At 39.0% G+C, this 288,358-nt stretch overlaps 1 protein-coding gene and 1 non-coding gene across 5 annotated transcripts; one reads left to right on the top strand and one right to left on the bottom strand.

Moving 5' to 3' along the window:
• The first annotated feature begins 47,018 nt into the window (after positions 1-47,018).
• Positions 47,019-280,700, top strand: MID1 (midline 1). 4 transcript variants are annotated; one of them, XM_025372435.1, is made up of 11 exons: positions 47,019-47,247; positions 103,890-104,019; positions 153,844-154,559; positions 198,490-198,585; positions 225,328-225,435; positions 239,148-239,296; positions 246,687-246,814; positions 251,552-251,695; positions 261,656-261,817; positions 271,267-271,474; positions 276,623-280,700. In XM_025372435.1, the coding sequence occupies exons 3-11, from the start codon at positions 153,900-153,902 to the stop codon at positions 276,969-276,971; spliced, it is 2,004 nt and encodes a 667-aa protein (XP_025228220.1). In that variant the 5' UTR covers positions 47,019-47,247; positions 103,890-104,019; positions 153,844-153,899; the 3' UTR covers positions 276,972-280,700. The 4 variants fall into 4 exon arrangements, with proteins under 4 accessions (XP_025228220.1, XP_025228222.1, XP_025228219.1 ...); XM_025372437.1 differs by lacking the exon at positions 47,019-47,247 and having other exon boundaries at positions 103,511-104,019; positions 153,844-154,445; XM_025372434.1 differs by lacking the exon at positions 47,019-47,247 and having other exon boundaries at positions 103,511-104,019.
• LOC112616655 lies at positions 137,046-137,148 on the bottom strand. Its single transcript, XR_003117696.1, has one exon. It is a non-coding gene; the product is annotated as a U6 spliceosomal RNA (small nuclear RNA).
• Positions 280,701-288,358: the final 7,658 nt, after the last annotated feature.

The following is a 288,358-nucleotide window of genomic DNA, read 5'->3' as shown; positions in this document are numbered from 1 at the left end:
TGAGCATGGATGACAGAAGTGTCTGTGCCACCCATTCATTAGGGACTCACAAAGGGGCATAGAAATTCTGGGCTTTTGTGGGGATTGAGAAGTTCCTATCGAATGTCTGTCGGGTAATTTAATTACATGGGCATGGTAGGAATGACACAGTGGTTACATTAATAAACTGAAGCATTAAAGAATAATAGCCCAGTTATTGCTGAATTATGGGAAACACGCTGCCTATTCATTGCTGGTGATATTAGAAGGGAGAAGGTGGGGGCTTCCTACTTTACACTCGCAATGCATAAAGAAACAGTTTCTTGCCTTTCCAGACCTGTGGAAAACCAGGTAGAGGGGAAGGCCCAAAGTCACGCCCAATAGCATAAATCTTGCTTTGTTTAAGATGCTTAAAATATCATAAGCTAACTCTGTTTTTATGGTGCTAAATAAAATTGACTTGGGCCAGACATAGTAATGAGCATATGCTGCACAAACATCTCCAAATAGCCTTTCCAACAGATCTCATTCCTGATCATTTCCATTCGTTGTCCTGCTCTTCTTGTTAATGGAAGCCATTTTATAGGATCACAGGCTACTAGCTTAGTAGTTTTTAAAAAGTAGCCTATTAGTATAATAGAAGCAAGCATTATTTTTCATTCTTACTCATCCGTCTGGCAGACTGGAACAAAATACTTTTTTCCCTCCTGCAGGAGCAGGGGGAAAAGGAGCACACATTTGATTTCATATTATTTTTCAATAAACGTTCATTGAACTGTGTCAACACTGTTCCAAGAAGTGTGATGTGGAAGGAGGGGGAAGAGATGAAGATGATCTCCTGCTTTCAGATTCCAAGAGAGGAAGTCACAGCTCAGCAGCTGGCCACCCACTCCCATGGAACTCAGGAAGATCTTTCTGCCTAAACTCTTGTAGGTGCCATCTTGCCGCCTATGTTTTTTCCTGGGGGAAAATACAAAAAAAAGTTGATGAATTTTAAAGATCCATCCACCTCTAAAATTCTTTGAGCCTATGAAATATTTATTTCTAGGAGACAATAAACACTTCACTTACGCAGAAACACTTCACTTTCACAGAAACATTTCACTTACACAGAAACCAGTTACCATGTGCAGAAGATGGTCCAAAGAACCACTCAACAATACAAATTATATTTTGTGCTTTGGGGTTTTAAGAAAATATTTGGGAATTCAAGTTTGAACAAGTCAAATAATATAATTTGAGGTAGCAGATCACTTATTTTCTTCAACTAAACTAGAGTGTTACGATTTCATGGGCAAAATACAAAGTTGAAGTGTCCCTGGTAACACATAGCAAGCTGCACGTTTCCCAGGAAAGGCCAGCACTGCTTATTCTCATAGAAGTCACTCCTGCAAGGGTTCTTTAGATCAGTGGTTCTCAAATTGAGCATTCAAGAGCATCCCATGGAAGACTTATTAAAATACAGGTTGCTGGCCTCAGAGCTCGGATTCAGTAGGAGTCAGTTAGAGTCTGGGAATCTGTATTTCTATTCATCCTTTCTCCCTCTCCCTCCCCATCCTGCTGCTATTGCTGGTTCAGGGACCACACTATGAGAATTACTGCTTTGGATATTAGAATGATGATTCTCTCAAGTCTTGAAAAAAAATTGCAAAGTTCCCTCTAATTTAGCAGAGTTAAGACAAATTTTCATTTAATTTGCATCTATACATAGCTCTGATGAACTAGTCCTTTATAATTCGAAGGGAAGAATTTAAAAATCATAATGATGAGGCTGGGCACAGTGGCTCATGCCTGTCATCCCAGCACTTTGGGAGGCAGAGGTGGGAGGATCACTTGAGGTCAGGAATTTGAGACCAGCCTGGCCAACATGGTGAAACTCCATCTCTCCTGAAAGAAAATACAAAAATTAGCCAGGCTTGGTGGCAAGCGCCTGTAATCCCAGCTACTTGGGAGGCTGAGGCAAGAGAATCACTTGAACCCGGGAGGTGGAGGTAGTGAGCCGAGATTGTGCCATTGCACTCCAGCCTAGGCAACAAGAGTGAAACTCCATCTCAAAAAAATAAAAATAAAAAAATAAAAATCATAATGATGAGATAGAAACAGCATGGGTCTTCATTCTGCCACACAACAGAGACATTACATAAATGAAGATTTGACTGCAGACTTTGTTCTTTGCTTCAGCTCTTCAGAGCATTCCATCTGCATCAAGAAAGTAGTCTTGGAATGTTTGCTAACTGTAGCCCTTCCCAGTCCCACTTTGTCATACGCTACAGGCAGAAAAGAGGAATGCAATCTTTGCCCACTGATTCTTGTGTAGCCACAAGCTTCAGAAAGAGTTTAGTCAGCAGTTCATGGCTCCTTGGCCCACACTAACCACAGTTTGGCCACCAAAAATGTGGGTCAGCGAGTTGCCAGAATGCTGAAGTATAGTGGTTACAAGGACCAGGAGGCTCAAGTTGGAAACATGTGATACCACCACAGTTCTTAAGATGGGAAATGAGGGCAAAGGCAAACCCTGCTGTTCTTGGACTTGGTTCTGTTATGCCATCGTTTTCTAAAGCCAACTGCCACTTACACAATTTTATTTTGCTGTCATAAATTCTGCCAGACAGTAGTTTCATTCAACCAGGACTAGCTATAATTTTTAGTCAGATGTGTCTCCTATTCTGTTCTTTTTTCTCAGAGAAAGAAACACTCAACTAAATTTTATGCTGCAGACTGAATACCTAAAATCCCCAACCTTTTATCTTAAACCTGAGTCATAAAACCTGTCAGAAATGCCTCCTTTTCTATTTTGATTTTCTCACAAAGCACGTGTAAATAATTTAGATTAAATGTTTACTGCTTTACCCTCACAGAGAATTAGATCATTCGCTTCTGAAAATAATAAAAGAAATTGTTGTTAGTTGTATCATACAGAGTGTGCCAAAATTATCAATTTGTAAAGAATGACAAATCCTGCTTAGTTGATATCCAGAGTGTGTCTACTTACTGGGTCTGATGTAAATATCCAGTGAGAAATCTGGGTTAGATAAAATAAGGGTAAAAGAAAAATCTCAGAACATATAATTTACTGTATGTCTTACTTACACGGCCTTATCTACCATCAGACGCTTAAAATACATAGTGGCTTTTAAAAGAAAAAAACTTCTACCTTGTTCCATTAGAATTGAGGAGGCTTAGGTCAAGAAATACAGAACATCTTAAGAGTAACTATGAGACAGTGAAGGAAAGAAAACATTTGGGTACTCAGCCAAGTTTATTGTCTGCATTATTTCTTTCATGCAACAAGTTCTTTTTCTTTCTTTCTTTCTTTCTTTCTTTCTTTCTTTTTTTTTTTTAAGAAAGAGTCTGACTCTGTTGCCTAGGCTGGAGTGCAGTGGCACAATCTCAGCTCACTGCAACCTCCACCTCCTGGGTTCAAGTGATTCTCCTGCCTCAGCCTCCCAAGTAGCTGGGATTACAGGTGCACCCCACCACACCCAGCTAATTTTTGTATTTTCAGTAGCGATGGGATTTCACTATGTTGGCCAGGCTGGTCTCAAACTCCTAACCTCAGGTGATCTGCCTGCTTTGGCCTCCCAAAGTCCTGGGATTACAGGCGTGAGCCACCATGCCAGGCCTTTTTTCTAAGCATATTGACCCCTAAGTATGTATTGTGGTTATGTTCACTAATGTACACAGATATTTTTAAATTTATTAATCTTTTAATATAGAATGTGTAACATGGCCAATATCTTTTAAAAATCAATTTTTTTCCTCTTGAGAAAAATATATTTATAATTTTTACATCGTATCTTAGAGAATACTATTGTGTTCTCTTTTCTTTCATCAAAACCGAATCTTTGAAGGGGAGTGTTTACTGGGAAAGCCCTCGGGGAAATTGAGAGATGCAATCTTGACCTAGGAGTACAAAGAAGTATAGCTTTTGACTGGCACCTGATTTTATTCACTGAGCTTTAGTGCTCTGAAGTGAACACAGTTGGATTTCTAGATAGGAATTTGCTACTCTCAGTGTCACAGTGACATCATTCCTGGGAGGAAAAAAAAGTGCTGTTTTCCTCTGTACTCCAATGACATGATTGTCCCTCTTTGCAGGAAAATGTGCAGTGCTACAGGTTTGGAGTTCAGACCCGTTGTTCTGAACTGATAACTATAAGGCTAGAACATAATGGAACAACTCTTTTGAAAGATAATACCCCCACGGGTTTCATCTGACATCTTGAATGAGGCTTGCAGAGAGACACACAAATTGAACCTGTCCCCAATTTTTAAAACTTCGCCCTCATTCTTTAGGATCTAAAGTATTGCAGAATACAGTGTACAAATCAATCCCCAAACAAATTGTTTTCTCCATAATGAGTAAAAGAGCATTGGAATCCTGTGATTAAAACCTCAAAATCAACCAAGGTAACTAAGATAAAACAGTAAAACCACAAGGTGGGCCAGATGGCAAAAAGGAAAAGTTCATCTATTTATTTTTTCTATTTTTCAAAAGAGAAATAAGTATTTAAAAATCTACTTGAAAGTCCCAGCTCAAGTGACACCCCATCCAATAGGCATTTAGAGTTTTCCCAGCTGGGAAAGATCTTGCCATCATCCTCAGAACTACAGAGAATCTGGGTCTCTTTTATTAAATTACTATAGTCAGCTGCATATGCTATAATCAATTCTCATCATTCCCATACATGTCTTCTCTCCTTTCTTAGATTATAAGCTCCTTCGAGATGAACATCATACTTTAGATAGACATCACTGGCTTCCCTGGAAAGCCCAGCATCTTACTCTGACAACACTCAAAAACAACATGCTGAGGCCCAGTGGCTCACACCCATAATTCCAACATTTTCGGAGGCCGAGGCAGGTAGATCACTTGAGCCCAGGAGTTTGAGACCAGCCTGGGCAACAAGGTGAAATCCCGTCTCTACAAAATACAAAAAATTACCGGGTGTGGTGGTGCATGCCTATAGCCCCAGCTTCTCGGGAAGCTGAGGTGGCTGATGCTTGAACCCAGTAGGTTGAGGCTGCAGTGAGCCAAGATAATGCCACTGCACTCCAGCCTGGGCAACAGAGAGAGACCCTGTCTCAACAAAATAAACGGATAACAATAAACAGATGTTTCCCTAATATCTTACAGGGTAGTAGACGCCACTGAAGATGGTCCAGCCAACAGTATGCTTTTGACTAGAAGTGCAATTAGCATGCAATACATGGCTACAGTCTCCTTTTACTGTCCTTTAGTTATTTTTTAGCTACTTTAAGTTACAGATGGTTTAAATATTTCGGCTGCGGATCCAGAACTGGAAAATGAAGTAAAGAAACTACACCTTTAGTGAAATAGTGCAGTTTTCCTGAACTTCCTTAAATGACTTTTTAAAAATCGATTTTTGGTCTTACTATGCATTTCTAAGGAGCCAAGGAATGTCAATGTGATGTGTACTTTTTGTGACAAATTCCTTTTATGATTCTTCATAGCAAAATTACAGAATGTCATATAGGAGCTCAGCCTCATAGCATCTTTCATTCTTGAGTGAGGCTTGTTTATGCAAGTCTGCAAGAGGGGAGCTCTACAAAAGGAAAATGGGAAGGCAAAGTCGGCCCTGGAAAAATTCAGCCTCTGGAAATGTGGTCTTGTCCAGATAGTGAGAAAATAATTGTCTCCAGGTTTGATGAAGGGTTTATAGCGCTAACATTTTAGGATGAAATACAGCTGGTTTCAGATTCCACTGTCAACTCAGAATCAAGCTAATTTCATGTGGTTTGGGGTTTTGTAACTACTTTTTTGCAGAGTACTTCTCGGAACTTTTTGTTCCAGAAACACCCCTCCACCAGCACCTAAAATTACTTCAGGCCCAGTAGAAAACTCACTGGGCAGCATTACTGACTCTTCTCAGCAGAGGGCACCATTATACCTCCATCAGTACTGGATGTACCCATAACTTTAGCAAAGAGGTTCTTTAAATTCGCAACCAGGACACAATCTCTCTGATAAGAGAAAATTGTAATAATAACAAACCTAGCAAGAAAAAGATACTTAAACTTTCTAGAGGCAGCAGCTTCTGCAGTTCTGACCGGGGCTCCCAGTGTCAGCAATTGCAACAGAGGATTCTGCCCGGAAACCTAAATTCCAGGACGTGATTTGGGCTGGGTTTCTGATGGCCTCGTCTCCCTTTGTTCTTGTCCATTTCGTGAGCTAGTTCTTCAGTCATCTCGGAAATTTCTGCTGATATACATACATACACACATACATAAACTGGTGTGATAAAATACATTTCAATTTTCCTCTTGAAGGCTGATATTCATTAACCCAGCGATTTAAATGACGGAATGTTTCTCAACCAGGGAAGGTATTTTTTGTAGCTTTCATCACTGATTTGGTTGGGGAAAAACAATTGACTGATTCCTATTTGTCTTAGATTTTTGTTTTCCCCCACTGGAATGGCCATTTGTGCCCTTGGGGACTGTTTAAAGATGTAATATCTCTAGATGATTTATAAAAAGTAAGTAGGCAGCATTGCTAAATATCCAGGTACATCACACATCCTTAGACGCATTTTTGAGACTCAAATTTCAATAATTTGCTGTGTATTTATAATATCAACATGCACACCAGTAGAATAAGGTAGTGAGGGAGATTGTTTTACACATAAAAAGAAAATATTAGAACTAGAAGGAGCTTTAGAGAAATTTATGTCTCCTGTCTCCCAACCTCTGGATAAGTAGCATCATCTATTATGTGATTTTTTTGTGCAGACATATGCACAAAAAAAATACTTGGCATAGGATAACATAAAAATGCTTTTTCTAATCACACATTCATTCAGAGATATGAGGAGATGGCCAAAGAACTATGTTGGTGGCAGTTTGGAAATATTTCTATACATAATCTCCTAAACAGCAAGCCTGTGCCCTGCAGAAGAAGGTCGTCGTCTTCTTTCTTTTCTTCTCTTTTTGTAGTGACGGTAATCTCCCTATGTTGCCCAGCCTGGTCTTAAACTCCTGGCCTTGAGCAATCCTCCCACCTCAGCCTCTCAAAGATCTGGGATTATAGGCACAAGCCACCATGCTCAGCTGTATTTTTCTTTATTGAGTGCAAAACTAATGATTTAGCTTTAATTTTCAGAATTTTTTTTTTTAGATTTAAATCCCCTTTGCCCGAGAAAACAATTATTGGTTTTTGGTAGCATCATTTGTTAAGCAAGTTTTTTGCCCCCACAATCCTTACATTCCAGATTATACTGTAGGTGGGAGAAATTTGATTCTGTGTTTTGGGCACAGAATGACCATAGAAAATACTTATTGATAGTAGAATGTTACTGAAACATTAGCAAAGAATGCTGTGTCTTTAGATCTGATAAGCGAGAAACCCACAAAATTACACTTTATATGAATTTATCTCTGAGTTTGAAACATCCAAACCTCTTAAATCTGTTATTCCTCAGCTTCTTTGGTCCTTTGGAACCCAAAGGAAAAGGACCCAAAAGATACGGTATTCTATTAATTACTCTTTAATTCACACTAGAGAAAGCTGACCTTTAGTTCTGACTACGTACAGAGAAATGTATCTGTTCACATACAAACATATGTATGGAAAATATTCTATTTAACACAAGAAAACCCCTTAACACCCAACTTCATTTATAAGAAGAGAATAACTTTCTATTGCATGCCAATTAAATTATTTCTTTAAAAACTGCAAAATGTACAGTATACAAACGGAAATACGTCTTGATTGGAATGAAATTAGAACAATAAACACTTTTTGAAATTGTCATATGTTAGTGGTAGAATTTTATTTTTTTAAACAAAGCTTGGCATTCTACATATTGTCACTAGTTGCTTTAGTAGTTATTTTTTCTTTTGTCTGATGATATTGTTCCCTTATGTTAACATTTTGGCAGACTCCTTGGATATAAAATATTTTCAAACCCTACCAGACGTTGCTTCATTTTCATTCTCTTTTCATTATGTTTGGAGTATTATCAAATGAGACGATTGGCATGCTACATGTGACTTACTTTTATCCATGGCTATCAGTAAGCATGAGCTACAGTTAAATAAGCAATACTGCTAATACAATTGAAATGCAAACCATGTTAGAATGTTTCAGATTCAATTAACAAAAGTAGATCTCACACGAATTTTAAAGAGGCTCTGCTAGTGCTACACAAGATCAGCAACTGTCAAATATGAATCTTTTAGAAGAGGAATTCTTGATTTTGGCACACAGGCCACAGTGAGCTATGTAAGTTTCCAGGCTCAACAGCCACAGGATTTAGGGCTCCCTTTGTAATTGAGGGTCCTACATACTCTCTCCCACTCAACTTTAACCCAGGCTTCACTCTAAGCTGTGCCTCCAGGAAAGCATGCTTCTTCCAGGGGCCCGAGCTGCTGGCATGCTAATGAACATTTCTGATTGTTTGGGTTCCAAAGGACAGCACAAAGAAGGCTTTCTCCCCACCTTTCAATTGTATTTTTGTTTTCTTTTAAGAATAGTTTTTTGAACATGCAAAGGAAAAGCATCTTGCTATGGAGCCTATAAGAGGAAATCCTGCCAGAGTGTAAAATTCCAAGTGTTCTGAATATGGTTGAAGAATGGATGATTAAAGCAGAGGTGCTTTGATGGTGCTGCTATGGTAACTGGAAACAGGACATTTGCTTTCCTCCATGTTCTCAGTCCCACTGTCATAGGGCACGTAAATGCCAACATACGTGATGATGTTTCTTCAAAGCTTGAGATTGAGATAAATTTGGAGGTGATAGGAAGAATTAACTATGGCCCTCTTTATCATGAAAAGAGTAAACATGCCCAGAGTGCTTCATCAAGAGAGGATGCTCCATCTCTCCCTGGCCTGGCACTTACTACATGACACCACTTAGGTTCTGAACCTCTTTGGACCATCTCAACTAGTGGACTTGAACTCTACACATCTGTGAGACTCAAAGTGAAACTCCAACCCAAACTTTATATCTTTAATTAAAGTTGTTGAGGTTAAAGGGTTATCTTGGTTTGTTGTTGAGTAGTGCAAACCTAGAACTTCCTTTAAAAATTCTCTTTCAGGCACAGTGGCTCACACCTGTAATCCCAGAACTTTGGGAGGCCAAGGTGGGAGGATTGCTTGAGCCCAGGAGTTCAAGACCAGCCTGGGCAATATGTCAAAACCCTGTCTCTACAGATTTTTTTAAAAATTAGCTTGGTATTGTAGTGCATGCCTGTAGTTCCAGCTACTTGGGAGGCTGAGGTGGGAGGATCGCCTGAGTGTTGGAGGTCTAGGCTGCAGTGACCCCTGATGGCGCCACTGCACTCTAACCTGGACAATAGAGTGAGACCCTGTCTCAAAAAAAAAAAAAAAAAAATCTTCTCTATTTCTCTGTGTCCCTCTCTATCTCTCTACCACTTTTTAACCAAAGCGGTGGTTTTGAACTTGGGCATGTTATCAGCATCACCTGGAAGATTTAAAGTGCAGTGAACTAGGCCGGGTGTGGTTCTCAAAGTTGAGCATGCATTAGCATCACCTAGATGACTTGTTAAATCACACATTGCTGGCGGGGTGCGGTGGCTCACACCTGTAATCCCAGCACTTTGGGAGGCCGAGGTGGGCGGAACACAAGGTCAGGAGATCGAGACCAGCCTGGCCAACATAGTGAAACCCCCATCTCTGCCAAAAATACAAAAATTAGCCGGGTGTGGTGGCACGTGCCTTTAATCCCAGCTACTCAGGAGGCTGAGGCAGGAGAATCGCTTGAACCTGGGAAGCAGAGGTTGTAGTGAGCCGAGCACGCCACTGCACTCCAGCTTGGGCAACAGAGCAAGACTCCATCTCAAAAAATAAAAAATAAAGAAAGAAAAATAATAACTAAAGCACAGTGAACATACCCTAGAGTTTCTGATTCTATATGTCTGGAGTAGGGCTCCAGAATCTGTATTTCTAACAATTTCCCAGTTGATGCTCCTGCTGAGTACATTTTGAGAGCAGGAGTGAAAGTTTACAGATTTTAGAGCAGGAATGAAAGGAAGCAAAGTACACTTGGAAGAGGGCCAAGCGGGTGACTCGAGAGATCCAAGTGCCCCATTTGGCCCTTGACTTGGGGTTTTATACATTGGCTTGGTTCCAGGGTTTGTATTTCTTCTCCTCTGATTCTTCCCTTGGAGTGGGCTGTCTGCATGCACGGTGACCTGCCAGCGCTTAGGAGGGACCATATACGCAGTGTGTTTGCTGAAGTTGTGCACATGCTCACTTGAGGTGTTCTTCCCTTACCAGTCCCGCATTCCTAGAGGAAGTTCGTATACACATTAAACTCCACCATTTTGCCTCTTGTTGTGCATGCTTGAGCCCACTTGCCCACCTCCTGAGATCTTATCGGGAAGCGCTGATCATCAGCCTTAGATGTTTTCTATCTATTGGGAGACAGTCTTTCCCCGCTGCCAGTTGTGACCAATTATCATTTTAGAGAGACAGCTAACAACTGCCTGACCATCACCTGATGGTCACCTGACATTCCTGGGGGTAAAGGGGACCCTCTCCTACCCTACTCATGTCGGACTACCTACTTTTAACAGTCACTGCTGATAATGCTTGAAATAAGTATTAAAATATGAACTTTGAATCCAACAAACTGAATTGAAAGTATATAAATCAGAATTTCTCAACCTTGGCATTACTGATAATTGGGGCCGATAACTCTTTAGTGTGGGAGGCTGTCCTGCATATTGTGTAGCAGCATTTCTGTCCTCTACCCACTAGATGCCAGTAACACTCTTCTCCCACTGAGTTGTGGTAACCAAAAATGTTCTAGACATTGCCAGATGTCCTTTGCAGGGAAAAAATAACCCCTTGTTGAGATCCACTGCATTAAATCATTCACAGGTCACTAAAATGTAGAAAAGCATTAGAAGATACATTCGTAAGAACATGCCACTATAATGCGCTTGAGCTTCACTTTCAACAGTTGGTCACTACAAACCTTCATACACCACCTATTGCATCTTGATTCTTTAGTTAATCAACTTGATGATCCTAACATTTGCTCCTTCTCTTTTTTTCTAAGAGGGGAAAATCATGAAAAGGGATGAAAACCACAATTGAAATACAGTGTAATTTTACTTTGGGCTACTTGAAAGAGGCATGGCCAGAATTCCTAAACTGTTACTATTGTATATGGGGTCAATATGGCTGGGAGTGTTTTAATCATGTTTCATGTCATGTACACCTCAATGTGTTTTATTAACTTATAATTATTGGAGCAGTTTGCTTGACTTTAGTAGACACTGTAAAAGCCCAAAAGTTACAGGGGCCTGAAAGAGGTCCATTAATAATTTGAAACTTGTCAGAGTATTCTGGAACAAGGGTGAGCTCTGAAGTTCCTCTCACTAATTGAAAAGCTATTTGGAGGCTTTCCTACTTAAAACAATACAGAAAATCTTCATTAATTGACTATCACTTTCCTTGACAAGAAGGCCATTGTTCATCCTGGCTTCTTAAAGCACTATGACAATAGCTCATTAATACAATACAGAGTCTGAAGTAAGGGAGGAAGGGTACCAAAAGGTTCCACTGCATAACCCATGCACTCTTGTCTCTTCACTTCCTAAACCTGAGGTTGGAGGGTAGGGACGTGGAGAGGAGGCACCCCAGTACCGTCATTGACGAGGAGAAAAGATGAAGAGCCATTTAATGAGTGCGGCAGTCAGGCTAAAGACAAGACATGGCCGGTTTCTGTCTCCCACAGTTATGGTGACATTATTTCCAGAGCAAAATTGAGGAGCGTGGTCTGACACAAGAATTTGTGTGACTTCCAGATGTGAAAAGCATCTGGGAAAGGGGGATTGGAAGTCAGCATGTTAGAATTTTCTGTGATATTTATATGGATTATGTAAGAAGACAAAATAAGAGAACATATGAAATTTTTACTCTCCCACACATGCTGACTTAATGTGATTGAAGACTTTGTGTCCAGTGCTTGAATGTGATCAGTCAATGTTTGTCAGCGAGATGGAGGGATAAAAGAAGAAAGGAAAGAAGGAAGGAATTTGGGGAATATGCCCTGCTCCTCCAAAGTAAGAGTGGCCTGGCTGGAATCTCTCAAAACAAGCTAATAACTCTCATTTGGTTGGTGGGATTACAAATAGATACAAGTTTTTTAAAAAATAATTTCTCCATCCATATATATACACACACACACACACATATATACACACATATATATATATATATATATATATATATATTTTTTTTTTTTTTTTTTTTTTTTTTTTTTGAGACAGAGTCTCACTCTGTTGCCAGGCTGGAGTGCAATGGTGCGATCTTGGCTCACTGCAACCTCTGCCTCCCGGGTTCAAGCGGTTCTCCTGCCTCAGCTTCCTGAGTAGCTGGGACTACAGGCACGTGCCACCATGCCCAGCTAATTTTTGTATTTTTAGTAGAGACGCGGTTTCACCATGTTGTCCAGGATGGTCTCGATTTCCTGACCTTGTGATCCGCCTGCCTCGTCCTCCCAAAATTCTGGGATTACAGGCATGAGCCACCGTGTCCGGCCTTCTCCATCCATATTTTAAAAACCCCAAAACCATATTCTATAACTAATCAATCCCACTTTCAGGAATTTATCCTAAGGGAATAATTTGACAAATCCACTAACGTGAGTATAAAATGATGTTGATAACAATCTTTATTCAAGTCAAAAGACTGTAAACAATTTAAAGAACCAACAAAGGTGGATTGGCTAAAATAATACATGGTACAGCCATATGCTGGAATATTATTCAGTAGTTCAAAATGATAATAATATAAAAAGGGAAGATCCTGGAGTGATATAGACAGAATATTCCCACTTTACACACACACACACAAACATATATATATATGTATGTATATGTATACATATATACATAATGTTCTATTTATGTTGTAAACAGTCTGGAAGTTTACGCAATAAATTGTGGAAGGTGAGCTAGCTCATAAGTTGTTTTGATTCACTTCTCCGGATTTTCTAATAGTTCAACAATGACCATGAATCACTAGAGTAATTTTTAAAGAAGAAAAAGTATAAATAATTCATTGTGTATCCACTTCACCCATTTATCCTGATCATTAACAGCCTTTCTCAAAAATTATCCTAAACGTCTAATGCATTTGTTAGATATATCATTTCATTACAGAGAGATTTTGTTTGCAAAGGCAGAATTGTTGCCCAATAACTAATGTACTTATTAATTTATGTAATTTATTGATTATGTGATTATGTAATATATGTAACTTATTAATTACTATAATCCAGTATAAGCTAATTTGTCTATAAAGAAAATATTGGCTGCTTATTTCAGTGTAACTGCTGGGCAAAATAAAGTCAATGGATACATGAAATAGGCCATGCATTTCTATAGAGAAATAATGGATTGTGGCATCCTTCTAAACTACAGAGCAGAAAATACTAGCTCCAGTAGCTACCTAAACCTATTACCGGCATAAGGCTTTGGCTGCCTCCCGACCACCCCATCAATGAACCAACCCCCATCTGAATTTCCTGCCCTAGGAATTCTCTCATTTACAGCAACAAGTTCCCACACCTGTAATAACAATTGATCGTGAATGTTGGACCGCCAGGTAGCTTCTTTCCCCAGACAACCCCAGACACATAATCTTCCCCCAATGGTCAGACCCATAAATTCGGGGCAGTTAAAATGAGCTGTCTTATTTAGAAGTGAATAATTCCTTTAAAAAAGAAGAAGAACCTGCTGTCTTTCTCTCTCCCCACATCCTACACACACTCCCTCTTCCAACCTTCTCCAGACTTTCTGACTTTTTCACTTCCTTTCCTGAAGTTTGTCTTTTGAATCAAAATCATCATTGCAGTTAAAGTTGGGTATACTGAGTTAGAACAAAACAAGAAAGTTTTAACTGACTCCTATAACCTGTCACAAGAGGATTACAACTACCAAAATATCATGCCATCCAAAAATGTACAGCGTTCAGAAAAAAGGACCCAGTGATAGTTAATAAATAGCATGTGAATTCTGTACCATGTAAGTGAATCCACTTGTATAAATTTGGACTCAAGTTTCAATTTCAGTGGGTGACAACTATGATGGTGGTCAGAATTTGCTAACTGCCTCTGGCTGCATTCACTCAAGTAATATTCATCTACTTCTAGAAACTTGTCAAGTCACCAAATTTTTTCTTAGACAAATGAGCCAGAAAGGGCAAAACTCGCCTAACCCGCCTGAAGCCTGCTGTTCTGTCTCTCCCAGATATTAAAAGACCCGGAACTCTATAATAACAACCATGCAGTTCATTGCACACGTGATATTTCTAACAGTGGAAAAGGAAAGATACCATCAGCCAACAACTTCTCGTTCTTTTTTGAAGCCAATGGCTGATCTACCTTTTTGGTTATTGCTGTTGTTGAAAATTGGCACAATCACTTAATGATTGGACATTGTCAGCTTTTAGGTTAAAAACTTCTTGAGCACTCATACCAAAGAGAGTTGGAAGTCAGAATATTGGAGATTTTTGAACCTTGAAATAATACCCTTTGAATTATTTTACACCATTAAAATGTCTCCCCATCAGATGTATGGTAGGTTTCTCAGCAGGACACATCTTACTTTATACAAAGGATATGTTCCTAGAAAGCTAGATCTTAAGGTTAACCTTAAGAAACTGCCATTTTTGCCAGTCACAAATGATCAGAGATCCACAATTCCATGTGGTTCAACCTAAATATGTGAAAATAATTTTTGTAAGGCAAAATGTTTTTTGTTGGCTCCAGGGAAAATTCACTACATATTCATTTTATAGTGAATGTCTGGGTAAGGAGTGGAATCCCTTTGTCAATTTGGTAATAATCAAATAATGTATTCCTCTGGTTCCATGCTCTAGTTGTTTAAAGCAGGACATACCCATTGTTTCTGAGAACTAACTAAATAGAGAAGAGGAAAGCCAGTGTTGACCCTCTGTTTCAAGTGAGGCTTGCAGGCTCTCACTCCCCATACGCCCTCAAGGTTGCTTTGGAAGAGTCCATCCCTTTAGTTGCACTCTTGTCTTGTTTCTCCCAGGAATTTCTGTTTCCTCTAATAGGAGTCAGAATTCCAGTGATGCGGCCTAAGGAGAAGCTAACCAATGTGTGACTTAACTCAGAGACCCTAGACTTTCCTCATTTCCCCTTTTCTTTTTGCCCTGGTAACCATCCTCCTCTGCTCTGAACTTCCATCAAGCCTGGAAGGAATTGATTTGTATCCTGAATTATGCAGAATGCATCCTGACTGCTTAAGAGCAGGAGTTATTTTGTTACCATTCAGTTAATTCCTTTTTACTTAACTGGTTTAAAAAATCATGAATTATACATACCTGTCTGAACTACCAGCCCATATTTCACTTCCCCAAAATAAAATAAGTTTCATAGAATATGCATTTTAAATAACTAATAAATGTTAATGTGTGGTATACAATGTCCAGACATTCATTTTTATGATTTGAATAAACACCAGAAAAACAGAACCTAATATAGTCATCTATATCAGGAAAATGACTAGATAATTTTTACTAACCATTTTCCTTTTAGCTGATTTATGATAATATCTCTTTATACAATAGTAAGGTCTTGACATTGAAGATTCATTCACATGGTTCTACCAACACGGTGCATTTATTTAAACCACACTTGACTAGTGGTATATAAATAATCTCCCCCAAATCATATTGATTTCCCGAAGGGAATATTAAATGCTAAATAACTTCACAGATTGGAAGCAGCCCTGTCTCTGCCTTCATTTTTGATATAATCAAAAATGATGACATTGTAGCTTGCTTATTTTTAATAATTCACACATTGAGAGCAAAAGAAAATATTACACCAGTGCTGGGGGACATGAACTCTGGACTGCAAAGCACATTCTCCTTTCTTTAACGAATGATAACAAATTGACTACATCATGATGTCTGCCATGGATTAAAAATGTGTCTATTCATAATGGAGCTATAAATTAGCATAGTGTATTATTCTCCAGATATCAGATACATACATAGAACAAGGTCTTTGGGAAGAATGTAAGTTATATATCTTTCATGAGTCCTCACAGAATATTTCTGATTTTATAAATCCTGATTTTATAAATCTAAAAATTAGATAAGGTATGGCTTTTTGGCAATGAAAATGATTTTGATCATATTGGAAAGTATAGCTGGATGTTCACCAAACATTTCTCCCTTCTCTTCTAGACACACATCTGGACTCCATTTTCCAGCCTCCCTTGTATTTAGCGATAGTCATGTGACTGAGTTTTAAGCCAATGGAATATCAGAATTCTAGTCATGGTCTGTAAAAATTCCATTGCAGTCCCCATATTCTTTCTTCCACTTCCGTAGTGAAGGCAAGAACTCCAAGTACCTAAAGAAAGGCAGAGCCATAAGATTGTTGAAGTCCAGGTCTCTGAGTTGCTGTGTAGAGGGAAGCCTCTCAGAAGACCTGAAAAACCAGGATCATCCATGTGGGACTATTGCATGAACAAGAAATAAAATTTTTGTGTGTAAATTTTAGATCACAAGAGTTAACCTGCCAGAAGTAACAACATCATCAAGCTGAAAACACTGTGATAAACCTGGACATATTGAACCTAGCAATCCTTGATTCTAGCCTTCTCAAATTGCATGCTTTCCTCATCTACACAATTATAATGCTGTAGTTAGACCCAATTATGAGTCACTATGTCTTTATAATCCTTGATTTTCTTTTGAAAACATAGTAATGCATGCTACACCCTGTTTTGGATAAGTTGACTATAAAACATATTTCTATCGAGCAAATTTGATTGGCTTCCTTTTCTAAACTAGAGGTAGTTTCAGAAAAGTTTTCAATAAAATAATGTGAAACCTTTTTGTGAGGTGGTAGTTGTATGTCAGACTCTACATTATGGTATATGACCATTGTATTAGTCCATCCTCATGCTGCTAATAAAGACGTACCCAAGATGGGGTAATTTATAAAGGAAAGAGGTTTAATTGACTCACAGTTCAGTATAGCTGGGGAAGCCTAAGGAAGCTTACTATCATGGCGGAAAGGGAAGCAAACACATCTTTCTTCACCTGGCAGCAGCAGGAGAAGTGCCAAGCAAAAGGGGGAAAAATGCCTTATAAAACCATCAGATCTCATGAGAATTGACTATCATGAGAACAGCAGCATGGGTGTAACTGCCCCCATGATTCAATTTCCTCCCACCAGGTCCCTCCCATGACATGTGGGGATTATGGGAGCTACAATTCAAGATGAGATTTGGGTAGGGACACAGCCAAACCATATCAACTATTATTATTTTTACTTTTCTGGAAAGACACTGTATTTTAGAAGAGACCCTAGATTTCCCTTGCTTCCCCAGGCTTAGTAGAGGTTCCCTAATTTTTTAGGCACAAACCTCTTAATATTTAATATTGTATTAAAAATATTAAACAGTGATTCTCATTTCACCCTCATCCCTTCCCCAGGAAGAATTTGACAATGTCTGCAGACATTTTTTATTGTCACAACTTGGAGTGGGAAAGGTGTTGCTCTTAACATCTAGTGGGTAGAAACCAGAGATGCTGCTAAACATCCTACGATGCATAGGACAGCAGTCCCCATAACAAGGAATTGTCCAGCCCCAAATGTCAATAGCATCAAAGTTGAAAAACCCTGGGTGAGGTTGTGAGTTCCATGAGGATGAAAGTCATGTTTGCTTTATTCATCATTGCATCTTCAGCAATTCATAAAGTACCTAAAACATAGTATGTACCCAATAATGTTTGTTCAATGAATAAGTGGACTGAGCCCCTCCTAATTAGCAGATTGGCCAGTGGGGCTATACTTAGGTGATGGGTAAGGCAGGATTTGGAGTTAAAACCTTAGTTCTACAGCTTAGCTCAAATGCATTCTTAAGCAAGTGACTCCATCTTTCTAGGCTGCAGTCTTCTCATTTGTAAGTTGGAGATAATAAGTACCAACTTCATGAAGCTGTTGTAAGGTTAAATGTTATGAAGCATGTAGAATGCTCAGTGTAGTGGCTGACGGCCTTAATAAATATTCTTTTATTATTACTAAGAAGAAAGGAACCAATGTTTCCTGGGTTTTTATCATGTGCCAGGCACAGAGTTAAAGATGCTCATGGTCTCATTTAATCTTCTCAACAATATTTATGGAGTAGGACTTTTGAAACAAAATATGAAACTGGGTTTTAGAGATATCAAGCAACCTGCTCAAGATGATGTAGGTAGAAGCTGCCGTAGGCACACTGGGAGAAATCAAGTTCACTCACCTAGATACAGTTTTCATAGTTGTCTCAATTTTTAGGATGCAAAAAGTTAATACCAGAATACCATAAAACTTACATTGACTTCATAGTAACAAAGGGATTTAATAAAGTCTCAGATTTCCTATTGAAGTTTATCTAACAGCCACCTACTGCTTAACAAGGTTTAGCAAATTAAATGTAACAATGTTTTGAGAATCAGAGCATAATACAATCATAAAAGAAAAAAGACTAGGTGATTATTATCTTCTTTTTTCTTTCTTTCTCTGTCATTCTTTAAGTTTAATATTTGTCATCTTGGCTGGGTGCTGTGGCTCATGCCTGTAATCTCAGCACTTTGGGAGGCCAAGGTGGGTGGATCGGTCAGGAGTTCAAGACCAGCCTGGCCAAGATGGTGAAACCCTGTCTCTACTAAAAATACAAAAAATTAGCCAGGCGTGGTGGCACATCCCTGTAATCCCAGCTACTTGAGAGGCTGAGGCAGAGAAATGCTTAAACTGGGAGGCAGAGGTTGGAGTGAGCAGAGATCGCGCCACTGCACTCCAGCCTGGGTGACAGAGCGAGACTCCATCTCCAAAAAAAAAAAAAAATTTATATGTGTGTGTGTGTATATATATATGTGTATATATATATGTGTGTGTATATATATGTATATATATGTGTGTATATATATGTGTATATATATATTTCTTGACTCATCTCCTCTTACAATAATACCATCATATTTGTTGATGCAATGACATTTGGATTCTGTTGTAACTTTTGCTATTATTTCACATGATATAGCAGCTCAATGGAGTTTTGCTGACTTCAAAAAAGCAAACCACAACAACATTTAGAAGGCTCTGGGGGCCCATAAAGGCTGGGAGGCAGAGCTACTGGTGACAAGAGGAGTGGGAGGCCATTTTGAATGTGGCTATTCCCTTTGATGTGTTACTAACAATCACCACACAGTAGCAACGCAGTAGTCCCTGAGCTCTCATTAAACTGTGTTTTTCTTTAGGAAAAAAAGTCATAAGAAAATGTTGACCTGCTAATGACATAATAAGTGAAGCTTAAAGCTAAATGTACCTTTAAAATGTCACAATTAAGTAGAAGCTTTAAAGTATAAATAGGAAGAGTTTATAACCACTTTAAAAAGTAAGGTGACTGACAGGTTATTGTGCCTATTGGACAAGGCACTGGATAAGGAGAGGGGTTGGGCTAAGTACTTCATTATTCATTGGTTTTAAAACATTCACTTACATCTTCTTTTCCTGTGAAACTAGCATCATATGGTTTTGGTACAATAGGCAATAATTAGTCTATCAACAAAAGTTATGATATAACAACTCTCCAAGAGATGTTTTAGCAATAGATTTGTTTTAGGTATTTATATTAGGATAAACCTCATTTCATTTATCAGACACTGGAGATGAAATGGAATTGGCATTAGTCAGTATGTATTGATTTTCAAAGAAAAAGGAACTATTTTGAACTTTTTCATCCCATCGGCTATCTGGTCTTTCTTGTTTTTAAAATGAGAAAATTACATTGGAAAAAAGGATTCAAAGCACCTCTAAAATTCTTCAATCACATCTTACTATGTTTATGAATTCTCTATTGCCTTTATTTTTGTGTACAAAAAGAATGTATTAAACATTGAATTCAAGGGCTAAAAATCTGTCTTTAGATATAATAAACTTTTTTTTTAAAACAGACTCTCTGTCACCCAGGCTGGAGTCCAATGACATGATCTCAGCTCACTGCAACCTCCACCTCCTGGGTTCAAGCGATTCTCCTGCCTCAGCCTCCTAAGTAGCTGGGACTATGGGTGCGCACCACCACACTCAGCTAATATTTTGTATTTTTAGTAGTGACGAGGTTTCACTATGTTGGCCAGGCTGGTCTTGAACTCCTGGCCTCAAGTGGTCCTCCCACCTCAGCCTCCCAAATTACTTGGATTACAGGCATAAGCCACTGCACTCAGCCTGATATAATAAACTTAACAACTATCTGCATATATTTTGCAGTTACTTAGTGAAATGTGTAAGTTGGTAGCTAAATACCACATTTAATTGTGTGGATTTTGCAAACTATAACATTTTAGTAAGAAATAGTAATAATACTTAAAGATTAAAGATGCTGATGGCATGATTTGGGGTTACTTTTTCTTCTTGAATCTCAGCATACTTTTTGTTTGCTCCTGAAACCCTAATGTAGTGACAAGTTACTAACTAAAATATATATCTAATAATAAATTATGTTGTTCATTGTATTGGTCATCTTGGAATGCCATAACACAATACTACAGATTGGATGGCTTAAACAGCAGACATTTTTTCACAGTTCTGGAGGCTGGAAAGTCCAAGATCAAAGTGTCCACAGATTCCATTTCTGGTGAGGACTCACTTCCTGGCTCACTGCAGCCTCACATGACCTTTCCACAGTGTGTCCTCGTGGAGAGAGAACAAGTTTTCTGGTGTCTCTTTTTATAAGGAAACTAATCCTGTTGGATCAGAGCCTCACCCTTATGACTTCATTTAACCTTAATTACTTCATAAAAGCTCCAACTCCAATACAGCCCCATTGGGGATTAAGGCTTCAACATACGAATTTGTGGAAGACACAAACATTTAGTCCATAACATTAATTATTTGTAGAAAAGAGTAAACTGTCCAATAAAGTTTTTGATAACTATCAACTAACTTTTCTAGTGGTTAAATGAACATTGAGAAATAATTTGTATTGGTGCAAATGTGAGTTTGTTTTCAAAAAAAAAAAACAGCGATATTTATTCGATTTACTCATAGACTCTGATAAGGATGTGTAATTAAAGACAAATAAATAAGATAACTAAAATATGTCTCGGTGTATATGTGATTTAAATTTTTTAAGGAACTTTTCACATAGATCATCTTCACTTTGTATAATAAAACTATTCATCAGACTCAGTTTAAAGAAGATATATCTTTCTGAACAGGTTCTCCACGATTTTTGAAGACATACTATAATAAACGTTCTTCTCACAAAAACAAATTCAACCTAGGACTCTTGACAGCTTCATTTTCAGGCCAGTGAGCTAGCATGAAAATTGAGCTGCCCAAAGAGAGTTGGTGAAATAGTTTACTCGCTGTAATTAAAAAAAGGGAAATTTCGAAACCACAGTCGTCTTCAATGCTAATGTGAACAACCAAATGTTATTTCCAGTGGATTTTGTATTTCCTTATTCTTGGCAAATTGGTACAGCTCTGTGCAGTTGGGAATTAGACAGTTTTTCCTTAAGATAGAAATATCCTTTGCGTTAAATGCGGAGTGGTATAATTATCTTAAATGTTCACTGCACACATTCAGTGCAGAAACGTGATTTCAATAATTTTGAATTTGAATGCTTAGCTTTACACCTTTCATTTTTAAAACTAGTAGCAACTATGTACTTCTGGCAGAATATTCCTTGTGGTCAATGTTATTTACTTATGCAATTGGAAAATGACTTGATTGCAACCACGTTGAAAATCTTTGCCAAGGTATGAACTTTTCTTACGTTGGAGTTTTCTTTATGAGAATAGGTAACTTTATTTTGTGATTTTATTTGGTTCTGCTCAATGACTCAATCTGGCTTATGAGACATACTTGACAGATTTTGATCCAGGGAAAAATGAATACAAATATTTGCATATAAGCTGCTATAATAAACAACCAATGTCCAGTTGACTACAATATTAAAATTAGTATATCACCTTGGTATTGGGCACACAAATAAGCAAGTATTGATAACTTGCAGATGTTTTATTCTTTTAACTGCTGCCGCATCTCCTCTAATTCCACTTTCTTCTTTAAATGAACAAAGTTTAAATTCTGAGCTTCCCAAAGAAACTTTTCCAAGTGCTCCATTTCTCATTTACCAGCCATGGAATGGCATCATTGTGTATTTGGGAAGAGACAATGGGGGTCACAGGGGAAGCTGGGAAACTGGGGGAGGCCAGCTCCCTATTTTTGTCTTTCTAAGCATGCTAAAGGGGTGTTTGAGCAGATTTTGGCCACTGTCTATTGTGAATATGTCAAAGTTTTTTGAATGGCTTCACCACTTTTGCACATCTTCATGGGTCCTATTTACCAGCCTTGAGATGCAGATGGAAGTAAAATCCTAAATCTGTTCTGGTTGAGATGTAAGAACTAAGGAAGGGATAACACTTCAGCACTAATGGGATTCACACTTTGTTAGAAAACAGCCGTGTTGCTCTAACCTTTGCTTGCATCAACAGCGGCTGCTTTAGAGTGAGTGTTTACTTTTCCTCTTGCCTGTAAGGTTATATTAATTTCTTTTTCCAGCTTGATGGTTTGCCTGTTCTGGATTTTACATTAAAAAAAAAAAGTAAATTTTTCATCACTACATTCTCAATGGTTTGTGTCCAGGCTTGTAAGCTGCTCTTTAGTTACCTAAATAAATGACTTTTTGTCTTCATAATTCAACATAGTTTGTTTGTAGATGGCGTTTTTAAAAGTAATGCTAAAGTTTCCAAATTCATTTTTCCCACGACGTCACAAAAGAACATTATCATTGCACATGTAGACTCCACATCATCATAGAGTAGGAGAGACCTGGTCTTTTTTCCAAACAGTCAAAAATTTGATTCTCCTTTAATTTTATCTATTGAAAGCAAATTTAGCTTTTTCCTAAGATGTCTTCCCCTTTTCTCTGCCCCAGTATTACATAAGATTGTGCACCTTAATCTATCATTTGAAGTGATGCTCTCCTAAATGTAAAGAACTTTTTGGAAACTTCTTTTTATTTTATCATCCTCTTTTTCCTTTTTTTTTGAGACAGGGTCTCACTGTGTTGCCCAGGCTGAGTACAGTGGTGCCATCATAGCTCACTGTAGCCTCGACCTCCCAGAGCTCAGGTGATCCTCCCACCTCAGCCTCCTGAGTAGCTAAGACTGGAGGTGCATGCCACCATGCCAGGCTAACTTTTCTTTTTTTTTTTTTTTTTTTTTTTTTTTTTTTTTTTTTTTTTTGAGACGGAGTCTCGCGCTGTGTCACCCAGGCTGGAGTGCAGTGGCGCGATCTTGGCTCACTGCAAGCTCCGCCTCCCAGGTTCAGGCCATTCTCCTGCCTCAGCCTCCGAGTAGCTGGGACTACAGGCGCCCGCCACCACGCCCGGCTACCAGGCTAACTTTTATATTCTTTGTAGAGATGGGGATTCACCATGTTGCCTAAGCTGATCTTGAACTCCTGGGTTCAAGTGATTCTCCCGCCTCTGCCTCCCAAAATGTTGAAATTACAGGCATGAGGCATCATGCCTGGCTACCCTATCTTCTATACTCATATTTTACATAGTTCATAAGATATAAAATATATTAAATATAAGGAAAATTATAACAGATTTTTGCTATGTTGCAGGATAACTTTACCTTCCAACTATATTACAGCAAAGCTTTATTAAAAGTATTGAGGTAGCTGGGCGCAGTGGTTCACGCCTGTAATCCCAGCACTTTGGGAGGCCAAGGCAGGCGGATCACCTGAGGTCGGGAGTTCCTGACCAGCCTGACCAACATGGGGGAACCCCGTCTCTACTAAAAATGCAAAATTAGCCGGGCGTGGTGGCGCATGTCTGTAATCCCAGCTACTCAGGAGGCTGAGGCAGGAAAATCACTTGAACCCAGGAGACAGAGGTTGCAGTGAGCTGAGATCGCCCCATTGCACTCCAGCCTGGGCAACAAGAGCAAAACTCCATCTCAGAGAAAAAAAAAAGTATTGAGCTAGCCGCTTTTCCTAATCTAAATGCAAGTGTCTATCTAAAAACTGCACACCGTAAAAAGATCTAGGCAGTTCCTTAGCATATTTGAAGACTATATTTGTGATTATCTGACTTAATTTGTAGACTCTGTGATGTTCAGAAATTTATTTTGCCTCACAGAGACTAAGGGTGACACCAGCAAGAAGTACAACATAATTACTCAGGAAAAAGGGGCAAGCTCAAGTAACTGCTCCAGGGAAAGATCAGCCCCTTCTATCAATACAGGGCCACAGAAAACAAGTGATGAGTCCAATGTGAGCCTCCAAACAAATTTTACAGGGTCAGAGCTCCAAACTGCAGCCTTCAGTTTACAATGGAATGGTTTCTCAAAAGGACAACTCCTTATAGAAAATAAGGGGAGAGCTGCCCAGAGATTTAGTTACTTAATGATGGTTAAAAGTGTTGAGGCCAGATGGTGGAATAAAAGTGTTTATAACATTTTCCCTAGATAGAAGATATCAGTCCCATTTATTTTCCCAACTGCAGCACGTTTTGTCAATTCAGTCTGTTGTGCATCCACCTTGGTGGCCTCTTCCCAGGGCCAGCGTCATATTGAGAAGGAAAAAATCATTTTTCCTCTAACCTCTTAGATTCAGTGACTGGAGCCTTGGAAACTAAACTTGAAAGAAAGACAGATTAAAAGGAAAATGGAATTTATTTCATATGAGTATTGGGGGTCTCACAGAAATGAAGTGAAAACCCCAAAGAAGTAGTTAGAGCCAGGGTGTTATATACCATTTTAGCAAAGGGAAATAAATGTATGAAAAATTAACAAGACAAAGGAAAGGATTTGGGGTTGCTAGGGAAAATACATTGTAGGAAGGTAGATATATGGAGGAAACTAATGGAAGACAGGGGTTATTTTAGTAAGGTTTATTTGTTTATGCAGATTTAAATTCTTGTGATCTCCAATAATAGAAGTTGTCTCCTCTTTCTGGTGCAAGAAAAAAGGAGAGGGGACACTTTCACAAAGGAAAATGTATTCCCTGCATTCCCTGCCTTTACGGGGAAGGAGGAAGGGAGGAAACTGTGGGGTTTTTTTTCTTCTTCTTCTTCTTTTTTTGCATCTGCTGTTTCTCAATTGCCTTCAGCTCAAAATAATCCTTATGGCAAAGTAGCAAATTTTGTGGTGGCATATTCTGCTACCTTTCAATGGGGATATGATTGTACAAGTGAGAAGTGGGAGCACTGAGGATATTGATTCCCTGGCTATAAAATGGTTCTCCATTACCCTTTCTGAATCACCCTTAGTACAACATTCAAAATAGCATGCCCATATAAATTCAGCCTACCTTACTATAAAATGTGAACTGGCTGCCCAGAACCATGTGCATAAGACATAAGCTGTGCATAAGACATAACTATGTATATAAGACATAAGCTGTGCATTTAAATGAGATCCATTTTTTTAAAACTAAGGCAGATCATAATTTACATTTAATTCAAGGGCGAACACAAGTTGGTGTTATGAGGCTATTTCATTTCTCTGTTTCTTCTGGATGGTTGCAGGGATGGGGGGCAGGTGTCACCACATCAGAATGTCAACATGTGACCAGAGTAAATGGTCCTTCCAGACCATGGCTCAAATTTAGCCTGCCTGATGAGGTCATGGCTCAATGGAAAACATGTCTCTCCATCATTGTCCAACTTACTAGAAAGATTTTAGAAACACACAAATAAAGATATGCACCATAGCACTGAGGGATAAGAAATAATTGGGGAAACCCACATCAATACTTTGAAGTCTATGCCTCTCTACATACTATATTTCAAGGGGTTACATCAGCGGTTCTCAACAGAGTGAGAGTGGGGGTGATTCTTTCCCCCAGGGGACATTTGGCAAATTATAGAGACAGTTTTGATGGTCACAACTGAGATGTGGGAGATGCTGCTGGCATCCGGTGGGTAGAGGCTAGGGATGCTGCTAAACATTCTATAATGCACAGGACAGTCCAAAATGTCTATAGTGCTGTCATGGAGAAACCCTGTTTTCAATCACCATACACCACATGTCAGTGCACAGCCACCCCCTGCTGCCCAACCACGGCTCCAAAAACAAACCACCACTGGCAGGACACCCACAGACACCATGCCAGATATTTAGAAAGAGACCAAAACCTTCAATTAATTCATAAAAGTCATATGTGCTTTTAAACAACCACACTGAATCATGAGTAAAGATATTTGAGCTTTTTTTTATTAGCCTCATTAGAGCAGATTTTTCATGGAAAAAAAGTCATCAGTGATGAATGCACACAGGCAATCATGAATAAATCATCTTCTCTCCTTATTCTGAAGATTCCTGCTAATTCAGAGACAATTCTCATCCCTCAATTGCCCTATTCCAAGCTTCTTTTGGTTTCTCTCAATATTTCTTTTGGTTTTGTTTGGATGAATATGAATTTGGGGAACATCCTCTGAGGCATTCTGAGATCCAGTCCTTTCAGTGTTGGTCCTTGGACAGATCATTAAAAAGCCATTAAGAGCTGGCAGTGGTGTCCTTTTGTAGAATACAGTCAGCATTTTCACCCACTGAGAGTAGCCCTGTGAATCCTTTGTTTCTACTTCTTGGAGGGAGTAGCAGATTTTTGTAACTAAAAAGCAAAACCACCTGGTAGATTTCTGAATTAAAGGAATCTCCAATCTCTCAACTTTTTCGTAAATGGGAGAAATGGTATTGGAATCTTAGAGGTGTTCCTACACCCTATGCCTCTTGAAATGGAGGCAGGAGGGTAGCCAATATATAAGAAAGTAAAGATTTCTCACTGAGATTGGAATTGCACTAGTAATGACTTTTTAAAAACGTGGATTATGGACAAGGTCAGCCACCTGTTTGTTCCAAACAAGGTGATCATTAGCCAGGATATAGTTGAGTGAAAATTGTTGATAGGGACCACTTACAGTCAATGTTATTTTTGGATACATCATTGTTCTACAAACAAGTCCTAACTTAGCTTGCCAGGTGCTTCCTGGTCTACAGCAGTGCTGTCCAATTGAAATATAATGTCAGCCACATATGTATTAAAATTTTTCAGGTAGCAACACTAAAACAATTAAAATTAATTGTCATAATATATTTTATTTAACCCAATATATTCAAGTTATTATCATTTCAACATGTAATTGTCAGCAGCAGTGAATCCGTACGGGTCTGCAGCAACCTCAATTCTTGCCTCCTCAGAAGAAAGACTTAGACCAAGGGGGTATATGGGAGTGTGAGAGACTGAGGCGAGTTGTAGAGTAGGAGTGAAAGTTTATTAAGATGTTTTAGAGCAGGAATGAAAGGAAGTAAAGTACACTTGGAAGAGGGTGAAGCAGGTGACTTGAGAGATTCAAGTACATTGTTTGACCTTTGACTTGGGGTTTTATATATTGGCATGCTTCAGTGTTGCATCTCTTCTCCCCTGCTTCTTCCCTTGGGGAGGCCTGTCCACATGCCCAGTGGCCTACTAGCATTTGGGAGTTGGTGCATGCATAGCGTGTTTACTGAAGTGATGCACATGCTCACTTGAGGCATTTTTCCCTTTACTAGTTGAGTGATCCTAGATGAAGGTCATATACCAGTTAAATTCTGCCATTTTCCCTCTTAGTGTGCATGCTTGAACCCACTCGCCCAACTCCTGAGATCTTATCAGGAAGCTGCTGATGACCAGTTTTAGCTGTTTTCTATGTATTGGGAGATTTCCTTTCCCTGGCGCTGGGTGTAACCAATTATTATTTTAGAGAGACAGTTAACAACCACCTGACCATCACCTGATGGTTGCCTGACATTCCTCATTGTGTGTGTGTGGCAGGGGCTCTCCTGCCCTGCTTATGTCTATGTCTGACTAACTACCTACCATAAAATAATCAACATTTAAAAATTTACTAAGGAGATATTTTGCTTTTTTTCATACTAAGGTTTTGAACTCTGGTGTGCATTTTTATATTTACATCCCTTCTCAATTCAGACTCACTGCATTTCAAATGATCAATAGCTACTTGGAGCTGTTGGCTACTGTATTGGATAGCACAGTCTAGCCCCTGCCTATTTCTCCAACTCTGTAATTACCTGATGGGTTCTTCTTGCCTGCTGCACAGACAAAAATCAGTCCACTTAGACTATGGCATTGCAGTAAAGAAAGAGTTTAATTGACAAGGCCAGCCACACCATGTGGGAAATGGAGTTATTACTCAAAATCAAACTCCCTGAAAATTTAGAGGCTAGGGTTTTTCAAAGATACTTTGGTGGGCAGGGGGCTAGGGTATAGGTGCTGCTGATGGGCTGTGAATGCAATCATAAGGATGTGGAAAATGGGCATTCAATAGTCAGAAATGCAAAAGCCTGAAAAGATATCTCAAAAGGCCAATCTTAGGCTGGGCATGGTGGCTCACACCTATACTCTCAGCACTTTGGGAGGCCAAGGCAGGTGGGTCATTTGAGCCCAGGAATTTGAGACCAGCCTGGGCAACATGGTGAAAACCCATCTCTACAAAAAATACAGAAAAAAATCACTGGACATGGTGGTGTGTGCCTATAGTCCCAGCTACTCGGATGGCTGAGGTAGAAGGATTGCTTGAGCCCAGGAAGTGGCGACTGCAGTGAGCCATGACTGCACCACTGCACTGCCACCTGAACAACAGAGTGAGAACCTGTCTCAAAAAGGAAAAGGGCCAACCTTAGGTTCTATAATAGTAATGTTAATTACAGGAGTAATTGGGGAAGTTGTAAATCTTGTGGCCCCCCCAAATAATGGCTGATAATCATTTAACTACCTTACATCTTAGCAGACTTCAGGCCCCCCTCATCCTCCTAACCTGGTGGCCTTTCATTAGTTTTACAAGAGCAGTTTCATTTTGGGGAGGGGCTATTATCATTTAAACTATAAACTAAGTTTCTCCCAAAGGTAGCTTGGCCCAAGTCCAGGAATGACCAAGGGCCATTTGGAGGACCAAGGGCAGTTTAAGGGCAATATGGAGTCAATTATGTCAGGTTTCTCTTAGTGTCATAATTTTCACACTGTTATAGTTTTTGCAAAGGCATTTTTCATCTCCATCTGTTTTTTCATCATGCTTTGTAAAATTCACAATCCAGCATTGGTGAACGTGTCTCAAGTCCTTTGCCCCAAGTGTTCATCTCTCTTATTTCTTCATCTTTGTACAAGTATTTTCCTGGAACACCTTCTCCACCATCCCTCCCACCCAACTAGGCTAATTCCAACTTATCCTTTGCAACAGTTGATTCCTCTGGAAAAAAATGGTTGGAGAGGAAAAACTTTTCCCCTAAACTCTTAGGTTTGGTGCCTGGGGACTTGCAAATTTAAACTGACAAAACAGATTACCAAGAGAAAAGACAGAATTTATTTACACATGCATTGTGTATGCAGGAGTGCTCAGTGATGTATAACTCAGAGGGGTGGTTAGAATTTGGGGCTTATATACCTAGCTTGTTAGGGGAAATGAAGAGTGGAGAAAAGGCTTCTATGGAAAGAACAAATAGGCTTCTTTAAAAGAAACAAACGGCTTTTTAGGAAAACCAACAGGAGATAAGAAAGTTTGTGATAATGTTTGTTTATATAAGTGAGATTGGTGTTTCCATCTTCTTTGTGACCATGAAACACCCCCAGAGAGGGAATTTATGGTAGGTTTACTCTTTGTCTGTCTCTCCTGGGAGTAGAGGCTGCCCCAAAGAAAGAATCTATGGCAGTCCTCATTACTCAGAAGTTTCTGCTTTCAGTCAGGTAAAGGAAGCTCCACAAAGACTTCTTTTCGCATCTGTTGACTCTCGAATGACTTCAGGTTAAAATAATCTTTACGCCAACTCTTGGGTTCTGAGTGAGTCCACAAGGAACCATAGAAGAGGTTAGGTTTTGCTACTTCATTCTCTAATGCTACTTGTACCTCCCATTCCAAGGTTCTCATTCACTTCACTGTCCTCGCAAGTTTAGTGTCTGTTTTTCCAAATAAACTATAACAGGCAGGAAGAGCTCTAACTTTCTGTTTATTAGTGTGAAGTCATCATCTAGAACAGTAGACTACTACATAGTAAATACTTGATAAATATTTGTGGAAGGAATCAACCAAATATAAGTACCCTACAAGCACACAAACATACATACATGGTAATACTCATTCAGATTTTAAATATCTACATGTCTAGTCCTGAAATACTCAAGCCATGTATATTTGATAGTCATTTAGCTTCTCTAAATATAAATTTCTTTCTCCAAAGCTAGAACTGTTAATATCCATCATCCCTATTTTAAAGGATTCTTCTGGATGTCAAAAAATAATAATGTGAAAGTTAAGGGCCAGGCGCAGTGGCTCACGCCAAATCTCAGCACTTTGGGAAGCCAAGGTGGGAGAATTACTTGAGCCAACAAGTTCAAGACAAGCCTGGGCAACATAGTGAGACCCCGTCTCCAAAAAAAAAAAATTAACCAAGTGCAGTGCTACTCAGAAAGGTGAAGTAAGAGGATCACTTGAGCCCAAGAGGTCGAGGCTGCAGTGAGCCATGATCATACCACTGCACTCCAGCTTGGACAACAGAGCCGGCCCTCATCTCAAAAAAAAAATAATAATAAGTTAAAACACCTTAAATTAATTAGAGTATATATTGTGTTTAGTCAAACTTACTGCAGCCTTCTTACAAAATTTATTTTTTATAAACAAATCGATCAGAGGGGGCATCATAGAAATTTAAGGGCAGGAAAATAATGTAATATGTAAACTACTTGAAACAGGATAGTTAGAGATTAGGAAGTCAGGCTGCAGGAAGGGTTGGTGGGAAGGAATAGTGAATTCAGTTTCTACTCATCGTTGGGGCAGAAGTGTTGATTCTCTTACTCTTGAACTATCCTTTTGTTTCATTCAACTAAAGACTGAAGGGGAAGGAAATATGAAGCTCTGGGAAAAAGCATGTTGAAGGTGAGCCATGTAAAAACCACCATAAGATGCCTCAAGCTACACTCTTTTCTAAAATTTCTGAATTATAATTCTAGACTTGACCTGTTCAATATGGTAGCCACTAGCTACACATAACTATAGGGTATGTGAAATATAGTGAATTCAATGTGATATGTGCTGTAAGTGTGAAATACACACCAGATTTCAAAGACTTACTATAAAAAAAGAATGTAAAGTGCCTCATGAATAATTTTTTTTTTTGAGACAGAGTTTCATTCTTGTTGCCCAGGCTGGAGTTCAATGGCATGGTCTTGGTTCTCTGCAACCTCCGCCTCCTGGGTTCAAGCGATTCTCATGCCTCAGTGTCCCAAGTAGCTGGGATTATAGGCACCCGCCACCACACCCAGCTATTTTTTTTTGTATTTTTAGTAGAGACAGGGTTTCACCATGTTGGCCAGGCTGGTCTCCATTGGGCGAAGCAGCCCCCAATATTTCAACGTAGATTCTTTTCTATTTTCCCTAAGTGTCGGCTGGTCTGAGAAATAAAGAGAAAGAGTACAAAGAGAAGAATTTTACAGTTGGGCCTCCAGGGGTGCCATCATATATTGGTAGGACCGTGATGGTGACCTCGAGCCACAAAACCAGCAAGTTTTTATTAGGGATTTTGAAAGGGGATGGTGTGTACGAACAGGGAGTAAGTCACAAAGATCACATGCTTCAAAGGGCAATAAAAGATCACAAGGCAAGGACAAAATTAGAATTACTGATGAGGGTCCATGTCCACTGTGCATGCATTGTCTTGATAAACATCTTAACAGGAAACAGGGTTCGAGGGCAGACAACCGGTCTGACTAGAATTCACCAGGCTGGAATTTCCCAATCCTAGCAAGCCTGAGGGCACCGCAGGAGACCAGGACGTATTTCAGTCCTTATCTCAACCACATAAGACAGACAATCCAAGAGCGGTTGTTCATAGACCTCCCCCCCAGGAATGCATTCTTCCCCAGGGTATCAATTATTAATATTCCTTGCTGGGAAAAGAATTCAGCAATATTTCTCCTACTCACACATCTGTCTATAGGCTTTCTGCAAGAAGAAAAATAAGGCTCCATTCTGCCTGACCCTGCAGGTAGTCAGACCTTATGGTTATCTTTCCTTGTTTCCTGAAAATTGCTGTTATTCTGTTCTTTTTCAGGGTCCACTGATTTCATATTGTTTAAACACACATATTTTACAATCAATTTGTACAGTAGTGATCTTGAGGTGACGTACATTCTCAGCTTATGAAGATAACAGGATTAAGAGTTTAAAGTAAAGACAGGCATAAGAAATTATAAGAGTATTGATTGGGGAAGTAATAAATGTCCATGAAATCTTCACAATTTATGTTCAGAGATTGCAGTAAAGACAGGCATAAGAAATTATAAGAGTAATTTTAGGAACTGATAAATGTCCATGAAATCTTCACAATTTATATTCTTCTGCCTCGGCTCCAGCTGGTCCCTCCATTCGGGGTCCCTGACTTCCCACAACAGGTCTTGAACTCCTGACCTCAGGTGATCTGCCCGCCTCGGCCTCCCAAAGCGCTGGGATTATAGGTGTGAACCACTGCTCCTGGCCCATGAATAATTTTTATATTGATTATATGTTGGAATTATTGTGTTATGGATATATATTGAGTTAAAATAAAATACCCTATTAAAATTAATTTCATGTTTCTTCCTACTTTTATAATGTGGCCACTAGAAAATTTGAAATGCTGTATATGGCTCACATTTTATTTCTATTAGACAGCACTGAGCTAAAATATTGTGTTAGAAGACTGCCAGAATGTAGTTCGCACACTCCTGAGGATCCTGGGCCTGTGAGTTAAATCACAGGGAGACAGTGGTACGAATTTCAGTAAAAGCCATCACAAATAGAGATGCCATCCACTATCACCATCATTTCAAAGCACTAAAAAGAATGCCTAACAACACAAAAGTGTAACTGGTACAATCCCGGAATAAAAGAGAGTCCTTTCCATTGAATAAATTGCCTCCCAAGAACACCTCTGTATATGGTTCTTAGTTTGCCCATTTTGATTTAGACCAGGGAATCCTTTGACATGGAGCAGTACTTGGGAAAACTGCCTTACAGATCTCTAGTCCCTCCCTCTGAGTATGCAGGTGAGGAAACTGAGGCACCAAGAGGTACAGTGATTCACCCAAGATCACACAGGACCTGAACGCAAAGAGAGACTTCACATCAAATGTAGTAAGTGGTTTGAGGGGGAAGCCTAACTGAATGCTTGGTAACCACATACTCTAGGATTGAAGTCGGTTGTGAGCACTGGTCATTAAGATTTCAATTATACAAGCAGTAGGAATATGATGTTGCTAAAGTAGCCACCATTATACCTAGTTTCTTGAATTCATGTTTTAGAAGGATAATGCTAACAGCCTTATCATCACAAAGTGCAAATCTCCTCTTACAATTCTCTTCTTATAATCTTTCAATGGCTTGTTTTTGCATACATGATGTATTGGAATCGTTTTAGCCCGATTTGGAAATACTGCTTTTTGAAGTCAGGCTGAATTGAATTGTAATATTGACTCTACTACTTGCTAGCCAAGAGATCTCTAGCCAGCTACTTAACACCTCAAAGCCCAAGTCTCCTTTGTCAAATGGAGTTGCAAATCGTGTTGACCTCATAGACATTTGGGAAGGATTAACTGAGGTAATGCTTGAACAACTCTCAGCATCTTGATTATGGTTAGCTGAAAGTCTAACTGAAGATTGTCATTGTTGTTGTTATTGTCATAACTTGCCTCCCATCCACCCTGCCCCTCATTTCCTGTCACTCCTTAGACATGAATCCAAGAGTTAACAAGCATTCCACATTTCCTGTTTTCTGGACACTCCAAGTTTTTACGTGTTATTTTCTCTGTCTATAAAGACTACTTGTCTTTTAGGATTTAGCCCAGTTCTCTAATTAAATTCTGTTGAAGCAATTTCAATGAAATTCTTTCCAGATATTGACAAAATGATCCTAAAGTTAGGCCAAAAGAATTAACATGAAAGCACAGCCAATAAAAGTGGGAAAAAAAGTGTAAGGAGAAAGAAATTGGCCCTACCACATGAAGAGGCACTGTAAATCTACATTTGTAAGGGGAGAGGAAGAGGCAAAAAAAAAAAAAAACTACAACATTTGAAACATGGTGATATCACAAGACTAGAATACAAAGCCCAGAAAAAAAGACTAGACAGGTTGGTAGAGATTTAGGTATAGATATGGATATATAGGTGTGGACATAAGTTTTGGTGTGGGTATAGATATAAACGTAGGTATAAATATACATAGATATAGATATTGATATGATTTGACTTTGTGTCCCCACCTAAATCTCATGTCAAATTGTAATCCCCACATGTCAGAGGAGGGAGATGGTGGGAGGTGAGGTGGATCATGGGGTGGATTTCCCCTGTGCTGTTCTTGTAATAGTAAGTGAGTTTTTATGAGATCTGATGGTTTTAAAGTGTGGCACTTCTACCTTCGCCCTCTCTCTCTCTCCTGCTCCAACATGTGATGAAGGTGCTTGCTTCCCCTTTGCCTTACACCATGATTGTAAGTTTCCTGAGGCCTCCCCAGCCATGCAGAACTGTGAGTCAATTAAACCTCTTTTCTTTGTAATTACCCAGTCTCAGGCTGTTCTTTATAGCAGTGTGAGAACGAACTATACAGATACAGATAATTAATACATGTAAAGTCTGAACACCTCAGTGGTATAACATGATCTAATCACAATCCAGTGAGGTCATTAGGGGACTTTGTTCCATTCTGTCAAATGGGGCACACATTCCCTCCATCTAGTGGCTCAGTATTCTGCTAGATCCTCAAAATCCTCTGCTGGATACTCAACATCCATCCACCAAATAAGATAGTGAAATAAATACAGACTAGGCCAGGGGTTAACAAGCTTTTTCAGAAAAAAGCCAGAGGATAGGTATTTTTGTGATACAAAGAACAATGTATAGCCTGATAAATTTTGCAGACCTCATATAGCTCAGACTGTTCTGAACTTTTTCTTTTCTCAATTCATATGTGCCCAGGTGGGAAAGAGACAGGGATTTGCTTAACATATGGCATTGTCTCTCCTATAATACAGTATATGAATTTAACATATACCATCAGATTACTCAACATATGGGTATGAAGAAAATTGGCTGTTTGAGAAAAAAAAAATTGAATCTCACCTCATGCCACAAACTAATTAAAGATGAATTCAATAATCAATTTAAAAAAAGCAAAACTATTTTTAAAAGACAAAAATTGATTTGTACATTTCTTTGGTCACTAAATATGGAAGGATGGTCTAGGTGTGAGTACAGTAGACAAAATAAAATAGTTGATGCTATATTTGTGAACATAGTTTTCTGCCTTCTGAAAGATAAAAATAGTACGAATGAAATTAAAAAGCAAGTAACAAAAAGGAGGAAAATATTTGTCAGAAATAGGACAGAAGTCCTATCTTTATATAAAGAGCTCAAACTGATAAGAAAAGTATCAAAACACTGGTTACAAAAATGGGAAAAAATACTTTTGAATAGATAATTTAGAGAAAAGGAAATAAAAATATTTTAAAACCTCATAAATTATCAAAATGTATACATTTAAGAATACAATATGATTCTATCCTCTTTTTCCTAATAAAAAAGATTTTTAAAAAGTGTTTAGCCAGCACGTGCCTCACACCTATAATCCCAGCTACTTAAGAGGTTGAAGTAGGAAGATCACTTAAGGTCAAAAGTTTGAGGCCAGCCTAGGCAATATAGAAAGATCTCATCTCAAAAAGAAAAATATATATATTGGCTGGGAGCAGTGGCTCATACTTGTAATCCTAGCACTCTGGGGAACCGATGGGCGGAGGATCACTTGAATCCAGGAGTTCAACCAGCATGGGCACCATAAGGAGACCCCATCTCTACAAAAAATAGAAAAAAAAATAGCCAGGCATAGTGGCAAGCACCTGTTGTCCCAGCTTTCTGTTGTCCTCAGAAAGCTGAGGTGAGAGGATTGCTTGAGCCTGGGAGGTCAAGACTGAAACGAGCCGAGCCATGATTATGCCATTGCACTCCAGACTGGGTGACAGAACAAGACGCTGTCTTTTTAAAAAATGTTTAACGTTGGCATAATTCAGTAAGAAGATATCATATCCTACTGATTAAAATAAAATATGTAAAACCCTCCTGTAAAGCTTTTGCAATGGGCACAAAGAACTTTAAAAATATTTTGACTCACCATTCTCACTTGGACTCAATCTGAAAGAAATAATCACAAATACACATCTATTGTATGTGCTAACATATCTAACATACTCTTCCAGACAAGACTACATTTGGCTGCATGTAACAGAAACCCTACCATACTGAATTAAACAAAAGGAGGCGAAGGTGGAGATGGGGGGTATTTTTCTCATGTAAGAAGAAGCCAGGCATTTGGCAGTCCCAAGCCGATATAGTTGTTTGAGAAAATCATCCAGGTAGCTTCTTGTCCTGCCTTCTTTAGGCTGACTTTTGTCTTCATCATCTCAAGTTCCAGGGAGGAAAAAGGGAGAAATTTAAGAGACAAAAATTTTGTCTTTTTTATTGATAAAATTATCTTGTCTAGATAAAATTATCTAGAAATGTATGGCTCTATCTATTTGGCCCAACTACGTTATTTGGTCCTTCCTACCTTTGAAGGAGGCCAGGGCAGAGAATATGTAAAACACCAGAGCTGTAAATGAAATTTGGGTGTTCTGTTAGTCAAAATAAAGGTAACAGTGGATATTAGATGGGCAACTCCAAGGGTTGGGCAAACACAAAGATGCACTGCCAAGATCCCCTTCCAAGAAAGGACTTGCTATCTTGCTCCTGAAATGCGGTCCACAGACACCTCCACCCATAAGGTCACAGCTCAAAGGCTGCCCAATTATAGAGAGTCACTTCACCCAATGTCCCCTTCTTCCCAGAGCAGCCTGCATCTGATGCCTGAGAAAGACAGGGACTTAAAAACGCAACCATCTATATCCCACATGAGACAATTCTGATCTGCAACACTTGTTCCAGAGCTCTTAGCCAGGTTGTCCAAGGATTTGTAGGGCCTGGATTGCAGTTTGGCTGCTTTCTCTGCCCAGTCTTGCTTCTTCCCCCTTCTCTTTACTGATGTGGATCTCTAGTAAGTATCTTTACCCCAAATTCCACCTCAGCATGTGTTTCTGGAGAACTCAGTCTGCAACAACAAAGTATTGTTTATAATAGTGTCAGGACTAAGGGAAAGCTTTCCCCTTGCCCTGTGGAGGTTTGCTGAAAATTTCAGACAAGAGGCAGATTAATAGGAGAAAAGGCATACAATTGTATTTGATCATAGTTTTACATCTGTGGGGGCCATGTTGTGGGCATAAGAAAGGTAGTCAATGTATGTAGGAAGTTGCTGGTCTCAGTAAACCTGGAAGTGAGTCATCAATGTTGACCAACACTAGATCTATGCAGAAGATATTAGTGATGATGAAGCCTAGCCTCTTGGACATATAAGAGATGAAAAAGGTAGAACCTAATCCATTAACCCTCAACCCCTTAGACACAGCCCCTGCCCAGCCAACACACCCGAGCCTTAAGGGTTGATGGTGACACCAAACCCCCTTCCCCAGAGGGATGGACAGCACCACCATCAGCTCTCAAGATCACAGACTCTGAGCCACGGTGATGATAGTAACTCACACCCCAATGCCCCAGACCCACAGGATCAGAGTCTTCACATTAACCAGATTCCCAGATGGCTCACATTCTCATGAAACTGTGAGAGGCACAGACACATCCTTGTTAAACACAAACCTTCCCATCCACTGGGGTCCACTGGATAGAAACCTAATTTTGGATTTGTGTCTCTGCATCCCACCCTTTTTCTTTCCATCTTGTACTACACAGGGGTGAGTGTGTGTGTGTGTGTGTGTGTGTGTGTGTGTGTGTATGTATGTACGAGTGTGTGGGGTGTAGGGGCCGAGGGGTCCCCTGAAGTTTCACTGAAAAAAATCAACTCACAAAAGACAGATTAATTGGAGAAAAGGCACACAAATTTATTTGATGTGTACAAATAGGAGCCTTCAGAATGAAGGCCCAAAGATACAGGGGAAATTATCCATTTTTACGCTTAGGTTCAACAAAGTATGGACAGCATGTAGAAACAGGAGTGGACAAAAAGGGCCTGATCTAAAGCTAATGGACTGAGTGGGGAAACCCAGCAAGGCCTGTCTGTCTAGATTCTTCTTGGCCTCTCTGAGCAGCATTCCTTCCTTCTGTGTGTAAGGCAAGACCCTCCCTGGAAGGGGGGTGTTATGACCTACAGTCAAACAAGGTATGTCAGGGAATTTCGTTATGGCCAGTTTTTACATAGATAAGGTGGAGGGAAAGTTAGAGTGATATTTTTAGATTTTATGGCTGGCTTTGGGGAAAAGCAGTTCTGGTTTCTATGATCTGTCTTAGGGAAGACAGATTCTAGTTTCTACGGCTAGCCTCAAGGGAGAATGGGACTGAGACAGAAGGGCAGGAGAAGGTCAGAGAGAAACTTTTGCTTCTGAGGCCTTCATTTTGGGGTATTGTTTTCTGAGTCCCTATGATAGTAAATACACAGCAATAGAAAAAATTAATAATTTTTGGTATAATGAACTATTACGGCCATTGAGATGGGAATTTATGTGAAATTTTAACAACATAAAATATCCATGACATAATATTTAGTTTTAAAAAGATAGAAATTGTGGTATATGTATATAATAGAATACTATATAGCAACAAACACTAAAGGAGTACATGTAACATGATACACGTTACAACATGGATGAAGTTCAAAAACACTTTATTTAGTGAAAGAAGGTAAACACAAAAGACTATGATTCCACTTACATGAAATGTCCAGAAAAACAGATCTATAGAGACAGGAAGGAGTTGCCTGGGGGTTGGGGTGGGAACAGGAATTAACTGTAAATAGGCATAAGAGGTCTTACTGGGTGTTAAAAATCTGAATTTTGATGATGGCTACATAACTTGTCAAATTTACTTAAAGTTATTTTAATGGGTGAATTTTATAATATGCACATTTTACCACAATAAAGTTGTTAAAGATTCCAAAGTAATGACGCTTAGAAAAAGACACAATTGGCCGGATGCGGTGGCTCACGCCTGTAATTCCAGCACTTTGGGAGGCCGAGGTGGGCAGATCATGAGGTCAGAAGATCAAGACCATCCTGGCTAACACAGTGAAACCCTGTCTCTACTAAAAAAAATACAAATATATACACACACACACACACACACATACATACATATATATATATAGCCAGTGTGGTGGCACACGCCTGTAGTCCCAGCTGCTCAGGGAGGTGGAGGTTGCAGTGAGCTGAGATTACACCACTGCACTCCAGCCTGGGTGACAGAGCGAGACTCCATTTCAAAAAAAAAAAGAAAAAGAAAAGAAAAGAAAGAGAAAGAAAGAAAAGAAAGAGAGAGAGAGAAAAGAAAGAAAGAAGAAAGAAAAAGAAAGAGAAAGAAGAAAGAAAAAGAAAGAGAGAAGAAAGAAAAAGAAAGAGAGAAGAAAGAAAAAAGAAAGAAAGAGGCACAATTTAAAAATATATACACATCCACTATACACCCAACTAGTTGAATTTTATCTCTGTCTATCTGCCTGTATGTGTATCAAACTGTTAATAGTGACTATCACTTCATTTTTTAGTTATGGGTGATTTTTATTCTTAGATAGATCTTTTATTATCCACATTTTCTACATTGAGCATTTATTACTTAAAGCAGTTAACTTACAAACAAACAAACGAAAAGCCAAAACGAAACAAAATCTTTTTTAAAGGATGAAGTGCTGCCAGGCACGGTGGCTTACGCCTGTAATCCCAGCATTTTGGGAAGCCGAGGCGGATGGATCACTTGAAGTCAGGAGTTTGAGACCAGCCTGGCCAAGATGGTGAAACCCCATCCTACTAAAAATACAAAAAGTAGCCAGGCGTCATGGCACATGCCTGTAGTCTCAGCTACTCATGAGGCTGAGGCAGGAGAATTGCTCGAACCAGGGAGGCAGAGGTTGCAGTGAGCCAACATCGTGCCACTGTACTGCAGCCTGAGACCCTGTCTTAAAAAAAAAAAAAGAAAGAAAAAGAAAAAAAAAAAAAAAAGATGACATACAATTCCTTCTCTGCAGATCATCTCTTGCCCTTCCAGAATGGCTGGAACTTAGTCTTCAACTCCTACAAGCACATGTTAAATCACAGAGTACTTGCTTGTGAGGGAGAAAGTTTTCAATTGAGTGATTGACTCTCTAGATGAATCAAGTCTACTATGTGTGTTTATGTGTCTGTGCACGTAATATTTAATTGAATAATGAGAGAAGGGCCAAATCCAAAGAGGAGGACCAAAGACAGTAGTTTCCAGAAACAAGAGGTACGGTGTTTATTTGGGATGTTATTCATTCTTTTTCTTTTCTTTTCTTTTTTCTAAATCAAGTTCTCACTGTGCTGCCCAGGCTAGAGAGAAGCAAAACAATCATACCTCACTGCAGCCTTGACCTCCTGAGCTCAAGCAATCCTCTCACCTTAGTCTCCCAAGTAGCTGCGACTACAGGTGCATGCCACACTCAGCTAATTTCTAAATTTTTGTAGAGACAGGGCTCACTATATTGCCAGACTGGTATCAAACTCCTAGCCTCAAGCGATCCTCCTGCCTTAGCCTCCCAAAGTGCTGGGATTACAGGTGTGAGCCACCATGCCAGGCCAGATGTTAATGATTCTGTCATTAAGAGTTGATAGAAACATTTGAAGTGAAATTTTTTATTTCTAGAGAATCAGGGCTGAGTTCATCTAAGCATTCTTTCAGAAGACAGACCTTTCAAGGGTTGAAATAAGAGCTCTCACGTAAAGTATTAGAGATTTCAGTTGAGATCAGGGAAGAGAAAATGACTACAATTGAGCACAGTATGCCAAAGTTGACTAAAAGCTGGATACTGTTAAACTAGTCTATAAATTCAGTTAAAGCTATACTCTCCTTCTAGTGTCACACAAATGACTCTCATTGTTTCAGGACTGTGTGTTTAATCAACCTCCACCCAATGCCCCAGGTTTGACACTCTGCCTGTGCATTGCTCTCTTACCACAGAGGTAATCTGACATTCAAATTTGTCCGTGTATCACTTCTAGAAGCTGGTTAAAAAGCACTTTCAGGCCGGGCGCGGTGGCTCAAGCCTGTAATCCCAGCACTTTGGGAGGCCGAGACGGGCGGATCACGAGGTCAGGAGATTGAGACCATCCTGGCTAACACGGTGAAACCCCGTCTCTACTAAAAATACAAAAAACTAGCCGGGCGAGGTGGCGGGCGCCTGTAGTCCCAGCTACTCCGGAGGCTGAGGCCGGAGAATGGCGTGAACCCAGGAAGCGGAGCTTGCAGTGAGCTGAGATCCGGCCACTGCACTCCAACCTGGGCGGCAGAGCGAGACTCCGCCTCAAAAAAAAAAAAAAAAAAAAAAAAAAAAAGCACTTTCAAAGTATTGTTATATGGTAAGTTAGCAATTTTGCTTCCAAAAATAAGTTGCATTTTAATATATTTTTTAAAATATTAATGATTAGGGAAAAGGTAGTGAGAGTGCAGCATAGAACATTACATGAACATCACGCTTTTTCTTTTCTGCTAATTCACTGATTTAAATGTAAGGTTATTATTCTCACTGAGGTATGACTAATTTGGAGTCAAATTATATTTATTTTAATGAGCTATCTTTTTTAATGCATTTTATGTTGCTGGTGCTCTTGTGTTACACAAATGAAAAAGAAAATTTTTATTTTTACATCCCTTAAATATTTTGCAGCAATTAAATGCTTACAGATAGCTGAACAATAAATTCTTCCTACAAGCAGAAAAAAGAAAAAGTGCTTTGCCAGGGAGCATTCTAATCTAATTAGGTTTCAATTATCTACAAAAGAAAAAAAAAAGATAAAAAGAAAGGAAAAGAAAAGAAATTAGGTCAAACTTTCTGACAATCAACTCAGGTTATTGTCCTCTGAGGTTCATTTTGAAATACAGTTTAATTTTCTATGCACGTTTATTATAAGAATATTATAAACTCACAATCTTAAAAAAATTAAATTGCAATCCCATCACAGAAATATAACCAATACTAACATTTTTTTTGAGAAGGGGTCTTACTATGTTGCTCAGGCTGATTTTGAACTCCTGGGCTAAAGTGATCCTCCCACCTCTACCTCCCAAAGTGCTGGGATTACAGGCATGAGCCACTGTGCCCAACCAATATTAACATTTTGATGTAGCTTCTCACAGAATGTTTTCACTATAGGCACAAACAAAAAATATTATTTGTTTTTACACAAAGGTTTATTCAACAAATGTTAATTGAGTGTCTATTAAGTGCCAGTGTTATTTCTCCTGAATGACACCGTAGCTACACTGCCAACTCAGCATTCACTATCATTTGAATGTCCTTTCATGTGAATAAATTTGGATGTGCTATATCATTTTAATGACTGTATAATTACAAATGATTGTACTTTCCAAAATGACAACAGCAACCTTTCCATTCACCCACCATACTTTCTGAACCTCACCATGCCCCACCAAGGGGTAGAATACATGGCCCCTTACCTTGAACATGGGTGAAGTTTTATGACTGCCTCAGTCAAGCAGAAGTAACACCATGTGATTTCCAAGAGAGATTGTAAAAGGTGATATGACTTCTGCCTAGCCTCCTCTTAGAACATTCACCCTTGGAACCCAGACAGTATGTTGTGAGGGAGCCCGAGCCACATGGAGAAGCTGTATATATATGTTCCAGCTGACAGCTCCCACTGAGGTCTCAGGCAACAGCCAGCATCAACTGTCAGCCATGCAATGAGTGAGTCTCCAGATGACTGCAGCCTCTAGCCTTCGAGCCACAGCAGCTATTGCCAAATACAGCAGAGGTGGCTGTACCCACTGAGCCCTTCCAAAATCACAGACTTGTGAGCAAAATACATGTGCCTTGTTTTAAGCCACTAAGTGTGCAGGTGGTTTGTTATGCAGCAGTAGATAACAGCAATAGAGATAGGCATTTGGATGACCATACCACAATTTTTGTAACCAATTCCTTAATTTTAGACATTTGTATTGTCACAAAGTGTTTTGATGTTGCTGTTGTTGTTGCCTTTAATACAAACATCACATATATATATCTGTGAATACAATAGTGTGTGTGTAGCATTATTATTATTATTATTGTTGTTGTTGTTGTTATTATTATTATTATTATTATTATTATTATTATTAAGACAGGGTCTGGCTCTGTCACCCAGGCTGAAGTGCAGTGGCACAATCTCAGCTCACTGCAACCTCCACCTCCCGGACTTAAGCCATCTTTCCACCTCAGCCTACTAAGTACAGGCCGCGCCACCATGCCCAGTGAATTTATTTTTATTTTTATTTTTGGTAGTGATGGGGTTTCACCATGTTGCCTAGGCTTATCTTGAACTCCCGAGTTCAAGCAATCGGATCACCTTAGCCTCTCAAAGTGCTAGGATTATAGACGTGAGCCACCGTGCCCAGCCGCCTTATTTCCTCAATATTATTTCCCAGAAGTAGAAGCGCAGGCCAAAGGATATGAATATTTTAAGGGACTTTGATGTGAGCTTTTGGCAGTTCAATTTAACGTAGTTTAGCAGTTCACAAATTTGTATGGCTTAAAAATAGTTAAACCTGAAATGCTATGGCAAAATCAATCACTACAAATTCCATGACTGAAAAGGAAAGATCACTGAGTATAGAAAGAAAACAAAAAACAAAAAACTGGTAATTCTATCATAAAGAAGTTCTGGCTTTTAAGTTAAAGATAATACATTCAAACATTTACATTTTTAAAAAGTGATTATGCAAACATGAATTTTGAGGGTGAAAGTCTTACTGAAGTCTGCTTCCATATTTGTCAAATATAATCCCCAGATGGTTCCCAAATACCCTTGGTCACTAATATACCCCTCTTCATGGTAAGATAACTTTATCTGATGAATTTTAACTTCAAGAACATAAAACGTATCTTCAAGCCTAGAATTTTTGCTTGAGCTTTCTGAAGGCTAAATACTTCTACTGCAGTCTGAAGACCTTGCCCTGAGTAGGGTTTTACCTCTGAATCAGTGTTGTCAGATGAGCAGATACAATGGCTTAACTGGTTGTGAATAGGAAGAGCTGAATTACCATGTGACCATAGCTGATACAATTGTTGCTTTAAAATGTAGAGGCAAGTTTCAAGGTAATGCTTTTGCATTAAGTGCTGCAAAGTTTTTAAGTGCCATGGCTATTCTAATTCTTTACTGATTACATGTGTATTACCTGTCACCTTCTCATAAAAAATAGTAATAATAATAATATCTGAGGTTTGTATAATAGTTCACAAGGTGCTTTCACATTTGTTTTCATTGTTTCATTTAATCTTCATAACAAAACCAAGGGGTCAGCATTACCTTCATCACTTTGTAGGTGAAGAAAGCAAGTCCAAGAAAGCTAAGTAACGAGGCAGAGACAGCCAGGACTCAACTTAAGATCTTTTAAAGCAGAAACCACGGAAGTCTATCCCATCCTTTTCAGTTTGTCTCTTGACTTATGCTAAAACTCATTACACAGCAATAGGGGTCAACAAACTTTTTGTGGAAAGGGCCGGAGAGTAAACATTTTCAGCTCTGTGGACCGAGCAGTTCAATACTGCAACTACTCAACAGTGCCATTGTTGCACAAACACAGCCATGGACAATACGCAAATGAATGGGCATGGCTGTGTTCTAATACACCTTTATTTATACAAACAGGCAAAGGATCTATTTGGCCCTCAGACCATAGTTTGCCCACCCCTGACATAAGAGAATGAGTAAACACACAGGAATCTCATGTCTATTTCTGCCCTTATAACCACAATCCTTCTCTTTCCCTATAAGAAACTATCTTTATTAGATTCTTTTTTTTTTCTTTTTTTTTTTTAATTTATTTATTATTATTATACTGTAAGTTGTAGGGTACATGTGCATAACGTGCAGGTTTGTTACATATGTATACTTGTGCCTTGTTGGTGTGCTGCACCCATCAACTCGTCATTTACATCAGGTATAACTCCCAATGCAATCCCTCCCCCCCGCCCTCCCCATGATAGGCCCCGGTGTGTGATGTTCCCCTTCCTGAGTCCAAGTGATCTCATTGTTCAGTTCCCACCTATGAGTGAGAACATGCGGTGTTTGGTTTTCTGTTCTTGTGATAGTTTGCTAAGAATGATGGATTCCAGCTGCATCCATGTCCCTACAAAGGACACAAACTCATCCTTTTTTATGGCTGCATAGTATTCCATGGTGTATATGTGCCACATTTTCTTAATCCAATCTGTCACTGATGGACATTTGGGTTGATTCCATATTGATCCTTCCAGAGTTCCTGTTTTCGCAAATACAAGCCTATGCATATATGGACTTCTCATCCTCCCATTGCACCTCTCTTATTTCCCTCAGCCCCATGCCCTCTTCAGCACTTTGTTTTCATTGCCTGTGCATCTGTCTATATTAGTACACAGAGATCTGACATTCCATTTTGCCATTGCATAGTACTTCACTATACAGATATGCCACAGATTAGTCAATCTACTGCTGCGCATTTGTGTGGTTTCCTTGTATTGCTTGAAAATATGACATTTCTTGCTTTCTCTGGTGATTGTGTAGAATAGGTGCCTAGAAGTAGGACTGCTGGAAGGAAGGGTCCATGCATCTATAAATTTGTTAGATTGCCAAATCTCTCCCCCAACTCCAGATTGGTGGTGGTATATTATACTCCCAGCAGCAACCTATGAAAGTGCCCATTTCCCCAGAACCTCATCAATGGTGTATGAGCCAAACCTTTGAATTTAGTCCACTCTGACAGGCAAGAAATTATACTTCAGTGTAGTTTTAATTTACATTGATTTTATTGCAAGTGAGAAAGAACACTTTTCCATGCATTTAAAGACTGATTATATGTCTCCTTTTGTTTCATAACCTTTGCCCATTTTTCTTTTGGGTGGTAGGTTTTTCTCTTTTCCAAGTTTAGGCATTCATTAAACATGAAGGAGATGGGCCCTCTGTCCCAGTTCATTATTTCTTTTGACTTGATATATGCTGTTTTATTTCGCCATGCAAAAGGTTTTCAAAATTTTTATGTAGATTTATTGATCATAGAGATATATAGGTGTAGCTGTAGATACAGACATAAATATATCTTCTAGATTTTTTACTCTCCTTGTACTGGACATCTGAGATGAAAGTAAGTGAAAAGGATAGAGGTGATGGTGAGAGTCAGAAAGATATTAGAGCTTTTATTTACAAGTAAGTTTGTATCCAAAATTCAAATGGATTATCCAGGTATTATTTTAAATATTAAGACCAGTGGCAGGTACTGGTACAGAGAACAACTGAGAATAGAGCAAAATGGCCAAGGAAAAGGAGGAAAAGGAAACTATTTTAGATCAAGAAAATTATGATACTAAATGAGTTCTAGTAAGGCTGAAACTCATGATATAGACACTTTAAATATTTTTGTTGTTGCTTATATATAATTTTATGGCAAAATGTCTTAAATTGCATATAACAAAGACATTAGTATCATTGAGCTAGTGTTTAACAGTGTTCCTTTTGAAGGGTATTATTCTGCTCTCAGGTTACAAACTTTATAGAATGTTGAGTTCTGTGCTTTTGTTTGGTTTTGTCTGAATTCTCTGCCTAGTATGTTCATCTCATCCTACTCCCATTACTCCAGCAAAGGGGAATCAGAAAACTGAAGTTAAGAAAGACAGGTAAGTTATAGCATTTGCTATGCACCTCGACTCATTTTTGCTATTGAGATAGCATTGTCACCAAGCAGAGGCAATTTTTTTTCTGGAGAGGAGAGGCAAGACAGGGGCCTGGGTGGGGGGTGCGGCCAGAACTGTGATGTCACAGATTGCATTGTCTCTTGGGAAACTCATCCATCAAACCGTCACCTCTGATTCTATGCAGGGACACTACGAAAGAGGCAGTATGCCCCAGTTTGGGTATTCTGAAGTGTTAGTATGTAGTGGAGCTGGTGGTGTGAAGCCGATTCATTTTGTTTCAAAGCCCCAAATGGCATGCTGCCGAACACAGGCACAAGCACAGCAGCGTCTCCTTAGAAATAACGTCTCCAAGGCAAACAGCCCTCATTGCAAAATGTAGAAGTCTGCCATCTGCTTGTCTCCACTGTGATTTATTCATTTCAGGGTTTTAAATGACGTAATAAAAAGGTAAGTCTTCTTTTTAAAAACTGGAGGGGTAAGTGGGAATTCCAGATTGATTATAGCATACCTGGAATGTATGTAAGATATTTGTCTTAAGTTAGAAGAGGATTTAAATTTATAAAGTGTGAATATTATTTTCAAATGCAAGTGCAAATCCTGTCCTGGGAAGATAAAGTAAAATCCATATCTTTAAAAAAGAAGGTCATGCTTTACAATTTAGCAATTTTATTTGGTATTTTTAAAAAGTGATTTTTTAAAAAACGAATTTTCATAAAGACAGTAATTTTCCCGATGTTTGACAGTACATATCGATCACTTTTTCATATTTGATATTCCACCTTTTCTTGATGTTTTCAATCTATTTTCAGCTTTTGGATGAGTTAAAAACTAGCAGCTGCTATAAATTGTCAAGGGCTCTTAAAATGAGGTGCCAGATAGATTTGGGAAGCATCTAGCTGATTTCTACATAACTCGTTGGGAATTACTCTGTTTTGGGAGGGAGTGTAAAGGGTCATAAGACTCAGATGAAGTTTGAAGCTGAGGCGTCCCCTCTCCCATCCCTGAGGGATAGTGACCAGGGTTTGGAGATATAGGAAGAAGCAAATGCACACCTCCATGCCTCGCCACGACCTATCGTATTCCAGTTGATGAGGAGTCCAGAGGGCTGGGATCCATGACTCTCTGAGGATTCGCCTGGCAGGAATGAATGCCAGCAAACACCCCCCTTCCATCCCCTCCCCTCCTCGCTCCCCAGGAGAGGCGCTTCTGCAGAAGTCATTTGGTATGTGCACTGGTTTTCCTTGTGAGAGGATTAGAGAATAGGGAAGTGCTTTGTGAGAAAAATCCTGGGAGAGGTTGCTGGGAAGAAATCAAACAGAGGGAAGGAAGACTTCAGCTTTCAGAGTCCCCTCAGTCAAGTAAGTCTGAGACCCAGTTGCCTGGCCTAGAGCAGCTGAGGGGTTGTTTCCTTTCGTCCACGCTAGGAGAAACTGGTAAGGCTCATTTTATTCTCTACTGCTCTGGGATGCTACTGTAACTGCTTTATTGAAGCGCAGGGGTCAGAAGGGAGGGAAGTTGGTTAGTGACTCTGGGGACATCCTGCGTCGTCTCTGTCTGGTGTATGAGGACGGCGCTGCTTCTGGCACAAAGGGCTGGTAGTCACAGAACAATTTTACTTTTCCCAAACTTGATTAGCATCACTTTTGAGCAACTGACTTAAGCAAAACGCATGCCCACGCAGAAACTATACCCCATAGAGGAATGCACTTATCTATCAGATACTCGGATCTTTAAAGCATTTCTATCTAAATTTGATTAGTTTTGGGGGTACAACTTCAGGAGAGTGAGGTCCTTCTGGAAATTTTTCAATCGTCTGTTTCCTGTGAGAATGTATTTTTGCCATTGTATGTATCACCTGTTTTGTAAAAAGAGCTGTTCAGACCCAAGCCACTGTTAAAAATTCAAGTAGTACCTAGCGCAAGTTCAAGACACTGTGAAAGGAGGGGCAAGTGTTCATATTCAAGTGAGGAAAATGGAACTTGAATAACTTTATATTCTCTATCTGTATGCAGAGGTGTTGTAATTGGAAAGAAGAAATGAGGAACCTGCCCTAGAGTCAGAAAGAATAGGTACACGTTTCCTTCAGCATTTTCAAAGAATCAGCTCATGAACACAGCCTTCTTGGGCAGATGTTACTTCTTACTCCCTAATTCCATTCTGTTATTTCCAGAGCTGACTTTCATATTTGTGTGAAGATATATATATATATATATATATATATATATATATATATATATAGAGAGAGAGAGAGAGAGAGAGAGAGAGAGAATGCATTATTTATATTACTTATATATTTAAAATTTTTATGTGTACACACATACATACAAATTTATCCTTTTATCATATCCTGGCAAACTTGAGCCTGAAGAGTTTAGAAATATATTGATTCAGTCTGAAGCAAATTATCCCTTAAGCAAGCTACGAAAGTCCTTCTGAGAGGCGTGTTTGGAGTTGGGGGCTGTGTGGGGAAGACAGAAGTGGCAGACAGCTGTTGTTTCTGTGATGGACAAGTCCAGAAGCCTTTCCTCATAGCTGAGAACCAAATTCCTAAAAACTCTGCCCACCCCTCCCCCATCCCCAAGACAGGGTGGTAATCTTTGTTGTTGTTTTTGCCCTGAGAAAATTTGAGTGCTGCCTAATTGAGTGGGCTCTCTGCATTTTTTCTTCCTCATTAAAATAAAACTAGAAGCCTTGCTAAATGCAAAGTTCTGATGATGGATGTTTCATTTCTAAACTTAACATATGCCAATATACTTATTATCATTTCGGTTGAATTGGCCTATCATGAAAACACTGATCAAGTAAAATGATTCAACACAAATTACTCAAGTCTGCAACTGTTACTTCAGTTTACTTAATTCTACAGTCTTAAGATGATGTGGTTATCAGAATATTCAAAAATTGAAAATGCATGCCATTTATTTCATTAATAACAACCAGGTTACTTAAACTATAGGTTATAAACTATAGGTTTCAACTATAGGTTATAAACTATTTAAATACAGTTTCTTTGCATGCACATTGATATGAAAGCCTGAAAAAATATATGCTTTTTCTTTTAAAATGAAATAATTATTTGCCTGAGACATCCTTTGCCAAAAAATGAAAGTCAATTCCCTTTCAATTTCAGTTTTTTATTCTTTTCTCAACTGAAAATGCTAATTCAACCAAACGGTGTTATCTTTGGCTTTAGGAATTGTTTATGGAATGCTGGCAGTCAATTTGGGAGTTCTGAGTGTGAGATAACAGTTAATCAATTTATCTGTGAACTGTGAAGTTTTCAGGTTTTGACCAACATTATTCACTATTCTCTGCCCCATGTCATTCTGGTTATAAATACTATTTACCTTCATTATTATATTTGAACCTGAGCGCATCGAGTTCATTAGAATTGATTTTCTTTCCAGGTTGATCTTCTGAAATACTTTGGCCATTTTTCACTACTACCTTATGAGGTTTTCATTCATCTGCCATATATTTATTGAGTGCGTGGGTGTCACTAATATGGCCCATGTTTGCTCTTAGAGATGAAAGCTATGTTTTGTGGAGTTTATTGCAGAGGTAACCAAGGCTAGAAGGGAAAGACCAACTTGTGCTGTTCTAACAATTGTTTGCCAGCTCCCGTGGTTTAATTGCAAATGTGGTTTCAGCAACAATGAAAAACTCTAATTCTTCTGAATTCTTGATACGTTAAAATATACTACTGGCTACTTGGAACCTGTGAGCTGAGTTAATCAATAATCCTCTCACATTGCACAAGATCCGCTGTATGTTATTCTCATCACTGGACATTTAAATAATTCAAAAGAAAGGTTTCTCATTAATTAACCTTGCCATTGCACAAATTGGGAAAATACAGAACAAAATATTCCAGCATCCTTAATCTTTAGAGCTTATAAATTACTGTTCCTTCTCATTTTTTCTTGATATATTAGTTTTTTCTGTTAGATGACTTTTGTTAAATGTTTTGATATATCATAATAATACACATAATTTGCAATAATCCCAATAAGAAAAAGGAATCATAGGAAAGAAATGAACATGTCTTGAATCCACCATATACCAGACACTGCCCTGGCCCCTTTACAAGCGTGTTATCATTTACTCTTCTCAACAATACTGCAAAATAGGTATTATTGTGCCCATTTTAAAGATAAGGGAATGAAGGACCAGAGAATTAAAGAATAAAATCATGCCACACTACTAAGGCAGCAAACCCAAATCTGTTCCCTGCTCCACAAAAGCACTTTTTAGCACACTTCTATATTGCTCTCTTACCATCCATGTCTTTCTTCCCAGATCTCGTATAAATTGAGAACTCCCTACAGCTTACCTTAATGCTTCCAGAGAATCTGCCTTGACAGCTTCTGCCTATTCCCTGTCTTCCTTTATGATCAGAGAGCCAACATATATAACTATGGATTGGACAGGCATCATATGTATTTACATGTAAAAATGGTTTCTGAAACATCAAGGTAGAAACATCATATTAGGTTAAAATACAGAATACAGTATTTTAGATTTGCTCAGTTAAGAGAAATGACAAACTTGGTTTAGTTTGGTTTCTGGCCATACCTGCCCTGGTTTCCACCAGGTATCCAGTAGGGAGCCCCAGTCTGCATGTACACTGTGACATATATGTTTGTATAGAGATCCCAGGCTGTAGTGCAGTGGTGCAAACATGGCTCACTGCAACCTTAACTTCCTGTGGCCAAGTGATCCTCCCACCTCAACCTCCTGAGTAGCTGGGACTACAGGCATACACCACCACGCTCAGCTAATTTTTGTATTTTTTGTAGAGATGGGGTTTCACCATGTTGCCCAGGCTGGTCTGGAACTCCTAGGTTCAAGCAGTCCACCTGCCACAGCCTCCCAAAGTGCTAGGGTTACAGGTGTGAGCCACCATGCCCAGACACAAATTTCTTTATATTGACTTGATATGTATTTATTCCATGATCTTGTAGGCAGTAGGGAGCCATGGAAATATTTCAAGTGGAGAGATGAAATGGAAATGATCAGGTTTCCATGTTAGAAAGCTCACTGAGAGAGCCCTGTGGAGTTGGAGGCCCAACTAGGCTGCCTATTGGAATGCAGGAGAGAGAGGTCAAGAACATGACTTCTGATAGAATCTGTAGAGAAAACGACGAGAAGTTTGAGAAATACTAAGGACAGTGCATTGGCAGGACAGCTGAGAAGAAGAGGTTTGTGACTTGGATATCTCAGGTAGATGATGGGGAGGTAGAGAGGATGGGGGACTCTAAGAAGATGTGTGTATACTGCACTAGGACCTGGGGATAGAACTCTGGCCAGAAACACCTTTTCTCCTAAGTAGCTAAAAGCCCATCTGTGAAGACACCAGTAATAATAATAGGAATAACTCATATTCATTGAGTGCTTTAGCTTCTTCTAAGCACACTACATTTAATTTTCATATCAATCCTCTTTGGTAGACACTAGTAACATTATCATCCCAGTTTTCTGATGAAGAAACTGAAGTAAGGAGACTTTATGTAATTTGCCCAACATCATGCAATTAGTAAGGAGAGAGAAGGGAGTTGAAGTCAAGTAGTCTGGCTCCAGAATCCATGGTTTTAATTCTTACACTCTACTGCCTTGCTTAACAACCAATTATAATTTTGTGAGATATTTAGTATGAGAGCTAGCTGTACATTTCATGGGGGCGGGAGTGAACCACAGAGTTAGCAATTACTGCTATCAAGATGAACTGTGAATTTTTCTGAGGCACATTTCTGTAGACTCCTGGCTATCAGTAGGGTGTGATCCATGACAAAATAAAACATTGATATGGAGCATTAGCCTAGACATCAGGGCAAAATTGGAGAAAGTTCTTATTTCCCTGCTCTCTAAGAATTTATAACCACACTAAGAAAACCATATTGCAATCATAAAAAATAGATGACCAAAAATTAAATGGTTCCAAGGCCCTCTGGATAAATATGAAGTGAGAACATAGTTCTTTTTTAAAAGAGAGTGGGAAAGAACAAGGCAATAAGAAGGTCAAGATGATGGGATGCAGAGACATTGTGTACATTCATTGAACGACTTAATGTGTTATGCACTCACATTTTCCCATTTCCAACAACACTGTAAAATAATGGCAGAGTGAAATTTGAATCCCAAGGTGTCTCACTCTGCTATGTGTGTGTTTAAAGAATGTTGGGACAGAGCTCCCTTCAAATAAAATTTTTAAATGCCTTAGGAATCCTAAAATGATGCTTATATTTTGTAAGGTCTTGATACTTTGATGTAGTTTTTCTTCATTATCATTATCATTGACTAGTTTTTGGGTGGAGCTGCCCTGGGTGTGTGAAGATTTCAGTATCACTCAATATAGGTGGGTCTTTAAAAGAAGATCATGCCAAGAAAGATATATGTAAATGTATTTTTTACATTCTCTTTTATTTTCTTTAATATTCTGTATGTTTGTAGAAGCTACAATATGGAATTTTAGACTATTTACTTATGGGCTTTAAAAAGCACTGTTGTAATCATTAGCTAATAAATTTCTTACCAAGAGATATTACTGAAAGGAATGTGGTTTTTATTCTTTTATAGCCAGATCACCAGGAAGATATGAGACCGTGCCATTTAAGTTTGCTTTTAATTTATGTAACAGAAAGATTTAGATTTGTTTAACCTTTCCTACTAGACATGTACTTAACAAACAATTATTTGGTATCTACTATGTGAAAGGCACACATTTTATTCCATTTGTTCCTTGCAATTCTTGTTAGGAAAGACCCTCTTTACAGTGGAAGAAGGAAAATCTCAGAGAATGGCCCAGCCAGACTTGAACTCCCGTCTTCTGTCTCAGCCCAGAAGACTTGCTCCCATGTCCTTTAACCTACTTAGATAAGACAGATATTCAAAGCCACTGAGGAAGAACTCCATATTTCTTCATTTGGAACAGCAAACTAGGAAAGTTTTGTTATATCCCCATGACCAACGGTAGGTATATTTTGGGGCAATTATCTCTATGCTAAAATCAATATTACTATTTATCAAGATAATCTGCAGCTTGCCTTAAAGATAGAGAGGGGATTTCAAAGTCCATTTGTTGAAAAGATTACTCTCTGGAATTGTATAATTTGCTTCAAACTGAGACTTGCAAAAATTATGAGATTTATCCCATAGCTCTCTACCTAGTCCCTGAAAGATTTACATTCAAGGTGACATCTGTTCAGGCTTACACACTGCTTACCTATGTGTTGGTGAAACACTTTCTGTGAACCTTCTAAATGTTCTCACCCCACTCTGACTTCACCCAATACTCATGACAAGAAGAGGACAAAGCTAGAATTATTATACCAGAGTATCTGACCCTGGGTTCAATGCTGAGAGTTGGTCACAATTAGTTTTAATAGAAAATAACATATAATTACTGACAGGTGCTTTTGGGCATGGGAAAATAGAATTTAAAAGAATGTTTTTAGTGATATATTGCCTACAGGATGACATCATGCAAGCTTAATGGCAATGCTTGAAGGTGAGAACTGACTATCATATTGAAAGGGAAAGTTTGTTCAGATTTATTCATCCACCATCAGGGAATCAAACGTGTCCTAGATTTCTAAGACTAATGAAACAAGAAACTAAAATCTACTATTGAAACCTAAATAAATACAGTTATCAATATGCTGGTAAGATCTGCAAAGACTAATAGCATAAGCCCTTAATGAAAAATTATTGTATTCAATGACTTTCCAACACAAAGGTTAGATATTCTTACATCAAAGTAATACTGTCTTATTCTTCCCTATAGTTCTGCACCACAAGGAAAAATTAGTGCTTTATTTTTGCTAATTCACAAATTTGTTAAAGTGATCAACAAATTTAATTTCCATATACATGTGTAACTTCAAATGTACAGAGGCGTGAAGCTACCACAAACACAAGCTTGCTCACTAAATTTTATTTGATATCTATTGCCTTGCCATATAACAGCAAGAGCAAACATTCTAAAACTTCTAAGTAAAAGGAAATCATCCGTCTTTTTAAATTATGTGAACTTTACCTTATTTGTAAAGCACTGTATAGAACCAAGAAAAGTGCGGGAAATTGGAACATAATTGGAACATAATAGACATTTAAGCCTTATATTTTCATAACAAAATTGTCTGAAATTAAAATAAAAATGATATGCAAATAGGATTTGTTTATCCAAATGTGGGCAGAAGGGCTGTAAAGATACTAGTATGTATTAGAACGACATGAATAATTTATTTTATAATGTAAAACCTAATAAAGATTTAATGATCACCCATAAGCCTTTAAAATTATGTGAGTAATAGCACTATGGCAGGCAAATACAGGCAGCTATTACAGCGCTACCAAAACTCTGTTTATAACTCTTTGTATGTTACTTTTTGGAAAGGGTGGGTCACAGAATGATGTAATAAATGGTTGCAAAGAAGTTTCTGTCCCAAGATGCCTATTCAGTGAATTCTAGAGCTCAAACTGTTTTTCTCTAAAACCATTCAATACATGCCCTTGCTTCAGGACTGGACTAACCATTTTCTGATTTATAAATTTAATGATTTCAATATTATGGAGTAACTTCAGTGAAGAAAAATTGTTTTAGGGACTTACTTTCCTACAGCTATTGTTGCCCTGTTGCTTTTAATTCAATTTGAATGCATGCTATGGAGTAGTTGAGTTAAATCCATGGCATCTTGGTTTTTCTTCATGGATGAGTTCCAGTTCTTTGGGTGATACAACTAAAAGCTCACAAGATGCTGTGTATCAGCAATGAAACAATTAGTCTTTGAGCTTTGGGGAAATTACTCAAGCAGCGAATTAATCATTGCGATTCTGGTCTCCCTCCACAAATGCTAGGTCTCCGAAAAGACTCTCCCCACACACTCCTGTTCCTGGTGCTCTTATTAAAGGTGTAAAATTTCATAAACCTTTAGTAAAACATTATGAATTCTCTTTTTGTGCAATACAGCTGGTATTTTTTTCCAGATGTATATTTCCATAATTAAACATCCTAAAATACAAATCCCATTATTATTTGTTATGTCTAGTCAGTAATTAGACCTCAGCTGGTAGGGCAATTTCAGAACAGAGTTTACCAATTTACATACTAATCCAGCAGAGTCTGGTGGGACATGATTAGCATAGATTCAGTCAACATCTTAATTAGCCCTAATCCCAGCATGCACTCCGAGGTGCCTTTACCCCACCCCCACTCGTGTGGGTCTTGTTTAGCTGACTATGTTCCTTCAACAAATTCCAACTCTTCCAAACATATTTTTCAGTGCTCTTTTTCACAGAGGAGATGATTACATCTCAAAGTGGTATGCCAGGGAGGACATTTTGTGTAAAGCAGGGGAAATGTGAGACATTGGGCCAGGCGAGTGGTACATACACAAATCTGAAGCAAAATCAAGGCACCAGAATCTGTTCTTCTAGAGTGTTAGAGTATACCCACTCCCCTGTCCCACCCCCAACTCTGGGTAGCAAGATCTGTAAACCATTCCAAACCTGTGAGAATTTTACCTATTTTGTAAGAAGAATATTCCTTATTCCTGTCCATGATCAGGAGCCCTTTTCATCATTTACCAGCTTTCATGTCAGGAAATTCCTTATACCTAACTGAAATCCCCCATGTTGCATATTTAAGCCCCCTGCCTTTCTGTCCATCCATAGTGGAAACGGAGAACAGGTGGCCACCTATGAAAAGCTCGTTTTATAGCTGAGGACCATAATTAAATTATCTCCTTTACCTTCTCTTCTTCAGGTTGGATTTTTAAGGCTCCTCGACTTTCCTCTGAGCTCCCTTTTCTTCATTCACCTCTTTGATCTTTGTGGTTTTCCTCTGAACTCTTTCCAAGTTCCTCACACCCCCTTTAATTGTGCTCAGAACTAGGCTGAGTATCTTTGAAATCATTTGAATGGCCAGATTTCCTCAGGATAAATACCAACACTTGAGTGTACCTCCATATCCAATTTACTTCTAGAATCAGTGCCTGCTGTTAGTTAGCTGGCTAGTTTCACTTATTCCTCTTCCATTTTTCAAAAAAAAAAAAAATCATTTGGTGTGCTATTGCATAACCTAGAGGGGATTTCTTCTATTTGCTTTTTTCTTTCTTTCTTTTTTTTTTTTTTTTTTTTTTGCAGTTTATCAAGGGCACTTTGGGTTTCAATTTCAATTTGCAAAGATATAAACTATCAGTATCTCCTGCTAAGGTTTGAAGTCATTTGCAAATTCAATTTGAACATTACCAATAAATTATTGCACAATCCTAGGGGAAAGACCTCAATAGGGACTGAGAAGATCCCAGGAGATTATCACTTGCTAACACCTTCATCTCAGGATTCTTCTCTCTGCTTTCTGTGTTCTCTGCCACTCTTTCCCACTTTGACCTTTGTCTTATGACATAGCCTTTCCCTATTTCCTCTTTTTTCTCTCTCTTTTTTATTTTTACTTATTCTTTCTCTCTCATCGTATCTTGCGTTTTCACTCAACACTTTCCAGCTATCCCCTGCTCGAAATTGTTCCCCATCCAGAAAATGTATCCGGTCATAGGGAAGAGACAATGGAATAAGAGAAGCATCCCAAACAATTTTCCTTTTTGGCTGTGTACTGACCTAGCTGAAATCAGGTCATGTGGGTCACAGAAAAAAAGCAAGTCAACAGTGCTGACTGATGGATGTAATAAACATCAGGGCAAAGAAGTGAAGATGGCTACTTGGCCAGGCGGGGTGGCTCACGCCTATAATCCCAGCACTTTGGGAGGCCGAGGTGGGTGGATCACTTGAGCCCAGGAGTTTGAGACCAGCCCGAGCAACGTGGCGAGACCTCGTCTCTACAGAAAATACGAAAATTAGCTGGGTGTGGTGGCGTGTGCTTGTAGTCCCATCTACTCCAGAGACTGAGGTGGGAGGATTGCTTGAGCCCAGGAGATGAAGGCTGCAGTGAGCTAGGATTGCACCACTACACTCCAGCCTGGGCGACAAAGCAAGAATCTGTCTCAAAAAAAAAAAAAAAAAAGATAAGGTGACTACTTGAGTCTAGTAGCGACAGGTCAGGAACCATTTGCAGCCTCGAAGCCTCAAGACCTTTCTGGCCACAAAAAAAGAGTTAGTCAGAGTGTTGCAAGGTTCATGTGTAAAAGAACCAGCCGAATTCACCTCCAGACTCTAGCTTGATTTGTCAGGGGCCAAGCATGTGTTTTGAATTCCAGAAGGTGTTCCAGCTTGCTTTAAAAGCCAGGGTCTGTATCAATCTCTATCTAGAAGCTTAAGAATCCTTAAGATTATAAAAGGTTTATTCATATGGCTTTGGAGATTTTTTTTGAAATAGTTGTACATCTGTGGGCAAGAAGCAAGTGTGAGGGCTTTGACCTAGATGTCTTCATAGCCAAAAATATTTCTTGCTATTAAGAACTACAAAAACAGTTCAAATATCTCATATTGTTGCACTACTTCTTCAGGGGCTACGGATGGAAGATCAAATGCCAAGGATGATGTTGGGAGTCTCTGTTTGACTGGTTGGTTGATTTGGTTTGTTTTTTATTTTTGTATGGCCGCTTGAATTGTGTGTATTTGGTGCAACTTAAAGTTTTAAATTTCCTCACCAATAGGTAGCTTACGTTCTAGATGTTTAATTAATATGCATATCCTTAATCTCCTTGTTTCCCATTCTAATTTCTGATGGCTTTTCTGAAATCATGTGAGGCAAATGCACTCTCCCACTTTTCACCTGACCAGACCCGGAAGTGTATGCAAGAAAGGACTTTGAAGTTTAGTTTAGTAACTGCCAATAGCCATCACAGAGGCTTTATCAGCTTGAGTTAAGAAAGGGATTATTAGTGGAAATGAAATATGGTGCAGTCACTTTGGAAATGGTTTGGCAGTTCCTCAAAAAGTTAAACATAGGGTTACCATATGATCCAACAAGTGTACTTCTAGGTATATATCCAAGAGAAATGAAAACATATGTTCACACAACAACATGTATATGAATGTTCATAGCAGTATTATTTATAATAGCCGAAAAGTGGAAACAGCCCAAATGTTTATCAATGGATGAATGGATAAATAAAACGTAGCATATTGCTGGATGCAGTGGCTCATGCCAATAATCCCAGCACTTTGGGAGGCCGAGGCAGGTGGATCATTTGAGGTCAGGAGTTTGAGACCAGCCTGGCCAACATGGTAAAACCACCATCTCTCCTAAAAAAAAAAAAAAAAAAAAAAAAAAAAAAAAGCTGGACGTAGGGTACATGCCTGTAATCCTAGCTTCTTGGGAGGCTGAGGCAGGAGAATCACTTGAACCTGGGAGATGGAGGTTGTAGTGAGCCAAGATTGCACCACTACACTCCAGCCTGGGTGACAGAGTGAGACTCCATCTCAAACACACAAACAAACAAAAAAACAAACAAAAAAAAACAAATGTAGCCTATCCATGCATATCCATACAACCGGATAGTATTCAACTCTAAAAAGTATTATTCAGCTGCTGATACATGCTACATCATGCTCAGTCAAAGAAGGCAATCACAGAGGATCACATATTGTAGGATTCCATTTATGTGAAATGTCCAGAATAGGCAAATCCATAGAGATAGAAAGTCAATTAGTGGTTGCAAAGGGCTAGAGGTGAAGGGTAGGGGGAAAGGGAGTGACTGCTAATGGGCACAGTGTTTCTTTTATTGGGGGGTGAAGCTGTTCTAAAATTAGACTGTGGTGATGGTTGCAGGGCACTGGGAATATACTTTAAAATATTAAATTGTCCACATTAGATGGGTACATTGTGTGGTATGTGAATTGTATCTCAACTAAACTTTAAAAAAAAAAAAAAAACGAAAAGAAAAGAGAAAGGGGTTATGATACAGAGCCGAGTGTTCCTAGGTCACTCACAAAATGCTTTTAATTGTTACAGTTTTAAAAGAATTAAATAATTCCTATTATCGTTTTAATACAACTCTCCCTCCAACATGCACTGTTTCAGATATTATAAAAGACAGTGTAGACAGTGTATTTGGACAGTTGTAGCTTTAGGGATTGTGGGCCAGAATGAAGTACTCTGAGCAAGGATGTGGAATCTGGATTTTAATCCTCAACCTCACCATTAGCATGCCGTGTAAGACTGAGCCAAAGCTGGACCTCTTTGGAATTAGCTGCTCATTTTCTCGGTAGAATAATAATAATGCCCTCTAGCAAGCTCATAAAATCATGTTAGGATAAAATTAAATGTGTGCTATGATGGCCTCTTAAAGAAGGCCATGGGAATGTGAAGAATTATTGCACAATCAGCAGTATATATTATAAATATCAAACCTATGTATATTGAATATGTTAATATTGAGCTTGAATTAGGAGATTCCTATAGTCCTGTTGATCCTAACATTGTATGAGTACATGCCCATCCTCCCTACACCCCCATATACATGCCACAAATACACAATCACAGCCAAACGAAATATGAATGGACATTTATATTAGATGTAGCTTTGGTTTGTGATAGTCCTATATTACTTTTTTAAATCTCAACTTCACTCATGACAGCTAGGAATGCAAAACTATGGTTTTAACTATGGAGTTAAAAGAGGGTTTTTTGGTTTGTTTGCTTGTTTTGTGTGTATATGTGTGGTATTCGTTTGTTTGTTTGTTTGTTTGTTTGTTTTGAGACAGAGTCTGGCTCTTATTGCCCAGGCTGGAGTGCAATGGTATGATCTCGGCTCACGGCAACCTCTGCCTCCCCGGTTCAAGCAATTCTCCTGCCTCAGCCTCCCAAGTAGCTGGAATTACAGGCATACACCACCATGCCCAGCTAATTTTGTATTTTTAGTAGAGATGGGGTTTCTCCACGTTGGTCAGGCTGGTCTCAAACTCCTGACCTCAGGTGATCCACCCACCTCGGCCTCCCAAAGTTCTGGGATTACAAGCGTGAGCCACATCGCCCTGCTGAAAGAATTTTTAAAAACAGCAAAAAAGGCAAAGGAAATGAGATCCAATTATGCCTCCAGATTTATGAGAATTGTAAGCACTATTTTAATAACTTCTAGAAGAGCATCTGAAACAGTAAAAGTAAGTGGATTTCTCATTCATAACTGTTTACAGAATTCTTTTCTAAACAATTTGAAAATTCGAGGTAAATAGATTTTCTTTGAGAAAGTTAACTCATTGTCCAAAATTCCCTTGACTCCAGATGCCAAGACAAATTTTGAGAGTAATGTCATATGGTTCTGTAACAGTAATAATCTAAGCTCTACTGAGATAGCATATTCTTCTACAAGTAGGAAAAATATATTTTTATTAGGTATGAAAAATATATTTTAATATAACTTTTTTTTATTTTGAAATAGTTGGAGACGCACGGCTGGGCACAGTGGCTCACGCCTGTAATCCCAGCACTTTGGGAGGCCAAGGCAGGTGGATCACGAGGTCAGGAGATCGAGACCATCCTGGCTAACATGGTGTAACCCCGTCTCTACTAAATATATAAAAAATTAGCCGGGCGTTGTGGTGGGTGCCTGTAGTCCCAGCTACTTGGGAGGCTGAGGCAGGAGAATGGCGTGCACCCAGAAGGCGGAGCTTGCAGTGAGCCAAGATTGTGCCACTGCACTCCAGCCTGGGCAACAGAGTGAGACTCCGTCTCAAAAAAAAAAAAGAAAGAAAAAAAGAAAAGAAAAGAAAAGAAATAGTTGGAGACACACAAGGGTTGCAAAACTAATGCAAAGAGTTCCCCCGTACCATTCATGTGGCTTCCCCCAATGATAACATCTTTCATAACCACAGTAATGTCAAAACTAGGACATTGACTTTGACACAGTACTGTCAAAAATAGATTTTCATAGTGGCAAAATTTCCCTTAGAAATTGGACTACAAATTATCACATCATTTCAAGTCTCAAGTGTCACAGTTGGATCAAGCTTTTATTATTAAAGGGTGTAATTTGATTCTTTATGTAAACAAGTGTTGCCCTAAGTGTTTTTTTAATTACATGCATTGAAACCTGAATAATAGTTCATTTCAACTTACATTTGTATCTAAAAATACTAATAAGCTCCACTTCAAAATATATAGTACTATTTTTAAAAACTCTGTGTCGCTTTCCAACATTTAGATGATTAAATTAGATCCTCATTGTTCCCTCAGAGGTGACAGGCATTATTAAAATGTATTCTGCATATTTTGTTTCTGTAATTATGTCTAATCAGTGTGAATTGATGCTGTGGAAAATACTTAATTAAAAACACATATTTGAGCTATAAGTGGGAAACAAAGGAGAAACTCTCATAGTTTGACTCTAAATGATAAAAACTGATAGAAAGTTGAAATATTAGACAAGACCAGCAGCCCAGAAAAAAAAAATGTGTTAATAGGTAGAAAATGCAAAATGTCTATAGAAACATCCCGGCCTTAAAACAAAAGAAAGGGCTTTGTTATTGTGAATTCTTTTTCCCCTGCAGAATCGATTCTGAAAGATGTGGAGATCTCATAAACGTCTCCAAAGAACAGTTCACAGCACCCAGGGAGTGAGGCTTTCTGAAAGAAATGCCTTCCCATGCCGTGTAAATGGCATGTGTCAAGGGGGAAAGTCCCCAGCACTGTGATGATTGAGCAGGGGCTGCTGTGGGCAGCTTCCTTTGTGTCCTGATCATTTACATGACTTAAACACAACAATGTGCTCCATCGTCAATAACACAAGATGCTTTGCCATAGCAACAGTTTCAGAATGTGGCACAGCCTCGGTGGTGTCCCTGAAACAGAAAAGTTCCCTAAAGAAACACTTCTTATGAATATGTTCAGAGATTTCTTTATGCTACTAGGACTTGTTTCAAATTCCATTGGGTTTAGGTTTTATTTGCACAGCCCATCTTTCCTTTACTCTATGAAAACCAGCTTTGGGGAGAAGTTGGGAGAGACACGACTGTGGGGTCAGAGGGTGGGAATACATACGTGACTGTGATAGAAATGGAATTTTTGAGAACATTCTCAGACAACTGTTAATGCTATCCAGAAAATCATGTAAAACTCAGGAATGTAACATACATCCCAAAGTCATTGTTGGTTTCCTTGAAGGTCTGTAATAAATGGCCCTTTTAGTGTTTGTACATTTTGCTTCTTTCCATCACAACATGTGCATATACTGTGACACACTTTAGACAATCGTAAGGACATGAACTCCACACTCAATGGCATTGTCCAAAAGACACAGCACGTATGTTATCAAAGCTGTGATTAAACTCCAATACCTTCCTCTTATTTCAAGGCCATTTTCTGGTAAGGCACTATTTTCCCATTAAGAAAGTACCCATCCTCCCCCACACCCCCTGTTTTGAGCAATAGCACTTTCTACAAGTTTGAATCTAATAGAGTTATTCTAGTGAAACTTTCACTTAAGACAGCATAAAAGAGAAGAAAAACGTAAATAATTTTAATGATAAGTGATAACAGTTGAATTATATTTGGCTATGTAACATACAGTGGTGTTTTACCTTTAGGAGATAGTTAGAGCACTTTATAGTTTGTCTGCCTCCATGAGAAGGAAATTGTTTACCTTGATATGTTTGTGTTTCTGAAGGATGTGCCTTCTGTGGCATATGTGCCATGTTGCCCCCTTTCCTCATCTGTTCCCCTTCGTTGATTTCTGGGAAGTAGCCATCCCTTAACACTGGAGCTGCCTATAGTGATAGATGATACTCTGAATTTGTGCACCTGACTCCATAGTAATCTATAAATTAGTGATGAGCTGGTAATAAAAAATCCTAAATGTTCCTGCTTCTCAGGGAGCTACAGACCCCAGGGGTTGCCAAGCAATGAAAGATCAAACTGGACTCACCAGTGAAAACACAATTAATTATTTACACACATCAGCATTTGACATTGGTATCATTTGAATCAGGGGATCCTTTGTTTGCTACACTGCTACATTGATTTGTGCTCTGAAGACTGTAAGTTTGGATGCACCCTTGTTCAGGCAAAGGGAGATGAGTAGATAGTGAGTGATGAAAGGTGAGCACTGAGTGTCAAATTTTATGCACCTGTTAATGTAAAGAAATTGATGTCATACATTATAGTGATATTTTAAGGAGTTTTGAAAATACAAAGATTGTGTGTGGGTGCAAAGTGAAAAGGAAGGGGGATAGAGAAGCAATTATAATTCTCTTATCTCAGTCCAGTAAAGCCAAATTAATATAACCAGAGCTGGGGAGAAGTCTCAAGAGAAAGGCCTTCTGAATAAGACCCCACTGGAGAAACTTAAGCAACACCAGCGAGGAGTAGCTCCCTCTCATGTCTCTTGGTTGCTCTGCTGTCCTCTAAAATGATTTCATGAGTGCAGCAGGGCTGGTGAGTTTCATTGCAGAAACTTCGGGTCCTCTATGATAGGCATTTTATGCACTAAATTGTGCGAGTAAAACACGTCCTCCTGAGTTGGAGTGCCTCTAATATTTAGCCTACTCAAAAGGCTGAGCAGGTTCAATTCTTTCTGTGAACCTGGGGAAGAGAAATAAAAACCTTTATTTTTGTATGTTCCGTAACCTTCAAGGTTTTGTTTTTTTTTTTTTTTTTAAACAGTCGAAGGTCTGCCATTTTAATGCTGCGGATTTCGTGGGCCGCTGCTCAACAATAGGAAAATTTCATTAAGCTGAGCCAAAGCTAATTTTGAAGCAGTTCTGAGACATTCTCTATTAAGTAGAGAAAGGATTTGATTCCTTATCCTTCCTTTCATGCTTGAGGGATCTCAGAACCCTTGACAAAGCAATAACTGCAGTACTGACTGAAAGTAAAGGAGGCCCTATTCAAATGGTTAGCATTGCCTCCCAGATGCCAAAATTCCCAATTTTTTAAGAAAGTTCATCATTCAGAACTATTAAGAATTTTTCCACTCTTTGGTAGAAGGACAATAGGTCATAGATTTATAGAGAGGTCTTTCTTCAATCAGTTCAGATGCCTCAATTGCTCACTGTCTCAAAAGATGGAGAGTAAACATGTGTAATATTTAATTTTTATGTACAAGCAAAGACTCATAATTTTCTGGACCACACAGAATCTCTGTACAAGTTTTGGATCTAATCTTTGCTTCTGTACTACTTCCAAAAAAGTCAATGAAGTCTGAAGGCATTTGGCAATAGAACTAACCAATTAAAACCCTGTGCTTTAGCCTACAAACCCAAAGTCAGTGTTTCATAAATATTTGAACATAGCTAATGGAACTTGCCCTGGTTATCTTTTAAGTTGTACTTTGCTTTTAGACGAAGAACCATATCAGAGTATCATTCTCCCATAAAAATCTGTAAAACAATGTTTAAATAGTCCCACATTACAAAAAATTAAATTCCACAAGTTTATTGCCCTATGGATATTGGGCAAAGTGACTGATGCCCACATTATGGATTAATCAGGTTATAACCAAAAATTTCCCTTATATTCATCCTTGGTTCACACACTCTACTATCAGGAAGGTCACCCAAGACTAAGATAGAGGGCAAATGTGGCCTGGTAGCAACATTGATTTTGTTCACCATCTAAGTGGCTGGTTCTGATCATCATCATATTATTATGCTGTTTTTCCTTCTAAATTGTTACCTCCTCCATAGATCCAACTTCTGTCCTGTAGAGTATTCAGTTACTGGGTGGGTTATTGTCTTGGTTTGGGTTCTCTTGGATGCAGACCTTGAGACAAAATTTCAAGGGCATGTAATTTATTTGGGGGAGAGAGACAAGGAAGAGAGGAAAACCAATAAAGAATGGGTTATCAGGTAAGTTACCACTACGGGCAACTGAAGCTTAATCTTATTGGGGGAACTCTGAGATCCAGTGGAAAATATACTCCTCATAGGTATCCTATCAGGGACATGGCAGCGGGGGTATTAATACACCAATTCTGGTCAGTCACTGCATGAGGACTGCACAGGGGTAGAAATGGGAGACATTAATTCTCCAGCACTTCTGGGCCACCATATGCAAGCAAAGTTGGCTCCCGCACCAGAGAAAGCTCTCTGGTAAAAAATTGTAGAGACTGGCAGTTGGATGTCAGGCTACTGGGCATAGAAATGGAAAGGCCTAAGGGAATATGAGCAGATAATTGACCTATCTGATTGATATTGAGAATCAATTTCATTGTCTACAACCCCAAAGGCAATAAACAGACTTCACAGGTCGCTGCAATAGCCTTGTCAATATTCTTCCACTAGGAAGATAATAGTTTTCCTATGACTTGTTTTTTTTTTTTTAATCACCATCTACTTCTACTGTATGTGATTTGTCATCTGAATATGAGAGCTTAAAGAGATTCACTTACCCTCCCAGACCCAGTTCTAACTTAGACAGAGGATAAACTGGAAAAGTAAGGGTATGGGAATCTGAATCTAATGAAACAGAATAGGCCAGAAAGGGTTCAAATCTAGGCTTGAAACTGACTGTTGGCATTTGGCAGATGGATAGCTCTCCTATTTGCAGGAGGGAGTGAAGTCTGCACAGATAAGTGAAGAGGGATGACAGTAGGTCCAGCAATTAGTGACAGGTGGAGAGTCACATTGTCAAGCTGTTGGCATTGAAGAGCCAACAGGAAGTGGCAGGTACAGACCCTTGGCAAAAGGCCATAGGAAGAGGGCCAACACGTCAGGTGGTAGCATGAACAGGAGAAAGGAGAAGGTTCTTTTGTAGTTTGTTTATCCACAAACGGTAGTGTCTTTATCCTGGACAAAGCACAGGTGGATAATGTCAACATTGAGATTGGAAGGAGAAGTTTGGAATTCAGGAGCATAGTTCAAGTCACAGAATAACTAAATTAATGAACAGGGCACCAAGTCAATGACACAAGCACAAGAAGCTCTATGATTTTAGTTAGAACTTCTTTTGATTGTAAATGGCAAAAAAATTGTTTTACTTTAAGAAAAAATAGAAAGTGTGTGTGTGTGTGTGTGTGTGTGTGTAGAGTGTATCAGTTATCCAATGCTGCATAACAAACCATCATAAAATTTAGTGGCTTAAAACAACAATCTTTAGCCATGATTCTGTGGGTCAGCAATTAGCTGGATTCAGTTGGGCAATTCTTCTGCTTGGCTCACTTCGGGTCACTTATGTGTCTGCAGTCAGCTGGCAGGTGATGAGAGGGGGCTGGTGGATCTAGAAAACACCAGCTGAGATGCTTCTACATGATCTACATAATCAATCTCTGCTCCACCTGGTCTCTCATCCTCCAGGTGGCCAGTCTGGCCCACTTTATATGTTAATGAAAGGTTCCCAGTAGCCAGCAAGCACGAGCCCCAGACCACAAACACTTTTTAGACTCTGCTTGCTTCATGTTTGCTAATGTCCCATTGACCAATAAGAGTCATGTGTCCACACCCAGATTCAAAGAGTGGGTAGATTTCACTTGTTGACATAATTTGTGACCAATTCATGTGCTCTACTATCAGAGGGCAGTTGAAGCTGCACAGAAACAGGAATACAATGGTAGAATGACCTCTCTGCTTCTTCCTGTTTCTATTCTTTCTCTCTACCAACTTCAGTCTCATGGGCGAGTTGTCTTGACAAGGAAGGAGCTCTGGGTCACTTTGAGCTCTTGGGATCACATCCTCACTGCATCATAACCTGAGAGGAAAGTATTCTCTTCTGTCAGGCCCAATTTAGAAAATCCTGCAACTAAAGCTGATTGGCCTGGTTTGCATACTGGGGGATGATACTGGTGGCTCATATTCAACCCAGATGATGGGAGAGGAAGGGGGAAGAACTGTTCCTCCCATGTTTTCTTTGCCTTTCTCTGGCTTAATTCTTGTGTTTCCTAGATTCCATTTTTCTCTTTCTTGGTTTTCTCTTTCATTTTTTTCTGGAACACATACTGGAAAATGTTACATGGAAGGCAACTTTTTTGAGGTCTTGCATCTCCATTCTTTCACAGTCCAACTTGAAGGAAAATTTGATCTATTTCTCCATAGGCCTTATCCTCTAAGGTATTATATAATTTCCTTGTTCGTTGTGTTTCTTGTCTGTCATTTTTATATCCTGCTATGCAAGCACATCAAAGGCAGAGTTTTTTTTCAGTTTATTTCACTTATGTGTCTCAAGCATCTAGACCAGTATATACAGCAGGCACTCAATCAATATTTGTGGAATTAATGAATGAATCAGGCTGAGTTTTCTGTAGCACATGCTCCTATTGTCACCCTTTGTCCCTCTAGTCCCCACTGCACTGTGGGTTTTTGAGGATTTTGTGCATTTTCACATCTCCAGTGCCTTACCCACTCTGGCATGTGTGGGAGTCCCATGAATCAGGGGTCCCCAAACCCCCAGGCCGTGGACTAGTACCAGTCCAAGTCTGTGGCTTGTTAGGAATCAGGCTACACAGTAGAAGGTGAGTGGCCGGTGAGAGAGCATTATCGTCTGAGGTCTGCCTCTTGTCAGATCAGCGGTGGCATTAGACTCTCATAGGAGCGCAAACCCTATTGCGAACTGTGCATGCGAGGGATCTAGGTTGCCCACTCCTTATGGTAATCTAACGCTTGATGATCTGAAGTGGAATCGTTTCATCCTGAGACCACCCTCCCCCAACCCACCCTAGATTCATGGAAAAATTGTCTCCCATGAAACCAGTCCCTGGCGCCAAAATGGTTGGGAGATCACTGCCATAAATTGTTCTTGAATGAATAACTGAATTACCAGGGAAAGCAAAACTAGCTAATGTTATTTGGAGGGAAAGTTCTTCTCAGGACAGAAGTGTTTTCTGTAATATTTAAATTATATTCTCAAGGTAGAGGAAGTACATGAATAAACTTATTATATAGAATAAGACCAAATTTATTTTGCTTGCTGCTATATTTACATGTAACTGTAACTATATTAGTGTCTCTATATCTAGATGCCCTAGTTAAAGATTCAGTTGACCCAGCTGTAATTCCATCTTTGCCAGAACTGTCTCTGCTGTGAGAAATCTTCTCTTTTCAAATCCTGCATATAAAGCAAGCTGCCTATAAATATTTGTTGTCTGAATAACCATAGAAATGATGCATAGGTCTTTCTAATGTTTCACAGAGGGGTTTAGTTAACTGAAGCAAAAGAACAGTTCTATTAAAATCTTGGTAGAATTTGGCAGGGACAAATTATACAATGTAATCTTTTGGCAATTTTCTTTTGCATTCCTGTGAAGCACAGCCTTTAAAGGTATTGCTGGGAAGAGTTTTGTTTTCCAAAAGTGATGATAGATTTCGGCAAAAGGCCATAAAACCTATCAATGTTTTTTAACCTCCACCAACAAAATAATTAAATTTTGTTATGTTTCCAAATTTGAGGAGATTTTTATTTTTCATATTTCAACTATTTGAGTTTTCATTAGAAAAGCAATGTTTTCCTTGTTTTAAGAAATACAGGTTTTTATTTCTACCTTGTTGATCAGTGATGTATAGGAAAGTTTAAGGAGGCACAGACCTCATCCCCAATTATTAAGAGCAGATGTTTTCTGAGAAATGTGCTGTGGATGATTTTAGCATTAACAACACCCAGTGTGGACAATATTGTCTTGGAGAGAACTTTTGGTTACTGCACCAGAGTTGATTTCTAAGTCGAGAGGCAGAAATAAAAGACATGGGAATTGCTGAACTGGTTTTGCCCAAGTTAACTTAGAGTCTAAACTAGTTCATGCCTTAATGAAGCTACATTTTACTCATCAATTTACACATTTGAAGGGTAATACATAAAGCTAGGAAAACAGCTAATACTTTGAAATACAAATTTAGGAACCAGGGGGGTGATCTGTCTGTGCAAAGAGCATAGGAAGCTATGGGGAAGTGTATGAAGCCGGGGGAAGCAGGAAGCTGGGGACAGTAAAGCATCTGTGCCTCCTTCAGCCAATCTTTATTGAGCACCAACAGCACATCTAGTGCTATTCTGGATGCCAAGGCCACAAAAGTCAATTAAATGAGTCCCTGCCCTTGTTCAGGTTATATTCTAATGGAGGGAGATGGACAATACACCAATCAGTGTCAGCTAGTGAGGGGTGCTACAAATACAAATAAAGCAGGGTATACAGGAACCAAGGCCCTCCACAAAGGAGAGGAGCAAGGAGGTTACCCTTTCGTATAAGGTGTCTAGGAAGGCCTTTTGGGAAAGGGAAGAATTGAGCAGACACCTGAAGAAACTAAGAGTGCAAATCATGCTGACATCCTGGAGGCAAAATCTATAGGCAGAAAGAACAGCAAGTGCAAAAGCCTGAGATGGGAACCTGTGGTGTCTGTGAAGAACTGACGGGGCCTCAGAGTGGTGAGAGCAGCGGGAGTCAGGGGCAACTGGGAGAGGACTAGATCACAGCGAGGACAGCCTCCTAGAGCTTTGGGAACATTGTGTGGGCTTTGTCTTTTACTCTTGTGAGATGGGAGCCAATAAAGAATCTTGAGCAGAAGAGTTCAAAAGAATGACAGCTTTGAAATAGGCTGGGAAGGAGTGCAGGGGAATGCAAGGTAGGAGCAGGCACCCAGAAGAGGCTCCAGCAGTAATGCAATCAAAATATAAAGCAGGACAGGAAGAGAGGCTATCAGGTTCTGGGTGTGTTTTCAAGGTGAAGTCAACAGGATTTTCTTATGGATTGGATGCTGCATCTGAGAGACAGAAAAAACAATAACAACAATGACAACAACAAAAAACCATGGATAACTACACAGATTCTGGTCTGAGCATCTGGTGGTCCTTACAGCTGGCTCTTAAATGCCCTCTCTTTTAGTTATAGTCACATCTGTTTACAGGACCAGAGATGGGACAGACACGAGCCAAAGTATTATAATTCAACTAGTCATGGTTGAATTCAACAAAATGAAATGAAGAAAATATCAAGACTTCCAGTAATAAACTAAGTGCAAAAGGAAGAAAATGTATCTTAGCAGCCAAATTAGCTAAATCAATTAGAAGGAGTAAGTTCAATATGAATTAACAGAACCTAACATGATGGTAATTTGCAGTAATAAATTTACAATATCTCAAGCTGGGGTCACTATTGGAGTATCTCATTCAGTTTTCATTCAAACTATAAAGCAATTGGAGCTTAGGAAAACAAAAAATGACCTGGCACAGTAGCTCACACCTGTAATCCCAGCACATTGGGAGGCAGAAGTGGGAGGATTATTTGAGCCCAGGAGTGCAAGACTGACCTGGGCAACATGGTGAGACCCCGTCTTTACTGAAAAAAAAATTTAATTAGCTGGATGTGGTGGCATGTGCCTATAGCCCCAGCTGCTCAGGAGGCTGAGATGGGAGGATCGCTTGAACCCGGAAGGTGGGGGCTGCAGTGAGCCATTATCGTGCCAATGCACTCCAGCCTGGACAACAGAGTGAGACCCTGTCTCAAAAAACAAACAAACAAATCATGAGGGGATGTGAAAGCCGATGATATGAGAACAAGTTGACTAATTGGATGAATAGCCCAGAAGCAAGTGGACTTAGAGGCATAATGACTGTCTTCAAATATCTGTGGGGCTGTCATATGAAAGTAGAATTAAACTTGGTCAATGTGACCCAAAGTTAAGCTGGGTTTTATAGGTAGAAACTACTGCAAGAAACACCTTAGCTCAATGGAAGGACAGTTTTCCATAACAGACACTGCTAGTACTCTCCAACATCTGTGAACTCATCTCCATCTTGAGAACCCTGATATTCTATATATTGTGACCCCTTGCTATCTAAGTGGGGCCATGTGCATATGTCAGTCAAGCCAATAAAGTATGGGTGAGCTTGGTATATGCTACTTCCAGGCCTGACCTCTAAAGCCCCCTCTGAGCTCTTCCACACATTCTCTGTTCCCCTGCTGCTAGCCAGATGCAGAGGGTCCTGGGGAGGACTCTGAGGTTCTGTAAGATGGTAGGTGAAAGAAGTCAAGATCTGTGAAAAGAGCCAGCTGAACAGGAACTGCCTGGTGCCTTGTGATATGAACATGAAATGATCCCTTATTTTTTTTTTTTTTTTTTTTGAGACGGAGTCTCGCTGTGTCTCCCAGGCTGGAGTGCAGTGAGGGATCTTTTCTTGTGCAGCTAGATTCACTTACCCTGACTAACACATCTACTAACTTTTAGAGCTGTCCAGCTGTAGAAGGGGATTGCAAGGGAGAGAATGACTTTTCTGTCCCTGGATGTGTTCAAGAACACCCACTTAGACATGAAACTCTCAAAGTTGTAGGGGCAAATGGAAAGCTTTCCCTTCGCCCTTGGAAGGTTTGTTGAAAAATCAACTCACAAAAAGGGAGATCAAGAGAAAAGTCATATAAATGTATTACTACCATGGGCAGGGGGACAATCACAGACTGAATGCCCAATATCCCAACAGGGCACAGATGCTTATACACCCTGCTTCTTAGGAGAAAGGGAGACGGGGAAGTGTGTATGATTTTAGGGATTAGTAAATTATTTTTAGGAAGATTCAATGGGCTTGAAGAACATACAATGGTCTGGGACAAAGTTTGTTGGGCCTGCAGAGCAGACAATGGTTTGTGACAAAGGTCTGTCCAGGTTTGTTACTAGACTTCAGCCTTCCTTCCTGCAATAATGAAAACTCAGGGAAGGGATCAGAGGTAATTGTTTTCTTCTTTGTTAGGTCCGGGCTTTAGGCCGGAACTTTAGAGAACAACTTCAGCCTGTGTTTTGGGAGATATAGAGGATTCAGAGATGGGAGGGGCAAGTTGGGGGGAGGGAGAAGTAATTGTTCTTCTTGGTGGGTCTGTCCAGTCTTTATGTACATGGCGGGGGGTGGGGGAAGAGCTCTCTTCTTTTATCTGTTGATTTCTAAAGGCCTTTAATTCGAAATACTCATTATACCAGGGAGCCATATTTTGGGGAAGTTCCTTGTGCTCCAAGGTTAAAATCAAGCTAGAGATAAGTGACCTGACCAAATAATTCGAACAGTACTTTTAAAAACTTTCCACTAAGGTTCCCTTATCAACAGAGAGATATGGCTTTTTATCCCCAAGTGACAGGAGTTATATGTCCTGTGAATTTTCTTTGAACTCTTTTGTGTTCACAATCTTATCTTAAATATGAATGCAGTTTCTGTGTTCTTATCTACAACCTATCAGTTTATTTTCATATACTGTTTAAAGTTATCAAGTACATACTATTACTGAACAAGACTTTTTCTTTTAAATATTACAGTCAGGTTGGCATGTTAAGTGTTCAAAAATTAGTATTTTCAAAGTTAAGCTATGCCAAAATCAATAAATTCATATGTGAGCACTGTTTCAAGTGAAATATAAGACCAGAATTCAAATGAGCACATACATTATTTTTCAACAAGCTAAAGTTTGAAGATCATTCCCCATGCCAAGTCAACAGTATTCCACATTGCACGGTTCACATTAAAAATTATAATGGCAGCTAGGGTCCTTTGAAAAACACTAGAGATTTCTTTATCTTCTAGGTTTCTTTTATAGAAACGATTTTCATTGCTTATTTTCTTACTTAGATGGATACAAATTGCAATTCTGTTATTGTGCCTGCTTACAAAAAGAAGAGGTTGCTATAAACATGAAATGATTCACAAAATGAAAACCATACTGACATTAGTGGGCACACACGTTTTACTTGCTCACATGTTGTAATGTGATCCAACTAGAAGGAGAGGTAGCTTTCTCCTTCAGCATTTTCTCACATCTCCCCTTCAACCAGCCCTGCCAGATGGAATGGAAGTGCAGAAATTGTGTTAAAAGCTGCAGGAGAAGATAAGATGTCTAGGCTGTACTTGAAAAAGGGAAAAAATGTAGGTGCCTCCAGACATCATTTTCTTAATGGCCTTCCTCTTTAGTAGATGTTTAGGCATATATAATACCCACTTACATGCACCTACTTAGAGGGGCCTCATTTGTACTGCTAGGGGTAGCTGCTTTGCTCCTATGGAGAAAATTTGCCCATAGATTTTGTAAACTTCATCTGATATTTTAAAGCCATTTCACCATACTTATTTTAATATAGGTTTTGAACTAGCTTTCCTAATTATTAATTTATATTTCCTTTTTAAAGGGAAAGTAGGAAGCATGTGTGAAAAAGCGTGAACAAAGTTGTGAACTTAAGGAAATCTTCAATATTTTAATAAAATAAAACTACTCAATGTCCATCTAGTGGCCAATATGAAGGCTTGATCTCCTGCTTGTAGTGGTTAGACCTTCATATTCAAATGTAATAGTAACATGACACCAGGAAAGAAGGCAGAGGATCATGTGCAACAGTAATAAAAACCAGGCCACATGTGGCTTTCATCACCTTTTCCCACAACTCAGATCTCAGTCACATGATCACAGACTAACAACATGGGAAGCTGGGAAATAATGGTCTTCCCGTGTGCCCAGGAAGAAAAACAAAATATAACAGGAGTTGCTGGACATATAACATTGTCTCTGCCACACTTTCTAATGCAAAATAAAATAGTTAAATAATGAATCCTTACTATGGACTTACGAGCTCAATGAGGTAGGTATATCTTAGATTCTATTTAGCAAATGAAGAAATGGAAGATCATATATGTTAAGGAGTTTTTCTCTCCTGGCATCACTTATCTTATTATTTTATTGGTCTGGAATAAATTTGCTTTCTCACAATATTGTTTGACTTGTGAACACGTTAAAAAATATTTCAAAGTATCATAATGCAGAGTTTTGGATTGCATGTTTTAGTTAGTTGATTATAGTGGCTTTAACAACACAGATTTCCTTAAAACACACACACACGCACTCAGAGAGAGACACACAAATTCAAACACAGTTAGTTCCACGGTTGATTAGTTCTTTGGCATAATAATGTCATCAAGAATCTGGTGTATCTCTGCTTTCCACTCTGCCATCCTCAGCAAGACTTATCCAAGTTCACAGTCACTGGGGCATTGTAACAACACCATAGCTACGAAAATAGATACTAAAATATACAGATAGAGGAAAGCTTCGTGGAAATCTTTCTTGCTGTTGGTGTTCATGTGTACATATATGAAATCTGTGAAAACTGGATTTATGGCAGTAGAATATCATATTTCTCTGCCAGAGGTGATGGTTTTAAAAAGTCAGAACTGGAACAGTTGGAGCCTGTGGCTGGAGATTATTGAGGAATTTTGTGTATTCCTTTTTCATAAAGATGGTAGTCACACAGTGATGTGTATAAGATGAAAGCAAAATTTAATTTTGATACCTGGAGGAAATGCCTAAAATGAGAAATGAAAAATTCTTATTCTGGGTAATGTGTGGTATTTCTGCTCTTCTTTTACCTACGTATATGACGATTCTGACACTCAGAGATTTCACCCTAAACCACACTTGAATGGCGATGACTGCATTTTCCATGCTTTCCCACACAAAGGGCTGGTATTGTTCTGAGTGGGCTCACTACGTGCTAGGCACACGTGGAATCAGGTACATCTCAAGCCCACTACTAACCCCCAAATAGATAACTTACTTATTTGTGGCACCATGAGCAGAATATGCCTTTTATTCTTCCATTTTCAAAATATCATGTTATCTTTTCACGGTTTTTTATTTTTAATTTTTAGCACTCTTTAATATCAACCCTTCTAGAGTCTAATTCTCCATTTGAAGTTAGAGTTGAAAGGCACACAATACTCTTAATAGTTTTCCGGCAGTGATGTTGACCCTTCTCAACCCCATATATTTCATTTTGTGGCAGTAGTATTGGGGAAAGATCAAATCACGACTAGAAATAAAAAGCAATGCCCCTTCTATAGAATGGGACGCTAAATAAACAAACTAATAAAAATGTCAAAATATAGATGTGGTGGTGGTAACAATGCTGGATCGGGAACTAGAAGACATAAATCTGATTTCCTGGCTCTGCTTCCTCTATCATTTAAATATAGGTGAACACTGAACTGTTTTCTCTATCAAAGAGTAAAGGTTCCTGTTACACCTACCTCCTGGATGGTTGTGTAGCTTGAGAGGTGTGGGTGAGATGCAGCAATGCCATATATACCCTAATTCACCACGCAAAGATTGGGTCATTTGTATATCTTATACACAAGGACTCTATCAGGATCATAGTGAGAAAAGCAGCCTTGAGTGTTTACCTATTACATCCTCCAATTAAGATATTGTTCAAATCAAGCAAAAACGACAGCCTTTTCATTTCTCTGATATAATTAGAAAAATTTCTGTTCCATGCCTTCTTGTTCTGCAAAATGGCCTGTGGAAAAATGGTTAGGTCAGAAAATAAAGTAGGTAAATGCTGTTTCTCAGCCTCCCTCTCAAAGAATCACAATATATGTTAATATTCTCAAGGCTCAGAGAAAACTTGTCATTTATTTTAAAAAAGAGATTACTTGACTCATTTTCCAAACCTAATTGACAAAGAATACTCTTTTTCCCCCTAACCATTATTAATGTCCCTTGGCTGTGTTCTAAAGGGAGAAATGGCACACTTCCCTCATTTGGGGCAACATGCAAAAATGTGCTTCTCAGACATTTTTCTCCTGAACTTTAAAACTTCTGTATTGAGCAGAAATGGAGGTGAAAATTTCCTTCCCCTATGGTTTTCCTTAACATTAGGGGGTGGAAAGAGAGAAGAACAGTTTTGGGGTCTTTCTCATTAGCCTATTTCTGTTTAAATTACTCTCTGTTATACCTCCTTTGCACTTATATTAGGTTGCTGTGTGATATAGCCAAATATACCGTGGGCCTACATCAGAATCTTATACCCGGTGGCCTCTTGAGGTCAGGCAAAAAGCTGGAAGTAATTTTCAGTTATCCTGGCCACTCAGCTTCTTCCCAGTCTGTTCTTATTACAAGGACCACTGGGCAGAATTGAACTCTGCCAGCAAGCAATTGCAAACCCATCAACATTTAAAGCAGGAAAGGATGAAAATGTCTGATATGGAGTAGGTGCTTGTCTTAGCCTGTGTCTGCCCACAGCAGATCTTGAAGCAAGGCTTCCTTAGAGGAAGTTTGTATGAGAAGTGGTCTCAGGGAGCGGCAGTGTGGTCTGGGGGGTGGTGGCAAGGAGAGTAAAACACAGCTGTAACGCCCAGACAAGGGCATTACCAACTTGGCTTCTCCTATGGACACCTGAGGTTCATCCCAGGGAGTGTTCTGAGGGAAAAGAGGCTCCTGTGCCCCATCCATCTTGGGTGGCCCCATGAAAATCAACTCCCTGTACTTCTGGGTTGCCAATCCAGGAGAGCTGAGGGATGGGTTTCCTTTGCCCCATCAGAAAAGCCCCAAGGTAGGAATCAAGTGGTCCTTGGTACAACCAGGGGCAAGACACTGTCAGACTGCACCCAAGGGAAACTGGTTAAAGCCAACATAGAAACTGTCACCATAGCAGTGGCTGGAGGAAGAGGTGGCAATAGAAGCCTTGATGTGGGTGGTACTTAAGAGGTGTCCAATAGGGTGCTTAGTAAACCCTAGTGGTTTATCCGCACAAAGCCCGGCCCCTCACTACTGTTAAATCAAGTTTAGCCTAAAGCTGCCTCCTTACATATTTTAAGCTCGACCTAAAGGTTTCTCTGTATATCATGAACTATCACCTAAATGGAGTTGTAAACAGACTGTAGTCTACTCTTGTGCCAATCACTGAGTTTTGGCCAATCAAAGGTGACCAACTGTTCAAACCATGTTCAAATAAGGCAAACACTGAGTTGTAACCAATTCAGCTGTTTCTGTACGTCATTTCCGTTTTCTGTACATTACTTTCCTTTTTCTGTCCATAAATCTTCTACATGTGGCTGCACTGGAGTCTCTGACCATCAGGAGGCTACCTGATTTGAGAATCATCCTTTGCTCAATTAAACTCTTAAATTTAATTCAGCTAAAGTTTTTCTTTTAATACTACCTACCTCAGGACTTGGAGACCCTGAGAAGTACATAGGTTGCCCCAGGATAAAGCTTACTGGTGACAGAGAAAATTGAAGCCATCCCTCCTGACCCCCTGTTCACTTGGACTTTCAGCCACATTGCACTGCCTCGGCTCAACTTACTGTACCACCACTATGGTAGAAAAGCTTGAGAACAAAGCGCCATACTGTCGCACCCACAACATTTAGGAAGAAGTTCAAAAGATGTCTGACTTCAATCATGGCAATGACAAAGCAGCAAAAGCAAGAGAGAACAGGATCAATAACTGAATGAGTGATACGGGGAAAGTCCCAGTGGAATTAAAAAGAAGACAATAGAGGTTTAAAAGGAAACTGGGCTTTGGATATGTACTCTTTCTGCTTGTAATCTGTGCTTCTTACACTTTCTGAGTTTGAAAAGGAGTAACGTTTTTGTGTCACACTTGGAAATTTTGCCACATGACTGTCATCATTGGAACTTTGGACCCTGTTCTGGAGCTAAGAATAGCTGAGATACTAATTAGGTTGCTAGAAAAGTGCTAAAGGACTGATCAAGTCCAGAGAATTCACAATGGAACTTCATGGCCAGACTGAGGTCTGTTCTAACTAGGATTCTTGTGTTGCCATCAGCACATCAACTGCCCCTTGCTTTTTCATATGAAAAAATAATACTGTAATGATCTCAAAATTCAAATATCTGAGTATCAGAATAATTATTCTGATACTCAAACATATGAATAATGAAAAAGAAATGTCATGGTGGAAATCAATAAAGACAGGGTTTGGAGGGGCCAAAGATCCTAGGGATGGATGAAATAGGGAGATGGTTGAGAAGAAGGAGGAATGAAGGTCTCCTACTGAAATTTAAGCAGCACACTTCTGGATTTTTTTTTCTTATGAATTGGTTTTTTTTTTTTTTTTTTTTTGAGACGGAGTCTCGCGCTGTGTCACCCAGGCTGGAGTGCAGTGGCGCCATCTCGGCTCACTGCAAGCTCCGCCTCCCAGGTTCACGCCGTTCTCCTGCCTCAGCCTCCGAGTAGCTGGGACTACAGGCGCCCGCCACCACGCCCGGCTAGTTTTTTGTATTTTTAGTAGAGACGGGGTTTCACCATGTTAGCCCGGATGGTCTCGATCTCCTGACCTCGTGATCCACCCGCCTCGGCCTCCCAAAGTGCTGGGATTACAGGCTTGAGCCACCGCGCCCGGCCGAATTGGTTCCTTTTATTCATGAGAACAGGTAATAATATTCCTTTATCAATGGATTTAAAGGGCACGATTTAATTTAGTTTCTGTAGTTAAGGTGTGTGGTTAAGTGCCTGGTACATAACAAACAACAGTGATTCATAACCTAATTATTATTATTATTATTATTATTATTATTGTACTTTAAGTTCTAGGGTACATGTGCACAATGTGCAGGTTTGTTACATATGTATACATGTGCCATGTTGGTGTGCTGTACCCATTAACTCGTCATTTACATTAGGTGTATCTCCTAATGCTATTCCTCCTCCCTCTCCCCACCCCATGACAGGCTCCAGTGTGTGATGTTACCCACCCTATGTACAAGTGTTCTCATTGTTCAATTCCCACCTGTGAGTGAGAACATGCGGTATTTGGTTTTCTGTCCTTGTGATAGTTTGCTCAGAATGATGGTTTCCAGCTTCATCCATGTCCCTACAAAGGACATGAGCTCATCCTTTTCTATGGCTGCATAGTATTCCATGGTGTATATGTGCCACATTTTTTTAATCCAGTCTGTTATGGATGGACATTTGGGTTGGTTCCAAGTCTGCTATTGTGAATAGTGCCTCAATAAACATACATGTGCATGTATCTTTATGGCAGCATGATGTATAATCCTTTGGGTATATGCCCAGTAATGGGATGGCTGGGTCAAATGGTATTTCTAGTTCTAGATCCTTGAGGAATCGCCACACTGTCTTCCACAATGGTTGAACTAGTTTACAGTCCCACCAACAGTGTAAAAGCATTCCTATTTCTCCACATCCTCTCCAGTCAGTCGTTTCCTGACTTTTTAATGATTGCCATTCTAACTGGTATGAGATGGTATCTCATTGTGGTTTTGGTTTGCATTTCTTTTTTTTTTTTTTTTGAGACGGAGTCTCGCTCTGCCGCCCAGGCTGGAGTGCAGTGGCCAGATCTCAGCTCACTGCAAGCCCCGCCTCCCGGGTTCACGCCATTCTCCTGCCTCAGCCTCCCGAGTAGCTGGGACTACAGGCGCCCGCCATCTCGCCCGGCTAGTTTTTTGTATTTTTTAGTAGAGACGGGGTTTCACCGTGTTCGCCAGGATGGTCTTGATCTCCTGACCTCGTGATCCACCCGTCTCGGCCTCCCAAAGTGCTGGGATTACAGGCTTGAGCCACCGCGCCCGGCAGGTTTTGGTTTGCATTTCTCTGATGGCCAGTGATGATGAGCATTTTTTCATGTGTCTGTTGGTGCATGAATGTTTTCTTTTGAGAAGTGTCTGTTCATATCCTTTGTGCACTTTTTATTGGGGTTGTTTGATTTTTTTCTTGTAAATTTATTTAAGTTATTTCTGGATTCTGGATATTAGCTCTTTGTCAGATAGGTAGATTGTAAAAATTGTCTCCCATTCTGTAGGTTGCCTGTTCACTCTGATGGTAGTTTCTTTTGCTGTGCAGAAGCTCTTAAGTTTAATTAGATCCCATTTGCCAATTTTGGCTTTTGTTGCCATTGCTTTTGGTGTTTCAGTCATGAAGTCCTTGGCCATGCCTATGTCCTGAATGGTATTGCCTAGGTTTTCTTCTAGGGTTTTTAGTCTAACATTTAAGTCTTTAATCCATCTTCAATTAATTTTTGTATAAGATGTAAGGAAGGGATCCAGTTTCAGCTTTTTACATATGGATAGCCAGTTTTCCCAGCACCATTTATTAAATAGGGAATTCTTTCCCCATTTCTTGCTTTTGTCAGGTTTGTCAAAGATCAGATGGTTATAGATGTGTGGTATTATTTACGGGGGCTCTATTCTGTTCCATTGGTCTATATATCTGTTTTGGTACCAGTACCCTGCTGTTTTGGTTACTGTAGCCTTGTAGTGTAGTTTGAGGTCAGGTAGCATGATGCCTCCAGCTTTGTTCTTTTGGCTTAGGATTGTCTTGGCAATGTGGGCTTTTTTTTGGTTCCATATGAACTTTAAAGTAGTTTTTCCAATCCTGTGAAGAAAGTCAATGGTAGCTTGATGGGGACGACATTGAATCTATAAATTACCTTGGGCAGTATGGCCATTTTCACAATATTGATTCTTCCTATCCATGAGCATGGAATGTTCCTCCATTTGTTTGTGGCCTCTTTTATTTTGTTGAGCAGTGGTTTGTAGTTCTCCTTGAAGAGGTCCTTCACATCCCTTGTAAGTTGGATTCCTAGGTATTTTATTCTCTTTGAAGCTATTGTGAATGGGAGTTCATTCATGATTTGGCTCTCTGTTTGTCTGTTATTGGTGTATAGGAATGCTTGATATTTTTGCACATTGATTTTGTATCCTGAGACTTTGCTGAAGTTGCTTATCAGCTTAAAGAGATTTTTGGGCTAAGACGATGGGATTTTCTAAATATACAATCATGTCATCTGCAAACAGGGACAATTTGACTTCCTCTTTTCCTAATTGAATACCCTTTATTTCTTTATCTTGCCTGATTGCCCTGGCCAGAACTTCCAACACTATGTTGAATAGGAGTGGTGTGAGAGGGCATCCCTGTCTTGTGCCAGTTTTCAAAGGGAATGCTTCCAGTTTTTGCCCATTCAGTACAACATTGGCTGTGGGTTTGTCATAAATAGTTCTTATTATTTTGAGATAAGTCCCATCAATACCTAGTTTATTGAGAGGTTTTAGCATGAAGGGCTGCTGAATTTTGTTGAAGGTCTTTTCTGCATCTATTGAGATAAACATGTTGTTTTTGTCTTTGGTTCTGTTTATATGCTGGATTACATTTATTGATTTGCGTATGTTGAACAAGCCTTGCATCCCAGGGATGAAGCCAACTTGATTGTGGTGGGTAAGCTTTTTAATGTGCTGCTGGATTCGGTTTGCCAGTATTTTATTGAGGATTTTTGCATCGATGTTCATCAGGGATATTGATCTAAATTCTCTTTTTTTGTTGTGTCTCTGACAGGCTTTGGTACCAGGATGATCTTGGCCTCATAAAATGAATTAGGGAGGATTCCTTCTTTTTCTATTGATTGGAATAGTTTCAGAAGGAATGGTACCAGCTCCTCTTTGTACCTCTGGTAGAATTTGGCTGTGAATACGTCTGGTCCTGGACTTTTTTTGGTTGGTAGGCTATTAATTATTGCCTCAATTTCAGAACCTGTTATTGGTCTATTCAGGGATTCAACTTCTTCCTGGTTTAGTCTTGGGAGGGTGTATGAATTCAGGAATTTATCCATTTCTTCTAGATTTTCTAGTTTATTTGTGTAGAGGTGTTTATAATATTCTCTGATGGTAGTTTGTATTTCTGTGGGATTGGTGGTGATATCCCCTTTATCATTTTTTATTATGTCTATTTGATTCTTCTCTCTTTTCTTCTTTATTATTCTTGCTAGTGGTCTATCAGTTTTGCTTATCTTTTCAACAAACCAGCTTCTGGATTCACTGATTTTTTGAAGAGGTTTTTTTTTGTGTCTTTATCTCCTTCAGTTCTGCTCTGATCTTAGTTATTTCTTGCCTTCTTAGAAGCTAGCTTTTGAATGTGTTTGCTCTTGCTTCTCTAGTTCTTTTAATTGTCATGTTAGGGTATCAATTTTAGATCTCTCCTGCTTTCTCTTGTGGGCATTTAGTGCTATAAATTTCCCTCTACACACTGCTTTAAATGTGTCCCAGAGATTCTGTTATGTTGTGTCTTTGTTCTCATTGGTTTCAAAGAACATCTTTATTTCTGCCTTCATTTTGTTATGTACCCAGTAGTCATTCAGGAGCAGGTTGTTCAGTTTCCATGTAGTTGAGTGGTTTTCAGTGAGTTTCTTAATCCTGAGTTCTAGTTTGATTGCACTGTGGTCTGAGAGACAGTTTGTTATAATTTCTGTACTTTTACATTTGTCGAGGAGTGCTTTACTTCCAACTATGTGGTCAATTTTTGAATAAGTGCTATGTGGTACTTAGAAGAATGTATATTCTGTTGATTTGGGGTGGAGAGTTCTGTAGATGTCTATTAGATCTGCTTGGTGCAGAGTCGAGTTCAATTCCTGGATATCCTTGTTAACTTTCTGCCTTGTTGATCTGTCTAACGTTGACAGTGGGGTGTTAACATCTCCCATTATTATTGTGTGGGAGTCTAAGTCTCCTCATAGGTCTCTAAGGACTTGCTTTATGAATCTGGGTGCTCCTGTATTGGGTGCATATATATTTATGATAGTTAGCTTTGCTCGTTGAATTGATCCCTTTACCATTATGTAATGGCCTTCTTTGTCTCTTTTGATCTTGGTTGGTTTAAAATCTGTTTTATCAGAGACTAGGATTGCAACCCCTGCTTTTTTTTTTTGTTTTCCATTTGCTTGGTAGATCTTCCTCCATCCCTTTATTTTGAGCCTATGTGTGTCTCTGCACATGAGATGGGTCTCCTGAATACAGCACACTGATGGGTCTTGACTCTATCCAATTTGCCAGTCTGTGTCTTTTAATTGGAGCATTTAGCCCATTTACATTTAAGGTTAATAGTGTTATGTGTGAATTTGATCCTGTCGTTATGATGTTAGCTGGTTATTTTGCTTGTTAGTTGATGCAGTTTCTTCCTAGCATCGATGGTATTTACAATTTGGCATATTTTTGCAGTGGCTGGTACTGGTTGTTCCTTTCCATGTTTAGTGCTTCCTGCAGGAGCTCTTGTAGGGCAGGCCTGGTGGTGACATAATCTCTCAGCATTTGCTTATCTGTAAAGGATTTTATTTCTCCTTCACTTACGAAGCTTAGTTTGACTGGATATGAAATTCTGGGTTGAAAATTCTTTTCTTTAAGAATGTTGAATATTGACCCCCACTCTCTTCTGGCGAGAGATCCACTGTTAGTCTGATGGGCTTCCCTTTGTGGGTAACCCAACCTTTCTCTCTGGTCACCCTTTACGTTTTTTCCTTCATTTCAACCTTGGTGAATCTGACAATTATGTATCTTGAAATTGCTCTTCTCGAGGAGCATCTTTGTGGCGTTCTCTGTATTTCCTGAATTTGAATGTTGGCCAGCCTTTGCTAGTTTGGGGAAGTTCTCCTGGATAATATCCTGAAGAGTGTTTTCCAACTTGGTTCCATTCTTCCCATCACTTTTAGGTACACCAGTCAGACGTAGATTTGGTCTTTTCACATAGTCCCATAATTCTTGGAGGCTTTGTTCATTTCTTTTTACTCTTTTTTCTCTAAACTTCTCTTCTCGCTTCATTTCATTCATTTGATCTTCAATCACTGATACCCTTTCTTCCACTTGATCAAGTCGGCTACTAAAGCTTGTGCATGCATCATGTAGTTCTTGTGCCATGGTTTTCAGCTCCATCAGGTCATTTAAGGACTTCTCTACACTGGTTATTCTAGTTAACCATTCATCTAATCTTTTTTCAAGGTTTTTAGCTTCTTTGCGATGGGTTCGAACATCCTCCTTTAGCTCAGAGAAGTTTGTTATTACTGATGGTCTGAAGCCTTCTTCTCTCAACTCGTCAAAGTCATTCTCCATTCAGCTTTGTTCTGTTGCTGGCAAGGAGCTGCATTCCTTTGGAGGAGAAGAGGCACTCTGATTTTTTAGAATTATCAGCTTTTCTACTCTGGTTTCTCCCCATCTTTGTGGTTTTATCTACCTTTGGTCTTTGATGATGGTGACATGTAGATGGGGTTTTGGTATGGATGTCCTTTCTGTTTGTTAGTTTTCCTTCTAACAGTCAGGACCCTCAGCTGCAGGTCTCTTGGAGTTTGCTGGAGGTTCACTCCAGACCCTGTTTGCCTGGGTATCACCAGCGGAGGCTGTAGAACAGCAAATATTACAGAACAGCAAATGTTGCTGTCTGATCCTTCCTCTGGAAGCTTCATCTCAGAGGGGCACCCGACTGTATGAGGTGTCAGTTGGCCTCTTCTGGGAGGTGTCTCCCAGTTAGGCTATTTGGGGGTCAGGGACCCACTTGAGGAGGCAGTCTGTCCATTCTCAGATCTCAAACTCCGTGCTGGGAGAAGCACTACTCTCTTCAAAGCTGTCAGACAGGGATGTTTAAGTCTGCAGGAGTTTCTGTTGCCTTTTGTTCAACTATGCCCTTCCCCCAGAGGTGGAGTCTACAGAGGCAGGCAGGCCTCCTTGAGCTGCAGTGGGCTCCACTCAGTTTGAGCTTCCCAGCTGCTTTGTTTACCTACTCAAGCCTCAACAATGGTGGACTCCCCACCCCCGCCTCACTGCCACCTTGCAGTTCGATCTCAGACTGCTGTGCTAGCAGTGAGCAAGGCTCCGTGGGCGTGGGACCCTCTGAGCCAGGCACAGGATATAATCTCCTGGTGTGCCGTTTGTTAAGGCTGTTGGAAAAGCGCAGTATTAAGGTATGAGTGTCCCAATTTTCCAGGTACCGTCTGTCACGGCTTCCCTTTGCTAGGAAAGGGAATTCCCCAACCCCTTGCACTTCCTGGGTGAGGCGATGCCCCACCCTGCTCCATGGGCTGCACCCACTGTCTGACAAGCCCCAGTGAGATGAACCCGGTACTTAAGTTGGAATATGCTGGGAGCTGCAGACTGGAGCTGTTCCTATTCAGCCATCTTGGACGACAAGACCAATATCCTACTGTTATTAAACTTTTCTTCTGCCAGAGAACTTTGTTTATCTTTTCCCACTTCCCCTGAGTGTATTTGCCAATATTACTCTCTGTACTTTTTTTAAAAAAGGAACTCTTGATTTTGGAACATTTTAAGATTTACAGAAAGTTGCAAAGGTAGTACAGAGAGTTCCTGCATGCCTTTCCCCCAGCCTCCCCTGATGTGAACATCTTACCTAACAATGGCACATTTGTCCAGACTAAGTAGTTCATTCGTATATTACCGTTAATTCCTTGTACTTCTAATAGCTGCTATCTCTTTCAGGCATTAATTAGGAGCCCAAATCATTCTAATGTTGATATTTGATTGAACCAGGATATTTCCTTGTGAATAAGAAGTAGGCTCTATAAATTCAACATTGTACACACAAATTACCATAGGTCTTTCTTCCTTTTTTTCTTTTTCTTTCTTTCTTTTTTTTTTTTTTTTTTTCTTTTTTAAGATGGAGTCTCGCTCTGTCGCCCAGGCTGGAGTACAGTGGTGCGATCTCAGCTCACTGCAACCTCCACCTCCCAGGTTCAGCCTCCTGATTAGCTGGGATTACAGGCATGTGCCACCATGCCTGGTTAATTTTTGTATTTTTAGTAGAGATGGAGTTTCAGCATGTTGGTCAGGCTAGTCTTGAACTCCTGATATCATAGATCTTTTGTAGGGTCCATGTGGTCCTACCAAAATTCCATCACCTCTGGCAGGCCCAGACAACTGCTGGTTAATTACTAAAAAAAATAAATAAAGCAGACTCCTATTGAAACCAATTTAAAATATGTTTGAGTATTCACAAACTTACCCTCAGTATGTTTGAAACCTTCAAGTTTTTTTTCGGTGAACACAGAATATCTGTTTTTGAACAAAACATTCTAACCTGATGTGTAAATGTGATATGCTCATAAAAAGGGAGCTGAAGATTACAGCACTCTTTTGGACATGATGTTTGATACAGGTGAGATTATAAGACTCAAGATTTTGAAAAGGGCCCCTTGGAAACTTCCCAGATGAGATAGCTCAATGGGGAACCTACCAGATGGAATTTATAGGCCTCTGTCCTAAACAGATGTTGTACAGCTGGGAAAGCTGTGACAAGAAAATACACCCCAAATGCTTCTAATGGACAGATCTCTGTGCACACGTGCAGACACACACACACACACACACACACACACACAGAGCATTTTAAGAATCAAAATATTCAGATTGCTTAAAAATTATAATTTCAGGTGTCAGTTACCACTGGTTCATCATTTGTTTGAGATACTTGGACAGTTGGAGATAATTTTGTATTTAACACTGTTTGATGAGCAAATATATATATATATATACACACACACACACACACACATACATATATATATACACTTCTCCCCATTGTTGGAACGGCCCAGTTTGTCAGCATCAAATCCACAGTCCATCCGTGATTGCCCTTGAAACTGATGAATTCACTTCAATTCCAACCTAATCAATTCTGAACTAGTGCCTTGAAGTCGTTTAAATAGTAACTTCCTTTGCACAAAATCTTAAGACCGTGGAGAGTGGAGGTCAAGAGAACACCAGTAAGGTGGCCTCTGACTTCTTGAGCTTTTGACATTCAGCCACCAGAGGCTGCTCTGAGACCATTATCCTCTTTTCACTCCGGGTCCAAATCCCAACGGTGAAACCTGTAAGGACTGATTTTGTTTCCATTGCTTTGAATTTTCCTTCCTCAATGCAGTTCCCTGGTGGTCTGCTGTTTGGAGAAGATGATTAATTATAGTTAAAGAGGAACCGCTGAAAGAAGAAAAAAACTACAGATTACAGTTTTGCCCTCCTCTCTATTTTTAAACTCTTAATCTTGTTCTGTTTCTTTTAAATAAAAGAGAATTGGTCAGGGTGGAAAGAGAAAGTGCTTTCTTACTGGCACTGGCTAATTTTTCTTCATTTTTCCCCTCTGTGTTGCTGGATTTTCAAAGAACATTTCTGAAGGGTTTTAAATCTTTATTCCACAATACTTACTTCCACATGGTTTCTATTCTTCCACATTTTGCCAGCATTTTATAGTTGCTTTCATGCTGTTCCCTCTGCTTTATGTTTTTAAATCTTTGCCTTTCTCCTTTAAGTCTTTCTCTTTATCTAACAAAGCAAATCCAAAATTAAATGGAATATCTATATTTAGGTAAGAAGGATTAAAAATGGTTTTGTTGCCTCTAATATATTTTGTAGTCTGGGGCAACTAAGCACTGATTTAAATTGTTAACTGAAGAATGAAACCAGTTTCTTCATGTGACATTGCTTTCAGTCTTCACGAGTGAAGACATGACTGTGACAGACAATCACCAGCCTGTCAAAAACAAGTGTTTTTATGTTATTGTTACATACACCACCCTAATTATTATACTTCCATATTTATGAAAATAAGTTACTATGTAAAGAACTTAAGTTCTAAAGCCTTGGCAAATACTAAATTAATAGTTTTGCAGCAGACAAAGTAATCAATGTGTAAATAACCTGGAGAATTTCAGCATCACAATTCTTTCATTCTAGACTTATTCTTTTTTTTTCTTAGTAAAATTCCATGTCTGATTGGAAAAGGTGTAATTTAAATGTATGCCTTCCTATAGAAGGCATATAGAAAACATGCTTCATTTTCTACAGGTTACAGAAAAATAAATTGAGTTGCAATGAAAATGAATACTTATTGTATTAATTTCTATTTGTAGTTAAAAAAAGATGAAAATGTAAAGATTTCCTTTTGCTCTGAAAAGAAATTCTTGAGGTACCATGAAACATTCCTAAGTGTTTGGTATCATATTCATAGAGCAGCACTATCATTAGAAGCATTTGAAATGTTTGGTATTTCACCTCAAGTGTAATCATAACGGTAAAGATTCTTAATATTGGTGACTAAAGTAGGATATATGTTGGTTTGTATTTTCAAGTAGAATACTGGCAGCTACAGTATGTAAATTGGAGCATATTTCACCAAATGCATTGACAAAGATGGAATGCCAATGAAATTGCTAGATCTCTTCTCTGGGGCAGGTTATGCTTTTCAACTTGCCCCTACTAAGGAGAGTACCAGAAGCCATTTGCCCATGAGTAATGCCTTATTAAACCGTCATGATTTAATGTGGCATATTTTTCTCTCAATTTGCATACCTGACAGTCGACTTCCTGAATATCACATTCAAGCTGAGCCACAGAAGAAAAATAGACCCACTGAAGTAGCATTAGGTCAGCTTCGCAGGATGCATTAGCAACCTATCTGAACACAGACGAGGGACTCAGGTGCAGAAAATCATAACGTGGCCCCAGGCCCTGGGAGGTGGCCCCATTGCCTTGCAAATGCATCGCATGACTCATTATTAAACACACCAAGAACAGACGAATTCCAGGCGAGTGAAGCATCCACTGATTCAATTGCAGTTACGTGGGTTGTACGATTTTCGTCTTACTTGCTTTTCCTTAAAGAACACCCACGCCACCTCTTACGCTCTTGAACACCTCACGTCAAATGCATGAAGCAACTGTATTAAGATAAAAATTGTTAGCATTAAAGACAGGCACTTAAATTAGTATAACCCTCTGGCCAGATATAGTGCACTAAATTGCATAGGCTTTAAAATACCAGCACTCAATTAAAAAAAAAAAATGTATCCATAGCAACCTCTTTGTTAAGGGAATAGTTACTGGGAAGGATACACATCCTTCCTGAGAATCAGAGATAAAACCATATTAGTTAACTGGATGATATTACTTGGATTTAAATTTAACTAGAGGCATGATTCGGGAGAAGGGGCTTTTAAAAAACTTTACAACTTATGTGCTTATTTCCAGTAAAATGTGTTTTCATATTTTCTTATTACCAAAAGATTCTTACATATGGGGCTTTTATTAAAATACCATGGAATAACTTCGGGTTTCAGATGTTTAGAAATAAATATCAACCATCCTGTTCTTCCTGCCCACAGCATGCCTATCATTTTTTTTCTTACAGTTTTCATTTAGCATACACGGTAGGTATTATTCTGCAATTTTTGCTCTATATGCATCTTTGATGGTCCTTTCATGGATATTTTTTACCAGAAAGGGCACAGGGTCTTGTAATAACCCACAATCCTTCTATTGTGAGGTCATCTGACTTAAGTCATCCTGTTTCCAAGAGACTCTCTCTCTGTCTAATGGAGTGGTCTTTCGTGCAGTTATGTCATGTGATGTGGGCTGTGGGGGAGGGGGAAATGGGGGATGACTAACAGTGAGGTGAAGAGCCTGCAAATAACAATGTCTCACATTTCTCAGGCAACCAGTACTGGGGAGGAAATCTTTTCATCTACCTTCTTCTGTTCAGTCCCTGGGGGGCTGCAAACTAAACTAACAAAAGATAGATTAACAGGAGAAAAGGCACACAATTTTGATCAATATTTACATGCACAAGGCTGTGTTTGGAGGCTCAAACCTGTAATTCCAGCACTTTGGGAGGCCAAGGTGGGAGGATCGCCTGAGCCCCGGAGTTTGAGACCAGCCTGAGCAACACAGGGAGACCCTGCCTCTACAAAAAAATAAAAATAAAAATTAGCCAGGCATGGTGGTGTGCACCTGCAGTCTCAGCTTCTTGGGAGGTTGAGGTAGGAGGATTGCTTGGGCCTGGGAGGTTGATTGAGGCTGCAGTGAGCCATAATCACATCACTGCACTCTAACCTGGGCAGCAGAGACCCTGTCTCAAAAAAAGAAAAAAAAAGTACATATACAAGAGTCCACACAAAAGGAGCAAAACGCAAAGAAGCAGCTAGACTCAGGGGCTTTTAACATACCCTTTTAACAAAGGAAAGAGGGTTTGGGCTTCAAGGGATAATAAATTATGGGAAAATGACTAGGAAATATATAGGGGAACTAATGAACAATAAGGACTGAGGTCTATTTATACAAACTCTTCTTGGTATCGACTCCCCATCATCAATGATAAAAATCACTCATCTCTCTCTGGTACAGGGAGCACCTTCTTCAAAGGGAAATGTATGTTCTGCTTTTAGGCAGATAGAGGGAGGGCAGAGAACTCTTCCAACAGCTGTTGATTTTCATTTGACTTTAGCTCAAAATAATTATTATGGCAAAGAGGCATATTTGGGGCTGGCATATTCTGATCCCCTTCAGGAGGTAAACACATCAAGCTTGGAGCTTAAATTAGTCAATGTCAGTCAGGGCCAGCTTCTTGGGCATACAACCTGTGCAGTTACATGAGGTCCCACACTTGGTTTAATGGTAGACTGAATGGGCATGGCTGCATTCCAATAAAACTTTATCTATGGGTACTGAAATTTTAATTTCACATACTTTTCATATGTCATGAAATATAATTCTTTTGATTCTTTCAGCTATTTGAAAATGTTAAAAACAATTCCCAACTTGTGGACCATACAAAAACAGGTGGTGGGCAGGCTTGGGCTGGAGTGCCTGAGTTTGCCAACCCCTGATATAGAGAAGCATTTCCAAAACCAACAGCATCAGCCCTACCTGGGAACTTGTCAGAAATGCAAATTTCTAGGCCCCACCCCAGACTGCTGAATCAGAAACTCTGGGGTGGGGCCCTGTAACCTGTGTTTTAACAAGCCCTCTAGGGGATTCTGATGCCCAGTCCAATTTGAGAACCACTGATCTAGACCTGTGGTTCTCAACCTTGGCTACTCATCAAAATTCCCTAAGGTAGCTTTTAAAAACTCTCTGCTCCAAGGCCCAGCCCAGATCAATTAAATCACAGTTTCTTGGGGTGGGACTCAGGTGCCAGTATCTTTTAAATCTCCTCCAGGTGATTTCAATGGGCAGCCAAAGCAACTAATGGTTCCATTGTACGGATAATAGAACTGTAGCTCAGAGAGTTTAAGTGACTTGCCCAAGATACACAAGAAGAAGAAACAGGCACAGCATAGCTCATTTACATTTGTTTTTTTAGACACATGAGGGTTAAAATAGTACATTTGGTAATGGAAGGTATTTGCTAGAAGCTTTAGGGGTCAGGTTATCTTTTATTTAGCACCAATTAATTTAACACATCTGAAAACATGCCCTAAATAAAATGAAAACTAGCTTTGGAAACTCATTAGGCCAGACAATGCAAGCGTAATTGAAAGAAATAAGGTGCAGAGGCTCAGTAAGGTCCCATCTGAAAGCACTTTGGGGCTGAAGGGTGAGCTCCATGATTCAAAGGAAAGACAAATCTGGAGAGCTAATGTCAGACATTGTTGCCTGCCCTGGAGGTACTTAGAAGTGTGTCTGAACAATTGCTTCCTGTTCCATATCTGGGACGTAGGTAAATATGTTACAGTCCTAAATGACATTAATGACAGAAAAAAAAAAATTTCCATGCTTGTGATGGATTTTATGACTCTTAAGGATTCCTGTGCCTCAGGCATTTTTAAAGCGAACTTTCAAATGATAAATATTTTGTTCTGATTTTCTCAGCAAAGACTTCATCATATCAAGGAAGGAAGAAGATGGGCTACATACCCAAAATAGAGCTGGAGAAAGCAATGCACATTGGAAACTGAGTCATGCAATGATTACAAGTGGAGCCATATAAACATACAACTGACTCTTTGACACTTTTGTTTTATGAATTACCTGATCATAATACAAGCTACTATTTTTGAGTATTTACTCTGTGCTGTGTTCTCCTCATAGTTCTATGGTTAAGAGCATGTTTTCAGGAACTGGTCAGCCTGAGTGCACAAACTAGTATCTATGTCCTCCTAGCTTTGTGACCTTGGCAAGTTACTTTGCCTCTCTGTGCCTCAGTTTTCTCCTCTGGAAAATGGTGATAATATTAGTACCTTTTCTCATAGGGTGAAGGAAGATTAAACATGCTCACAACAGTGTCTGGTGTCTAATAAGCATTCAATAAATGTTAAATAACATTATTTTTAAACAACCTCAATTCTCACAATAACTTTGAGGGATATCAAGCAGATGGGCCATGTTATCACAACCATTAAGTGAGAGGTTTAATATTTGGACTAAGGCTGTTTCCAGCATCAGTGCTGCCAGCCACAGTGCTATACTGCATTGATTAGGAATAATAAATCAAGTATTTATGTTCAGTTTTTTCCACGTATAGTATAAACTTTTGGGCATAATCCAAATATCCCTGGACCTTCTTGTTATCTGGATGATTTTACAAAGCCTCCAGACTGCCCGTCCCACAGGACACTGAAGCAAGGTGGTGGTCCCTCCTATCAACTGCTTCTCCTGCAGTTGTCCCCATCTCAGTAAACAATGACTTAATTCTCCCAGCTGTCCCAGGAAAGAACCTGGAAACCTCGTTTCCGCTCTTTACCTGACACATACAGTCCCTCAGCAAGCCACACTCATTGTACCATCAAAATCTATCCAGGAATTCCCCAAGTCACCCCACCTCCAGTGCCACCCCTGACCCAATCCACCATCATCTCTTAACATCTCCTGCCTTGCAGGCTGCTCTCTGTCTAGCAGTCAGACTGAGCTCTATAATGTCAATTGGATATTGTCACTCCTGAGCTCTGAAACTTTCCCATCTCCAGGGAAAACCCAAGATCCTTCCAGTGATCTACTAGACCCTACAGGATCTGCAAACACTGCCTCACCAACACCCACCCACAACCACTGCCCCCCATCACACACACACACTCAGACACATTCCTGAGCCTTCAGCTCCTACTACTGTAGTGCTTACACCCTCTGCTCCAACCTCCACTGGCTTCCTGCATTGATTGAGTTCACCCTGGCCTCACAGCTTCTGCAATCACTGTTTCCTCTGCCTGGATAACTCTGCCCCATCCATCACTGTAGTTGAAAGTCTTGCTTCCTCACTTCCTTAGGATTCTGCTAAATTATCACCCTATAAAAAAATATAAACTCCTCACCCCATTGACACTCCTTTCCCCACATACAATAGCTCCTATCACCATCAGACCTATTTTCTACTTATTTATTGATGTGTTTGTCTATGTCCCTTCACTAGAAGGTATGCTCATGACAGCAGCACTTAACCTATTTGCACCTGTCTGTATCATCAGCACCTAGAACAATGTCTGGCACATAGTAGACACCCAATAAATACTTACTGACATGATCAGGCATGTTCAGGGTGTTATAGCTGTAGTCCATAAATACTTACTGAATACCTATGACCGTTCTGGCATAAGAAAGATATACCATCTTTATTAGCATATGATTAAGGCATGAGAGTTTCTCCGATTCTTTTTCTTATACGAAGCACTTGTCTCCATGCTTGAGATCTTTGGATTCCCTGGGAGTGATGAAAATCAATTCATAGAGATGTACAGTTATCTATCTATATGTTGCTAATGAAATCGATGGCTAGAATATTGATGCACCAATTAGCTCCGAATAAAGAAAAGTGCTCCAAGGCTGCATTCCTAACTGTGGCAATGAATCACACAAATGTGTTCCACTAGGAACATCATTGAGCAATTCTGAATGGAAAAGGAAAACCTCATTCACAGTCCTAGAGAAAGAGCCCTAAAATCCAAATCCTCCTCTGCATGGCACAACACCAACATCTTTTTCTATGAGGGTTATTCCCTTAACAGGCAAATGCATTGTTTTTTCCTGCCTATGGTTGATTGGAGAACCATTTAAGGTAAATAAAAATCATTACAGTGCTGGCCAGGCTCAGTAGCTCATGCCTGTAATTCCAGCACTTTGGGAGGCCAAGACTGGTAGATCACTTGAGGCCAGCAGTTTGAGACCAGCCTGGCCAATATGGCGAGATGCTGTTTCTACTAAAAATACAAAAAAAAAAAAAAAAAAAAAAGCCAGGTATGGTGGCACTCACCTGTAATCCCAGCCACTTGAGTGGCTGAGGCTGGAGAATAGCTTGAACTCAGGAAGCAGAGGTTGCAGTGAGCCGAGATCATGCCACTGCACTCCAGTCTGGACGACAGAGCAAGACTGTCTCAAAAAAAAAAAAAAAAAAAATCACTAAAGTGCTTCAGTTTGCTTCCAAATGTAATGGCAAATTCCTGACTCATCTTGAAGGTGCAACATGAGAGACTTTTGAAGGTAGATTGTGGCTGGGGATTTTAGAACCATCTAAGTGATAAATCCCATCACCCCCATATGAGGCACAGGAGGTGAAGGAGTGTCTGTGATGAGTCATGGGCATACTGCGTTTTGAGCCTCATTCCAAAGACCTGCATCTGAACTAGGGTGGCAGCACCACATGCTGGAAAGAGTACAGGTTCTTCAGTTTGAGAGATGAATTCCAATGTCCCATATACCAACTGTACACTTCCTGCATGTCCGAAGAGGGCCTGATGTATAACTGGTCCATGATAGATACGGGATTTTTTTCAATTGCCTGCCTTTTAATTCAGCACAAATACCTCCTGGTGGGTTATATTATATTGTATTATATTGTATTGTGCATCTCTGTAATGTAGGTGCTCGTATTTTTATCTCATTAGACCTCTCAGTGTGTGGTGTATCAGCTGATTTTAATTCCCTTAATTGGGCTAAATTAATTTGCACAGCTGAAGAAAAGTCCACCTATCTGCGAATTGGTTGGTTTCTAAAGATGGCCATAACAAAATTATCTTTTTTTTCCCACACAGATATAGTTTAGGACAAATACCACTAGGGCATTGTGGTACAACTTAAATAATGCTATGAATAAGAATAGTTATTTTGTTCATTTTATGATACTATTTAAATCACTCACATTAAAATAACATTAAATAGCATTGCTATTTATAAGATAATGTAGACAGGCAATATAAGCCCTTCCTTTGGTAAATTAATAATTCAAAGGAGAAATAAAATGAAGCCTCATTTGAATGCAGTTTCTCAGACATTTAGATTTCTTTAATAAATATGGGAAAAGCTGAGGGACTGATACCCATGTTTGCATTTTTTTCTTCCCATGACTAACTATGTTTATTTTGCATCAGGGGAATAATATAAGAAAGGCTATCTCAGTACGTGCTGATTTTCATAAGTGGTTCTCAACAGAAAAAAAAAAAAAAACTCATGACAAGTTACCTAGTTATAAGGAAATAAGGGTAAATATTTCCTTGGCCATTAAAAATGTTAAAAAACCACCATGATCTGTGTGTAACAAAGGAAAGAGACACATAAACCATGATTCCTAAGTAGTTTTTATTTTTACTACCATCTTAGATCCAGGTATGTGTGAAGTGGGAGAGGATTTTCACCAATCAGAAATAACACAACCATCCTGGCAATCTTTCTGTTCATTTAAGTACCAATCTAAAAGATAAAGCATTGACTTTTTATAAGCAAGGAGCGCAAATCCTGTTCAAAGCTTCTTTTGATTAAAATTTTTATTCCCCTCCTTATGTCCACATGCTTATCAATGATCCAGTCTGATTTGCTTGTTTCTAACATACAAAAAAAAGAGATGATTCATAAAAGTTAATATTTTTAATCTCTAAGACTAATTTAAATATCAGCTTTGTGCATTAAAATATTAAAGGTTTCAGGGACTAATCTTTCTCACATATAAGAAAAGTGAGATAAAAGAATAAGGATAAGAAGTAAAATGGTTAAATATGAAGGACAGTAAACAGCTATTCCTAGTCATACAAAGACCCACAAAAAAATGGATTTAAATCGAGAATGATGCCAATTAGGAATAAGAACAAAAGGTGATTTTTCATTACTCTAATGAATTATTAAGGTGTCTTGGATATAGAATATTCATTCCTGGAGATCTAAAAGAATGTCCAAGACAATTTGGATCAGAACCGTCTATACGTATTTCTGGTTACATGTGGCAAAACAATCATAAACCTTGAACAAATTAAAGCTGAAATGGTGGAAACAGGAAATGCTAATGAGGTCATATGTGTATGATGTGATCACATTACACTTGGGGTTCAGAATGGGCCATTAGGCATGTAATTTATCTGAAGCTCTATCATGACTCTTTGGTCATCTATGGGCCAGATGATAATAAAACACTGCTAGTTCATAGGAAGTGACTTTAAGGACAAGAAATTGATTTTATAACCAGAGAGTATATTTTTGTTTATTTTAAACTAATTTTAATTTTATCAAAGTAATACATGTTCCACATACAAATGTATGAAAGACTCTTAATGAAAAACAGTAATCCCTGTCCGATCCCACTCCACCCTAGGGACAATCACTTTCAACTGGCAAATATCTCTTCTGGTATGTATCTCCATATTTCCCATAATATGTCTTTACTGCTCTTTCCTGGTTTATGAATTTTGGACATTATTCTTAACATTCTACATATGATCAAAAAGGAATTAGCCCTCCTCGTCCCAATCCCACATTCTTCCAATATAATGGTGTCAGAAATTATGTTCACCTAGTAACACAGATGCCAAAACATTGGCTCAAACAAATTAGCAATTTATTTTTCCATAGAACATGAAGCTTAGGGCTCATTTGGAGGCTCCAAGATGTCATCAGAAATCCAAGACCCTTCTATCTTTTCAGTTATCCAGCTTTACTAGGTGTTCTGTCCTCGTCATGGTTACAGAAAGGCCCTAGTCCCTCAGACATTGCAACCATTCCTGGTGGAGAAATCCAGGAAGGGCAAAGAGCAAACAGTGTGTATTCCCTTTAAATAACTTTCCCAAAAGCCCTACATAGTACATAGCAGCTTCTGTTAAAATTTTATAGGCCTACCAGACGTGGTGGTATGAGCTTGTAGTCCCAGCTGCTTGGGAGGCTAAGGCAGGAGGATGGCTTGAGCCCAGGAGTTTGAGGCTGTAGTGCAATATGAGTGTGCCTGTGACTAGCCACTGCATTCCGGCCTGGGCAACACAGCGAGACCTAGTCTCTAAAAATAATAGTAATAATAGTTTCATATGATCACTTATACCTGCAAAGGAGGCTGGGAAATGTTCTTCAGCTGGGCACATTTTTGCCCCAAGTAAATTGAGGTTCTGTTGAAAAGAAGCAAAGGGAAGATGGATACTGGATTGGCTACCAGTAGTCTCTGCCATAATATCTATATCAGATGCCAAGTTAAGGACTGTTCTATAACAATGCTTCATTTTTTTGTGCATTCTTTTGTTTTGCCTGGAGTTAATAATAGTCTCACATATTGCTTATATTTATGTGTACCTGTTTGCCCTCAAATGTTAACTATAGTATCATTTTTCTCTCAGAGTCCTAACTCCAGGAGTCCTCCATCCTCCTGCTACAATTTAGACGGGACCTTTCTAAGATGCTGCTCATAACTGCATGATAATTATGTAGTTATCATCCTGGACTTTCCTTACTTCTTTTTATGTTCGTGCCTCTATTTTCTGGGTCCCATTGACTTATCTTTCTTAGTTTAACACTCTCATTTTGCTAAAGCACATCTTTGAGTGGTTTCCAAAGAAAGAGTACATGGGATGCAAAAATGTTGAGCCTTGGTATGAAAATAATTGCATTATATTCTGACATTTGATTGATAGTATGATTTGGTAAAGAACTGTCGGCTAGAAAACATTTAATCTCAAAATTAAGTAAAATAGAGCTCTTAACTTCCAGTGTTGCAGTTGATAAGTACATAATAAATCGGTTAGCAAAATTTCACTATTGATAAAGAAGATGACCTTCTACTAATGGAGACTTTAAAATTATTACTATTATTATTAGTCACAACAACTCAGTAAACATTTATTGACTGACCATATACTCTGTGCTTGTTGTTGCAATGGATATACAAATGTTTGGGCACAGGCCTTGTGATGGTTTATGTGTTAACTTGGCTAGGTTGTGGTACCCAGTTATTCAACCAAATGTTAATCAAGGTGTTGCCATGAAGGTATATTGAAGATATATGGTTAATATCTACAATCGGTTGACGTCAATAAAGGAGATTATCCTTGATAATGTAGGTGGGCCACACCCCATTTGTTAAAGCCTTTACAGCAAAATTGAGGTTTCCCTGAAGAAGGAGAAATTCTGCTTCATGTCTACAAGAGTCTGCACCTGCCAACCTGCCCTATGGATGTCAGACTTGCCAGACCCCACAGTTACATAAGCCTGTTTTATGTTTCTCTGGAGAGCCCTGACTGATACAGGCAATCACTTAAAAAACAATTCAAATAATTTTCTTCTTCAAATTTAATACAAAATTATAATTAAAAAATAGATGACAGAAATTGAAGAATTATTCTTGGGAAGTACGATATTATTATTATTTTTTTTAATTTTTATTTGTTTGAGACAGAGTCTCGCTCTGTTGCCCAGGCTGGAGTGCAGTAGTGTGATCTCGGCTCACTGCAAGCTCCACCTCCTGGGTTCATGCCATTCTTCTGCCTCAGCCTCCGGAGTAGCTGGGACTACAGGCGCCCACCACCACGCCCGGCTAATTTTTTGTATTTTTAGTAGAGACTGGGTTTCACCGTGTTAGCTAGGATGGTCTTGATCTCCTGACCTCGTGATCCGCCCACCTCGGCCTCCCAAACTGCTGGGATTACAGGCATGAGCCACCGCGCCCGGCTGATATTATTGTATTGAAATGAAGTAGAAAGTTCAATTGGGAGTGGAGATTTTGACCACAGGAGGAGGATATAAGAAGCCCTTGGTAAATTCATGCATAAACCATTTTTGGAGGCTGAAGCAGGAGGATCACTTGAGCCCAGGAGTTCAAGACCAGCCTGGGCAACATAGCAAGACCCCCATCTCTCCAAATAGTAAAAAAATTAGCCAGGCATGGTGACACACACCTGTGATGCCAGCTACTCAGGAGGCTGAGGTGGGAGAATCACTTGAGTCCAGATGGTTGAGGCTGCAGTGAGCCGAGATTATGCCACTGCACTCCAGCCTAGGCAGCAGAGTGAGACCCTGTTTCAAAAAATTTTTTAAAAAGTAATAAAGTTAAATGAAATAAAATAAAAATATTAAAAATTCATGCATAAACCATTTACCAGATTACTCAAGGGCAGATAATGAAGAATCCGCTATATTTAATCTTAACACAAACTAGATATTGTTAACATGTTTCACCTTTGAAAGCATAGAATTATTAAATAGTAAGGTTTAATTAAAATTTAAAATGACATGATTTGCTTTGATTCCTTAATTTTCTAGTGAGGAAACAACAAGCTTAGGGTACATTTCTGACATCATAGATTTTTTCACTTCTTTCCAGTGTTGCTCATCCAACACATTTACACAACAAGCAATAGCAATTGCACTGGGCACACTTACCAATATATGAATTTATTCAGTCTGTGCAATTGTCCCCTAAGAAATCTTGGGCTTAGAATATCAATTGGCTTATCTGAGGTCTATTAGCCAGTTAGTGACCAAGTCAGCACAGAAAACTGACTCCAAGTCTTATTTGGCCCATCCTTGTGGTATACCACATTGTTTCCCTTAACCAACTGAAAGAAACTAATTTAAGGAGTACCTGTACACAGGGAGGACCTGCTTCTCTTTTTGTGACTTTCTTTTTTTTTTTTTTTTTTTTTTTTTTTTTTTTTTTTTTTTTTTTTTTTAAATTTATTTATTATTATTATACTGTAAGTTGTAGGGTACATGTGCATAACGTGCAGGTTTGTTACATATGTATACTTGTGCCATGTTGGTCTGCTGCACCTATCAACTCGTCATTTACATCAGGTATAACTCCCAATGCAATCCCTCCCCCCGCCCCCCTCCCCATGATAGGCCCCGGTGTGTGATGTTCCCCTTCCCGAGTCCAAGTGATCTCATTGTTCAGTTCCCACCTATGAGTGAGAACATGCGGTGTTTGGTTTTCTGTTCTTGTGATAGTTTGCTAAGAATGATGGATTCCAGCTGCATCCATGTCCCTACAAAGGACACAAACTCATCCTTTTTTATGGCTGCATAGTATTCCATGGTGTATATATGCCACATTTTCTTAATCCAATCTGTCACTGATGGACATTTGGGTTGATTCCAAGTCTTTGCTATTGTGAATAGTGCTGCAATAAACATACGTGTGCATGTGTCTTTATAGCAGCATAATTTATAATCCTTTGGATGAGTTTTTTTTTTCTAAGTGGGGACTCATGTTGTTAACTTAAATTGCCTTTACTAATCACCTCAAACACAGCATTCCATAAATTTCCCTCTGTCCCCATAATAAAACAACTGGATTTCTGAAACCTCTGAGGGAGAATAAATATGCTGTTTTCATAGCTCCCAAAGTCTGTGCACTTGTACTGGGCACTCTCCAGGTGGCTGCATAGACAACTTCAGCTTGATTTTCATTGACTTTTGATATGCCCTGACACATATTAAAATAATCTATGTGAAATTGCTGATATTTAGCCATTTTTTACTTACACAAACATTCACTCCATGTTCTTTGATCTACGAGATCACTGAGAGAGGTGGCACAAGTACTGTTAGGTATCGTCCAAGGGCACCACACCAAAGCCTGTCCATGTCTGAGTAGTGCCGCCTGTCCAGGACTATCCACCCAGAACCTATGTTAGGTTTGCTACAAGGTCTGTTAATAACCAAACCCGCACATAACTAACAAGATTATCAATTAAGCTGCTTTTTTTGAAGAAGAGTTTTCAAAACTTCGAACATCCCTTCAGCTAATATTAGCAAACATTGTTAATCACAAATTTGGGAACAGAACATCTGTTCGTTTGGTAGAGCAAGCTCCTTTACTCACTTCACTTTTCTTTCTTTTCTTTTCTTTCTTCTTTCTTTCTTTCTTTTTTTTTTTTTTTCTCCTTTTTTCAGGGTCTTACTTGTCACCCAGGCTGGAGTGCAGTGGCACAACCTAGGCTCACTGCAGCCTCGACCTCCTGGGTTCAAGTGATCCTCCTGTCTTAGCACCCCAAGTACCTGAGACTACATGCACACACCACCATGCCCAGCTATTTTTTTTTTTTTGTAGAGACATGGTTTCACCATGTTGCCCAGGCTGGTCTCAAACTCCTGAGCTCACGCAATCATCTGCCCTCCTCGGTCTTCAAAAGTTCTAGGATTACAGGTGTGAGCCACCACACTGGGCCTCACTGTTTCTAATAGGTGGATCAAATCCTCACTCAATGAACATCCTCCAAAGGACCATTTATTTCATTCAGAATTTTAAAAATTTCCATTTGCTTATTTGTAAATGAAAAAGCAGACTTTGTGTATCCCCACCATTCATTTTTTTAGAGGTTTTCTGAATCAAGGAGGCAGCATACTTTATGGCACTGTGTTAGTTCAGGCTGCTATAACAAAATACTGTACTGGGCCATTTATAAACAACAGACAATTATTGCTCATAGTTCTGGAGGCAGGTAAGTCCAAGATCAAGGTACCAGCAGATTTGGTGTCTGGTGAGGGCTCTCTGCTTCATCAGTGGCGCCTTGTTGCTGTGTCCTCACATGGCAGAAGGGGCAAATAGGCTCTCTGAAACCTCTTTTATAAGGGTATTTTGCTTTAAGGGCATAGAAGATGGAAGGGATTAATTTTTCTTGGGGCATTTGGGGAAACCACGAATGAGTGGTGACATTTGAGATTGTCGGATAGTTGGTGAGTGAGTCAAAGGAGAATAAAAATGGAAGTAACATTAAAAGGGCACAGTCCTTGAGAGAGGAAATCCCAGCTCATATTTACCTTTGAGGTGATGAAAGCAGAAGGCAGACGCAGTTGTAGCTTCTACTGAAGGTGGTAAACAGATGTGCCATGGGATTAAACTCCAGCGGTATTTAATGGCAGGAGCCCTGGGTAGCTTCCTATGTCCTATGGCTGGGGCATACCTAGGGCAGGGATAGACGCAATATTTCTCAAAGTGAATCAGAGTCCTTTGTCAGTGGGATAAAATGCTGATTCTCAGGCTCCTCAGCAAACCTACTGAATCAGATTCTTTTGGTGCAGGGGCCTGGAGATTTGCATTTTTAACAACCTCCCCAGAAGTTTCCTTGCACCCTCAAGTTTGAGAACCACCCTTTCAAAGTGTGATTTCATCACCCAGGAGACATTTGGTAATGTCTGGAGACATTATTGGTCATCGCGATTGTGGGGGTGCTACTGGCATCTAGTGTGCAGTATCCAGGGCCACTGCTACACATCTTACAGTGCACAGGACAGCCCTCATGACAGAATTATCCTGCCCAAAATGTCAGTAGTGCTGAGATTGAGAAATCCTGAACTCCATCATATGAAGGGCTCTCAAGGAAAAGTACAAGAAGTGGACTGAAGTCAGTTTGTGTCACTAGGTGGCTCCTTAGGCTACTCAGGCAGGGAGCGAGGGTTATGGGCTTCCAGGCCCAGTTATTGGGCCACTAAATTTTCGTAGAACTGGGCAGAGCTCACATGTGTTGAACCCATGCAGATGACACTCCTGAAGCCACCAATTCATTATTTGCTAAGTTTTTTTTTCCCCTGATACCAAAACATTTAAAATCTTTATTGAATTATCATCACAAAATTGCGGTCATTTCTTGGGGGAAAAATATGGAACTGTACTTCTACACAAAGTACTCTTTGCTCAACTTGCACTTTCTTGAAATCCAAAAGGTATATTTACATTAAAATCATGTTGGCTAAGAGTTGAAAAAAGTTATTGCTTATATGGAGTTAAGAAAGCAAACTTTGGAAATTTTTTTTGAGTCTGAGTTTGTTTCTAAGAAGCCAACTACTTCTCCAGCTCTCCTGCAATCCTGCCAAGGTGATGTCCAGCTTGTCCCTGTTCATAAGTTCAACAGATCAACCCTGTAGGGAAGCCAAACCATAGAGAAAGGTGTATGCATTTACTAAGTTTTTTTTTTTTTTCCTGAACAAAATGTCAGTGTGTATTGTTCTATGACAACAGTGATATTTGAAATTATGCCTCGGGCCGTCAGTAGGTAAAGATTTTTGTTCATTTGCTGCATTTCAAAAAATTTGTGTGCACGTTCCCATTAAGATTTATTTTTCTTAGATTGAATATACAGTTAATCTATATAGAGATGAGGTAGGTAACAACCTCCCTTCTGGATTGTTCGTTTTAGTTAAGGTGTTACTCATAACAATTTGGTTTCCTTTCCAGTCTTTTGCAAAAATAGGGCTTCAGTGCAAGATATCCTTTTAAAAATACCCTTGGGTCCTGAGTGTTGAACTTTTCTGGCTGAAATAATTTTGCACCTTCCAAATGTTTTAATGCTGTTAGGGAGCTCTTAAAATGCAAGGATTTAAGGCCCTTAGCTAGTTAAGCTTTTAGCAGAAGTAGAGCTGTTAGATAAGAATAGAACTCATCCTTTACTTTTGGAGCTTTGGACTCTGTTTCCAGCTGCTTCCAGTCATTTGAATCCTGAAAGCTCCCCTAATCCTCGCGGAGGCAGCCTTTCTGGCTCCCAGGACCCACCCCCTTACTTCTGATTGGCGAAGCTCCTCCGCGGCCCAAGCCAGCCACCTACGACGTCTCTGAGAACTGATTTGAAATAAGAGCCAGGCGGTCCTCGATTCCCTGCGACCGACTTTTCATAGGCTGGGGGAGAAAAGGTTGAGAAACTTGACATTGTCTCGGGCAGAGTGCGTGTAGCAACAGATCAAAGAAAAAGAGGACGAAAACGTGCTCTTTGCTGCCCGTAGATTTCGCCGGGTTGCTTTTGTCTTGCGGGATCCTGTCGGGTTCGGTGTTTCCGCTCTGAAGACTGCGGCGCGGGCTCCGATGCAGCTCGCTCCCTGCCGGATGGGTCATGGGATTCTAAACATGAGGCAGGTAAGCTCAGGCGGTTGCGCTGGTGGCGGAGGGGGCGGGCGCCGCCCGGGACCCCTGCGACCTGTTACTCCGGAGAGCTGGCTTGGTTAGCAGGCGCCTGGCCATAGTCGATGCGTTTGGCGGAAAGACGGGGCTGCATTTTTCTAAGACAACCAAAGAAGCACATTACCTGAGCTACCCCGGTCTGGCCCTCGCCACCCGCCCCCACTTTTGCCTCTAATTGTGGTTGATGTCAGGCAGTCGTTGTAAAGGGCTTACAAGCAGTTTGTAGAATATATGTAAATCAATTCCAGTTTGCGGCCGCTGGAATGTATCGTGCAGGATGTGTCTCGAGCTTTTAGTGTCTCTACCCTATGCTTTGGGCTAGAATAAAGACAGCTGCATGTCCTGGAAAAGAATTTCACGGGGCCGCTTATCTCATTTTGGTTTCGCATTCTGAGCACTTACTGTGTTTCTGGCGGAGAAGGCGGAACCAGCTTGAAATGAGCACAGGCAGTCCTTCCAGAAAAATGCAAATTTGTTTTTCTGTTGTAGCAGTTTGGAAACTGTATTGCTTCTGGACGTGAGAAGACAGCCCTGAAAACAGTGAGCGGAGAAAGGGCTGGGGGATTACTTAAATGAGTCTTTGAAAAGAATTCTAAACCAACAGCTTCTTCCGTGGCTCTGGGGCATGATGATAAAATTCCTTATCAGTCCAGGAAGAGGTTTATAGCTTTGCTGTTAAGCAAGAAAAGGAAAGAAAAAGTTGATGTAGGAAGCCAAGGAGAGGGTGTGATTTACAACTCAATCAAAGTTATGGAAAAATCTTATGTCAATATTTAAATATCAAGAGCAATACTCATATAAGGAGAAAACAAGGCCGGAAAAACATGCCAATAGGCTGGAAGGGCAGGGATTTCAAGAGGAATGCTATTGCTTTTTACCAGCCCTGAATAAATCTGAGTGGGAAAGTTAGCATCTGTATCGCAACCGGAAAAGCTCTTCACTTTTTCTTCTAAGTGGGTTGGGCGCTCGCAACCCTGCACACTTTGGGGGAAGTGAGCTTTCCATTTAGGAGCGCAGGCGAGGGATTTAGAACTTTCTGTCCCTTTCACACAGCCTTGGGAGATGAAGCAGAGCCCCCTTCGAATGGTCGAATGGTCAGCGCAAACCCTCCGCCTTCTGGCCCCCTCGCTTGTTCGCTCAGCAAGCATGCTTGGCAAGTTTCAGGGAGTGCAGAAAAACACTTGCGGAGGAGCAAGTGCCCCCTGCTTGCAATGAATTGCCCTTGCCTTGCTGGGGACTGTGGGGCGGACGCTCGTTTTCTTTAAGTTCTGCAAACTCACAGTCCAACCTCATACTTTTAATGTCTACTAAAGTGGGAGGAGGAAAAGGAAGGAGAAGGTTAATTGGAAAGGATTGAAAAGGAAAAAGAGGAACGCAAAACATTTTTGACAAAGGTCCTTAGCTGCAACAAAGAAGTTATTTGATCCTGTGCAGAGCCACCTGTCCTCTCCTTAGTGGTATCTGAGCTCAATTTCCAGAATCCCTGTTCCCACACAATTCCTCAGGAACCATGGCAGTCTCCGTTCCTTTTGCCCAAGGCTTGCTTCCCCCAGCTTGGGATGGTTTTTCCCATGCCTAGTTTGTTGTGGTATTTACATGAAGTTGGAAAACAGCCCAGTATTGAAGTTTTAGGGGCACAAGTAGCGAACTCCCTAGTTGTTTAATGAATGGACAACTTTTCATCTCACAGCTATGTATGTCTACTAATTTTTTTGGCCTGTTCAGAACTTAAAAAGAGGGTAGGATGGAACAGGGGAGGAGATGAAGGAGAGAGACAGGATCATTGTTCATCCAAAGAACGAGGACAGTTTCCAGAATCTAGCAAGTTGTTTCACTGCAGTCAGAACAAGAATGTAGGGAGGAATGAGATGGCGGTGTTATTGGCATGGGTTAATCCCTACTTTGAGTTTCTCTTGGGGAAACCTGACTGTAGAATCCAGGCAGGGTGAATCGCACCCATCAGCCAATTTGTCATCTCAGCCCGGCAGCTCCAGCTGGATTTACAGGGTTAACTATCAAACAGACCTGTGTGTCATCAGCTCAGCAATGAAATTCAATCTCTTTGCTGATGAGTGATCTGTCCCTAGGGCTGCACAAATGCCATACACTGGTGTGGCAGCCCAGAAGAGACCCTTGCCTGCCACTGATAGCCAGAAATTCTGGGTAGCCAAAAATTGCCAGCAGAATTAGAAAGCTGTTTGCCTAGCTGTAAGATTCAGAGGGGTTTGGGCTTCTGCCAGGTTGGCAGAAAAGGAACACTCCTGAAGCCACCACTTCAGGTGTAGAAGGATAGTATTCTTTGAGGGTTCCTAAGACCACGGCTGAGTTAGGCCAAAGAAAAGTGTAAATCTGACTCACCTTGATCAGGAAGTAATTTTAAAATATATGCCAACCTGTCTCTGCACTCTGATCATAAATGGGAAACTTTTATGTACCTTCCTTGAGAAGGAATTTACTCTGTTCCCAGGCAAAAGGAAAAGCATGGCCACCTGTTCTAGAAGCCTGGCCAAAAACAACAGGTTTGCCTGTGGCATTCCCACAACTGCAAATCCACCCCACATGGCAATCCACTCATTGTCCCTACACACAAGAAGAACAAATAGTTCATTCTTGGGCGGGGTGTGTGTGTGTGTGTGGGGGGGAATCAGATTCTCTAGGCAAAATTGCCTACTAGACATATTTTGTGTTTCTAACATCCTGGTAACTTTAGAAAAAACTCTAAGGGAAGAAGGTGCATGATGTATTTCTGATCTACTAAAACAAAATGAGTCACATAGCTGCTAAATTCTTGCAAGGCTAGGATGCTGCTGTTTCAGGGAAGCTGTGATCTGTTTGATTAGCTCGTTCTGCATTCTTTAGATTGGAATTAAAATGCCCAAGGACATCTGGCTTAATAATGAAAGTCTTCGTATTAATCTTTCCTCTGAGGATTAGAAAGTCCTTTACAAATACGATCTATTTATTCTCTGCCACATCCCCTTGAGAGAATGAGGTGGCAATTTGATCCTCATTAAACAAATGGTGAGACGAAGGCAGAGAAAGGTTAAGTATAAAGAGACACAGCAAGTTAGGGGCAAGTCTGGGGATGAATACTCACCCACCCAGAAAGACTACCTGTGCAGGTTTAGGATCTCAAATGGCATTCTAGGGATTAAAACAGAATCTCTCTTACAGCATTCTTTTTCTTATCATTCTGTAACTGGCAAGTATATTGTGTCCCAAGTATGTTGTATGGTTTCCTTCATTTGAAAGTACAGACTCTAACAGTTCAAAAGGCAGTTCTGTTCTCATTTCTCCCAACATTGAGATCAGGCAGCTTTTATGAAATCTAATAGAAAGATACAGTAACAGGAATTTTAAATATGCATCTGAGAAATGTTCCCTTTCAACAGATGTTTTAAGTTTTTGCACATGGTTTAGAGAGCTCAATGTCTTCAACATATGTTAAAATTTTAATTTCTTCCCTACTATCTTTCTTTCAGCAAATGTTATAATCATAAGACTTGCTGTCAGTTTAAAGATCCTTGTTGGTCATTTTGAAATAATTTTTTTTGAGTCATGTTTGTAGTTCGCTTGGCTGTAGACCACATAGGCTACAAGCAAATCTGTTAATTGGTAGTTGCATGTTATCCACAGACATTCCAGCAAGTTTTAAGGCAAAGTGCACATGTGGATGTCTCCTGGCTTTGATCATTTGTGTGGTAAATAGACATCCAAGGTAGCTATGGCAACCTGGGCTGTGCGTTGGTGAAAGGAGGGGATTTGGTTACTGGACAAAGAGTAATTTGTTTGATTAGAAAAAGGTAGGGGCAAATCAGGACATTTTTAACCGCGTGATTTGAGGATCCCAGTTAAATCAAATCATTCGGATTTTTCTCGGTAGGCAAAAAGAAGTAATGGCTAACCACACCAGAGTATCTTGCAGACGTAATTTAAATTCTTTTTAAACAAGTGGTTGCTACTTTCCAAAAGCAATTTATACAATGAAAAGGAAGTACAATATTTCATATAAATGTCATCAATATCCCTATTGTAGTAAGTATGAACGTTTTTATTTTCAGAACTTGATGGGACTTTGAAAGACCAGAATCTGATTAGAGGTGTACATTTCAGTTTTCTACCTGCAGGGGTCAGGCTTGAAGTTCTCGTGGTCGGAAGATCAGGCAGCGGACGTCACTGCAGGGAGCCCGAGGCAGAGTTAGAGAGAATTGCTCTGCTTATTTGGAACAATTAGTTAGCGATTCTTTAATCTTGTGACCAAAGCTACTATGAAAATGAGTTCATTCAAGGAAGAGAATATCAAATACGCTGTGATTAAAGAAAGGGCGATAAAGCCAGGTCAAACAGCAATCTAATCTCCGTTTACATATAAGGCAGTTTATCGGGAAGATTCTGGCTCATTATCAACTCCTTTGATTTCACACAAAAGTGAGCTCAGGGGTTTTGTTCTAGAAACTTGTTTGCCCAGTTTTATGAGCTGGCATGTTATAAAAATTTCTTTAAACTAAAAAGGACACAATATTAGGGAGCCATCTGGATCTGAAATATTTTTCCCCCTCTGGAGGAAAATATTCTATTGACACAAGATCAGGATGGTTAATGGCCTCCAGGAGGTCAGGTGATAGTAGAAGCACAGAAAATTGAGGCACAGAAGAAAAAGCCAAGAGGGGACTTTCCTGAAAAAAACAAACCAGACCAAAGAAAGTAACTTACCTGCTTTGTGCTATGAAAGAGAGGTTCTGAGGGCCGGGCGCGGTGGCTCACGCCTGTAATCCCAGCACTTTGGGAGGCCGAGGCGGGCGGATCACAAGGTCAGGAGATCGAGACCACGGTGAAACCCCGTCTCTACTAAAAATACAAAAAATTAGCCGGGCGCGGTAGTGGGCGCCTGTAGTCCCAGCTACTCAGGAGGCTAGGCAGGAGAATGGCGTGAACCCGGGAGGCGAAGCTCTCAGTGAGCCGAGATCGTGCCACTGTACTCCACCTGGGGGACACAGCGAGACTCCGTCTCAAAAAAAAAAAAAAAAAGAAAAAGAAAAAGAGAAAGAAAGAGAGGTTCTGAGTAAACATGGAAGAGGTGCTGATCATTTGTAGTACAAGTGGATGTTGAAGGTCTTATATTCAGTCCAGTGTTTATGATGAATATAATATAAAGGCTGTCCTTCCTTTCTTACATCATTCAATGACATTTACTGAGCACTCACAGAATTAATATATTCTGCCACATTATACGTGATTATTAATGTGCCGGGACACTTTCTAGGTTCCAAACATGATTTTGGTAAGGTCCCTGCCCTCAAAGAACTTTTGATCTGATGTACAATTTATTGTACCAGTAGCACAGTGCAGGTTTTTCCATGGTCAAAATGGCTTCTCATTAATATCTATATTCGTGTGGGTAGGGATCCACTTGAAAAATTGATGGTATCCAAAACCTTGCTGAACTTAGGAGACTTGAGAAGTGATTTGTAATTGTGAAATTTAGTTGATTTTTAGCCCACATGTCCATTTGTAGAAATTTATGACTTCTTACATAAAGCAGATTTCTCATAATTATTAAATAGTAATTGATTTTTCTCAATAGAGAAAAGTAACTCATAGGTAGTCCCCAATCTAGGAATACTTTATGTTTTAGGAGTTTGTTGTTTGAAACCCAGAACATTTTCCAGCAAAAAGTAATCAATCTGATTAATGTGAGATCAAGTTCTGAGTTTTGAGGACATGCCCCTGTGTTATACAGGATGGAAACAGAAGGAGAAAGAATTGTCATACTTTCGGTAATAGGCCAGTCATGGCAATATTTGAAATATGAAGTTTGTACTAGTTTTCACCTTTCTTTCTCCATCCTTCTGATGTCTTCTGGTCTCACTGGGGCATCTCCCCCAGGCCTGTCCTAATATATAGTGAATTCATAATTGTTCATCTTCCCACCCTTCCCTTCCCCACCTCCAAACCACTCTCCTGTTTCCTCTAGTCAACGGTCTCTACCACATGGCAGGAGAGAAGTAATATGGGTGAGCCAAAGCTCATGACTCTTAGCCCTGTAACCCTTAGGATGAATCTTTAATTGGGGATATTTTAAGCAGTAGAGCCTGGAGCTACAAAACACATGATTTTCTTTTCAGGGACAATATTTGGGGGCAGGACCATGCCTTTGGCAGACAGAACTTGCTGGTGTGTCTGCCTGTGGGTCAGACCTCTTCATTTCATCCTGCCTGAACTTCTGGACCCACTAGGGTCTTTGTGAGTAACAGCCAGGGAGCCACAGGCCCCCAATTGAGAGGGAATTACGGCGTTTGTGGGTATGGGTTGTTTGTAAGTGTGCTCTTTGTATGCTGAGCACTGTCTACTTGTATTAGAATAACTTTGGACTCAGGAAGGGGAACATCACACAGCGGGGCCTATCATGGGGAGGGGGGAGGGGGGAGGGATTGCACTGGGAGTTATACCTGGTGTAAATGACGAGTTGATGGGTGCAGCACACCAACATGGCACAAGTATACATATGTAACAAACCTGCACGTTATGCACATGTACCCTACAACTTAAAGTATAATAATAATAAATTAATTTAAATAAATAAATAAATAAATAAATAAAGAATAAGTGGAAAGGAAATAGCTGTAGCATCCTCTTATCCACACGAGTATTTGAGTTGGTGTATGTATTTCTACTCGTTTGTCTGCTTATCTTGGGACTGAGTTACTCCAGAGCAAGAGTTACATCTTAATTACCTTTGAATCCCCAGACCCAAGCCCAGTGTCTGGCACACAATAAGAATTATTAAGTGTTCTACAGGCGCATGCTGGATGAATTTTAGTAAAACAAGAGAATGGAAAATGCTCCTTAAAATCAGAAGGGATATGAAGAAGAAAGGGCATTAGAAAGGTCTGGGAAACAGCAAGGACTAAATAGATCAGTAGTAGAGAAAATTAACATAGGTTATGATTACTGAACCATATGTATATGGTTTTATATATATATAGTCCATTTATATACGCATAAATAGTCTCTCTCTCTCTCTCTCTCTCTATATATATATATATATATATATATATATATATATATATATATATATTCCGTTCAATTGTGTGCTGGGCAAGAACACAACCCAAAACATGGTAAGCACCTTGGAGTTGATCGTACTGCAGAAATGATTACGAAATGGGTCATGCCCTCCAATAGCTCAAAGCCTAATCGCCAAGATAGAATCTGCTGCTTGCTCTCATTGAACCCAGCCTGATAGTTTAGGCCTTAGGTCCATGTGCAGTTGTTTAATTTTGCAGGTGAGTGGCATGCCCAAGGTTACTCCACAACTGAGATAGCGTGTCTGAGAGAAGACTGAAGCCTTACCCATGTAGATGGTGACCACGTTTTTCATAGTGAAGTTCAAGATTTGTGCTAGACAAAGCATTTTCATTGCCGGTAGGTGTAAAGACCCAGAGTTATAGTTAAAATGACAAAATAGAAATTTCAGGGACATTTAATAGTTTATGGAAACAACAAGACTAATATATTACTAAAGGGTCTATGCAGTAGACCATGTTATCTGTCCTATGTCAAGTTTTGGAGTGTTGCTTTGGTTGTGTGTATTTAGAAGTGGTCTTCCCCAAACAATTAGGAGGAAGGGGATTGTTACTGGGAAAATGGATTCATTGAATGCCCTGCTGAGTTAATAATAAGTAGATGAATGGCCAAATAAAGCAATATATAGATGGACGGCACCACCAAATATTATTAATAGAGATTTATTTACTTACATACGATCAATCTTCTGTAGGAAATACATTAGGAATCCAGACTAAGAATACCAGTTAAAGTTTAGCATTTCTGGGTTGACATTTTAGCACAAGAAACACTTTACCCCCCATCTGGGAGCAAGGTATGAGGGAGACTTAGGTTCTATACCTAGAACCTAAGTCTTCTAGACTCCCCATCTCATTCTCTTTTGTGACTGCACATGCCTTCTACTAAGATATAATTTGGATGTTTTCAGGTCATGTGCTGTAATTCAATATGCTAATAAATTCCAAGGCAATTTGAATGGAATGATGGTTTATAATGAGGCAACTCAGGAAAGACTACATCATCTTTAGTGGAAAATGCTATCCAAAACATCCAAATAGTTAAATGATCTTATATTTGGGTTTTGTGCTTCTTTTATGTATATATTCTTTGCTCTGATTTTAGTTAAGTATGAACATGTCAGACAGTAAAAACTAGGAGAATTATATTTATACAGAAGAAAGTTTAGGGAATGAGATGAGTCATTTAGCCCATGAATTAATCAGCTGTGCTTTGAGGAAATAGTGCAGGAAGGTAAAATGGAACAAATAGAAGAGAGAAGAAAGCGTGACTTCTTTTAGTCATCGTATGATGGGGAAAGTGGTAGAGAAAAATTGGCTATTTGGTGAGTGATTCAGTTGAGTTCCTTTTCAGTGGTCGATGTTTAAAGTGAAATTCTAATGAGATTGATGCTGCCCTTTTTGTATGGTTCTGAGTAAAAAAGGGAAAATAGTAATAATAATTAATTGAGAGGGGTATGACTTTCTGAGTAGATAAAAACATTATAGTAGACTGTTAGATAATGAATATTTATTGTTTGATTCTTCTCAGTCTGGAAGAGACACTTTCTGAATATTTCTCCTCTTTCTAACATTTCAGCTGTCAGAATTGAATGGTTCACATGTAAACTACATTGTTTTGGTTTAACTAACAAAGAGTGATAAGACATGAATTGTTTGTGACAGCCCCGAACATTGATAACAGAAGACATTAATGCCTGCAGACATAGCCTACATGGTAAAAATCTGGAAACAAAAATGCTTATTATGTTAGGCCAACGTGCTTTGACCTAGTTTTGCTTTTCTGCTTGGAAATTATGTCAATATTAGTTACATCATCCCTTCGGATGAGCAATTCCACATTCTTGTTTATTTCACTGTCATATTATTAGTTTTGTATATTTAGTTCTGACCTCTGAGGAGTCAAACTAATCCTCATTGACTTGCATTTTCCCTTTGAAATGAGACTTCTGCATGATAAAGAGAGAGGATTTTATGTATTAACAAAACAATCTAAGATACCTCTTCAAAGGCATTCACTTCTCCTTGATCCAAGCTACTGCCCTCTTGAAGGTTCCTAGAGGCCATCTAGTTTTCTGCTGATCAGAATTAGTCTTTTTTTCTTTGTCTTATGGGGATGGAATAGATTACTGGGCCTAGAACTGCCGTAGTTGAATAACAAAAAGTAAAACTGTGAGGCTGACGGGACATTTCCCAGCCCATCATCCTTAAATTTGCCCTTTTCATGTTTCTGCTTTACTTCTTCATCCAGTAGAAACTGGCTTAGCATATTTTTCCTATTTAACATTTTTATTGAATACTTTTCAAAATGAATTATTTCCTCAGTTGATTTCGAACACATTTTTTTCTGTCATTTAATACTTTATATCACTAGAGGAAAGAACCATTTAATTCTTTCATACATTTATGAATTCTAATCTTCAAAGAGTGTGAGTTATTCAAGTGATCAACTTACATCAAATTTACAAGTATAATTTACTACCAAAAGACCTTGAATGCTTTTTGGTGCACATGTTTTGGCATTATTATTAACAAATGTAATCAGGCAAAAGCCCACACAAACATGTATTCCTGGTTCCTCTTTAAAAATGTACCATTTGCTCTTGTTTTCTAATTAAGGCTTTGAAGGTTAAAAATCCCTTTGTTGTTAGCTCCTTTACAAGACTCCTGCCTGAGTGCAGAAAACATAAGCAGGGAGTGTCCTCTTCAAAGCATAATCAAACCAACTAAATTTTAACCAGGTAAATTGTTGATTAGCATTGGATCATTTAAAGAAACAGTATGAAAGTAATTGGGATAGTCACAACTCCTAATTGTGTGATCCTGGGGGCTTCAAACATTGTTTGAAACATTCACCTCAGGTATTATGTTCCATGTCTGATCCTTATGCTAATTTGAATACTAGGATCCTGAAGAAAAACTTTATAGGATTTCTTGAGTCCCTAATTGATATGTAAACATTGTCATTCCCAAGCAGCCTAAAGTTGTGAATTACAGTATACCATGTGTCTCCTGTTGTGATAGCAATTTCTACAGCAATTTTTCTGATTGTTGTGGGCAAATGTAAATATATTTCCCTCCTCTTACACAAATAGTGGCCTTTCACATACGTTATTCTGCACCCTGGCTTTTTTTCTGCTTTACGATATACCCTAGAGATCTTCCCATAACAGTCCACGGAGAGCTTCCTCTTTAAAAACAGAACAAAACTGCGTATCATTGCACTATGACAATGTACCATAATTGATTTGACCCTTCCCCTACTAGTCGTGTGGAGTGTGTCCAATCTTTTGCCATTAAAGCAGTGTGCACTGAAAAACGTTGTGTTCATCAGTTTGTATGGGGTGGATGTATCTGTATTAAAAATCCCCAGAAGTGGGATTGCTGGGCCAAAGGGCAAATGCAGTTTCTAATTTTGATAAATAAGTAACATTGTCTAACCAGTCTGTGTGAGAGCACTGCCCGAGAGCCTCATCAATAGAGAGCATTGTCCGACTTATGCACCTTTGCGTATCTGATATCTGAAAAGTGGCATCTCTGCGTAGCTTTGCATTCTCTTCTGAGTGACGTCTTTGCATGTGTTGAAGGTCTATTTGCATTTCTTGTGCAATGTCTGCTCATATCCTCTGTTTAGGAAAAGAAAAAGAAGGCAGGGCGCAGTGGCTCACACCTGTAATCCCAGCACTTTGGGAAGCCGAGGCGGGCGGATCATGAGGTCAGGAGATCAAGACCATCCTGGCGGCCGGGCGCGGTGGCTCAAGCCTGTAATCCCAGCACTTTGGGAGGCCGAAACGGGCGGATCACGAGGTCGGGAGATCGAGACCATCCTGGCTAACACGGTGAAACCCCGTCTCTACTAAAAAATACAAAAAACTAGCCGGGCGAAGTGGCGGGTGCCTGTAGTCCCAGCTACTCGGGAGGCTGAGGCAGGAGAATGGCGTGAACCCGAGAGGAGGAGCTTGCAGTGAGCTGAGATCCGGCCACTGCACTCCAGCCTGGGTGACAGAGCAAGACTCCGTCTCAAAAAAAAAAAAAAAAAAAAAAAGACCATCCTGGCTAACACGGTGAAACCCCGTCTCTACTAAAAATACACAAAAAAATTTAGCCGGGCATGGTGGTGGGTGCCTGTAGTCCCAGCTACTCCGGAGGCTAAGGCAGGAGAACGGTGTGAACACAGGAGACAGAGCTCGCAGTGAGCCGAGATCGCGCCACTGCACTCCAGCCTGGGCCAAAGTGCGAGACTCTGTCTCAAAAAATAAATAAATAAATAAATCAAAGAAAAAGAAAATGCCAGGTAGTACAATGATGTTTGATGTTCTTTTGACAATGATGAAGCCACTATTTAGTAAGAGAATCACTCCAGGCAGTAGACTTAGAAGCACAATATCAGAGACCCTTGAGTAAAGACCCTAATGTGCCACATCTTAACTCTGTGACCTTGGGTTGATTCCTTAAACTTTCCAAGTTTCCTCACCATAAAATTGAAATGATGTAGACAACACACAGGGTTTATATAATAATCACTAAATGAAGGATAATATATAAAAATGGTATATAAAGCACTTAACAGAGTATGGGTTACATACTAGGCACTTAAGAAATGTTAGGTTAACTTCTCTTTTTTTAGATACAAGCTTAATATTTCAGAGAAGGCTGGGTTTATGGACATTTCTACCTCTTACCCTCTGAATGAATACACATCCACCCACACAGAAGCATGTAAATATACACATATGTACACATGATGGAATAATGTCTGAAATGATTCAAAATCATCTCTTTAGACAAATGCGTGTGTGTGTGTGTATGCATGTGTGCATGTATATGTATAAATATTCCTGTAATGTAAGAAAACTAATTTGTTCCTAAAAGTATACCCTTTTAGGACAAATTCTCCTAATATGCTAAAACAACACCAAATAGCATTAAATGGACGTGGGTCACTTATCACTACCTTTCATATTATAATCCAAAACAGCGTTTTTTCTTCATCTATCGTATTCTTTACAACAATTAAACTCTTTTACAATGTTATGCACCTTATACTTAAAGCTACACCTAGAAATAAAATTACACTTATACTCATGTTTATGTATTTCTGTCTTTAAAACAAAAAAATAAACACAGCAGTAAATACAAAAGGTAGAAATGGAAAAAAATGCATTTTAGAAGGCATGGTGCTAAGGGTTGCCACTACTGAGGGCTGAGAATATAACACTGACCAACTCTACAACTGTGAATAAGACCATTTGGGTGATCTTGTTTCCCAGGGCTCTGTTGTTACAGAAATATAATTTTAAAAATTGTATTTTGAAATAATTACAGATCCATAGGAAGTTGCAAGAAAATGTACTGGGCAGTCTGCACCCTTTACCCACCCCTTACCCCATCCCTAACCCCCAGAAACCAGTAATCATCTGTTCTCCATCTCTATAATTGTGCTACCTCAAGAATATAATATAAATGTAATCATACAGTATGCAATTTTTTGAGATCGACATTTTTCCCAGCTCACTTAATTTTCTAGAGGTTTATCCAAGTTGTTGCATGTATCAGTCGTTTTTTTCCTTTTTATTGCTGAGTAATGTTCCTTGGTGTGGATATATGACAGTTTAATCATCAACTTGTTTAAGGACATTTGGGTTGTTTCTACTTTGAAGCTATTACAAACAAAGTTGCTATGAGCATTTGTGTGCAGGATTTTGTGTGACTGTAAGTTTTGATTTCTCTGGGATAAATGCCCAGGAGTGCAATTGCTGGGTTATATGGCAAGTACACATTCAGTTTTGTAAGAAACTGCCAAAGCGTATTGCAGAGTGGCTGAATCATTTTACATTCCCACCAGAAATGTATCAGTGACCCAGCTTTCTCTACATCCTCCCCAGCATTTGATGTTGTCCCTGTTTTCATTTTAGCCATTCTGGTAGGTGTGTAGAGGTGTCTCATTTGTATTGGTTTTTAAAAAGTGCAGAAGATACTTCATAATCCAGTTTGGGTGTGTCCAGTACCTCCCAGGTAAAATTCTCACACGTAATATGGGTCTATCTTGGTACATGACTGAATTGTCAAAAATATCTATGATTGCTGCATTTTTGGTTGAACCTTAACTGAAATACTGAGAGCAAAAAAGAAGCTGTGTTGTGCAAAATATATCTGAACATTAGACTGGGCTTCAATTTATACTCTGAGACACTCAGATAATTGATACTTACTCAAGACATGGCAGATGCATGCCCCAACACCTAACTTCACTTTAGGAATAGACACATGAGGTATCAGGAAAAATTGCTAAGACTATTTAAATTTCTCCCCCCTTTTCCAACATTATTCCATTGCCTTTGCATTTGCATAAGTTAAATAGGGGCATGATCTATCTTCATTGTCAATATACATGTAGATGTGTGTAAATCTACAAACATACATATACATAGACATACACAGGCTCTGTGGGTGTCAATCCCAAATGTTCCCCAACATCCAGTCTAGATTCTCCCAGGTCAGGATTTCTCAACTTTGGCATTATTGCCATTTGGGGTTTAATAATTATTTGTGGGGCTGTCCTGTGCACTGTAGGATGTTTAGCTGTATCCCTGGCCTTAAACCACGATATGCTGGTAACACTCCCATGTCCCAAAGTGTGACAACCAAAAATGTCTCAGCACATTGCAAAATGTCTACTGGGGCAAAATAAACCTCCCTTTGAGAATCACTGGGGTAGGTAGAAGAGAAGGAGAATCTCAGGCTTTAGGTTACCTCACTGGGTTTGCTGAAACTTGATAAGAATCTCCTTACCAGCAAGGATCAGGTTTTGGTGCCCACCTGGTCACTTCTGATAACTACCAATCTCTAAATTTGTTTCTGCACATTATGGCTGAAGATTAGTGGTTGACGGAGAAATATATCAGCCTTTGTTTCTTAAAGAGCTTGTACTCAATGCTTAAAAATACAAATTGGATCTGGCACTGTTGTGGTTCACGCCTGTAACTCCAGCACTTTGGGAGGCCAAGGTGGGAGGATTGCTTGAGCCAGAGAGTTTGAGACCAGCCTGGGCAATATACTGAGACCCCATCTCTACAAAAAAATTTTAAACTTAGCCAGGCCTGGTGGTGCAAACCTGTAGTCCCAGCTACTTGGGAGGCTGAGATGGGCGGATCGCTTGAGCCTGGGAGGTCAATTCTGCAGTGAGCTAAGATGGCGCCTGGGACCTTGTCTCAAAAACAAAACAAAACAAAATAAAATAAAATACAAATTGAACACACATAATTGAAAACAAAACTTCATGCACACCTGGTTTTATTTTACTTCGTAATGATGTTTTATCACATATTAGATACCATGATTATTTTAAAAGATATAAAATTTAATAGGTAATAAAATACCTCATAAAATAGGGTATATCTCCATATGCATAGAGAATTTTATAGAGAAATTGGCACAATTCCTGGATCTTGCTCTGATTCAATGTGTTTATCTTTGAATTCTAATAAGAGGTTTTAAAAGACATTTAAAGAATTGCAAAACAGGCAAAAGAAAATATGATGGTGTTTTATAGTTTAAATTATGTTTACCTGGCAACAATAATTATTTTATTATATAGATTATAGAAAATGTTATGTATTTTTTAACTTTGTAAATGTGCCTCTACTTGATAAATAATATATTTTGTATTTATTACATTTGATATATAAATATATTCCTACTTTAGAATTAAAATAAGGTGAAAATAGTTATTGTTTGAAATACTGTTAAGTTGTATATTCTTATCTGTATTAGAATTAAAATATGTATCTTATATATAAATTACAAATTACCTGAAAAAAGAATAAATTATAACCTCATGTAAAACTAAATATTTCTGTATCAGTTGTGCAATTTAAATTCTGCTTTTAGTTTTCATTCTTTAAGTTGTTACATTTGGAAAATTTGGATAGTAGTTATCATGAACTCACTGTTATCTGTGGCTCTGACAGTAAAATACGCCATTGAGTTGTACTGTAATATGAATCTCCCAGGAACACTAAGCCAATTCAGAATGAGGCATTCCTTTCTCAGGAACAGAGATTTATAAAGTGACTGGAGGTATCACTATTTCTAGAGGAAGGTGTACCTTGAAGTATTCTCATTCTTTTCTATGCATTTATGATCCCAGCCTACTAAACTCAAGTGACACTTCAATACAGCAAAGCCTCTTGGAAGTATGTGAGTTTAATAAGAAAATTTATGAAGAAAAAATACACTGAAATGCAGACTGACTCCCAAAATAATAGGATACTTTTAAAAAAAATATTAGTTTCATAGCATGACAAATAATACTCAAAAATACTTTGAAAGTGCGCATTTTAAAAATGCCCAAAGGGTTTAGTAGATTATGTTGAGAGAAGGCATTGGAGGAAGAAACATTATAGCCATAAAAGCCAGGAAAATGATCTTCCTTTGTTTATAGGATTATATAGAGGAATTTTAACTTCTAAAGTGAAAATACAAATTACTTGTGTAGGCTAAAATCACCCTTCTTAGAGGAAATGATACAAATTTTCTTCATATAATTTATGTTCCTCCAGAAAGTCTCTATGAAGTGATAACATTATAACTGCATGCATTCTCCTGGTAACTTCATTTAAAGTCTGTGATGTAGTAACATCATGCATACTTCCCTTTCCTACAGAGCCCTTATATTCTCTATAGACCAAGAGGTTAATTAATTTTTGGAGTTATATAGCAAAGAGTTGCCAGAACCCCAAATAACATATCTCTAATTTCCAAAATTGCCTGACAAACTCTATATTTTAAAGAAGCCATGTTATTCTTAGGATAAACCTAATAATGTCACTATAGTCCTCAGTCATGCTCATCTTTGCCTTTCTTCCAATATGTGCAAGGAATATATAAGGAGACCTTTTAAGGTTACAGTATCTTCTTACAAATTAGAGTTTATTTGCTGAGGTTATAACAGCAGCTGAGCATCTCAAAAGCTACAACTTGAGCTGACAGGCAGATTAGCAAGTACATAAAATGTCAGTAGAGAAAAAAATAGACTTCAATTTTTTTGGCAATCCTGTTAAACAACTCTATGAATAAGTATTTGAAACTTGTACAGTGGACAGTTTGAATTTTCCTCAATGCCTACCACAAAACTTACCTACCTGTTGCATATATGCATCACTGAATTAATTAATGGAAAGTAAAATTTTAAAATGTAACCTTGATTATTTGGGATAAAATGGCACTTCCATGTAATGGAATGTCATAACTGAACTTGTAGGGATTTTCAGATACTCTAGCTGGTACTAAATCTCATCAGAGCCCTTCAAGTTATAACATAAGATAGCATATTCAATATGAGAAAATATTTAGTTGTCAGCCTTAAAAATGTATATAGCAGAGGCAATCCATTTTTTTTTCAGACAACAAAGCCTTCTAAAAGCTTTTCAAACTATACAGCTTTGAGATTTATAACTTTGAATCAAGAGAACATAATTTCAAGAAATGAAGAGAACTTCTGATTAATTCTAGTCTAAGGCAATGAAGTCCTACTAGATATTGAAGTATTATGTTCTTCATAATTAATGTCAAGATAGTTTCTTCCCTGTGGCTCGTTATTTTCTGGTAAAAAGTACATACTGCCTGTGTTTTTAAATTTCAGATTTTCTCATGCAGCTCTTGTCTAATGATCCAGCAAGTTCAGGCATATAATACATTTTAAGAATCTATATTTAAAGACTTAATTATTTATGCATGTGTGTCTATGTATTTTGAAATATATATATTTCAAAAGACTATTTTTAGCCTTTGGCTCAATTTTTTAAAGGAATATAATATTGAATATCTAGACAGGTTAAAAATCTCCCACATTTAACTATAAATGTTAACTAATGCTTTCCTTTTCATTTGTTAAATTGCTGCATAAATGCTTTAAAAAGTATGTTACCCTTGGCATTAAGACATCATCTCTTTCACTTACAAAAGTGTACCAATCCTTGGGATTGAACCATTGTAGCTGCTTTAAGCCAAAATTCTCCCCAGCCGGGTTCCTTATCATCACCCTTGCCACAGAATCTACATCATTGGGAGTTAAAGATCTTTGGTCTCAAACCTTATCCTGGTTGAATTCCTATCATATCACCAGCAACCCCTTTCTAATGGCCCCCAGAAATGCTAACACAACAGGAGATTTTCAGGAGGCTCACTCCAATGAGGAACATCATTTGCAGTGACAAAGTTTGTCCTTAGGGGAAATCTGTATCTCTCTCTATATACCTTTTACCCCTGTTTGGCCCCCTCTCTACAACACAGAACACGTGCAGTTACTCTGTTCACTGACAGCTCTTCAAAGACAAAGCTAACATGGCCTTCTGGGGGCAGTTTTTCCAGGTTAAATATGCCCAGATGTGCTTGATTTGGACTCTGTCCTTTAAGATCAAGCAATGTTAGTAAGTACAAATGTCCAACATTTAGAAGAACTGTTCATAAGAGAGACTCACCTGATTAGAGGAAAGACATACCATTCAGTTTCTAATACACAGTGACCTTAATGCCACTATTTTAAGCTCTGTCTGCCTGGATTGTAGAGACTTTGCCTAGTTTACCTCTGGAATAGAAATTCTGAACCTTTGCTAGTGAGTGAGCAATAACAATGATGACAGACATCTAGCTAGATACTAAGAAAAAAAGTCATGAATGACCAAAGTGTGAATTTTGTTTCTTTGCTTGTCTGATACCCCATGGCTATTTGCAATATCTTACTGTCATATGCTAAAGAATTTAGTATATTAATCAAAGAGAAAAGGGTTCTAAGATGGAAGAAAAGACAAAAATTTGGGCAGATAAGTAGGAAAAGAAGGGGATGAGGATTCAGGAGATTTTTCCAGGTACTTGGAAAGTTAAAGGCAACTTAAATCATTTTAAATAATTTAAGAAATGATACCATTTTTCATTTTTATATAAAAGACTCAAAGTCTGGAAAATATATAGGTAGGCACAGTGTGTTGGCAATATGCTGTTTACAGGCTGGCAAAACAAGCCAGTGTCTAATGAAAAGGAAGGTTGTGAAGAGCTTAGATCTGAAACTCAGAGGCATGTCTTATTCCACACCTCAAGAAGCACTTGGCATATACCAGGTGCTCTGTAAATATTTGCTTAGTAAATGATAGAATGAGCATGTGGTGGCAGAATGATGCCTTACATGGCATTACTCAGACTCATAGTCATCCCTAGGGACTGTAAGAAAAGTTTGTGGACCTTTTTCAGCCTTTTGAAAAACCCAGAGGATATTGTACAATTACTTTTTCAATGATTGTTTTATCAAATACTTATAAACCTGAGGATTTATGAAGTTAAAAGTGAAAAGGTTTTTTAAAAATGTTATGCCAAATGAGAGAAGCCAGTCACAAAGGGCTACGTATTGTATGATCTATTTATATAAAATGTCCAGAAGAGGCAAATTCATAGATTCAGAAAGTAGATTCGTGTTGCCAATGGATAGGGGAGGGGAGAATGGGGAGTGACTGCTAATGGGTATGGGGTTTCTTTTGGGGGTGATGAAAATGCTCTGGAATTAGGTAGTGGTGATGGTTGCAAAACTCTGAATATACTAAAAACCACTGAATTATATACTTGAAATGGATGTTTGTAACGTGTGAATTGTATCTCAATGAAGCTGTTTTTTAAAATGATAAGCATAGCATCCAAGCATTTAGAATTTTTTTTTAAGTGGTCATTGGTGGTAAAAAAAAAAAAAAAAAAAAAAAAGAAAAGAAAAAAAAGCAGAAACCATTTGCTTAATTGTTACAAATATTTTATTCCAGATTAAAATACTCCAATTCCACACTTTGGGAGGCCAGGGCGGGCGGATCACGAGGTCAGGAGATTGAGACCATCCTGGCTAATATGGTGAAACCCCGTCTCTACTAAAAAAAAATACAAAAATTTAGCCAGGCCTGCTGGCGGGCGCCTGTAAGCTACTCTGGAGGCTGAGGCAGGAGAATGGCGTGAATCCAGGAGGCGGAGCTTGCAGTGAGTCGAGACTGCGCCACTGCACTCCAGCCTGGGCGACAGAGTGAGACTCCGTCTCAAAACAAAACAAAACAACACAAAACAAAAACCAATACTCCAATTCCATGTTGCCAATGGGAACAAGCAGAATATTCCCACAACCCTAGGGAACAGGGGTAGGCTTGGCTATTAGTCATTCTCCTTCTTCCCCATTCCCAATAATTAGAAAAAAAAAAGTGTGTATGCACATGTACGTGTGTGTGTATGTATATGTCTGTGTGCATATGTGACAAGGGCAGTAGTCAGAGCAGGATCATGTGATTACCAGGATCTATGGACAACCCCACACTATTAGGAGAGAAAGCGTCAAGCTATTTGTACCATTCTCATACAGCGTGAATCTAGGCCAGGGGTCAGCACCCTTGTTCATAAAGGACCAGACAGTAAGTATTTTGGGTTTTGTGGCCATGCAGTCTCTGTCCAAACCCCGCAGCTCGATATAGACTATATAAAGCAATTGGAGGTAAGTGTGTTCCAAAAAAGCTTTATTTATAGACACTGAAATTTGAATTTCACATAATTTTCACAAGTCACAAAATAATATTTAAAAAAAATTTTTTCAACCACTTAAAAATGTAAGAATCATTCTTAGCTTGTGGGCCACACAAAAACAGGCAGAGGCCTGGATTTGGTACATAGGTGTTCTGTGGTCTATAGTTTGCAGAACCCTGCTCTAGGGTAATGACTTAGAAAGGGACTCTACTAATAAGCAGGTTGTTGTGAAGCATGTTACTTATCTTAAGCCAGTATACAACTTAAAGCAATAATGCTACATTATGTCTAAAGGCTAAGCTAGTGAGAGGCTAAATTATAACACTCAACTTTTTTAGCAAATAATTATGAAGAATCAGCTAATAAGACCTTTTCTAAAGAGTATTCAGAGTATAATAATGCTACCTTGTGTGGTTTGGGGATTTTTATTTTAAGTCAGGGAAGCTATGAATATCTTGAACTTTGTCCATTAAGAAGTCTGCCAAGGCTGTGAATTTTAAAGCCATGGGAATTTTTCATTGCCCTTGGCTGCTGAATTTTAACAGCAAAGTTATTCATTAAGTCCACATTTTTAAAAAAACTATCAACAATGCTTCTTTATACTTTATCTCCGTTTGATACACTTCCAGATAGATGATCTTTAATTTGACTAATGAGTGCATCCTTTGTTATTTTAATGACAAGTAATTTACAGAAAGAGAAAAGCTCTTCAGCACACAAGTCTCTTAAATCTGGAATTTAAAGTCCCTGATGTTCAGAAGCAGGAAGCAATAGTTGGTGTAAGACAGGGCCACTAGGACACTGGAAATGCATCCTGGGTAATGAACCAGAAATACAAAAGGAAGAAAACAGTTGGAAATATGTTGGCCATTTTATATGACACTTTCTGGGTTTATTTTCAGGTTGGAGCACAAGTCAGAAGCTGAAGAACTTGGAGATTTGGGGGAGCATATGTCCCACTCTCCCCAACCCCCAAATATCCAAATATCCCCTTTGGTTCTATTAGAGAAGTATGAAGATTTATTAATTAGAAGAAAAATTAAAGTTATAAATGTTCACTAGGAATATAAGAGAATTCAAAAAAATAAAATGTTGAGCTCACCACAGTTTTCAGCATAAATTTTATTCTTTTTTTTTTCTTTGTTGAGATGGGATCTCACTATGTTGCTCAGGCTGGCCTCGAACTCCCGGGCTCAAGCAATCCGCCTACCTCAGCCACCCAAAGTGCTGAGACTACAGGCGTACCACTGTGCCCAGCTAAATTTTACTCTTTAACTGATTTTTCAATGCATAAATAAATGAATAAGTGGGTCAGTACTTACTGAGGACACAGTTTTCAACCAAACCCTGTAGATACTCAGGATGAATTAAGCATGGGCCCTGCCTTCATGGGGCTTAGGGTTTACTCAACTTTACAGAAAACCCAGAAATATCCTAACAAATGTGGCAACTGAAGAACTTTATTCCTAATCCTAAAACTCACTTTCTTTATTCTCAGAGTAATGGATACAGCATTCTAATGTCAAATTATTGTTTCCATATTATACAATAATCTAATTGTCAAGGCTAAAGTCTGCCTTAAGGAAGGGTAACAATGGCTTTGTTCTTATGATAATAGAAGAGATAAAAAGATTATTTACAAAGCTACAGGCTGAAAAATTGGAAGTAGTTTATACAAACAACCACCTCAATTCTTCTCACAGTGAAATTTAAGTGTTTGTGCATGCTGATTTCTGTTATATGGGTCTTTACCATTTTCATTCCTCCTTGCAGCTCTGTGAGTTAAGTATTACTATTATTTTTTACAAATGAGGAGCGTGAGGCCTAGAAAAATTTAAAAACATGCAGAGGTGATAAAATACTGAGAAAGTTTCACATTCAGCCATGTCTGATGCTTAATCCTTTTCCTTCTCTTTCCACCATAGTATACGATCATGGCATATCATCACTGTTTCTGTTTCCCCTATAGAAAATTCAGGAAAATCAACACACGGAAGGGTATTCAGACTTTCACTTTTCTTCTTACATAATCTCTGAGCAGCCCATTATAGGAAAATGAAGACTGGAGATTGGAAGAGGCAGAATGAACACGCTCTAGATGTAGAAAGAAAAGTTCTAAGCAGGTAAAAGACAACCAGAGTGAAATACACCAGATGGATGCTTGACTTGGAGAAGATACTAAGCACTAAATAAGCCAGGTGGTAGAGGGTCTGAAAGCGGAGAGCCTTGAGAAATTGATCATTAAGCGGAAGGTGATTAAAATCTTCCTAAGGGACAATTGGTCAGAGCAGAGGTCAAGAGCTAGGACTTGTCTGGCAAGATTTAGTGTGGATTCTTGAAGGGTTAAGTCAGTTCGAGGCCAGGGATTGGATACTGTATTTGAACTCATTGTCACTCACCAGAATCTGTGATCTAGGAGACAGACATTGCCAGGATGGCCCCCATTAGGATGGTTGTAGAGAAGGGAAGGTGTGTTCATTTACTATTGCTGCATAGCAAATTAGCACAAATGTACAGATTAAACCAACACCCATTTATTAGCTCGTGGTTCTATAGGTTGCAAGTCTGGGTGGCCCAGCTGTGTTCTCTGCTCAGGGTCTCACAAGACTGAAATCAAGCTGTTGGCCAGACGAAGCTCTTATCTGGAGGCCCTAGGGAAGAATTTGCTGCCAAGCTCGCTCTGGTTGTTGGCAGAATTCACTTTCTGGCAGCTGTAAGACTGAACTCCTTGATACCTATAAGCTGTGGTCCACTCTTTCTAAGGGACATCTGCATTCCTTCTCAAGTGGCCGTCTCCAACCTCAAAGCAACAGCACACTGAGTCCTTCACACACATAGAATCTCTCTAAATTCCTCTTTCTTCAGTCAGGAAAAGTTCTCAGCAGTTAAGGGTTCATGTGATTAAGTCAGGTCCACCTGCATCATCTCCCTTTCTAACATCAACTGTGCTCTGTAACACAACACAATCCAAGGAGTGATATCATATTCACAAGTTCCAGGGATTCAGGTGGACATCTTTGGGCTGCCATTTTAGAAAGTCTGCCTACCACAGAAGGTGATGAAGAGTCTCAGCTCCTGCCTTGCTCCTTGGTGAGCTGTGTGGCCTGTAATAACAGCAGCTTTGTGGAAAATTGGCCCACCCTCTCCTAGGGTTAAAGGGCAAAAGGGAAGTTTTGTGACTTTTTCTTCCTCTTCGGACACTGGCTTCTTCCTATAAGGAAATATGCATCTTTTGGTGTTCTCTTCTTTCCTTGACCATCTCCTAGGTGTTGGTGCCAAGAAGCACTGGAGGGCAGGTGTTCCATCAATTTAAGGCAACTGAAGGTTTTGAGATCAAGGCATACTGGAGGCCCAGACATCACAAGAGGGCAGCACGGAGCAAGAGCTGATAAATGTTGAGATGCAGACTTAGCAGGCCCTAGCCCTTTCCGAGATGATGTGTTCATCTGCCCTCAAAACATCCTTTTACTCAACATGTGCCTCCTAACCCAGACCCCAAGGAGTCTTTCATAAGAACATGGCAGATATCACATGTGCTGACCATGGGCATATCACAAAACATTAACTCTCCAAAGATCTGCTTTTTGGAAACTTGGTGTCTGTAATTAAGAAATGAGTTAAAAATTTATTCGAGGTTGAGAAATTTAAAATGGAAAAAATCATCTTCTGAATTCTAGCAATGTGAAGGCCACCTTTTACAAGTCTGATGCTGTAGTACAGTGTTTACAACCTATTTTCATTTTCAACCCCCGTCACAAGAAGCCTTTTGAAACATTTTTTGCTAATTGCTCCTTGCATGAAATTTTAATACCACAAATATATGTCTATTTATGTATATCTGTGCTTTGTGCATAAAAAGCATAAGGTTTGTTGTTTTTTTGTTGTTTTTTTTTTTGCCACTGAGAACTAGTTTTCTCCCTCTTGGGGGCAATATCACCCCTACTGACAGTGCATGTTATAATGGGGAAAAATTGCTCACATTTTAATATTTTTTTTTTTTTTTTTTTTTTTGAGACGGAGTCTCACTGTGTCTCCCAGGCTGGAGTGCAGTGGCCGGATCTCAGCTCACTGCAAGCTCCGCCCCCCGGGTTCACGCCATTCTCCCGCCTCAGCCTCCGGAGTAGCTGGGACTACAGGCGCCCGCCACCTCGCCCGGCTAGTTTTTTGTATTTTTAGTAGAGACGGGGTTTCACCATGTTAGCCAGGATGGTCTCGATCTCCTGACCTTGTGATCCACCCGCCTCGGCCTCCCAAAGTGCTGGGATTACAGGCTTGAGCCACCGCGCCCGGCCCACATTTTAATATTTAGTAAGTCTTCAGCTTATATAGTCTATTTGATTTGGAAAGTGGATGTAATACTTTAGTTGTACTAAAAGGTACTTAAGATTAATCTTGAAAAGTCAGAAGAGTCTTTAAACATGAAAAATCACCCAATATATTATATTTAAAATAACAACTTGCAAAACAAAATGTAAAGTCTGATCCCATTTTTGTGGCTAAGAGGTACAGAAAATGACTAGAAAGATCAACCTGTGGAATGTTGCTTCTTTGCGGTTAGGCCCTTCTATAGGTGTTTTGCTCTTTGGGAATGTTATAAATATTCACCAAAATACATTATACATATGTATAATAAATACATATTATATTCATGTCAAGAAAAATACTATTTAAAAAGTTAGCCATTCTCTCTCTCTCTCTCTTTTTTTTTTTTTTGCCTTCAACATTTAGGATTAATGGACAGTATAAATTCAATCATTCACATGTAGCAAAAGGAGAAATAATTTCGCATGGCCCCACTCATGACTCCTTTAGATCTCTAGAGGGCTTCAAGCCTCAAAGTTTATTGTTGCATTCTTCTTAATTCTGGTTGAATGCATGTACATTATTTTCTGCAAAGAAATACCACCCACTAAAGACTGTTCCTTCTCTTCTAACAGGGCTTTGGTGTCCCCAGGGCTCCCTTAGTCCTGTTTACTTTGGATATTTCAGGAGTTACTGTAGGTTTAACTATGGTGAGTCCTTAAGCCCTCTTTTTAAATTCATAAACTGTCTCTAATCTTAGCAAAATGTCAGGTTACACTTTTGAGAGGTTTGGGAACTTGACATTTTGTAGCCCAGTTGGGGTGTAGGCTGCTTCCATTCTGAGCACCTTGTTCCAATTTATGTCAGGAGGAATTATATACAGGTCGGGGCTGGGAGCAGGTTATAATTAATGGGGTGGACAAGTGGATTTTTAGTGTTTCATAAAATAAAATGGAAATCACATGTGCTTGGAACTGTTGTATGTTTTAAAATATTTACATTTATTCTAGTAAACATTAATTACAACTGATATATTTCTCCTGTGAACTCGCTAACTGTGAGGTCACAAGCCATTGTTCACTGAGTGGAAAGAATGGATGACAAGCTAGTTATAAGAAAAAAGACAGTACTTGGGCGGGTATTGGTGAGTGAACTCGTGGAAGTAATCTAGTCTTAGGTCTTTCTCCTAATTTTCTCTTATGTTTAAAACACCCCCTTGCCAATATGATCCAGATGTCAGTCCTTCTAAGACAGAACTGGAAGGGTTTAACTTGTGAAATTACTGAATAGCTCCTGGTGAAAAAGGAACACGTGACCAATGCTTCACTATTCGTCTTTTCAAAATTAAAGTTTAGAAGTAGTTGAAATACTGCCAGAATCTACAGCGTCCACATTTTATTCATATTTGTATATCAAAAATTTCCAATTCCTTGAGGCTGTAGCAGCAATATGTTGCTGAGGAAAGAATTTTTTTTAAAAAAATAAGTATTTATAATTTGACACCTAATAATTGTACATATTTATGGGGTACAATGTGATGTTTCAGTACATGGATACACAGTATAATTATCAAATCGGGGTAATTACCACATCCATCATTTTAAACATTTATTATTTCTTTGTGGTGACAACAGTCAAAATATTCTCTTCTAGCTGTCTTGAATATAGATTACATTGTTATTTGCTGTAGTCATTCTACTATGTAATAGCACATCAAAACTTACTCTTCTTGTTTAACTTTGTGTACCTAGTGACCAATCTCTACCCATTCCTCCCCTCCCCCATACCCTCAGCAGCCTCTAGGAACCACTATTCTACTCTGTACTGCTATGAAATTGACTTCTTTAGGTTCCACGTATGAGTGAGATCATGTGGTATGTATCTTTTTTAATGTTTTTAAAATTTATTTTATTTATAATTTGAGTTTTTATTTTAGATTCAAGGGGTAAATGTGCAGGTTTGTTACATGTAGTAATTGTCTTCTGTGCCTGACTTATTCCACCTAATATAATGTCCTCCAGGCTCATCCATGTTGCCAAAAATGACAGGATTTCATCCTTTTTATGGCTGAATGGTATTCCATTGTCCTAATCATCCCCATAAAGAAATGTATTTTCTTTATCCTTTCGGCTATAGATGGGCACTTAGGCTGATTCCATATCTTGACTATTGTGAAGAGTGCTGCAATAAACATGAATATGCAGATGTGTCTTCGACATAGTAATTTTACTTCCAGCAAGAGATCTTTAAGAGTCAGAAAAACCCAGATTCTAAACTGGTCTCTGCCATGTGCCAGTTGTGTGGCCCTGAAGAAGATGCTTTAACTGTGTCTCAGTTTCCTCATCTGCAGAAGGGGGAAAATGATACCCACTATTTAGGGATTGGGTAGGGATTAGACCCAATTTGTATAAAGTACCTGGCATATTGTAGATATTTTTTTAAATGCCAGTTATGGATATATGAAGGAAAGCTCCAAAAAATGAAATTCAAAAGAAGCCTTATGTAAATTGCATCACATGTCAACCATTTGGGTGTTAGGAATATTGATGCGTTATTTATTTTGCCTAGAATTCGCCACCCCCTAAATAAATATTATTTCCATTAAGTCACCAAATGTTGTATATATCCTTTGTTTTGTATGGTGAAGAATTAATACAAGTGCACTACTCTATAAGGATATAACAGTTACCTAAGTAATATATCATGACACCTTTTTGCCCTTTTCTAAGGAAAATAAGTATTTATTGGAAGGACAAGTTCACATAAAGTCAGCAGGTAATAATCCGCAGTACTTCCTGATGCTGCTTCCATGGGCTGGAAGAGTGTTTGGTGGTTCTAAATGGCACAGGGCTACTTGTCCATACCCTTGACCCAAGGATGTCAAGTGCGCCCAATCAACCTAGAAATCACTGTGGTGACAGAAGTTGGGGCCCAATCAGCCTCAGGGCCTTGACACTGATTTTGAGTGTACCAGTTTGGAAAGTCTCTGCAGAATTCCCCAAGATATTAAGTTTATAATATCGCTTGAGGGGTCCTTAGAAAGAAAAAGTGCCTATGTTTTAGTGTCATTCTCGTTTTTCAGGGCAAGGGTGGATGAAAAGATACTGAGAGAAGACAGTACAGACAGAGAACAAAGTGAACAAAAATAAGGACCCACTGATTTTGTCTTTGCAAGGTCTAAACTGAGTTACAGATTGAGCTGTAAAATATATACTCAATACATGTATCCTCAAAATATTCTTCACACATTTGTGCCCAAGACATACTAGTTGATAATATTAATACATAAATATATATACACACACATATATATGCCTTACAATAGAGTCCTATTTTTAGTATGTAACAACTATACTATTTTCAAAATAGTCATCAGCACAAATACCAGTACCACGGCTAAATCTGACATCATTGATCTTTTCTCCCTATAAGAATATGTTTTGTAGGCCCATAAGTGAGAGATGGCACATCCCCTCAGCTTCATTCAGTCCTTTATGGAAATATTTATGAAAACCTTACTGTGTGCTTGGTAGCTATCAGAGTTCTTGGCATATAAAAGATTTCAAAATAAATTTGCGTAGTATTGCTTTGGAGGATGAGGGCTTGGTGATGTCTTCCTCTCCCCAAAAGAAAAAGTGTGTGTGTGTGTGTGTGTGTGTGTGTGTGTGTGTGTGTATGTGTTTGTGTCAGAGGGACAGAGACAGAGGTAGAGAGACACAGTATGAGAGTGTGTGGGTATTCAGAGAGAGAACATGAGTCCCAGTCTTATCCTTATCTTCCCACATACAATGCAAGCTATTTGGAATTGTAGAGCTGGAAGTGATCTTAGCTAACATTTTCCTGATCTCCTACCCAATACAGGAGCTTCATCAAAAGGTGGAACCCTAAAATATAAGACTAGAAGTCTCTTTTTGTTGGGCAATAATTTGATTCAAAATGGTGTCATTATTTGGTAACTCAAGTGGCACAGTATAAATATCTGTGGGAAATTGGAACGGGGAGCCCAAGCTGGACTGATCGTGACTGCACCATGGAAGGAGGACATTTGGGACCAGTCTTGAGCTGCCATTATGTTCCACTGAGAAACTAAACACTAGTGCTTTCTCAATTCATTTATATATTTCTCGAAGTGTTCCATAGTCTTTAATTTGTGCTAACAAAATTGATCAGAAGTACTATATTAAAATTATCATTCATTTTTTATACTTACTGAACAGCAGTAAGAAAAGCAGGAATCTTTGTCATTTTGTTTAGCATGTAAATGCACAAAAACCTCAGTTTACCTGAACTTTACTAAAATATCAACACTTAATTAACCACAAGTTTTCTGCATTATACTTTTCCTAAAGATTTGTGAAATACAAGGAAGAAGGTGATATTATGAATTACTGTAAAAATGCATGGTCATGGATACAATTATACATTCAAATCAATCTCCTTTGTCATCTCTATTTATGATCAAATGAAAAAAGGTCTTTTTAATGATGATCTCAAGGAAAAATAAGATTTGAAATTACCTGAAACCTTTCAATTAGATCCAATATGTGATTTGTAGTTATGCAAGTAAAGTGGACTCAAGCATTGTAGAAATATTTCAATTAGGATTTTTTTTAAGTTTTCTATTTGGGGTTCAGTTAACCAGAAAATTAAATTAACCAGAACTCTCTCATTTCCAAATAATTTCCGTTAATTGAGATTTGATTGTACTTTTATTGTCATCTTTGTTCCCACGTGGAAATTAATTCCATTTCAGACTTATTTCTTGGAGGGTGTTTAGTATAGTTATCACCTTAAATGAGTAGGATAGGGTGCGTAGGGTGGCTTTTCACTTTTGGAATTTAATTATTACTATATATGCATGTGTATATATATATAGTATATATATATAGAGAGAGTATATATATATGAAAAAGAGCTTGCCTTGGCAGAAGTGTTTAAAGAAACATGAGTAGTTAATGCCCTCACTGTGATTGGACTTTCATCTTCCTTTTTTTAAGCACAGTTTTCATTTTTTCCCCCTTTAAACCTACCATTTATAACTGAAAAGTATTTTTCAAGAAATGGAGCAATGCTTTCTATCCCATTTATTAAAGTAATGTGCAGAAGGAAATGCACCGTGGTAAAAACAATTTATACGAGAAATGATAATGTTTTGCTAAAGATAACCAGGAAGTGAGGAGGAGAAAAAAACCTCTCAAATAGCAGACAGAGGCCAGATGGTCTTTTTTCTTTTTTTTTTTTTTTTTAATGCAGTCACTAAGCAGGAAATTTTGTTTGATTAAGAAGACACTGGTCTTGATTTTCATTCAGCAGTTTTGAGGAACTTTTTTTAATGGACACACACACACACACCCCCCACAAGCCATTTTCATTCAGCCAAATGATCATTTGTGCTATTGTAAGCAAGATTCTGCTGATGAAAATGTGAAGTCTTAATGATAAAGAAGAAAACGAGTTCCCAAGTCTCAGTTATGAAAGAATTTGGAATTTACCCACTACCCTAAAGACCCTCGATCATTACCATATCCATCATATTGTTGTAAGGTCTGGTGTTTTGTTTTGTTTTCTTTTGATAGCGTGGAATAGAAGAAAGGCTGTGTACCACAGTGGCTAACTAGGGTTTTGTGAGATACAGGGTAGACCAGGGGGAAAAAATAGAGGTTTTGGAGTTCAACACCCCAGGGGGCTAATGTGCATAAAGCGACTGCTCCAAAGGACCTGAGTTTAATCCTTGGAGCTGCCAGTCAGGATCAGGATGAAGAAGCACCCATGCAAAGAATTGCTTCTGGATGCTGATAGGCAGGGAGGTGGATGTGGGGGAGGTAGGAAGGGGGAACAGAGCACCCCTCTTTGGACTGTGATGTTTTGGCAGTCAGTGCTCGGAGGAGGGTAGCTGGCAGTGGCTCCAGCACAACAAAGCTCTCTTCGGTGAAGTCACCAGCACTCTTGCCATCGTCTGGCACCCTTTGCCCAGCACCCCAGGAGTGAGCAGTTTCCAGTCTGTATTCTAAGGATGAAAATGACTAAAGTTGTGAAACTAAGTATTTGCATCTGTTTCAAAGAGAGAGAGTCACTTGGAATTTGGAATGGGAAGAATAGATTTAGACAACTGGCAAAATTGTTTGGAATGATGCCCTGAATCAAGAGACCCTGTTGACTTAAATAAGGACAAGCTAAAGGAGCTACGTAAAAGAGATAAACGACATATCTTTACAATCAAGATGACAAATCAGGCATTCAAATTTGTTATTTCAAAAATGAAATATGTTCTCATATAGTTGTGTGATACTTTCTCCAATTAGTATTCATATTTATAGTCAAAATAAGTATAACTTCACTTTAATATAGCTTAGCCACCTTGAAAGCTCACTGTTCTTAAAGCTAGATTTTTTTTTGTAAGTGAATTTTTAAGTCCTATATTGCATCTTAAGTACTGAGTTCTTTTGATTTTTTTTTATGTTTAAGAAATGGCTTTTTTTTAAATGTTTAAAAGCCAGCTTCTTGTCTAATTTGATTCAATGGATAAAATGTACAGGATGAAACTCACACTTAAAATGCATTTCAATGAGAATTAAATTGCTTAAAATGAAACGTTTTTCCTTTAAATTTTAAACAAACAATAAGATACAAAGCAAAATAACAAGAAAAAACTCTTAAGTCAACTCCCTAAGGTCATATCTTTTGATATTAACTCCAAATTCATGCCTTGTATTCATGTTTTACAAATTACATTTATAATTTATCTCAAAGATCAAGGAAGCGTACTTTGATAATGTAAGGAGAATCTCTCAGACTTTAGCCTGCCTTGAGAATATGTTTTAAAAGCCATTAGGAGCTTCATAGCATTTATGGGATTTGTTCTTATATAGAGTACATTTTTTTACATATATTTTGGGCAAAATTCTCAAGTCTCCAAATAAACAACTTAAATCTTGGTTTTTAGGCCAAAAAGTCTTTGGGTTGGGAATAACTCACCCTCAGAAGACTACTTGCTTTATAACCCCTCCCCTGGACCCCTGCGACCCTGTCCTCCCACAAACCTTATTTGCTTCACTGTGGAAGAGTGGCACAGGGCACCCACCACCCAGACTTCCCAAGCTCTTCCCTTGGTCTCTGCTATAGCTACAATAACAACTCTTTATTCTCCTACAACAATTGCCTCTGCGACTATTTTCCTTCTAACCCTTTCTTAAAGAGATGGGCTCTAAAAATCGTGATCCAGCTGCTATTGTAATATTACCTAGCCAGTGAATTTATTTATTTTGAAATGCTTTTTGATATTGTCATTGTCATTGTCAAATGACATTATGACATGTCAAAAGACATTGGCTGTCAGCCAGTGGGATCTAGTCTTAACTCATCTTTGGTGCTCACCAGTCATAAAGCTGTAGTCACATGTGTTTATTTCCCCCAGCACTCTTCCCTCATTTACTTCCTTTCCTTCATGAAATTTCCTTTTCTAGTGGTGCAAAAGCTGGTGAGTAAGTACAGACAAAACCAATGCCTCTTCCAATGTCTCTATTCATTTCCTTCCTGTCCATCCCTATAACCTTAACTGTACATCCATGGTTATTTTCAACTTTGAGTTAACATCCTAGAATCAAACACTTAAGATATTCAGGTAATTCTGAATACCATATGCTACGGTTTCAATGTGTCACCCAAAATTTATTTGTTGGAAATTTAATCCCCAATGCAGCAGTACTGGGATGTGGGGCTTAATGGTAAAGCCCTTACGAATGGATTAATGCCGCTATTAAAAGGGTTTATGGAAGTGGGTTCTTCCTCTCCTACTCTTTTGCCACGTGAGGACATAGCATTCCTCCCTTCCAGAGGACACAGCCTTCAAGATGCCATCTTGGAAACAGAGAGACTAGGCCCTGACCTGCTCTCATTTTTTTGTTTTGTTTTGTTTTTGGTTTTTTTTTTTTTTTTTTTTTTTTAGATGGAGTCTCTGTCGCCCAGGCTAGAGTGCAGTGGTGCAATCTCTGCTCACTGCAACCTCTGCTGCCCGGGTTCAAGCAGTTCTCCCGCCTCAGCCTCCCTAGTAGCTGGGATTACAGGCGTCTGCCACTGCGCCTAGCTGATTTTTGCATTTTTAGTAGAGACAGGGTTTCACCATCTTGGCCAGGCTGGTCTTGAACTCCTGATCTCGTGATCCACCCGCCTCAGCCTCCCAAAGTGCTAGGATTACAGGTGTGAGCCACCGCACCCGGCCTAAATTGTTGTTCTTTATAAATTACTTAGTCTCAGGAATTCTATTATAGCAGCACAAAATGGACTAAAACATCGGGGTTCCTGCTTTTTTGGCTCACTAAGTGTTCATGACTTCTCTCTTTCAAAATTTTATTGCTAAAATAAATAAAGATGTCACTATTTTACAATAATTCATCACATTGCATTTTCCTGTAAGAAATAGTAAAAGTTGGATTTTTATGCCCTTGAAAAAGAACTCTATCCTTGAGGCAATCTGAAGCTAAACATTTAACAACTTGAAAAATTAAATCACAGCTCTCTGACCAAACACCGGAAAGTTTTATACTGAAATTCAGATACTCTTTGCTTGTTTATTGACAGGGAAAAAGCCAAGATGTCAAGAAAGCCAGCACAAATATGAGTAGTAATATCCCCTTAGCTAACATAGATTTGCACCACCCATCTACCTTCTATCATGTCATCCTTTTTATTTCTTTCATTTTCATGCATGAGTCTTTGAAATGTTTGTGTTTTTAAAAACCTTTTTTTTTTTATTTCCTTCATTAAAATGTAAGCTCTCCAAGGGCAGGCCTTCACGCTCGTATTTACCACCAATTTGCTGCTGCCTAGAGCAGCTCGTGGCACATAGAATGACCTCAAAAAATACCATGGGAATGAAAGAGTAGTGAAAGAAATGACTCTTCTGATTTTACTCCAAAATAAGTAGTTCTAATTTTTTTTAATGCTTAGAGAAAGCCAAAATGGATGTACATATAGGATTTCTAATGTCATAAAAGTAACAAAATTAGCTTACTCTTCCAAACTCTTATTTTATTAATATTTTTTGAATAATAAAAAATTATAGAATGCTTCATGAATTTGTCATCCTTGCGCTGGGGCCATGCTAATCTTCTCTGTATCATTCCAATTTTAGTCTATGTGCTGCTGAAACAAGCACCAAACTCTTAAAATTAGCTTAGGTTCAGAGTGAAGAGCTGAAGTTGCAGACCAGACCCAAGCTGTTTTGGGACTATGAAGGACATTAAGGGCTCTGTTTAGTTGAGCAAAATCTATGGGTGAGACTTACCTGCCTTCTGCCAATTTTCCTGGTACAACAGCTGATGTCAGAGGGTGGTCGGATAAGGAGCTTGGAGCCGTTGGTAAGGAAGTTCTCATCACTTTCTTGCAGGCTCCTTTTACCTCTAGTCTTCTATGACTCAAGGGTCATTCAATACCAAATGAAATTCTGCCTCTATGGTAACTGCTAGAAAGCCCAGTGATTATCTGATTTCTAGTAACAACTGTTGGCCATATCCCCAGGAGGAGACAGGAGTTGTGTCTATTAGGAAATAATTTTCCATGGATCTATCACCTTTTTGTACCTCTTGTGAGCTGGAGCACTGAATGCTTTTATTCCATACTATTTCCCAGGATGTTTGTATAGCAGTCTTGGGAGATAGAGGTAGTATCTTGCTCCAGAGGAGAAGGCAGGTTTGTTTTTTGTTCATTATATTAAAGACAACGTCTTCTTCCAGGGCAAAAGTTGGGCAGGCTAACTCGCAGTCCATTATAAAAGATTCAGATTCCCTAAGCTTGGGGTTGCTCAGGTATGATGCAAATCTCTTGAGTGTGCAAACATGGACCTAGGATGCTCCATAGGACTTCGAGGACAAGGGGAACCAACAGAACATGAAGTACATACCATTTGAGTAAAAACAGCCTTTATCTTTGATTCAGGTGTCTTCTGCCAGCATTCATGAAATGAAACTGGCAAATAGCAAAAATCTGAAACATTTCACTGTTCTTGATAGTTTCACATGCTCCATCCATGCCAGGGTACCTTATTTCCTGCAAAATAAAAAATTCTGACAAATAGTGCATATGGGACAGGGTGACCTTCAGTGGGAAGCAGAAGTGAAGCCCCAAGTTCATGGTGGGAGATCAGTGGTAATGAACAGAGGTATGTCATAGTGTAGGAAATAGATGAAATTGCCAATGTGAAGATAAGTCATTCATGTTAAGAATAAAAATGCTAGTTCATTTCACATTCACATACTGTTTGTTCATATAAGACGCTCCATGAATGTTATTGAATAAATGGATTTATATCCTTCTCGCTCGCAAAAATGGTATGAAGTGGTTTCCGGTAAAAAACACAGATAATGAATTTATTCAAAGAAGAGTGGGAAGAGGCAATTCAGAACAACAAGGGAAGAAGGACCCCAACCCCACAACCCCTACCACCCTGTCCTTCCATAAGAGCGATAATTTTGTCAGGCACTTTAAAAAGTTCACCTCACTAATCCTCAAAGGACCCTTAAGATTGCTCTCATCGTCCACGTTTTACAGATAAGGAAACTGCATAGAAGATAGGAAGAGCATCTGTGAGTATAAGATATGTACAGTATCTGGCTCCAATCTGCCTTTGCAAGGAAATGGCAGAGCCAGGATTTGAACTCAGGTTTATCTGACTTCAAGGTACTACGTGGTTTTGTTTGTTTGTTTTTTGTTTGTTTTGTTTCATTTTGTTTTGTTTTTTGAGACTGAGTTTTTTTACTCTTATCACCCAGGCTGGAGTGCTGTGGTATGATCTCAGCTCACTGCAACCTCTGTCTCCCAGGTTCAAGTGATTCTCTTGCCTCAGCCTCCCAAGTAGCTGGGATTACAGGCACCCACCACCACGACCAGCTAATTTTTGTATTTTTAGTACAGACGAGGTTTCACTACGTTGACCAGGCTGGTCTCGAACTCCTGACCTGCCCGCCCCGGCCTCCCAAAGTGCTGGGATTACAGGCATGAGCCACTGCACCTGGCCTCTACATGTTTTTTTTTTACAGGACACCACATCGACAGTGTCAGCCCACTAGACCAAGAACTCTTGGGCCCACTGAGCTCAGGGCTTAGCCCAAAGTTTTCTGAAAGCATGCCAGAGGGAAAGCTGGATGAAATGCTTTAGTAAAGAAGAAATCACACCAGCTCATCACTCATCTGACAGTGGAAAGGACTGATCAGGAAAAGGGGGAAAGGAGAATAGTGGCAGAACATAGAAAAGAGAAAAAAAAAAAAGACTGAAATTTTTAATGGAGTGCAAAATCAGACATATTTTTTACTTTTGTGAACCTCTTTAGAGACTACAATAATAATTCTTATGTGATAAGTCCAGTAAATTATGATGATGTTTTATTAAATATACCATCATACTAGCAGCTTTTGTGGAATTTGCGTCAGAAGAAAAGTATAAGATATTACCACCATGATTTGGCAAAACCAGTGTACTATATTAATGTTAGCTGCTTAGTTGCTGTAATTGTTTCTCAACGTAATACCCACTGCATAGTTTCCCTGGGAGTTCTTGAAAGCTCTATTGAAAGGTTATATTTAAAGTGTAAGTTAGAGTGTGCTGTGAATGGAGAGAAAATTGTTTTTCTTTTTGTAGAAAATTCACTTTCCTTGGGACTATATACTAAGTTAGCTCAGTTATTTGACAGAACCAGTATCTTATTTTACAAAGGGAAAAACATAGATCTAGAAATTTCAAGAAGTGGATCACTGGTTGAAAGGGCAGGGGGTGTGACTGAATGTGATTTGAAAGCAGTTTTAATTTTATGACACTTTACAGTGTGTGTGTGTGTATGTGTTTTAATGATAACCTAATTTTATTGCCCCAGACTTAAAGATTTGTGCCACCTGGAGAAACTACAGTTCATCCATTAGCATGTAAATGTGTTAAGAGTATTTTTGCTTGAATTTCTCCCGAGAAGCCTCCCGGCTTTGTTCTGTACAGACACACAGTCCCGACGCTGTTCTTAATATCCTGTTTTCATTTGTCAGCGCTGTTGTCCTTTTCGTTGCCATGTTCCCATCATTCCTCTTCTTTCATGTGGTGCTTTACAATAACATTCAGAACAAAAGAGTCACTCCTCTTTCTGTTGCCTTGAAAAAAAAAAAAAGACTTCTTCCCCTGACTGTAGAGCTTCAGTGATCAGGGGAAATGTTTAAAGCATGTTATTCGTAATAGTTAACCAGGAATTATGAATAAGGGTTAGTTTTCCTTACTTTTTAAGATCACGAGGTGGCTTCAGGGTATTGTGAGCAAAAGGTTTTTGTGTGTGGCTGACTTTGAAGTTGAGGGAAAAAGCGATTTTCTTTGAGAAAAGGAGCCATCATATTTGAGAAAATTTCCCAATCTGCTCACACAATGGGAATCAGTTACTCTATAACATCGTCATTACCTCCATGAGTCACGAGACTAGTATTTGTTCTTGTCTTTGAACTTAAGCTTTCCAGTGTTCAGAGAACAATTGTGAAATGTCGCATTGGCCATCACCAATAAGTATTTTGCTCCTGGTTGGTAATAATTGGGAAGGGGAGGGTGTGTACTTTCTCTGCCTTCTAGGAGAGTATTATATAAATAAAGTAAGAAAAAGTTTCCCCAAGCAGCAAGCTTTTCTCCAGGGCACAATCTATTATACTTGCTGCAAAAATCCCACTTGACTGGTCTTTCAGAGAATAGATCACTTGTGTCATTTTGCTCATTTCCAGGTAACCTTTTGCAGATATGAGCAGGCAGTTGTTGTTTTTAAATAAACATTATCTACAGGTTTCTGTTTTTGCACTGAGGAAGGAATGTTTCTGTAATGCAGAAGGGATGCTATAACTGAGGGGTTTGTGAAGAGTGAATTCTAACCAGTCTCAAATAATTTTGAAAAGGTGCTTTTGTATATGTATATGTGTACTTATGTATACATACACATTATATATAACTACAAAAACTAATTCCATTATGGACATATATAGGACTTTATACAGACATATAAATAGTTCTATGAATATATATATAGAAATGCCTAGCAAACTATAAATACATTTGAGAAAGCATTCAGGGATGGTAGTGTTAAACACTTTTCATCTGTGGCTGGTTTCACAGAAATTAGTAACTACCATTTCTGCTACCACCACGCTGTTGGTCCATTCACCAGGAGGATTGATTTAGACTTCTAGGAGACTAGGCGTGACCAGCTCTCACCCTCTTCCTCTCTGTCCAATCTGCTATCATTGCCTTCAGAACCAAATTCTTGCATGATACCCGGTACAGCATAGACCTGGAAAACATCGGTCATTTTCAATATAATATAAAACAGGTTCTGTGTGCCTTTAAAACTAAATGCTTTATTTCTTAAACTATAAAAGACATGAAATGTCTGAGACATTCAGATAGTGGGAAATTTCATCTGCAAGTTGTCAGATTATGCCCTTTAAAAGATTATAATTTTTTTGTTGTTTATCATTTTCTCTTGAGGGGTGGAGTAAATATTTCTTTCCTGATGTTTCAACTTCAGATGTTCAGGCTAATTTTCCACTACAGTGCCAAAATAGGGAAAAGTTAGGCCTGTAGAATTTTGACAATTTAAATGTTGTTTTAACAAAAGGCATGTCTTGATGAAAAGTTCTTTAGAATTTTACTTGATGATCTATGTGTGTCTCTTCCGAGGACAATGAGAACTTCTTAAGGAAGTCATCTGTATGTGAAATTGAGTAATCCTTTTATTCATTGTTAAAAGACAAATGAAGTTATAATTTGGAGAGACATATGCCAAAAAATCTATGTTTGCATTTTTATGTCCTAACATGTGAAGCATGCTTTGATTTACTGTGAAGTGTTGCAATGGCAATAAAGTAGATGTTGAGACGTGCAAACTGGGCAACCCGAGGAAGCAGTTCTTGCCTCTGCATCCCCTTTATCATGAATGTTCCTTAAACACCTTTGGTGGAGTCCAAGTGTCTGGATTATGAATTGAATTGTGCAAGATTCTTTTTTTAAACACTTTCCTGATGATTTACTTTACTTGCAGTTTCTTGTCCTGCATAGTGATAAGCAACATCCTTCAAAGAACTGCAGTGCAGGACTTTTTTTTTTTTTTTTTTTTTTTTTTTTTGCTTTTAGGAAGACTACTTCCCCTTCCTCCTTTAGTCAATCAAATTTTAGAAGATTACTTTCTATTCTCTGTTCACCCTTTCTTTGCCATTCTGGAGACTGAAATTTTGGACACCCATCACAGATTTGCTATTATATATATACTGTGTATGTAATATTCAATATATATATACACATATGTTATTTTTATATATGTGTGTACATAATGTATGCATATGTGTGTGTGTATGTGAAACCTGTGTATATATACATATATATGTATATTTTATACATATATTTTAAATTGTTTATCAGGATGATAGATTGCTATTTAGGTCACTATTTTTGGAAGAAATAAATGACTGTTTTATTGTATCTGTACTGGAGATTGTTCTTCCTGATGTAACTTTGAAGAAAACTTCTTCCAAACATTATACATTAATTCAGAAGATAAAGGCACAAAATAATGTGTATATTATTTTTTTAAACGAACGAGCCAGCATCCAGAGCATAATGTGATCATATGCTCAGTAGGACATTGAAAGGCCCCAAAGGTAAATGAGTCTAGTGCCTGTTCCCAACCCCAGGAGCTGGGCAGGATGGCTCCTGTTGGTGGCATGGAAAGCTAGCATTCAGCCTTCTGCCACAGGACACTGTCTCAGTCGGCCAAGCTGCTGCTGGTCCCTGTAAGGAATGAGAGTACAGATCCTGTTGCCAAGTCATCATTTTTTTGGACCAGGCAGTGGGTGTTGAGCTGACCTGAGCTAACTTTTCATTTGGGTTCAGTTGAACATTGAGTAGGCCAGAGGATAGGGAAGTCGTGGCGGGGGCCATGGAAAAGGCAGTTGATTCTTCAACTCAGGCAACCCTGGCGGAGTGGATGAGGTGGAGCTGGCCTTCCTGGAATTGTTGGACCGATTTTCCTGTTGTGTTTCACTGTTGACGCACTCACAGACACACAGGACCGCTCCAGCACTGCCTGCCACCCACCATCTGGTCTCGGTGGCCTGTCTGTCATTTCGTGGGTCCCCATCCTCTGCCTACGGCGATGTTTCTTCAAAAAGAACTAGTGTGCAGTCCATTGGTGGGTATTCGAGGTGATCTGTTTGTCAGAATCTAGAGAGGTGCTCAAAGAACTATTAAGGACCAATGTACTAGTTCCTGTTTTTAACCTGTTTATCAGTCTTTCAGTTGAACAAATTGGATTTCTGAAACTGTTGAGGGGCTTTCAGCACTATTAAGACAGAACAGGATAGGGTGGTTGTTCCTCCAGGAATCTGGGTTGTTCTTTTGCATTGCCATTTGTCTTTGTGCTTGTCTGCTTGTATAAATGAACCTCGAGAAGGAGTATTTGTGTTCTATTAAGTAAATTTGGAAGACTAGGTTTCAATTAAAATAACCAGACAGTGTGACCCAGCTTCCATTTCCCCTTAATTTTGACCATTAAAGCCTTCATATCCCTACAGACATCTGCCATGCTTCGAAGTGATTCTTTTCAGGAATGTTCATTCATTATTAATCAGGTTGCATGGTCAGGCGAGTATGTGATTATTTTAAAGAATGTCCTAGAGATCCAATTACTAAGAATGAGCATGTTATAGGCAGATGTGAAAGCACAGAAAAGATTTGGTTAACAGTTTAATCTGATTTGCATGAATTCCGTCAGGTGGGTGTTTGGTGAAATTAAAAGTCTTCCCTGGTTCTCACTTCAGGTATGAGGTAAAAACAACAATAATAATAATGTCAGCACTTCTTAAAGAAGAAATGACAAGTTATTCAAAATATCAATTGTATTAATTATTTTAAAACTTGAGGCTAGCATCTCAGTGCTCATCTGCTTGTCACTTTTTTTTTTTCCAAACAGTCCCTCTGGTCCCCTACAATTTGCTTGGCAGAAATTCTTAGTTGTCTGTTACTGGTTGAGCAAATGAATTTGAGTGTGCTGACATTTGGAGGCTAAATGCAGTGATAGTTCAGAGTAACATTCTTTACCTATAAAATGTTACTGGATCACCTTTTTTCATCTATTCTTACTTGATGTATTATTTACACTGTTGTTTTTAAGAACCACTTTGCATTTTTACTGAAACAGCCTACATTATGCTATCAATTTCCAGTCTTTCAGAATGCAGTTAAATCCAATTGGATCCCCTCCTCCCCTTTTTCCATCAGTTCATGGCCCTGTTTTACTGTGCCTTTACTAACCCACCTGCTTCTCAAATCAGCCAGAGTACTAATCAGTAAAGTAGCATTTGAGTAGTGTCTTTATTTGGTGGTCTTTATCACTCAAAGTCAAATACTAAACTGCACGATTGAATATGCAGATGCTGAGTGCTTGTATTATGTTATTCAAAATACCGTATGATGAATTCATCTTGGATGTAGCAGCCAGTTTTTATTGAGTTTGTGTTAGAGAAGTTTTTGAGTTGAGAAATTATGCTTAAGATGAGAGCAAGTCCCTTCTGAGTTGAGTCCCTATTGCAATCTGCCTCCCAAACTCAGGTTCATTTCCAGTGTTTCACACTTCAGTAATTTTGAGTCCTCTGAAAGTCTGTATTTCTGCTGGTCCAAGGTAGAAACATCATTCTGCAGTCTTTAAAAAAAATATTTCACCTATAGTTCTATAAGAAGGATAATCTCATAGCAAAAATCCAAGCAGGAATAAGTGAACTAAATCTTAATTACCCAGGTGAACAGGGGTTAAGAGGAGTGGACAATCGAGTAAATTGTCTTGATTTCGTTTCTGAAATTTAGCACTCTCAAATAATTCATTTGTTCATTTTTAATGCTGTTTGTTGTTTGAAATACTTATAGGAGCTTCCTGTTCTGAAACCATTTTCGTGTGGCTTGGTGTAACATTGTGGAATTTTAACAGTATGTTTGTCATCTCAGTTATGTTTTGGTAAATTTAACAATAAACTTAGTCTCTATAGTCCAGAGGATATTTGGAAAAGAACTAGAGGAAGTGCCCTGGGAATCATCTGGGCAGTGGCTGAGAGCCACCTGGTATTAACAGTTAATCACAGGCCACCCAGTGTTGGCATCCAAGTTTATTCCTTGGTCTAGTGACTCACTAATTTCCCTGGTAGTGAAGGCTTTAGAGTTGTACAAAGTGAGGGCCTGAAAGTAAAATTATTGATAGAATTGATAGAATTGCATGTTCTTTTTAATGTACTCCAAGTTAGAAAAATAACTGTATTTCATGGAGTATGCAGACATAACCTAGAATACTTGTAGGAAAGCATTGAGAGGTGGGTTTACCTTATGATTAAAAAATGTCAATACCTCCATTAAGGGAAATTTGGGATAAAAAATTATGGATGATGTGCTGATGATGGGCGATCTCCTTATTCTAATGGATAAGTGAGCTCACAGAATGCATTTGGTCTGGAGACTCCTAATTCTTGGTCACTTCTTGAATATACAAGTGAAACTTCTATATCCTTGGCATTCTGAACCAGAAGACCTGCCCATTGAATTTGGCTGTGGATTAAACTGGCAATGCATTCTGTCTTCACAGGGATCCTAGGTGTTCCTTCAGGGTGCAGGTTATCTTGATTGTGTCATAGCAGGGGTCAGGAGAGACTACAAAGAATAAAATTGTGAAATTCTAAATAAAAAAGAATAAGCTAGCTAGCAGGATGGTGGCAAGAGTTGTGACAGTGTAAGCTGGAGATTAAATGCTATGTCTGAATGGACTCGCCAGGTCAGTATTTTTGCCTCTTACTTCAGAGGAGGGAGCAAAAAAGATGAATCTAACAGACATGAACCCATTTAACTTCTATGCCCTTGGTCTGCAACAATAATTCATAAGAGCACCTATCCTGAGTTCCCCATCTCCCTTCTCAAGCCCAAACCCTAAAACTGAGGAAGTCCCTAGGGCCTTCCTCTTCCACTGGGAATTTTCTCCTTCAAGATGTTTCCTCTCATATCCTGTACCTTGGACAAAAGAACACCTTCCTTTCTCCAGGAAAGTCCTCCTCCTGGGATGAGTGTTTTCTCAGGATGAAGACACCTGGAGCCTGGAGGGAGCAAGGGGCCACCTGCTCTGGCAACTGGATCAGCCAGATCATCTTAGCCATCACCTGGGTACCAAGGTCCCATCATTCTTACAGCCCTCACTGCTAGCTTTCCATCTTTCTGTTGATTAATTTTCCTTAACCCCAAAGGCACATGCCTCTTACATCCAGTTTTTATCATGGGGAGTTTCAAGGGAGTTGGTCATTTGTCTCAGGCCACACATTCATGACTAGCCTCAAATTTAGACTGTGAATGTTTTATCTCCATATGAGATTTGTGTTTGTGTGTCTGCCTGCACACGTGTATGTATGTTCCTGTATCAGCTCCAGAGTGAATCCAACCATTTTGAAAGAATGAGATTAATCACATAACTTTAAACCCTAGGTCCTATTACTAACTATTCTGTTGTGTACTAGGAAATAATATTTTAAAACAAAAATTTTAGTTATTTTGTACATAGGAGAATTATATCACTTTGTGTTTTTCAGTTAAAAGGGTTAAATGTAAAAATTTAAGATATGTCACACGTTTAGAGCCATCTTTTAAAATAATTCCTCTTTGTTGAATATGAAGTCACCAAATCCAACAGTGGCCAGACTATCTGGGCCTCCTAGGAGGTTCTACTCTCATCTTAAACAAAGAAACACACACACACACACAGAAAACAAAGAATCCAAACATGAAACCAGAAACATATAGGAAAAATTATTTGTTCTAGGAAGCAAAACAAAGGCAATTGCTAAGAGCATCAAATGATCCCATTTACCTCATGAGTCACTGGTATAGGCCATGAATGATTGGGAATAAGATTGAAGGCATAGTTTGGGAGAAGCTAGAGCAAGGCTTTTAAAGGAGAAAAGGTGACCAGATTCATACTTTGAGCAGCAGGGAGCTGCTGAATGCTTTGTGCCTTTGAGAGGAGTGACAGGAAAAAGCAGTGGTGCCAAAAGCATGTTGCAAACATTCAGCTGAAGGAAGAAAGACTGAAGGTGAGAATCAAATTAGGAGGATTTTTTGGTAATGGTGTAGGAATGCAGCAAGGAGAGTCTGGATCAACACAGAGGCAGTGGGAACAGAGGGAAGGAAAACAGTGCAAAGGGCTCCTGAGGATTGACACATATATGTCTTAGCTAATGATTTGGATTTGGGGGATAGAGGGTATGTTCATTTCCTACTGATGCTGTAACAAGTTAGCACAAACCTGATGGTGTTAAACAATGCAAATTCATTATCTTACATTTCTAGAGTCAGAAGTCTGACACAGGTCTCACTGGGCTAAGAGTAAGATATCTTTAGGGCTGCATTCCTTTTGGGGGCCCTTGGGGATAATTCATTTCCTTGCCTTTTCCAGCTTCTAGCCTGCATTCCTTGGCCTGTGGCCCCTTCCTCCATCTTCAAGGCCAGGCATGGCTGGTCAAGTCTTTGTCATATCTCATCATTCTGACTCTGACTCTTCTTCCTGCCACTTCCACATTTAAAGAGCCTCGTGATTCCTTTGGGTCCACCTAGATGATCCATGCAACTCTCCCCATCTCAAGGTCAGCTACTTAGCAATCTTAATTACATCAGCAACAATCAGTCCCCTTTGCTCTATAACCTAAAATATTCACAAGCTCTGAGGAGGAGGCTGTGTATATCTTTGGGGGCCATAATTGTGCCTCCCCCAAAGAGGGAGGAGTAGAAACTGTGGTGTCTGCCGTCTGGTGACCAGGAGGATAGAAGCGCTGTGAGGAGACACCAGGAACCCTGTAGAAAAGACAAAGACCGGCTCATGAAGGAAGAGGATAAATCCCACGTGATGTGCATTCCAAGTCTGAGGCACTTGCAGTACATGAAGCAAAGAACTGTTAGTGCTAAACTGGGTTCCAGAAGGGGATGGCATCTTGGGATACAAGCCTAGCAGTCATTCTCAGAGAGGCAGTACATGAAACAAACAAAAAACTGGATGGCCCTGTCGTTATTTTTATAAAGCAAAGTTCCTTCTCTTGAGCAGATGCCACTACCATGCTTCTTGTACTTCCCAGCCTGTGGAGCCAAGAGCTAAATAAACCTCTTTTCTTTATAAATCACCCAGCCTTAGGTATTCTGTTATAGCAACACAAAATGGACTAAGATACACATCATGAGAGGGGAAAGGAAAGGAAGAAGAGGGAGGTGTGAAAACATTTACTTCATTATTTTCCATCAAAACATCTGTTTATTAATTTTCCATTTTAAAGAAGTACTTTCCTCATAAGTCTTGAATCTATAAGAAAGTTTCTTCAAAAGATGTATCCAATGCTTCCCACAATGTGGAGCTTCACTGTAATCTGTCACTAAAGACTCTCCTGCCTAGGAGAGTGATTAGAGTGAGTGCTAGAGGGACTGTAGGGAACATCTGTGAACACTCACCCATGGATACACAGACAGCTAATAAATAGCAAAACTGCAGAATGTCTTAGATTGTCCAATCACCTGTCTATCTCTCTCCCCTTTCATTCATTATTCTGTGCTCTGTTCTAGATGTCTGAACCATGGACAGGCAGAGGTGTGAGCTGTGAGCTGTGATTTGTTGCCATTCCCAGTTTGTTGCAAGGGACTCTCAAGATTATCTAGATCCTCTTCTCAATGAGGACCAATCTGCCCACTCACAAAAATGTTAAGCTGTAGGATTTCCTGACAATATGCATGTGTGATTTCCTTTTATTGAAGAAAAAACAAAGAAGCTTTTTTTTTTTTTTTTTCCAAGGCATGGAAATTACATTATGACAGTTAAGAAAAGGCAAAAGCTGCTGTTTTATGATATTGGGGGGTTTTTTTTGTTGTTTTTTGTTTGTTTTGTTTTGGAATGGAGTCTTGCTCTGTTGCCCAGGCTGGAGTGCAGTGGCACGATTTCAGCTCACTGCAACCTCTACCTCCTGGGTTCAAGTGATTCTCCTGCCTCAGCCTCCCAAGTAGATTGAATCACAGGTGCACACCACCACACCCAGCTAATTTTTTGTGTTTTTAGTAGAGACGGGGGTTTCACCATGTTGGCCAGGCTGGTCTCGAACTCCTGACCTCAAGCAATTCACCCACCTTGGCCTCCCAAAGTGCTGGGATTACAAGTGTGAGCCACCGTGCCTGGCCTATACACAAAGCTATATATTTGTGTGTGTGTGTGTGTGTGTGTGTGTGTGTGTGTGTGTGTGTGTGTATAGTCAAAAGAAAGATAACATTTTGCATAAAATTCCCACCCACGTACCACTATCTGCTTGGTGAATCCCTGTTCATCTTTTAAAACCCACTTCATATTTTACCTCCTTCAGGAAGCTTCTCCCTGTCTCCTCTTCCCCTACATAGCATTGATTATTCCCTGTCTATCTTTGGCATGCGTCTTTTTTATGTTACATTACAGCTTGTTCATTTTTTTTTTCTTGAGATGGGCTCGCTCTGTTGCCCAGGCTGTAGTGCGTTGGCATGATCATGGTTCATTGCAGCCTCAGCCTTCCAGGCTCAAGCCTCGGCCTCCCAAGTAGCTGGGACCACAGGCATGTGCCACCACTCTTGGCTAATTTTTTTATTTTTATTTTTTGGTAGAGATAGGGTCTCACTGTGTTGCCCAGGCTGGTCTCAAACTCCTGGGATCAAGCGATCATCCCACTTCAGCCTCCCAAAGTGCTGGGATTACAGGCATGAGCCACCACACCTGGACTTGTTCATATTTTCTCTCTCAGAATGAACCATAAGATCATGGAGACAGGGGCCAGGTGTTACCAGTACTTGTCTCAGGACCAAGTACATAGATGAACTTAAATATTTGATGAAAGAATGAATGGCAAAAAAAAAAAAAAAAAAGAAAAAGAAAAAAAAAAGGAATGAATGGCGTTTTAATTTCTCCAAAAAGATACTTTAAAGAAAGCTAGAAAATAAACCATACTAAGTTTCTTTTAGAAGAAGGAACAGAATGAGTACAAATAAGATACTGTTGAGTCATGTAACAAAAATGATATCTATACCATTGTAAAACCTTGGTAAAAGTGGAAGAAGTGGGATGCACTATAGATATCAAACCAAAACCCCTTCCTTTTTGGTAGCATACAGGCGAAAGATTTAGAAAATTGGCTGAACTTCACTTACCACATCTGAGAATTTTGTCTTCACCTAATACAATTAACCATTTACAGTGTAGATACTTGCATAAAGCACTATGCCAGGTGCTATGGCAATAAAAGATCTAGTTTTGAGCAGCTACTATTAAATCATTCTTACATGAGTTTCCCCTAAGCACTCGAGTCACATAATTTCCATTGATGTCAGATTGAAAGCCTGTTGCTTATCATTTCCCGTTAGCACTGGAAACTCGTGCTTGTCCAAGTCTTGCTCCACCATCCTTGCCGCTGTTGCCCACACAGCATTTTATTCATACCTCTCTGAGAATGATGTTCATTTATATTCTGGTTGTCTGTATATGCCTCTATCTTTTAATACATGGCTCAACAAAATAAGATCTGCAGGCCAATGCTGGCCTGTGACCTGTTTTTCCAAATATGGTTATATTGGAACACAGCCATACTCATTCCTTTATGTATTGTGTCTGATTGCTTTTGCACTACAGTGGTAGATCGAGTAGTTGCAACAGGGCCCTTTTGGCCCACAAAGCCAAAAATGTCTACTGTTTTACCCTTAATAGAAAAAGTTTGCTGATCTCTGTTCTAATATATTGAGAGATCCTTAAAGTCAAGGGCTATGTTTGATTCTTTTTGGTTTTAGCTGGAAAGTCAGTACATTTAATGGAATCAATGAATGTTTGAGTCCTTTTGTGTGCTGGGTGCTGTTCTAGGTGTTGGTGGTCATTCTTCCAACAGCAAAGCAAAATCTCTGCTTTCACAGAGCTTATATTCTAGTGTTGAGGACAGTGGGGACAGAAGGAGCAATAAGCAAACTAAAAGAATATGTCAGTAATAAATATTATAAAGAAAAATAAACCGAGATGGGGGAAGAATTGCCACGATGGGTAGGTGGTATAGTGGTAGAAGGGGAATTGGTTTTATATGGGTTCAGAGAGAAAGTGACACTGGAGCAGAGAGTCATGTGGATTCTGAAGACCTTGCAGGGGCGAGCAGGGGATTGATGTGCTTAGCATGTTTGAGGAGTCAGAACGAGGCCATGTGCCCAGAGCAGAGAGAGGAGTGGGTAGCATGGGAGGAAGTGAGCTCACTGTCTGAGTCTTTGTTTTCTGGGTCTAGTTTATTCTGGTGAATTTCTCTCTGGGTGAAATGGGAAGCCCTTACAGGGCAGAGCAAGAGGAGAGGCATGTTCTGTCATGTTTTAACAACAGGCTCTCTGGCTTCTGAGTGGAGGATAGACTATAGGGGGAAGGGCAGGAGTGAACAGAAGCCAAGAGATCGTTTAGAAAGGTCTTATGATAGTCTACATAAGAGATGATGCTGGCTTGGCCCGTGATAATAGAGATGAGGTGATGTGAACCCCAGATTCTGGCTTCTTCAGCTGACTTAGTGCCTGGCACACAGTAAACATCTGTTGAAGGAATGAATAAAATGTCAGTATTTCCACTGAGGTCTCTCCAGCGGAATCCTTTCTAGAAATTCTCATCACACCTCTTTGGGATGGAATCCTGGCACCTGCATTAAAAATACAGTCATCATAGCTCTCCAGACATAATTTGATGCTCATCCTTCTATTGAGATTCATTGGTAGGCATTCTTGTTTTATCTGAGAACAAAGCAGACCAAAAGGGCAATATTTTTCCTTTAATTTATATGCTTTTGATGAGAAGGTGGAAGAACTTTGATTTAAAGATAATTCTACATTTTTTTCTATGATTAACCAAAATAATTATTAATAGGTAAAAAACTTTCCATTTCTTCTGAGCCATCTATAGGAACAGGTAACTGAGACCAAGTGGGGATGATATGTTTCTTACAACAGCAACCCTAGGGTTTCCATTGCAGGTTATAGAGAGATGTACAAGCTTTAATATTTCAAGTCACAGTTGCTCTTTTATTCTTTCCTATGTAGTAAATACTAGTGAATGGCTGAAGGTTTTTTAAGATACCAGACTTTTATGAAGCCAGTAGCTATTTAATTTTTAACAGGCTCAGGACATACTTTATACTTTTAATGATCAGTTACCATTCAGTTGGTAGCAAGATGAGCATTAATTTCACCAAAGCACCATATGGTATTTCTGAGGGATGCTATTTCAGAAGGGGTCAGGGTATTCTAGAAACCGTAAATTTTGTAAATAAGCAGAGGTATGAATACAAACGATTGATTGTCAGAATCACTAAACATAGCTTTGGATGTGAAGCCTTCCCATAAATCCGGCTGAGAATGCTCTCCCCACCACCCCTGTGGGTGATTTGAACCTCCCGACCACTGGGTGAACTGCACTGTTCTCCCACAGCCTGCAGTGGGCTGCATCTAATATTCCCATCACTGGTCTGCAGACCTCTGCTAATGGTCTTGAAAGGGAGAAGGTTCAAAGCGGCTTGGTTCCCAGGCCTGCTAATGAGCATGAGGCCTCTTCACCCTTAATGAACTGGGGTTTGTGTGGAATTCCTTCCACTACCCTTTTTGATGGGAAGGCAGACGAGAGTTCACAAAAGCACTCAGGTCTTTATGGCGAGGGGAGCAGGCAGCTGGGCCACCCTCGGGTGGCCTGGAGGGGAGCAACAAAGCTGGCAGAGGTCGTACCCAGGCCAACACAGCTCTAAGTGTGAGGCTAGACCTCCCGCCAGCCTGACCTTTTGCTGGCAACAGTGACAAACCCGTGATGGGAGTTTTTTGGCCAAAAGGGTCCCTCAGCAGTTTTGTAAGCCTCCTTAAATTGTAATCGTTATCATTGTCATACTGTAATCGTTATCATTGTCATAACATAACTTATCAAATGAATATGATAACCACTGAAATCCTTATTCTAATTAACTAAATTGTTGCTCTAAATATTAGTCATTGGTACTCAAACTTACTGCAGCCACCAAAAAAGCCCCCAGATATTTTTCTCCACTTCGTTCTGCCTACCCACGTCCCACTGCCAGATTATACAATAGAATTATTCAGAAGCATAATGAACACATGCCAGAAATATTGCCTGTATCACAATCATCTTTGTGAAAGTCAATGTTTTTTCTCAGGAATATATTTTGGAAAATGACATCCCACACTTAAACACGATCATCTCTGCTGAAATCCCTGCATTTGATTTCATATACATTTCATGTCCATTTCTATAGTTACTGCCTTCCCACTGTTCTGAAACCTGGTTTGGTATTGCAGAGTAAAAGTCCTTAAATCTCATATACATTAATATGTAAGTTTATAAATTCAAATTTATAAAAGACTCTATTGATGAATATTTCTACATTTTAATTTTCTGTGCAAGGTTAAACCTGACTCTGACACAATAAGATTATTCTGATTAAATACAAATTATGGAAATTACAGTTTCAATTACTTTCCAGTTTTGAATAAGGCCTTTTAAAAAACAAAATTGCAAAAACAAAATTGTAAACTTTCAGTTACTGAACTTCGAGAAAATATTAACTGGTATATGATGGCTCAGGATGCTTTTTCCTCCTATTTTCCCCAGTGAATAGAAAGAGAATTATTTGGAATGTACACACACTTACCCTTTCATGACCTGTGTTTGGAATTATTCTGAGATGCATTCAAAGCTGACACCCCCCCATGGTTGACCTCCCTGTGCCTAATCAGATCTTACATTCTTGTTTCCAGATAGCTGATCAGCTTCCTTGGGTTTTGCTGATGACACAAGAGAGCTTTGCCTGAAGATGGAAACACTGGAGTCAGAACTGACCTGCCCTATTTGTCTGGAGCTCTTTGAGGACCCTCTTCTACTGCCCTGCGCACACAGCCTCTGCTTCAACTGTGCCCACCGCATCCTAGTATCACACTGTGCCACCAACGAGTCCGTGGAGTCCATCACCGCCTTCCAGTGCCCCACCTGCCGGCATGTCATCACCCTCAGCCAGCGAGGTCTAGACGGGCTCAAGCGCAACGTCACCCTACAGAACATCATCGACAGGTTCCAGAAAGCATCAGTGAGCGGGCCCAACTCTCCCAGTGAGACCCGTCGGGAGCGGGCCTTTGACGCCAACACCATGACCTCGGCCGAGAAGGTCCTCTGCCAGTTTTGTGACCAGGATCCTGCCCAGGACGCTGTGAAGACCTGTGTCACTTGCGAAGTATCCTACTGTGATGAGTGCCTGAAAGCCACTCACCCGAATAAGAAGCCCTTTACAGGCCATCGTCTGATTGAGCCAATTCCGGACTCACACATCCGGGGGCTGATGTGCTTGGAGCATGAGGATGAGAAGGTGAATATGTACTGCGTGACCGATGACCAGTTAATCTGTGCCTTGTGTAAACTGGTTGGGCGGCACCGCGATCATCAGGTGGCAGCTTTGAGTGAGCGCTATGACAAATTGAAGGTTAGTCCGATCCGCCTTAAGCCAACCCCTTTCTGCCAGAAAATGTCATGGAAATAAAAAGTGTATTCACTGCTAGCTACCTGACAGGTGAAGGTTTTCTCCTCACCTTTGTTATCTGATTAGTTTTAGCATGTTTTTGGCAGCCTATAAATGTTACACAATAAGGGTATCTTATAAAAGTTGACTGCTGCTTGTAATTTTAGTGTTGTCAAGGTGAGGGCAAATTCTAAAAATCTGGATCATTTTCAATCCGTGCAGTTTTTCTGGATCATTTTCAATCCTTACAGTTCTTCCAAAGAGAGTGCTGCCTCTCTCTGAGAGAGAGAGAGAGAGAGAGAGAGAGAGAATGACAGATAAAATCTGGCTTTGGGCATTTGGGGAACATTTACTTTTCTCACTCATCTGGGAAAACTAATTCACTCTCATTGTACCTGTATCTAGTTACTGCACAAACAAAGGAATAGAGGGAAGAATGTCTGTAGCAAATGTGGGATTTTAGGGGACACGTGACCTTTTATTCCTTGTGTAAATGATATCCAGCTTATTGGTGACACGCAGTGCTCTGACAATCTCAGGTTTCACGAAAGAATTCCTTTTCGTGTAGACTCTTTATTCAGTAAGGTTACAGTCAAGACTATTTGAACTTCATTTTTTACATGAAATTATTAACCTAACTCCAGCTTGGGGGATAATAATTAATATGACTATATGTGAAATAAAAGGATCACTTTCAAGGCAGGGCATGGTGGCTCATGCCTATAATCCCAGCACTTTGGGAGGCCAAGGCAGGCAGATCACTTGAGGTCAGGAGTTCAAAACCAGCCTGGCCAACGTGGCGGAATCCCATGTCTACTAAAAATAGAAAAATTAACCAGGTGTGTTGGTGGGTGCCTGTAATCCCAGTTACTTGGGAGGCTGAGGCAGGAGAATCACTTGAACCTGGGAGGTGGATGTTGCCGTGAGCCAAGATTACGCCACTGCACTCCAACCTGGGCAAAAGAGCGAGACTCTGTCTTAAAAAAAAAAAAACAAAAATTGCTCTCTAGGTATGGATGGAAAGCACCAGGGAAGAAATAAAAAGCCAAGTCTCCAGATGTTTGTTCAATTTCAGGTAACAGTGGGTCTGATTATTGAAAACTCAGCTGAGAGAGTTTGAGTGAGATACTATGTTCACCAGCTAATTTTAGATCACAAGACACCAATTAAAAGAAAGGAAGTATAAATTAAAAGCTCTAAGTAAATATATATTGAAGTCCTTCCTCTCGGGATAAACACATACCATGTTGTTGAGCAAACAAAATGAATCACATGATCAAAAGAGTGTTATCACTTAGAAAACAGTGTCACCTTTAACAAATGGTTTCTATCACCTCTCCTTAGCGCTAATGAGTGGTTGTGTTTACTGGGACCACATAGTTTATTTTGTGACAGTGGGATTAACGGACCACATCTGGGATTTGGCTTTGCTATTTCTTGACATGTTGAGGGAAACCTATATGCTGAAGTGAATTCCTGCTTCTCAATGTCACTTGGGCAACAAAAGCATCACCTGGGCAGCATGTTTCACTTCAAATATCCAAAGAATTACTGGTGCAAATCCATCTTTAAACCATGTAGAGGAAGTCAAGCGCAAGGACTCAGGTGACACAGACAACGGAAGACAAACGATGACAGGCTTTCCAGAACAGTGCATGGCAGCACCGGAGAAAAGTACCACCAAAGTTAATCATAGTAAAGGCAATGCATGTATGAGCTGTGCCTCTAGAGCAAATTCTGCAGAAATTGATAAGGCTATTAATTTTTACAAACCAAGGTAATCTTTTTTCTTTACCCCTTTTTTTGTTGGTGGTGGAGCTGAAGGGAGAATATTTAGGATAACTGAACAGAGATGTTTGATTTTTGTTTTCCAAAATGTAAGCATGCTAGATCTTTCTTTATCAAAAATGTTCCTTTGATTGGATTTGCACTACCTTTTAATGATTGTTTGTTGAAACACCACAATCATAATGATGTTCAATATTTAGCAACTCCCAGGCTTGATATTTATTTAAATCTTGTAGTCAAGTTCTGCTCAGTACTCATGGCCTGTCACAGCAGAGTTATTAAATATTTACATAACATCTTCAAATTTGTGAAGAAATCCTGTCATGCTCTAGCATGACATGAAAAGAGTTTCGTTTTTTTGATTTTTTTTTAATCAAAAAACGAAACTCTTCAGGTACAAGCCCAGCACACTTTAATTGAGCCAGTGGCTTATCGGTTGTTGTACTGTCACATGGAGTGCCTGATAATTAATGATGTGGTTTCTTTTTATTTCCTAGTTACAGAAATATAAGCATATAAACAGCATCCAATGCACCAAAACACATTTACAGCCATTCAACAAGATATACTTATGAGCATTTGAACAAATAGCTTACCAACATAGCATGTTTGTTTTAAAACATGCCACTTATGTTAGAATTTTAAAAATAATAACAGTTATGACATTTGGATGTCTGATATTTCAGTTATCACATACTTATGAACATATGTACATCTTTGTTTTATTTAAAACCTAAGGACAATGTAAATGTTGATTTTTGAAGGAAGTAATAGCATACCAAGATGACCAAAACCAAGGAAGTATGTTTCTGGTAACTACTACTTTGGTCTGAAATGTACTCTGAACATGCATTTTTCTGTAGCTCTAAGATCTCATATAGATGTGGATTTGTGATGATGTGGGAACACAGATAAAGCATGGAGGAATTTGAGGATGCTTTCATTGATAAGACAATAAACTTGCTTTATTAATTTGCATATGTAAGGACCCCAGTGTCTTTGGAAACATTTTTGTCCTTCTGTTAGTAAAAGTCCATTATATGAAGAAGGGAATTCTGCAATTATTGTGAAGAATAATTTCTTATAATAATACTAAACTTTGGGGGACATATTTTACTCATTAGATCTCAGTATAAGAGATGTGTGTTTATATTAAAAAAATCGGAATATCATTTTGTACATTACAATCTTTTCCTAAGTGTAAAAGAAGAAAAGATAAAAATTCCAACATGTAGAACTCGTACAAATAAAATCATCCACATCATGTAAAATAGCATCATGTCAGTAATCTAACGCTTTTGGAGACTATGCATTGAGAGGCACTCATGAAATATTGAAGCAAGGCGAAAATTAAGGTAGCATTTCCTAAACTCTACTAAGATGAAAAGAGAAAAGTTTTCCTGCCAAGTGCAAAGGTCTCTAAGTGGAGCGTATCCATGATGTGGACATATCTTTACATCATTTTAATTGAATTTTTAAGAAGCCTCTCAGTCCTTCAAACTTGGAGAAAAAATTTGATTTGTGAACCACATAACATATAAGAGAATTTAATATAATTAATGCATTCCAGAGTTTTCAAGGAATTAAAATTCAGTAGTTCCTCTTTTTCAGTTCCAACATACAAGGTTGGAGCTCTTGTTTCTTTTCTCTAATTACACCTATAAAAATATACAAATTGAAAAAAACTGACCTTTCCTTGCCTTTCAGTTTCAGCATAGCCCCTTCAAATTAGCTGAAGCTGAAGTTCCAAACTATTGTCTTGCCATTCTTATTCTAAAGGCTGGCTGAGGAAGTTTGTTTGTATAATGCATGTGTCAATGGATCATCCCATTATAATTTTTTAATAGTTTGATTTAAAAATTCCAACTAAAGCTCAGCATTTCTATGTAGCACTTTTTATCTGGAAGTGAAGACATGAGATTTCATTCTTGGGTTTAATTTATAGATTGTAAGGTTCTATGTTTGAAAAATCTTTCCCAGTTTGTAACTAGGAAAGTTGTAAGTGTATACTGAGCTAGACTTTTTTTTATTAGAATTTCTATAACTTGTTTCTTCTTTGAAAACCAGTAGCAGGCATAGTGCAGGTTCTAGTGTTATGGTGTGTGATGCACACACATATTTGCATATACATATACATACATGCATTTATTTAATATTATAATCTTCCTGAATCTAAAATGGAGACAAATTCAAGTGACTGGTATTTTCATTAGGGATATTTCATTCTGCAGGCAAGAGATGACAACAAACATAGCAATAATAACTATATTCTGATCACGCAAAATATTTTATCTATTCCTTGAATGTTTGGTAGATGGGTACAAGTCAACTTTGAACTTGGTATATTTTTTGTGGGAAGAGTCTTATCTTGAAGGGTTTTTTTTTTGAAGTTACAAATATGTGTATTTTTTAAAATGTGTCTTTCTGTTTATTGATTTCTAGTTTAAATCCCTTAAGATCAGGGCTCAAGATAATTGCACGTGGTCTCACTTATGGATGCAGTATCCCTTAATAAATATTAGAATAAGTTTATTGTATCTTCAAAATTTCCATAAGCTCGTTAATGTTTTCAGTCTGTGTAATCAATTAATGACTAGGAGAGGTGCACTTAGGCCTTCCACTTGGAGAGTGAAATTTTCTATTTTTGTTTTTAAAACTTTAAGTTCTGGGATACACGTGCAGATTTATTACATAGGTATACATGTGCCATGATGGTTTCCTGTACCTATCAACCCATCATCTAGGTTTTACGCCCCACATGCATTAGGTATTTGTCCTAATGCTCTCCCTCCGCTTGCCCCACACCCCCGACAGGCCCCAGTGTGTGATGTTCCCCTCCCTGTGTCCATGTGTTCTCATTGTTCAACTTCCACTTATGACAGAGGTCATGCAGTGTTTGGTTTTATGTTTCTGTTTCAGTTTGCTGAGAATGATGGATTCCAGCTTCGTCCGTGTCACTGCAAAGGACATGAACTCATTCTTTTTTATGGCTGCATAGTATTCCATGGTATATATGTGCCACATTTTCTTTATCCAGTCTATCATTGATGGGCATTTGGGTTGGTTCCAAGTCTTTGCTATTGTAAATAGTGCTGCAATAAATATATGTGTGCATGTGTCTTTATAGCAGAATGCTTTATAATCCTTTGGGTATCTATCCAGTAATGGGATTGCTGGATCAAATGGTATTTCTGGTTCTAGATTTTTGAGGAATTGCCACACTGTCTTCCACAATGGTTGAACTAATTTACACTCCCACCAACAGTGTAAAAACATTCCGATTTCTCCACAGCCTCGCCAGCATCTGTTGTTTCCTGACTTTTTAATAATTGCCATTCTAACTGGCTTGAGATGGTATCTCATTGTGGTTTTGATTTGCATTTCCCTAATGACCAGTGATGATGAGCTTTTTTTTCCCATATGTTTGTTGGCTGCATAAATGTCTTCTTTTGAGAAGTGTCTGTTCATATCCTTCACCCACTTTTTGATGGGGTTGTTTTTTTCTTGTAAATTTGTTTAAGTTCCTTGTAGATTCTGGATATTAGACCTTTGTCAGATGGGTAGCTTGCAAAAATGTTCTCCCATTCTGTAGGTGGTTGTTGCCTGTTCACTCTGATGATAGTTTCTTTTGCTGTGCAGAAGCTGTTTAGTTTGTTTAGATCCCATTTGTCAATTTTGGCTTTTGTTGCAATTGCTTTTGATGTTTTAGTCATGAAGTCTTTGCCCATGCCTATGTCCTGAATGGTATCACCTAGGTTTTCTTCTAGGGTTTTTATGATTTGGGGTTTTACATTTAAGTCTTTAATCCATCTTGATTTAATTTTTGTATAAGATGTAATGAAGGGATTCAGTTTCTGTTTTCTGCATATGGCTAGCCAGTTTTCCCAGCACCATTTATTAAATAGGGAATCCTTTCCCCATTGCTTGTTTTTGTCAGTTTTGTCGAAGATCAGATGGTTGTAGATGTGTGGTGTTATTTCTGAGGTCTCTGTTCTGTTCCATTGGTCTATATATCTGTTTTGGTCCCAGTACCCTGCTGTTTTTGGTTACTGTAGCCTTGTAGTATAGTTTGAAGTCAGGCAGTGTGATGCTTCCAGCTTTGTTCTTTTTGCTTAGGATTCTCTTGGCTATATGGGCTCTTTTTTGGTTCCATATTAAATTTAAAGTAGCTTTTCTATTCTGTGAAGAAAGTCAATGGTAGCTTGATGGGGATAGCATTGAATCTATAAATTACTTTGGGCAATGTGGCCATTTTCACAGTATTCATTCTTCCTATCCATGAGCATGGAATTATATTCCATTTGTTTGTGTCCTCTCTTATTTCCTTGAGCAGTTGCTGGTAGTTCTCCTTGAAGAGGTCCTTCACATCCCTTGTAAGTTGGATTCCTATGTATTTTATTCTCTTTGTAGCAATTGTGAATGGGAGTTCACTCATGATTTGGCTCTCTGCTTGTCTATTATTGGTGTATATGAAGGCTTGTGATTTTTGTACATTGATTTTGTATCCTGAGACTTTGCTGAAGTTGCTTATCAGCTTAAGGAGTTTTGGGGCTGAGATGATGGGGTTTTCTAAATATACAATCATGTCATATGCAAACAGAAACGATTTGACTTCCTGTGTCCTGTTCGAATACCCATTATTTCTTTCTCTTGCCTGATTGCCCTGGCCAGAATTTCCAATACTATGTTGAATAAGAGTGGTGAGAGAGGGCATCCTTGTCTTGTGCTGGTTTCAAAGGGAATGCTTCCAGCTTTTTTTTGCTGAGAGTGAAATTTTCAAGTCCTCTTCATAGCTCTGTCATTTTGCTTGCTTTAGGCCTTTTGAACCTATGTTATTAAGAACAATATGGTTGGGCATGGGGGGCTCACACCTGTAGTCCCAGCACTTTGGGAGGCCAAAAAGGAGCATTGCTTGAGCTCAGTTGTTTGAGACCAGCTTGGACAGCATAATAGGACCCTGTCTCTACTAAAAATAAAAATAAAAATTTAGCTGGGCATGGTGGCATGTACCTGTGGTTCCAGTTACTCTGGAGGCTGAGGTGAGAGGATCACTTGAGCCTGGGAGATCAGGGCTGCAGTGAGCAGTGATTACACCACCATACCACTACACTCCAACCTGGGTGACAGAGCAAAGACCCTGTCTCAAAAAAAAAAAAAAAAAAAAAATGAAAGTTAATATAGGTTTTTTGAGAGGTCATAAAAAATTAAGTTAATATGTGTTTAATAAATTAAGGTAATATGAACAGTAACAGTCTCTGCCTTCATGGAGCTTATAGTCTAGTAGGGAATTCCAACAGCTACTAAATACTTTCTCTGTTGATGGTGGCGGGAAGCACATTGTGCCCAAAGCAAAGGTACTGACCCCAGCCCTGAGAGATGGAGAAAGGCTTCCCAGAAAAGGGACCACTGCACCTACCATTTCCAAGCCTTGTATTAGAAAACAATATTGAATTTACTAGATGTTTGTAAAATCCCTGTTATCAGTCATTCCTTTTTAACTTTTTACTATGTATGATGTTCTTTGTGTAACCCTATATAGTTTTTCAAACTTGTTCACAATAATTCCCAGTTGATTTTAATCTAAAATACAGATACACTATATGATGTTTCACCATGTGGTATGTGAATAACTCAGACACATGTCTTCCAAAATGTTGTAATTATATGGAGTTTCACCAGTTCCAACTGACTCCAATATGCAATACTGTTTGTACTAATTTCATGACAGCATTTGTTTAGTCTGCAATATAGATATGTATTTTTTCTTTTATTTTTAGTTGGACACTTAATAATTGCACATATTTATAAGATAGTCTGATATTTCCATACATGTATACAATGTGTTGCAATGTATATTTTTAATAGTTTCCATGTGATTAAAATAAGATTTCCAGATATTTGTAAAATATATTAAAACTATATTTTAATTTTGTTAGTTTGGTACAAGGATATTTATGATAGATAGAATAAAAGAAAGCATCTCCAGGCATATGTTCTTAATGGGAAATTCAAGACAGCTTCCTTTTCCCCCTCCTCACCTGTCTATTTTCTGAATGAGTCTTTTCTCAACTCCTTCACCTGCAGAGAGCAAGGTATTATTGCCTAGTGATTTATTATTGTCAGAATCATTCTTGGTAAGCTCAGAGAGTTCGAAAAATGCACAAACAAGTACACATGGTACCTCTTCATCATGTGGCTGTGTAAACATAATTCTTGGGCACCTTGTTAACGTTCCTGTGCTATATTTTACTCATTTATAAAACAGGGCTAATATATAGTACTTACTTTTGCAGAAAATTGGGAGAGCAAAATAAAGTGTTTCATGTAAACCCTTAGCATTGTGCCTGGCCTACAGAAAGCCTGCAACACGTGTCAAAACGACTGTTAGAAACTAGGAGGCAGAATGTGTAATGGTAAAGTGTGTGGACATTGGATGTAGACTGCCAAATATTTTTTAACCACTGCTTGTGTTATGTGTATGTGAGATAAGAGTCTATATTGTTGCTTTAATGTGTTTTATAGTTCTGTTTCTGAAGCACCTGCCAAAGGGCAGAGATGTGACAATTAATAAACACTTGTTGATGGACATGTACAGAATTGATGCGTTAGGCGAGTGTTTTGGGATTCGGAGGAGGAAGAGATGAATCTGCTTTTGAGTAGACAATAAACCTTGCTTCAGGGTGGTGGGATTTAAGCTGCTTTGACAGATCTGTGGATTAAGCATCAAAGAAGAGTGAGGTGCTCTGCGGGAGTGAGACCAGCAGAGACCTGTCGGCAGGAATAGGCAAGACAGCTTTGGAAGTTTAGACAATCCTAGCTAGAGCACAGGGTGCCAACTGGGGAGCCAGGAAAGAGGATGTTGGAAGAGTCACCTAGAGGGAAGGTCTTGAAAGTCTTTAAATGCAAGGTTAAGGGTTTAGGCCATTTTTACTATTTTCTATAGAGTAATAGTGAAGTTTTTTTAAATTTTAATTTTAATTTTTGTAGAGAGAGAGAGAGGTTAATGTATATTTTCTGAAATAAATTTCATGTGAGAATATAAGAATGGATAGGGTTACTGTGTTCATGGAAGAAATAAAAGGGGGAAGAGACATTCACATTACTTTAGATTTTGTAGTCTCCTTTTTAATTAGCAAAAAGAAGTAGTATCACAGGTCAAAAACTACCACCCTGTCAACAGAAACATGTAAAAGTGTGAGATTCAGGGTCTTGCTCCATAAAACTAGGAAGAAATAGGAGATGTCGTTGCTGATTGGCTCTTAGGTCCAGACACAAATGTGATTCTTTTCCTGCTTCTCTAGGGCAGTAAGACACAGTGAGGACAATGCATGGTTATTTCTTCTGGCTTTTTGATTCACAATAAGGAGAATGCTAATGCCCACTATAAACCAAAATAGTGTTTTAGAGCCAGAAGCAACCTTGGAACTCACGTCATTCCATCCTTATTCTGCAGATGAGGAAAGTAGGGCTGAGAGTAGTAAAAGAAGTTTTCCGCAATTACCTAGTGGGTTAGTGACTCTGAACTAGGACTAGAGCACAGTTCCCTGCTGTCCAGTTTTGTGTCTTTCCTGCTACTTCCTACTGCGGTTAACAGTGCCAGCCAGCACAGGCAGGATTGTCTTTTGAGTGGTTCTGAAATTTCTGACATCTCTTCTGATGTTTTCAGGAGTAAACACAATGATTTTACGGTAATTTTTAAAAACCCACTTGGCCTGGCAATAAACCACCATCATGGGTGTAGGATGATGCCTTACCATGCTGTCTGGGAATTATTGCAGAGATGTGGCTTTGGAGTGATGCCTCCAGGGCCACCAAAATAAGTTGCCTAGAAGATGTTCCCATGCTGACATTTTCTATAGCTGAGCCAGTGTAGATTTGGTTGTCTTGAAGGGCCAGACTTCATTCCTGGAGCTGTGTTCATGTACATGGACCCAGACAACCTCAGGGACACTGCAAAAGAAAGCAGAGTTAGGACAGTGATGTCAATGAGGAAACAAAGGAATCATGGTTGCAGCTTAATGGGCTCACTAATTCCCTTCTTAGGATAATTGTTTTCCTGAATGTCTTAATATATACATTATTCTTAAACTGGTAAATTTTTTGACATTGCCATAAAGTGGGCATAAGTAGTCTGAGAAAGTGAATGTGGCTAAAGATTTGATTTATTTTCAGTATGTGGCATAAACATCCTGGAAAAATCTGATACAAATGCAATTGCAAAAATCCACTTAAAACTTAATCACTTTATATTCTGGACTTTTGGGTATGACATAATGTTGTTGCATACCCATGAGGTATGGTCTTTAAGCTGACAAAGGAAAACACATTTTGCATGTCTCATCAAAAAGGAAAATGCTTGTAAAGTGCCGAGCATGGTGACTGGCACATAGTAAGTGTTGGATGTACATGAGGTATTATTTTATCTGGGCATTTACTGTTACAATAAAACCTTCATTGGTGTAATCCAATCGTGGATTTCTTGACAGTATCATAAATTACTCAGTGGTTATAGGGTTGATATGTGTTTCTGGCGGCCATGGGAAACTTTGAACAACTCTCAAAGGAATTATAATTGGGTGGAAACTTTGATTTGTCCTTTCTAAACCAAGCTAAGTAGTAAAATGAACTTTTAAGAAGCAGTGAGTGGTGAATTGAAAGAAATGGCTTTAAAAACAAGGCCCAATTTGAAGTCTGGGGATGCGGGTGGCAGGGGCGGAGGGGAGCAGCTCTTTCATGTTTCTGGTTAATCTGATTGGATCAGCACCACAGGTGCTGTCAGAGCATCTACAGCTGTTTCCAAGAAAAGAAAAGCTGGCATTTGGGTTTATACTATGGCTGTCACATTTATACACAGCTAGACAGATGAGGAAAAGATGGTTGACATGATACACAGGAAGCCTAGACTAGTCAGAGGAGCTCAGGGGGCTAGCTTTCTTTCTTATTGTAGGGTTTCCTTTGGTATGTGAGTAAATGATAAAGCAAGTTGGCCCTGGGCTGTTTGTTAGCAGCTGTCTCTCTTAGAATAGGAAGAGGGAGGAACTTCAATATCGACTGGGACTGGAGGAGGAGGAAAGCGCTGAAGTGAAGGAGTTGTAGAAGAAGGCGGCTTCCAACCCCTCCACTGTAGGGACCCTGGGGTGTTTTATTCTCTGTGCTTTCTTCTGTGCCAGTTGTGCAGAGTGCCTAGAATAGCGGTATCATAATCTGCCTCCTCCCTTATATCTCTTTTGCTATTTATTGAGGGGGAAAATCCAGAAAATATGGTTTTTATTTACATTGGGATAGACTAGGTTCTTATTACTGAAACAATATGGAAATCATGAGCAGCTTCTATTCCTTTTGTGCCTTTATAAATATTCTTTTCCCTAACTGCTTTATCAGATCCTGCTTTTTAAAGAAAGAAAGAAAGAAAAAACCTTATTTGTTTACTCAGGGAATATTTTATATAGGTACTATGAGATAAACACTGAGTAAACTCTGGGAATGCAGAAATGAATAACAAAGCTAAGTCGTTGCTTCCATGGTCTAGAGCTCATTATAACAGGTAATAAGATTATATAGATAGGATATGAAAAGAGCTCCATGGAGCTCAATCAATGAGATAATTTTTAATGTGAATAATAATAAAAAACCACTGACTTTGGTGTTGATACCTGGAAATTGCCTAATTCCAAAAGCTGAAGTGAAAATGCATTTCATTAAAAAGCAACATTTACAGAAAGCAAACAGTGACATTCACACTGTTCAGTCCTTTGGAGTTGCAAGTAAGGGCAAAATATGAAGACTCCAATCCATGAAAAAAATCCAGCTGGATGCTTTCTTATGAAAGGTCTGCTGTTCACGGGCTGGACTGCTAGCCCTTCTCACATGCTTTCCTCAGAGGTCTCCATTTCCTTCCTGAACAGGGCTAATAGGTCAGATAAATATCCAGGCTCACAAGCAGTTTATGTCATTTCCACTCTGAAAGGATCCATCCCTAGGAAGATATTATGAGAGGCAAACTTGCGGAAGTGCTATTGTGTTAACCAAGCCAGCTGGTGGGTTTGCTTTATTGGTTATGGAATTTTTACCAACTTAGGTGTTAGGATGAATATCCTGACCTGGTAGAGTGTTTATTTCCTCCTTCTTTGACCCTTGACACAGCTGTTTAGAGCTCAGTCACTCTCGGTTGACATGGTCAGATTCAAAGCCTAGAAGAGTGAAATGGGCAGGCTTTTAGACTCACACACTGAGTATGGCCTGTATGAGTGAGTCTGAAAGATCTAGGAGACATGGGGAAGCCGTATGCACTTCACTTAAGGGGCTTGGAGGGAGATGCTATTTTTGCCTCTGGATTGCTGATTTAAGCTCTAGAGGGTCCCAGCAAACAAGGGCCTCACTTATTTATAGTGTCCAGCTTGTTAACTGGTTCCAGTAGCTCTTTCATTCTAAATACCCTGACTTGATCATTACAAATTCTATGCATGTAACAAAATATCACATGTACCCCATAAATATGTACAAATATTATATATCAATAAAACATTCATCTGATAACATATTAGGCAAGGCCGTAGGGCTGCCTCCATACCACTAGAAAAAGAAAACTGTCTTGTAGGTCAGGGCTGAGTGGTAGTACAGGAAGGTGGAGTAATCTGTCAAGATGCTGCTTTACATTGTTTTGAGATGTGGTTCAAGGGTGTTTGTTGATCAAACACCAAGAACCAGCTATTACCAAGAATAATAACTAGCATTTGTAAATCTCCAGATTGACAGTTTGCAAAGCACTTTCAAGTATTATTTGATCCTTGGAACAACAATGTATCTCCTACAAAAATATGGGAATGATAATACCTGCTCATTAGGGATCTTGGGAGGATTAAATGAGATAATATAGGTCCAAGTGTCTAGCCTAGCATTTAGTGGGTGGGAGCAGCTGGGTAAATAGGAACCATTTTTAACAATGCAGAACATGAGGCCATGGAAAATTCCAAAGCATAACTACAGTCAGATGACTACGTTTTGGAGCTCAGACCCAGGGACCGCATTTTGCCCCTGACTAATCATCACCTATGATTAAAGCAGAAACAACTATGGTCCAAACATAGCACCCTTAAAAAATTAGCGAGAAAGAAAGAGAGAGAGTTAGAGTATGGAGACACGAAGTATTTTTGCCTTCACTTTTGACACACAGGCTCCCTGGACTGAGCAAAGAAGTATCCTTTGAAGTGGTGACTATGATTGAAGATGGTCTAGTTTCCATTCTAATATAAATAAGTAAAAATACAAAGTTGAAATATGGAAATCCATATGGAATCATTTTATTTACTTACAGTAATATTGAATTATCCAATACTCAATAGTTTCTCTGTACCTAAGTGTTAGCATAAATGAGTGAATCTCTGATGATCCATAAAATCATTTCATCACTAGAAATGTGATCATTTACCCTGGCTAAAAATGTAAATTTATAGTCTTGGTCTATGAGTTCAACATTTCAAATGTCTTAAGAGACCAAAACGAGTTAATACTCATATTTAGTTATTCATGCCAAAGCGTGGATACATATAAAAATGGTCACCAAACTTTTCAATCTGTTATCCATTCCTCTTTCTCGGATCGCTAATCAGTCAGAATTGTAGATTTAAACTGGTTTCTAAGACGGAGATATCTCAAATATGGTTGTGCACAAAACCACTCAGCGTTCATATGTACATATATGTCTATGTGTATATATAAATATATATATTTTTTGTTTGTTTGTTTGTTTGTGTTAGAGTCTCACTGCATAGCCCAGGCTGGAGTCCAGTGGCATGATTTCAGGTCACTGCAACCTCCACCTCCCACATTCAAGCGATTCTCCTGCCTCAGGCTCCCGAGAAGCTGGGATTACAGGCACGCGCCACCACGCCTGGCTAATTTTTGTATCTTTAGTAGAGACAGGCTTTCACCAGGTTGGCCAGGCTGGTCTCAAACACCTGACCTCAGGTGATCTGCCCACCTTGGCCTCCCAAAGTGCTGGGATTACATGATGAGCCACCATTTATAAGATTCAGCAGATCTGAGGCAGGTTTAGAGTCTGATTTCAACTTGTGTCCTGGCCTTGCCATTTTAGAACTGTGTGAACTTAAGGGAAAAAAGCAAAACTAATTTTTCAAGCCTCAATTCCTCATCAGTAAAACAGAGGTAATAATTCAGTAATAACTCCATAATGCTTGTCCCCTGGGAAGCCCTGGACAAAACATAGTGGTTCCTCTTTCCATTACTATTGTTATTCCCTGAATGCTTCTGTCTTTCCCCCGTTATTCTAAATTTTAAGCCTTTTCTGTAGTTATATGGACAACACAGTTGGCCCTCCATATTTGTGGGTTCTGCATCCAAGGATTCAACAAGGATTTAATTGTTTTTTGGGGAAAAAACAATTTAAAAATAATAAAAATACAAATAAAAAATACACTGTAACAACTATTTATGTACCATTACATTGTATTAATTATTATAAGTAACCTAGAGATGATTTAAAGTATTGCAGGATATGGGTAGATTATATGCAAATGTTATACCATTTTATATTAGGGAGTTGAGCATCCCATGGATTTTGGTATCTGTGGGAAGGTCCTGAAACCAATCCCCTGCAGATATTGAGGGATGACTGTATATGTTCTTATACAAAGTCAAACAATACAGTTTATGTAAGTGAATCCTCAATCCTTCCAGCTCTTCCTCTACCAACTCTTGATTATTCTTGAAGGACCAACTCAAACCTCATGGAGGGACTACTCTAATTTGACTTTTAATAAAATTATCTAATCTCCAACATTCCCTATTTTTTTAACCACTCCTTCATAATTACTTGCTGTTTGTGTATTATTTAATATTCTTTGGGCCAGGTGCGGTGGCTTACGTTTGTAATCCCAGAACCTTCGGAGGCTGAGGCAGGAGAATCGCTTGAGCCCAGGAGTTCAACACCAGCCTGGGCAACATAGTGAAACCTTGTCTCTATAAAAAATTTTTAAAAAAAATCCAGGCATGATGGCACACGCCTATGGTCCCAGCTACTCTGGAGGCTGAGGCAGGAGGATCACTTGAGCCCAGAGTTGGAGGCTACAGTGAGCCATGATCACACCACTACACTCCAGCCTGGATGACAGAGAAAGACCCTGTCTCTAAAACATATTAAAAATTTAAAAATAAACATACTTTGGGCATAAGTCTTCCCTCCCCAATTGTGTTTCAATGTCTCAAGCCCAGTGACTGTATTTTGTAGTTATTTTATGTCTGATTACTCATTTTTCAATGACTAGAGCATTCTGAAAAGCTACAAGGTATTTTATCAGTAGTAAATAGTTGTTGAAACAAGTGGAAAAGCCTGTAATAATTTAATTAGATTATAGTCTGTATTGTGTAGATAGAAGTTGCCCATCAGATAAAACAAAGGAAAATCCTAGCCCACCAGCCATTCTTTCAAATTTTAAATACATAGTCAAGCAAAATAATGTCTTTCAGGTCTCTGCACTCCTTTCTGAATCTACAAGTTCCTTCTCAATGATTTCTTTCAAGAAAGTCTTATAAAGAGACCATTTGAATTTTTAAAACTTTAGTTCAGGCAGCAGTGATCAAATATTTGTGATTCACAAATGATAGGATAAAATAATACCATGTACTTATACAATCGGCCCTCCATATCTGTGGATTTCACATCTGTGTATTCTACCACCCAAGGACTGAAAATATTCAAAACAAAAATAACAAATGGTTGCATTTGTTTGTATTGAACATGTACAGACTTTTAAAAAAATCTCTAAACAATACAATGTAACAACTATTTACTAAGCTTTTACATTGTATTAGGTATTATAATTAATCTAGAGATGATTTAAAGTGTATGGGAGGATATACACAGGTTATATGCAAATACTATGCCATTTTATATGAGGGACCTGAGCATCTGTGGATTTTTGTATTCATAGGGGTCCTGGAACCAATCCCCTACAGGTACCTCGGGACGATTGTATATATTTTGTGTGTATATTTTGTTCCCTACTGCCTCAGAATAGAGCTTAATTCCACTTTGAGACAGGATGGTAAGGAACCATAAGGACCATGGGGTAAACTTAGCAATATACAATTGCTTAGTTTTCAAAACTTGGGAGAGGAAGGGGCTGCCACTGGCACACAGTGGGTCAAGGCCAGGGATGCTGCTAAACATCCTGAAGGCACAGGACAGCCCCCCAAAACAGATAATCATCCAGCCCCAAATGTCAATAGTGCTGAAGCCGAGACACCCTGAGTCGAAGCAAAGCATCTTTGTTAATGACATTAAGAGAAATGCTCAGTTTTACTCTTAGAGGCATTTAGTTGCTTGTGTGACCCCCAAACCAAATCTATTTTGAGATGTAGAGAGCTGAGACTTTGCAGAGCTCCCCTCCCACCATCTGCAGATGCCCTGAGTGGCAGCCTGGCAGCCTGGAAGCAGCCCCAGAGTTTTGTGCACAGCAGGCTTCTCTCACCCATGCCCCCAGCCCGACTGAGCAGTCTGGGCCTGCACATGCCAGGCTTCAGGCTGTTTCAACAATATTTAAACCTCCAAAGGCTTATGAAATATTCTTTAATCCCTTCCCAAAACATGATTTAGGTGTATTTGATATTATCTGCTATCCCCCAGATTTCCTAGTGTTTGCAGCTCATTTTCAGGACTACCTTCCAGGTGTAGCCATCTGTGTCAGAGACAGGAGAGCCTGAGGCTTTCCTCCAAGTGGGGAGTCTGCAGAGAACAGGCTGGCAGCTGAGATTTTCACCCAAATGGCTTATATTTGATGTATAATAGTTTTAATTGTGATATATTAAAAGTGAATTATTTCCATAGATCAAAAGTTAACTCATTAAATCTGTTAGTCTATTTTAAGTTGGTCTTCCAAAGGAACCGTTTATATTTATATAGCATTGCGTCTTTATCCTTGCAAAACTGTGGATTCTAAATTCCTCAAGTCAGATACTTGGAATAGCATAAATCAGATGCGAGTCTTCATTGCTGAGGCTGAATTTATTCAGTCATAATTTCCAAGTGTTTGTTCCTGCTGGAAGGTACTACTTGTTTTACAAAATGTTCATGTCATGAAAGTGTTGAGCTCGAAGGGCCATCACACATATCTAGTTCAGTGGTTCTCAACCTGGCTACACAGGGATCACCTTGGGCAGGAGCCCAGCCCAATGGGACAAGATCTTCTGGGGTGCAGCTCAGGCATTGGGGTTCCCCAAAACTCCCCCAAGTGATTCTAGTGTGCAAACTTGGTGGAAAAAGTTTATTCTTTTCCAGTCCCTCAGTTACAATGCGTAAACTGAGGGTCAGAATAATTCGTAAAGGCAGAAGTCAGCAAACACTGTAAAGGACTAGCTACTAAATCTTTCTGGCATTGCAGGCCATATGGTTCCTGTGGGAACTGCTCAAAAGCAGCCATAGGCAATTCAGAAACAAATGGATGTGGCAGGCTGCCAATGAAATTCTATAAAAACAGGTGACTGGCCGGATTTGGCCCATGGGCCATAGTTTGCCAGCCCCTGGTTTAGATCTCACAGTTGGTTAGTAGAAACCATATGCTAGGCCACAGATAGACCAACCTTCAACAAATGATCTTCCTTCTACTAGATGGAGTTTTCCTGTTTGAAGCAGTGTCTATAACATACCCAGTTTCTGTAGAGGTTAAATAATAAATACCTTTATGTAAGTTAAGGCAAATATCTTAGCATAGGTACTCATGGTCTAGAGTGCAGACATTTTCATTATCTGTGTTTTTATAAGAAATCTGCATTTTGATGGTATTTACCAAATTTAAAGTAATAATCACAGTATATGTGTTTTACTAAAGTAATAACCCAGACAATAATATTCCTATCCAAGAAATTTTTTCAGCTAGAAAGTCAGAAAATGAGACAGTGTGATCAAACCACCAAAGCAAGCAAGAAAAAAAAAATCAACTAAGGAAAATGGAGATCTGATTTTTTTTTCACCCAGTAAAGGAATCCGTTGAAAATCTCTTAATTCTTCCTTATTGTGCTGATGACTCATGGGGAGATATTTTATCTCAGATTTCTTTTGAATACATCTGAGTAAATTTGAATATGAATTATATCTAATAGCTGGAGATGCTTCCTACAAGTCCTTGGGAAATAGCATGGACTAAGGCTGAAGAAGTAGAAAGAAAGCCATCACAATTAATGTGGAGAGTTATGTGTTTGGTACTTATGACACTTTGGGTATTTTTCACTGTTTGTATAGCCTTTCTTCCAAAGTACACTCATAAAAATAGGGTTCCTGAAACATTAAAAAGCCACTGGATCTGGTCATTTCATTTTCCTTGGAGATTAATTTATCTCTATTTGGCAGTTACTTCATATCTATGTTTTTCAGAGAAAGTTACTCTACCTCTTCCCTTTTATATCTAAATAACACATTCAATAAAAGTGTTTCCTGTCCTGAAAGAAAAAAAACAAAAAACACTGTTATTTACAATTATAAAATGGTGTTCAATCAACGATTTCCCTGAGGGGATAAACACTAGAGATGGAAAAACAAAATCAATTTGTTTTTCACAAATTGACATCCCTCTGTATGATGCCATCATTGAACTGGAGTTATTGAAAGGGGCATTATAGAGAGGAGTACCATAGAGGGGAATCATAGAGAATAACATCATAGAGAGGGGTATCATAGAGATAATAACTGCATAGACAGGAGCCTCATGGAGAGGGACCTTTGAGAGGGGACATGGAAGACACAGTGGTAGGTTAAAATAATCCAGTAATCAATTTGGACACATAAATAATAGTGATTATAATTTATGAGGGTTTCCCATACTAATTAAAATATGTGTAATAACAACAGGTCATTTTCATAATTGTACATTTAAGTCATGCTATTTTTTTCTCTTCTTGCCTAATTCTATGATATGTGTGATCATGGCCTTATAACTTTTAGAAGATACTGGCAAATGTGGTTGCAGTGAACTGTTTTTCCCTGAAGCTTTCTGCAGTAATCCTCCTGGCATTATTAAGGTTTCCTTAATCATATTTGGTTAGAGGTGATTTGCAGTCCTACCAACCTTAATTTGAATTTTCTCTCTGCCTCAGATAAGCTTGACTCTGGGGAGGTTTCTGAACATCTTTAACTTTGAGTTCCCAAGTTATAAAGTGGGTTCAGCAATAACTGCTTTTCATGGCTTATTTGAGAATATATGAGATTTTGCTTTAAAGTAGAATGCCTGGTTTGTTCATTAGTCCTTTTCTTTTCTTTTTTATTTTCTTTACTTTTTTCTTTTCTTTTCTTTTCTTTTTTCTTTTCTTTCTCTTTCCTTCCTTCTTTCTTTCTCTTCTTTTCTTTTCCTTCCCTCCCTCCCTTCCTTCCTTTTTTTTTTTTTTTTTTTTTTTGAGACAGAGTCTCACCCTTGTTTCCCAAGCTGGAGTGCAATGATGTGATCTCGGCTCACCGCAACCTCTGCCTCCCGAGTTCAAGCGATTCTCCTGCCTCAGCCTTCCCGAGTAGCTGGGATTACAGGCATGAGCCAACATGCCCGGCTAATTTTGTACTTTTAGTAGAGACAGGGTTTCTCCATGTTGGTCAGGCTGGTCTCAAACTCCCGACCTCAAGTGAATCGCCGCCTTGGCCTCCCAAAGTGCTGGGATTACAGGCGTCAGCCACTGTGCCTGGCCTCCTTCCTTTTTTGAGACAACGTCTTGCTCTGTCTCCCAGTCTAGAGTGCAGTAGTGCAATCATGGCTCACAGAAGCTTGGCCTCCCCGGCTCAGCCTCCAGAGTAGCTGGAACTACAGGCATGTGCCACCATGCCCAGCTGATTTTTGTATTTTTTTGTAGAGATGGAGTTTTGCCGTGTTGCCTGGGCTGGTCTCAAACTTCTGGGCTCAAGCGATCTTCCCACTTCAACCTCCCAAAGTGCTGGGATTATAGGTGTGAACCACTGCACCTGGCCCCCAAAACTTTCAATGATGGCAAATTATTCCCTGTATTACTATTACTATTAATTCTACCCTTTGGCATGACATAGCCTAGGCTGCACGTTCTGTCTTCATCAAGGAAGTGTCTATGGTTAGGAGAAATACAAGAGGGAGGGACATCTTGGCGGATGATTTTATCTCCCACATGTGTGAGGACAGCAATACCTAAGTTTGCTCACTCCACCCTAGTAAAACTTCACTACTGGCTTAATCCTTGTTTCTTGAGTCTCAGGGCGGGGAGTCATTTTCTAGTACTGTTGAGAGTTATATAGCCCTAAGGGATTTTATGAAATAAAGTGTTCCAAAGGAGTGATCTAGAAGATGAGTGATAGGAGTTAATACCAAGTGTTTCTTCTGGCAGGGAGTGTTAGGTGATAAGACAACTGCTGAAGGTTGAACTGATCTTTATCCAGGGAAGTTCTGCACTTGAGGTTGTCTTTATAGGACAGGCAACAGGCATAGAAAGTGCTATAAAAATAGGTTTGTTTGTTTCACAGTATCATTGAGAAAACAGCTATAAAGAAGGTATATAAAAATATATAAATCTATCATGTGGTCATTAAATGCCATTGAATTATTGAACAATGATTTATAAATGGCTGAAATTCAAAGAATTTTCATGGAACCAAACCAAAGCATTTCAGAACATCTTTTGTTCTTTCAAAATTGAATCAACTGTTCTTCATTTTACAGTTTCTAAATATTGTTTGTGTGTGTTTTTGCTGTTGTTGCACAGGAACTAATTTTTACCTTAAAATATTTAAAAAATTTTTCTAAATAATAAACTCCATGCAGTAAAAGGCAGCAATCAGAGAGTGTAATGCTGCAACATTTCAGGCATGCCCAAAATGCCCATGGCAGGATGAAGGAGGCAACCTCATGGGGCCCAACCATTTGTCTTGTAAAGTCTTAAACTACCATAGGAAATCCCTGTAGGATGTTCTATTGTGTGAGAGTTCCATTTAAAATACATTGGCAATATCCTTTAAAAAAAAAAAAAAAAGCAGTTAAAATCTAAACTATGGCTTATAGCTTATTCAAATCTATTATTTATCTACTGCAGCAGCCAGCACTGCTGCATAGAGCTAAAGAAGAAAAAAAATGAAGACAAAATAAGCATGAGAATCCTGACTACTATGAACTGATAAATAAAAGTTTTTAAAAAGCAATAAAACAAACCGCCAGCTTGTTATTCCGCTTTCAAATAGGTATGTTTCCTCCTCCTCCTGCTCCTTTTCCTCCTCCTTCATTCAGAAGCAATCATCATACCACCACAAGCAAACAAACCATTTTGAAGATGTTTACCAGGAATGTTTCCCTCCCTTTTAATTTTGTGACCTGAGTATTGGTACAATTTTTTCTTTCATCCTTTTCACAGGCAAAGGGGTTACTGATGTGCTAAAGGAAAACGTGATTGTAGAGTGGGAAAAAGAGTGAAGAACAATGTTTTATCTTCTTATGTCAATTATGCAGGACAAAAGACACAGGCTCCCAAAAATACCTCCAGAGTTTGTCTTCCTGGATCATGATAGCCTACAATATGTTGAAAGTCTCGCTCATCTGGGCTCAAGATCCCACACTTAAAGAAAGAAAGGCTGAAAATTCCCATAATGTTCTTTACTTTGGGTTTTATAAAAACACTTATATCCAGATATTTTTTCTTGTTGAAATTCTGAAGTAAGTCAAGGTGTACACATGTAATTTAAAACTTAGCTTTGAGGCCGGGCATGATGGCTCATGCCTGTAATCTCAGCACTTTGGAAGGCCGAGGTGGGCGAATCACCTGAGCTCAGGAGTTCAAGACCAGCCTGGTCAACATGGCGAAACCTTGTCTCTACTGAAAATACAAAAATTAGCCGGCGTGGTGTCATGTGCCTGTAGTCGCAGCTACTGGGGAGGCTGAGACAAGAGAATCACTTGAACCTGGTAGGTGGAGGTTGCAGTGAGCTGAGATTGCACCACTGCACTCCAGCCTGGGCGAGACAGGGAGACTCCGTCTCAAAAAAAAAACAAAAAACCTTAGCTTTGAAAGGAAACAGCCTATGTTTCCACAAATTAGAATTCATAATTATGTTGCATTTTTACTATATAGGACAGCAACATTTTTCACCTGATCTGAGCTCATCTATTAGCCTTTCCTTACAAATTTGAATCAAAACTTTTGCCAGGCTATAAATCTCCCTATAATTGGTAGAGAGCTAGATAAGAATTATCCCATAATAAGAGTTTGGGAGAACCCTGTGGTATTAAAAGGATGCTGACATGGAATACTGTATATATTTCTACTCTTAGATTAGATGCAGTCCTAATACTGTTTGTGAAACTAAATTAGGTCAATGACTCAGAGCTGGTTTTATTTAGAGTGAGTTATATATTAAAATGTAGTAATATTTCCCTTCTTCTGAAAAGCCTTCTGGTAAAGATTTCAATTCATTGTAGAAAAACATTTCCCAAATTAAGGTATTTTAATTGAGTCCTGGTAAGAAATTCCAAGCATGCTTCCCCCCGTCAAAAGAGGCCTTCCACATTGTGCATTTAGTGTTTACTAAGATTTCTTTTTTTTTTTTTTTTTTTTTTTTTTTTGAGACGGAGTCTCGCGCTGTCGCCCAGGCTGGAGTGCAGTGGCGCGATCTCGGCTCACTGCAAGCTCCGCCTCCTGGGTTCACGCCATTCTCCTGCCTCAGCCTCCTGAGTAGCTGGGACTACAGGCGCCCACCACCGCGCCCGGCTAATTTTTTGTATTTTTAGTAGAGACGGGGTTTCACTGTGGTCTCGATCTCCTGACCTTGTGATCCGCCCGCCTCGGCCTCCCAAAGTGCTGGGATTACAGGCGTGAGCCACCGCGCCCGGCGTTTACTAAGATTTCAAATCCCTTTGGTTCTAACCAGTATCACTTAGATAACAAATCTCACTTTTTTTTCTCCCTTAAGTGTAACCTGGGAAATCCCAACTTTCCCTTTGATGCACTAAGTCTTTGACATCTCAATCTGTAAAACCAGTGCAACAATCATAACAGGCATTTTCCAGAGATGTTACAAGGGATGAAAAAAAAGTGAATGAAATGAGTTGACTTTTTAAAGAATGATGTCATAAGAAGCAAGACATAAATTTGCACCAGAAGTCAAATGCTGTGTGGAGAGAACAGGCTTTGGAATCAAATGGAACTGGCTTGGAGGCCCAGCGCGAGCATCACTAGCCATGTAACCCTGGGAAACAACCTGAGTGTTTTGTTTGTTTTTTGTTTGTTTGTTTGTTTGTGTTTTTGAAACAGCATCTCACTCTGTTGCCCAGGCTGGAGTGCAGTGTCATGATCTCAGCTCACTGCAACCTCCGCCTCCTGGGTTCAAGTGATTCTCCTGCCTCAGCCTCCCTAGTAGCTATGATTACAGGTGCACGCCAACACACCTGGCTAATTTTTTTTTTTTTTTTTTTAACAGAGTCTCACTCTGTCACCCAGGCTGGAGTGCAATGGCGTAATCTCAGCTCACTGCAGCCTTTGCCTCCCGGGTTCTGGTGATTCTCCTGCTTCAGCCTCCTGAGTGGCTGGGATTACAGATGTGCACCACCATGCCCAGCTAATTTTTCTATTTTTAGTAGAGACTGGGTTTCACCATGTTGGCCAGGCTGGTCTCAAACTCCTGAGCTCAGGTGATCCACCTGCCTCAGCCTCCCAAAGTGCTTGGATTACAGGTGTGAACCACCACACCCAGCTCTGAGTGCATTTCTCCATCACTAGAAATCAGGGTAATCATACATTCCTTATCACATTATTAAAAGGACTAGAGATAGAATATGCAGAATACTCGGCATGTAGTATATGTTCAATAAATGGTAGCTGCTATTGTTACTACTACTACTACAGCTGCTACTACTACTAAATCACTGCTATTATCATTGTTACTATTATGACTCCTACTATTATTTCTACTGCCAAACGAAGATTGTAGAAAAAGAAGTCACTTTATCCAGTTCTAAAAAAATGGGTTCTTACCTCACTGTAGCCCACCTTTCTAGCAGGGATAGGAGAATGACCAAGTGTTTTGGAATCAGATAAACCCAAGAGTAACTTAAGAAGAATGATAGGACCACCGTGGATAGGAGAGCCTGAGTACATTCCCAGTGCTGTACTTGTGTGGCTGTGAAAATTATTTTTCCAAAACTGAATATTGTCAAAGGTGTTGAGATTTATCTCATGGTCAATATTTGATCTTTCAAAGCTGACATATACCTAACACACTTCAAATTGGTTCAATGTATGTAGTCTTTGTTATGTGGATATTATTGTGAGCACTTATATGCCAGGGAATGTGTCATGAGGAAGAATTATTATGTGTTTGGTATATAGTCATTGAATTAAGTCTTCTATATAATGAACTGGAATGGAATTGCATTAGAAATTCTTTTTTCATCCAAAATAAAAGTAAACTCAAATATAATTATGATGATGCCTTCTAATGTGACCTGATTGCCATATCTTTGTAATGTTCTGTTACTCCTGCCAACCTAATGTCAGTGTGTTCTCCGATTCAGCAAACATTTGTTGATCCTAGTCAGGGATGGGAAGACACTAAGATTAGCACAAAGATACCTTTGTCATTAGTAAGTTACTATCCAGTAAATCTGGGTAGTATATTAAATTTATGGTCATTTTTTACATTTTACTTTTCATTCTAAACATGTAAAATAATAATTTAAAAAAAGAAAGTATTTAGAACAGTAAAGGTTCAAGTCACCCCTTTTCTTTCCTCACCCTTTTGTTTAGACACTATTTCTGATGTTAATTACCACATTAATTGGGTTTTAAGTTCCCCTTCCAGTCCTCATTATGACTTCCACATTTCTTACAACTGGCAGACCTTGCTAAGTCATAAACTATAACTTTTTTTTAAAGGTTCAGAGCATTTAGTCCAGCAGCACAAATTACCCTATGGAGACACTGTATACACTAATAGCAATGAGCAAATGTTTCTTTTATTTTTATAATTGTTTTGGAAAACCATATGATTGCCAAAGACAGCCTACGCATTGTCAAGTTGGATTCATCCCAGCCTTAAAAAGTCTGCGAAACACATTAATACTTGTGATATATAGAGTTGAGGGATGTTTTGGTTTGTTTTAACATGCCTCTTATGTGTACATTGGTAATGTTTAATTTAGGTTAAAATTCTATGAATGATTTAATTGATATTATCCAGGTCAAATTGTTAACCATTTTAAGTGGCCGTTGATTTTGCCAAATTCCATTCTATGCCATTAGAATGCTGTCCACACTAAGTTCCATTAATGTGGGTAAAACTCCCATGATTTATTTGACTCTTAAGTATGGTAAAATAGCTGTCTAGAAATAAATGAACCAGAGTCCTAGAAAATCCAGTGGAGATACCTGGCAATGGCGGTCCCCAAAGACTTCAGCATAAAGTGCTTATCCCTTGAAGCCCCCACCCTCCCACTCTTCCTCTATTTGTCTCTTAATTGTACATTGTTGTTCAGAAAATTCACACTTGGGATTTTTATGTTTTGTGATTTGAACTCATTTTTGCAATTTCCTTTTACATTTCTAGAGAGCTGCTTCAAATGGATACTAAACTACAATTCCAGCCTTATGTGTTAGGAAATACTTTTTCTCTACTACAAAGTGCAAAGAATTTGAAACTACTTTAGTAGAGTTTTCATTTAAAAAACCCCTATTGTACTTCAGTACTGGAGGAAAGAATATGCTTGTCAATCAACAACCTTGTGTTTTTCAGTCTTCATATATGTAATTGATATATGATATATCAATTATATGTAGTATCAAAAGAGATGGTGTGCACATAGCCTGCCTCAGAGTATATTGAATAATATTTTCTTCAGATATTCATTTTAAAGTTAGTGATTTCAGATATGGAGAAGTTGTAGTCACCAGCTGTGAGTTACTGGGGGGTGGTGGGAGGGCAGGGGGACCTATTACTGGCACCTGAACTGGTGATTTCTGTTTGCCTATAATCCAAAAATAAGTGTCTGCTAATTTCACCTGCTAACATGTGACAGCATCTTTCCAGGCAAAGAGTAGAGGTAGCCCTGAGAGTGAGGCCTTTCTTTTCAGCCCATGTACGGGAGAGAATTGTGGTTTTTAGCAGAGAAGGAGACAGCTTAGGCGTATTGCATTTGGTACCTTCTGTAGAATGTCAGTATGCCAAGTAATTGGACTCTTCCAGACAGATCTCAAGAGAACCTGAGTGCCCATTCAAGAGAACTTGAAAAACTTTCAACTCCCAGGCAGCACCCGCATAGCTCTGAAATTTAAGAGCACTCTGCACTCTCTAAATTCATTCTCAGGATTTGGAACTAAAATGCCAAATTATTTTCTCAAACTCTGTAGGAGCCCTTATCCACCTACTCACCCGTCTACCTGCCCATTTCTTTAGCAAGTATTTGATGAGACTACTATGCAGCAAATACTGTGTTCGATACTTTGAATCCAGTGGGGAGGAAGAGCAACCTTGGTCTTGTCCTAAGGATGCTTTCCTTCTAAGGGAATTCACAAATCTTTAACTACAGTTAGTCATTGTCTAACTGTAAGAAGAGGCAAAGAGAATCTCAGTATGTGTTACTAGAGAACATTCGCACTAGTCGATTTAGTTTTCACCAAATTGACTATTTGGGTGAGATCCTCATTATGCACGGTGCACATCCAACTTAGATGGAACCATCTAAATTAGAATAATAGACCTTTGTGATCTGTGACTCCACAGATGAGATATTGGGTCTCAGACAGTCAAAGACAGACTGACTCTCTCACTTTGAAGCAATGCATCAGGCTTTATAATTAAACTAGTTTAGTCGCGAACTTCTTACTATGAACCTCAGGACATTCTGCAGGTAACAACTAGAATTATTTGTGTGGAATACTAACAGCCCAGGAAACAGATTAAAGTCACAAGCAGAATCCTTTAGCCTTGTTAAGTACTTGGTGTTAGGAGGAATATGGAAATTTCCCAGATCTTGAAACATTGTAAAGACCCTGGGATATACTATCTAAAGGCCTGTAGGCAGTATCCAGAAGTCTTCCATGATCCCTTTTTTTAATTTTTCCATTTTGAGATGGAGTCTCACTGTGTCACCCACTGTGGAGTGTGGTAGCAAAAACTTGGCTCACTGCAACCTCCGCCTCCCAGGTTCAAGCAATTCTCATGCCTCAGCCTCCTGAGTAGCTGGGATCACAGGCATGTGCAACCACAGCCAGCTAACTTTTATATTTTTAGAAGAGATGGGGTTTCACCATGTTGGCCAGGCTGGTCTCGATCTCCTGACCTCAAGCGATCTGCCCGCCTCCACCTCCCAAAGTGCTAGGATTACAGGCGTGAAATACCGCACCCAGCCCAGGTGTCTTCCACAAAAATTAGCCAGGCATGGTGGCACCTACCTGTGGTCCCAGTTACTCAGGAGGCTGAGGTGGGAGGATCACTTGAGCCAGGGAGGTGGAGGCTGCAGTGAACTGTAATCACACCACTGTACTCCAGCCTGGGTGACAGAGTGAGACTCTGTCTCAAAGAACAGAAAGAAAAGAGAAAGAAAGGGAAAGGAAGGGAAGGGAAGGGAAGGGAAGGGAGTTAGATTTTTTGGCTATTGAGGAAACTATAGCTGTAAATAGTTAGTGTTAATTCTCAGAAAACCAGTTAAATGATAAAATTCAGGAGATCATTATAATCAACTTTAATCATGAAGAGATAGTTACAAATGTGGCTCAGTTTCTTTTTTTGTTTGTTTGGTTTTGTTCTTGTTGTTTTGAATTCAGAAGCAACTTTATTTTAAGAATCTCAGTTTATAGTGAAGTCTCAATTTCTTTAGTCATCATTATGTAAAATAGAATAACATTGCAAAGAAAAATCAAATAAGATTGAAAATCCTAGGGCTAGCACATGATTGAAGCAATATTGAAGGTCACGGGTAGTATAAATTCTCTGATTATTAACAGAGGTGAGCTTTGTTATAGGGAAATGGATCATTATTAAGTCATCTGTCTGATCTAGAGCCAGCAGCACGATCTAATGATTTCATTCTTGGATTATTTTTAATATGTAGAATTAGAGATGTTTGGGAAGTGTTTGCTATTATCTTGATAGTACAGTTTCCTCCTAAATTACTTTTGTTAAGTAAAATAATGTTGCATTGGAAGAAAGTGTATATTTCTTAGTAATGCTTCACAATTCCTCATCCTACAATTCAATAAATCATCTTATACCTGTCAGCACATGTAGTCTAAGATTTATTGCATGATCCATTGTGAAGCAGATAGTTCCTTGGCCAGAGAGCAATTTCTGAAACTAATTTAATCAAAGTGTTTTTATAATACGGTGAACTATGGCTTGATGTCTTAAATATGCATTGATGTCTTCAGAACCATATGATTTAATTCTATTCAATTTTGAAATGGAATTAAGATTTGGCTTCATATGGCTTCTTTTATAGTCAGGAAATCTTTGATTGCATTAATATTATTTATGTACTGTTACTGAGCAAACATTCATTAGTGCCTCTATTTGCACCGCCAACCCACTAGATGCTGAGATGTTATAGGGGAACAACAACAACAAAATACTAGTTCAGTAGAAAGATGTAACTGAGAGCTTGGAAGGAGCAGTAGACATGGCACTTATTGGCCAAAAAGGAATCCAGTTTTGCTGAATTTGAATTGTCGTTTTGCAGAGTGGTGGTAATTATAGCTGCCTTCTACTAGGGAAGTTTTAAACCTATAGTTTTGATGACTTTGCACGCCAACTCAGGAGTTTGAACTTGATCCTATAAGAGTTGAAAAATTTTGGAGTTTTGAGAGTGATGTAAGCTTACTGGGAAGATTACATTGATGGCCATGTGTGGACCCAACTGGACAGAAATTAGAGGAATGAAAACCAGTGATTCATGGAAGATTGTTAAGAGTGGAAACCTTGGGAAGAAAAGGGAAAACTGAAGTCAAGGAGTCTTTAAAAAAAAAAAACTTCCCAAGATCTTTAGAGAGTGATTAGATAGAAGACATGAAGAGCATAGTAATATCTTTTGTAAAGATGAAGGCTGGGCATGGTGGCTCATGCCTGTGATCCTAGCACTTTGGGAGGCCAAGGTGGGCGGATTGCTTGAGCCCAGGAGTTCAAGACCAGCCTGGGCAACATGGCGAAACCCCATCTCTACCAAAAATGCAAAAATTAGACTGGCATGGTGGCACATGCTTATAGTCCCAGCTACTTGGGGGGCTGAGGCAGGAGGATTGTTTGAACCTGGGAGGTCAAGGCTGCAGTGAGCTGAGATCGCACCGCAGTACTCCAGCCTGGGTGACAAAGTGAGACCCTGTCTCAATAAAAATAAATAAATAAATAAATAAATAAATAAATAAATAAATAAAAGATGGGAAGGTGGGGATAAATTTCAAAGGAACAGATGATGCAGTTAAGAAAGTTGAGTTTAAAATAACAGGGGACTAGCAAAACTGAAAGTTGGTATCGAACTGGTAGTGAGAGACCAAAGATTAAGTCAGAGTTGAGATCTGAGATCAAAATCTGAATCGTATCAGGACAGAGGATGGAGTTAAAGCTGTGAAAAAGAATGCCATTGCTGATGGAATATGTACATATGAAGCCACTGTTTTATTATAATTGTTTGGATAGAACACGTTCTGGTGGAAAACAGACTTGCAGTCAAAATTGCGCAGTGCTGAAGTCTGCCTTTAATTATAGTAAATGCTTTCGATTTGAAAATTTGTTCATTACCTGTATCAGTGACACTTTATTCAAATAAAAACAGCACACTGGAGAAAGATAACAGTTGTGGAAGGCCAAAAGTCTTCTCTATGATTTACTATCACCATTTAATTATTGAGCTGTCTCTGATGTCATCTGACACTGCCTCCCCAGAGTGTCCTATCACAGTGATGGACCAAGGTCACAGATATTTGGAAATCAAATGATAAGTCACACTAAAAAGTCCTGAGAGCAAAGTTTAAGGTGTTTGCTTTCAGCTTTGTATATTTCGTGTCAACTGAATTTTGAATTTTGAAGAGGTACGCTGACTCCAACCAATGGTTGGGGGGACATTATTTTTTCATCATAGACAGATGAGTCTGGGTCCTCTGCTGGCTGGTTGCCCTCTCCCCCTTTCAACAGCACTTAATTTTTTTTTTTAAAGAACAACATTTATAAGTAATCAAGAATACATTGGTAGCAACTTCAGCATGACTGTGTTTTTGTGTGTGAGAGAGGAGCACATTGTGAACATCTGAGTTCTATCTTCATTTTTATTAGAAAAAGCAGTTTAGAACTGCCAGTCAGATGGGTTAAAAAGCACGGCTGATCAAGGTGCAGCATCCATGCCTGAACCTTCTGTGTGGCATGACATTGGCTCTTAACCCACTTACACCTTCTCTAGCTCTCTCTTCAATTCTGCTTCGTGTTCCCCAGTAGAGACTGAAGGAACTCGGGAAAGGCCCAAGAATGGGACCTGATTACAAAGCCTGAGCAAGTAATAAGATCACAAAGTGTCCACAAGAAAGGGAAGGTGGGGAGAGAAGCAGAGCAATTGCTTACTTCCTACTTAGCTTCTCCTCTCTTTCTCTTTCTCTTTTCCCAGGGGAAGGTGCCCAACAATTTGTATTTTTAACCAGCTCCCCAGGTGACTGCTGTGGCTGGGCCAAGCTACATTTTGAGAACTCCTGGTCTACCTTCTAGATTCTACAGAAAAGACGAGACTTTGCAATTTGTAATTGTTATAACTGGCAAGTCTCCTTCTACTTCTCTGAGTATTGGACAGTTTTCTCTCATTGGGTTAAAAGCAAATGGCTTGGTTTTTAAAAATTTTTGAAAGTAACATTTATTATTTGACTTCTGCTTTAGCAACACATTGTATATGTAAACTCAAATATACTTCAGGGAACTGAGAGCTAGTTCTCTTCCAAAATACAGTGACCCATAAATTGTCTTTAGTCATGTATAAACAAATGAATGCTATTGGGAAAATGCCTTAGTAAATATTTTTGTAAAACACTTCTAGAAAGTGATTTAATTTGATTTAATTTCTTTCTTTCTTTCTTTCTTTTTTTTTTTTTTTTTCAGGCAGGTGGCCATCAGTCAAAGTAGCAGAATACTAGGTGTGGTTTTCTTTGTTTTTGTTTTGTTTTGTTTTATTTGAGGCAGTGTCTCCCTCTGTTGCCCAGGCTGGAGTGCAGTGGCACAATCATGGCTCATTGCAGCCTCGACCTCCTGGACTCTGGTGATCCTCCTGCCTCAGCCTCTGGAGTTGCTGGGACTACAGGTGCATGCCACCACGCCCAGCTAATTTAAAATTTTTGTGTGTGTGTGTGACAGGGTCTCCCTATGTTGCCCACGCTGGTCTCAAACTCCTGGACTCAAGTGATCCTCCAGCCTTGGCCTCCCAAAGTGCTGGGACAGGTGTGTGTCACTGTGCCCAGCCTCAGAATACTTTATCACTTTGGTTTCCAAATATTGGGAATATTTTGCAATTTACCTTTTAGACTAAACAAGGCTTCAGGGCAATGCTCTTGCCTGAGTTGACCTTTGAAAGTGAGTAGAGGAGTAAATCTATTCTTTTGTCATCAGAATTTGTTTTTAATGTTTTTCCTATATATTTAATTTCATGTGTAAAAATATTGTTGAATTATAAACATCTGTAGTACACTTCTGTTGTGTTTCTGGTGAAAGTAACTACTGTTAAGAGCAACAGACCAAATTTGTGTACAAATGCTTTGGCAAATTAGAAATTGAGGTGACCATTCAGTAGTTCTTTTTAGGCATTAGGAATACTTGAATGTAAGAAAGCATTCCCTTATATTTTCAAGTATAAAAAGTGCTCTAAATTCCTTAACAGCAACAATCAGTGTTTCCCTGCTAAGCACTGTTTTAATAAAGTTCCTGAGATTTTCTATGATAAAATCACATAATTTATACTTCTACATACATCTATATATAATTTTATTCCTGTACTTGTTATATGCATATAAGCTGCATTACAAATATATTTTATTCTGAATAAATCCTAAAGTATAAAAGTAGTAAATTGAATAAATTATTAATTTTCCTTCACTGTATCACAGAACCTGTTTCTCCATTTTGAGTAATGGTTCTCGAACTTGGATGCAGATTGGAATCTCCTGGGTAGCTTTCACAAATCCTACTCCCTGGACCTCACTCAGGCGAAGTTATTTATACTCTCTGGTTTGGAAGGGAGGATAGATCCAGGTGATTGCCATGTGTAGGCCAGAATGGTAACTACTCCCCTAGTAGACGCTCCTCATCTTCTTTCCTTCCATGATTTCCACATTTCTTTCAACTCAATCAAAATCATCTTGAATAGACAAAGGCAGTGTCAGTCCTACTGAAGGTTGAGGAAATGACTGAGTAAAGATGAAGAAGTCAGGGACAAAGGATTCAATGAATTTTAAGAATTTGAGATTCAAACTTCCTAAAACTTAGGCAAGGATCTGTTTTTGAAGGTTACTCAGAGCTGAAAAACAATGGCATACTTTCATATTCTTCTTTGATTCTGTAGGATGTCCCAAATGGGGAATTCTCTTACATAATATTGATTTTTGTAAATTCCTAACAGATCATACCCATTTTGGATGGAATGGAATTTTAATCTATTTTTTGAGCCAAAGAGTGTGACCTCCCTTGGCCTTAAATTTTTTTTGTACCACACATGTGGGGATATGAGTATTGTGAACACTACGAACCTTTCCTTTGAATACTGCAAATTCAAGAACAAAGCTGATCATGTATTGAATTTTAATAATCATTTTCAGCAGCTGGTCCAGAAAAGAGCATTTTCCTCTAAAACCTAAGAAATTCGGAAGATAAATTCCTATAGAAACAAAGCAAATCATACTTATCTATTCAAAATTATTAGATCAAAGACTTTCAACTATTTTAGCTTCAAATATGTTTAATATATTCAGTTTAAATGACATGAAGTACCTGCAGAATGTGTGGTGGTGGCTTAGAAAAAGATTTGGTTTTCCCACAGTATCTGAAAAACAAAAATGTATTTTCCTCCATCCAAGGCTAAGCATCCACTATGAGACTAATTTGACATTCAGGTCTGGTAAAAATGCTTGATGGTATCGGTTAAAACCCTGTTGAAGTAGGAAGACCAGAACATGTTCATTAATGAGTATCTGGCAATGTTATCATCTACTTAAGATGGAAGAAAGGGGATAAGATCAAAATTGTTCAATCCCTGAGTAATGGAGGAAGTAAAGCTGGAAGGGACCTATACAGACAGCATGTATGACATCCATCAGTATCAGGGAATTTTATAGACATTAATTATCCAGTGCTCTACACCCTCCCTGCCTGCCTTTTAAGGTGTATTTTATGATTGAGGGGGAAAAAAAAAGACCAGGAAAATAGAATTGAGGGAGATAGCAATCAATGAGTAATTCCATATCCAATTGACACTTAAAACTCAATGCTTTATATATTTATTTGCAGAGTGGAAGGAACTAACTAATCCTCGTGCTGTGCCTTCCTTACTCACTTTTGACTATGTTTTTGCTATAGCAACCTTGATCCAATTGAAGATTGTCATTTCTTACTCTTCCTCAGTTTGAAGCTTCTGCTTTCCTGGACAAAAGACACAAATAAAACAATAATTTATTCAATCATTGCATTTTATCCATAATTTAAGGCATCTTATCTATAATTTTTTTTCTGAGTTAAAATTTATTTTGTTGGTTAACAAAAAGAGTCTTTAGAATTTTGAGTACCTGAAGGATTGGAATTTGAGGCATCCTCCTACACTCCCATAGTAGGTGTTGAAAATGTTAAGTGAATTGAATTATGTTGAAATTTTAAAATGACTTGGAGCAACAGGAAAAAAAAAATGTATAAATTAATTAAAAAGTATTTGGACTTTTTTTTTTTTTTTTTTGCCATTCCCATGGATACCAGGGATATCTTTTCTTTTCTTTTTCTTTTTTCTTTTCTTTTCTTTTCTTTCCTTCCTTCCTTCCTTCCTTCTTTCTTTCTGTCTGTCTTTCTTTTTTGGATTATTAAAAAAAAGAAGGTTGTTTTTTAAATAAAGAAAATAATTTTCTACAAATGGCCAGATAGCAGATATTTTGGTCTTTGTAGGTTCAAGTCCTCAACTTTCTCATTGTACTGTGAAAGCAACAGTAAACAATAATTTATGGCTACAAAAATGTGAGTTTTGTATACTTTTCATGTGTCACAAAATGTTATTCTTTTTATTTTTAAAAAATTATTTAAAAATGTAAAAACGAGGCTGGGCACGGTGGCTCACACCTGTAATCCCAGCACTTTGGGAGGCCGAGGTGGGTGGATCACCTGAGGCAGGAATTCCAGACCAGCCTGAGCAACATGGAGAAACCCCGTCTTTGCTAAAAAATATGAAAATTAGCTGGGCATGGTGGCACATGCCTGTAATCCCAGCTACTCGGGAGGCTGAGGCCAGAGAATCGCTTGAACCCAGGAGATAGAGGTTGTGGTGAGCTGAGATAACCCCGTTGCACTCCAGCCTGGGAAACAAGAGCGAAACTCCGTCCCAAAAAAAAGGAAAAACCATTCTTAGCTAGCAAGCCACACAAAAACAGGCAGCAGGGAAGATTTGACCTGTGGACCAACAATAGTTTGCCAACCTCTGGTTTAGGACATTGAATATCTTCCTGATTTGAAAGTTTTCACTTGAGCAAAAATAATTAACTACTATTAGTCTGTTTTACAATATTCTCTTCACCATGTAATTCTTAACTGGCAAGTAGATTGCCTCTTTTGTTTTATTTATTTATTTATTTATTTTTCTTTAAGAGACAGTGCCTCTCTCTGTCCCCCAGGCTGGAGTCCAGTGGTGCAGTCATAACTCACTGAAGTATTGAACTCCCAGGTCAAGCAATCCTCCCTCCTCAGCCTCCTGAGTAACTGGGATTACAGATGTGCACCAGCTGTAGTCTACAAATTTAACCTGTACCCAATCCTTGGCTTAATATTAATTTTTAATTTTTAAAAATGTTTTTGTAGAGATGGAGTCTCACTATGTTGTCCAGGCTGGTCTTGAACTCCTGGCTTCAAGCAGTCCTCCCGCCTTGGCATCCCAAAGTGTTGGGATTACAGGCATGAACCACAGTGCCCTGCCTGTTGCCTCTTTTGATATTGCTATTGCAACCTAGAGTACTGTGTTGAGAAGGATTCAGAAGTTGAACAGGGGCAAATGAGCAGAGAGGGCAGACGGAGAGTTGCCCAAGACCATCCACAGCTCTTCTACCTATGTTATAGTCTTACAAAATGCTTCCTTTATGTCCTGCTGATAAAAGTTATAGACTTATTCTTAGAAGCATTTTTCTGCAGGCATAAATTTTCCAACTGAGATCATTGTTTTTAAGTTAGAGAATTTGAAAGGATTCTAGTAATACAGCTTCATGTGATATCCATTCTCAAAACCAACAAATGTATTTATTGGTTATTTGCTCACCTCTCTTATTATAGGCAGAAATGGGGCTGGGGAGGAGGAGTGAACAAAAAAGGCCATTCACATCTCTAATACTTGGAAATAACTAGTCGTCATTGGATCTGCTAAAATTATAACTAAATGAATAGAACTATACTAAGATATCTATTTATCTCCATTAAAATAAAAGCTCTTCTAGACCATACACAGTATTTAAAAGTTGTTCTCTGTATGTTATTGACTACCAGGTTAGAAAAATAAACACTGAACTCTTAATGATGGAATTTATAAATATATGGAACAGATTCTGTGGTGTTAATATAGAAATTTCAAATAAAACCTGACAAGGTAAATACTGTATCACATATCAAAATGGCTTAAATTGTAGTCCATGGAATACTAGACTTAAATTTATATGCAGATTGTATTTTATTAGGTTTTTGAAGTTCCCTGGGCGGCCTGTCTTGCCAGGGCATTTGGAAATGGTAGCTATTATAACCAATGAAGAAAAGGCATTAAAAAATTAAAAAAACCTAAATTACATGTATTTGTGGTCTGTCGAGTCAAACCTGAAGATAGTCTCAGACTCCTGCAGTGTAATTAAAACATCTTTAAAATTTAGTTACGTATAAAGAATTTATGCTTTTATACAGGTGGCATGTGTTAATATGGGTGTGTTTTCATATTAACTATTGTGATTAAAGTTTCTTAGAAGAAAATATATGGGTTGTGGCACTTGACGTGTCCATATCCTGATCACGCTGGAGTCGTGGTGTTGGGTGCCAAGGCTCCAAACACAGTTACTGAATGTCACTCTGAATATTGTGGAATGAAACAAGCCAGATCTGTGTTTGCCTTGAAAGGTATCCAGACCTAATATTATACTTTAAAGACATTCTGAAGTATTGACTTCGGAATAAGAGCAAGCATTCTTTAAGTCCTGGGCAAACCCAAAAGGAATTACTGAAATCTCATGTTTCAAGCATACATTTTAATAGTAGTACTCAATGACAAGTCATTAATTCCCTGCAACCTGACTCTTAGGTTCAGGTCTCCAAAGGCAAAAATTAGGGGCATCTGTCTGCTTCCCTTGCTGTTTGATTGGGTATCACTGTATGTAGAAGTACAAAGCTCATCTGTTAAGTTGGACTTACTATTCTCTGCTGGTGTCCATATCCATGCCTAAAGGCTCATATCGAGATTAGTGTAAAATCAGCTGTCCCAACATGAATCGTTCAATTATCAGCTCAAATAAGCCTTACTAAAAACTACCTAACATGAAGGAGGTTGACTGTGGCTCTGTGAAGATGCATCCAAAATGTGTGCATTAAAAATAAAAATGGTAAGAAAAATTAATGACCCTTTTTGCATAAAGTAGGTAAGGAAGCCTCATTCTTTAAGCAACTCATGTTTTATAACTTTGCCTTCCACAAATTTGACCTATACCCAATCCTTGGCTTAATATTATAACAAAATCTGCCCACTGGTATCCTTGCCTTTTATAAGGACCATTTTGAATTATTTGTATTTCTTTTCTTTGGTGGTGGTGGTGGGAGGGCAGTATTGAATGCCACCAAGTCGTAACACACTTGCTAAAACCTCACAGAATAAGGGCACTGTGAAAAAAATCACTTGGGGAAAAGGTAATGAATTAAGGCTGGGAGCAACTTGACTTTGGGTTTGGATAGAAGTTGAAATTGATGTGTTAGTGATAATTGCTATATCATTGCTCTATTTTTATAAATCCCGGTTTGTAAAAATTTGTTTGATAATGTTATATTTGCCTTCACAGAAGTCCTGTGGTCTGGACAGGGTTATATAACATTCCTCAAAAATTCTTCTAAACTCTCAAGGCCCTCTTCTTGGGGTCAGACTCAACTGTACCAATGACAAAAGCCTGAAAGCGTGGAAGACTTCTATTGTTTAGCAAAGCTGAGAGAAGACATTGTCTTAACAATCTATACTAGTTGTTAAATTAACTAATTAGTTGATTTACTACATTGGATTTCAGAAAGGTTGTCCAATGAATATCCAGTTTTCTATACTAATTGGAAATATCATTGAATATTTAAGTGTGTACAGTGGGAAGGGACTAAGCAATGATGGGTATACAGCAAGTACTCAATAGATACTATGGCTTTATTATACTCTTTTTTTACTGGTAGAATTTTCTGCTATGCACATCCATTCCAGGCAAAGGGAAGAGACTGCACCCAGGCCCAGACCCAGAAACAAGCCTGGATCCCTAAAACAGCTTGTTCACAATGGCAGGAGCCCAGCACAGGAGTGGGGAAAGTAGAGGAAAAGAGGTATAAGTAATACTGACCACTAAAGGAAAGGGACTTACCCATTCAAACTAACAGATGAGAAGGGCTTCATGGGCGAGATGACAACAAATAGTAGCATTAGCATTCGTTGATATTTAGGACATTACACAACACTTAGTCTAAAACAGGGACCCGCAGTCCAGATGGGAATTCTGACAATAATCACATCATGAGAAGGCTGAGCAAATTGGATTCAGTGTTTTTGGAAAATGTAATCTTAGGGGGAAATATATTCTTGTAGCTGTGTACTACTAAATTGAAAATCTACAGAAGAATTCATTTATGAAATGTGTGGGCGTGCTTTTAATTTGCTGGTGGTTTAAATATTTTATTAACTGTATGAGCATGCTTTTAATTTGGTTGTGGTATAAGTGTTACAAATTAAGCTTTTATTAAAATCAGTCTAAACTCCAAACTTGAAAAACAAGTTTTTTATTTTATTTAACAAGTACCAGTACAACACATCGTGAGCCAGGTGCTCCTCCTAGGGCTTGCACATATCTCCTCCTCTAATCATCTTGACAGCCCCATGAGGAAACTAAGGCACAGAGGTTAAGAACTTGTTGAAGGTCTCAGAGCTAGGATTTCAAACCAGGCAGACTGGCACCAGGTTCTGTGTACTTAACCATTATGCTCCTTAAATTAGAATATCTACGAGTCAAAATGCTGTTTAATTTTCTTCAGATTATTGTGGGTTCTGTCAAGCTAAGCTTTCTGGCCATAAGTGAAAGTGCTCTTAGCATCTTGTACAGAAAGAATTCTTTTTAGAGGTTCATGGAGTGGCATCTATTTCAGACTTACACAAAAGGTTTGGAACAAATGTTAGTGTTTAACAGAAGCAGATGTTTATCAGTGGCCCAGACAATGTTATTTTGATATTTACCTTCTAGACTGGGGGCGTGGCAAACAACAGTTATGGGTCAAATTTCACTCACCACTTGTTTTGGTAAATAAAATTTCATTGAATACAGTCCTGCCCACTCATTTACATATTATCTATGGCTGCTTTCATGCTAAAACAGCAGCAGCATTGAGTCATTGTGTCCAAGAACATATGGCCAATAAAGCCTAAAATATTTACTACATGATCTTTTATAGCAAGTTTGCCACCCCCATTCTAGACCAGCAAGGTAGCCACCAGCCAGATACAGCTCCCAAGTGTTTGAAATGGGGCTGGTTTTGAGTTGAGATGTGTCATAAGTGTAAAACATATCAGATTCTAAAGACTTAGTAAAAAGAAAGAAAAAAAGAATGTAAAATACCTCATCAGTTTTCAAATATTGATTGCAGGTGGAAATGACAATTTTATTAAAATTAACTTTACTTGGTTCTACTTTGTTAATGTGACTACTAGAAAATTTTGAAATGTGACTCACATTTGTGGCTCACATTAGGTTTCTATTGACACTGCTGATCTACAGCCTGGAATTTGGAGAATATGTGACCTCTAGAAAAAGCAGAAAGAGGAAAGATGGGGGAAGAGAGAAAACAACCTCTTGTATTTTCAAATGTCTTTCTAAAGTAATACAATCTTTTCTGATTGGCTCTTCCTCATAGGAAGGCATACTCAAAAATGGGTTAGGTGGTCTATGGAAATGATTGTAGATGAGTTCTCCCAGAAGCAGACTTTGACAATTTGAATTGGGAGGTGATCCAGGAAGCACCTGGAGGGAGAGGGGATGCAAACAGGAAAGAGAACGAAGAGGAAAGAGGGTTAATGAGCAGGTTGTTGCTGTGGACCCATGTGCTGCCTCCCAGTGGCGCCCTGTGGGAGATTTTGTAGACAGAGGCTCAGAGTGGTTCCACCAAGGAAGTGAAAAAGCTGGGCAGTGTATCCACCAATTGCCAGTAATTGCCACTTGAGGGCTGCTCCTAGGGGCTTCAGCTTCTTCTTACTCTCCCCAGCACCTGCTTTGCCTGAAGCCAGGTAAGACCCTGGGGTGAAAAGGCACAGGTACTTGCAGGAAAAAGCCATGAGCAAGCTGGAGAATGGTGCCTGCCAGAGGCACAGGGTTGGGCCCTTCTAGTGTCTGGAACTGTGTCAAAACTAAATGTTCCATCTTATAATTCATAATTTCAACAAACATTCATGTAGTTCTCTGATGAGTGTGTTCATTTTCTCATTCAGTCTTAACAATAGTATAGATAGGTAGATTTATCATTATCCATACATTATGGATGGGAAAACTGAGCCCAAGACACATCCGGTCATTTGCCCAAGAGAGTCCAGCTGGGATGGTAGCCCCAGTCTTCTCCCTCTGCATATGTGGTCACTCATGCCTGACTCCTTGGATGTCTACAAAACTTGGCTTGAGTAAGGAGATGTCAATATATTGATGTTTTCAAGGTGGTAACAGGAAACTAAAACCAATTTTTCTTATGGTCTGTAGAATTTTTTTAGATATCCATAGGGCAGTGTAGAAACTGGTATCTACTTAATCCCATGACTTTTATATGAAAAAGTATGATCTCTGTTTTGCACAAATCACAATCAAAATCAAGAGGTTATGGAGCCTGCTGACCACTACCACACAGGATGTTAGTGATAGAGTTAATTTCCAGAAAATCTTCAGAGAAGTCCCTGTAGTGGAAGCTTATGGGTGCATGGCTCATTAACGACTGGATTTTGTTACCTTCCCATTACCCAGGTTCCCTTCAAAAGTGTTGTCAGCCCCTTTGGTACCACTTGGAAACAAGTCTCTCTCCCAGCTTAATTTCCCTTTATTATGCTTCTAACTGACTTGGTAATTCTTTGCAGACTTCAGTAACACTTGTACTATTTAAATTTGAATAACCCCAAAGGATCTGGATAGGTCAATGTGTTTAAACCACAGGCTTTAGTCTATGTATTAACTGATTAAAAACAGATTTGATGCATGATGTATACTTAATAAAGGGAGGGGGAAGCAAGCAGATGTTTGTAAAATTTCAATGTGTTGGATTGCATTTCTTTGACCCTCTTTTGCTGACTAGCTTTAGAAAAGTCATACTTATGACAATTGAATTGTAAACAGTTAGATGATGTATTTCCCTAGAAATTTCCTGCTGTGAAGGGTCAGCCAAAAAGAAAAGTATCCCCTAGTATTAACATACCAAAAAAGTTGACAAATATACCTTATAATAGTTATGTCTATATCAAGGACATTGAAGAATGGGATGCTTCAAAATCATCCTCTAGTCTCTGACCATAAAGTGATTAGCAGTTGCAATTCATTTAATCCAAACAGTAAAAAAAAACTTTGGCTTTTGTTGTTATTGTTGTTAAAAGCAAGTTTTTCTTTGATGCAAGCATAAGATCAAGTTGTACATAAATCACTGTGTCTAGTTCATTCTCTGACTCTTCAGCCTCTTGTATCCCATTCTTTAAGTGAAAAAGTTATTTTTCTCCTTTAAAATTGTCACATTTGAAATGTTTTGAGTATTTCCAAGACAGAATTGAAGGTTTCTTGTTGGTTTTCCAGTCCAGATGAAATGTGCACAAAGCCTTCCTCTGAATTTTGAACACATGAGAATTACAGAGAAAATATTTTAAAATGTATTTTAATGAATACATAACCAAGCGTAAACATATGTGAAAAGCCTCCAAGGACCGGAAATGAAAGAAAGTGTAGAGTGGTGAGGGAAGACTGACACTGGGCTACTCCCAAGGAGTGGAGATGACATGGGGCAATGGTGACTTCAGTAGACACATAGGGAAGTGAACATCACATGTGGCAAGAGCCTTGTACACCTGGAGGCCAAGACCCCCCCATGGATACACTGGACTCAAAGGGAACCTGACATCTTATCTGGAATTGAAGTCAGACACAGAACTCTCATGGAGGGAAGCAGAGGCACTGAGTCAAACTAGGATCTGTGCCTCTGTTGCACACGAGTGCCTTGTGGGAGCATCCTCTTTGGGAAAAGAACCTCACGCCCTAACCTCAGAATATGCTTCTCATCTGGCTGGACTATGTCAATCCCCAAATCACAGCACAGGGAGCAAAGTTTACATTGTATGAGGTATCAGACAAAAATTACAAGACAAAGATAAAATCAGATCCTTGAGAAATATTCAACAAGCACAGGGAAATACAGAATTGCCTTTTCTCAAAAGAGCTTAAGAATAAGTAAGTTTAGTTGTCTTGAGATTATGGAGAAGAGAATTGTGTTTTTGTAATAGGAACAGAAAGGAATTCAATAAGAAAAGGGAGATGTGATAAAGAACCTACTAGAAATGCAAATGCATTCGTTAAAAAATTTTAAAAACAGTCAACACCAGATTAATAAGTTTAACTTGTTTTAAAAATAACCAGAAAGTTCTGCTTTTGACATATGCATTTTAAGCCTTAGATAAAAGTGGTTCTTTTCCTTAATACACTTTTCTCAATAAAAAATTTAGGGAAGTAGAAAGAGCTAAAATTTTCATAAATAAATTTTACAGCGTAATGAAATATTGACACCTTTATGAACTTGTTAGTTTTCAAAATCCCTCAAACTCTTTCTAAATCCTCTTTCTCGGATGACATTATAAATTTGAGGTCTGTTTTCTTTTCCATGAAATTTCCTGTTGTTCCATATCTTTGCCATACTTGTGGAACTGTCTATATGCTAAAACACAGTTTCCCTGATCTTTTGCCCTCTCAACCTCTCTGATGTTGGCATATGACATTGTTCTATTCCCTGCCCATGGAAGATTCTTCTTTCCAAGAAGTTTCCACTGTTGTGCAACAAAAAACCCCTGGACATCCTTCAAGCCTCAGCTGCAAGACTTGGCCCTCTTGGAAACCTTTAACCAGCAGCCATCAACTCTTCCCCTTCTCTTGTTTGTAGCATCTTTCTCCCAGTTTGTACAGCCATCTGTTTCCTTGTGGACAGGGAGTAGATATCAATATTTTTATTTTATTTCCCTACTGTCTCTTTCAGAGTCTGGCATATTATAGAAGCTTAATAAGTACTTGTTGTGTGAACACATAAGTAAATGAATGAATGGTAGGAACACATAAGTGAATGAATGAATGGTGTAAATCAAGCTTGTTCAACACGCGGCCAGCAAGGCCACCTGCGACCCAGAAGTGCTTTGAATGCAGCCCAACACAAATTCATAAACTTTCTTAAAACATTATGAGATTGTTTTGTGATTTTTTTTTTTTTTTTAGCTCATCAGCTGTCTTTAGTGTTAGTTATTTTATGTGTGGCCCAAGAAAATTCTTCTTCCAGCGTGGTCCAGGGAAGCCAAAAGATTGGACACCCCTGGCAATCAAGAGCATGTGAATGAGAAGGAACAGAAATCTTAGTGTGTCTTACCCAGAATAGAGAGTTATTGTGTTTGAAAATAGGATTGAATAGTCATTCCAGAGAACTTTAAGTTTGATGCTCTAAAGGAATAGGGAATAATTCTAGAGTCTTATACAGGATAATGAGTGGTAAATATAGTGTTCAAAGAAATTTGATCTGGCATTAATGGACAAAGAATAGAAGCGTGAACAATAAAATGTACAATTGTGTGTTGGTATCCATAAGGGATTAATTTCAGGGTCTCTCATAGATACTAAAATCGTGGATGCTCAAATCCCTGATATAAAATGGCCTGTTATTTGCATATAACCCAATCACATCCTCCTGCATACTTTAAGTCATCTCTAGATAACTTATATTACCTAATACAATGTAAATACTATGCAAATAGTTGTTATATTCTATTGTTCAGGGAATAATGACAAGAAAAAAGTCTGTACATGTTCAGTACAGATGCAGTCATCCATTTTTTTCCAAATATTTTTGATCTGCAACTGGTTGAATCCAGGTATGTGGAACCCAGTGGATACGGAGAGTCAACTCCACTACAACTGACCAAATGTGTGTGTGACAAGGACTTATCATAAATGTCTATAAATGACCTTACTGTCAGCAAGAGCTAAACAATTCAAACCTTCCTCCAAGGGATTAGCCTCAGCCTGCCCATAAAAGGATAAATCTGAAAAATCCAATGGTAGTTGATTTGATGTGGAAATATATTCCTTATATTATTGCCAGCTCTGATTTAAGTAAAGGGATAGAAATCCAATTACCTCCTTTCTCCCTAGGTCATGACCTAGAGATAACCTATAACTAATTATTCTGTTAAATATCCCTGAGTTAGTGCAAGAAGCAAGAACAAAAAGAATAAAGTCTGAGCGTGTCTAAAAGGTTCTTTTAAATGCAACTTTTGAAAATCCAATTTAAATATATAAATACTTGAAATTATGTTGATTTCACTAAGGTTTCTGAAAAATGTATCAGTTTTTCCTGAGTATGAGTAATTTTGTGTATCTGAAGTATAAAAGCATGCAGAATAATATTTTTTCCTTTTTTTTTTTTGAACAGCAAAACTTAGAGAGTAACCTCACCAACCTTATTAAGAGGAACACAGAACTGGAGACCCTTTTGGCTAAACTCATCCAAACCTGTCAACATGTTGAGGTGAGTATCTCTGTATTTCTGTATGGTATGTTTCGTATGAAAACTGCCAGATCAAGGTTTTGATATCCTCATGCTTTATAATTTTAAAACAAGAATCTTTCTTAAAATTAAATATTTTGCAAAAGCCAAAATAAAAGATGGATGAAATTAAAAGGAATCAGAACTTCAGAGAATCTCTCCCATCCAGGGCTGCCTCCCATTCCCGTTATAGCTCTCCCTGATCTAGCATTACATAGCAGTCCTAATGTTGTAGATTTTAATTGCCCTTACAAAGAACAGTCAAAAAAGGTATTGTATTAGTGTACTAGGGCTGCCATAACAAATTACCACAAACTGGGAAAGCATAAAACAAGAGTAATTTATTCTGTCAGTTTTGGAGGCTAGAAGTCTGAAATCAAGATTTTGGCAGGGCCATGCTCCCTCCAAATGTTCTAGGGGAGGATCCTTCCTTGCCTCTTCCCATTTTCTGGTAGTTGCAGGCAATTCTTGGAGTTCCTTGGCTTGCAGCTACAGCACTCTCAACTCTGCCTCTGTCGTCACATTCTCCTGCTGTGTCTCTGAATATGCGTCCAAATTTCCTTATTGTTATAAACAGCCCACCCTACTCCAGCCTTACCTCACTTTAACTTGATTACACCTGCGAAGACTATTTTCAGGCCAGGCATGGTGGTTCACACCCTGTAATCCCAGCACTTTGGGAGGCTAAGGCAGGAGGATCACTTGAGCTCAGGAGGCCAGCCTGGGCAACATGGCGAAAACCCATCTCTACTAAAAAATACAAAAAAAATTAGCCAGGCGTGGGAGCACACACTGTGGTCCCAGCTACTTGGGAGGCTGAGGTGGGAGGATAACCCAAGCCTGGGAAATTGAGGCTGCAGTGAGCTAAGATTGCAGTACTGCACTCCAGTCTAGGTGACAGAGTGAGACCTTGTCTCAAAAAAGAAAAAAAACAAAGAGTCTATTTTCAAATAAGGTCCCATTTACAGGTACCAGGGATTAGGACTTGAACATATCTTTTTTTACAGACACAATTTAACCCACTGCAGGTGTATATTAATGCATCTTAGTTGTCAGATGTGTTTCCATGAAATAAACCACAATTGCAACAATAGCAGAACCTGCAATGACTCTACACTGCATAAGGAAAAAATAGATGCCACTTCCTTTATGTATGTGATTTTCAAAGTCCTCTTCCATCTTCTCCCAAACTGTCTTTTTTACCACCCCACCCCATGAACTGAAACTAAACAATTACCATTCACTACACTTTTAAGCCTTCTGGCCCTTAACCAAGCGGTTCCCTCTGCCTGGTAGGCCAATCCCTCCAACCCATGTCTATTTGTCAGAATGCTTCCTGTGTACCCTCCAAGTCCTAAGTCAAGGGGCACTTCAGTTGTGAATGTTTCTCTGGTTCTCGGGACCAGAGTCATCGCCCCTTTCTCTGAATCGCATAACATTTTATGATATCGTGTATGTGATTCAGAGAAAGGAGAGATGTCCCCGCCCCAATCTCATGTCGAATTGTAATCCCCAGTGCTGGAGGTGGGGGTTGGTGGGAGGTGTTTGGGTCATGGGGGCAGATCCCTCATGGCTTGGTGCTGACTCCATGATAAGTGAGTTCTCACAAAATCTAGCTGTTTAAAAGTGTGTGACACTCCCCCCTCCGCCCACCCGCCTCCCCCACACACACTCTCTCTTGCTCCTAATTTCGCCATTTGACGTGCCAGCTCTGGCTTTGCCTTCTACCATGTGTAAAAGCTTCCTGAGGCCTCATCAGAAGCTGAGCACATACCTGGTGCCCTGCTTCCTGTACAGCCTGTAGCACCCGTGAACCAATTAAACCGATTTTCTTTGTAAATTGCCCAGTCTCAGGTATTTCTTTATAGCAATGTAAGAATAGTAATAATCTTCTCATGGCTTTATCATTCTTTCATGTACCAGTTCCATTTTTCCAACCAGAATGTGAAGTCTTAGAGGATGGGAGTCAAATCTAATTCGTTTTTGTATCTTATAGACTCTAATGCATTGATTTTCACACAGTAGGAGCTCAGGGAATTTGTTTTAGATGAATTTGCTTGATGACTCTCCAAATGGCAAATTTTGAACACTATTTGAATGCTTGCAAGTTCAGCTCCCCCAAAATATCTAAAGTTGGAGAAGCAAATTATTTTGAGCATGCATTTAAAATTTTTGAGAGTAACTCCATTTTTGCAATAAGAGTTTCTTGAAGTCCCTTTGATCGTCTAAGCAGTAATTATAAGTTTATAGCCTCCTATGTGCCTATAACTGTCAGTAGATGCAGAATGTAGCAAATAATAATAAAGATTATAATATGTTAGAGAACAATGTACACACATATAACAACATATTTAAAGAACAGTAGAGTAGCCAATCAGGTGCCAAGCTAGTAGAATATTGCATTTATGGATTCTAAGATAAGCAATTTTTTTACAGACTAATATTGCTGAAATTGAGCTGCAACTTAAATGAATGGTGAGACAGTTTAATGGGCAACATTTGTTTGTTCCTACTGGCATACAAAATATAGATGAGACAGTTGCTGGTATCTTAGATTAGATGGAGTATAGTTTGAGAAGGGGGAATTAAAAGAGAAAAAAATGTGAGTACAATTTTTGTGAAACTTTATGGAAGAGTCAGGACTTGAGCCAGTTACTATAGATTTCACAACTATTATTTTAGTACCCTAGGTATTGAGATGTCAGCTTATTTATTCAACATAATGGTGTTTGTTGGTGATACATTTCTCAGCATAGCAGAAATTAGCAAAGATTGCTTTCAGAAAGATCCTATCAGTGTAAAAGCATGTCTACTGTGCAAACACTGGTGCTTTGGTGGAAGGCTTAAAATACTTTGTGTTTGTAAAGTCTGCGCTTTTACTTACAAGTGCTCCCCTTGTGATCAGAAATATAAAACTGGTTACTAAGAGAAACACATGAGTTAGCAACTTTTTCCAACTCCAAATTTGTTGTGTTTTCCAAAGATAATATCCAGGGAGATAGAAATTAGGGATGTTCTCATCTCCTACCTAAGCCATCTACTCCAGCTGTTCATCATTTGAGGTGCTGATGGAGGTTATGATAGGTGGAAGAGGGAAAGGCATACAAAAGGAAAGAAAAGGAGGAATTAGAACAAAACATAAGTGAGAGAGCAGATTAGGACTGTCCAGTGAGCTCATTGGTTCACTTAGTAGACCCTCTTGCTTTAAAAGCTACATGATTGTCAGGGTAGAATCAGTTTTTCATCATGTTGAGATGAAGTTGAGAGTGTGAAGGCAGCAGCAGTGGCAGCAGTGTGTTGCAGAATCCAGACCTTTTGAACCCTCTGCTTAGACTGGATTCTCTTTTGGCAAACATCTTGCCAGGGAACATGTTGAGCCTTGTTGATTAAACAATATTGGAAATAATAGTGAACAAGCATAATATTTTCATTATTATAGGGTAAAGTGAATATGTATTATATGAATAAATGGATGAACAAAATAGAATAATCTGTATGCCATATTTTATTTTTATGATGTGATAGCATTTGATGTTTAGGACAATAAGAAAGAATTATTTCTCTTCAGTAAAAAAAAAAAAATTACCTGAGCTTTATGGTAAATCTTATAAATGCTTTATGGATTGGGTGATTATTTCATTCAATTTCAGCTAGTTACTCCTTAAAGCATTAATGTCTGGTTTCCATTATGACCTGTTGTGATTTCAGAACAAATGCATTGCTCCTAATGCAATATTATTATGGCTTGAATTTACAAGACGCTATTCATCCTAACATGATGTAAAATTACATTCTAAGATGTTCAGTAATTTCAAATGATAGATAAATTGAAGAAATTTACAAGGAGATTTTAGTTTTATATTAATAGATCAGATATGATTTTAGTTGCAATACAGGCTTTTCAAATAAAGCTATTACTGAATTGACTGTAGCAGAGTTGCAAATAGACACATACATGCCATTAGAGGTAATTCTAAACAAGAAATAAAGAATATTCATTTTTTTCTTTGTTGTTTTTGTATAAATCCTTTGGAATGGAAACACATGTTTATGGGTGAGTAAGTTTGGTATTTGGGAAATTTATTCTAGATAAAAATTAAAGAAAATTATGAGTAGAAAAATAATGATACTTACAGTACTTATTTTTACATTTGTTTTTATTCCTAATTATTAGTATTCTGAAAGTATAATTTTCAAAAGTTGAACACCCATTTCTCATATAATGATTGAATTAGTCCACATCAAAGATTTATTTAACTTCTTAATGAAGGAACCAGCAAGATGATAAAGCTGCTTCCAAGGAGGATACCAGAAACGGATACATATAAATGTGGGGAAGGGGTTAGCAGGGGGAAAAGAATGCCAGACTAGCATAGCTAATTTGGATACAAAACTGGTTAGTGACCTACAGGGCAATAAGGCTAAAACATTTGGACAAAATAAGTTGCATATTATTGGGTTTCTCTAAGTTAACATCTAACTTTGCAGAGTCTAAGCCCTAACCACTAGTAAATAGAAAGTCAGACTCTGTTACATCCCAGTCTGGAGAGTCAGATGACCCTGACTTAGGCTGACTTCATGGAATATGCTCTCGTGGGACTTTGGAAGGGCTCACAGTCTTCTCTTTCTCTGTTTTCCAAGTTTTCGATAATTTCGCTTAACATGACTTTCTGTTCTAGAGACTTGATCTAGGAACAGTGTTTGCTAAACAAATATTTCTGGGAGGGGGTGTACATTTTTGCCTGTGGACAGTTACTTTAATTTGTTACAGTGTCTTGCTAGTTTGTTCATTTCAGTAGTGCGGATGGAGTACCCACTGTGTTAGGTGCCAAAGGACCCTGCCCACAGGAAGTTTACTATCTTCACTAAGACAGAAGAGCACTTATAACACAAAATAAAGTAGAAAGCCATAATTACCATAAAGAAGGTGTGGATTATCTACTTCAAAATTTCAGAGAAGCAAGAAATTGCTTCTAGCTGGGGACTGGGGAAGGTAGCGCAAGATCTGAGCCTGCCTTCAAGGGTAGGTAACATTTGAGTTTACGGAATCAGGGAGACAGCACTGCTTGCCAGGCAAATAAAGGCATGAGGATAGAAAGACGAGGAGTGTATGTACACAAAGCAAGTAGTTCATTCTGGAGAAATGGAAAGTGTGGAAGAAGGAAGGATCCGGAGGAACCAGTTTGGGAGAGATGAGAGCTGGAAAGGCTTTCATGTTGCATCTGAATTTGAACTTTGGCTTTGAAGGTTTAGTGAGGGTTCAAGGAACACATAGACCTGTGTGAGTTTCACAGTGACAATTGGCATTTCTAACTCTTTTCAGGAAATGACACTTTTGGTTATTGAGAAAATAATATGGATATTGTCATGCAAAACAATCTCATGTCCAAGGGAAACCTTCACAGCACTAGGAAACTCCAAAAAGGCCATGGAGTTTGTTAGGCACTAGAATGCTATTCTTTTAAATCGGTACAGTGGAAAAGAATTTCCTGGTTCACATCCTTGGTTCCTAGATGGTACTTCTTCCTTTTCCTCTTCCTGAAAGTGTCCTTGTATTTGGGCATGAGCATTCCCCGGGAAAATAATTCCCATGCCAGCTGGAGCTAAAAAAAACTCACAGCACAGAGGCACCTCCTAATTGTTGTAAATTAAATCAATGAATTCCTTCCCAGGACCCATGAGGAAGTACCACATCCTTATAAGTTCACATCTCCTCCCAGGGATTTACCTCTGCTTTTCTTTAGAATGGAAAACAGTTTGAAGGTTCCCCTTCAGCCACCCAACTCTCCCCACCCCCGCCACATTGTTTTCATAACTTGTTTTTTAAATGAGGGTAAAGCAAATGAATGGCTTTTTGATTGTAAGTGCCAAATATTTTTAAAACGGTGGAGAACAGAGAATGGCATGCGGTGGCTCATGCCTGTAATCCCAGCATACTTTGGGAGGCCAAGGCAGGAGGATCACTTGAGCCCAAGGATTCAATAACAGCCTGGGCAATATAGTGAGACCTCGTCTCTACAAAAAAATGTAAAAAACTAGACAGGTGTGGTGGTGTGCGCCTGTAATCCCAGTAACAAAGGAGGCCAAGACTGGAGGATTGCTTGAGCCTGGGAGGTCGAGGCTACAGTGACCCATGGAGTGCGGCTGCACTCCAGCCTGAGCGACAGAGTGAGACCCTGTCTCTTGCACACACACACACACACACACACACACACACGCAGAGTATGAAGGCCAAGACGGTGTGGGATTCAGGAGGCAGAGACATTGAAAGAGCAACTTCAGGTAGACTCCTAAGAAATATTTGTTTAGGACTGTAAAAACTAATGAGTTTTCAACCACTCTGTTTTGTCTTCTTCAGGAGAGAAATAAGGTAGAATGGATGAGTTTGTAGTTATACTAGACAAGTTTGGAGTTAATTATATATGGAGTGAAAGACAAGCTTATGAGAAATGATCAAAATTTGGGTCACCCACAGAACTTCACTTTTCTAGGTCAGATAAAGACTGTATCTCTTCCTCACATTCTTCTTCCCATTTACTTTGAAAAATCAGAAGACATAGTTTATTAGCTAAGCAAACACTTAGAATCACCAATGTGTACCAAATTTTCTGCACATTCCGATAATCAAGTTCTTTTACAGCAAATACAACACCTTGACACTTAATAGATGTGCATTTTGCGAATGATAGGTGACTGTGACTCTAAAGATGATGGCCAAGAAAAACTGGGAAAGGGTGGCCAATTGCCATAATGGTTTCAAGAAGATAAAGGCTCAGCAGTCCTTACCATTCTTGCCCAAGGTCATCCTTGAAGGGCATTTTCTAATCCAACATCCCTTCAAAGTTCCAGCATTGGCCTCTTTGGTTTATCTTGCCTTGTTTGTAATCACTTCTTAAAATTCTTTTTGCCATTATTTTTCTCACTAAGTTTTTAATCTATTTTTGTTGTTGTTTTATTTTAATGGAAAGTTTGCTGTCTTACGGCTTTCTCTGAGTTTCTCCAGTGCTAGTTGTCATGTAAAGTGACAAGGTTCTTGTGGAGGAATTAAGGCTGTTTAATTAGATTTCTGCTCAGATGATGAGTTCTGTAAATTGAAAGGGATGAGAGTGAGGTGTTACTTGGGTGATATGTAGCTTGTAAGAAATTGTAGGAAATCACTTGGCAAAACAGATGGGAGTCTGTAGAAGACTTTTCCAGTAATTCATCAAGCCCTAAAAGCATTCATTTGTAAACTTCGAAATAATGAAAAATCATTGGGTTAAAAAGAAAGATGAACCATTTGTTTAATTTTGTTGTGCAGTTTTGTAATGCCAAAGCATTCTCTCTCCATAGAAAACTTGGCAATGGCTTCATCCGGAGTCATTGGATGAAGACTAGCATGCAAACACCAAACGAGCTATTTGTGTCTTGTGAACGTGTGTCTGATCTTGGATGAAGTATATTCTGCTGAGGGCCGACATGAATGTCCAAAGTTATAATCCGTTGTCACTTGCACATGAGGATCAGATTCCCACCCAATCTGACCCCCTGTGAGAATGCTGTCAAGGTATAATTAGAGTCAGATTCTGGGCCTCATTAAACCACATCATACAACCCACAGTCAGCTCTTGCTCTCCATGTAATCAGCTCTAGAATTATGATAATGTGATAGTGCAAATATGGTGGCTTTCAGAAACTGGATTATCATGAGCCACTATAATAATGGTTGATTTCCCAGGTTCAGGTCTTAGGATTCCCATGACAAAGGAGAAAAGAACTGTTGGTCTGCACAGAAATTTGTCATCTCTGGAGAAGATTTTTTTTTACTATTGCATATGAATAATGGCTATGTATCCAGTTTACTCTACCAAGTTTACTAAAATTGACAACTTATGAAGCAAATTTAGTTTTTCTTGGTAGAGGTTAAATTTAATTATTAAAGTATCTGACACATATTTGAATGTCTCCCTTTGGATTCAGTGCCCTTGACTTAGAAAAAATTGATTCATAACAGGCACTGGATCCTGTTTCTTTCTTGGGTATATTCATGAGGAATAATGAGAAGATATCAGCAAAAATCTTTGAGTATTTTGGAATGAGATTAATCTTATGAATAAATGAATATAAGACTTAGTAAGCTGGTGTTACTTTTAGAATGACATTCCCAAGTTTCAGTTTTGAAACTTTATACAAAACATTATCCAAACCTTTCATCATCTGCTAATCTTTCTAATTTGGGTAGTATGACCTATTGCATCATATACAGAATCCTACTTAGTGGCTCAGATTGGAGTATGAGCACTTGTACGTGCCTCTGAAGACAAACCCTCTAATGTTTGAATTTGGTAGTGCAGATTTCCAAGGTTAATACTTAAATGTGAAGTAATAGGCCTAAATTGGAGGCCCAAAGGCTGAGCATTAGGAAGTTAGAGAGAAAGTGTGTTTTGTTTTTTCTGATGTATCTTATTGTGCTCCCTCCACATAATACAAGAATTGCTTATCCTGTCTCCCTTACAGTATTCCACACACACAACCTTCTTTGCCTGGAAATATTTACATGCATGATTGACTAGAGCAGCAGAGATGTTTCTGGCATGATATAAAGAATAATAGGAACAGGTTGTGATACATTTTTTAAAATAGCCATTGTTGGCCAGGCACAGTGGCTCACGCCTGTAATCCCAGCACTTTGGGAGGCCAAGGTGGGTGGATCACCTGAGGTCAGCAGTTCGAGACCAGCCTGACCAACATGGTAAAACCCCATCTCTATTTAAAATACAAAAATTAGCTGGGTGTGGTGGTGGGCACCTGTAATCCCAGCTACTCGAGAGACTGGGGCAGGAAATCACTTGAACCTGAGAGGCAGAGGTTGCAGTGAGCTGAGATTGCACCATTGCGCTCCAGTCTGGGCAACAGAGCCAGATTCTGTCTCAAATAAAATAAAATAAAATAAAATAGCCATTGTTAGTTCTAACTCAACTTTTACATGAGATGGTCTTAGCTGGATGGTTTCAGATGAAAGAGTCAGAGGGGAATGGAATGATTCCAGGTGAGAAGGTGACTCTCAGGTAAAAGCTTTGGTTCCCTTATTGCTCCCATTCATGCCATTCAGAAACAAGAATAATCCTAGCAATCAATCCATCATTTTGTTACTGAACCAACCTTTTACTTCTGGGTCTAATATCTAGTTTAAATTATTTTTTTCAATAAATGAACATAAAATTGTCTTCTAATGACAATCAAGCTGAAATTATCTCTGTGTATAAAATAATTACAGATTATCAAAGAAGCTGGACATATCGTTTTTTACCTGATTCCATTGACTTCTATTTTTAATTTGCTAAATTAAATGTTGTAGGAAAAACTGAAGAGCTTTGTTCTAACTTTGAAATTCCACCACAAAATAATTGAGTCATGCACATAAAATGTCCATTAACAAGAACACAGTTGTAGTACTGGTTATTTTTGTTTGAAATAGAAATATGAAATTTTGAATTCAGCTATTTAAAATGCCCGAGGCTACCATGGAATGTACAAGGCTCTTAGTGAGGAGCAACACAAATAAAGATTTTTACAACCAAGTGAGGTAACTTCTTGGCCTAGGAATTTATGATAGAGCTTTTACTATGCTTTTAAAAGTATTTTCACTAGATATAACATCAAGTTCATATATGTAAAGTGATGAAAACTATCATAGTGGTCTAATTCTCTGACAAGGCAAGCTTGGTATTGAGATGTGATAAGTTCATTCAAGGAAGCCTTCTGTCAATTTCCATAGGATTGGGAAGGTGGTGCCTTGTCCATCTTTGCAGGTGTTGGAAGGGGAGCATTATTGCATAGATCTGTTCCAGTTTCACAGCAACATACAGACTATAGTGTAAAGAAAGAAAAAGTGAAAAAGTGATAGGACTTATATGCACTACAAACAATTATGACCACTGACCAGCTCTTACTGTCACTTCCTGATTTAATTATTCCAATAGTCTTTCAACGTAAATGTTATTCAGATAACCATAGATACGTGGCCTGAAGCCAGATATAACAAGAACCAGCCAGTAAAGAAATGGGTTGAAGGTAACCAAGTAATAAGTGACTGGAGTGGTTACTGAACCCAAATCAGGTGATTAGAAAGTTAGATTCCCAGGGGAATTCTCATTACAAGAAACATCAGGTAATTGGAAGCCCTGTTAAACCCACCATAACAAAGGCTCAGCAAGTGTACATCTGCAGTGCCAGTACAAGAGTCTTCAGGTCTTATGCACTTTCTAAAATCTTTTATTATTAACCATTGACCCTCTAACCTCAACTTCTTTGAGATGATAAATTTGTTTCCTTTAGTAAATAAGTAAATTCCTTTTTACCCTCCTTCCCAGGAAGTTTGAGATTCATGTATAAAGATGAAGACCTAAATAATACTGGCTGAGCCACCCTAATTTGAAAATCCAAAATCTGAAATGCTCTAAAATCCAAAACTTTTTCAGCACTGACATGACACAAGAAGAGGAAAATTCCACACATAAGTACTTAACACAAACTTTGTTTCATGCACAAAATTATTGAAAATATTGTATAAAATTACCTTCAAGCTTATGTATATAAGGTGTATGTGGAATGTAAGTTAATTCAGTGGTCAGACTTGGGTCCTATCCCCAAGATATCTCATTATATATGTGCAAATATTCCAAAATCCAAAACACATCCGGTTCTAAGCATTTAGGATAAGGGATACTCAACCTGTAGCATAAAATCAGTATTTTGGGTTATAGCTGGGTGCAGTGACTCACACCTATAATCCCAGCACTTTGGGAGGCCAAGGTGGGAGGACTGCTTGAGGCCAAGAGTTTGAAACCAATCTGGGCAACATAGTAAGACCCTGTCTCTACTAATTAATTAATTAATTAACCAACTGGGAGTGGATGTTCTCGCCTGTAGTCCTAGCTACTCAGGAGGCTGAAGCAGGAGGATCACTGGAACCCAGAAGTTGGAGGTTACAGTGAACTATGATTGTACCACTGGACTCCAGCCTGAATGACAGAGACAGAGACCCTGAACTTAAAAAAATGTATATGTTACAACTTGGGACTGAAATATTTGTTTGTATGTTAATAGTTTGTAGCATTTAAGATAATATGACATATTACAGAAATTTGACAGATTTGCTTTGAAATGCTAATTTGAAACATGTAATTTTTTTTTTTTTTTTTGAGATGGAATGCACTGGTGTGATCTCGGCTCACTGCAACCTCCACCTCCTGGGGTTCAAGTGATTCTCCTACCTCAGCCTCCTGAGTGGCTGGGATCACAGGTGCCCACCACCATGCCCAGCTAATTTTTATATTTTTACTGGAGATGGGGTTTCACCATGTTGGCCAGCCTGGTCACGAACTCCTGACCTCAAGTGATCTGCCCACCTTGGCCTCCCAAAGTGCTGGGATTATAGGCATGAGCCACCACACCCAGCCTAACATATAATTTCTTTTAGAACTGTTATTTTAAGTTGGATCTGTAAGATAGTTTAAGTTTCAAAACAATATTGCGATGTTCAAAAAAACTTGGGTTTCAGCTTTTTTTTTTTTTTTTTTTTTTTTTTTTGGAGACAGAGTCTCGCTCTGTTGCCAGGTTGGAGTGCAGTGGCGCAATCTCGACTCACTGCAACCTCCGCCTCCTGGGTTCAAGCGATTCTCCTGCCTCAGCCTCCCAAGTAGCTAGGATTACAAGTGTGTACCACCATGCCCAGTTAATTTTTATATTTGTAGTAGAGACCGGGATTTCACCATGTTGGCCAGGATGGTCTTGATCTCCTGACCTTGTGATCTGCCCACCTTGGCCTCCCAAAGTGCTGGGATTACAGACATGAGCCACCACACCTGGCCCAGGTTTCAGCATATTTTTAAGTTTAGTTTGTTAGATTTATAAGAGCTACTTAAGGACTTGGGAAGGTATAACGTGTTAGGGTATTAATTTTATCCTGTTAGGCATTTGAAGTGCTTGTAAAGTAAATTGAATATGTTAAATTGATAAATGCAGTTTAAAGTGTTACAGGAGTAATCTGAACAATGATTCCCCATAGGGGTGAGGATTGACCTGAAAAGGGGCTCGAGGGTACTTTCTAGGGTGATAGAAATGTTTTATCTCTTGATTGAGCTGTTGGTTATCAAAATCCATTAAACTGTCCCTTAAGATCTATGCATTTCCTTGCATGTAAATTTTACCACAATTTAAAAATATGTGTGTAGGAACTTAATCAGCTAATTTATAGACAGAATTGATTGTTTAATGGAGTTGAGTCTATTCAACTTGAGTTAATCAAACATTGATTCAAGGACCCCCTGAGAGTGATCATTCTTGGTTTCATAAAATTTATTAGACGTATGAATAGAATAATGAGATCATAATTTGAATTTAAAAGCTTAAGGGAAACTACATAGTGAATTGTTGACATAGATGCAGTTCTTGAACAAAAATCTTGATGGTCTGTAAGTCCATGTCTATTCCTTCTCCTAGTTGGTTGGACTCCTGGGGAAGTAGGATAGTCTTCCTAGTATGCTGCATTTAGCATGCAGCACTTGACTATTGGTGAGTGAATGGAACACCTCTAGAGGCCAACTACATCATCCTTCTGTCCTCCTTGTAGCACTGGTTCATTTACATAGGTCAGCATATCCGATAAACTCACACCTTGAAGGGCAGAAAGGACCCTTCTTGAGAAGACTGTACACAGGACAGTGTTTCTATGACAGCAAACCTCGGTAGCCACAAATCCCTGGAGGATCAGTAATGCTAGTGCACACAAGGAGCTCCCTCCCAGCCTGAGGGCTCTGCCACCCAGGTAGGGCTAAGAGGCTGGAGTTGACAAAGGGAAGTCAAAAATGGGAGAGCTGTCCATCAGGGGTGTTGCTGAGCCCTGAATAGAGATCGAGGTGGGTCTGTCTCTCCCCCTCATTTTAAACCTGTACCTTTCCTTTTATTCTCTAGGATACCTTCTCTATCTTTTCTGGTTTGCAAAAGAAAAAAATCGTTAGATAGCCACTTTGAATCAGGCTTGGAAAAACACTTATAAATAATAATTCCACACATGTAAGATGGCTAGTCAACCTAGGTCTGAAAATGACTTAACAGGAAAACATTTTCAATATCAATCTCTCATGATTCCCAAACACACACACACACACACACACACACACACACACACTCACAAACTCACCACAACTTCAAAATTAGCAACCAAAAGACATCTAAATGCTATGATCTTTCCTTTTCTCTTCCAGATCAGATTAGCTTTGCTCTTCACTGTCCTTTTGTCAAAGCCCCTATTGTACAGCTCTCCAGTGTCCTTCCTGCCTGCCCTTCTACTGCCATTGTAACTTTTACCAGTCCCACTACTGTTTCAGAAGAAAACTCCAGGAAAGCAAGTAAGCATGGATAGTTTTAAAGATCAATGCTGAAGGCCCACTAAGACCAGGATACAAAGGGAGTCAATTAGAAAAAGGTGGAGGTCAAGGAAGAACTCCCCACTCCCAAGTTAAACTCCTCAATTTGCTGTTTTGTTTTAGCCAGACTCTATGGGAGCTCAGTCATTGCCAACTCTCTGCAGATGGCCCCCAAAAGGCTTTTCACAAGGGACAGTAAGAAATAACTGGCTTCGGTATTTCTGTCTCCCCATTCCCAGATAACCAATTCAAGATGCACGCCCACTGTACCCTGCATGTTGTTGAAATAAAATTTTAATTTCCTCTGTCTTGCAAAAATGTTCTTTTGCCTCTCTTCCCTGGTGTCTTTTCTCATCTTCCTCACCCCTGGGTTTCCTAACTCTGTCTTGCCTACTCTGATCTCCAAAGACAAGTCCCTCCTTCATATTTGGCATGAAACCTTCCTCAGCTACTCACACAGTAATTGCCTCATTTCTCAAACTCTCTAGAGTCACATCATCCAATCAAAGTACTGTGTAATGTGAGCCACATATGTAATTGAAAAATTTTCAAGTAATCACATTTTTTAAGTAAAAATAATCAGGTAAAATTAATTGTACTAATACATTTTATTTGACCCAATATATTTCAAATGTTATGTCAACATGTAATCAATATAAAAATGATTAATGTATGTATTTCATATTCACAGCACATCTCAATTCAGACTAACCGTATTTCAAGTGCTCAAAACCGCAAGTGGCTAGTGGTGGCCATATTGGACCACAGAGCTCTAGAACTTCTGTAGCCCATGGTTTAGCAGTTAATTATGTGTGCACTTGGCATGTTCGCTGCTTATTCTCTAGTGAAGTCATTCTCTCTAGCAGGCCAAGTTTTGTTTCTACCACAGGTCCTAGCATGGTGCTTTGCGCATTGGGGGCACTCAACAAATCCCTAAGATTTGCTTCATAAATGATCCCTATACACTGATAGCATCTTCCTCATTCATGGAATAACAAGAATGACCTCATCTCCTCTCACTTTCATTCCTTAGCTACTAACACTGTTGCAAAGATCTCTGGAAACCAGAAACTTTGGTCACCTATACCTTAAATGGAGAGAGAAGTAAAACTTGCTACTGAGAAGCAAGGACTGCCTAGAAGGTTTAGTTTGCTGGCAGAGTCAAAATAAGCACTGAATGAAGATGTGTGTGGTTCCCAGTTTTATAAATAGGTTTTACAAGAGGAGAGTGTTTGCTTCTTTGTTTTTGATGCCAAACATTTCTTCTTTTAGCATGTTATCTGAAAGTAATGATGCCAAAGGGATGATATGCCAGAAAAAGATGGTTTGTGTCCAGTTCTTTCATATGCCAGGCATAACCTCCAATTAATCTGAATGAAAGAGTGGGTGCCCATGCAGACAATGCCAACAAATGCCCCTGTAGAGAGGACACATACAGATGCCAACCTGAAATCGGGCACTGGCTACTGAAACAAAGGATTGCTTTAATTTTTGTGGAATAAACTATTTTTTCCCTCTGCTTTTCATGAAGTGGCCCTAAAGAATTCCTCTTGTTTGTGGTCTCGAAAAAATTAGAACTATGCCAATGAGGCCTGCCTTTAAGGGTTCTATTAAACAATAAGAAGGCTTTGTTCTTGGCAATAAAATTAAAGCAAGCAGTGTTTCCATTACCTGGCAGGCTGCCCTCTCCCTTCCCACAACCCCAACCCTGATCCTGACAAACCTCAGCAGACCATTCTGTTTCCCAGGTAGGAAGGTTAGATGGCAACATCTGTCAGGTTTGTGTACAGAAATATAATTGACCTTAATGATAATGTATAAAGAGCGAGAGACGCCACGGGGGGAGGGGGGAGGAAAAAATGGGGGTGGGGAGAGAGAGGGATGCTTCTCCAAATAATCTTTAACTCAAGCTTTAAAAATGTCAAGTTTACTGCAGAGGCTTCAAGTTCTCAAACCATTGTTCCAGAAAGACAATAATAATTTCACAATGAATTGAAATGATGGAAGTGAGGGGTCATTAGATAAGGAAATATACATTTTAGTCTGACACGCTAGATGTCATGTGTTTTCTTTTTCAGGGAACTTTGCCTACCATTGCTCAAACTTAGACCCACTTACAGTCAGTTGCAAATGAATGCTTGTAGGTAGATTGTGGCCCTGAAATCAGGAATGACCAAGGCTAGTACAGAAAGCACTGTCAGATGCAAATTCTGTTTAGCCTCACAGTTAGTCAAAAGTCATTGGAACTGAAAACTTGGATGACTGTGATGCCAGCTCTCTCTGTCCTCCATGAGAGCTCAAAATGGTCATATTGTAGTCTCCTCTAGTGTAAGAGCTCTCCTACAGCTGTCAAGGCCATACCCATATACCACTCACAGGTCCTAGCTCCCTGGCCTGGGAGCTTTTTCTGCCCCTCCCAGGACCAACTAATTCCAAAGGGGAGTTAATGCCTACCTTCCCCCAACAGCTTTCAACCAGCTCCTGATGGGAGATGTTAGATAAATACTCTGCTTCTTCCCCATTAGCTGGAATGTTCTATACTGTTTCCCAGAGTTGCCCACTGGGATTAATCTCCAGTTGCCCAAGGTGGTCTTGGTAAGTCACACTTTACTGGCTTCATAGTTGTCCCTGTTTCACTTCCTACCCGGTACCGGTGTTTTCTGGCAACAATTTGACCATCCATTATTGTCTCATATCCTTCTCAGGGAGGATAGAACTGCCAACCATGTCTAAAATGAAATGATAGCACAAGTCTCTTTTTCTAGTCATGGCTATAGCTCACATGTTCAATTTCTCTAAACTTAAATCTGTTTCATTATATTTGAGTAAACATACATATGAAACACTGGACATCAAAAATATTTAAAAATCAGTCTACTCACCTCCTGATATTCTAGAATGACAACAACAGGGCAAGATATTTCATAGATATCACTTGTGGATGCATCATGAAGGCAGAACAAAGCTTAACATTTTCCAGTTGTACCTCCCAGTTAAGTTCTATCAGTGGCGCAGTCATGTGTACTTCACTCACTGTATGGAATACCAAAGAGCAGAAACCCAATCTTCATTTTTCAGAACTTTGCAGGAGCAGATGGCTTCTATACCTGAGTAACTGAAGCCTGAAAAGGGGTCCAACTCAGTATTTTTCCAGTACATCACTTTTCAGGAATCATGGCACAACAACTAAAAGGAATGCCACTTAATGAGAAATAACATGTAAGATTGAAAGTGATTAAGGTAAAGTCATAGAGTAGAGGTTTCCTCTTTCCATTAGAAATAACTTCCCTTCCCTGAAACACGTCACCTCCATCTTTCCTGGTACTCCATTAATGGTCATCTTCTAAAAGTTATTGTCTACCCTCTGACCACAACATCAAATGCCAAACACATTTGTTGAAAATTATTTAATAGAAATTGCTACTTTTCAGAAACTTTATGAAAAAGATGTGATAGAGACAAACACCCGTGGCAGGTTAGTAGATTTCTTTTCATTCAGTGTGCCCAGCCCAAACGGAAGGGTGTGAAGCATTTTTTTTATAAAGTGTGTAATTAATAAGAGAAAGGAAGGGAGGAGTTTATTGTTTTCCAATGAATTATGAGCAACCCCTTCCATTCTGCTTCTTCATTTTGGAACTGCTTCTAACAAAGTTACCATCAAACACAAAAAGAAAAGACTGTGATATTGATGCCAAAAATATAAGATTGAAGTCAGTTGAGTGTAGCCTAGGAAAAACATTACAGAAGGAGTAACATTTATTATAATTGTGACAGAAGTCAGCAGGACATCATGGAGAAAGTAAAAACCATACTGCAAGTATTTTGTCATTTTCAAATTGAAATTCCATTAATTTAGTACTTGTAGCTATTCATGCTTTAAAAGAAGAAAACTAATATTTATTGAGCATCTACTATGTACCAGATTGTTTACAGATATTTTCATCAAAAGTATGCAAATGAAGAAACATTCTCACAGAAATTTAACATATTTTTCATACCTGCAGTCCTTTGAATATAAAGTCCATGATTTTTCCTTTATGCCAGAGGTCAGCAAACTGTGATGCTCATGCTAAATCACACTGTTTTTGTAAGTAAAGTTTTATTGGAACACAGCCACGTCCATTTGCATCCATATTGTCTATGGCTGCTTTCACACTACAACAGCAGAGTTGAGTAGCTACAACAGAGACCGTCTGGCCCACAATGCTAAAATAATTACTATCTAGGCCTTTACAAAAAAAAAGTTTCCCAATTCCTGCTCTGTACCATGGAAGAATGTTCTCTACCCTTCTTTCCCCATCCAATTGCATCAGAAAGCAGCCTTCAAGGAACCCAGTTGGGATTTTGGGATTTAGAAGCAGCTTCAAAAATTCTGGAGTTAAGCCTCATGTTATAGCTTCCAAAGCTATTATTTTGATGATGTAGATGCATCAAAGTTTTGATTCATGCTAGAAAGTCCTCAGGTAACCAGCACAGGCTGACTGGTCCTAGAACCTCTAGTTTTAATTCTCTATGGACATTCCGGATAAAAAGAGTTTGTTAGCAATAGTGATCATTCACATTTATGTAGTAATTACTACATGCCAAGCATTTGTCAAGGGCTTTTCATGTATTCACTCATTTAGTTCTCACCACAGTCTAACCCAGGGGTTCTCAATCTTGGCACTAGTGGGATTTGGGTATGGACCTCTCACTGTTGTGGGGGCTGTCTTATGTGTTGTAGGATGTTTAGCAGCATCGCACCTGGTCTGCCAGGTAACAAGTGTTATTTTCCTTATTATGCAGGTAGGGAACTTGAGATGTAGGTAGTTGAAGTAAATGCCCAATAAGATACAACTAATAAGCAATAAAAACCTGGTATTTCAATCCCAGGAAGACTTCCTCAAGTCCCTGAGCCCCAAACCATTGCCTCCATTAGCCAGCCCTTGCTCCCTCTAAATTATTTTACCTGTTTGAAGATTTTTGCTTTACTGAAAAACTAACAGCGACATCAACAACATCGTGAATGGCCACGTTCTGTATGCTGCTATTGGAAGTAAAACTCCTTTATGTGAAGTTTCAAAGTTTTAGGCATTAGCAATGGCATTTTTTGCTAGGCAGTTTTATTGCCTTATTACAGTTGTATTTCATTTATAAGGAAGAATGTAATTGCTCTACTAACCACAGTGTGTTGCCATTTTTGATGGTGTCTTGCTATCTTGTCCAGCACTCAAACTTCATAATCTTAGAAACCTCAAGAAAAGAGGATTTATCATGAGGTTCCTGGGAGCTATTTTTTTTAGTCCCATAGCAAATTCCTGTCTGGATAGTTAATCAATATGTAGAATTGATCTCCTCTGGTCCAAATTATTTTCCACCATGTAACTATGCTAAAGCCTGGATTACATGTAGCTTCTAGTTGTATCACTATATCACTACTATTATTTCCCACCAAAAGCACTTTATGAAAGGATTCCATTTTTAATTTTTCTGAAAAGCCTTTCTTGGAGTTTAAAAAGTTTTGATCAAAAATGTTAAATATTAAATTAACACATTAAACATTAAAAATATTGTCCTGTACTCTGGTCTGTCCTCCAAAGGACCTCAGGAGCCAGGCCATTCTCTCTCTCTCATTCACTTGAGCCAGGTCCACAAGTATTTGACTTTGGTGTGAAAGAGTTTCAGGGTGAAGATTACATATAAACATATCAGATGAATTACGGTAATACTGTCTGCTGTTACTCAATTCTCCTTGGCTCAGCTTTATATACAGACTGAAGTATTAGAATCCCTTTCATTGTTCCTCTGGCAGCTCTAACTTTTGCCCCAGAGTCTGGAATGTTCATCACAGCTGTCTTTGGCAATAAAACCCAAAGCACCCTCATATCCTCATATTTCTTTTTGCACCTGGTCAGTGGTACACAGCTGGGTGTAGAGCCCACTTGCATACAGTTTTCTCCCTGTACCCTCATCCACAGGTCAAATATCAGCTTATATAAAGCTCTGTTTTGTTTCAGTGAGTGAGATGGGATGGTTGTGCCACATTATGTAGTACCACTAACCCCTTCAAATTTGGATGCAGACTCAAAATTACATATTCTTAGTTATAGAGAAAAGTCCTTTTGAGTCTAAACAATAACAAGAATGTCAACCTAGCATCATATATAAAAATGTTTCAGCCTTTCTCAAGGTCACCTTAATTCGTGACCTTGGAATGGAAGGTCACATTTATTCACTGTGGCATGAAACAGCTTTTGTTTTTGCCATGAGGCTGAATCTAGGCAAATTTGTAAATTAGATATTTGTCTTTTAAACTCCCAGTCTCCTTGGTAATGGTTTCAAAGATGGCAAGGTTCAGAATCTTAAACTAAAGGGGTCACAGTTTGATGGTGCAATTTCAAGAGTGCAGTAATGGTGGGCCAGGGTGGGAGAGGCATCTGGATTGCACAACTCAAGGGGTCTACCATTCTTGCAGAATTCAAAGTGAATAGTAGCCTCCGGATTTGTGCAACCTTCTTCTCAATACCCAGAAATAGAATATCCTGTCTCCAACACATTGGGGTTATCCTGTCCCAAGCTTACTTCAGTGTTTCCGTCTGTGTACGAATAAGAAGTGATATATCAAGTCAGTGTCATTTTCACAACAGGAATTATAAGGCTGTATTCTGAAAGTCTATGGATGGCTAACTTATTTCAATAAAGCACTGCAAAATGAGAAAATGAGGGTTTCTAAAATGCATACTAGTTCAATTTCACCTGTGAGAACTGACCAGATATTTTTTTCCTTCACTGATGCTCCATCCTAAGTGTTCCAAATATTTCTAAAGATTTCAAGCCCACACATGTCTGAAATCTAATGATGTTTATACTCTGCACTGAACATCTCATTTTGCAGTTGAATACAAGTCAAATTAAAAGAGCCAGTTTTTAGAAATAATACTTAAATACCACTTACAGACTGCTAAAGAACATTTCACAGACACCTAGTCCAATTTCTAGTATATGTATGTAACTAAATCCCTTTAATGTTTATACGTATTTGAGAAGGAAAAAAATAATTGTCCTCTTTACCCCACCCATTCCTCAAAACAGTGTAACACTATTACACCATAAAACTTAACAGGGAGACTTTGGGCGTTGCTAACCAAGTACTCTCGAGAAAATAGCTAATCCATTTATGTCATCATTAACTAATCTGGGGAATGATTATGCGTAACTGCATTTCTAGAAAGGGAAGGTAAACTGTGCACCCAGTGGCAACTTACATGGGACTGCAACTGATTATTGGTACCAGATATGAGCATTAATGAAGCTGGGTGACCCTCAATGCTGAATTCCATCTCAGGACTAGGCAGGCCAGATATGATTGTTTTGCTTCTACATTCACATCATTATTCAGCTTTGTAATGTCTCTTTCATTAGACTGTAAAGGATCAGAAAGTCATTGTCAGAGAGAAGCAGCAGTATTACCCTAGGAATAGGAGAAAGTGGGTCAGCAACTCCCTACAGGCAAGACTGATGGGGAGAAGATGCATTTCAAGATGCGAAAGAAAACTGTGACTCTAAATGTAGAGAAGGTGTGTGCTGAGCAGATGGGTGAGGCCAAAAATGAGATGAGGCGAAAATGACTGAGTTTCTCATACTGGTGGGCTGATGTGATATTTGCTTATGAGTGTACTTGAGGTGAGAAAAAACCATAGTATCGAGGAGCCTGGCCTGAGATCTCGGCTCACTGCAACCTCCGACTCCTGGTTTCAAGCGGTTCTCCTACCTCAGCCTCCCAAGTAGCTGGGATTATAGGCATGCACCACCACACCCAACTAATTTTTGTATTTTTAGTAGAGTCGGGGTTTCATCATGTTGGCCAGGATAGTTTCAATCTCTTGACCTCATAACCCGCCGGCCTTGGCCTCCCAAAGTGCTGGGATTACAGGCATGAGCCACCACGCCCAGCCAGGAAGGCCTAATTTTAAACTGTATTTTGTCCTGAGAAGTCAAGTGCCCCATTTCCAGTGTGGTCCAAAGGCAGGAGACAGTAATTACCCACCACTGGGCATCATTCCTAATGATCTTCATCTCACTCTTCCCCTTAGTTTAGGGGCCAAGGAGGAGACTGATGGCACAAAAGTGGAAGTGTGAGTACTGGAAAGAAGAGTTTGAACTTGTTTTCTGCATCCTTAAATTGGCGCTCCTTAGAGCACTTTCATCAGCCACAGTGATTTCTGAATCAAAAGATGTGAATCAGAAATGAAAGCAAAAATCATAACCAGGAGCTGCTAGCTTCCAAACCAAACCTGGGAACTAGAAACACCAGAACATAACTGCAAGTAACTAATAAACCCTGCCATATTTGAACTAATAGAAATTAATGAGAAAGTCCAATCAAATCATTAATTCTTTGTTTAAGTGACACATGAAACAGCAAAACTGTGGAAAACTTCTTTGTAGTAGAAAAATCTTTGAAATATAGAATAGTATTTAACTTGTTTTATTGTACCTTTTGGAATATAAGAATACTAGAGTTACAAGAATTTGGAAATTCATGAAAGTAGAAAACAAGATTCAACTTCCCTGGTTTCAAAAGGAAAGCTAAATCTGTATTCTCTGAAAGATCTAGGAAAAATACTTGGCCTAAAATGAATAGATCCTGTTCCCAAATTTCTAGGATTTTACATTTTGGGGTGACGGTGATTGTGATATCAGTGTTCTCAAAACACATTTGCCTCAACAAAGAGGATTTCAGCCCACTTTTTTGGCAAAGCAAACCTATCCATTCTGTAAATCAAATAGCCAAAACTTGGATTAAATTGAGCCCCATATTACAGTGGCAACTGGGATACTTTTTCTACTATGCAGTAACTCAAATCCCAATGATTGTGAGAGTGAAATGGATCCTAAACTAAATCATAATCTGTTTACAAAATCCCTTCTCAATGCAGACAACAGTACCTCAGATTTGTCAATGGCTTCATAAGTTTAGGTGTTTCTTCATATATTATTTCATGTATTCACCACAATAATTCCACATGGCTGAGAGAGCAGATATCATTCAGCTCATTTTACAAATAGGAAAACTCACAAGTGGAGATAGCCTAAGATTTTCCTAATGTCACCATGTGGGTATATTACACACCACATTTCATCTCACAGCCCCTACTCTAAAATTAGCAGTGGGGTCTCACTGGACTTAGTCAAAGTCGGAAGAACTTGAAGTGTGGAATATGTTAGTGACAACAGTAAAACTTGAGGACCTCACAATGTGGTCAATTGATTTTCGACAAAGGTTCTCAGACACTTCAATGAAAGAAAGAATAGTCTTTCAAAAAATTGTGCTGAGACAACTGGCTATCCAAAGCAAAAGAATAAAGTCAGAAGCCTACCCTCACACCATACACAAAACTGACCTCAAAATGACTCATAGACCTAAATATAAAATATAAAACTTATAGAGGAAAACAGAACAGTAAGTCTTCATGACCTTGGGATAGGCAATGGTTTCTTAGGTACAACAACAAAAGCACAAGTAACAATAGAAAAGTAGATAAATTGAACTTCATTAAAATTTAAAAATGTTTTGTGCTTTAAAGGGTATCATAAAGAAAATGCAAAGGTAACCCACAAAACAGGAGGTAATATCTGCAAATCAGATATTTGATAAGGGACTTGTATTCTGAATATGTAAAGAAATAATACAATCTAGTAATTAAAAGACAAATGACCCAATTACAAAAGGAGCAAAAGATCCGAATAGTCATATCTCCAACGTAGATACACAGCTGTCCAGTAAGTACATGAAAAGATGGTCAGCATCATTAGCCATCAGGAAAATGTAAGTCAAAACCACAGTGAGATACTACTTTACACCCACTAGGATGAATAAAATTAAAAAGACAGACAATAACAAGCATTAACAAGGATGTGGAGAAATTGGAACCCTCATGTATTTCTGATGGGAATATAAAATAATGCAGCCACTTTGAACAATAGCTTGGCAGTTCCTTAAAACATTAAACACAGTTATGCGACCCAGCAATTCCACCCCAATATCAAAGAAAAATGAATATATATTGGCACACAAAAACTTGTACATAAATGTTCATATCAATATTATTTATAGCAAACAAAAACTAGAAACATCAGTGTGCATCTATTAAAGAATAGATAAACAAAAAGTGGTCTATTCATACAATGAAATATTATTTGGCATAGAAGGGAATGAAGTACTGATAAATGCTACCACATAGATGAACCTTGAAAACATTATGCTAAGTGAAAGAAGCGAAACAAAAAGGATTATGTATTATTTTATTCCATTTGTATGAAATGTCCAGAACAGGCAAATCCATAAACAGACAGAAAGTAGGCTAGTGGTTGCCTCGGGCTGGAGCTGGGGCAGGTAGGGAAAATGTGGAGTGACTGCACACATTATGGGTTTCTTTTCTGGGCACTGAAAATGTTTTAGGCTTAGATTATGATGACAATTGCACATGAAATCATCTGTGAATACACGAAAAACCACAAAACTGCACATTTTAAATGGACAAATTTTATGATATGTGAAATACATTCCAATAAGGCAGTTTTAAAAAATCAATTCCTGGCCAGGTGTGGTGGCACACACCTGTAATCCCAGCACTTTTAAGAGGCCAAGGTGGGAGGATCACTTGAGCCCAGGAGTTTGAGACTAGCCTGGCAACATAGCAAGACCTCGTCTCTACAAAAAAATACATTTTTTTAAAATTTAGCCGGGAGTCATGGCATATGCCTATAGTCCCAGCTATTCAGCTATTCAGGAGACTGAAGGGGGAGGATTGCTTGAGCCCAGGAGGTTGAGGATGCAGTGAGCCGTGATGGCACCAGTGCACTCCAGCCTGGGTGACAGAGAAAGAGCAAGACCCTGTCTCAAAAAAAATCAACTCCTTTCCTCCCTCCACCTCAAATAAAACAATCCTTAGGACATAATTCTGTGTCTACACAGTCCTTGGAAACTCATCCATTGCCTGCATATCGAGTGATTGCTAGTAATAACTACTTGCTCCATTACGTTTTTGCACTGTCTCTTCTTGGAAGGTCATTTTCCCTATTTATTTAGTCAACAAATATTTTTTGAATGCCTATTTTGTGCCAGACATGGCACCAGGTGCTTGGGATAGATACCTTATTTAATACAACAGCTAAAGATCCCTGCGCATATGGAGCTTACGTTCTATCAGATTTACCTGGTATTCTCAAGTACAACTTATCTCTTCGGGTTTATTTCTAGTAGATACTTTTCAAGTCTGGGGTCTGACAAAGAAAAACTAGAGCTGGACAGTACTTAAAGCTGTAAAAACAGATTTTATTCAGGACTATTGTAGTAAGGGGAAAGAGACCTCAGTATAGAATGGGACTCAACTCCCAGTGTCATGTGGACCAGTGGGAATTTACAGCCAAGGAGCAGGGTGGTGGTAAGTGGATGGAAAATTACTAAGAGGAAACATCAGGGGTAAGGGGGATTCTGGTTAAACCAATCTAAAAGGATTCTTGCTGAAGGTAGGCCAAGTTGATCAGACATTCCCCAGGGCATGGTGAAGGATGAAGAACCCAATCAGATACTGAGAGTGATCAGATATGGAGATGGAGGATTCTGGCTAAACCAACTCAGCAGGGTTCTTGCTAAAACTGGTTTACAAGGAAGTGCACAGAAGGGCCCAGGAGAAAGTTCAAGACTAAAGTTTGGTCAAGCAAAGAAGCTTTGTCAGTGCTACTTTCTAGAAATTTTACTTCCTCCATCATAACGTGCTTATGTTATCAATATGGTCCCATCCTTTTCATAACTCAGTTGTAGTTAGTTATTAAATTCAGTAGGAGGTCAAAAGGAAACACAAGAAATTTACTGAGTGTAAGTTTCAAGAAAATATGTCAATAGACAGCTAAATTTATTTGAGAAACCTCAAGGGGAACTAGAAATGATGACATAAAAGAACGATAAGAGAAATGAAGCCTAATGATTATCCTCCTTGAAATATTAGCCTGAATTCTACATTTGTACTTCTCAGTCAATGCATTTTTAATTTTTTTCTTTGTTCATTAAACAAATACTTAGCAAATAACTCTGTCTGCTAAACTGATGCAGGACATAATCTCATGGTTTACTGCAAATGGCCAATGACCATCTTCTCAATAAGATGTCTTGAGTAATCTCTATGTTGTGTCTGAACAATGATCATGAATAAAATTCAAGGAATCCTGGGCCTCTGGAAACAGGACATGGTTTCTGTGAACAGCCATCAGTGGATTTTTATCTTGAACTCATGACCCTACTTCCAGTTTATCTCATTCATAGAGAATGAAATTACTCCAGTTAAAGTCTTCCAAATCAAAAAGGCTAGGGACTGGGCCATGTCTCCTCCCTGAGATATGCTAGAATAATCAATGCCATTGTCATTCTTTGTAACATTGCAACTTCTCCTGCGGCTGTGTTAAAATAATAAACCTCATGCCTGCTATCTCCATCTCACACAGCTGTGGTTTCTGGGTTTCTGTTTGTGAATAAGCATTTCAGAATTGTCATGAGATGGAGGAAATAGCATGTGCAGAGTATTTCCCAGGCCTAGTTGCCAAGAATGAGCTAATTGTAAGCCTCCCTTGCATACGAGTCACAAAAACTTCAAATGCAAGCCACTCTGTAATGATCCACCTTTCCATGTGAATGGTATTCTTTCATTGTAGAACCTTGATCTTTCAGAATTATACTAGGAGTATAATTTTAAATTATGTCATAAGATTAATAAACTATTGAACCATCTTTTGGTGCTTTATTTATGTTTTATAATGATTAGATACAAAATTGATGTTTGTATTTAAAAGAAATGTTAAATAAATGTGATACAGTCTTGCTACATTGCTTATGGAAAATTTGTCTAAAAGAGATTGATAGTAATCTGTCCTCCATAAAAGAATAATATTGGTTGTTTTTTTAACTTACATTTTTTGTGTTTAACAGGAAAAATTTGATACTTTTTTAAAGTATAAAAGCAGGAATTGCAAATATATTTCACATGACACATCAATTTCCAACTAATTGGTAATGGCTATGTACATATTATGTTAAAGATTCTGCAGCTGAGTCTGGCTTAGTACAAAAGACTGCTGTCACTGGATAATAATGTTTTCCAAGGATGCAAGATAGGAAGTGGCCATGTAAGTCCCATATTTGCCATCCCTGCATAATCAAAGAGTTAACATTTAAAATATCTTTTCCGAGATTACTAGAAACATCCTAGTGTACATTAAAAATAGCATTTAACTGAAAACAAAGGCCAAATTAACACTTACCATTGTACTTATCCTGTAGGTCAATGCATCACGTCAAGAAGCCAAATTGACAGAGGAGTGTGATCTTCTTATTGAGATCATTCAGCAAAGACGACAAATTATTGGAACCAAGATCAAAGAAGGGAAGGTATGATTTCTAGGGCAGAAGATTTCATATTCCATACCTGGAGAAAATAATTCCTAATATATTCCAGGGGCTTCGGAAATGTTGAGAACCCTCTTTTTCTATACATTCTATAATTCCCTCTTAAGTCTTTAAGACTTAGTTAAAAGGCCTTTGCTTGGCGGTTTTTTCTCCATCCTTTTCTTTGTACTATGGTCTCCTGTGAAGACCTGTGATACAAGGGCTGCTCCGTTGCCCAGTGCCAGGAGGTAGCATAATGGTCTTGTCTATCATAGCCATTGTTTTCTATCTCACTTGTCTATGAGAAGGTGGGTTCTGTGGAGGCAGAGTTCATTTTGTATTCATTGTGATATCCCCGCAACTAGCATAGCATTACATAAATTAAAAATGAATCTGACTTTATTTATAGAAATTATGAAGTACTTTCCCATGTTTTTGAGGAAATGTATACAGATATAACTTCATGGTCCCAAAACCCCTGTGGTTTCACTATATCATATACTCCATTGCGGATATAGTAATGGTAGTACTTCTTTTCTAATGTTTCTATGTTTTAATTTCCTATTGTTCCATAGCAAACTATATTTTTAAGAGAAATTTACATACATTCTTTATAGCCAGTTTCTTATTTATTCAAAATTCATTCACAAACTGTTGGTCACTTTAGAACCCATCAATTTATTCTATTTTAAAATTAGTCATGTTTTTATTGAAATGCTTATGATCCTTTTTATTTTACCCAATTCTCTGCCACATTCAAGGATAATTTTTTTCTTTCTTTCCTTCCTTCCTTCCTTCGTTCGTTCGTCCGTCCTTCCTTCCTTCCTTCCTTCCTTCCTTCCTTCCTTCCCTTCTTTCTTTCCTTTCTTTCTTTCTTTCTTTCTTTCTTTTCTTTCTTTCTTTCTTTCTTTCTTTCTCTCTTTCTCTCTTTCTCTCTTTCTCTCTTTCTCTCTTCCTCTCTTCCTTTCTTTCTTTCTTCCTTTCTTCCTTTCCAGTCTTTATCTGTCACCCAGGCTGGAGTGCACTGGCACAATCATGGCTCACTGCAACTGCCGCCTCCCAGGCTCAAACAATCCTCCTGCCTTAGCCTCCTGAGTAGCTGGGACTACAGACATGGGCCACCACACCTGGCTAATTTTTATATTTTTTGTAGAGACAGGGTTTCGCCATGTTGCCTAGGCTTGTCTCGAACTCCTGGGCTCAAGCTAGCCACCTGCCTCTGCCTCCTAAAATGCTGGGATGACAGGCACGAGCTACTGTGCCTGGCCAAGGATAATTTTTCTAAGGATTTTTAAAAATAGAAGCATTTATTTATGATCCAATAAATTCATGCATTTCTATCATTGTTCATAGCTGTACTTTAAAACAAAATATGTATAATTAAAACATACTAGCAAGTTTTAAGTGAAACACAGAGATAACCATGGCTAATGTAAGTGGTTTTCTCTGTTTTCCACAAAATTTAACAGGTACCTTTTAATACTGTACAATGTTTTACATTACTCTGTCTATATAGATTACAAAATATTTATACACATAAATTATTAAAATGATCTGAAAAAATAGTGAAATCAAATAGTTATTGATGCTGGTATTGTAGATTAACAGATTAACATGAAATTATTGCCTGGCCAAGGACTCACATGTGCTGAAAAGCTACTTTTCCCCACATACTAATTGTCCAATTTAGAAGAGCACTAAGTGTCCATCTGGAATCCTTACAGGATATATTTCCTCTTCCATCACCATCGTGCATCACATGTGCACATCTCTTAATTCCAGAAATATTCCAGGTTCTCAGACACATGGCCACCTGAAGTACAGTCAGAAGTAATTATTCATATGCATACAGAAGGTAATTTGCTATCTTTACATGGTTGCATGCAGAGATTAGCTCTCAATACACATATTAGTTTATTTTCATTTTTAATTTTAAATTGACCAACAGTTATATATATTTATGGGGTACAAAGTGATATTACAATTTATGGATGAAATATGGAATAACTAAATCAAGCTAATTAACATATCCATCATCTCATAGCCTTTTTTTGTGGTGAGAACATTTGAAATTTACTTGCTTAGTGATTTTGAACTGTACAATAAGTTATCATTTATTTGCTGTTTTCACCATGCCATGCAATAGATCTCAAAGTAAAAAATAAATAAATATATATATATATATATAATTTTTTTAACAAAGCACTTACTCTTCCTCTCTAATTGAGGTTTCGCACCTTACTCTTATTAGTTTCTTATGGCTGCAATAACAAATAACCATAAACTTGGTGGCTTTGAGACAACATAGATTTATTATCTTAGTGTGCTGAAATTCAGAAATCCAAAAATCTATCTCACTGGATTAAACAAAATTGACAGTCAAGGTTTTGGCAGTGCTGTTTCTTTCTGGAAGCTCTAGGGGAAAATCCATTTTTTCTTGCCTTTTCTAGCTCTTACAGGTAGCCTGCATTCTTTGGCTCATGGTCTCTTTGCATCAATCTGACCTCTCTTCCCATCCTCATGTCTTCTCTGACATAGGCCTTCCTGCCTTCCTCTTATAAGGACCCTTGTGACTACATTGGGATTACCTGGATAATTCAGGGTAACATCCCTATCTCATGATCCTTAATCATGTCTGTAAAGTCCCTTTTGCCATGTAAGTAACATATTCAAAGATTCCTGAGATTAGGATGTGGGCAGCATTGAGGATCCTTATTCAGCCTACAAGGGCACTCCACCACAACTTCCTGGCTAGCTTGCCTTCCCTTCTCTTACTTAGCTTGGACTTCCCACCACCAGGGTTTCTCTCATGAGCTAGATCAGAGTAGTGCAGGTGTCCCCAAGTTCCAGCCATAGTAATGCATGGAGTTTATGCTTTGGTGCACTCGTTCTACTCCAGATACATGTCAGTAATAAAGAACATAATAAAATGCAAAAGCAAAGAGATATAGCTGGACGAAAAACAAGATAAACATCTCCACAGGCCAGAAATGAGACAAAACTGAAAAGCCATGACTGTGGCTGAGGATACAGGCTACTGGGATTTGGTCTGGAAGAGGCCAAAGTAGCTTCGGCTTCAACTCCTGTGGATAAATAGTTCTTGAAGCTTTGGGGAAAGGACCTAGAAGTGCTCCAGATGGGATGAGGAATGGAAATCAGGCTCATTATTTGATGCCATGGGCTGTAGAAGGCTTCATGCTTCAGTCAAAAAGTATTGCCAACCTCTCCCTCGTATCATAGCTTTTAGCAAAGTCACATTGTTAGCTTAAAGCCTGTGTTCGCACTGTTTCTGATACCCACACAGAATAGGAGCACAGAGATAAGGATGGAATTCCTGAATAATGACCTCAAGGGCCAGGTGAAGGCAACTGGAAAACTATCAGAGCAGGGTAGGCTGAGCAAGGAGGGTGAGAGAGGAAAGAATTAGAAATTACTTCCCTTTAAAACTGTAACTCTTAAGTTTAATTTCAAAGTATATAAAGAAATCTTAAATTTCTAAACATTCAGCCAGCAAAACCAGCAGACAACATTATCTTACCCCAGATAAAATTAACTTTATAGGAAAATAAGAAAAAGACTTTAAAAGAAGTAGTCTTAAGATGTTCAAAGAAAGAAATGAAGGAATAACTTCTCTTTCAAAAGAGCAAAAAAAGTGAAGCTACAAAAGAAGGAAATGAAATAAGAAAAAATATATAGGAAAGCAACAAATTAGCATATTGGGAGGGAAAAATGTAGATATTGAAATTAGAAAGATATCTAATCCAGCTGCAGTGGAAATTTGGAAACTGAGTTTTGGTCACCACCTTGGGAATGCCACAAAAAGCATTCTTTTATGTCTGAGTGACATTAAAGTTTGGCAAATGCCCACTGAGTTTGAACTCAAAAAATAGGAAAGTATATATGAAAACCTACGCATGGGGCATTTTTAAAATAATAATCATACACTTGGTTGAAAGCAAGTATTTCAGCAAATTTGAAAAACTGAATACCATAGAACCCTGCCTCTAAGACCACACACTGTATCTCATTAGATATTATCAACAATAAAATAGGCCGGGCACGGTGGCTCACGCCTGTAATCCAGCACTTTGGGAGGCCGAGATGGGCAGATCACGAGGTCAGGAGATCGAGACCATCCTGGCTAACACGGTGAAACCCCGTCTCTACTAAAAAATACAAAAAACTAGCCGGGCGAGGTGGCGGGCGCCTGTAGTCCCAGCTACTCGGGAGGCTGAGGCAGGAGAATGGCGTGAACCCGGGAGGCGGAGCTTGCAGTGAGCTGAGATCCGGCCACTGCACTCCAGCCTGGGCAACAGAGCGAGACTCCGTCACAAAAAAAAAAACAAAACAAAACAAACAAACAAACAAAAAACAATAAAATAATAGTTTCTATAGTTTTTGGAAACTAAAATCTATTCATATATAAATATATCTTCACAGTAATATTTTTTTGATGTAGAAGTAAACCACAGTGAAAGAACTATAATATATCATAAGTAGTAAGCAGCAAAAAAGTATTTGAAGGCAAACTTACAGGCTTTAATTCTTTTGAAAAAGAGGCTGGGCACAGTAGCTCACACCTGTAGTCCCAACACTTTGGGAGGCCGAGGCAGGAGAGGATTGCTTGAGTCCAGGAGTTCAAGACCAGCCGGGACAACGCGGCAAGACCCTGTCCCCTGCCACCCAAAAAAAGATAATACTAAAAGTAAAAAATTAGCCTTCAAATAAAGCTAGAAAAAACACAACCAGATAAACCCAATGAAAGCAGAGGAAATAAATAAAGGAAGAAAAGTAAATGAAAGAAAAACAGGAAACAAACAAGAACAGCTGTCAGCAAAGAACAACTCGCAGCCTAGTTTTAAAACATCTGTGAGTAAAAAAGTGCCTTTACCCCCATTTTTAAAAGGTTGTTAAAAAAGTAAAGAAAAACAAACAATATATGTATGACAGAGACAGTATGTGGTCTTCAAAGCCTAAAATATTGATTATCTGGTCCTCTACAGGAAAACTTTGCCAGCCCTTAATCAGGAGGAGTTTTACTTGTAAAAAATAATTAAAAAGACCAATCTGTAGTTAAGGTCGATGAAGGAAAAAAGAGTGTGGGGCCACATAAACAAATACGTCATAAATACAATACAGACTTTTTAAAACATAAGAAAATTGTGTAAATGTCTTCATGCCAATAATTTGAAAACTTAGGTAAAGAAGTAGTAGAAAACCTGAATAAACCAAAAATTTAAAAGCAGAAGACATTTAATCATTCATTAAAAGTGTCCCTCAACTTGCATTTCTGTCCCAAAATGGCACCAGCTCCCCATAGTTCTATAGCTTACTTTAACAGAAGTTCCAGGAACTAATAATCTCATTCTCATATAAACTACTTCAGAAAATAGAAAAAGACATTTTATGTAGAGTGTATGTTCTTGATACCAAATACATACAACATTAAAAAATCGAGAGTGAGAGAATATCACTCATGAATATAGACACAAAAATATTTTTTTAAATATGATAAAATGTAATCCATCAGTGTTTTATTAAACACATCAAAATAGCCTTTATTCCTATAACACAAAGATGGCTCAACTACAGAATATCTGTTAACAGAACCACGTTAACAGAAAACACACATATGATCCCAGAGTAGGAGGGATTTTTTTTTTAGACCAAACATTTTTTTAAAAAAAGAGCCATAAAGCAAAGACTGAAACATTTGACATAGAATAAGATCACAATACAAAAATAAATTTCAATATATTAGTAACAGCTGAAAATTGAAATTTTAAAAGAAATTCCATTTAAAACAGCTTCACGAATATGAAATACTTAATGATAAATCTAACAAAAGATGGGTGAGACTTGAAAGACCTTGAAAACTATAAAATATTGCTGAGAGAAATTAAAGACAACTTAAAAATGAAGCTATGTATCATGTTATGAGATAAAGACTCAGAACAGTTATGATTTCTGTTCTTTCCACATCAACCTGTAGAGTCAACATAATCTCAGTGAAAATTCCAGCAGGTTATTTTATAGAAATTGACAGGCTGATTCTAAAGTTCATATTGGAATACAAAGAATATAGCATAATCATTTAAAACTTTGAAAAATAGGCCGGGTGCGGTGGCTCACGCCTATAATCCCAGCACTTTGGGAAGCCGAGGCGGGCGGATCACAAGGTCAGGAGATTAAGATCATCCTGGCTAACATGGTGAAACTCATCTCTACTAAAAATACAAAAATAAGCCAGGCATGGTGGCGGGTGCCTGTAGTCCCAGCTACTTGGGAGGCTGAGGCAGGAGAATGGCGTGAACCCGGGAGACGGAGCTTGCAGTGAGCTGAGATCGCGCCACTGCACTCTAGCCTGGGTGACAGACAGAGACTCTGTCTCAAAAAAATAAATAAATGAATACATAAAATAAACTTTGAAAATAATAACAAAGTTGGAGAACTAACATCAGCTGATTTCAAGATTTATTATAAGGCTTCAGAAATCAATATAATGTGGTATTTGCATGAAGATAGACAAATAGATCAAAGGATCAGCAAAAAGACTTGAGAAATAGATTCATACATATATGGACAAATGATTTTCAGCAAAGATGCAAAGGCAATTTCAGTGGAGAAAGGATTGTCTTTTTAGTAACTGGTGCTGAAGCAATTGGACATCTATATGTAAGAATATGAAGTTTGATCCATACTTCACATTATTTACAAAACTCAAAATTGATTATATATCTAAATGTAAAAGGTAAAAGCTGTAAAACTTCTAGAAGAAAACGTGGAGGAAATCTTGACCTTGGGTTAGGCAAAAATTCTTTACATACAAATGACAAAAGCATTATCCATAAAATAAAATAGTTATATGTTAGGTTTCATCAAAATTAAAAACCTCTTCAAAATGCACTGTTAAGAGAATGAAAAGACCAGCCACAAACTAGGAGAAAATATTTACAAATTATTTATTTTAATAAAGGATTGTATCCAGAATATATAACAAATTCTCAAAACTCACTAATAAGAAAACAAACAAGCCTTTCACCAAAATGCATAAAAGATTTGAATACTTTACCAAAGAAGAGGTGTGGATGGTGTATTACTCAGGGTTCTCTACAGGGACAGAACTAATAGGATATATATATATAGAGAGAGAGAGAGGAGTTTATTAAGTATTAACTTACATGATCACAAGGTCCCACAATAGGCCATCTGCAAGCTAGAGGAGCAAGGAGAGCCCATCTGAGTCTCAAAACTGAAGAACTTGGAGTCCAATGTTCGAAGGCAGGAAGCATCCAGCATGGGAGAAAGATGTAGACTGGGAGGCCAAGCCAGTCTTGCCTTTTCATATTTCTCTGCCTGCTTATATTCGCTGGCAGCTGATTAGATGGTGTCCACCCTATTAAAGGTGGGTCTGCCTTCCCCAGCCCACTGACTCAAGTGTTAATGTCCTTTGGCAACACCCTCACAGACACACCCAGGATCAATACTCGCATCCTTCAGTCCAATCAAGTTGACACTCAGTATTAACCATCACAGATAGTAAATAAGCACATGAAAAGATGATTCAGTATCATTAGTCATTAATGAAATGCAAAATAAATTTCAATGAGATACTGCTACCTACCTACTAGAATGATTAAAATTCAAAAGATGGTGCATACCAAGTGTTGGCAAGAATGTGAAAGAACCAGAGCTCTCACAAACTGCTGGTGGTGGGAATTAAAGTAGTACATGCTGGAAAGCTGGCAGTTTCTTAAGTAAGCATACACTTACCATATGATCCAGCCATTTAGGTATTTACCAAGAGAAAGGAAAGCTATGTCCATACAAAACTTGTAGGTGAGACTGGGCACGGTGGCTCACACCTGTAATCCCAGCACTTTGGGAGGCCGAGGCAGGCGGATTGCTTTGAGCTCAGGAGTTTGAGACCAGCGTGGGCAACATGGTGAAACCCTGTCTCTACAAAAAATACAAAAATTAGCCAGGTGTTGGTGGCTCACTCCTGTAATCCCAGCTACACAGGAGGCTGAGGCTGGAGAATCGCTTGAGCCCAGGAAGCAGAGGTTGCAGTGAGCCGAAATGGTGCCACTACACTCCAGCCTGGGTGATAGAGTGAGACCCTATCCAAAAAAGAAAAAAAAAAAAAAAAAGACTTGTAGGTGAAATTTCATGTTGATTTTACTTGTGATAGCCCCAAACTGGAAATGGCCCAAATGTCCATCAACAGATGAATGGGTAAACAATTTATGTCATAATCATACAATGAAATACTCTTTGGCAATAAGAAGGAATGAACTAGTTACACTAGTTATAAATGCAACAACATGGATGGATCTCAGTATAATTAGGGTGCGTGAAAGAAGTCAGACAGAAAGTAGTATATTCTGTATGAGTACATTCATATGAAATTCAAGAAACGGCACTTTCTACTAATCTACAGTGACAAAAAGCAAATCAATGATTGCTTTTAGGGATGGGATGATAGGAAAGGATGGGCATAGATAATTACAAAGGGGCCGGGCGCGGTGGCTCAAGCCTGTAATCCCAGCACTTTAGGAGGCCGAGACGGGTGGATCACGAGGTCAGGAGATCGAGACCATCCTGGCTAACACGGTGAAACCCCGTCTCTACTAAAAAATACAAAAAAAAAAACTAGCCGGGCGAAGTGGCGGGCGCCTGTAGTCCCAGCTACTTGGGAGGCTGAGGCAGGAGAATGGCGTAAACCCGGGAGGCGGAGCTTGCAGTGAGCTGAGATCCGGCCACTGCACTCCAGCCCAGACAACAGAGCGAGACTCCGTCTCAAAAAAAAAAAAAAAAAAAAAAGGGGGCAGGAGGAAATTGGGGGGCATGATATATATGTTTATTATCTTGACTGTGGTGACTGTTTCATGGGTGCATACATATTTGAAAAATTATCAAATTTGCACTTTATGTACTGTTTATTATATGTAAATTCTATCTCAATTCACCTGTTTATTAGACATATAAGTTGTGTATTACATAATGAAAAAGTCTTCAGAAATTAAAAGTAATGAACTAGGGTGATACGTATTAGCATGGACAAATCACAAAAACAGAAGCAAGTTTTATAATTATTTGTATGTAATGATAAGCATTATATAAAATGTAACAAACTACCAAAAAATCCCATACATTGTTTAGGTATGTGTACATAAACATGTTTGGGAGTGATTAGCTCTAAATTCAAGAAGGTCTTTTCTTCTGGAGAGAGACATGAGTGAGATTACAAAGTGCCACACAGGGGCTTTAATGCTATCAATAATATTTTACCACCAGGTGTGGTGGCTCATGCCTATAATCCCAGCACTTTGGGAGGCCAAAGTGAGAGGTTTACTTGTGGTCTCAGCTAGTCAGGAGGCTGAGGCGGGAGGATTGCTTGAGCCTGGAAGGTCAAAGCTGCAGTGATCCGTAATCATGCCACTACACCCCAGCCTGGGTGACAGAGCAAGACCCTGTCTCAAAAAAAAAAAAAAAAAATCTTTTTTTTACTTCCTTTTGAAAACTCTGAAGCTCATATGATGAAAATACTGAGATTTAGTAAACCTGGTACTATGTACAAGACAGTTCATTATATTCTTAAATTTTTTGTATGTATGGAATGCTTCACTTTTTAAAAAGTACACGTTTGCTCAGCAACATTATCTCAGAAGGCAATCTTAGAAAGTAGATGTTACTTGGGAAAGATGAGAGCCCACTCCTTTTCTCTTGAGTTAGTACTTTGGCACATGACCGAGGAGTAGTTGATTCCAAACCCTGAAACTCACAGTGACTCAAGTCCCTAGCCAGGGCATATTGTGTCAGAGGCCTGTTTTTAAGAGGAAGGTTGTGAATGCCAACCCGTGGAAATCTGAGGTGCCAGACAGGGAGGGCAAGTGTGGACTTGGGGTTCACTGGGGGACTTGGGTCCCTGCACCCCAGGCAGTGGCAACTGAAGGCATTGAGTCTAAAGAAGGGATGGTGCAGCCTTCTGACAAGCAATTGAAAGTGGGCAGGTGGAGCAAGAACCAGGCAGAATTGTGGAGACCACAAAAGTGAGTTTCATCAACTGCCTTATTTTGCCCCTGTCTATCTCTGACACTAGTCACCCAGCTGTCAAACTCACCTCAAATTCTGCAATTGAGGAGGTCACCAAGCAGGTGATGTTATTACGCGTTAGTACCTACTGATGATTCCTGCTCTTGGACCATTGTACATTCTCTGAAACAAATTAACTCAACAGCCTTTATAGGTGGATGGACCGGAGAGTCTTAAGCCATGAGGCTCCCTGGGAAAGAATTTTCTTCTTTTTTTCAGTAGTCAGGGATAAGTTTTATGTCAACACACAAAGAGCTAACTCCAGATTGAATTCATTCATTTAATGTTCAGACACAGAGATCTATGGTAGACTTCTGAAGGCCAAAGCTCAACAAAATAAGGGTCCCTTTTCTTCACTGCCTTTTACGTACACTAAATCTTCAAAGTTTAAGAGAATTAACTTGGACTAAATGTTGAGCTCTCCATGGCCTTAAAGAGATGGTGAGAACAGGGCTCATCTTCAGTTCAGATACTTGTGTGAATTGAGGATGCATTGTTTGGACCTAGTTGTTTTGGAGTGTATATCCTACATACATATAAAAAGCATTTATATAAAAATAAGTGTTTAAAATGCATTTCGAGCAAAATAAAACGGCTTTTAAAAGAATGTGTAAGGTATAATAAACAGCAAATAAAATGATATAAACAGGCCTGTGTCCCTGCTAAAAGGAGATTCCAGCAGGCAAACTATTTCCATGACGAGTACAGAGTGAATTCCAAAAGTTACAATGTGGTAATCTCACTTCCCAAAGGAAAAATGAAGAGTTGACTGGAAAACATTTCCCCTGCAGCATTAAGGCAGACATATACAGAATCTTTTTATGTGTCAGTATCTAATATTTTTTAAACATCAAATTTTATTCACCTTGTCAGCTTTTAAAAATAATACATTAAAAAGTGTTGTCTAATGGAAAACTAAGTACTTCGCTCCATGCTGGGTGTCTGAGTTTGAAGTGCTGTGACAAGTAGGACAGTATTTCAGAGTGTGCTGCAAATCAGGGCCATCTGACTGTAATCATTTAAGCCAGGGGTCAGCAGACTTTTCTGTCAAGGGCCAGATAATAAATATTTTAGGCTTTGCCATACGGTCTCTGTTGCAGCAACTCACTTCTGCACAACATTGTAGCAAGAAAGCAGCCATAGATTATGTGTAACCAATAAGTGTGGTAGTGTGCCAATAAAGCTTTATTTACACAAACAGGCCATATGCTAATTTGGCCCACAAATCACAGCCTATGAACACCTAACTTAGAGCAGTGTTTTTCTTTTTTCTTTTTTTTACTGTAACCCACAGTAAGAAATACATATGACATCACAATACAGCGTGCACGCATGCACACACACAAAAGGTTTTACAAAACCCAACTTGCCTTTTTTACCAGGAATGCACTCTGCTATTTGCTTTTCTCCTCTTCTATTTGGTTTTTTAAAGGCTAGTCCTGACTGTCCTAATGATTCATCACCTGCAGGCTTAAAAACATTTGTTGCTTGTTGAAATGCAAATTCCTCCTGCTCTGCAAATTACAACTCCTTAACTCAAATATTGGAGAATAACCCAAACATCTACTGTTTTTCTTTCAAAATGATCCCCAGCTGATTATTTTACACACTAGGTTTGCAAAGCTCAAATCAGGTGTATCAGATGAAATTGTCCACTAACCTATAACTAAAATTATGCCCAAAATTGTTCTCTGTAGAACATTCCAGTATTTTCACAGGAGACTCTCATTTTGTCTTGCTTTAATTTTTGCATGATTTAGAGCTCTTTTATTCTTTTTCCTGTTATGTCACTTTTAATGTTCAATATCATGATAGAAAAAGAAAAGAAACTGGAGTTCAAGCATCATCGCATTTGAAACGTGTGTGGTCTTTAATAGGCATATCTAAAGGATAAGTAGTTGTCATGAAGTTATTCTAAAGGAATATCTTGACCTTATTTTCTTTTGTTGGAATTGTATTAAACATCTGCAATTCTGCCATGTAATTTAAATGATTCTTTATGCTGTGTGATTAAATATTCCATTCACTTGGTTTGTTCTATGGACTGTAAATTAGTTTTCCTTCTGGAATTTTCCTTCCTCTCACAGTTTCTTATGAACATGTTCTAATATCCTGCACTGCACTGGATGCCTTCCTTAGCTTTGCCTCCAGATAGAATGATGCCAGAGGCTAAATTCTATTTGGTGTAAAATAAGTGTTATTTTATTCCACTAATGAATACAGTTAATCCACTGGGGACAGTAACTATAATTACAATGCATTAAGTCTTTTACCAGGCTCACAATCATATATTATTTGCCCCAAAGTTTTGACACCTCATTCTCTGACTCTTTCAGGAATTTTTCTCACCCTTGCCTGAAATTTTGTACCTGCTGCCTCTAATTCAGTATGAATTTCCTTTGTTTGCTATAGTACATACTTGGAATTGGATGTTCCTTAGAGGCCTCAAGTTCTGACATCTCCTTCCTTCCTTTTCTTAGATTAGAGTTATACAGGGATAGTAATGACGACTTGGAGAAAGAAGGAATTTCTTGGAATTAGCAGGAATTCTGGAGGGAGCCTTGAGCCAGCCTTGTCAGTAAGACAGATTAACTGGCCTCCTCCGTACCCTTTCACCCAGGGCTATTTTCCATTCCAGAATTATCATAAAGCTGGCTGAAATTTGTCCCTGGGTGTGTGGTTGGGGGCACTAGGCACACGGCAATTTCAATTAGCTGTCTAATTCTAACTTGGCTTCTGGCCAGAGGACTTCATCTCACAGCACATTTCAAACACCAGAGCGAACGGTCAAGTGGGTTACCTTGGACTTATCTTGGCCTGCCCCGGAGGTTATGGTCAATTATGTTTGAGGGACATTTTCAAGCAAGACAGAATCAGGAATTGGAATGGAGGTTGTGAAGCAATCATGCGTTTTTATCCCAACTGGGAAATGCTTATCAAAATAATTCCTAGTTATCAAGTAAGCACAAAGTGCCTGGAAATGACGTTCCCAGTGAGGGGAAATGGCCCAGCTGTGCTTTTTTTGGCTTTCTCTCATCTGCTCAACAGGAAAAATATTAATCAATGGGAAAAATGCTCCCTTTCTGTTAGTTTAACACATGAGTTTTAGGTAGTGTGGGAAATAGTAACACCTAATGCTTTTCATTCCCGATTTTATTACACAAATTGCAAAAAACTTTTTAGAAAATGGTTTTTACTTAAACCATAGATTCACCACCTATAAAGATATTTTATCTTCTTGATGAAGATAAACCTGAGATAGAGAAAGTTCCAGGGTTCCCTACAATCTTGCAGTCATTGTGTGGAATAGTCCAGGGAGGAGGTCTGGTGACCCTTTGTAAGTTGCCACTGGGCAACACCTTTTTTTCCCATCAACAGGGAAGCAATTCACAATTCAGTGTTTCCTCATAAAACAAATTAGCAACGCTTCTCCATTGAGATAAAGAATATCTAAACCAGAGTCCCAAAACGGAGCTTTCCATATTTTGATATATCTCTATGCCTACTTTTTGAACTTTTATGGAAGGATAACACAGCAAAATGAAGGATCCAGCCTGATGCCTTTTCACTAAGCAAGACCACCCATGTAACCATCTCTCTCCATGCCTCTTTTGTTCAAGGTGATGAGGCTTCGCAAACTGGCACAACAGATTGCAAACTGCAAACAGTGCATTGAGCGGTCGGCATCACTCATCTCCCAAGCGGAACACTCTCTGAAGGAGAATGATCATGCGCGTTTCCTACAGACTGCTAAGAATATCACCGAGAGGTGAGTGCAGGGGCCCCTGGGAACTTCTCCGGCTGCTGGGCTCTTGTATCTGCAGTGTAATTGGTTGGTCTTGCCCTCGCCTTGCTTTTATTTTCATTTTCAAGGCTCAGCACCAGAGAGAATAGAGTCTTTGAGCTGTTTTGTTCCAGCTAAAGATGCTTCCTTTTGACATGTGAAAGCCCTTTCAGTAACAGCCTGGAGTCTGGAGTTCAAGGCCTTTGAAACAAGAGTCCACCAGTTAGAAAGAATAAAATCAACCTGCTTTTGGACGAGGGGGAGCTTATGATGGCACAAAAACAGCATTTATTGTGACTCTCAGATGTGATGTTATCGTACACTTGATAACAAAGAGTCAAAATGAAGGCAAAAACATTAAAGGGAATCTTTTGTTCCATCACAGGGCTCATCTATTTTTTTAAAAAATCACACAGGTGTTGTTCTCTGTTAGGCCCATTTTCATTTGGTTGAGGAGCTTGGCCTCACCTGAAAAGGTCAAGGCCGACTCACGCAGGAGAGAAAGGACCAAACTGTCAACCTCATACGGCCTTCTTTTAAAATACTCTTTATTCTCAGGTAGGGAGCTGTAACGTGATGTTATCTGAACGGTTGGCTCAGCAGTAAAACTGGCAGGGATAAGTATTTCTTCAGCACACATACTTGATTGGCATAAAAATTACTCATCTTCACTGACACAAACACCTATAGGAATTCTAATGGATCCAAAGAGAAGCACTAGGCTGGGCCAGGTACAGCCAATGCCACATAAATGACATCTCTAACTGATGCTAATGGCCTTGACTTCATTCATTGTAATTTTCAGAGTCAACTTCCCTTTATCCAAAGCAATAATAGAATCCTGTCTCTAGGAGACCCCAGAGAGCTCATCCATGCTGATCTTCATCCTAGAGCAGAGATCAGCAGACTTTTTCTATAAAGGGTCATCAAGTAAATATTTTCCTGCTTGGTAGGTTGTAAGGTCTTGGTCACAGCTACTCAACTCTGCCATTGTCGCTAGCTCTAAAGCAGCCATAGATAATATAGAAACAAATAGGTGTGGCTGTGTGCCAAGAAAACCATTACAAAAACAGGCAGTAGACCGTACTTTGCCAACCCCTGGTCTAGGGAAAAAAAAATACTCGCCATCTTATGACTCAAATTTATTCAAAGAAAGAGAAAGGAAACTAACGTTTATTGAGTGCTTGCTTGTTTCAGAAACTTGTGCTAATTCTCAAAATATCGCATAGAGGAGGTAATCATTGACATCTCCGTTTTCACTCTTCTTAAAGAGTAATGTACGGTGTTTTTACAACTCTGGTCTACTATCCAACCAGCTTGACTGTATTCTTTCTTATATTGGGGGAAAATTCCTTTTGTAGCTGATTAGATACTTATCTCTTCTAAAAGACATGGATAACAGCTGGCTATCATGGCTGTTATGTACTTGAGATGCTCTCCTCCTTACTCTGAGAGGCCCATTTCTTTCCTCCTGACTCCTTGGTTTCAAGTGTTTATTTTCCCTGGGCCATATCCAGTCGCTCAGTATTCACCCTAAAATTAAAAACTGCAAATAACACTAATACTCCAGTGTACCCAGGACACTAATAGATAGCGTTTACACTTAGGTCATGGTTTCCAACCGGAATCCAAGAGTACTTTTCTCCATCTATGAACTTTGAGATGTCCAGATGAAATGGCTATTATGAACTGCATTCCTCATCAATCCCTGAAGATTCGACCAAGTGTCATATGAATAAATTCTTACCTAGTGACCAGAGACGATGTGACCCCATAATAGTTATTGCTGAAAGAAGATATGCATCTGAAGTATAGCACAGGTGTGGGAATGCCCACATACAATCTTCCTCAGTTCCAGTGGCATGTATCTGCTCCCATGCAGCTCTCTCTGTAACAAACCCAACTCATCAAGAGCAGAAACATGACTTTGATTTCTCTTTCTACAAAGAATGTGCTTCTGTCAAGTTTGAATTCACAGAGCCTGTAAAAATTTGCCAAGAGCCTTGTCTCTGTTTCTACAATCTCCTCTCCTCCCATCACTATTTGTCAATCCTCTTGGTTAATTCCTGAGCCTTTCTATCCTTCCAGCAGCTAGGATATAGAAAAAGGACACTGGGCTTAGACTAGAAGTTGGCAGACCTGGGTTCCAATCCTAGCACTGCCACTTTTTAACTATGGTTCTTTGAGCTATTTTCTACTTAGAAAATTGGGTTAAGGAACAGTTTGGAGGTTCCTTAAAAAAACAAAACTTAAGCTACCATATAATCCAGCAATCCTACTGCTAGGTACACACCAAAAAGAAATGAAATCAGTATATAGAAGAGATATCTTCACTCCTGTGTTTGTTGCAGCACTTTTACAATAGCTAAGATTTGGAAGCAACCTAAGTGTCCATCAACAGATGAATGAATAAAGAAAATGTGGTACATATACACAATGGAGTACTATTCAACCATAAAAAAGGATGAGATCTAGTTATTTGCAACAACATGGATGGAACTGCAGATCATTAAGTGAAATAAGCCAGGCACAGAAAGACAAACATTGCATGCTCTCACTTATTTGTGAAATCTAAAAATCAAAATGATTGAACTCATGGACATAGAGAGTAGAAAGACGGTTACCAGAGGCTGGGAAGTGTAGTAGGGAGTTGTGGGAGTGGGGGTGGGTGGGGATGGTTAATGGGAAAAAAAGAAAGAATGAATAAGACCTACTATTTGGTAGCACAATAGGGTGACTATAGTCAATAATAACTTAATCATATGTTTAAAAAAAACTTAAAAATGTAACTGGATTGTTTGTAACCCAAAGGATAAATGCTTGAGGGTATTGTTACCTTATTCACTATGATGTGCTTATTTCACATTGCATGCCTGTATCAAATATCTCATGTACTCCATACATACATACACCAACTATGTACCCACAAAAGAATTGTTTTTACTAATAAAAAAATTATTTAAAAAAATTGGTTTCAGAATAGCTGTCACTGTTGTGATAACATTGCTTTAAGTTCCTTACTCCATGAGTGTTAGTTGGATCTCTGTTTTCACGTTTCAGGTTTCAACATGTGAGTCTAGCCCGCCTTGTGTGTCTTTTTTCCGGTGCTACTCTCTGTCTACCTGCCCCTGTTCATCAACCTGTCACTTAACATTCTCCTCTAGGACATGACTTCTTTCTTCTGTCTCCTACTGTGCCTGCCTTGGGCTTTGGCTTCTGTATACTTCCAAACAATCTTTATTCTTCAATTCAGGTGTGAATCCCAGAACAAACTTTTAATCCTGCAGGCATTCTTGAAGTGAGACTTAGATGAGATTTTCTGCATCATTAAGTCACTTAAGGTGGATATGTCCTCCTACAAGCTGAATCAAAACTGTAAAAAATTTTTTTCATTTCAGAAACATCAAACAACTCCAAAAGGGGAGAGAGCCTCAAGTTTTACATTGTAGGAGATGCTTTTGCTTTGGAACCGATTGTTTGGCTCTGTGCTAATTGCTTAGTAATTATAGATAGCATTGAGGCTGCTCATTAACATTGGCTAATTTTGCTCATATACTCCAAGTAGGCAGGTACCCTAGTCACCTTGTTTTTACCATTATAGCCCCAGCACATTGCAAGCTGCCTGACATGAATGAATGAGTGAATGAATTAATGAATCCATAAATCTATAAAACAGGACCAGTTATTCCTACCTAAGATGGTTATTGTGGGGATAAAATGCAATAATGTAGTAGAAACATTAGCCTAGTTTCTGTCACAAGGTGAACATGCAACAAATACTAATTCTCCTTCCCACTCACTAGATAAATGCAAATATATAATGTACTGTATTCTCAAGCTACACTAGTAGATAGGTCTTTGGTGTGATTGTATATGCACCTTTATAGCATTATGTTAAATAAGCAAAACTATTCACTAAGTCCAGGCATAAGAAAGTTGGTCTACTGCTTATGAAGAATCTAGAATTAAAATCACTTTTAGCAGTAACTTACCTGTATCAAGAAGGTGATAAAAAAGAAAATTCCCTCTGAATAGTACCTATTGTTCAAAGCACCTAGGAGGTTCTCAGACTCCTCAAGGTGGTTCTTCTGTTCCTCACTACGATAGGCAGTTCAAGGATCTTTTCCAGAATACAAAGCCAAGAACTCCAGTTGTCAATTCCAAAAAGATGTTACTTGGTTCTAAGAATTAGAACATATCTGATAAGTGGTTTTGGAAGTGTGTCTGCAGGGTGTTCATAGGCATTAAGATAACTGCACGTTTTCAAGGCCAAATGTGTTTGGGAATTCCTGGGCTGCCAAAAGTAAACCTATCTTGTTACTATGAGACTTCACTGGGTTTTACTTTGGTGATGCACATTGTTTGGCAGAAGTCTTGTGAGCAGCATAGCTCTAGACACGTCCACCTTCTGGAAAACTGGCCTCATGTGTCCCAGACATGGCTGTAAAGCAAGAAGTTGAGAAAGTGGCATAGCACTAACAGCCCTAGTGGATTTTGGCGACTTATCCAAAAGGCCAGAAGATGGGCAATAAGGATTTGGGAAATAAAAACATGGCCTAAAATGTTGAGTTTGGCAGATTTTCCCTTGCCTGTCACTCCAATTAGGAATTTGAAGTTGTAGCCAAAGATAGGTATCTTTCCTTCCATCAAGAAACAAATGTGTAGGTGTTAAAAACTGCAGTAATCTCCACTGATTCTTGCTGTCAGCCTTTGCCTCCCAGGCTAGGAACTTTGATCCTTTTGGTTCCCATGTAACAAAGTTCCTACCATCAAGATGGTAGACATTATTAACAGTGTCACTCAATTTAAAATGTTTTATTTAATTGTTTGTAGACCATGGAACCAGGAGAAACTTGGGAACAAAATCTATTTTGGATGAGCCTGAATAAAGAGGCTTCTGCCAGTGGGCAGGGGAACTGCTAAAGCCAGGGAAATGCAATTGCAAGTTTAGTGCTTGTTTCCCAGTAGCTCAGAGCAGTTCTCCTTGCCGGAAATTATGACAGAGAATTAATTGGCGTTTCACTTTGCAATATCTTTTAAGAGTTCAAATGGCACCTTAGCATTTCTTTTAACTTTTCTGCATCGATGCATATGTTCTGGGCTCTTTGGTATGTAGCATAGTTTAAGGACTTCATAAATATGTGTTGAGAATGATCCTAGGACCTCTATGAAGTTTAAGGACTTTTTGTGTTCATGGGTCATAAGGAAAGCATTTTAGAAGTATAACTTGACCATCAATCAAAAATGCCTAGCAACCATCTCTGTATCCATCAGTCTAAATTAGCAACTGTTTGTAACACCAATTAGCCCAATTCCCCAGGGTGCAATATTTAGTCAACAAAAGCACTCAACTCTACTACTATTCACTACTTGTTGGTGAAAGGGTCAGGAGATGCAGTTAGATTCTCTACCCTCATTCAAACACTTGAAGCTCTTGTTTCCAGAGCTTATGCCTCTTCACTTGCATCTTTCAATCCCAGTATCATTATGTTTATGATGTTGTTGATTAGCCTTTCTCCTTCCCTCCTGTACAGCACTGAAAATCTACCAGAAATACAACTATAGAAACTATATTTCTGTGAATTTTGAGCATTTTACAGGTATATTCTTTTTTAGCTGGGTGAAATTTACACAACATAAAATTAACCACTTTAAGGCTGGGTGTGGTGGCTCATACCTGTAATCCCAGCACTTTGGGAAGCCAAGGCCTCCCAAAGAGTGATCGTTTGGGCCCAGGAGTTCAAGACCAACCTGGGCAACATAGTGAGACTCCACTTCAAAAGAAACAACCATTTTGAAATGCACGATTCCGTGGCATTTAGAACATTCACATTGTTGTGTAGCCACCACCTCTATCAAGTTCCGAAACACTTCCATCATACCAAAAGTAAGCCTTATACTCATTAAGCAGTTACTCCCCATCTCCCCTCCCCTCTTAGCCCCTAGCAACCATCAATCTACTCCCTGTCTTTATGAATTTTTGCCTTTTTTGGACATTTCATACAAATGGATCATACGATATGTGGCCTTTTTGATAGCTTCTTCCACAGAGCATAATGTTTTTAGGTTTCATCCACATTGTAGCATGTGTCAGTGTTTCATCCCTTTTTATGGCTGAATAATATTCCGTTGTATAGATATACCCACAGGTGTAATTTTTAGAGCCAAGATATTTTATATTTGTAAATCCAAAGCTTTAAGAGCCATTAAGAGACTCAAAAGGACATATAACCCTTGGAGTAACTGGCCTGAAATTTTTCTAGATGAAATAGAAGAGTACGGATCTGAAATTCTCCTGCTTGCTGCTGCCAGCTAGCTTTGTGGCCTTGTGTAAATGAGCATCAATTTTCTTAATTAGAAAATAAGTAACTAGATTTAGTATTAAATTGTTTCAAGGTTGTTTCTTTGCTCAAAAATTCCCAGCACCCTACACAATACTCTGCATATAATAGCTCTTAAGAGTATTGTTTATGGAACTTAACGAAATACCAAACTCAACAAGACTACTAGGCCAGCATCATTTGATATGCTCAGAAATGGTATGCTTCATGCCACAATTCTCTTGTTTTTAAGAGAATCACTTGCATTTTTGAATCAAAGTGTTCATTATTAATAACTGAACCATCCAGATCAACCTGAGAGTACATAGAAGGAGATTGAGACACACCAGTGCCTTGCTTTTTAGTTTATACATGAGAACTCTAACCAGAAAACCTAAATGAAGAAGAGAAATAGTACATCCAGTGGGGGAATTTGTGAGAAAGCTCATGAATATTTTCCACAGCATCTGCTGGGAATATGGTGCAAGAAAATGAATACAAAGAGAAAGAAAATGAGCCAGACAAAAAACTCCCTTTTTAATGTTTATTTTAGAGAGGGGCTAGTAATTGATTTAACTAATCCAATATCTGGAAACATTCTTTTTTAATATTCACTTTGCCTTTTATGCAGTTTGAAATTTTGGAGACTCCGCTTTGAAGTGGAGCAGGGTTGTGTCTGAAAGGAACAAACAGTTTCCCAGACAGATGTGTGAAGAAATGCCTGGGGCTACGCGCTTCTTGCTGGGGTTAGATGTGACCAGGCCAGACTGTTAAATACACAGCAACATGATATATGAATATTCTTTTGCTTTCACAGGGAATTTTTTTTTTCTGATAGTAAAAAGGAAGAGGGCAAGCAAGTGTGTTGTTTTCTCCAATTCCTTCACTTTTTTTTAAAGCTTGCATTCATTTGTTTTATGTTACTGTGTTGTGACATTTTGAGATGCCTCTTAAAACTCATGTGTAAAAAAGCACTTTTCCTTTTTTTCATTTCAATGCAGTGATGTTGAAAGTCATCTTGACATTTCTAAAACATTGTTTTGTTTACGTTACAGAGTCTCCATGGCAACTGCATCCTCCCAGGTTCTAATTCCTGAAATCAACCTCAATGACACATTTGACACCTTTGCCTTAGATTTTTCCCGAGAGAAGAAATTGCTAGAATGTCTGGATTACCTTACAGGTATTGTCTTTTATGTTCTCTTTAATATTGTTCACATAAACACTTTGCCACCAGATCAGTTATTCCCCAATAACCAGAGGAATGGGCTTTTGACCTAGGAATGGCACTAATATTTCCATAAACAATTTCTGTGTACTTCCCTTTGTTTTTAACCAAAACAACACAGCCCATGACTAAACTGGGGACAGGAGAAAAAGGAGAATCTCAATCATTAAAAGCATACTTACCACTGTTTCCCTCACTCTCAAGGTGTGGGTACTAAAAATAATCTCTCTCTTTGGTATTTTTCATATCATGGTAGTAAGGCAACTCACAATACATTAGCAGAGAAAAAATTGGCAGCTAACAGATTGGTTGTCTGCACTGCTTCATCTCCTTGTATTTGTGATCTTGTTTTAATTTGCACAACATCAAGTTGAGGTAAAGCATTATAATCCCCATTTTGCAAATGACAGAGATCAGCCATCTTGCTGGAAATCAGATAACTAGGGAGTGACAGAATTAGAATTTGGGGGGGACCTGTACAAACTCCAAAAACTTCTGCTCTTTCTAGTAAAAGACTGAATTTCATCTTGGCAAAGTCACCATGGCAAAGGTCTCAAATTCACATTGGAATTCCTAGTGCTGTGTTTCAGTGTGCTTCCTGGTTGGTGTTTTGTTTTGTTTTGTTTCTCCCTTGGTTGAGCTTAAAAAACAAAAACAACAACAAAACAACAAAAACCTCAGGCCACTCCTATTCCTAACCATGCTTCTAAATTTTTCTTTGCTGTCAACTTCTAAAGCAGGAACTGAGAACATACACTGATAGAATTTGGACTGTTTAGACAACCTTATTTGTGTTAGCCAAAGCCACCAGTGCCTGTGACTTCAGGAAAGCACAATGTACACGGTGAAGCCAGATGTGCACTGCACTTAAGACCTACAGCCTTCAACAGACTACATCCCTAACTTAGCGTGACATGAGCTTCTCAATTCCAATTCTGTGTGTACATGTTTGTGGGAAAGCAATTGAACAAGGTGGAGCAGGAGAGAGGGAATATTGTGTGATGTTTGTTTTTACAGTCTGTGGATAGAAGGTCAGGAGTTCTATATTCAGGGAGCATTATACCCAGAAGATGAGCATTTTTTCTTTGGTAGGACCCAATGTGCTGTTTTTAGCCTTTCTGCACTGTCAAGCAAGGCAGGCATTCCACAAACTTCTTATCTTATGTAACTCTCCTATTAAGGAAGAAAGAAATTGACTAAAAAAGCATTTACCGTATGGAACTAAACTTGGTTTCAAATACTTGTGTACATAATGCCCTCCTATGTAAGCTTTTAACTCTGAGATTTATTTAAACTGACACTATCCAATAAAACTTTCTATGATGATAGATATGTTCTATATCTGTACTATCCAGTGTTAGCTGAATCCCACATGGGGCTATTGAAAACTCGAAGTGTGTCTAGTGAATTTTTACTTTTATTTAACTTTAACTAAATTTAATTGAAATCTAAAACACCACATGTAGCTCATGGCTATTGTATTGAACAGTGCAGATCTAGACTTTCTCCGGCTAAGCTGTTTTTTACAATGGCATCCTGTTAAAAATCTCCTTTTTCTTATATCATTTGGGAATGAGTCAAGTTGCAACAAAAAATCCAACTAGCAGTGAATAAAACCATCAAGGAGTGTTTGTATTATAGACACAAGAGAAGCCTGTGTTCCAGGGCTGAGCAGTGGTTCAGTGATGACCTCAGACCCCAGGCTCTTTCTTTTTTCCTCCTCTGCCACCTTCATTGTGTTGCCTTTCTGACACATGATCACAACATGACTACTCCACCTCCAAGTGTTGTGCTCAAGCCCTAGGCAAAAAGAAAGGGGTGGAGGGGAAATGATGGACAAAATGCTCTGCCAGTGAAGTCTGTTTATCAGAAAAACGAAAAACTTGATCAGAAGACCCACCTAGCAAACTTCCACTTATGTCTGGTGGGCCATATCTGTGTTACAAGGTCATGTCCAAGGGCAGAAAAGACTGGAAAATTAAGTATTTGCCTAGGCACATGGCCATTCTGCCCAGAATCAGTCTTATTGACAAGAATGTGCCCTTGCCATTTCCCAATAATTATTTCATAGTATTTCAACAACATATGCCCATTTTAATCTCTATAGGAATGCGAAAGTATTGATTAAAGGGGAAATTGTGAAAGTAGTTTGGACTGAATTGTAACATACACCATATTTCATCCCGATGGCTGTTTATTTCAAACTAAAGGCCATATGGGGTACCTGCTATTATGTCTTCTGAGCTGTCAACCCCAAGTACAAATTCAGTCCATTTCTAGACATAACATCGATCCTGACCATAACATATGATGCTTGGCTGATACTGCCAAGTCCAAATAGTTTATGCCATTTGTAAGCAGGAAATGAAGTGTTTGTGGAGTATTAGCCCACCATTCCTTGGGTGGTGTTTGTGACAGAGACAAGAAAATAACACTTCTGGTACCAATTCCATGAGTATTGAAATTGGCAGCATGCTGCTGTTCTCATTTACACTAAATTGAGTATTGACTTCTCAGGACAAACTCATTGGGTTTACAGTCAAAATAAGGTTAGCCTGTCTCATTGTAAAAACAAGATTTTTTTTTTCCTATGACATGCCTCTAAGTGGTATGTCAAGTTAATAACCCATAGAGGTGACATTTCCTTCCTGATTATGGCTACTACCATGTGTCTCACAGGTACTTGCCTATTTTGAACATACGTTTTCTTTCTATTTAATCATATATTGCAATACAGAAAGAACAAAATTTTTCTACAATGGAGAAATAATTCAATGAACTGTCTAAATTGTGGGAGAGTAAGTATTTCTTTACTGATCCATGCAGGAGTGATCCCACACCAACAGGGACCACACAGACAATAATAAGCACATTTTACGATGCAGCTGGACCTCCTCTGTGGAATGCATATCCTGACTGGTGTCACTGATTCATGCGCATCCAAGTCGTACCACATGACACCGAATCTCACATGTGAATACTTCAGGAGACAGATGTACAAATACATATTCAGTAAAGAATGCTTTAAAGGTTATGTAGAGCCCTTCTATCTTAATGCACAATTTAATGCCATGCCTGTCACGTTGGAGGTGCTCAACAGTGTTTCTGGAATTCAGAAGCAATAGATAAAGCTAAGCTAATTGACTTAATACCATAGACTTGCTTCTATGATATTTGTCCTAGAGGTATATTCAAAAAGCAAAGTGAAGACTACTAACACAGAGTTTAAATTTACAGTTTTTATAAACTTTTCTTCCTCTTTGGGTTTGCTTAGGACTCATCAATTCTAATCATAATTTAGAACAGGAAAGAACTCTAAACTAGTATAAGCAAAGGTTGCTCCTAATTTGTAGAATGCAGGTATATTTCTCCTTTTGAAGCTAGATTCTAATGGATAGCAGAGTGGAAGTAAAGGCCCTGGATCAATTCTCTAAACCAGTGGTCAGCAAATTTTGACTGCAAACCACCAGATGGTAGATATTTTAGGCTTTGCGGGCCATATGGCCACAACTACTCAACTTTGCTGTTGCTCCAAAGCAGCCATAGACAATACATAAATGAATGAATCTGGCTGTGTTCCAATAAAACTTTATTTACAAAAATAGGCAGTGGGCCAGACTTGGCTCACAGTCACAGTTTGCCAACCCCTCCCTCTTAAATATTATTTACAATGCAAAGCACTCATTTTCTCATATTTTCCTTGCTCACATACTCTTCTCATAAAACCAGTTACTGAAATCAATTCAGTAGAAGTCATTTTAAACTCATTATTTTGGTAGGACTTAGACTTCTCTACTCCGGAATGTGTTAAAGAAATAAAACAGCAGCCTTCTACAATGATAAATTAACCAAATGCCAAAAAAAAAGTTTTTTCCTTGGGGAAGGAAAATGTACCCTTTAGATATGATTAACTATTAATCATGGTCTTCTTAATTTGAAATATCACATGAGTTGAGAAATCAGAAGAAAATAGGGCTGGACTAATAAGTTCTTTTTTTATATATAAGTCATCAAAACATCTATTGAAAGAAAAATTCAAACAATTATGTGGCTGATTTTTTGTAGGATAACAAAGATAAGTATTTTTTCAGTTGGATGCCTAAATATATAAGTATCTGGCACCATGTATTAATAGATCAGGGGTTGGTGAATTTTAGGTTACAGCCCAAATCTGACCCTCCACCTATATTTGTAAATAAAGTTTTATTGGAACCTGGCCATGCCCACATGTATAAGTTGTAACTGTTTTCATGCCACAATGGCAGAGTTGACTAGTTGCAACAGAGACTGTATGGCCCACAAAGCTGGAAACATTTACCATCAAGGCCTTTACTGAAAAAGTTAGCCAACCTCCCAAAGTGAATGCAACTATGAAACTTTATCTTGTTTACTTTTTATTTGACATGTTTTCCTTCATGCACAAGAAAGTATTGTTTAACCTCCCAAACATATTCTCATGATCTCATGGTAAACACAGAAAGTCCATACTGGCTGACTGTAGTCACACTCCTTATTAAAAACAAAAGCAATAACCAGCCAATCAAATATGCTTTAGATTGGGGTCATCATCTCTAGAATAGTAGTCCTGATGGACCTATTGAGGAAGACCTGCTTAACTGTCAAACATCTCCTCCGAAATGGTATCCCAGTGGTGTGTGCTTTCCCACTGATAAGCATTCTTGACCCCCACAGCTCCCAACCCTCCCACAATTAGAGAAGAGCTCTGCACAGCTTCATATGACACCATCACTGTGCATTGGACCTCCGATGATGAATTCAGTGTGGTCTCCTACGAACTCCAGTACACCATATTCACCGGACAAGCCAACGTCGTTAGTGAGTATCTCATGGCCTATTTATTTCTCTCTTTGGTGGCTTTCTTCAGATTTACTGCATTCCTGAATTTAAACGTCAAAGGAAGACAAGGAAGGAAAGAACACACAATATTTATTGACTTGTCTTTCTTGAACAAGAAAGTGATAGCACTCACTTGTACTACACTAGTAAAAACAGCTGGCTAAATATTGATGAAAATTAATGACCTCTAGCAAACCACGTGGATGATTCTCACAAATATATTGTTAAGGGAAAGAAACCAGAAACAAATATATATATATATATGCGTAGTATTAATCCACATATAGGTTCATAACTTAAAGATCAAAATAAACTATTTTGCTTAAAGAAACATTCATAGGTGTTAAAGCTATAAACCATGGGCAACCTAGTGAAACCCCATCTCTACAAAAAATACAAAAAAATACAGAACTTAGCAGGGTGTGGTGACACACACCTGTAGTCCCAACTACCCAGGAGGCTGAGGCAGGAGGATGACTTGAGCCCAAGAAGCAGAGGTTGCAGTGGGCAGAGATCACACCACTGCACTCCAGACAGGGCAACAGAGTGAAAATGCTGTCTCAAAAAAATAAAAATAAAAAGTCAGGATGACGGCTACCTCCAGGATTAAAGGGAAAATGGCACCACTGGAATGAAATATATGGGGGTTCTTGGAGTTAATGGCAATTTCTAGGTGAAAGTTACATGCTTTAGTCATTATATCATACATTTGGTTTTATGTACTTTCCTGAGTGTTACTTCACATATTTTAAAAGAAAAGATTTAATAAAATAAATAGCCAAAGAATGTTAAATACCTGGTCCCATTCAGAGGAGACCTGGGCCCATCACTTAAAATGTTAGTAACTGGCTCCACCTGGGAAGAATTTCCAACCTTACCTGAAACATTAGAGGTGCCCCCTCTCACTGAGGCCTATTTGATATCTGGCATCAGAGATAACTTGGTAATTTCAAATAGCAGTAGTAGCTGGCCACAGAGATGGTAATAGAGGAAGCAGTCCTCCAACCCACAGAGTTATTTAAATTGAACTGAGCAAATGGCAATGAACCAGAAGACATGGCTTTTCACGGGAGTAAGTTTGAAACTTCTTTAACAAAGAAACATACAATATGTCAAAGTAGAACAGAATAGAATAGCGATCATGTTTCAACAAAGAGATGTTTTGAATAAGTTCGTATCAATTTAATGTGCTTTTATTATATAAACCTTTTCTCTCTTAACTACAAACTGTTCTTTCCTAGCACAAGTAATTCTGAGTCATACGATGCTTAACATAGAAATTTGATTTAGGATTAATTAAAAGAGTGATGCAAAAATACACCAAGTTCTATGGGACTAAAGTATAAATGACCCATACCAACAAATGGCTCCCCCTACCTTCCTTATATCCACTCTCCCCAACTTCTCCAACTTCCTCTCCTCAACTCCCTCACCTTCTACCCTATAATTGGCCTGCCTTTAAAGCTTTTATTAAAATCTTGCCATTTACCAAGAATGTGTAATTTTTTAATGAAAGTGGAGAAAGTCATGAAATGTCAAGAACAGCTCTGGCAAACTGCTTAAGTAGGTAGGGAATATAGAAAGGTCAGAAATGGTGAGTGGGACAAAAATGTCTTGGGGGAAGTTGTGGTTAAACTAAGTCTTGAAAAAAGCAGGTGCATTTTAGCAAGTTAAGGCTGTACCAGACAGCTATGTCATCATAAGCAAACCTATCAAGATGTAACATAGCAGGGTATATTGGGAGATCTTGCCTAATTAAGCCTGGCTGGTAAGTGAGGAAAGGGAGACAGTGAGAAATGAAGACAGAGAAATAGAACCAGGGCTCAAACCCATATTGGCCTAGCTCCAAAAAGCACATGTTCTTAATCCTTAATCCTCAGTCACTTAATCCTAATTCACAGGCAAGAGCTAGATTGCAGAGGGCTACCCAGGCCATACCATGTTTGGATTTTACCCTGTGGGCTTGAGAGTCATGCAGGAGAGTAGTGTGATCAGAGATATAATTAGAAGGTGACTCAGGAGCACTGTGGCGAGTGGAGAGGAACAGGGCAGGACTAGAAGCAGAGACATCAGCTGGGAAGTTTCATAGTAATTCACCAAGGCAGAAATAGCCAGGACCTGCAAATGGCACCAGCATCAGAGATGGAAAGGAAAAGATAATTCCAGGAAGGCTTCTCTGCATCTGGCCCATTTCCCTGGGAAAAAATCATCACTGTCCTCAGATATTTGAAGTGCTTTTTGGGGCAAGTCGGAGAAGCACTGTATAGCAATGGTTTAGTAACATTTTGCTCTCCTTCTACGATTTTGAATTCTTCTGGTATCATTCCTCATTCCTGACTTTATATGCCCTACTGCAAATCATAAAGAAATACTAATTCTCTAAAATATTTTTCTATATGTGCATAGCATACATAATTCTTTACCTTGTTTTTTTCAATAAATATTATGTCTGAGATATCATTCCATTTCAGCACAAATAAAGAACTGCTTCATTCCTTTTTGAGGCAGTATCATATCCTATTGTAAAGATATACTCTAATTCATTTATCCCATCTTCTATAGATGTGTATTTAGCTTGTTTCCAATCTTTGGCCCTTACAAACAATGCCCCAGTATCTCCAAAGATGTTCAAGATATCCTTGCCTATCTTTCCTTCCACACATGGGGAATTATATCTGTAGTATAATCTCTTGAGGTGCAATTTCTAGGAAAAGATTATTTGCATTTTAATTTTACTTAACATTGCCACATTGCACTTCAGAGAGATGACATGATTTTTAAATGCATTTTTCCAGCTGTACGAGCTTATATTTCACTGGTCTTGGCTGCATATACCATAAACTTAACATGGAATTAAAGTCTAGTAAAATTTTAAACCTTGATTGTGCTTCACCATAAACCCGAAACACAAGTTAATCTATGATCACTAATATCATACCAAATAGTCACTCCTTCATATAAGCAGTGATTCTCAACAGGGACATTTTTGCCCCCTAAGGGACATTTGACAATGTCTCTAGAGACTTTGGGTTCTCAAAATCTGGGAGGAGAGAGTGCTATTGGCATCTAGTGGGTAGAAGTGAGGGATGATGGGAAATCTCCCACAATGCACAAGAAATCCCCCAACAACAAAGAACTATCTGGCCCAAAATGTCAGTAATGTCGAAGTTGAGAAACCCTAATTTAAAGCAAGGTAAATGTATAATATCTACATGATTACATGCCAAATACTGAGACCATAACACACTGATCCACACACACACTACTATACTATGTAGCATGGAAGGAAAAACACAACAAAAAGGGGGGAATATAATTAATGTATTTTGTCTTCACTTAAGGAATTGTTTTCTCAATATTTTGTGATTAATATCACTAGCATATTTGGGATAAACTGAACCGGGGATTGTATCAAACTTGAAGAAGATGAAATTCAAAAGATGATCAGAAATTCCAAGATAAGAGAAAAGAAGCACGTGAAGGTCTGAGAAGAGCAGGTAGAAAATGGAGAGATGATTCATTGCAAAACACCGAGGGAAGGTTCTCTGAAAATACATAGAGGACTGATAGAACAGATGTCTGTTGATGAGTGAATAGTCTAACCAGAAAAAGAAAACATTTAGAGTCATTTTACACCAAAAGAGTGGTTCTTGGCCCATGTGAGAAATGCTGTATTTCTCTTAAATCATTTTTGTCTGATTCAGGAAAAGTGCTAACAGTTTTCTATTGCTGCGAAACAAATTTCCAAAAACTTAGCAGTTTAAAACAATACCTACTTATTATTTCAGTTTCCATGGGTTAGGATTCTGGGCATAGTTGAGCTGGGTCTTCTTCTTAGGTTGTCACAGTCTGAAATTAAGGTGTTGGCTAGGCTGCATTCATCTGGAGACTCAACTTAGGAAGACTCTACTTCTTAGCTCTCTCCATTTGTTGACAAATCTGTTTCATTGTGGTTGTGGAATTCATGGCAGCTTGCTTCATCAAGGCCAGCAAGGGAGAGAGTGTGCTACTTCAAACCTCCCACCTCCAAACCTGCCTTTAAAGGGCTCACTTGATTAGGTCAGACCCACCCAGAATAATCTGCCATTTGATTAACTCCAAATCAAATGATTAGGGACCTTAATTATATCTGTAAACTCCCTTTGCCTTCACCTTTGTCATATAATATAATCACAGGAGTAATAAAAGTGATAGACCTTTGTCCTTTGCCATATTCTGTTGGTTAGAAGCAGGTGACAGGTCCTGTTTACACTAGGGAGAGAATATTACACAGTTATGAATACCAGGGAGTTGGAATCCTGGGGACCATCCTGGGGCATGTCTTCCTCAGATAGTTATGTCTCTCCTGAAATTTCTTTTTTTTTTCTTTTATTCTTATATGTATATTTATCTCAGGCAGTCTTGCTCTGCTGCCCGGGCTGGAGTGCAGTGTCATGATCTCGGCTCACTGCAACCTCCACCCCCAGAGTTCAAATGATTCTCGTGCCTCAGCTTCCCAAGTAGCTGGGATTACAGGTATGTGCTACCACGCCTGGCTAATTTTTGTATTTTTAGTAGAGATGGGATTTCGCCACGTTGGCCAGGCTGGTCTCAACTCCTGGCCTCAAGTGATCCACCCACCTTGGCCTCCCAAAGTGTTGGGATTATAGGCATGAGCCACTGCACCCAGCCCTCTCCTGAAATTTCTTAAATCAAATCGTCATGGGCATTTTGGGAGTACATGTAGCCTTGGCCTTGACTGACGGGCTCTGTATCCGTTGGCTTTTGCTGAATAGCCAACAACCACAGGGCCTAAGTAGAATTTAACAACAACTTATTGCTTATTCATCTGGAGTCAACTGAGTGTCAACTAGGAAGCCCTGCTGATCTTGGCTCCCTCACATGGCAGGCTGGTAACTGTGGCAACCCGACTGCTGCACATCTCTCTCATCCTCCTGCAATCCAGCTCAAGTCTGTTCTCCCCCTGATTGCAGAGATGAAGGAGTAAGGGCAGGCTCAATTACACACATTCTTTTTAAGCCCCTGTCTGTGTCACATTAGCTAACATGCTGTTTGTCAAAGAAGTCCCCTGGGTGAGCCCAGAGTGAGGATACAAAGACCTGCAAAATTACAAGGAAGGAGCAAGGAATTGGGGCCAAAAGGCCCTAATTCAATACCAGAGCTTCACCTCATCCCCAAAATGAAAGGAAGATATTTATTGCTTGAAACTGAGGGATTTCTCACTTGGCTAAACTGTGACCAACTTGATTTCTGTGCTATTTGCATCGAAAATAATACCAAACATGATGCATTAATAGAATAGATGATGCAAAAAGGTCATGCATAAAACAATTCAACAAGAACAAAACTACTGAGTATAATGAACTCAGAACTTTATGTTGGGTGATTCCAGAGATGTTTTATTCCCAGAAACCAGTTGCCATAAAAAGAGAAATGCAAATGGCTTAGTGAAGATTATCAACCTTTAATGCATAGATGCCAGAAAGGCCCATTCTCCCAGGATGGAAGAAAAACAGTGAAACTGCTGGTGCTGACCAAACTTGGATACTCTCATTGGGTTGTTTGTATCAGGATGTGTTCCTCCCTTTATGCCCGTTAAACCAGAATAGTGAAGTCCTAATGCCTACAGGATCAATTTGCGACAAAGAAAGAATTCATTCAGATAAAAAGCTAACTGAGATGCAAACATTTTCAAATTATTTTCTTCTTAAATATTTTTCACATTTGTAGTGACCAAGGGAGACCTGGATTTGAATCTTGACTTTGGACCTCACTAGCTCTGCAGTCTTGAGCGAATTATTTAATGTCCTCCTAATCTGTTTCCTCATCTGTAAGAATGGATAGTGTTTTAGCTTCACATGGTTGAGATAATAAAAGTAAAGACCTTAGTCTTGTGTTTGCCACAGTGGTAACACGTAGATATTCAAAGTTATTATTCCTACAAAAATACAAACTGTACTCGCCCATAATTGCATTTTAAAAGAAAGACCAATTTTGCAATTTTCCAGGAGTATCTGCATGATAGCATTTTACACAATCATTATGTGAAAGGCTTTCCTTGAATGTTGTTAAATAATCTGTCCTATTATTTGGAGAAATATCCTTTGCAGATGTTGTATTGCATGACAAGATCTAATGCTAAAACTCTACTGAAAATGAGAAGATACAATGCTCAAGACCTGGCTGTAGCTCCTTATGTCACTAGAAAATCTTTTACTGTCTCTAGGTCATGGTTCCTTCACTCATCCTAATAAATTGTAGTTAATTGCCTTCAACTGGCGTTAGTGAAAGAGACTTAGATAATATCTATGGAGCTTTTTCAATCTTATGAAAAGGCCCTCACTAATGAAATACATACATTCAAATGCAAAAGTAATGACATTAATTTTTATTTTTTATTTTTATTAATAGAGTTATGACTATAGATGTTAATGAACTCCTTATCAATAACTAGATATTTATTTAATTTTACAACGTTTTCCACGTTTTTTCTAAAACTACTTTTGATGCGTCATTTTAAATCTTAAATTGGGTCCTTTCCCCAGCAGCCTATTCTTATTCTTAGCAGAAATCAAAAGCTGCATTTTTTTCAAGCCTTAATGGCTAAGTAGTTATCTGCTTTTAATTTATTGTAGTCACTTAGAAAACATTCATGAAAGTTATTAAACATATACTATTTTTACAGAGAAGAAGGAAAGGAATGTTCACTTTTGTCCAGTCTGTTGGAAGAGACAAAGGATGTTAGAAACCAGTGTGCAGCCTCTCCTAAGACTGTCCACATTTTGTGACATTTTTACACATAATTTTTTGTGGCAAGATGACAGTTGCCATACAAGGCTCTGAAATCCCAGATGTAATTAAGATTTTATAATGAGCCACATTATGTAGGGAAATGCTTCTAATCCATTATGAATGAAAAAAAAAGTATAAAATCAAAAAACTCAATTAGGTTTCATTGTGGACAAATTATTTTCCAAGCTCCATTGTTATTTTAAACTGAGTCGGAGGAGGTGAATGTTGGAACACCCTCAAAGATGATTGAAAATGAGTTTGGAGAAAAGTGAAGTTTCAATCAGGATGGTTGTGTGGGTGTTTCATAAAGAGATGAATAAAACCTGGTCAAAAGTCCTAACACAGTAGGGTGTCAAGGCAGAGAAGTCTTGCTTAAGCAAACTCAGTGTCATATGCAAGAAGTTAGGTGGTGCTGGCGTAAGACCAACACTAGTAATGCTGCACTCCAAGTCACCCCACTTACTCCAGCCCCCAAAAGAAAATTGTCAGTGTTGCTTTCCTGGCATTTTTAATCAACTTCTCAATTATTATCTTGGCAATAATAATAACATAAAGGTAAACCTAAACAGTAATAGTTGTTAGTATTCATGAAAGTAGATTGTCCCAGTATAAAGCTAACCAATGAAATTTTACTACTTCATAAACATTTTGTTCTTTTAATTTTCGAGGAAAAAAATAGGGACCTCTTCAAAATAATCAGGATAGTCAGAGTCCCTTTTTGTCTGGAAAAGGTTTCTGAAACATAAAATCTTTGTTGAGCTAAGACTTTGGACTTTAGGCCAAGTTACAGTTTGCAGCAATTTCAGACATCTGCTTTATGATGTTGCTGAAAGCGTTCCCCCACCACATTAAACCCAGCTTTTGGGTTGTACAGTGATGTAAAGTTTATTGAAACATTTTTACACTTGCTTTCTTTGACCACAATAGTCATTTTATTGTAACATATTCAATTAAACAGGAACAGTGTAAAAGCAGTGAAATTGATAGGATTCTCATTTGAATCTACTGGATGCCTTAATTTTTCTCATTTGTGGCTGACTGCCGTTGACAAAGATCTAGGAATATGAGTAGACTATCCTACATAATAGAAAAGCTACTTTTTTGTTTTATTACTATTGTAATAATATTAAGTACCTAAAGAGAGTTATAGGCCTCTTGGGGCCCAGAACTCAGAGTTCAAAATGACCCTTCTTTGATTGGATCAAAATCTAATATTTGGCTGTGGCATTATCCAGAAGTATGGAGTTTATTATAGCTATGTTCAAGGAAAAGGTAAGGTGAAGGAAGATCAGAAGGGATATATAGTAAGGAAATTCCCATGTTACTAAACTATTTGTGGATGTTTTCCTGCATCTTATACAAATGAGAATTGGTAGGAAAACAGAGGGCTAAGAGTTAGAGAAAATAAATTTGGGGAGGAGGGATGGATTGTGCCTCTTTTTGCTCTGCTGAATCTCCAAATATAAACACACACACACTCAAACCCTTCTATGAGTCCTAAATTACATTCTTGCTTCAAGCTGGCTTTTTCAAATCTGGCAGTCCACTGGCGAAAATGTTTGCAGGTAGAAAAAAAAAAAAAGAGGCAACAGAAAATTCACAAGACCAAATATATATGAGTGTGTGTGTGTGTGTGTGTGTATGTGTGTGTATCTTTAGACATCTATCTATATCTATATCTATATCTATATCTATATAATTCACTGATGTGTACTTGAAAATACTATGCACCCAAGATGGAAATCATATAAGGTTAATTTTCACAATTGACAAAATACTTTTAACTTTTTTTCAACTGTGACAATACCATGAATACTTTTTAACTCAAAAGATGGAGAAAGTATTCAGTAAGATTCAAAGACAGGCTTCAGGAGCCTGTGACTACCTTGAAACGCTATGCAAATATTTGTGGTTTGGTATGTATATGCATTTGTGAATTTCTTTCTACAGAAAGGTTTTATTAGATTCTCAACGAGGTGAGACCAAAAAAAAGATTAAGGGACTGCTTTTTGAGAGTCTGGTAAAGTATAAGTTGCCTCAAGATCAAAGGAACTAACCCTTTGACTTGCAAATCAACTGAAAGAAGAGTTGGGTGGTGGCTTTGGAGTCCTCTGTAAGTGAAGGAGGCCCAGCCCTCTCCCAGGGACCACTGAAGGAAATCAACAGAGTCAGGAAACTTCTTGACAGCCTGGTCACCAGGGGTTTGGGAAAAGGTTCTATTGGAGTGGAGACTGATGGATGGAAAAAAGACAGAGGGAAATTGGACCTGATACCAAAGAGATGTTTTCAGCCATCAACCAGCTGCAAAACAAAATGGGCTTCCTTTTCCTACATATTCTTCCAAGCATTATAAATCCTCGGTCTGCTCCCCAACCCACATCCTATAGGATGCAGCCAGAGCAACAGCCCCACTCCACTCTGGAACCAGTCATCCTAGGGATGCAGCTGGTCAAAAATCCCTGTGGACGCTTTCTCAAGATCTGCACCAGACCCTGAGCTGCCCAGGTGTTGCTGCTCCAGAATTCTCTTAGGAATATGTCTCCTACATCAGTTAGTTACAGCCACACTAATACAAGATCACAAACGATCCTGATGATCATTTCTTAGCTTCCCTGTTGGAGGTTGGTTGGTGTTGGCTGATCTCTGCTTGGTTCACTCCTGCACTGGCTGGGCGTTGGCTGTGTGGTAAAGCTGTTCCCTGTCTCATCCTGTTGGAATGAACAGAGTATCCTAGGAATATTTTCTCCAGAGCAGTGGCAGACACAAAGGGTCAACAGAAATCCTCAAGGCTTTGTCATGCCTACTCTTGCAACTAGCACATTGTCATTTCAGCCTCATCCTATTGACTAAAGTAAGTCACTTGACCAAATTCAAAGCTGTGTGACAGGGAAATATATTGCACCTCTTTAGAAGGAGCACCTGCAAAGTCATTTGGGCCTGGATATACAGGGCAGGGAGAATTTTGGAGACAAAAATGCAATCTGCCACATCTATATTAGTGAAGTCAATTTTTCATACGTGGCTATCAGAACAAAGCACTTCACTTACCAACTCTATTCAAATAAATTGAAATTATTCAACTTAAAATTATGCAAGCATTGCTCCCCTTGTGCCAAAGAACTGCACCATGTCTGATTGGCTTTGCAGGTCTGTGTAACTCGGCTGATAGCTGGATGATAGTACCCAACATCAAGCAGAACCACTACACGGTACACGGTCTGCAGAGCGGCACCAAGTACATCTTCATGGTCAAGGCCATCAACCAGGCGGGCAGCCGCAGCAGTGAGCCTGGGAAGTTGAAGACAAACAGTAAGTGCTGTGAACTCAACAGAGCTGTCATGTCTTATCTGCTCTTCCTTTCAGCTGACTCTGTCCCCCTTTCTTTTCCTTTCCTCTCTCTTGGGTATCATTGACAGCCCCCCAAAACAAGTAAAAAGCCAGTGTGGAATAATGGAATTTGCATCAGATACCTCTAGGTTCCAAAACTGATTTCTATTCCTTCACAGCCGTGAGACCATTACTCTCTCTGAACTTGAGTCTTCTCAATTTTTTTTTTTATTATACTTTAAGTTCTAGGGTACATGTGCACAACGTGCAGGTTTGTTACATATGTATACATGTGCCATTGTTAGTGTGCTGCACCCATTAACTGGTAATTTACATTAGGTATATCGCCTAATGCTATCCCTCCCCCCTACCCCCTACCCACAATAGGACCCGGTGTGTGATGATCCCCTTCCTGTGTCCAGGTGATCTCATTGTTCAGTTCCCACCTATGAGTGAGAACATGTGGTATTTGGTTTTCTGTTCTTGTGATAGTTTGCTGAGAATGATGGTTTCCAGCTGCATCCATGTCCCTACAAAGGACACGAACTCATCCTTTTTTATGGCTGCATCATATTCCATGGTGTATATGTGCCACATTTTCTTAATCCAGTCTGTCACTGATGGGCATTTGGGTTGATTCCAAGTCTTTGCTATTGTGAATAGTGCCGCAATAAACATACGTGTGCATGTGTCTTTATAGCAGCATGACTTATAATGCTTTGGGTATATCCCCAGTAATGGGATGGCTGGGTCAAAGGGTATTTCTAGTTCTAGATCCTTGAGGAATCGCCACACTGTTTTCCACAATGGTTGAACTAGTTTACAGTCCCACCAACAGTGTAAAACTGTTCCTATTTCTCCACATCCTTTCCAGCACCTGTTGTTTCCTGATTTTTTAATGATTGCCATTCTAACTGGTGTGAGATGGTATCTCATTGTGGTTTTGATTTACATTTCTCTGATTGCCAGTGATGATGAGCAGTTTTTCATGTGTCTGTTGGCTGTATGAATGTCTTCTTTTGAGAAATGTCTGTTCATATCCTTTGCCCACTTTTTGATGGGGTTGTTTTTTTTTTTTTTCTTGTAAATTTGATTGAGTGCTTTGTAGGTTCTGGATATTAGCCCTTTGTCAGATGAGTAGATTGCAAAAATTTTCTCCCATTCTGTAGGTTGCCTGTTCACTCTGATGGTAGTTTCTTTTGCTGTGCAGAAGCTCTTTAGTTAGATCCCATTTGTCATGGGATCTTGATCTGGTGGATAAGCTTTTGATGTACTGCTGGATTCAGTTTACCAGTATTTTATTGAGGATTTTTGCATCAATGTTCATCAGGGATATTGGTCTAAAATTCTCCTTTTTTGTTGTATCTCTGTCAGGCTTTGGTATCAGGATGATGCTGGCCTTGTAAAATGAGTTAGGGAGGATTCCCTCTTTTTCTATTGATTGGAATAGTTTCAGAAGGAATAGTACCAACTCCTCCTTGTACCTCTGGTAGAATTCGGCTGTGAATCCGTCTGGTCCTGAACTTTTTTTGGTTGGTAGGCTATTAATTATTGCCTCAATTTCAGAGCCTGCTATTGGTCTATTCAGGGATTCAACTTCTTCCTGGTTTAGTCTTGGGAGAGTGTAAGTGTCCAGGAAATTATCCATTTCTTCTAGGTTTTCTAGTTTATTTGCATAGAGGTGTTTATAATATTCTCTGATGGTAGTTTGTATTTGTGTGGGGTTGGTGGTGATATCCCCTTTATCATTTTTTATTGCATCTGTTTGATTCTTCTCTCTTTTCTTCTTTATTAGTCTTGCTCGTGGTCTATCAATTTTGTTGATCTTTTCAAAAAACCAGCTCCTGGATTCATTGATTTTTCGGAGGGTTTTTTGTGTCTCTGTCTCCTTCAGTTCTGCTCTGATCTTAGTTATTTCTTGCCTTCTGCTAGCTTTTGAATGTGTTTGCTCTTGCTTCTCTAGTTCTTTTAATTGTGATGTTAGGGTGTCAATTTTAGACCTTTCCTGCTTTCTCTTGTGGGCATTTAGTGCTATAAATTTCCCTCTACACACTGCTTTAAATGTGTCCCAGAGATTCTGGTATGTTGTATCTTTGTTGTCATTGGTTTCAAAGAACATCTTTATTTCTGCCTTCATTTCGTTATGTACCCAGTAATCATTCAGGAGCAGATTGTTCAGTTTCCATGTAGTTGAGCGGTTTTGATTGAGTTTCTTAGTCCTGAGTTCTAGTTTGATTGCACTGTGGTCTGAGAGACAGTTTGTTATAATTTCTGTTATTTTACATTTGCTGAGGAGTACTTTACTTCCAACTATGTGGTCAATGTTGGAATAAGTGCGATGTGGTGCTGAGAAGAATGTATATTCTGTTGATTTGGGGTAGAGAGTTCTGTAGATGTCTATTAGGTCTGCTTGCTGCAGAGTTGAGTTCAATTCCTGGATATCTTTGTTGACTTTCTGTCTCGTTGATCTGTCTAATGTTGACAGTGGAGTGTTAAAGTCTCCCATTATTATTGTATGGGAGTCTAAGTCTCTTTGTAAGTCTCTAAGGACTTGCTTTATGAATCTGGGTGCTCCTGTATTGGGTGCATATATATTTAGGATAGTTAGCTCTTCCTGATGAATTGATCCCTTTACCGTTATGTAATGGCCTTCTTTGTCTCTTTTGATCTTTGATGGTTTAAAGTCTGTTTTATCAGAGACTAGGATTGCAACCCCTGCTTTTTATTGTTTTCCATTTGCTTGGTAGATCTTCCTCCATCCCTTTATTTTGTGCCTATGCATGTCTCTGCATGTGAGATGGGTCTCCTGAATACAGCACACTGATGGGTCTTGGCTCTATCCAATTTGCCAGTCTGTGTCTTTTAATTGGACCATTTAGTCCATTTACATTTAAGGTTAATATTGTTATGTGTGAACTTGGTCCTGTCATTATGATATTAGCTGGTTATTTTGCTCGCTAGTTGATGCAGTTTCTTCCTAGCATCAATGGACTTTACATTTTGACATGTTTTTGCAATGGCTGGTACCTGTTGTTCCTTTCCATGTTTAGTGCTTCCTTCAGGATCTCTTGTAGGGCAGGCCCGGTGGTGACAGCATCTCTAAGCATTTGCTTGTCTGTAAAGGATTTTATTTCTCCTTCACTTATGAAACTTAGTTTGGCTGGATATGAAATTCTGGGCTGAAAATTCTTTTCTTTAAGAATGTTGAATATTGGCCCCGACTCTCTTCTGGCTTGTAGAATTTCTGCCGAGAGATCTGCTGTTAGTCTGATGGGCTTCCCTATGTGTGTGACCTGACCTTTCTCTCTGGCTGCCCTTAACATTTTTTCCTTCATTTCAACTTTGGTGAATCTGACAATTATGTGTCTTGGAGTTGCTCTTCTCAAGGAGTATCTTTGTGGCGTTCTCTGTATTTCCTGAATTTGAATGTTGGTCTGCCTTACTAGGTTGGGGAAGTTCTCCTGGATGATATCCTGCAGAGTGTTTTCCAACTTGGTTCTATTTTCCCCATCACTTTCAGGCACACCAATCAGACGTAGATTTGGTCTTTTCACATAATCCCATATTTCTTGGAGACTTTGTTCATTTCTTTTTACTCTTTTTTCGCTACACTTCTCTTTTCACTTCATTTCATTCGTTTGATCTTCAATCGCTGATACTCTTTCTTCCAGTTGATCGAGTTGGTTACTGATGCTTGTGCATTTTTCATGTAGTTCTCCTGTCATGGTTTTCATCTCTATCAGTTCTTTTATGGCTTTCTCTGCATTGATTATTCTAGTTATCCATTTATCCATTCTTTTTTCAAGGTTTTAGTTTCTTTGCGCTGGTTACATAGTTCCTCCTTTAGCTCTGAGAAGTTTGATTAACTGAAGCCTTCTTCTCTCAACTCGTCAAAGTCATTCTCCATCCAGCTTTGTTCCATTGCTAGCGATGAGCTGCGTTCCTTTGGAGGGGGAGACGCGCTCTGATTTTTTGGATTTCCAGCTTTTCTGCACTGCTTTTTCCCCGTCTTTTTGGTTTTATCTGCCTTTGGTCCTTGATGATGGTGACGTACTGATAGGATTTTGGTGTGGGTGTCCTTTCTGTTTGTTAGTTTTCCTTCTAACAGTCAGGACCCTCAGCTGTAGGTCTGTTGGAGTTTGCTGGAGGTCCACTCCAGACCCTGTTTGCCTGGATGTCAGCAGCAGAGCCTGCAGAAGATAGAATATTGCTGAACAGTGAGTGTTGCTGTCTGATTCTCGCTCTGGAAGCTTCGTCTCAGGGGTGTACCCCACCGTGTGAGGTGTGAGGTGTGAGGTGTCAGTCTGCACCTAGTGGGGGATGTCTCCTAGTTAGGCTACTCAGGGGTCAGGGACCCACTTGAGCAGGCAGTCTGTCCGTTCTCAGATCTCAACCTCCGTGCTGGGAGATCCACTGCTCTCTTCAAAGCTGTCAGACAGGGGCATTTACCTCTGCCGAGGTATCTGCTGCTTTCTGTTTAGCTATGCCCTGTCCCCAGAGGAGGAGTCTACAGAGACAGGTGGGCCTCCTTGAGCTGTGGTGGACTCCACCCAATTCGAGCTTCCTGGTGGCTTTGTTTACCTACCTAAGCCTCTGCAATGGTGGGTGCCCCTCCTGCAGCCTCGCTGCCACCTTTCAGTTAGATCTCAGACTGCTGTGCTAGCAATGAGGGAGGCTCCGTGGGCGTGGGACCCTCTGGGCCAGGTGTGGGATATAATCTCCTGGTGTGCCATTTGCTAAGACCCTTGGTAAAGCACAGTATCAGGGTGGGAGTTGCCTGATTTTCCAGGTGTTGTGTGTCTCAGTTTCCCTTGGCTAGGAAAAGGGATTCCCTTCCCCCTTGTGCTTCCCAGGTGAGGCGATGCCTTGCCCTGCTTCAGCTCTCACTTGTCGGCCTGCACCAGCTGACCAGCACCGACTCTCCGACATGCCCCAGTGAGATGAACCCGGTACCTCAGTTGAAAATGCAGAAATCACCTGTCTGCTGTGTCGCTCACTCTGGGAGCTGGAGGCTGGAGCTGTTCCTATTTGGCCATCTTGGGTGCGCCCCCTGAGTCTTCTCATTTTTAAAATAAATTTTCCTGGAGGCATTCTTGTGAGAAATAGAAGATGTATATATAAGACCTGACACACAGTAGGGACTCTGAACATGGTGGATAGTGTTATTTTTCATAGCAGAATAGCTAACTAATCACTCTTCAGAAATTCTTTCTTTTATTCTAGAAAACAGTCTGAGTCTGTGGTTCTCAATCAGGGACACTTCTTCCTCCCCCTCCACCCCACCCTACCAGGACATTTAGTAATATCTGGAAGAGGTTTTTAGTTGTCACATCTGGAGTGGATGCTACTGGCATGTAGTGAGTAGAGGCCAGGGATGATGGGAAACATCCCCAATACACAGGACAGTGTCCATCACAGAGAATGATCTGGCCTATATGTGTGTTTCATGATACTGTCATCTCCCTCTCTCTGTCTCTGTCCACATATGTTTTGTTTTATCCTCTCTTCTTTCTTTATATCCTTTTGATCTAAGAATATTATGTTACGTAACATGGTGTTTATTTGCATAAGACCCCCCTACAAGAGAAAGCAAATTGGAGTGTGTTGGTATGGTGCCATGTTGTGAGATTGCCAGGCAGTCAACAGGAACAATTAAGTGCTTTTCAAGGGGAACCCTCATTTAACCTATATTCTTGTTTCTCAGTATAAGTGTTGTATCCTAGAGGAATGTGTTGTATCCTAGAGGAAGAGCAAGGGATGTAAAGAGAGCACTGAATTAAGAATGGGAAGACTGTGGCTTTCCCACTTGGTACCCATATAGCTATGTGGCTAGTTTCTTCATATTTTTAAATAGACTTTTTATTTTGGAATAACTGTAGATTTATAGGAAATCCATAGATAATACAGACAGTTCTGTATACCCTTAACCCAGTTTGCCCAAATGTTAATATCTTATGTAACCTTGGTATAGTTGTCATAACTAAGAAATTAACATTGATGCATTACTCATAACTAAACTTCAGACTTTATTCAGATTTTACCAGCCTTCCACTAATGTTCTTTTCCTATTCCAGGACCCAATCCAGGATCCCACAATGCATTTAGTGTTCCTTCACTTTTAAAATGGAAATATTTTAACAACTTGAGAGTTGTTATGAGTTGTCAAAAAGACCATCTCAAAGTAATTCTAAGTACATAAGAAAATATAACATGATGATATGTTTCTTTACAGTCATACAACAAATGGCACAATACCTGTGCACACTTAGATCAGCAGTATTTGATTTGCATTTGAACATGTAAATATTTGTTCCTTCAAAAGATATGTTTGAGCATCGAGTGTGTTTGGGATGCTATGCAAGATGCCAAGGATATTATGAATATCTTCAACTCCCTAAGGTGTGCTTCTCTCAAAAAGGTTATAGACTATTGGGGAATAAAGCACATTAGTCCTAATTAACATTCAGTGTGTGAAGTCTCTGACTGGAGTAACCATGAAAGGTTACTGACAATGCCAGGGTGCCCCAGCACAAACTTGAGAGGCTTTCCAAGGTAGATTATGAGCAGAGGAGGTGAGGACACAGTGTTCTATGCAGAAGGAACAGCATGTGCAAAAGCCCAGGGACAAGGAGAATATATTTATGGAACAGAAAATTGATCAGTGTGGTTAAAGTGTGTCTTAAGTTGGGAGGATAGGTGAACCAGGAAGCTGGAGGCAGGAACAGATTGCAAAACCCTCCTGGGCCACACCAGGGAGTTTCTTTGTATACCAATGATTGGTGAAGGAGAGATTGAAGAGTTTAAATAAAACAGGCAGGATGAAAATTTCCATGAAATAAAGCTCTCTTGCACTATGATGTGGTGAGTGGATTACAAGGAAGGAAGACTGGCTGCTGGGCATAGTATCAAAAGATTATTGGAAGAGTTGTCCATATAAGTAAACAATGGCCTGAATAAGAGTCATGTCCCATACAAATATTATAATGAATTGAATTATTTAGTAAAGTAAGCTATTAATCTCTTTCCTGAACTAATTTGTGTTCACTGAAGCAAAAGCCTTGAATTTGGGCAGAGTAGGTAGTGGTTTATTTGGGAAACACATCTGAGGCACGGGCAGAATTTGCTCACCAAGATTACATGATTCTGCTCCACACATGAGTGGGTGAGGGTGTGAGCCAAGGCAGGCAGGATGTTTGAGGCAGTATCTCACCATCACAAGTCTGGTCTTTCCAATGGCTCTGACATTCTGATATATCTCACTGGAAGGAGGCCGAGCAGAACTTGGCCTTCATTGTAAATGATGGGCGCCATTAAGGAATTTCTTCCTGCTCTGCCCATTAGTATCCTATCATTGTTAATCCATATTCTACCTTCCACCTTTAAAAATTGAAATATTTTAAGCAAAACTGTCTTCATACTCTTCTTGTCTTAGTTCATAGTTTATCTCTGATAGTTGCTGGCATGATCATTCCTAAGGACTTTTTTTTACAAGTCAAAATTTAAACTACATATGTAATCCAATAGATCTTATGGCCTCTGAGAATGTCCAATCCCTGCTCAGCACTTGAGGGTTTTCTCTGCCCTCCCTTTAAAGCTTTTCTTTTCATTTTTATTGTTTTTGTTTGTTTGTTTGTTTGTTTGTTTGAGATGGTGTCTCGCTCTGTTGCCCAGGCTGGAGCACAGTGGCACGATCTTGGCTCACTGCAACCTCTGCCTCCTGGGTTCAAGTGATACTCATGCCTCAGCCTCCCGAGTAGCTGAAATTACAGGTGTCCACCACCACACCCAGCTAATTTTTATATTTTTAGTAGAGATGGGGTTTTACCATATTGGTCAAGCTGGTCTTAAACTCCTGACCTCAGGTGATCCACCTGCCTTGGCCTCTCAAAGTGCAGGGATTACAGGCATGAGCCACCAGCCCAGCCTAAGCTTTTCTTTGATATGTACAGAAATAGATTTCTAAAACAAGAGCCAGCAAACTATAGCCCAACGGCCAAATCTGGCTGCCTGATTTTGTAAATAAAGTTTTATTAGCATATAGCCACACCCATTCATTTACCTATTGTCTGTGACTCCCTAAGGTGTGCTTTATTGTCTGTGACAATAGGTAAATGTCATTTACTATAGCAGAAGAGTTGAATAGTCACAAAAGAGACCACGTGGCCTGGCCTACATAGCCAAAAATATTTACTGTCAGGCCCTTTGCAGAAAAAGTATGCTGGTCCCTGACCTAAAAAGAAAGGATTTTAGAGGTGCTGGTGTTGTGTTTGTATCCAAGAGGCAACTGGAAATCCTTTGACCTACCCACATGTGACAACACACACTGTCCCATACTCACTGGGTCAGTTTCTTGCCCAGCATCGTGTATTGCCAGAGTTGAATTTACCAAACCTTTTCCTGTGATTGTCTGAGAGCTGTATACTGGGCAGAAGGAAGCTGCCAACTGCAACAGTGGCTGTCGAGTTTGGACACCATGGCATTTGCATCAGGTTGTAACTCATTTCCTGCCTTTAAATGCCTTGTACCCAATGCAGTGTTGAATGACAGGCAGTACTCCAAACCAATATTGAATTGTCAAAGAAGTAACAACTATGACAAAATGTCCAGGTGTGACTCTGCCAAGATTTTTTAATACTTAAATCTTTAAGATACAAATGTGAGTAATGAAATAGAGAAGGCCTTGTTATTTATAAATAATTTCATGAGTAGAAAACCCAGGCATTACTATCACAGTTTTTCCTAATTTTGTGGCCTGAAAATTGTATTCTCATCCTAAATTCCTAAGAGTAATGCTTTAATTTTTAATAATCTCAGAATAATGTAAACCTCTAGAGTATTCTATATGTTAAAACCTAAGATCTTGATTTGTTTGGCTTCTGGTCTGAAGTCTATTGAGCATGAATGCATCTTATGCTGGATAGAACACTGCAGTGGTTGAAAATGGAGTCTTCATTCATTCCTCCTTTTTAGGATGCTATCCAGCCGGTATGTACCTGTGCTGCTTGTGTACACCTGGAATCCATGAAGCTAGCTCACACTATGTGTTCTGGCTAAGCCTTGTCCATGCTGTTGTTGAATAGTTGGCATACCACCACTGGATCCCTATATTAGAACTGGTAGACTGAAAGCTTATGAAGGCAGGCACATGTTCTTATTCACTCTTATTGTGTACTATACTTTACACAGAGTTTCTGTTCTCTATTGTCTTTTGAATATTATGAAAACTTTGCAAGCAAATGTCTTTGAAAGTTGCTTATAACGTTTAAATTACTATTAAAATGTAAGATACCACTTTGTGATAGGAGGCATGTCTCAGGGAGGGCTGACTTGTTCCTGTCTTTTAAATCTGATTTTGAAAATATGCTATTGGTTATAATAAAATAAACAATCCTCTTCCTCTTCCTTTTTCTGTTTTGTGAACTTGTTTTCAGGCCAACCATTTAAACTGGATCCCAAATCTGCTCATCGAAAACTGAAGGTGTCCCATGACAACTTGACAGTAGAACGTGATGAATCATCATCCAAGAAGAGTCACACGCCTGAACGCTTCACCAGCCAGGGGAGCTATGGAGTAGCTGGAAATGTGTTTATTGATAGTGGCCGGCATTATTGGGAAGTGGTCATAAGTGGAAGCACATGGTAGGCAACTTATATTCATTGTCCTGCAGTTATAAAAAGGCACATCTCATTCTGTACTTAGAGAGTCAACCCATACTGAAATGCATCTTAAAGAATAAAGTGCAGAAAAGTTGTATTAGTCAGCTATTGCTAGGTAATGCTGCATAACAAACACCCCCAAACTCAGCAAATTCAAACAATGACCATATATTACTAATACCCACATCTGTGGGTTCTCTGTTCAAGATTATAGAGCTCTGGTCATTGGAAGAGCTATACCATGCTAACACTGCTCTTTTATGCCATAAAACATGGGTCAGCAAACCACAGCCCATGAGCCAAACCTGGCCTGCTACCTGGTTTTGTAAATAAAGTTTTATGGGAATACAGCCAGGTCCATTTTTGTACGTGTAGTCTATGGCTGCCTTTCAGCCACAACAGCAGAATCGAGTAGTTAAGAGAGAATCATATGGTCTTTGAAGCCAAAAATATTTACTTCCTGGTCCTTTCAAGAAAAAGTTTGCAATTCCCTACTTTAAAACATCACTCTTCATCATTATACAAAACTAATTTCTGTTGCCTTGTATGTTTTATGATTCTAGACTGGACCAATTAGTGCAAATAGCTGAGGGCTGAATGGTGGGGGTGAAGCAGTGATCATAGGCTGGGAATAATTTCAAAAGGCCTGTTAGATCCAGCCCAGTAACTTTAGCCCACTGAGTTCTCTAAGAATAAGGGCAAAGGTCAGGACACAATTACACTGGAATTAGTTAACCTCACAAAGTTAACCTTGCCTAATCCACAGCCACAAACTGCACCCCTTACTTTGACCGTCTGTCTCACAAATGCCTGCTTGCTATTGATCAAAAAGGGAGCTATTTTATTTTTATTTAATAAGCCCTCATATGGTACAAGTATGTGCCAGGCACTGGTCTAAGCATTTTACAGATGTCAACTCATTTATTCAGGCTTACAGCCCTACAAAGGTAGTTGCTAATATTATCCACTTTACTGATGAGGTGACTGAGGTATATGCTGAAGATCACAGGGTTACAAAGCTCACAGGTGGCAGAGTCAGCAAGTCTGCAGTCAAGGGTCAGGCTCTTAACCAGCAGTCCACAAACATTATCTGTAAAGGGCCAGAGATTCAATATTTCTGGTTTTGCACACCAAATGATTTTTGTCACTAATACTCGACTCTTCTGTTGTAGTGGGAAAGCAGCCACAGACAACACCTACACAAATGGACATGGCTGCATTCCAATAAAACTTCATTTATAAAAACAGGCAGAGGGCCAGAGTTGGCCCCTGGGTAGCAGTTTGCTGTTCCCTGCTCTTAACCACCATGCTATGCTGCTATTCACAAAAGGGTGGTATATTTTTGAAATGCTATAATTACTCTCTAGGGCTTACAATAGTGTACTTAATGAGTGATAGCTAAATCCTTGCTTTAAAAAATAAAATCAATTCAAAATTGCATAGCCTGAAGATGGTGAGTATAACAGTGTTTCAATATAAGCATGATAAAACAGTTCTTATTTATATATTTTAAAAACGTTCAATTCAAACCTATGCAAATAATGTGACATGTCTGAATCCCTTATATTGTAGGTAGAAATTAGCCAAAAATCTAAGAAGTGAATTGTAAGCTTCCCATCTCTCCCAATAATGGTACATACTATATTGGCTGAGCGAGTAGGTTTTCCTTTGTTGTTATCCTCATAATTCTCTTTGCCTAGAAGATTTTTCTGTTCCAACATCCTGCCAGAGGATGGAGGACAAATCCTTCGTGCCACTAGGCTCTGGGCTAGATAGGCATTTGCCATTTTTAGCTGTGATGGGGCAAAATTAAAGCACAAAGGAAAACACAATGAATGCAGGTACAAAAAAGCAAATGTTTCTAGCTAATTAATATGCTGTATTAATCTGGGATAGAATCCAGGGTCTAAATGATTATTACTCTATTAATAATTATTTATGATAAATGAAACCTGATCATTATGATCTCATTGCCATTGATGAATAGTTTGCAAAATTCCATCAGACCACTTCAGTTATATAAACACAGATCAGCATTACCTTGAAAACACCCTCCAGATGTCAAAACTAACTCATAAGGGGGAAAAGAAATTCTAAAATTAATTGCTACACAATTAATCTTTACAAACCTAACTGTGTCAATTTCAGAAAAATCTTCATGTAGAAAGTCACTTTACATTTCCTGGGGGGTATTAGCAAGGAAGGGGTGCCCCCTACAATTAAATGCCTGTGACATCTTGATTTGTAACAGCTAATGACATATATTTGCTTGTCAAATATAGTCCTGACTTTAAATTAATGTGTACATTATGATCTGTGCAATGGGGCATGTTAACATTGCCCTGAGAGACATAATTTTTATACTTTGAATTCTCCGTGTCTCACTGCGTAACTTAATGGAACATTACATTCTGCCTACACCTTTCAAGCTCAATGGAAATATGTACCTAGTTTCACAGATTAATGATACTATAATGGTATTTTCCTTTGCTTAATGGACTATACACTTAGTTATTTTCTTACTCTCTGATGCTAATGTGCACTTGGTGTTTTATGAAATGGTGTTAACTAAACGAGTAATAACGGGTTCATGCAAAGATTATTAGACCAGAAGGGGTGGGGGCAGCATACAACTCTGGATTTTGCTCCCAATTTTAATCTTCTGTTTCTATTTGCTACATGTAGTCAGCCATACCTGCCACAGCTATTTCATAGGGTTCAGTTAAGGTTCAAATGGGAAATAAACATCAAAGTAATAAAAAATAAAAATGCTGTGCCACAACAAGAAGGAAACAATACAGATGTGGTGATTTTGTGATGCAAATGCAGGTTCCAAATTGTCTGAAAGATGAAAATGGTATTTACTGGGGTATATAGAACATTTTAGGGAGTGGGAGATACTGACAATTGCAAAATGAAAACCTTTCCAAAGTGTATGTATTAGTCCATTTTCATGCTGCTGATAAAGATATAACCAAGACGGGGCAATTTACAAAAGAGATTTATAATGGACTTAACAGTTCCATGTGGCTGGGAAAGCCCACAATCATGGCAGAAGGCAAGGAGGAACAAGCCACGTCTTACATGGATGGCAGCAGGCAAAAAGAGAACTTGTGCAGGGAAACTCCCCCTTTTTAAAACCATCAGATCTCGTGAGACTTATTCACTATCACAAGAACACTGAAAAGACCTGCCCCCATGATTCAGTTTCCTCCCACCGGGTCCCTCCCACAACATGTGGGAATTCAAGATGAGATTTGAGTGGGGACACAGCCAAACCATATCAGTGTATCAAATAAACAGATGACATTTGAGACCCTTGATGCACTCCCCAGAGGAAGGGACCCAGAAGCTTACAGGACCCTGGAAGGGCTGGGGCACAAAGTCCGGGAGTCTGCTGCTCTAGTTCGTGGAGTCATGATGAGCTGTAGCTGCTGCAAAATTGCCCACAGCACAAGGCAGGTGTACTCAGGTGCTCATCTAGAAGCTTCCACCAACTGCACATCTACTGTCTGCCATCAGGAAAGAGTGTTTCCCCTCCTCTAAGCACTTCTGGATCTTGTGCAAAGGCATCACAATAGCAGAGCCTGACTCAGACTCCTACAGGAAAGGGGATTCTGGGAAATGCAACTTGGATTCTCCTCATAAGCAGGAGAGGATGGATGGGAGGGAAAAGAGGATGCAACACTGATGACAGACAGGCCTGCACACTGGGCTTGGCAGATTATCAATTCCATCCTCCTTTTGGATTTAATGATGGCATGGTGTATTAATTTTCTTTTTAAACACACCACTCTTAAAGTGATTGTATTTTAAGTCCAGCGTGATTTTTTTAAAGAATGTCATTTTATTAAAGATCCATGAAATTTTTCTCTCTGCATTGGGTAAGGTACCATGTGTTAATATCCAGTTAGGCTGGTTTCTGCTATAACATATTAAAAGTTCACCTGTGAGTCATTTACTGTTGGGTTTTGTTTATCTTAATAACTGAAATACTATGAATATTACAGAGGCATGCTTCAGAGGGGTAAAAAGAGACTAAGAAGCTTAGAACATTGTAGAAAGTGTTCTTTGGATTTTTTTTTTTTTTTTTTTTTTTTTTTGAGCAGCAAGAGAACATTTAGAATAACCAGAAGATCATCTGCTCAAACACATTCAGAATTTTTTTTCAGTGTAGTAGGAAATATAATCAGACAGGCTCTTGGCAGTGATGGACTGCGCAATTTCTGGTTATGGATGGCATTGTAGAATGTAGTTCGTGTTTGTGGGTTTTGAGTCATCCTAAGTTCAAATTCTGATTCTGGTACTTATTGTTAATATGTGCCATCAGGCAATAATAATAAAATAGCAGTTACTAAATATTGCATGCCAGGTCCTGTGCCTAGGACTTAACACGTATTCTCTCCTTTACTCCTTAAAATAACACTGCAAGATGGAGACTATCATTGTCCCTGTGGTATACATGAGAAAACTGGGGCTGAGTAATGACAAAGGACTTATCCCCACAAATGGAAATCATCTTCTGTGCTTGCCCTTGGCAAAATGCTTTCAGAATCAGAAAATGACAGACATAGTGTTAAATTAAAAATTGTAAGAAGGTCAAAAGGAGAAGTCTAGGGTTGTGCTGTCCAATATGGTAGCTATGAGCCACATGCAGCTATTTAAATCATTTAACTTAATGAAAATTAAATAAATTTAAAGTTCAGTTCCTCAGTCTCACCAGCCGCAGCTAAAGTGCCCGGTAGCCATATGTAGCTTGTGGTTACCACATCGAGGAGAGCAGGACATTTCAATCATTGAAGAAAGTTCTTTTGGTCAGCACTGGTCTAGCGAATTCATTGTGTAGATTTTTATAAAAGTGAAAAAAAGCAGCAAAATACAAAGTTCAAATTCTCTGTAGTGTTTGAGCTGAAAACAGAAATGTGCGTAAATACGATGCTTCTTTCCCTGTTTGTGAGGGAAGGAGATGAGGAACACAGATGTTGGGGTTCTTGCCAAGCTTTCACTTAAAGAAAATGAACTGGACAACAAATGATCATGTTTTTATAACCCCTGAGGACCACAGAACGGATTTAATGTGCATATGCAACATGGCTCATTGTTTTTGTTGTTGCTGTTTTGTTTCTGCAGGTATGCTATTGGTCTTGCTTATAAATCAGCCCCGAAGCATGAATGGATTGGGAAGAACTCTGCTTCCTGGGCGCTCTGCCGCTGCAACAATAACTGGGTGGTGAGACACAATAGCAAGGAAATCCCCATTGAGCCTGCTCCACACCTCCGGCGCGTGGGCATCCTGCTGGACTATGATAACGGCTCTATCGCCTTTTATGATGCTTTGAACTCCATCCACCTCTACACCTTCGACGTCGCATTTGCGCAGCCTGTGTGCCCCACCTTCACCGTGTGGAACAAGTGTCTGACGATTATCACTGGGCTTCCTATCCCAGACCATTTGGACTGCACAGAGCAGCTGCCGTGAGCGTCTGGCCACATGGAGCAGCTTTCTGGGGAACAAAAAGGTTCAGGCCACTATTTAGGAGACTGAGAAAGCACAGGCTTCATGAGTGTAATGAAATCTCACCAAAAGTGTCCAGAAATCGGCTCAGATAGGGCTCAAAACAGGAGATTCCTCTCCTTTTACTGTGTCTTGTATTAAGTACGGGCTTTAATAATTTCTTTAATTTTTTTTTTTGTATTTAGAGGAAAATCTATAGATTATTTATAAGAGAAACATAATCGGGATTACAACTTTTAGGAATTACTTGGTTTTGCACATTAAGAGGCCCATAAGTTTATCAGCTATTTACAACCTGTATTTCATCACAATCTATGGGCTTGCAAAAAAACAAACAAAAAAAAAAAAAAACTTTTGTAATTTTGTATGTTTATTCATCTTCTCACCTAACATCTCATAATGATCCCATGATAAGTCTTCTCACCTCGATGGTGCATAACAGGAAGTGTCTGAACCTAGTAGGGGAGTAAACAGGCTTTCTTACTCTGGTTTAATATGAAGTGTTTTAATTGTGGTGTCAAAAACTTGTATCAGATCAACTAAAATGGAGAGCAAGACAGAGAATGAAAAGAATTGATTTTGGACCTTGGACCTTGCCGCGGCTAAATCTTTACCCTCTGATAGCTGATGAGATAATGTTGGAAAGAAAGGTTCTGAATCCTTTGGCCGCATTTTGCCCTGCTTCTCTCAGGGTTAAGGGTTCTGGAAGAACATTAAGAATGAGATTGCAATTGAAAATAGTCATTTTGAATCCTATTGATTATTCAAAACTTCAGGCTGATTTGTCTTTTTCGGAGGTAGGATTCTGTTTTATGGTATAAAATCTACTTTATCCTTCCTTTTAATAGTTTCTTTAGACCTGTGACATCTCTTCACTACTTTTAATAGTTATCCTATTTCCCCCTCCCCCATATCAATTTTCCTTTTGTCTCTGGGGCTGAGTAAATAAACATGTTCTGTCACAAATAGCAGCACCACTTTGGATTGATTTTGCTCTCCAGGACATCAGCACATGGCCCTGATCACCACTACCACATCCAAACATAAGTCACTGAAAAACAATATTTATGAGTTGGTAATGACAAGGGACATTGCATAAAGTACTATTTACTAGATACATGCCTCAAAAGTTATTATAAACAGACCTTTATTAAACACATCTTGAAATATGTAGAAGTCCCTCTATAGTCTAGTATAGTTTACAATAGAGTTGTAAGACCAAAAAAAAAAAAAAATTCAAACTCGTTATTCAGGAACCTGCTTATAAAATGTTAGCTGGCACTCTTTGCATGCCAATCTGATGCGTTGGAATGGTCCATGAATTAAGGCTTTCTTGAGCAGTTCTTGGACCAGAACTCTGGCATTGGTTCTACTTTGATGAAGGGCGTGACCTCTATAAATGGTTTCAATTGCTAAAATATTTACCTGGGATACTGGGTCAGCCATTTTTACTGAACAGACTAGTGGATTTAGACATTGTTTTTAGTTATTTTGTTTTTAACCAAATCAACCAACTGCCTCCCTGAAATAAATCAATGAGGTCCTTCCATCCTCTTCCCTAGCAGACACTCTCCTTTTTCTTAACAGATAGATTCTATATATTTACTATATTATTTATACCCAGATGAATATTTTGATAGATACCTAAGACAATTTCACATCTAAAAGATGGACACCTCAATGGGAAAAAAAAATCTTTCTCTGGAAACCTTATGGGTTTTTCTTTTTATTACAATATAAAAGCAATGTGTGTTTGCCTTCTCTGAATAAACTGAAAGGGTTGTCTCAGTAATTTTTACATACATTTTGGGTAACTGGATAATGGATATTTTAATGCACTTTGTACACTAACAGGTTCTAAATAAAAGGGTCTAAAACTCAGCTTCTGAGTTTTTAAAATCATGGTCTCCAGGTACCAATAAATGCTACAGTTTGCCTTATGATGTTAACATAAAACAGTTAGTAGAAGGACAATATTTCCATGAAAATAATGTTTTTCAATATTAAGAAGTTACTACTCAAATTTTCACAGTAAGCCATTTAGGGTATGTTTTGGCTATTTTTATAAGGACATGAGAGATTATGTCATAATTTTGTTGTGGAAGTCTCACTCTTGGCTAACTTAAAAGCATTGTGGATAGTAGCAGTTACTAGTTCCAGGTTGTCGTATTTACAGGAAAATATGTATATGGTGAAAGGCCACCATGTTTAATTACTATAATGATGTAGAAAAGATTCCCATGTGATTTTTTTTTGAAAGTCTAAAATATGTATGCTGTAAAAATTTGCTGCAGTGTAATTTTGCATTCTCTTTAAACTAATTGAGGTCACAGTATTTTATTATTTGAGGTCCTCACCACAGGAAACACTGCGATACAGGGGCAAAAGAGATGGCAGTGCCAATTAAATTAATACAACAAAATCAATGCAGCACCAACCAAGACTGCCAGGTCTGGTGTCATGGGTATGCCCAGAGCCCAGGAGTTCAGAAGGGCCCTAAGCTTGATTTAATGCTCTGCTGTTGCTGTCTTGAAATTCTTAATGATTTTTGAACAAGGGGCCTGCATTTTCACTTTGCACTGGGCCTTGCAAATTATGTAGCGAGTGCTCATAAAAGAACTCAGAAATGTGGTACCTCTCTTCCTGGTGGATACAAATAAAGAAATCTGGATCCAAAGTTGAAAGTTGCTGGCAATATCATTCAAGTAGGACTCTAAATAGTGGATTAAGATGAGGGTGGATTCTTTCCAGCTTTAAAAGAAAGTGACTTCAAAAATTGACTGCAAATATTGACGATGGTTTCTGCTGGAGGAAAAGAAACAGCTTGAATACAGACAGGCTTTTTTATTACGGTACTGATATATTGACCTTAAACTTGCTGAGGAACTGAACTAATGTCCTCCAGTGACCGTGGAATTCCATCTCAGCTCCAGGAACATGCAGATACCTGCAAAGAGACACGCATATATGCTGGCATACATGTGCATTTGGTGTTGGGAAGTTGACCATCTGGTCTACCTTAATAAAATGGTAAAAAGCACACAAAGACAATGATGGGGGCAGGAGGATGTTTTTGAAAACAGCGCTTCTCAACCAGGGCTCGATTTTGCCCCCCAGGAGACATTTGGCAATGCAATGGCAACTTTTGGTTGTCGCCGCCGGGGAAGGGAAGCTACCAGCATCTAGTGCGTAGAGGTCATGGACGCCATTAAACATCCTACAGTGCAAGTGCAGCCTCCGACCACAAAGAGTTGTCTTGCTCAAATATCAACAGTGCTGCAGTGTAGAAACTTGATAGGTGGTTTTCTGTTAATGCAAAACTCTCATAAAAACCTTTCACTTTTCCTGTTATTGACTATATGCTTGATACATCCAAAAAGAAAAGGGGAGGGGTGCCAATTCACCTACACTGCGGTGGCTCCTTCACCTTTAAAAATATTTATAAAATAGTTACAAAAATCTGATATCTGAAAAGCAATCCAAGCCTGTGTAAATGGGAATCACTGATAAGTATCATCATCTGTATGAGCTTGGCTTAGACATGAAAAATTGATTCTCTTTATATCACTCCTTGCACCTGGACAAATTCAATCCCTGGTACTTAAGTCACACTGCCAAGCCCTCGGCCCTGACTATTGTCTTGATTGCTGTTGCTTTCTGGTTCAAAATAAAATCATTTTTGTGGCACCAAGACCCTCTGTCTCTGCCTGTCTCTGTTGTCTTTTCATCATTTTGTGTTTTTGCAGTTATGATGTTGACAAATATTTATTCAACATCTACCATTTTTTCATACTATTTTATGACATATAATTCATTTTCTTTTACTGTCTCTCATCCACCATTTGCCTTTCCCTATTAAAAATACAATTCTTTTACAACACTCAAAATATTCTCCAGGGAATTTTTAAAACACAATAAAGCCTATATAGAAGTGGAAACCAACCAGGTTTGCTTGATTTCAAGTCTTATAGATGGGATGAGGAAGAGAAGAGCAATGATTATTTGAACAGAGGACTGGGAGTCTTTACAGTGTGATCTAGGAGAATCCTAGCAGTTGGTCCATACATAGATCCCCAACCCCATCCCATGGACCTGATGGACCTGACTTTCTCTCACTAGAGATGCAAGCCTTTGGTCTTCGTCAGTGCTATGCAAAGTGTGGTCCAGGAATCTGCAGCTGCTGCAGTGCTATGCAAAGTGTGGTCCAGGAATCTGCAGCATCTGCATCACCTGCGAGCTTAGAAATGCCAGTTCTCCTGCCTTCCCCGAGACCTGCTGATCAGAATATTTGGGGTGGGACTAGCAGTCATCCCAGGGGATTTTGATACTAGTGAAAGTGTGTGAAGCACTGCCCTGGGGAGCTACTTCCAGTCTCATAGCCCATATAGAAAGGGACTTACCACCTGAGATGTGTTTTCAAGGCAATGTGCTTCAGAGAGAGCAGGATGTAATGCAGTGATTCTTAATGTGACTGAGCATTTAAACCACCTCTTCTGCAAATGAGGATTCCTGGATCCCATCCTGAAAGATTAGGGATGAGAAGGTCAAGAGCATGGCTCAGCAGCCTGTACTTTTCCTTTCTTTCCTTTTTTTTTTTTTTAAGCAATTCTGAAATGCAACCAGGATTGGCAGCCAATGCAAGTCACAGGGCTCAGCATTTTTTTCTATAAAGAGTCAGATAGTGAATACTTAAAGTTTGCAGCCCATACTATCTCTATGGCAACTACTGAACTACTACTCAACTCTGTGGCTATAGAGAAAAAGCAGCCATAAAGGAAATGTCAATGAAGGGATGTGGTTGTGTTCCAATAAAGATTTATTTACAAAAACAGGCATTGAGCTGGATTTGGCCTGTGGACTGTAGTTTGCCGATCCCGACTGTAGTGGACACAGTACTGAACTGGCAGCTCAAAGCCCTCAGGGCATTCTCTATCCCCTTACACACTGAGGGCCCAGCCGTGTGCCTTCTTGTCTGGGCCTCTGTAAGCTCTTAAAGGTCCTTTCAACAATGACTTACCATCAATTCTGTGAAATCACAGAACTCCTGGAAAAGTAGTAATGCAGTGCTTAAGACAGGGCCACTCAAGGGGTATTAGAAGATTGGTTTGTTCAACAGACCAGGGTGGGAGTGCCAGCATTCTAATGATTAGCTTTACCTCCTTCCTAATTTTGACTCAAATCAGCCTTTCTCACAAGTGACAGGTGTGTAAAATATATTCCCTTTGATAAGAGTTTTGAAGGATATTTAATTTGAACTTTTGAAACTGAACAGACACTACCATAATTAATTACCTTTCAAAGTCAACTTGAAGGGCATGTCATACACTCCACAGCGTAGCCCACATCTTGCCTTTAAAAAAAAAAAATACACAAGTGAAATACGTTGAAGAAGGTAGTTGCTCACAATTATAATAGGAAGACAAAAAGGGAGACGTGGGACTAACAAAATCCCTTTTCCTGAGTACCATGCTCACTATGGAATGCACATTCAAAAATGTAAAATAAAAATGGGGTTAAGGACTTATAGAACAACCTTTCTTGTAATTGTTCTTAGTAATGGGCAATTTATGGAAAGGAATTAGGGCCTCTCTTTGGGTCTTTTTCAGCCATGTTCTCCTAAGAGAATCATTAAAGCATGATTAAATAGGAAGCAGAGCAATTAACGAACAAATATGTCATGGCCGAAAACCAATTACCAATTAAGGAGTAGCACAGAAAAAATGATTTAATGAACACTGGTTCTTTTGCACAGTCTATTTATTCTCAAAGCTCAATTTTTATTATGGTCATTAAAATCTGTTCATTTTCACTAAAGCATTTCAAATAATAATGCTTATCTTACCCCTTCACCAATCCTATTTTCACTCCAACTGCTGCCCTCCCTTACCTCCTCTTCTCTGTCAAGCTTCTCAAAGGGCTGTTCAGACCCACTGCTTCTGATTCTCACCCATTGTTGTGAAGAATCAACTCCCCCACACTCTATTGGGAGTTCTGCGTCTTCACTCTACCAAAATAGGGCTCACTGAAATAAAAAATGGCATCTACATCAATACGTATTCTGATAGATGTTTTGTTGGCCTCATCTTGACACACAGCAGTTTTTGAGGTGTTGACCATTTTGGTTTTTTTTAAATCTTTCCTTAGACAATGCCATTCATGCCATCACTCAATCACCATTTTGTGCAGAAGCCTCCAAATTCAAATCTCTAGGTCTGGTTTCTCCACTGAGTTCAGCACTACACACTGACCTATTTTTTGCAGTAATCATTTTTGGGTGCCTAAAGGCCATCTCAAGTTCAACATATCCAAAACTGCATTCATGATCTCTTCTTAAAACCTTGTCCTGGCCAATCACATTCATGAAACAAAAACCAAAGGTTCAGGTTTGATGTCTCCCTCACCCTCCATGTCCAGTTCATCACCAAGTCCTGTTGATTTTATTTCTTAAATATCTATTTAACTGGCCAACTTCTCTCTACTTCTGCACTCAACCTCCAAGTATGAGCTTTCATATGTCACACATCTACAGATTAAATAGATGAAATAACCTGCTAACTGGTCTACCTGTAATCTACACTACATATTCTCCTTTAATTCCTCTCCTAGAGCAGCCAAGGTAATCTCCAAATCACATCACATCTGCACACTTCGGAACACTCTTTCCATCATTTTCATCCCACTCCCTACCCCCATAACTGACTAAAAGTCCTTCCAAGTTTCTGACCTACCTTCCATGAAACTCTTCCATGGTGCTGATAAGCCCCTCCATGGTCTTGTGCTTGCATATCTCCTCAGCATCATCTTGGACCATTCTCCTCTTTTCCCCTGCACTCTGGCCACACTGGCTGTTGTAGCCATGCTCTGGTCGGCCACAAAACTCCACTTGGACCACTCATCCCTCACCTTCCTAACTAGGGCCAATATTTCAGATGACCTCTCAACCACCATTTCCTGATCTCCCTGCCTAAGCCAAATTCCCCTAATACTGATCCAAAAAGCAACCTGTGCCTCCCTTCATAGCTTTGTCACTGTTGCAACCTAGCATTTGTATAAATTTTGTTTACCATTTCTGTTTATTTGCCCCCATTAGACTGTAATATCCCTGAAATTTAAGACCAGGACAGGCTTAGCCCAATATTTGCCATATAGTAGGTGGTTTATAAAAATTTAGAGTGAAATTCTAATTTCTCATGAATGAGTTTTATGTGTAATCTTCTCTTAAGCCCACAGCATCCACCATTCTCTTTTTAAAAGACTTGTGTTTATAAAAAGTGCTTCATATTTGCAGCAATCTTATATTTTACAAAATAACAAATAATATTAAAATGAAAGCTAGAACATCTACCTTCTAGCAAATTCTATCCTCTCTTTATAGTGGCTGCAGGTCATCTGATAAAGATAAAACCTTGAATTTGGTCAAGTAAGCCTGCCCATTAGTGTATTTTATCATCTTCTACTTGGCTTCTGTCAGTAAATTCTAAGTTGGAAATCACACTTACATAATTCCTACTTGCTGGCTCAGCTCACCCTACAAGGTATCACTATCTGCTTTTGTCTTGGAGAAGTTTCCCTCTGACCTTGGTGCCCTACCTCCTTGGTAGCTCCACCCAGTTTTCCAGAAAACAAACTCCCTATTCTTCATTGCAGTATCACAATCTCAACCTCCTTCTTTAATTCCCCTCAGTAGCTGGGTTTTCTGACCTTGAACTCCTTCTGACTTGATATCCAGAGTGACCTCTGGATTTTCCAGGCAGAAGTGGATTTCTACTTGCAACTGCACTCAATGCCTATCTCAGATTACCAACTCAATGCTACTGCCCCACTTCTTTGCATGGGCCAATTTCTGTGTCCTTCATCACTGCAGAACCTGTTACCATGTTCTCAGGGTTATTGTTTTTCAGCCCCTTTAAATGAATTAGTCACATCCACATTTCCCAAAGACCCAGTAACTCAAGAACAACTCCAGGCTATTTGCAATATATAAGAAATTCAATTTAAATAATGAAGGCATAGATGGGTTAAAGGTAATAGGCTAGCAAAAGATGTAACATCCAAACACCAATTAAAAGAAAGCTGGAGTGGTTATATGAGAGCAAAGTAAGCTTCCAAAAAATGGACATTTCTAGGGATAAGGAGAGACATCATGTAATAAAGAGGTCAATTCACCAAGAAAAGCTATCAACTCTAAAGTGTATGCTTCTAAAAACAGACCTTGTGCTATGGTTTGAATGTGTCCTGCAAAAAGCATATGTTGGAAGCTGAATCTCAAATACAACAGTACTGGGAGGTGCGACTTAATGAGAGATGATTAGACTACAAGGGTTCCTCCCTCATGAATGGATTGATGCCATTATCATGGAAGTGGGTTTGTTATTAAAGGGTGAGTTCAGTCCCATTCTTTCTCCCTCTGTCTCTCTCTTTCTCTCACATGTGTGCACTTATGTGTGCATGCCTTCCACTATGTGATAACATAGCAAGAATGTCCGCACCAGATGTCAGCCTCCAGATCATGGATGTCCCAGCTTCCACAATTGTAAGCCAATAAATTCCTATTCTTTATAAATTACCCAGCCTCAGATACTTTGTTATAGCAGCATAAAATGGACTGAGCCACCTTCAGAATTCATGAAGCAAGAAAATGATATATTTGAAAAAATAGATTGGGAACAGTGGCTCATGTCTGTAATCCCAGTACTTTGGGAGGCCAGAGTGGGTAGATCATTTGAGGTCAGGAGTTCGAGACCAGCCTGGCCAAGATGGTAACACCCCACCTCTACTAAAAATACAAAAATTAGCCAGGTGTGGTGGCAGGCATCTGTAATCCCAGCTACTCGGGAGGCTGAGGCATGAGAATCACTTGAACCCAGAAGGTGGAAGTTGCAGTGAGCAGAGACTGTGTCACTGCACTCCAGCCTACACAACAGAGGGGAGTAAATGTCAAAAAGAAGGAGGAGGAGGAGGAGGAGAAGAAGGGAAAGAAGGAGACGAGGAAGAGGAAGAGGAGGAAGAGCAAAAGGAAGAGGAAGAGGAAGAAGAAGAAGAAGAAGAAGAAGAAGAAGAAGAAGAAGAAGAAGAATCATCATCCGAGGGTGGTTCCAAGATGGCCGAATAAGAACAGCTCCAGTCTACAGCTCCCAGCATGAGCAACGCAGAAGACGGGTGATGTCTGCATTTCCAACTGAGGTACTGGGTTCATCTCATGGTGCTTGTCAGACAGTGGGTGCAGGACAGTGGGTGCAGCCCACTGAGTGTGAGCCAAAGGAGGGCAAGCCATCGCCTCACCCAGGAAGTGCAAGGGGTCAGGAAATTCACTTTCCTAGCCACGGGAAGCTGTGACAGATGGCACATGGAAAATCAGGTCACTCCCACCCTAATACTGTGCTTTTCCAACAGTCTTAGCAAACAGCACACCAGGAGATTATATCCCGTGCCTGGATCGGAGGGTCCCATGCCCACGGAGCCTCGCTCATTGCTAGCACAGCAGTCTGAGATCTAACTGCAAGGTGGCAGTGAGCCTGGGAGAGGGGCAACCGCCATTGCAGAGGCTTGAGTAGGTAAATAAAGCGGCCTGGAAGCTCAAGGAGGCCTGCCTGCCTTTGTAGACTCCACCTCTGGGAGTAGGGTATAGCCAAACAAAAGGCAGCAGAAACCTCTGCAGACTTAAATGACCCTGTCTGACAGCTTTGAAGAGAGTAGTGGTTCTCCCACCATGGAGTTTGAGATCTGAGAATGGACAGACTGCCTCCGCAAGTGGGGTCCCTGACTCCCAAGTAGCCTAACTGGGAGGCACCCCCCAATAGGGACAAACTGATACCCTACACAGCCGAGTACCCCTCTAAAATGAAGCTTCCAGAGGAATGATCAGGCAGCAACATTTGCTGTTCAGCAATATTCGCTGTTCTGCAGTGCCGCTGCTGATACCCAGGCAAACAGGGTCTGGAGTGGACCTCCAGCAAACTCCAACAGACCTGCAGCTGAGGGTCCTGACTGTTAGAAGGAAAACTAACAAACAGAAAGGACATCCACACCAAAACCCCATCTGTATGTCACCATCATCAAAGACCAAAGGTAGATAAAACCACAAAGATGGGGAAAAAACAGAGCAGAAAAGCTGAAAATTCTACAAATCAGAGCACCTTTCCCCTGCAAAGGAATGCAGCTCCTCACCAGCAATGGAACAAAGCTGGAAGGAGAATGACTTTGACGAGTTGACAGAAGAAGGCTTCAGACGATCAAAGTTTGAACCCATCACAAAGAAGCTAAAAACCTTGAAAAAAGATTAGACGAATGACTAACTAGAATAACCAGTGTAGAGAAGTCCTTAAATGACCTGATGGAGCTAAAAACCATGGCATGAGAACTACATGATGAATGCACAAGCTTCAGTAGCAGATTCAATCAACTGGAAGAAAGGGTATCAGTGATTGAAGATCAAATGAATGAAATGAAGCGAGAAGAGAAGTTTAGAGAAAAAAGAGTAAAAAGAAATGAACAAAGCCTCCAAGAATTATGGGACTATGTGAAAAGAACAAATCTACGTCTGATTGGCATACCTGAAAGTGACGGGGAGAATGGAACCAAGTTGGAAAACACCTTCAGGATATTATCCAGGAGAACTTCCCCAACCTAGCAAGGTAGGCCAACATTCAAATTCGGAAATACAGAGAATGCCACAAAGATACTCCTGAAGAAGAGCAACTCCAAGACACATAATTGTCAGATTCACCAAAGTTGAAATGAAGGAAAAAATGTTAAGTGCAACCAAAGAGAAATGTCAGGTTACCCACAAAGGGAAGCCCATCAGACTAACAGTGGATCTCCCAGCAGAAACTCTACAAGCCAGAAGAGAGTGGGGGCCAATATTCAACATTCTTAAAGAAAAGAATTTTCAACCCAGAATTTCATATCCAGCCAAACTAAGCTTCATAAGTGAAGGAGAAATAAAATCCTTTACAGATAAGCAGATGCTGAGAGATTATGTCACCACCAGGTCCACCCTACAAGAGCTCCTGAAGGAAGCACTAAACATGGAAAGGAACAACCAGTACCAGCCACTACAAAAACATGCCAAATTGTAAATACCATTGATGCTAGGAAGAAACTAATCAACTAATGAGCAAAATAACCAGCTAACATCAAAATGACAGGATCAAATTCAAATATAACAATATTAACCTTAAACGTAAATGGGCTAAATGCTCCAATTAAAAGACACAGACTGGCAAATTGGATAAAGAGTCAAGACCCATCGGTGTGCTGTATTCAGGAGACCCATCTCACATGCAGAGACACACATAGGCTCAAAATAAAGGGACGGAGGAAGCTCTACCAAGCAAATGGAAAATAAAAAA

The sequence above is a fragment of the Theropithecus gelada genome, chromosome X (genome assembly GCF_003255815.1).
Source record: "Theropithecus gelada isolate Dixy chromosome X, Tgel_1.0, whole genome shotgun sequence".
Taxonomy (NCBI): Eukaryota; Metazoa; Chordata; class Mammalia; order Primates; family Cercopithecidae; genus Theropithecus; species Theropithecus gelada.
The sequence above is the reverse complement of the archived record's forward strand: the minus strand, read 5'-3'. Positions and strand labels throughout refer to the sequence as shown.

Bases quoted from the DNA above. Each gene is read 5' to 3' on its own strand.
- MID1 (XM_025372435.1), top strand. From the start codon at position 153,900: ATGGAAACACTGGAGTCAGAACTGACCTGCCCTATTTGTCTGGAGCTC. The intron at 239,297-246,686 runs GTGAGTGCAGGG...TTTACGTTACAG, and splicing joins GCTAAGAATATCACCGAGAG to AGTCTCCATGGCAACTGCAT. The intron at 261,818-271,266 runs GTAAGTGCTGTG...ACTTGTTTTCAG, and splicing joins TGGGAAGTTGAAGACAAACA to GCCAACCATTTAAACTGGAT.